Genomic DNA, 281,295 nt, shown 5'->3' with positions numbered 1-281,295 from the left:
GCAAAGGTGGCCAGCAACCCCCCAGCAGCTGGGAGGGAGGCCCGGAGCCGACGCTCGGAAGGAGCCCACCCTGCCGACACCTTGGGCTTGGACTCTGGTCTCCAGAATCGCGAGATGCTAATTTCTATTGTTGCAGGCCACTCAGTTTGTAGGAAAGGAAGAGCCTCTAACGCACTAATGCCCAGTGACGAGGGTCCGATACCGATGGCATTAAGCTGGTGACACCCGGGAGCCGGTCTGCACAAAAGGAGTCACGAGATGCGCGTTCGTTCTCGCCCACCAGGCTGCGAGGGCCCGAAACACAGGCGTGAGGCCTCTGCGGCCCTCCCCGGGCCCCAGCCCCCATCCGTGCGCCCAGCTTTCTCTGCCGGGCGTGGGGTCCCTGACTAGAATCCAGCGCTATTCCCAGCTGCGGCCCCTTCCCCTCATCTACCGACTCTGAAATCACTAGCCGGGTCATCCGGGACTGCCGTGGCACCCGGCACGCGGAAGCTGGGGCTCTGCCCCTCCGCCCGCTCTGCCCCCTTTAGTCCTCAGCCATTTCCGTGACACATTCAAGGTGCCTGGGCCTCCTTGGGGACCGGGCTCCAACAGGGTCTCTGGCACCATAACCACTGTCTTACGGCTTTCCTACATCGCCCTTGAAGCATCTTTTGAAATTTTCATTTTTATTCTATAATGTATAGGTCTTCCCGGGCGAACTTCCTTGGCTCAGTAGAAGGACCGCATTTAATTTTAAGAGCCAAGAGCTGGGCGTCCGCAGAGCGCTGGGAGTGTAGCTGATGGCCAGCGAGAGACCAGGTGCGAGGGCGTTGGGATCCCGAGGAGGGTCTCGGAGGTACTCAGCACCCGCGGGCCGGCCACGGGGTGCCCCCTCCGCTCACTGAGACCCAGCACGGGGCTCCTGGCAGTCCAGGGGGTCTCGAGCTCTCGTCCCGGAGCCCTGTCCCTGCCACGTAGAGCAGAGCAGTGCCGTGCCACGCGTCGGGCCTTGATCACGCTTCCGGGAGGCCGCAGGGCTCCTGGCGCACAGTAGGCGCTCAGTAGTTGTGCGGGGAAGGGCGTTTCCTGGGGCCGCACTAACAAACCACCACAAAGCAGGTGGCTTCGTACAACAGAAATGGATTCTCTCCCGGTTCTGGAGGCCAGAAGTGCAAGACCAAGGTGTCGGCTGGGTTCGATCCTTCTCGGGGCTCCTGGGGAGACACCATCCGCGGCCTCTGTCCCGGCTGCTGGTGGCTGCGGGCTATTCTTGGCATTCAGGGGCTCACCACTCTCTGCCCTGCCGTCGCGTGGCTCCTCGGCACCGCCCCCTCTGCGCCTGTGTCTCACATCTTCTTTCTCTAAGGACCCCAGTCATCGGATTTAGAGCCCCTCTAGGTCCCGGATGATGTCATCTCTAACCCTTGACTCAGTCACATCCGCGCGATCCCTTTTCCAAACAAGGTCCCATTCTGAGGTTCCACGTGGGTATCTCTGGGGGACACGACGCCAGTCAGTGCCGAGGGAGAGAAGAGCTCATGCCCGGGGGTTACTCCACACCCAGCGATTCCGAGGCCCGTTGAGGAACTGTCCATCCTGGACTGAATGCCGCACCTCGGGCTGAAATGAGCAGGTGCCAGTGTTGAGGTGAAGGGGGGAGGGGCGGAGGGGCGCATCGTGGAGGCTCTGCCCTGCCCGCCAACTGGGAGCGGAGGAGCGAGGCTCCCATCAGCCAGGGTCCCAGTTTGGGGCCGGGGAACCCTCGGTCTTCTGGTCTTCTGCTGTGTCTCCTTACCCACCCACAGCCTCCTCCCACTCTGTTCCCTGCCCTTCAGGCTTCAGAAGCCTTCAGTCCTGGCCCCTGAGACTTCCTTCAAGCCTCAGTGGGTTCCAAGTGGTGACCCTCTCAGGGGCACTTTACTGTAGGAAACATTCCAACCTGAAGAAGCTGGGAGAAAACGAGGAGGGATCTACCCGTGGGCAGAGGGATCCCTTGGTGAGCAGGCCATCCGAGGCAGGTCCTCAGGCGCCCTCTAAACTGCCCTGAAATTGTGTCTGGACTCAGTTTGTAATTTCAAATTCAGAATTCCAGAGGGACAGCAGGTAAAGCCATTAGCTTTGGGTGTCAGGATGGTGTCATCGGAAAGGCAGGTCCTTTCAGTCAACACGCCTGACCAGAGGAGGGAAGCTGTGTCCCAGGAAGGCCAGTCCAGCAGGTACAGCGACCCCAGAGGCAAAGGGCTCCAGCCTCTGGAGGAATTGACAGCAGGCCCTCGCTCGCTTGCCTCTCCCCGTAGGCAGACTTTTCCCGCCACCGGGAAGGTCCTACCCAGCGTACTTGTGAAGGGTGATTGACGACACGGGGTCATTGTTGTCCTATCAGCCGTAATGATCTTAATTCAAACATACTCCCTTATAGGGCTGACACCATACATGCTGTTTTCTAGAACAAATAGCTGTCAGAGCTGTCGGACAGACCTGCTTACTGTTTTCTATCATTACAATATTTCATTTCAATTCTGCCATTTTTTCCCATGGAATGCTTTGAAGACCATTTCTTCCGCTTTTATCTGGAAAAATTGGAGCCAAGGGGAGTGAGACAGAGGAAGCTGTTCTCTCATATCAAAGTAAGTATTGACTTAGAAGAAGAAAGAAGGAAAGGAAGGAAAGGAAGGAAGGAAGGAAGGAGAGGAAGGAGAGGAAGGAAGGAAGGAGAGGAAGGAGAGGAAGGAAGGAAGGAAGGAAGGAAGGAAGGAGAGGAAGGAAGGAAGGAAGGAAGGAAGGAGAGGAAGGAAGGAAGGAAGGAAGGAAGGAGAGGAAGGAGAGGAAGGAAGGAAGGAAGGAGAGGAAGGAGAGGAAGGAAGGAAGGAAGGAAGGAAGGAGAGGAAGGAAGGAAGGAAGGAAGGAAGGAAGGAAGGAAGAAGGAAGGAAGGAAAGGAGAGAGGGCAGGAGGGGAAGTTCATGACCAGGGCCACTTTCTGGCTGGCCAGGCAGATGCACCTAATAACCCAGCTTCTTTGGCTACCGAGTACTTGTGGGAAAACGCAAACGAGCAAAGGCATCTCGGTGGCCTGGTTGGCAGCTGTCCTCCTTTGGAAAAGTACGTTTAAGGGCTGGGTTGAAAGATCACGAACGAACAGACCAACCTCAGAAGACCGGAGGCCTCGATGATCCCAAGTCACGTGGGTTTTGATTCAAGACCAACGTAATTTTCACCATTTACTGAGCTGTGTTTGTGGGTGGATTTTTTTTAAGTCAGATTCACCGTGTGTTTGCATTTTGTGCTTTATCACAGACTCTTTCTCTGGGCACATTATTTTCTTTGCCCTGTGCCTCGAAGGTAAGTTGGAGACATCATGTCCCCTACTCTCTAGACACTTCTAGATGCTTCAGTGGGCATTTTCTTACAAATGGGGACACTGTCTTACATAACCATAAATGTGCATAACACTATAGTTCTCAAAATCAGGACATTTACCACTGATAAAATATTATTATCTAATCCATAGTTCATACTTGCTATGGACTGAATGCCTGTGTCCTCCCTCCCCTCCCCCCAGATTCTTATGTTGAAGCCCTAACCCCCAGCGTGATGGTATTTGGAAGTGTGGCCTTTGGAGGTGATTGAGTTGAGATGAGGTCACAGGGGGCCCCACGATGGGATTGGGATCCCTTATGAGAAAAGACAACAGAGCTCTCCCTCTCCCTCTCCGCCTGGTGGGGACACAGCAAGGAGGTGGCCATCTCTAAGCCAGGAAGAAGACTGTCACCAGAGCCCGGCCACGTCAGCACCTGATCTCAGACGTCCAGCCTGTGGTGTCTTATTATGGTGCCCTGTTCAGATTCCATCAGTTACCCAAATAATGCCCAAATAATTCCATCAGTTACCCAAATAATAACGTCCTGTTGACATGCTGCCTGGTCCGGGACCCACCCCGGGGTCACGAGTGGCACTTGGCTGTCCTACCCTTTTAGCTTCCTCTCATCTGAAACAGCACCATCCCTCGATTTGGGTCGTTCTGATGTTCCCTCAGGATCGGATTCGGGGTGCGCGTCTTCGATGGGAAAACCACAGAAGCGATGTGTGCCCTTCCCAGCGTGCCCAGGTAGCACTCACTGTCGATGTGTCCCGAGCTGGCCAGGTTCTCCCCCTGTGATGTCACGCTTGTTCCAGATCCACGGGCCATCCATGGATGGACGGATGGCGCTCTCCCTCTCCCTGTGACCATGCATGGATGTCAGCTTCATCCACCGCCCTTCTGTACTCGTTGACGTGAGACCATAAAGAGAAGTCTTCCCTTCACCCTCTTCATTTTCATGTACTTTGGACAATTCTGTCACCTCCAGACTCACTTGCGAACATCAGCACAGACTCAACCATAGCGATGTTTCAGACGGGGTACCCGCTGCCTCCTTAGGGCTGGAAAACTCCAGAATTGTGGGAGATCACTTGCTTCAACGACATACTTCTACAGATGGTGCGTCCGGGTCTGGACAGAGAAGGGACGAGGCCAGAGTCACGCCGCAAAGAGGCACAGCCCCAGGACAGAGCCGTGAGCTGCGGTGGGGACCCTACCCCCTCCTAGCGACGCGGTTCCCGAGCCCGAGTTGATGGAAGCCCCCCGGCCGGGGGCTTTGCTGTCCTCTCCTCTGTGGCCTCAGAACCATGTCGCTGACCCACGACCTCGGATGCCCTCCAACGGCGGTGCGTGGGGCCGAGGAACCAGTAATCGCCCGCCCGAATTTAAGAGGACCCGGATCAATGCCAGCACCGAAGAAATCCACGGCCGTGAGGCAGAAACCACGCGCGAAACAACAGAAAACCTGCAGCTGACCAGCTGGGACCAACTGCCAAGGATTGTGGGAGCCGTCACCTGCTTCCTTCAGACGCATCCAGGAGCTGACGTCCAAACTGAGCCCCCCAAGTAGCCCTGATAATGCTCAGGCACGTTACACAAAATTCTTCAGGCTTTGCCTTCCCCGACTAAAAATGACAGCGATGGATTTCATTAGCTCGAGGTTCCTGCCCCAGCACTCGGATTCCAGAATCTAGGACTACGATCTACCCGGGACCTTACTGGGTCTAATTCATGCAGAATCCCTTATGCAAAACCGAGACGTGATTAGCCCCGGCAGTGGAAGCAGGAGCAGAATTGTGATTCCTGCCTCTTCTAATTGTTCTTCTCTTCTGCACATTTTCACCTCCCCTCCCCAGCCTTGGAGTAACATATGTTCTACACGCACGCGGACAAATAGAATCACACTGGGATAAATGAGCGTGTTCGGGGGGGGGGGGGGGTTGGCGCTGAATCTCAGCCAGCTGCTCCCTGGTTCCCTCCGTGGGTGTCTCTGCACTGGGGACAGAGGTACAGAATCCTGTCGCCTCGCTTGCAGGCACAAATGTGCTATAAAACACCCATAAATTCTCCTGACATTTCAGTGACCTTCGTGGGGTCTGGAAGAGCCACATTTCACACCAAAGATGGAGCTGTAAATATTCTGTCTGTGCAGTAAACAGGGAGCTGGCACCTTGCTCGTGTCCTCTCTGCCTGCCACCTCTCAGAGGAGAGATTTATTTACTGCCGTGGAAAATTCCGGCCCTGAGGCAGGCAGCTTGCTGCTTACTGCTGCCTGTTCTCTGTCTTACACACACACACACACACACACACACACACACGCACACGCACACACACGCACACGCACACACACGCACGCTCCCTCCTGTGATTCTAAACCCGGGAGCAGGAAGGCCCCCGAGCAAATTACACTCAAACATACACTATAGTCTTATCGGTCTTTCCTGGGAAGTGATTTGAGAAGGGTTTGCATTTTCTTTTTCTTGAGTTGCTAGTCTTGAGTTTTATTTTGTCTGCGGGAGTCAAATCGATCTTCTATAATTTTTAATTTTTCCGACTGAAATATGTATTTCAAAGCGAGAGCTCCCCACCCCCCCAGGAGAAGGGGGGTCTTGGAGAAACAGGACGTCCCCCAACTCCAGAGACACCCTGGCAGGCTGCTGGGCCAGCTGACCTGTCTGGGATCACCCGCCTTCAGATGAGCAGACGGGCCAAGGGGAGACGTGTGGGTTCTTGGCCGAGGAGGGTGGTTCGTGTAGCCTCTGTCTCCTACAGCCAAGAGGCACCTATGCTTTTCAGAATAATTTCACGGGGGAGTCTCCAAGGTGCTGGGTCTGCCCAGCTGGGAAAGCCATCCGTGCTCGTAGTGCCGTGCGGGGAGAGAGAGCCAGACAGGTGGCTGGACCACCTCCTGTCTCTTGTGGCCTCCCAGAAATCAAATCCCAGCCTCTGAAACCACAGCCCCCTTGAGGGGAGAACGTCACTTTGGCCCCCTGTTCCCTCCCCGCCACCCAGAAATCAGGGCTCCCTGTAAGCTCCCCACCTGCTTCCCAGCTCTTGCCCTCTCCACCCCCCAATTTATCTCCGCAATTGTAATTAAGGTCCTGACAGAGCGGGTTAGCCGCCCGAGTTGTTTGTTCAATTTATTGATTAGCTATTTCTCAGAAGTTCATTGCCGTCTCGAAGCAGGGGCTGGGGGAATTGGGTCTCTACGGTTTCTCGAGGCTTGGGCTCTCCCGGTGATTAAGCACAGGCACGGCACATCCTTCCTGGCAAGCGGCTCTACCCAAGGTCAAACATTCATGCAAAACGGGAGGCAAGACTTGCATGTGTAAATGCCAGCGGCAGGAAGGCCTCGGAAGACGATTCGGAAAGGCAGGAGAAGGGGAAGACGGGGGTGGGGGGGGCAAGATAGAAGTAAGCACGGCGGGGAGGGCGGCTCAAAGGACAAACGGGAGGTGTGGTTACAGTGATTCGTACAGGGGGACACCCGTGGGAACATCTGGGGTGCCCCCCACCCCCTAAACAAAGGCTGCAAAGGGGGCTTTCTACGCAGAAGCCGGAGCATCCGAATAAAAAGCCAAGTTGGGGATTAAAAACCTCGTGTCCCAGCTTGGGTGACCCAGAAACAGAGCCTGAGTCAGGCTCGTGTGGGAGGACCTGGGGACAAGTCGGACCCCAGGGGGCAGGCAGGAGGGACCCAGAAGCGAGTGGCCGCTGTGCAGAGCCATCTGACCTCAGCACACGGGCCTGAAGCAAGGCCCAGGGGCAAAAGGTTGCTCTCAGGGCAGAGACCCCCACCCTGCTTCGCCCAGGTGAGATGATGCCGGGGTGTCCTGCCAGCTGCATGTGAGCTCCCGGCAATGACAAGAAGAGGTGTCAGTTACAGCCCTAAAGCCTACCTGTTCACCTGAGCAGAGCTGAGCCCCTGCTGGGCCTGCTGTCATCAGAGCCACAGCCCAGGGCTTTGCAAAACGAGGCCCACCTCACCCTCAAGCTGTGCCGTCTGGTTAAGGGAGTGGGGATGTGCATTCATCACATGACCCCCCCCCTTGGGGCGCCTGGGTGGCTCAGTCGGTTGGGCGTCCGACTTCGGTTCAGGTCATGATCTCGAGGTTTGTGGGTTCAAGCCCTGCATCAGGCTCTGTGCTGATGGCTCAGAGGCTGGAGCCTGCTTCGAATTCTGTGTCTCCCTTTCTCTACCCCTTCCCTGCTCATGCTCTGTCTCTCAAAGATGAATAAACATTAAAAAAAAAAAAAAAAAAAAAAGGGCTCCCGGGTGGCTCAATCAGTTGAGCAACCGACTTGGGCTCAGGTCATTATCTCACCATCCATGAGTTCAAGCCCTGCATCGGGCTCCGTGCTGACGGCTCAGAGCCTGGAGCCTGCTTCGGATTCTGTGTGTGTGTGTGTGTCTCTCTCTCTCTGTCCCTCCCCCGCTCGTGCTCTGCCTCTCTCTCTCAAAAATAAATAAACGTTAAAAAAAAATTTTTTTAATGGCCCCTAGATCCATGAAAATGCGCCACTGTGACATGGGAAGGAGGGCCAGGGGACTGGGTGCCCAGAGAAGCACAGGTGACCCCGTCTCCCCCCAGCGGCGGAGGGCCAGGAAGGCTTCTCCGGGCAAGGTCTCAAAGAAGGCGGGGGCTTCCCAGGGGAAAGGGCGGGAGGCGTCCCCAGCCTGTGCTAAGGGTAGCGGTGGAAGGGAGTGGTGTCCACGGGTGGGTGGGCTTTGTCTCCAGAGCGATGGGGACCCGCCAAGGGCTTCAGCATGGGGTAACGACATGATCAGAGGTGCACTTTGAAAAATGTGCTCTGGCTACTTCACGGAGGACGCGTTAGAAGGAGGTCAGGACGCCAGTGCCGCTGTCCCCTCAGCAGGTGGTGGTGACTCCCATGGAGGTGGGGAAGGAGGAGACGAGGGATGGGTGAGAGGTCAGGGGGTAACATTGGTCCTGGTGGTGGGCTGGACAGGGCGTGGACAGAGAGGGAGACACAAATGCCCATATGGTCAGGGGCCCGTGAAAGAATGGGGTCACGGCTCTTACGAAGAAGGAAGATCTCTGGGTGCAGGCTGACCGTGAAGACGTAGGCAGAGGTCTCAAAGGCTGGGCACCTTTCAGGAGGAGATAACAGTGGTCACCTCCGGGGGCGGGGACAGGGACGGGGAGAAGGAAGAGACTCCCACTGTTCATACTACAGACTTCTAAAATGTTTGGTTCAGGAGTTGCTCATATATAATAATTCAACTTTTTAAATAATTATACAAGGGGGGCGAGATGAAAAGATGCTCAGCGTCATTAATAATCAGACAGAGGAAGCCAAAACCTTACTGGCTAAAATTAAATGTTGACAATTCCAAGTGTCGACAAGAATACGGAGCAACCAGAACTCTCAAATGCCGGTGGGACTGTGAAAGGACACAGCCACATTGCAAAGGTGTTTGGCAGTCCCTTGAAAAGCTAAGTCTACACTTACCACGTACCCCAGAAACCTCGCTCCTACATACTTGCCCGAGAGAGATAAAAATATGTCTCCATACAAGGATCTGGGCAAGAATCCTGATGGCGGCTTGATTTATAATGGGCCGAAAGTTTATTATCTCGGGACTCGAACCCACAAACCGTAAGATCATGACCTGAGCTGAAGTCAGACACTCAGTCACCCAGGCGCCCCTGATGATTTTATTTTTAAGTAATCTCTGCACCCAACGTGGGGCGTGAACTCTCAATCAAGAGTTGCTGGCTCCACTGATAAAGCCAGCCAGGTGCTCCTCAAAAGCTTTAGACTAAATGAAAGAAGCCAGAGATAGAATAACACACCAAAGGTGGCATAGTTCTGGGATTCAGTTGATATGAAAATTCTAGAGAAGAAAAAACTATAGGGACAGTAAGCCCGTGGGGAAGGAAGGGAGTGTCCCCAAAAAGACACAAGGGAACTCTAGGGAGTGAAGTAAATGTTCTGTATCTTGACTGTGGTGGTGGTTACACAAGTATATACATTTCTACTTTTAGTTTTTGTAAAGACTTGAAGAGACGCTTTAGGTTTGCAGCAAATTTGAAAGGAAGGCACAGAGATTTCCCGTAAACTTTTAAGCCCAGACACACACACACAACCTTCCCCAGTATCAACATCTCCCACCAGAGAGGGGCGTTTGTTACAAACCGTGAACCTCCATTGAAGCATAATATCACCGTTAAGTCCGTAGTGGACATCGGGATCCCCCTTGGTGCCGTGCATTCTGTGGGTTTGGACAAATGTGAAATGATAGGTGTCCATTATTATAGTATCATACAGAGTCGTTTCCCTGCCCTAAAAACCTGTTCATTGCCTATTCATCCCTCCTCCTCCCAACCCCCTGGTAACCCCTGATCTTTTCACCGTCTCCATAGTTTCGCCTTTCCCAGAAGGTCATACAGCTGGAACCACATAACATGGAGCCTTTTCAAATCGGCTTCTTTCACTGAGTGATACACATTTAAGGTTCTTCTGTGTCTTTTCCTGGCTTATTAAATTATTTCTTCTTAGCACTGAATAATAGTCCATTATTGGGTGGACCGCACTTTGTTTACCATTTACCTTCTGAAAGACATCTTGACCGCCTCCAAGTTTTGGCATTGATGAATACAATTGCCCTAAACATCTGCGTGCAGGGTTTCGTGTGGATATGTTTTCAGCCTCTTTGGGTGGAAACCAGGGAGCACAATTGCTAGATCGTATGGTAAGAGTATATTTAGTTTTGTAAGAAACCGCCAAACTGTCTCCCAAAGTGGCTGCCCCAGTTGGCTCCCAATGGCCGAAGGGGGAAACATCGAGCGACGAAATACATTACGTATTGGATTATAGCCCAAAGTATAAAGTAAGTATCCATGAAGACGTCCATACTGGCATAAATAAATGACTGAATTCATAAGTAAAAGGTGGAGAATGGACAAATCCCCTTGCAGGAGAGTTCGTAATATAGTTTCTGTAGAAGCTCTGCCCTCCGGTAAGCGGAACACGACTCCCCATCACTTAAGCATGGGTGTCGCGTAGCGTTTTCCTCCTAAAGAGCACAGCACGGAAAGGGATGAAAACAGCACCTTTTCCTTGAAGAAACCAGAGAAACAGTGCCTCAGCCAGCTGGTCAAGGTCCTCATCAACAGCCACGAGTCACGTTGACATGACAGGCACAAGTCTCGGCTGCTTGATGGGACACGACGTGGCACTTTAACTCTGTGCTCTGCCTCCCCTAAACCCACAAACTCAGTCTAATCCTGGGGAAAATGGCAGACAAATCCCAACTAAGGAACCTTCTACCGCATGCCTCACGAGTCATCCACAAAGCTGTCAAGGTCATCAAAAACAAGGCAAGACAAGAAACTAGCCCAGACACGGGCAGCCTGAGGAGACATGGCTCCTGAGTGTGATGTGGGGTCCTGCATGGGATCCTGGAACAGAGAAAGGACACTGGGGGGGAAACCGTGACCATCTGAATAAAGCATGGACTTCGGTTAATAATGTCAGCATTGGCTCATTGATGTTAACAATCGTGCTGTACTCGTGTGAGATGTTAATGGCAGGGGAAACCAGGTATTGTGTATATGAGGATTCTGTGTTATCGACACTTTTTTGGGTAAATCTAAAACTATTCTAAAATAAAAGATTTATTAAAAAAAAAATACGTGGCGTGAAAATGACTCTGGCATCGAGGCATCCCCGGTGGTGCGGCCCCTTCTGTGTCCCGGGCGTCTCTCTCCGTGTCCCCAGCAGGAAGAGCCAGAGGCCACGGGGCCATCCTGCTCTGCCCCTTGTTGGCTGGGTGACTTTGGCCAAGTCACTTCCCTCTCCAAGCCCACAATTCTCATTCAACGTGTGGCTGATGACACCCATGTCACCAGATGTCCGCGAGGACCGGACGGGCTTTGCAGTCCGGCCTGGGATTGCCTGGGGCGCTTCTCGGTCAGGCCGTGTGGCTCCATCACAGAGAATTGGGCTCAGCGGGTCCGGACAGGGCCCAGACACCCACCTGTCCAACCAGCGCCCCTTGTGGTTCAGATGTCACCGAGGCCGGTCCTTTGGAAGGATGGCCGGCTTGCAGGTGAGGCCATTAGGATTATGGTGCGTAGCCATTCTTCCTCCCTGGTGATTTGAGGCCTGGCCGTGGGTCCTGAGGTGTTGCCTCTTGGGGCAGGTCTTGCAGTAAAGTGGACAGTGACCCACTGCCAGGCCTCTCGCTGGCCGAGGCCCGGTCTCGAGATGCCAGTGTGCTTGTGAGTATATCACCCTGAAGCTGCTATAACACAGGGAGGCGTTTCGGGGGGCGGGGGCTCTGCCCTGATCACCCTTCCCGCCGCAGAGTCAAGAACCAAGACCCGAAGCTGAACATGAGGCGGAAAGATGCACGTAAATATACGCGGAAGTGGGAGCCCGGGCAGCTCAGTGGGTTGAGCTTCTGACTTCGGCTCAGGTCACGATCTCACGTTTCGGGAGTTCGAATCCCACATCAGGTGAGCTCGAGCCCCGAATTGGGTGAGCCCCGCTTCTCTCTCTCTTTCTCTCTCTGCCCCTTGTGGGATTCTCTCTCTCTCCCTCCCTTTTTCTGCCCTTCACTCACTTATGCCCTCTCTCTCAAAAAGAAAGAAAGAGAAAGAGAGAGGAAAGGAAAGAAAGAAAGAAACAAGAAAGAAAGAAAGTCATAACTACCTAAATGAGATTGAAATGCCTGAAAACCAAAGATTTAAAAAAAAAATACACCGACTTGTCACGTGTTCATCTCCAAGTTAGTGAATTACAGCGTCTTTTGCAAAAATATATTTGTGTTTATTCTCTTGTAAATTTACCCAGATCCTCTGCAGTGAGGATATGTTTCCTTTAAAACCAGACCAAAAGAGGGGCACCTGGGTGGCTCAGTCGGTCGAGCATCCGACTTCGGCTCAGATCATGATCTCACGGTTTGTGGGTTCGAGCCCCGTGTCGGGCTCTGCCCTGACAGCTCAGAGCCTGGATCCTGTGTCTCCCTCTCTTTCTGCCCCTCTCTGTCTCTCTCTCTCTCTCTCTCCTCTCTCTCTCTCTCTCAAAAAGAAATAAACAGTAAAAAATTAAAAAAAAAAAAATAAAGCCAGACCAAAAGAAGTTTCCTGCTTTCTTTTTATATATATATAAAACTAGAGAGAGGGAAAAGAGCCCTTTTCACCGGGACGGAGGTCCAGCTAGGAGACACAGAGGCCGGTGGGTGGACACCTCCGGCCTCTCTGTGACACTACAGTTACAGGTGTTTGCCTGCCTGCCTCACTCACACGCACACCCCCCCCCCCGCCATCAACAATGCCACTTAGACACATGAGCTTTGGGTCCCTGCCCTGCTGAACCCTCTCTCAAAGGAGAGGAATGTGCCCGTCTTGGATACCTGTCATGGGGCATAAGGGACTTCCTTTTCCCGGCCTCTTCTCACAGATCAGAAGCCCGTCACCCTGAGCGACACCACCCTGACTCCCTTTCCCCCCCACTGTGGATCTGCTGGTTCTGCCCATTCAGTCCTATGTCCGTGGGACAGAACTGAGCCCGGCCGGCAAGGCCGCTCCCACGGCAAGGGGCATCCAGAGGGCAGGCCACCAGCTCTGGGGGACCCCTCAGAAGGAAAGTCTTCTCATCAATCAGGAAATGCGTATCCCCTGGCCCTTCCCACCTCCTCCCCCCTGGTGTCAGGCCTTGGCCGCCCTGGGGACCTGTCACATTTCCATGCTCTGATGGGTCTCTCCTGGCGTCACTTTGAGAAGGAAGCAGGAGCTCGCTTCTTGGAGGCCCCTCCCCCTGCCCGGTTCCTGCCCTCTGCCTCGAGGATCCTTCTGTCCCCTTCCTGGTGTTCAACCCTCTGCTGAACTAGAGCCCCCGAGAAGGTGCTGTCTTTGAGGCCAGGCGACTTCCCACGGCTTCGAAAGCCCAGAGGACACGGTAAACCCAGACGCACCGCTGGGCAGGGGTGGGGGGTGGAGGGGAGACCGTGGGGCCCGCAGAGAATTAGAGCCAATGGTTTGTGGGGGGAGAAAAAGGGAGGAAGGGGAGAAAAAGGGGTTCCTGGGCCGCTTCCCTCCTGTTTAGAGCTCAGGCTGAAAGAGCATTTTCCGAGGCTGAGCCTGGGGCCCTGGGGAGGCGCTGTGGTGCGGGCTGTCCTGCAGCCCCCCCACCCCGCCCCCGCACGGGGGGAGCGTCAAAGCCAGGCCTCACCACAGTCACCAAAAAGCGCGTGTGCAGGCCGTGATTGCTTGTCACCAAGATGGACTATATGATGTGAGCCATGGCAAACACCATAATGACTAATTTCAAACATTTATTACAATTCTTGAGAGACTTGAAAGCTGTCCCCGCTCTTGATTTTAATAATTGCAGTCTCGAAGCAGCCGCTTATCAAAGTGACACAAATTGTGTGGTAAATAGATTATGGCACAGCTGAAATACTGGAAAATGAGATCAGAAATGCTCCTTCTCCCCCATTTAAAACTCCCTGCAGTCCTTCAGCGAGCCACAGCGGTGCGGCCACGGGGGGCCTGCAGGTGGGAAAATGCTGCCTGGCCAGGCGGCTTTTATCAGCTGGCCCCCCAGAACCCCTGCTGTGGGACCCCCAGGACACCGGTCCTGGCCCCCCGGACCTCCAGGACACCAGCCCTGAACCCTCAGACCCTCAGGACACCATCCCTGGCCCCCAAGACCTCCCCAACACTGGCTCTGCCCCCCGGGCCCCCAGAACACCAGCCCTGGCCCCCAAGACCTCCCCAACACTGGCTCTGCCCCCCGGGCCCCCCAGACCCCCAGGACACCGGTCCTGGCCCCCCCAGACCCCCAGGACACCGGTCCTGGCCCCCCAGACCCCCGAGGACACCGGCCCTGGCCCCTCAGACCCCAGGACACTGGCCCTGGCCCCCCCAGACCCCCAGGACACCATTCCTGGCCCCCCAGACCTCCCCAACACTGGCTCTGCCCCTTGGGCCCCCAGGACACCAGGCCTGGCCCCCCTAACCCCCAGGACACCGGTCCTGGCCCCCCCAGACCCCCGAGGACACCGGCTCTGGCCCCTGAGACCCCTAGGACACTGGCCCTGGCCCCCCCAGACCCCCGAGGACACCGGCCCTGGCCCCTCAGACCCCAGGACACTGGCCCTGGCCTCCCAGACCCCCCAACACTGGCCCTCCAAGGGCTTCCGTCCAGAGCAGGAGGCCGGCGTGCAGGCCCTGAAAGGAGGTGACGGGACAACCCATGTCGGGCTGTGCCTGCTGGGCGGCGGGAGGCCCCGGGGCTGCTGTCCCCTTGCTCTGCCACAGCTGACCCAGCATCTCGGGGACGCTCCCCAGCAAGGGTGCTTGTGTGCTTGGGCCAGGACCCCGCCCTGCTCAGGATTCGGGCTCTGGTGTCCAGATGCCCGTCTCTTCCTCTGAGGACAGAATGGCCAGGGCGAGCCCTACACATCCTTTTTTGTTTTGTTCTGTTTTACAGACTTTATTTTTTTTTATTATTTTTTTATTTTTAAAAATTTTTTATAACATTTATTTATTTTTGAGAGAGAGACAGAGCATGAACGGGGGAGGGTCAGAGAGAGGGAGACACAGAATCTGAAACAGGCTCCGGGTTCTGAGCTGTCAGCACAGAGTCCGACACGGGGCTCGAACTCACAGCCCTCACGGACCACGAGATCATGACCTGAGCTGAAGTCGGCCGCTTAACCGACTGAGCCACCCAGGCGCCCCTAAAGACTTTATTTTTAAGTCATCTCTACGCCCAATGTGGGGCTCGAACTCACAACCCCGAGGTCAGGCGTCTCATGCTCCGCCGACCGAGCCAGCCAGGCTCAGCGAGCCCCACGCGTCCTTAAAGGGCAAGAAAACCAGGGAGGGCTCACCCACCCCAAACATTTCCCTTCTAAGTGTGTGACACGGTTAGAGCCAGGCCTGTGGGTTGTCACTTAGCACCTGGGCTCCGTGAAAGGCAAACCATTGATCTTTGGGGAGACTCGCGGAAGAGCCCTCGGCCCAGAGGACGGCATTAGCAGGAATGATTTGTATCAGAATCCCAGGAGCAGCGTGGTGTTCCAGAACCTCACTGGTAACTAATCACGGGCCTGTGCATCAATGACAATCGCTATCCAGATGGAGAGCTGGGTGCGTCTATTTGTATGAAGTTTGTAAGAGGCCGGCCTCCTTCCTGCTCCGGCCTGGGGGGGAGGGGGGTGGCCCACACCGCAGCGAGCGGCTACACCTGCAGAGACCCACCAGCCACAGGACGTGCTCGTTGGGGATGCTTCATTGGTGCTCAACACAGACTCGGTCTCCTTGGAGCCCCAGCTCCGGCTGAGTCTGGGGGACACAACGGGGTGACCACCAACCTCCTCCAGATCCTCCCTCCCCCACACGCAGCCGGCCTGGGGCCCCCAGAGAACGGGGTGCGGGCACGGCCAGAACGTGCCCGGGCTCTGACGGCTCTAAGGAGTCATTCCTGTCTGTTCCGCTTTTTAAACTAGGCACTGAATGAAGAAATTAAACAGTTTATGTATTTAAGCCCAAGTTAATAGGTATTAAATTTTACTATTTATTAAATATTAATAATTCATTAGGATTTTTCAAATTAAATATCAAACCTCCAACGAATTAAATTTAAAGAATTAAGCCTATTATTAGTGGAGAGAAATTGCTGGGGTTGGGGGCGGGGTGGGGAGAAACAGGTTCCAGAAACCATTCTTGTAGCCAAAAGGGCTTATCGCCGTTTTATAGATGGGGAGAGGAAGGCCGCCCGGAAGTTACAGCACCTGACCTTGAACACACAGCGGGTTCGTGTGTGAGGTGGGGATTCAGACCCACCCGCGTCTGATGGTGTCCCGGATCCGATCCGCTGCTGAGAATACACACGTGCCCACCCGGATGGGAGGGCAGGACTTGTGGGGCCAGAGGAGGGCAAGGGGGGTATGCAGAGTACACTAATTTTGCAGGAAAGCAGGTCGTGGGGAGGGCTGGGGGCGGGGGGCGGCTGGGGGGTGTCTTGGGGAAGGGCGCTGATGGGCCGAGGAGGGCACCCCCTGGGAAGCTGGGTCCTGCCTCGCGCCCTCTCCTCCCCAGGCTTTGGTGGGTGCAGCGGCGCGCACGTGGGGTCCTCGTGCCCAGCCCGGGAACGGGCGAGTGTGTGGCCTTATTTGGGATAAAGGTCTTTGCAGATGGGGTCAAGCGACCCAGTTCGGCTGAGATGCTGTTGGGTCATGTGGGCGAGTCCTGAATCCAAAGACCAGCGTCCTAATGGGAAACAGAAGAGGGCAACTTTGCCAAGAAGCGAAACCATGTGAGGACGGGGTGCAGAGACGGCGGGGGGGGGGGGGGGTGGGCGGGGAGGCAGCCACAAGGAGGGCCAGCGGCCACGGGACCTGGAAGAGGCAGGAAGAGCCGCTCCCCGGGGCCCGGGGAGAGAGCGAGGCCCCCGGACATCTCGATCCCAGTCTTGTGGCCCCGAGAGCTGGGAGCGAACCCAGTTGTATGGCTTTCAGCCCCCGGCTTGTGGTGATTGTTTCAAGGGCCCCAGGAAACTTGCCCAGGGCCGAGGGAGCTTGCCCGGCCCCTCTCTGCGATAGTGTCACAGGCGGGACACCACGGCCCCATCGTGCCGGCTGCTGCTGCTGTCCTCCCAATTAGGGTCAACACCATGGCCGTGAGGGACGCAGGCATCCCGACTAGGTAGGCAGGGGTGACAGGAGGGCCTGGAGGGGCGGGCAGGGGTGACAGGAGGGCCTGGAGGGGCGGGCAGGGGTGACAGGAGGGCCTGGAGGGGCGGGCAGGGGTGACAGGAGGGCCTGGAGGGGCGGGCAGGGGTGACAGGAGGGCCTGGAGGGGCGGGCAGGGGTGACAGGAGGGCCTGGAGGGTCTCTGCTGTCTATCTGTCAGGCTCAGGCCTGGGGAAATGAACCGTCCAACGACAGCAGGACAAACACGGGTGACAGACGGGCTCTGATACTTTAATAGGTCCAAACAGGAGATTCAGCCTTATGAAAACATGGGTTGGTGGTAGTTCGTCTAATTATAAGATGCTTTATAATCAGCTTCTTCTAAACAGGAAACCCCTTGGTCCATTTCCACTATGAGCGGATTTGTATCTGTTGCTCCCGGTGAAGCTCATTGCGGGGGGAGGGGGGGTCCCCTTGGCTGAACAGCTAGACCCCCACCCCTAATTCGGGGCCACATCTCCCCTCTGCCCTGCTCCCCCCCCAGGGTCCTGGTCCCAGCTGCCCCCCTCCTCCACCGCTGTCCCTCCCTGTCTGGTCCTACCCTGGGGTGTCAAAACCCTCAATGTCCCCACCGCCCGCCACACGGAGAATAGACTCGGCTGCCGGAAAGGTCGGGCCATCCACACGTGGCCCAGACAGCCCTCAGGTCTTTCCTCCGGCCGCCCTCACGTACGTGATGAGCTCCAGCACAGGGCGAGCAGGACGCCCCCCACCATCCCCTTGCTGTGCCCCCTCCAGGCTCTGCTCCTCCCGTCGCCCCCTCCGTGATGCCCTCCCTGCCTCGTCTCCTAAAGGCCACAGACCGGACGTCCTTCCAGGTCGTCTGCAGCATGACCTGTTACTTGAAGCCTTTCTGGTGTCCCTCAGGGCAATGCGGCCCCACCTCCTTGGGCCCCCCACCCGCACTTGTGACCCTCCCCTGCTCATACGTGCCTCCTCCGTCCAGCTCTTTTGGACACAGGCGGCCACCTGAAGGACGCAGAAGATCCAAGAGGCAACCCGGCCCTGCGTGGCTCATGACAAGGGCCCCCTTAAGTCACGTGCCTCCCTTGGCCTCAGCCATCAGCCCAGACCGAGGGGTCCACCTTCCATTCGGCTGTAGCCTCTGATCTCCAAACAAAACCTTACGTGACAGAGGACAGGCGTCTTATTGCCCACAGTGCCCCTCCTCCCCTGGCTCTACCTGCGGAGAGAGAGCGTTGTCTCAGCCTCCCCGTCCCCCCGCCCCCCAAGATGGCTCAGGCCACCCCGCCGCCAGCCTAGCTCCTGGCCCCTCCGAGCACAGAATCGGCAAGAAGAAGAGAGGGACAGTAGACCACAGACATAGGAGGGAGGGAAGTGTATTCTTGCCTGTGGGGTCGGTTCCTGGGCTTTTTTTTGCTGTTGAAGAATCCAAGTAGGTGGTAAGGTGAGAGAAAAGTCCTGAAGAAGCTAGGGTGAAGAGACAGACAGACAGACCCACAGAGCGAGGAGAGGAGAGAGAGAGGGAAAGAGAGAGGGAGATGGAGAGAGGGGAGGAAGGAGAGAACTGAAACTGCTTGGCCAGCTGACAGGGAGATTGGTGTATCAGCCAGATTGCTTCGGAGAGAGATTTGTCTTCAGAAATTGGCTCATGTAGCTGCGGGGCGGGTCGGCGGGACGTCTGTAGGGCGGGCCTGGCGGGACTCAGGCAGGCGTCGCTACCTTGGTCTTGAGAATTTCTTCTTCCCGGGAAAGCTCAGTTTTGGCTCTTAAGACCGTCAACTGATTAGATGAGGCCCACCCCCGCTTTGGAGGGAGGTCTCTTTTACTTAGTCACGTCGATCGATGTCAACCACATCTTTCACAGCAGCACCTAGACTAACGTCCAGTTAAACAACCGGGTGCTGCTGCCTGGCCAAGCCGACGTGCAAGACTCAACAGCACTTTGGTGACTTAGAGACTGTGGTACATCCGAGGACCGGAGAGAGAGGAAGGAGGTTCTGAAAAGCACCGCTGGAGGTTAGGAAATGGATCCCTTTAATCCCTCCTATGTGTCAGATCCACCTCTGTGGGTGCAGGCTGGGGTGGGCAGACCTGTTGTGCTGCCCCCTCTTGGCACCTCAACCGCCTGTGGCTCGCCACACCCCCTGGTCTCAAGGGTGGTCTTCCAGATGGATGAGCTTGTGCCCGGACAGAGCGGGAGAGCCGGGGAAACAGCCCAACTCCCCTGAGTCTGCAGTTCACTTTAGGACTGAGCACGGGACTCGGGCTGGAGCTCAGTTCTGTGCAGATTGCAGGCCAGGGGAGGAGGGAGCAGCCCAGGGTCCCCGCCCCCCTCACTCCTCCAAGGCTGTAGGTCGGCACCGGAGCAGAGGTGAAGCCAGCCCTACCGGCCTTCCCTTAGCTCCGCGGGGAGCCCCTTCTCGGTCCGTCGGGCCCCAAGTTGGCATTCACCAGCTCAAAGGCAGATCCCCAGCCTCTCCCCACCACCCTCCACCCCAAATAAAAGTCTGCCAAGCGCTGTAGTCTTTGATCCATACATCTTCCTGGCACTTCCCCCCAGGAAGTAACTCTCAGGACGGTGTCCGGATTGGCAGTCGTCCCCCATCCCCTTCTTCCCCTTGCTGGCCCGCTTCCCCTCTTTGCTATTGGAGTGCCACCCAGGCCTGCGATGGGGGCCAGGAGGGGCAGAGCCTGGAAAGACTCTGGCGTTAAGATAGAGATGCTCACGTTGGCTTATCACCATGGCAACCTGCTGGCTGAGTGGGGAGGCAGAGGGGCCGGGGCTGAGGGTCTGTGTTCTCCACGCTGTGGGGGGTGGGTGGCTGATGATGAGACCTGGGAGCTTCTCCTTGGGGGGCCCGGGGAGGGGGTTGCTGCCTTGCCAATCTGGCTCAGCGTGGGTCTGGTCCCACCCCGAGGCAGGAGATGAATTGCATGGTTGGGATCACGAACGGGAGGAAGTTCAAATACTAACACGACCTGCGTCCCCGCCCCCTAGAGGAGAAGGGGTTCCCGTGCCCGGATCTGGAAGAGCCCAAGCCCCCCAGGAGGCAAGAGGGGTGCAGAGGGGCCAGAGACGGGCTGCCTTATCTCTGGCATTTCCCACCACTCCTCCCTGCTCAGAGAGGAGGGCATACAGATGAATGGTTTCTGCCTCCGGTAGCCCAACCACAGACCTGCACCCCTTACCTGGGCCCTGCTGCCTGGCCTGCCAGATGTGGCAAGAAGTGGCCTCGCGGCCATTGCCAGACATCAGCCCACCTCCCCATCTCTGTTCTCTTGGCCTCAGTTCCTGCCGGTGTTCTCATCGAGAGTGTGGACTTAGAGCCGGGGGTCTGGGCGCGGGGCTCGGGATGTGGAAGGAGCAGGTGGAGGTGGGCAGTGGGCCTGGGCATCCTCCAAATGCAGCCGGCAGCATGCTTGTCCACCATGTTCCAGAACATTCCGGCCCCTCAAGAGGAGATTGATCACCTCGTTTAGGTAGGACTCTTCCATGGCTTGGATGAAGGCTCCAGAACACGGTCCAGGAGGCCTCTTCCGGGCCCTGTCTGCCCCCCATCCTGTCTTATTTCTGGAACCTTCTAACCACAGTGAAGCAGCTTCATGCTCTCCGGCCTTTGTACATGCTGCCTGCTTACTCAGCCCAGAACACTTCCCCCCTCCCTCTCCAAGTCCTAGTCTGGAGCTCACTTCTGTGAAACCCCCTGACTTCGTGAGAGGGCACCTGATGGGGGGCCCTCCCTGCCCCACTCTGCTCCCCCCTCCTTTTTCTTACACAGACAGCACCCCCAACGTTATCACCCCTGCCCTTGCGCTCACGGGCAGCTTGTGCTTCCAGAAAGAGTAAGACTTTGACGACACATGGATGATGTGTGGCATCCCAGCCCCACCATTAACAGCTGCGAGGATACAGTGGTGGCCTTACCTCTGTGAGTCTCAGTTTCCACAACTGTAAGAGGGTGTGAGCCCCTGTCTGGCCCCCAGCAGCCATCCACACACAGCCTTTGTTACACCCCTTACTTAGCTGCCTTTGGATGATGTTTTCTTTATTTCTCTCCCCCGGGGTAGGGAGTTTTTTGCAGATGGGGACTCTATTTTATCTGTGCCTCATTGCAAAGTAGAGACTCGATGGCTATTTGGGGGTGGTGGATGACAACCCAGCCTCCAGCCAGCTAACAGGAACCAGATAAACATGACCCACAGAGAGGAGGGGATTTATAAGGCCACAAGCAATTACAGATGGTGAAGAGATAGAGTCCTTCTTGGTGTCCAGCTCAGGACTTAAGTCTTAGTTAAAAATATCTTGATTCAGGAGAACCGCTCAGCTACCCAAATCCAGCCTGCTCCCTGCCCAACTCACCGTCCTGCTGACAAGCCCCCGAATGTCTGCGGTCTCCCTTGGGCCTGCCCAAGCCCTAGCTTAGCATTCTTTGTATCCAAGGAGGGAGGCTCCTGCTTCTCCCCCACCATCCCTCAGGTGAAGCTGTCCCTGATTCCTAGAGCAGCAAGCCTGCTGGCAAGTCATTCCTGCCTCACACAACTAGGTCTCACCTTCCACCTGTAATGCTGTCTCTCTTCAGACACAGGCCACTTTCTGTTTGCTCAGCTCCTAGGCCACAGCACTCAGTCCCCGACTGGACACTGGCAAGGCAAGGTGTGGATAAGCACTCCCAAAGCACGTCACTACTTGCCCTGAGTTAAATGGAAGTCCCTCAAAAGCCATGTCCACCAGGAACCTAAGAATGTGAGTTTGTTTGGGAAAAGGGTCTTTGTAGATTATGTTATACTTAGTAGCAAAAGACTGAATGCTTTCCTGCTAAGACTGGGAAAAAGGGGAGGATGTCCGCTATTACCCCTCTTATTCTTATTCTTAAATAACACTGGAAGTTCCAGCCAGTGCAATAAGGCAAGAAAAGTAAATAAAAGGCATACAGATCTGAAGGGAAGAAATTGAACCATCTATTTGCACAAGGCATGGTTGTCTACTTAGAAAACTCCAAGGGATATTTAAAAAAAACCAAAAAACTCCTGGAGTTGCGTCTGAGTGGCTCAGTCAGTTAAGCGTCCAACTTCGGCTCCGGTCATAATTTCTCAGTTCGTGGGTTTGAGCCCGCATCCAGCTCTGTGCTGACAGCTCTGAGCCTGGGGTCTGCTTTGGATTCTGTGTCTCCCTTTCTCTCTGCTACTCCTCCACTCGTGCTCTATCTCTGTCTCTCAAAAATAAATAAACGTTTAAAAAGTTAAAAAAAAAATAAAAAATAAAAATAAAAAACTCCTGGAACTTATACGAGTTTAGCAAAGTGACAAGATATAAGATAAACATACAAAAAGTTATCGTGTTTTTAAATACTAACAATAAATGTATGGACACCAAAATTTAAAAAAACAATACTATTTACAACCACTCAAAAAAAAAAAATAGAAGAGAAATACTTAGGTGTAAATCTAACAAAATTTAGTGTAGGGTTTATATGTGGAAGCTACACAACATTGATCAAAGAAATAAAAGAGAACCTAAATAAATGAAGAGACATACCATGTTAATGGATTGGACATAGTAGAGATTCCCATTCTTTCCAAATTGACACAGACTTAAAGCAATTCCTATTAAGAACCCAGCAAGATTTTTAAAAATTTTTTAATGTTTATTTATTTTTGAGAGAGAGAGACACAGAGTACGAGTGGGGGAGGGGCAGAGAGAGAGGAGACACAGAATCCAAAGCAGGCTCCAGGCTCTGAGCTGTCAGCACAGAGCCTGACGTGGGGCTCGAACTCACAAACATTGAGGTCATGACCTGAGCTGAAGTCGGTCGCTTAACTGACCGAGCCACCCAGGCGCCCCTCAATTAAGTGGTTTTGTAAAAATGAGCCCAAAGAGGGGCACGTGGTGGCTTGGTCGGTTGAGCGTCTGACTTCGGCTCCGGTCATGATCTCACAGCTCGCGAGTTTGAGCCCCGCTTCTGGCTCTGTGCTGACAGTTCAGCACCTGGAGCCTGCTTTGGATTCTGTGTCTCCCTCTCTCTCTGCCCTTCCCCCACTCACTCTGTCACTCTCTCTCTCTCTCAAAAATAAATAAACATTTGGGGCGCCTGGGTGGCGCAGTTGGTTAAGCGTCCGACTTCAGCCAGGTCACGATCTCGCGGTCCGTGAGTTCGAGTCCCGCGTCAGGCTCTGGGCTGATGGCTCGGAGCCTGGAGCCTGTTTCCGATTCTGTGTCTCCCTCTCTCTCTGCCCCTCCCCCGTTCATGCTCTGTTTCTCTCTGTCCCAAAAATAAAAATAAAAAAAGTTGAAAAAAAAAATTAAAAATAAATAAATAAATAAACATTAAAAAAAATTAAAAACAAAAAAAAAAAAGAGAGAGAAGGCAAAAAAAGCACAATTCTCATCTTGTTTCTGCCTGTTCCAGGAAAGAGAATGGTCTCCAACTTGGCAAGGTTAAAACAAAGCAGAGTGTATGTTGTGGGAGCTCAGGAGCTGTGTGTTGAATTAAATGCAAAGCCGGGATTGCAACCAGATGCAAGTTAAGGAGAGAAAAATAGCCACCTGAGCTGCTATAAACGAGTCCCTTCCCCAGCCCCTGATGAATCGCCTTCCCGGGCGTTTAAGCAGCCATCATCTCAGAGCTACTACGGTAATTTCAAGAAATTATGGAGGGTAAGGGAGGTGTTGAAACAGTGGCCATGAACCACGCCTGACCTGCTTCTCCAAAAGAAAGGAATGTAAGAAAATTCTAGAACTAAGGGGCCAGCAAATGTGTTGTCAATCTTTCGGAAAGGGCAAGACGATTACAGAGTCGGTGCGCGAGTGCATCAGGGGGGCAACGCAGAATTGGAAAGTCGCTAAGACGAAAACGCACGGCATGAATCTCGCTCCCATCTTCGGTGAGTTATCAGGCTGATAGATCCAAAGAATGTCTCCGGCAAAGACGCTGATTTGCATAAACATTTGTAGATTAGGTGGTCAAACAAAGGACTGTCGTGATGGAACCGGAGGGAGAGCCGTAGCTCCGTGGGCACCGTGCACAATGAGGAAGCCTGGAAGGAGAGCCCTAGCGGAGGGCCACAGGGCTCCTCTCTGTCCTGGTGCCCGTCGGCACCTCTGCGGTACACGCGGGCAGACGTAGCCGTGTGCTTTTCAAATCTGCAAACGGCATAAACCTGGGATGCTTAAGATGAAAAATGACAGAGTCAAGACTCAAAATTAATTAAACAAGAGGCCCCAGCGTGCAAACACCAGCGGGTCAAACGTTGTCAGAGAGCATTCGCATTTCATATTGCATCATTAGGAACCAGGGAGGCTGACCCGACAGAAGGAGGCCCCTGTGGGAAGCTGCTGGCAATACATAGAAGGTGGCAAACCTCACGGGGGCCAGTGGGGACACCGAGGGGGAGAGAGGCGGGCCCACCCTGATCCGCATTAATAGCACCGCGGATCCAGCATACAGGAACCGCAGGCCACTGGGCACGTCGCGGCCGGGAGCCAGCCTTCGGTGTAAGAAGGACACGAGCGAACGGGAACGCGTCCAGGGGAGAGGTCTGCAGGGTGAAGGGTCTGGAAACAGGAGTAATGATGAAGAGACAACGTCAGCCGGACCTGGAGGAGAGATGGCAGAGGCGGGGGGAGAGGGGGGACCTCACTGCAGGCTGCAGGGAAAACAGATGGTTATTGAAAAGCCGGAGTGAGCGTGGCCGTCCTGCCTCCCAGGGAAGGTGGCATAAATCCCGTCTGCAGGAAGATACATCTCGCCTGCTCCCTAGCCTTGCTGAGGGATGCAGAAGAAAAAGATGGGCCTTAACAGGATCTGCCAGTCCCCCTGTGCTGCTGAAGTGGGGTCCGAGGTTATCAGCTGGGGAGGGGCTCTGGCGATGCAGGGGGGGTGTGTGTGAAGACAGCAGGGGGGGGCGTGCATGGGCCTGAGAAATGCAGGGGGTTGAATTGCAGAAAAGCTGGCAGGGTGCAAGCAGAGGAATCTGGGTGCCTGAGTCACTGGCGGGCGAGCTGGCGGGGTTGGGTGGGGATCCCGGCTGGGGGGGACAGGGGGAGGCCAAAGGAGGCTCAGGAAAGAGCTCTGTGTGGTTGAACCGGAGCTGACTGGCCGTGCCGTGGTGTGAACCTCCCTGCAGCCCCGCAGCTGCTCACACACAAATGCTCCCCTGAATGACGTTTGGAGGAAGTGACCCCTGTTCCTGGGCCAAGGGGACGGCGAAGGGCCAACGTGGGGGACCCCGAGATGTTTGTAGGCGGGGCTTAGTCAGCAAAGGCGGGATGGAGGGGGAAACACGAGCTACTCCCGCCCCTCCCCGGTCCCCCTTGGCCCCCGGAAGCAGCAGAGGGAGGTGGGCACCCACAGGCCAATGAAGCAGAGTTTGAGGCAAGCTTTTTCAAGGCTCGGTGGGCAAAGAGGTCTTCCCCAAAAGGCGTGGTGCTGCTCCCTAGAGAGAATCGGGGTGCAGGAGGAGGCCATAGGGGGTGGGCACAGCCTTCTGGGAGCGCGGGGAGGGGCCTGACCGTGGGCCGGAACACAAGAGAACAGCCAGCCAGCCCTGGGTGGTTTTAGTAGGAAAACAGCAGGTACCCGACGGGGGTGCCGGAGGGACTCTTGATGACAAAGGACCCCAAGCTAGTTGAGTTGGCCGAAAGGAGAAAAGGAGGGGGCGGTATTTGGATCACACAACTGGAAAGTCTGGAATGTTCCACGTGGTTGGACCTCGGCATGCCAACCTTGTCTTCAGGGATTGCTCTCTGTGTCTCAATTCTGCTTTCCTCTGAACCAGCTTCATGGTCACATAGACACAGCGTCTCCGGGCTCCCAGCCCACCAGCCCGGGCAAGAGTGGGAGAGAACGAGGCTTTTCCTCTGTCCCGGCAGGACTGACTCACCTTTGCCTGATTAGCCCGCCTTGGAATAGGTCAGGAGGGCGGGGCTCCCTGATTGGCCAGGCCTGGGTCAGGTGACCCCCGGAGCAGGTGTAAATGTGAGGGTGATGTCAACCCCCTGGACCTGGGGTTTGACCGGCTGACAAGTGACAAATTTCCATCTCCACGAGTCCACAAGTCTACCTCTCGGTTATTTGTCCGCAAGGCCGGGACCCAAAGAGCCAAATACACAGCAAACACTGGGCAAACCGTGGCTTAGTTGCCGTTAGAAATACCTTAGCAGATTGTCTGTAGTTCCTTCCCGAGCGCATTCACGGGGCACTTGGGTGGTCCAGTCCATCAAGCATCCGACTCTTGGTTTCCGCTCAGGTCATGATCTCATAGTTCAAGGGATCGAGCCCTGCAGCCCCTGTGCTGACAGCTTCTCTCTTTGCGTGTGTGTGTCTCTCTCTGTGTCTCTCAAAAATACACAAACATTAAAAAATTTAATAAATAAAAATAATCACCTTCTTACCGGACTTGAGATTCACATCAGAGTCGCTTGTGCATTTTTAAATACTGCCCCTCCTCCCTTTAAAAAATAATTGTATAGGAAAGACCCCGCGAGAACCCGTGCGGACACAGGCGCCAGGCCAGAGCGGAGCGGGGCCGTGGGCCCGTGACAGGTGGGACGTGAGCCCCACGCCGGGCCGCGTAAAGGCTTGGCGGGAGCAAAGGGTAAAGTCTATGGGCAAAGGGGATGTTTCAACTGACATGTCATTTGGGGGGGAAAATGTATTCCTGGTGCAGTCAGCCCGTCAGAGGGAAGATTTCATTCCCTAATCAGTCACCAAGATATACCCACGGAAGCGCCTATGTATAATTTGCCATCATTTCCCTGAACCCCACTCCTGGCTCCAGACCTCATCTTTCTCATCCAGACTCTTTTTTTCATTATTTTATTATTTTATGTTACATTACGTTACGTTATGTCATCTCATGTCACGTTATGTTATGTTATGTTATGTTATTTTATGTTATGTTATTGTATTTTATTTTTATTTTATTTTTTATATAATGTATTGTCAAGTTACCTAACATACAGTGTATACAGTGTGCTCTTGGCTTCGGGGATAGACTCCCGAAATTCGTCTCTTACGTACAACACCCAGGGCTCACCCCGACAAGTGCCCTCCTCAATGCCCATCTCCCATTTTCCCCGCCCCTGCCCCCCCATCAACCCTCAGCTTGTTCTCTGTTTTTAAGAGTCTCCTGCGGTTTGCCTGCCTCTCTGTAACTCTTTTCTTTCCTTCCCTTCCCCTGTGTTCATCTGTTTTGTTTCTTAAATTCCGCGTATGAGTGAAATCATAGGATACTTGTCTTTCTCTGACTGGCTTATTTCGCTTAGCGTGATACATTCTAGTTCCATCCACGTCGTTGCCGATGGCAAGATTTCATCCTTTTTCATCGCTGAGCGGTATTCCGTTGTGTATAAACCACATCTTCTTTATCCGTTCTCATCCAGACTCTTGAATCCGCATTCTTACCTCCTCTACGGCTCCCCTGCCCCTGCCTGTCACCTCACCAGCCCCTGGGCAAGCTGTCTAAAAAGTCAACTGTGGTCGTCTCTCCTCTTCCGAAAACCCCTCCGTAGGTCCACCCGCCTTCTTGCAAACCATTTTCTCCGCACGAATGGAAGCCTTGCACGCGTGGGCAGTGCTCCCCCGTTCTCCCTCCTCTGGGCCCAGGCAACCACCCGTCAGCCTCCTGTCTCCATGGATCTGCTTCTCCCAAAGGGAATTTGACTGACGGAGTGGGGCTGTGCTGGCCCGCTCCCGAGTGTGCGTGTGGGGAGGGCGTTAGAGACAAGGGGCGGCCCGTCCTCATGCTGGAAAGACAACAGCGCACCAGGAAGCAAGTAGGAAATGCTCAGGTGCTCATCTTCGCAGTTCATAGCGGCGACTGGGGAACGGAAGGCGTGGCCCCAGTTAAGTCATCAGGAAGGTGTCAGAGGCCAGGGGGGCCTGTAGTTGAACGAGGCCAGAAGGAAGGACCTGCAGGCGGCCCCAGGAGGGAGGGGGAGGGGTGTCTGAGGTCTGGAAGCACCAGGAGTTCTTACGCGGGCTCTCAGAACACCTTGAGGTCAGAGGTTATTCCCATTTCCCACTTAGCAGATGGGAAAACTGAGGCCTGGGGACGGCAGAGAGAGGGAGTCTCCCGGGCTGGATATCAACCCTCCCGCCTCCCGATGGATTTGGCCACTCAGGAAGGTGGATTCTTCCTCTCCCAGCCACGACCGGGGGGCGTCCCATCAGTCTTGATGCCTGAGCGCTGGAGAACTTTCTAGAACCGAAGGCGCGCCTCTGCCCTCGGCAGCATCTCCCAGGTGGCCAAGTTCGTCCTTTCAGGTTCCTGAAACCTCTTCCGCGGCAATTTATCCCGCCAGCGAGGCAGCCAAGCTCTGGAAATCAGACCCAGGGAAAGGAAACCAGATTAAACACGAGACCGCAGAAGGTGTCCCCGTTCTCCAGAGCCCAAACCCAGCAGGACCCAGAAGCTTCCCGGATCTCAGCATGGGGCTCGGAAGCCCACCTTATTTGGGGGTGACCTGAACCCCGTGTCGGGCTGTTGATACCTCGTCGGCCCGATCCAGCTGTGAGCACAGCACTGGCCCAAGAGGGCTCGCTCAGACCCCCCACCCCCGAGACTGGGCCGTGTGCAAAGGGTGGAAAGCAACTTAAAGGTTTTTGGACCTCAAATGGCTCTTACAAAACAACATTTTTAGGAGTTAAGCAATTAATCCAAACACACATGGATTCAATTTCCTTGAAGCAGGGATGGTTTCAAGACCGAGGGAGAAAAATGCTCAGGGACGGACCCCTCGGAGCTTTAGTGGGCCTCAACCAGAAAGGCCTATTACATTGCCCTCCGCCCCCCCCCAAAGTCACCAGAGCCCCCCACCCCCTCCTGCTTGGCGGAGGGAGAGGAGGCTCTCGGGTAACCGTGTGCCAGCCCGCTGCCCCCCGGGGGGGCCCTGGTTTGAGAAGGGGAGGAGCTCATTCTGCAGGGTGGGGGGGGGGGGTGGACAGGCAGGGACCCAGGCCTCCGCTTTCGTGTGGACGGTCTTCGGACAAAAGGGACACTAAGGAGAAAAGGCAGCAAAGAAACCAGCCCGATCGCGGCACTGTTTCTCTGCAGAGCACTTCCTGCCTCTGGGTTTTCCTGGAGGCGAAGGAAGGAGCTTCAGGGCAAATGTTCGCTTCCCTCCTCGCAGAGTTTTATAACCTGGCCTCAACTGCTCGCTCGGGAGACAAGCGATTTAATAGAATTATGAGGAGACCTTTAATTGACCTCCCCAAACAAAGGAAATTAAACACAAGACGATGTTTACATAAAACTTCTACGGTCAAATGGGAAACAGGCCATCCGCTCTGGGTGCAGGAGGAACCGAGAGTTTAGAGCTCTGCCCTCTCCGGGGTCCCACGTTCTGGGGAGAGGAAGGCACGTGGGTGGGGCCCACGCCAGGCCGGGCCACCGGCCTGTGTCCCCAGCAAACGGCGTCCCTCGGTTCCCATCTGGAGGGGTGGGGAAGAGACGGTGAAATAGAGGTGAGTTCCAAAAGCTAAATGTTGGGGCGCCTGGGTGGCTCAGTCGGTTAAGTGTCTGACTCTTTTTTTTTTTTAATTTTTTTTAACTTTTATTTATTTTTGAGAGATAGAGACAGAGCACGAACGAGGGAGGGGCAGAGAGAGAGAGGGAGACACAGAATGGGAAGCAGGCTCCAGGCTCTGAGTGGTCAGCACGGAGCCCGACGCAGGGCTCGAACCCATGAACCTCGAGATCATGACCTGAGCCCAAGTCGGATGCTTAACCGACTAAGCCACCAGCTGTCCCTATTAAGCGTCTTGACTCTTGATTTTGGCTCAGGTCATGATCTCACGGTTCGTGGGATCGAGCCCCACGTCGGGCTCTGTGCTGACAGCTCAGGGACTCCTGGGGATTCTGTCTCCCTTCTCTCTTTCTGCCCGTTCCCCATATGTACACAGGTGCTCTCTCTCTCTCTCTCTCAAAATAAATTTAAGAAAAAACATTTTTTTTAAAAAGAAAGCTTAATGCCTATGAAAGAACGATACCTTTGACAAACCATTCAGCCCCCAGCCAGTGCTCGTCACTGTTCCCTGCCAAGGGGTGTGGCTGTGCCCTGAGAGCCCCGGGATTTACTTTCCACGCTCCTCTCTCTTTCCCTCCTGAGGAGAAAGCAAGCTCAGAGGGCTTCCTGGAGGAGCTCCACGCTCACTGCCGGGAAGGGCGCGATCCGGGGTCCGAGGCAGGTCTCTGACTGCAAGACCGCAGGCCCGCCCTCTCCAGAACCGAGCTCACCGTAACCAAGTGCCGAGCCGCCCATCTCCACTCGGTCTCTCTCCCCGAGTCCCACACTCCCAAACCCAGCCATGACCTCCACGGTTTCCCTCGGACGCCTGCCGGCTGTTTCGGACGTAACAGGTGCAAACTCCTACCTGGCCGCCATCGCACAGCCACGCTGCAACCTGCCCTACCATCTGGATTCACAGCATCTCCGGGCCTCCGGCTGCTCCAGCTGGAGGGCTGGGGCTTCTCCTGGCTCCTCTCTGCCCCTCACCCCCCACACGCAATCTGTCAGCAAATCCTCCCGGCTCCGCCTGGGACCCAGCCCTTTCCCATCTCCCAGCCCCGCCCCGGAGGCTGTTCTCCAACACGGCGCTTCCTGGCTCTAACCCTCCAGTGGAGGGTTCCCACCGCCCAGAGGGAAGCTGCCCCGTCCTCAGCGGGGCCCCGGGCCTCACCTCCTCACCCTTGCTGTGGCCACACCAGCTCCCTTCCGCCTCCTGAGGGCCAAGCACCTTCCTGCTGCTGGGCCTTTGCACCTGCTACTCCCGCTGCCTTGAACACTGTTCTCTAAGACATCCCGCCGGTCTTTGCTCAAACGTCCTTGTTCAGCTCTGTTTCAGCACTGGGTCCCTTCTGGCAGCCAGGCCCGCTCTGCCCTCTCCCCGCTTTGTGTTCTGCCTGCAAACTCTCGCCTCCTGTTTCTTTTTCTTTTTTCTTTTTAGATTTTCTTTTTCTTTTATTTTCTAACTATTTATTTTGAGAGAGAGAGAGCGCGCGCGTGAGAGCACGATAGGGGGAGGGGCAGAGAGACGGGGGGAGGGGTGGGTGGGGAGAGAGAGAGTCCCAAACAGGCTCCTCGCCATCAGTGCAGAGCCCGACATGGAGCTTGGCCCCACCAACTGTGAGATCCTGACCTGAGCCAGGACCAAGGGCTGGATGTTCAACCGACTGAGCCATCCAGGTGCCCCTAAAGATTTTGTGTGTAAGGGATCTCTGCGCCCAATGTGGGGCCAGAACCCACGACCCCGAGACCCAGAGTCGTGCCTCCACCGGAGGAGCCGGCCAGCAGCCCCCAGACCCTCACCCGATTCTAAGAAGTCGCTGTAGTCTGTCTCCTCCTCTGGTGTCAGCTCCTGGCTCGCGGGGCACCGAGGTGCCCTCGCTGGCTAGCACAGGCGTGTGATACAGGTTGAGTGAATGAGTGAAAACACTGGAGAAGAGGCCCCAGTCTGCTTGGTATAAGTGCTGGGCTGAGGGCCCGTTTGGCCCGTGGGGTCCGGCGTCTTGGGGTCCTCCTGGGGGCGGGGTCCAGGGCGCAGAGCTCTCCCCAGGCCTCCAGGGACCCACGGCTCCCGGGGCACAAGTCGGCCTATGACCCAACCGTCCCCTTCCCCGGTCAGGGGTCTGTGCCCGTTCACATCCCCGCTGTGTGAGCAGAGCCCCCGGGCAGTCCCTGTCCTTGTCACTTTGAGTGCCACCCGGTAGTGCACAGTCAGCAGCCAGAAGGCTGTCCTCAGGCTGCTGGAGGCTGGTGGGCGAGAGGAGCGAAAGCGCCTGGGAATTCACCTCTCCCCCTCCCTGTGACGGATGGGTGAGCGGTGCCCTGTCGGCTCCCGGGCCCCCAGCTGGGACCGCACCTGGGTGGGACCCTTGTCTCCAAATCGTGGGCTCAGCGTGACACCATCCCCTGGGGTGGCCTCCATCCTTCTGTCTCACTTCCCACTCACCTGCTCTGCTTTCAAGGAACGCCTCCCAACCAGCTCCTGGGGCCCCCGCCTGTGACACACCTTCCAGAGTCACGCGAACGGAGCACAAGGGCACATCGCTGTCCCCCACCCCCCCCCCCCGCCCCACCCTCTTTTAAAGTTTGTTCCTTTTTGGAGAGCGAGTAAGCAGGGGAGGGGCAGAGAGAAAGGGACACAGAAGCCCAGGCAGGCTCTGCATGGACAGTGGAGGCTGACACGGGGCTCGAACCCACACGCTGTGAGATCGCGACCCGAGCCGAAATCAAGAGTGGGAAGCGTAACCAATTGGACCACCCAGGCGCTTCTCGTGTGCCCCCTTTTAGAAGATGAGAAAACTGAGGCCCGAGGGCACCCGGTAAAGGCAGCAGCGACATTTGAATACCCAGGGACCCTTCCTTAAGTGCCGGAAATGCGTTCCCAGACTGCCCCTCCCCCCCGCCCAGGGGACCCCTGAAACCTCAGACGCTACAGAACCCTCTGTGTAAATCCTCCAGCTTCATACCTATGATGACGTGGAATTTACAAACCCGGGGCAGTAACAGACGAACAGCATTAACTAACGATAGAAGGGAACAACTGTGACAATATTCTGTAATGACACTCATGTAAGTGGGGTCTCTAGCTGTCCCCCAGTCGCCCTTCCTCTTGCCACGGGGTCAGATGACAAACTGTCCCCGTGAGACGGGAGGAAAGGGGGTGAGTGACTGAGTGACGCAGGCAGAGGGACACAGCGTTAGGCTACTGTTGACCTCCTGATGCTACATCACCTCGGTGCAGATCACAAGAGCAGCTGGGCACCCGGGATTTACCGCTCAGGTTACAACGTTTCAGATCAGAAGACAGGCGTGCTTTTTTCCCTTCCAACCTACACGTTTTTTTAAAAAAAAAACTTTAACATCTTTCTTCTTTGCAGAATGAAACAGACTTGGCATTGTGCTCCCTCCCATCCCTGAAGGATTTGCTCGGCGAGAAGATAAAAAAAAAAAGAAAGAAAGAAAGAAAGAAAAGGAAAAAAGAAAAGAAAAAAAAAATCATCCTGCCGTATTTTTAACTGATTGCTGGCTTGTGCCTGTTTGGTGAGATTTATTCTCTCATTAATCACTGCCCTCCCTTCATTCATGTTAAATATAAAATTGATTAGGAAAGATCCCCATCATGGTTAAAAAAATAATTAGCTGCTACATCATGTTGCCCACAGAGCGACAGAAAAGAGTGATTAAATTAGGAATATTAAAACCCCATTAATCTGCACTCAACTTAAGCTCTGTTTGTTCATCTCACGGTGGTGCTTATTATTTCTGACGCTGAAAGATATTTGAATTACCGGCTGCAACGAGGTCACTCGCTGAAAGATGTCAGGTCAGCCGTTAGTCAAAGGGGATAGGGGCGACCTGAAGTGAGGGCTGCCAGGGTGTCAGGGAGGCCCTTCCCCACGGATGTCTCTCGACGCGGTGACATCAGTCTGAAAGGTGGGTGCACCTCGCGTCCGGGCTGACCGGCTGTATGAGGGCGCACCTGTTCTCCATCGCCTTTGACGGGTCACCTGTGACTTTAGGGACCTCCGCGGAGTCTTCTGGGCTGGCGTCCTCTGTCCCTGCCCGGCCGGGCCTCCTCCTCCTGTCTGTGGGAGCCCGCGAGCGCCCCGGTCCTGTGACAGCCGTCCCAGCAAGAATGGCAGGTGTCTCCTGTTGCACACGTGTCATGCCCAGCGTGTGCGGAAGGTTCCGTCTTCCGTCTCATGGGGTGTGTCACAGTCCCGCGAGGCGGCCAGCTCGGCCGAAGGCGCGTGGCCGGGGTGAGTGGCGGCACCTGTGTTCAGGCTGGTCCGCTGGGCTGTGTCCCCGGGGACAGCCTTAGCCACTCGAGGGGCTCCTGCAGCCGACAGGGACTGGGTCCCGCAGGCCTCCCTTCGAGAAGGCGCTGCTGTGCAAGGGCCAACAGATGCGGTCCACACAGCTGTCCTGTTTTGCACGACTCCACCGTGAAATCAGCACCATCACAAATCGCTTCCTGCTGCAAACGCCCAAGCTGGGTAGGAGGGAGCTTCCCCGGGAGCCGGAGTGAGGCCTGCTGTTGTCACCAACAGGGGACCCAGGTCCGCTCCCCACCCCACCCCCCCCCACGCCCCGCACCTTCCTTTTCGGTAAAAATTCAGCGAATCTCTGCTTCTAGCTGTCTGCGTCTGAATTTATTTCTTCCCTGTTAATTCCACTTGCTACTCTGCTCAAGAGCCCGGTCACCCCAAATCCGTCGCTCCTCTGGCCGTGGAGGGAGGACAAGGAAGGGACTTCCCGTTGGCTGTCTTGTTCGCGCTGGCCGTCTCAGGGTCCCGTCCCCCGGGCCCGTGCTGTCGCGGGGTCCGCGCTCTGGGCGCTCCTGGGGGACGAGACCCAACCGAGGTGTCTCCCCAGAACAGCTGGAAGCGGCAACATGGAGAGGGCAGGGGTGAGGGGTGCAGGGGGCAGGAGGGGAGGCGTCCACGCGGGGTATCAGGGTCCGTGGCAGGTCTGCACAGGGGTCGGGAGGGCAGCCGCAGAGCATCATGGAAGCCGTGCGATAGATAATTCCCGAGAGGATGAATAAATGAGTGAATGAAGCCAGGCAACAAGGAGCTGGGATATCAGGACTAGCGCAGGGAGGAGGGAGAGATCCGGGGCCGGGGGGCCAGGGGAGGGGCTGCTTGCAGGGGGCAGGCTGGCCTTCTGGAATCCTGGCCCCGGCAGTCTTTGGCCTTCCTACGCCTCCGTGAGGCAAAACCGGCCGCTCCCCTCCAGCCTCGGCTCCTGTTCCTCGTGCCATTTCCCTTGGAGCCTTCCTCTCCGGGCCCAGCTGACCTCCGCGCCCCTTGCCACGCCTGATCCCTCCACCTGCAGGCCCCCCAGGGACCCCACTCCTGGCACCCGCCCCCTGCCTTACACCCCTCTTTTGGCCTGCTGCGTGTGAGGAGCCCCGGCACGCCATCGAGGCCGTTGAGCCGAATCCGGTGGGGCTGGAGACCCCTTGGGTTACGTTCCCCCGTGACCCTGACGAGGAAGCAAAACCCGGTTGGTCACCGATGTGCGGGGCTCGCCCCGCGGGCTGTTGGTCACGGGCGCGCGGCCCCCTGCAAGCACTCAGACTTGACACAAAGGGGCTTCTGTGACCGTGCAGACTGGGTTCCTCTCACGCGGTGCTTTCTATCTCTGTTGGATGCTTACCAGATGTGGGGGCCAAGGACAGGCCCGGGGAAGATGCTTTTGGACTTGGGCACCGCGGCTGGTCCCAGATGACCAGAGTCGCGTCCTGGCCACAGTGCCGGCGACAGTCCAGGGATCCTGAGGCAGGCAGGCCGGCGGCCCTGGCCTCCCGTCGACCCCTCCTAAAAGGCGGGGAGGGAGCTTCCCCACCCCCTCCAAGACCTCCCCTTGCTGTGGCCCCAGCCCAGAAGCGCTCAGCTGGATTACTGGAAAAACGAAGTCGCCAACCTGTGAAAACAGTCCACGCGAATTCCTGAGGCTGGCTATTTATAGAGGCGGTTTGGAACAGCCCGGAGCCCTCCCTACAGGTCTCCTCGGAGCCTCCATGGAATCCGCACAGAGGGAGCATGTGACAGATTGGACAAAGAGTCTATTTGCGCAAGGGCTCTCGAGCCCCAGGCTAAGGCTGCCTCCGCCGAGCAGAGTATCGGATTTTATCTGCCACCGGCCGGCCGTTTTTAAGGGCACAGAGCACATCTGTGTCAGCACCGCTCTCCGGGATGAGGTCCGGAGCGGGGCCAGACCTCAGACTTCACGGAAAGCTGGCATCGCCCAGGCTGGGGACCAGGCCCGGCCGCGTTTCAGAAGAGCACACTTAGGCCCATCGTCTCCGGCACAAACACCAGGGGGAGAATTTCAAATGATCTGGGGACACCCGCTTGGATAGGTCTGTTTAACGGCAAAAATATCGCAGAGAAAAAGGATTTCGTAGGTGACTTCTGGGAAAATACACGAATCGGAGAAACATCCCAAAGGCGCCGTGAAAAGGGAGGGGGGCAGCCCAGCACCCCCTTCCCCAGGAGCACAAGGCTGGCCTTGTTTTGGCCCTGGGATGGCATGTGCCTGTCGTATTGTAGGGATCATGAGGCGGCCAGAAGGCAAGTTCAAGGACACAAGGCAGAGCCTGGGAAAAGTGCCCTGCCCTCCGATGGTGGCCGGAGGTCCCCGTGTTTAGCCAGAACCAGAAGAAGGAAAAGAAAATCAATGTGTAGCTTGCTCTTGGCTAATGATCTTTGAAGAAGATGGAGAATTTAATGCTTCTGTGTTCTTAGCAGGGAGGGGGACGTGGGTGGACAGGGGCAGCCCCAGAAGGTGACAGTTCAGATTTCAGAGGAGGAAGGGAAGGGTCAGTGCTGTCATTTAGAGTGTGATATGGGGACGGGGTTGTGGGAGGGCTGGGCTCCGAGAGGAGCCTTCACACTGGGGTCCATGGGGGCAGGGGGTGGGCAGGGGAAGGAGCCATGAGCACCTTTGCCTGTCGAGCCGGGCACAGGAGCCCCGTGCCCCAGGGACCTTCAGGACAGAGGACGTCTGTGCCCACACAGGAGCCCCGTGCCCCAGGGACCTTCGGGACAGGGGACATCTGTGCCCACACAGGAGCCCCGTGCCCCAGGGACCTTCAGGACAGGGGACGTCTGTGCCCACACAGGAGCCCCGTGCCCCAGGGACCTTCAGGACAGGGACCTCTGTGCCCACACAGGAAGGGGTCTGCCACCTGGGGACCTTGAATAGCCCAGCCTGGCACTAGGAAGCACAAGGGAAAGGGGTCTGAAAGGGTGGGAAGTGACACATAGAAAGTCCAGTCTGGACTGGAGGCCACTAACAAATGTTTCAAGTGAGCCCAATGTAATGAGTGGGCTCAGACAAGCCCAGTAGACCCAGAGCAAGAACCTGCACTTGAACTTATAGGACGTGGACCCCAGGGCCTCGCCCTGCCCTTTACGAGCTGTGTGACCTCCTTACAATCTTGGACCTCTGTTTCTGCACCTATAAAATGGGATGGTGGGTCATTGTGAGGGGTGAGTGAGCCTGGCATACAGTGGGTGCTTAATGAATGCCTTATGAGCCTGGGTCACCCCAGCTTTGTTTCATGTATATCCTAGGAGGGCCCATGCACTCTACCTGGGCCTTTACACTGTTACTTTTAAAATTGCATTGGGGGGGCGCCTGGGTGGCTCAGTCAGTTAAGCCGCCGACTTCGGCTCAGGTCATGATCTCGCGGTCCGTGAGTTCGAGCCCCACGTCGGGCTCTGTGCTGACAGCTCAGAGCCTGGAGCCTGTTTCAGATTCTGTGTCTCCCTCTCTCTGATCCTCCCCCGTTCATGCTCTGTCTCTCTGTGTCTCAAAAATAAATAAACATTACAAAAAAAAAAAAAAATTTTTAAATTGCATTGGGAAGTTTTCAGAAAGGTTAAAAACAAGATTCCCAAAGAAAATGGGAGACAGAGACTGACTGAGAAATCTGGCCTCAGAGTCAGAAAGTTTGCTCAAAAGGGTGTGGTCGGTTGGAAAACACGCCCCCTAATCCTAATCTCCACAGGTGAGGTGTTATCTTATTTAGAAAAAGGGTCCTTCCTTGTAGGGGCGCCTGGGTGGTTTAGTCAGTTAAGCGTCCGACTTCAGCTCAGGTCATGATCTCGAGGTTCATGGAGTTCGAGCCCCGCGTCGGGCTCTGTGCCGACAGCTCGGAGCCTGGAGCCTGCTTCGGATTCTGTGTCTCCCTCTTTCTCCGCCCCTCCCCTGCTCGATCTCTGTCTCTCTGTCTCTCTCTCAAAAAACAAACAAACACCAAAATTTCTTTTTAAAGCAAAAGGGTGTTTGTAGGCGTGATTAAGGATCTTTGGATTGAGGAGATCATCCTGCATTCTCGGGGGAAGGGGACCCTAAATGCCATTGCAGGTGTCCTTACAAGAGAAAGGCAGAGGGAGGTTTGTGACCTCGGGAGGCAGTCACTGTGGGAACACTGCCACAAGCCAAGACCATCCGGAGTCACCGGAGTCACCGAGAGCTGTAAGAGGCAGGAAGGATCGTCCCCCGGAGGGAGTGAGGCCCTGCTGACACCTTGACTTCAGACCAGTGGCCTCGGAGCCGCGGGAGAATCAATTTGTGTTGTTTCAAGCCCCAAGTTTACAGTAATGTGTTAATAGCAGCGACAGGAAACCGATGCCAAAGGGAAAACAAGTTTATCTCCGGGAGTCCTACCCTTCACTGCGGAGGCCAGAGGAGGAGGAGACCTGACCCGCTCACCCCACGACGGCCCTGCCGGGACCCCTGCCCTCGCCCTCAACTGGAATTCCTCTCGGTGCACGTGCTTCAGGTGGGGCTGGCTCTCTGCCTCGGTTTGTCCTTCTGCAGGCACGGACTTCCGTACCCCCACTGGCAGGGGGCTGCTCCTGGGGGTGTTGCCTGCCCCCAGGGCCCCCTGCCTTAGCTCTGGAAAAGCCCTGAGCCAGAACGCAGGAGGGCTGGAGGCAGCTTCCTACGCAGCCGGCCCACAGCTGGGCTCGCAGGCGGGCCAGAGGGATTTGGGCCCAGACAGCGTCTGCTATTCCCTCACCAGCCGCCTGACCCCCAAATGGGTCCGTAGGTCAGGCATGCTCTGTGATTGTACAATCTGTCCAGTGCGCTGCGAGGAAAGAACAGGCCGTCTTAAAGCTGGTAAGACGACGGTCTGGGCCGGCCAGGACCCACCATGAAAGGAAGCCCACCGGGGAGCTCGGAGAGGGAGGCGAACACACGCCTGGGCCTCACCATCTTGTTTGAGCACCAGGATCCACAACCCTTACTTGTGCCCGCGCCGTGCGGGGCTATCGCGGTGCGGGGAGGCCTCCTGATGGTCGCAGCGATGGGTCAGAGCAAGAGCCGAGCTCCAGACGGCGAACTCCTTCTCGCCCAGAGTCCCAGAGGGTAGCCGCCAGGTCCTCTGTTCACTCCGTGGGGAGAGGGGACCGGGGACGGAGGGGGGGGGCCCATAGGACCCCAATTACCACCTGTTGACTGGCTCAGCCCCGAGAGGCCTCTTCAGGTGCCGGCTCCCAATTACAGCGCCCGCCCTGGGGGGATAGAACCGCTTCCCTCGGACCCAAGGATTCGGGGCAGAGACGGTCAGGGAGGGCCTCAGGGCTGCCCCGCATCCTGAACCAGTGGTGAACCTGCCAGGAGAATCCGTCTGTGCCGGGAATGGGAGGTGCAGGTTCCGCCCCGGACGCAAGGTGCCACAGCGGAGGGCCCGGCGGAGCTGGGGGTGCCCGGATGCATCGCTGGCCACTCTGGGGATGCTGGTCCCTGCAGGTGCAGTCAGAGGGAAGCTGGCCCCACTCCGCTCCAAAACAAAACTATCGCCCGCAGACTGGCTCATCCCAGGGCTGGCTATGCAGGCCCCATCACCCCTGTTTCTCGCTCAGGAGCGATCGCTGCCCTGCCTTCCGGGGCAGCCTAAATCTAGGTCACAGTCACAAAAATTATGCGGCATTTTATTTTATGGTTTCTACGAACTGCTCGCCTGGGCCTCTACCACCTCTTACCACTGATGAAGTTTTTTGCAGGGGGTGGGGGGAGGCCCGGAGCCGACAGCCAAGAAAGAATTCTTGAGTCGTCTTGGGTGCCAAAAGGCGATTTTGTGAAAGCACGGGGACAGGGGGACAGGACCCGTGGGCAGGAAGAGCTGCGCTGGGGTTGTGATGGGTGACGGGTTGTATCCCCTCAGGTCAGGAGAGGGGCAGGGACAGGGTAAGTCTCTAAGGAATCTTGGAAGCAAGGTTTCCGGGACCTTGAGGGACTAGCTGTTGCTAGGGAGATGCCATTTATTACCATTTAATAAAACCTCCGTCCTGAGACCCTTCAGATGTGTATCGGGGGCCATGAACTTGGAGTGGGATTGCCAGCATATATCTTGGGGCCGTCGAGATAAAGGAAGTTGACTTACAGGGTCCCCGAGGTTGGGATCACGTTAAGCCGAGATTCCCTTTGGCCCCCCGCAAAGTGTCACCATCGAGGCAGCCGAGCTCCTAGAGGGTGGTCACTCTGCTCGTTTCCAGGACTCATCAGCGGGCCGTAGGCAGTAAGGGAATTTAGTGTCTCCTCTGCCTTAGTTTCCCACGTCACCACGGCAAGGACTTTGACCCCTTTCCATCTCGATGAGGTGACATTAGGGCTCCAGGAAACGGAGTCGATCGGTTTCCGGAGATCAGGCTCTGGAAAAGATGGCCTTTTTCTTGCCGTTTACTAAGCTATCTGTCCGCCGAAGGAGAGTCCTGTCCTGCACAACTGTGATACAGCTGCAGAGGCCAGGAAGAAATCCGGATTATCTGCCAAGCCCAGGCCGGGACCAGTCACGACCGACACTTTTCCCCGTTTATTCTCTTCGGAGGAAAAGGAAGGGAAGAAACGTTTTGAGTCTGAGGCCATTTTTGTATTTCAGAAACAAAACACACAGAACAGGATGAAAACCAAACCCCCCCACCCCACCCCCTGCCTCGGCTCTCTTTTGTCCCAGCTGAGCAACATCCAGCTGGCTCACCAGGCGGCAAGGAGACTGGAGTCGCGAGGCCAGCCCAGAGAGGGCGAGTAGGGCGATCAGCGCCTCCTCTCCCGTGCAGTCGTCCTGGGTTGCTGCATATTCAGGGCTGCCCCCCCCTTCCGGCGCAGTGGTCTGCACGACCCCCCGTGACGCGTCTGATTTGCAGGGACATGGGCTCCCCAGCCCCTTGCCTGCCGTGTCTATGCAGACGCTGCCCGGGCTGTAGGCTGAGGCGCTGACGTGACGGAGGAGAAGGAGGTCCTTCTGCGTCTCCCCCTCCCCTGTTCACACCCTGTCTCCTTCAAAAGTAAATGCACATTTAAAAAAATAATAAAAAAAAAAAACCAAAGCCTATTTTGGGGTTTTTTTTTTTTGGTTTTGTTTCGTTTTGTTTTTACCTTGCGAACAAGTGAGCCTACACTCCGATGTAGAGACCCAGCACAACAAGCATCTGTTTCTTCCCACGGGGTAGGGGAGCAGAACAAGAGAAATTTGGGGGCCACAGGATTAGCCACGCATCGTGGAAGAAAGTCCTGGGAACAACGGACCCTGCGTCCGACTGGGCAATAAAGGATCCGCCGCTGAAGGTGTAAAGAGAAGCGTGATCTGTGGGTTCCGAGAGAGCCGGAAACAGAACCACAGGAAGCAGGTCTGTGCAAACAGATGTGGGGAGAGCAAGCTGCAGCGGCCACACCGGCCTGGCTGTGTGGCTTTGTTAAGCCCCTTAACTTCTCTGGGCTTCGTCTTCCTCTGTCCCAAGACCTGGCCTCCTGTCTTCTTTCCAGCGCTAACGTCTTTGATGCAATGACTAGGAATCACCGAAAGCAGGGATTCCTAGAACACACAAAACCACCTGCTTGTTTCTTCAAATCTCACTCTCCCTGAGCTATCTCTTAATTCAAATACTCAGGAATTTCTGTTTAAGTTATTAAGCTCATCATAACAAAGCGTTCAGTGTTTAAGTCATTTGATCTTTTTTTAATTATTATTATTATCCTTGATGTAGTAATTCCCCTTCTAGGAGTCTGAACAAAGCGTGAGCATTGAGGCACAGACTCATTCTTTGACCATGACCAGCAAAGAATCAAAAGACAAAGTCAACAAGCAAACAAACAAACAAACAAACAGACAGACAAAAAGACAACCAACAGATGAACACAATCAAAATAAAGCGTAACTCTTCGTGGAAACTTTCACAGCGGTATTTTTTTAAACGATGAAGTATTCACAGTGTAAACACGCACACAGAAACACGCCCACACACACGATAAATATCGCCAATAGCACACGGCTCTTTCCTCTTGGACACCGGACTCAGGCTCAGGATCCTACTGAACACAGCACTCCGAAAGGCCACCATCAGTTGGAGTCGGCGTTCAGACGAGACCTGCTAGCGACCTCAGTCTGAGACCCTTCGGCGAGAAGTCCAACAGTCAAGGTCAGGGTGAAAAAGGAAGCTTAAATAGGAGCTTGGTGGAAGGTCGAATGAAGGCGAGTGCAGGGCTGTGATGGCCCACTAGGGACGAGAGAGTCACTTCCTAGGATGAGGTGGTTGGAGACTGAATACGTTTCCTGCTGCTTTGGTTGGAATTCCAGGAGCAGAAAGTTGTCCTTCTGAGGCAAATTAGAAGCTTTGGGGTTTTCTAGTCTCCCCATTCCTGGAGGGGGATGGTCCTGGGAGTCTTAGCTACTTGAAAATGCCAGACTCTCGGGGCTGAATGGATGCTGCTGCAGAGAGCATCTCTTAGTTGTTTGAGAATCGATAGGCCTTGGGGGGAAACTCCTTCAAAAGTAGGTCTGCCCCAGATCGTCAACCACCGCATGACGAAACATCACCGTGATGTGCCAGGTGCCGCCTGAGGGTCTCTGGGCTGGCAGAGGGAGGACCGGGGTCCCCCTGGGCACCTCGCCAAGGAGGCTGGGAAGAGCCATTCGCCCCGTCCCTCCTCGCGGAGGACAGATGCTCCGAGGACAGGGAGATTAAGGGGCTGAGCCATAGAAATTTACGGACCACGTGCGGGCAGGGGGACGCAATCTTGCTGCCCGGCGACACCTGGGCCCCATCGCCTGCATCCGAGATGACAGAGCGACTTCTCCCGGCGGCCACGCGCCCCTTCCCCCAACAGACGCTCTCCATTACCCTCGTGGGACTGCGTGATTTCCAGGACCGAGTTTCTTAGATTAAGTCCTTTATTAACCCTCGGGCGGGAGGGGGGGAAATGGGCGGAGACAAGAGCCTTCTCCGTGTCTTCATTTCCTCCCCCCCGCCCCCCATAAATCCATTCCGAGTCAATGACATTTGCAGAGTGTATTTTCACGGGTCTCCATAATCCCTTCAGAATATTAAGGCCGCATTACTTTATCTTTGGTTACATTAACTTCAATTTTCCTTATGAGTTAGTATTTGGCTAAAAATTAATATAGTGAAGTTGAAAAGAACCTTATGATAGGAAAAAGACTGGTTTCATCTCTGGGTGCTCAGATCCCGGAGTACGCTGGGGTTAATGTAATTAACTTACAATTTGAGCCTGGGTTGTGTATATACACTGAATCTCCCCACTGGAAACGAGATTAGATTTTATTACTCTATATATCCTGGTTATCTTCGCTGTGCCAGCTCGGTGCCGCAATGAAAATGCAGAACCATCTGATACTGAGCCCATGCAGTTTATTTAAGGATTTAATTAAATGCTCTAAATGGAGAGCTTCCCCGAATTAACATTTTAAATGTGACTCATTCCAGGTTTAATATTGTCTCAATGCCAACCTGGGAAACTCCGTGGTCAAGTTGTTGACGTTCGAATTGAATTCATTTGGGTGGCTCCGGGGGGATCCATTAATTAATCTAAACAACTAATGGGGATTGGTTCTGACTTTTGATGAAGATTATTTACTGAGACAATTTGCGATGAATAAAGAGTCACAGTAGGCAAATGCTTAATTGAATTCAAAAAAGTCTCATTGTGTTTAATATCAGGGACGCATCGTGGGAGTGAGCTTTGAAATACCATGAAAGGGGCCATTGCTTCAGTATCTTCGGAGCTAGGCACTAATAACAGAGTGAACGGGTAATTACATTTTCCTGGGTAATTTGCTGCTTGCAAAAGGACAACAGGTCTGGCTGGCTAATCGCTTCCGTGGTAAGAGATTTCTAAAAGCACAAACTTTGCCCTTGGAAGGCAAGGGACCCCACTGGTTGCCCAAAGGCAAAGCTATCTGACTCCGTCTCAGCCGCACACAGCTCTGTCCTCACTGTCAGGAGCTCGCCCGGCTGAAAAAGCCCGCCTCCACCCCCACAAAGCCCCCAGGCAGCCACTTTGCCAGACTCCAGGGTCTCTGATGAATCCAGTTGAATTAGGTGAGGACGAGCATCCCCGGTCCGTCCATCCGTCTTTCACCGTCCGTTTTCACCATCGGGGTCAGCACAAGTCGGACCTCTGCTTGGAGGAAAATGGAATGCTGCCCCAGCAACCAGTACAACACCCATTCTGCCCGGCCTTCAAGGCCCAGGGCTGTCCCTGCTCCACGCAGAATCTGAAGATCACCGCCGTTCACGGTGCCCTCTCTCCCGGCCGATCAAGGGCTTGCCCCGGCTCCTCTGATGTAGCTCAGGACCTGCAGCACCGGCATCACTGGGCATGTTAGAAAGGCAGACTCCCAGCCCGAGTCCAGAATCTGCCTTCGGCCAGACCCCCAGGGGGCGGTGCCCTTTCGAGTTGAGGCCACGTACCCGGCGCACTTATTCTGTGGGATAATTATGCCGCCCCGCTGAATGAGCTTTTCCTTCTCTGGTCCCCCTGGTGTCAGGGCTCTGCTTCTCTGGGATCTGCCGTGACCCCCAGGACCGGAAGAGACCTTGAAAAAGACGGAAGTGATTGGTGGTTTCTCCCCAAACCTCTCTCCAACATGGTTGGGGGCGGGGAGCCCAGGAGCTGATTCCTCCGAACTGGGTACCACAGGAACTCAACCCTGCCAAGGCCAGGGAGCACCTGACTCCCACTGTGACCCCCCTCAGAGCCTCAGGCCTGGGGACACTCAAGAGTGAATGAGCGGTCGGTCATTACCGTGGGAGGGATGCCAATAGCTCCTAGATGCCCGTTCTAGTCAATGGCTTGTCCTCAACAGAGCGGACTTGATGTCCCCCGAAAAGGTCCCCGTGCTCTGTGTCCGGCCAGCCAGACCCCCCGCCTCCCACGTGCAGATCTGTTCATGTTTTGGTGGAAAGTGCACCTGGGTTCTGGTTGTGTAAAGCTGGGCCTAACGTGATTTTTGCCAAACAAATCAATGATGCAAAGGTGATCTGTGCGACAGAAGAGTTGTGTTCTGTAAAACGGCTCACCCCACGGAGGAGGCCTCCTCTGTGCACTTACAGTTTGTCTGAGAGCACTGGTGACTTAAGCGAGGGCAGATGGTGGACGTGGGGTAAAGAAATAAAAGTGTCAGGGCACCTGGTGGGTCAGTCGGTTAAGCGTCCGACTTCGGCTCAGGTCATGATTTCACAGTCCGTGGGTTCGAGCCCCGCGTCGGGCTCTGTGCCGACCGCTCAGAGCCTGGAGCCTGCTTGGGATTCTGTGTGTCCCTCTGTCTCTGCCCCTCCCCTGCTCATGCTCTGTCTCTCTCTGTCTCTCTCTCAAAAACAAATAAATGTTAAAAAAAAATTAAGAAACATGCAGTGCCTGGGTGGCTCAGTCGGTTAAGCGTCCGACTCCGGCTCAGGTCACGATCTCGCGGTTCGTGAGTTCGAGCCCCGCGTCGGGCTCTGGGCCAACAGCTCAGAGCCTGGAGCCCGCTCCGGATTATGTGTCTCCCTCTCTCTCTCTGCCCCCGTCCCCGCCCCACTCACACTCTGTCTCTCAAAAAAATAAATAGACATTAAAAAAAAAAAAAAGGAAAGAAAAAGTGTTAAAAAGCCAAGTGATCAGAGCAAAGGAGACGATCCGGAAAGAAAGAAAACAAGCTGAAGGATGGCAGCGGGTATTTGCAAACCACACATCTGATAAGGAACCAATACCCGTAACACACAAGGAACTCCTATAACTCGATAGCAGAAAAACCCAAACAACCCAATTAAACCATGGGCAAAAGACTCGAATGGACATTTCTCCAAAGAAGACATCCAAATGGCCAATGGATGTATTCACGGGCATATCAAAAGATATTCAACATCGCTGATCAGGAAAATGTCAATCAAGACCATCTCACTGGGACCTGTTAGGATGGCCATTAAAAAGACCTACATATGGAGAGAAAACACGTACTGGTGAGGATGTAGAGAAATTGGGAGGCCCGTGCACCATTGGTGGCGAGGTAAAATGGCACAGCCACTGTGGAAGACAGTGCGGAGTTTCCTCAGCCAGTCAAAAATAGAACTATCAGCAATGTTGCTGGTGCAAATGTCTCCAAAAGAATTAGAGTCAGGATCTTGAAGCGATCGTCGCCCTCCTACGTTCATCGCACCGTTATTCACAACAGCAAAGATGTGGAAGCAACCAAAACGTCCACCGGCAGATGGATGGATACAGAAGGTGTGGTCCATCCATACGATGGGATATTATGTAGTCAGTCTTAAGAAGGAAGGAAATTCTGGCACCAGCTACAATATGGATGAGCCTTGAGGGCGTGGGGCTCCGTGAACTAAGCCAGTTTCAGAAGACCAAATACTGTGGGATTCCATTTATATGAGAGAATGAGAGCTCCCGAACTTGAACTCGTAGAGGCGGAAGGTAGAACAGAATTTGCCAGGCGCTGAGGGAAGGGGGCAAGCAGGAACGTGATTCAATGTGTGTGAGGTTTCAGTTACCCAGACGAGAAAGGTCTAGAGATGTGCTGAACAAGTATTCCATACACTTAAAAATTTGTCAAGAAAGTAAAAAAAAAAGGGGGGGGGGGTGCCTGGGTGGCTCAGTGGGTTAAGCGTCTGACTTCAGCTCAGGTCATGATCTCACAGTCCGTGAGTTCGAGCCCCGCGTCCAGCTCTGTGCTGATGGCTCAGAGCCTGGATCCTGCTTGGGATTCTGTGTCTCCCTCTCTCTCTGCCCCTCCCCCACTCACGCTCTGTCTCTATCAAAAAATGAATAAATGTTAAAAAAAATTTTTTTTAAGCCAACCAATAACAGTATTTTACCAATGTTAACTTCTCAGTTTTAGCAAATGTGCCATGGTTATTTTAAGATGTTAACATTTCAGGGGCGCCTGGGTGGCTCAGTCAGTTAATCCAGAGTTTGACTCTGGATTTAGGCTCAGGTCATGATCTCATGATTCATGGGATTGAGCCCTGCGTTGGGCTCTGTGCTGACAGCATGGAGCCTGCTTGGGATTCTCTCTCTCTCTTTCTCTCTCTGCCCTTCCCCTGCTGGTGCTCCTTCCCCTCCCCCCATCTCAAAATAAATAAATAAACATTTAAAAAAAATTTTTTTTAACGTTTATTTATTTTTGAGACAGAGAGAGACAGAGCATGAACGGCGGAGGGTCAGAGAGAGAGGGAGACACAGAATCTGGAACAGGCTCCAGGCTCTGAGCCATCAGCACAGAGCCTGACGCGGGGCTTGAACTCACAAACCGCGAGATCATGACCTGAGCCGAAGTCGGCCGCTTAACCGACTGAGCCACCCAGGCGCCCCTAAATAAACATTTTTTAAAAAAGATGTTACCATTCAGGAAGCTGGCGAAGGACATGTAGCCAGGCTTCTCCATCTCGGTTCTACTGACATTTTGAACTAGATCCTTCCTTGTGGTGGGGCCATCCTGTGGATTTTAGGATGTTTAGCGGCACCCCACTGGGTGCCAGGAGCAGTCCTACCTACCCACCCCCCCCCCATGTGACAACCCACAGTGTCCCCTTACCCTGCTGAATGTCCCCTGGTGGGGATGCTCCCAATTAAGAACCACTGTCAAACAGAACCCTTTGCCCAGTCTTTGCACTGTTCTAGAAATCTAAAATTATTTCGAAATTGAAAGTTTATGCCATAACACCAAAGGGACAATCCATGAAAGAAATCATTGATAAGCCCAGCTTCGTTAAGATTAAAAACCACTGCTCTGGAAAAAGTGGGTTCAAAAGAATGAGGAGACGAGCCACAGACTGAGAGACAGTATTTGCAAAGGACACATCTGATAAGGGACTATTACCTGATATATATAAAGAACTCCTACAATTCAACAATAAGAAAACAAACAGCCCAGTTAAAGATGGGCCAAAGACTTTGACAGCTCTCCAAAGGAGATATAAGATGTGAAATAAGCATGAAAGTATGCTTTACATCATGTCATTAGGGAAATACAAATTAAAGCAACAATGAGACACCACTACATGCCTCTTAGATTTGCCCAACACCCAACGCCGGTGAAGATATGGAGTAGGAGGAAATCACTCACTGCTGGTGGGGATGCAAAATGGCGCAGCCACTGTGGAAGCCAGTTTGGCAGTTTCTTATGAAACTAAACAGACCCTTACCACACGACCCAGCAATCGTGTTCCAAGGTATTCACCCAAAGGAGGTGAAAACTTACCTCCGCACAAAAACCTGCACGTGGATTGCTTATAGCAACTTGATTCATGCTTGCCAAAACTTGGGGGGCAGCCAAGATGCCCTTGAGTAGGTGAAGGGATGAATAGACCGCAGTCCAGCCAGACAGCAGAATGTTATTCAGCACAAAAAGAAATGAGCTATCAAGCCATGAAAAGACACGGAGGAACCTTAAATGCATCTCGCTACGTGAAAGAAGCCGGTCTGAAAAGACTACAGACTGTGGGATTCTATCTGTCTGACGTTCTGGAAAAGGCAGGACTATGGGGACAGTAAAAGGATCAGTGGCTGCCCGGGGTTAGCAGGGCAAGGAGGGAGGGATGAGTGGGGGGAGCCCCGAAGATTTTCAGGGCCGTGAAACTACTCTGGATGATACCGTAATGGTGAAAACACGTCATTTTGCATTTGTCCAAAGCCATAACGTGTCCAATACCAAGAGCGAAGCTTAATGTAAACTGTGGACTTTGGGTGATAGGACGCGTCCACGGAGCCTCATCCGTTGCAACAAATGTACGCTCTGGTGGGGGTGTTGATCATGGGGGAGGCTGTGCATGAGGGGGAGCAGCGGGTACGCAGGAAAGCACACGAGGCCGGGAAAAATGAGGTCGGACCAGAGCCAGCACGGATGAACTTCCTCCAGCCCACAGAGTCTCAAATTAGCTCATACTGGAACCAGGTTGTTGCTCGGACAGTAGCTGTTAGCAGGGTCCCACGAGACTCGGTTCCCCGGAATACACCTTGGGAAACGGTGTTCTCCATCCGTTGTCCTCAACCAGGCGCGGGCTTGCGCCCCAGCGGATAACTGACAACGTCTGAAGGCATCTGCGGATGTCCCGAGGAGTGGGGCTGCAGGCACCAAGGGGGTGGGGACCAGGGATGCTGCTCCCGCCCTGCAACGGGCAGGACTCTCCCGTCACACCCGTCAACAGTGTCACAGCTTCAAAGCCCGCCCCCCCCCCCCCGAGTCACGGGACATTGGCAGTTACGAAGCAGTACATTCAGTCGGCATAACTCCTTGGAAAGGAGAGCCCTGCGTTCGCTGTTGCTTATCGACCCGAGGGTCTCTGGGGGCTCCCTGCTAGTGGAGGTGGCTGGGTGGGAACCATGGGAAGAAAGGGACGGTTTGGTCGGCTTTGGAGACCAAGTGCAGGCCCAAACTCGTGGGAAAGCAGAGACACAAAGGAACACCAACACTCGGATGCCAGCGGGCAGGAGACGTCCCTGTGCCCCTGACACCCGTGATTCTGTCCGCGGAAGAGATTTCATTTGCTCCCACTCACAGGTGCAGAGACCCAAGAGTGTGGTCCCAGAGGGGATAAAATGGAGCAGAAATATCACCCCATGGGACTCTGGGCTGACCCCTGGCTCTCTCTGGTCCCTAAGGGGCAGGCTGTCCCCTGGGAGTGAACCCTGCCAGACCAGCCTGTCCCCCATTTTTCCTCCTGCCACAGCCCCGTCCCAGGGAGCTAAAGGGAAGCTTTGTGCGAGCTCCTATTTTACTGCATTTGTCTCATTGCCAACCTTCAAAATGCCAAACGCTGCCACTTGCCCTGGGGGAAGTAATTTCGTCTCTTACCCAGAATGTCACCGCAGAAACTCACTTCAGACCCCACTGACTGATCGGTTTCTCCTGCACCAGCATCCACCGGCATGCCAGGCGTCAAAGACAAAGGGACTCACCTCTGCCTCTCTGCGCCCTCGGCTCTCTTTGGTAGTAAAATCACAAGCTGCCACTTCCAGATCCTGAAAGAGACGTGGAAAATAAGGTATTCGCAGAAGAAGCTTAACTATGACGCATCCACATATTACGAAACAGCATGCAGCTGCTAAAACAATGCCAGCATGTATTGAAGAAGGGGAAATGTTCACATTATGATGTTAGCTGGAAAAAAAAAGAATGCGATATGAGCTCAAGTTGGTAAAAATAAAATAGAAAGGGTAGAACAAAAACAAAAAAAAAAAGGAAAAAAGGCAGAAAAACATTATGTTTTATGTGCAGCCAGAAAACGTGTAGATCGTTTGCTTCCTTCTTCTGTTCTGTACTGTTCTGTATTTTCCAGAGTATGTATGAATTCGATGATGTGTAATTAAAAGTTCATTTTTTTAAAAATGTGTAATGTTTATTCATTTTTGAGAGACAGAGAGAGACCGAGTGTGAGCAGGGGAGGAGCAGGGAGGGAGGGAGACACAGAATCGGAAGCAGGCTCCGGGCTCCGAGCTGTCAGCACAGAGCCCGACGCGGGGCTTGAACTCACGAACCGTGAGATCATGACCTGAGCCAAAGTCGGCCGCAGAGCCACTCAGGCATCCCTGAAAGTCCATTTTTAAAAGAAAGCTTAAATCCTAGGGTTCTCCTCAGGCTCGGGGCACTGATGCTCTAGTAAGTGACATCCCACAGGAAGAGGCCACATCTGAAGCCACCGGTCACCTTCTCCCCTGATGTATCGTCAAGAACCTCCCCACAATGAGCCCACAACAGTCATCTTCAGGGCGTTGCTTTCTGGGGGTCGAAGAGGGCAGAAGGGAGTCTCTGGGAAGAACACGGCATGGCCCATTGCCTCAAAGCCAGAGGCACAAAAAAGTTCTTCAACGGCACAAACCCATTCCGACCACAGAACAAGAGCCCCGACCCCTTCCCCCGCCGTCCCACCCATTTGGACACCTATGGAATCTTCCAGAACCGACTGGTCTTGCAAGATGCTCCCTGGGCCTACCAGCGTATCTTAGACCTGATACCAGAGTCCAGCGGACAGGGGGAGCGTATCTGGACGTCCCGAACAGGAAAACTTACCCACCCCACTCCCACCCTGACATACGCCGCCAAGCACGCAGGGGATCCATTTCTGGCGAAGCCAGCCTGGAGTGGGGGTCCCCCAATGTGCCTTTGCAACAGTCCCCAGGCGATGTGCTGCTGGTCAGGGGACCCCACCTGGAGAACCAGGGAAGCAACAATACAGAGGCAGCCAGGTGGAAACACCAGCTCCTCCTTCTTGTGAAAACGGTCGCAGCGCTCCGGATGGCCCGCCCCGGGCACGGATCCAGAGGGCGCGGGCACGCCGCCCCGTGGGTGTGGACACGCCAGGCTTGTGGGCGGGGCTCGGCCCCCGCAGAGGGTAAGCCCCCTCCCCGGGGGAAATCTTCTTCGTGGCTGGACGGACAGGAGCAGGGTCCCCTCCTTTGTTCGTGCAGACGCCCGTGCCCAGAGCTGTGGTCTCCACTCAGCCCCAGCCATCTCCTTGGTGGCCCACTGGCGAGAAACTCATTGGAATTCAGGTTGCTTGTAAACACCTGCAGGTTTTGAGATTTTGCTGAGGTCCGGAGCTCGGGGATTTTGCTCGGGGAGTTTATCAGAGTTAAGTCGGTGTAGGGAAAAAGAGGTGGGTGTGTGCGGTGGGGGGAGATGGCGGGGATCAGTGAAGATTAGTAAATTATTCACACATTGCTCTCTACCAGAACGGAAGCTCGCCTTCCACTCAAGAATGCTTATCAACACCCTTAGGTTTGTTTTTCCATCCATGTTTGAAGGAGGTAGAAGGGAAAATAACATCATTTTTAATTAAGAAATTAAGCCGTCCCCTTTCCCAAATATTCGGCTCTGAATTCATCACTTCCAGGAGCGGGGGGAGGGGAGAATCCAAGCATCGCAAGAAAATGGTTTTTTCATCATCCGCAAAATCCGATGCCCAAAATAGCCCCTTTGTTGCCCTGGCAACTAGCATTTGCTCCCCCCCCTCCCCCCCATCCCTTTGCATATTGCTGCATATTTCTATCACCTCTTTCCAGGCACAGTTCATAAACAGGACGGCATAATAAAGAATGTTATCACCAGTGACTTACAGCCCAGCTGCGCTCAGCGAGATAGAAAGCGGGAAGCAAATACAATTTCATGCAGCGAGGGTAACAGATTGATTGGGTGTCCTTCAAATGCGATGCCTCTTCTTTAAGTCAGTCCAAATTCAGAAAGAAAGTTGGGCTCGTCCTTTTCCTGGCCGCGATAGACAATCCACGCGGCGATAATGCCCGGGGGTCTCATTAGGACTGGAACCATCCTGCCCCGAGACAGGGATTATTCCGACAGACTTAGCTCCTCTCTCTCCCTCCCTCCCCTCCTCCGCTCCCGTCAAAGGGCCGAGGCCCCGGGATGTGGGCCTTTGCGAATTAATTATCCTCTCTCGCTGAGGATTACTCGGGCTCCATTGCTGGGGGCAGTGGGGGCGGGGCGGGGGCTTTAGCTGATGAAGATCAAGTACGATTTTTCACATCCGTACCTGGATCCTCCTGTCTGGGGAGCGGCCGTGTCCGTTATGGGGTCTGTCTCTCTCCCCGGTTCAGGCAAGATCCCACTACGGGCCTGGTATTCCTCCTGGGCCCTCGGGTAGACTTCTCAGAATCCCACGCCGTGGTGGGATTCGGCAGGGGAAGCTCTAAAGAATGTGGTCCCGGGGAGAATGAGCAGGAGAACCCCCACCATCCTCCCGGAAAAGCTTAGGGGCTGCCTGGGCCCCAGGCACCATCCAGAACGAAGACTCCATCCTTCCTTGTACAGACACCATTTATGAAGCCGGCCTGAAGGTCGTCCCCGGGCCACTGCAGGAGAGGGAGGCAGAGAAAGCGGTCGCCTTCCTGAAGCCCGCAGAGGGGAGGAGAAGAGAGGGGCACCACGTCTCGTGGGCACCAGGGAAGCATCCCCGGAGCTCGGCTTCCTCCCGGCCGGTGGCCAAGACCCTTGCGGGTGCCGGTTCCCATGCAGCGGTTGGTCCGGGCTAAAGAGTTTGGGCAGGTGGCTCTTTGGGGGGGTGGGGCCCCGCAGCGGGGAAGAAGACGACTAGGGTGATGGGGTCGCCCTCCCGTGCCTCCTGGGTTCTTGGCTCCGTCCAGGCCGGTTCCCAAGGCCGGACCGGGAGGCAGTTTATGCATTACCTGATGTTCTCGCCAAGCCTTCGCTGCTGGGGTGCGGGAAGCGAGAAATTCTGGAGGAGAATACAGCCAGCTCTGGTCCCATTTGCAGGAATTCACCTGGCGTCAGTCAGTTTCTCAGAGCTCACGTCTCAGGGCCCTGCTGGAAATTTTGTTTTAATGTATTTTCAATTGAGAAGCTCACATAACATAAAAGTAACCATTTTATTGTAATTTTTTTTTTAATTTTTGAGTTTATTTTGAGAGAGAGAGAGAGAGACAGAGCATGCAAGCCGGGGAGGGGCAGAGAGAGAGAGGGAGAGAGAGAGAGAATCCCAAGCAGGCTCCACGCTGTCAGCTCGAACCCACGAAGCATGAGATCATGACCTGAGCTGAAATCAAGAGCCAGATGCTTACTCGACTGAGCCCCCCAGAATCCCCTAAAATTAACCATTTTCAAGTAAATGGACAATTCAGGGGTTTTTCCTACATTCACAGTGTTGCACAGCCATCACCTCTATGTATTTCCAGAACATTTTCATCGCCCCAAAAGGAAACCCCAGACCCACCAAGCCATTATTCCCCATTGCCTCCTCTTTCCAGACCCTGGCAACCTACTGCTCTGCATTCTGTCTCCACTCTCTTCTGGATAGTTCTTGGAAGTGGGATCATGCAGTAGGGACTGGTTGCTTTCACGTAGCATCTTCGAGCTTTACCCACATTGTAGCAGGTGGTCAGGACTTCATCCCTCGCGTGGCTAAATAATATGGCTTTGTCTGGATGCACCAGGATTTGCCCCTCCATTCATCTGCCCACAGACGTGGGATGGTTCCCGCCTCTTGACTTCTGTGACCAGCACTGCTGTGAGCACACGTGTGCCTGTATTGGTTTGACCGCGTGTTTTCAATTCTCTGGGGTCTATACCCTGGAGTGGAATTGCTGGGACACAGGTAATTTTTTTTTTTTTTTTTTTCCGGAGGGAGAGAGCGCAAGCAGGGGAGGGGCAGTGAGAGAGGGGGACAGAGGATCTGAAGCCGGCTCTGTGCCGACAGGCTGATAGCGGTGAGCCCGACCCGGGCCTCGAACTCATGAACCGTGAGATCACCACTTGAGCCGACGTCGGATACTCAACCAACTGAGCCACCCAGGCGCCCCAGACCACAGGTAATGCTGTGTTTAACTTTTTAAGAACCCCCCCAGACTGTTTTCCAGAACAGCCACACCATGCCACATCCCCACCTGCAGGGCGCAAGGGCTCCCCTCTTTGAACACCCTGGCCGGCACCTGTTACCATCGGCCTCGATTCTAACCATCCCGCGGGCATGACGTGGTATCTCACTGCTGACCGGTCTTTCCCCGATGACCCATGACGTTGCGTGACCTCAGTATGGGCAGTGGCTCCCGCCTGAACGTGACCCGCGTTTCTTTTCTTTTCCTCTCTGCAAAGAAATCGGGCTCTTGAATGAAGATCCTCACTCACGGAGTCCAAAACTGCACAATGGGCCCTGGGGCACATGTGGCCGGGAACACGATCCCTCCGAGACAGACGGAGAGAGAGAACTTTCCATCCCTTTCCTCAGACCTCCCTGATCACAGAACCGAGGAGAGAGAACCGTAGCAGAAGGTTTAGAGAAATCCTTAACGTCAGATTCTCTGCCGTTGCGGGAGCCTCTGAAATGCTCCACGGAGGGGACTAGGAAGACACGTGCCCGTTCCTTCCACGCCAAAAGGAAGGTCGGAGGCGGGGAAGCTCGTTTTCGTTTTCTTTACAAGCGCAAGGAGGCTTGCAAATCCCCTGTATCCTCCTCACCTTGAGCACGTTTCCAAGAAAGGCGAAACAAAACCGAGTTCGCATTCTGCAGACAATGAGGGGTTTTGTAGGACAGTAAGTTCACAGTTAATTTCTCCCTCTCCTGAGACCCGACGTCCTGACACCATAAAACATGTCTATGGGCCATCAGATGATGGGGTCCCAGAATCTATGGGAACATTAAATGGAGGGAAATGTGCTGAAAAATGACACTGTGTCGCTGCCCCTGCCCCCCTGCTCTGGGCTGTGTCATTACAGGTCAGACACCTGCTTCCTCTTTGTCATTCTCTAGCATGACAAACGCACCTGCACCCTGGCCCACAGTCTCGTCAGCCTGCCCGCCGACACAGCCTCACGGCTGGCCTTTCTCCTGGAGAGGAGCCCTGGTGGGGACAGTCTGTCCCCCGTCCTGTCCCCCACGGGCTCGCATCAGTCATTGGAGATTTCACTCTGGCCCAGTATCAGACACCGGGGCTGTGACCCCAAGAGAAGGCTGGGGGCCTGACCAAGGGGGCAGTGAGAAGAGGGGCCGGAACTGGGCTTTAAATGGGAGGGAGGTTCACCTGGGTGGCTCAGTCGGTGAAGCTCCTGACTTTGGCTCAGGTCACGATCTCGCAGTTCATGAGTTCGAGTCCCGAGTCAGGCTCTGTGCTGACAGCTCGGAGCCTGGAGCCTGCTTCGGATTCCGGGTCTCCCTCTCTCTCTCTGCCCCTCCCCTGCTCACGCTCTGTCTGTCTCTCTCTCTGTCTCTCGAAAATAAATAAATTTGAAATTCAAATGAATTTCAATAAATAAAACAATACGGTAATTTAAACAGATAATAAATTCGAGAAACAGTCCTGCCTCCTTGTCTCTGCTCAGACTGAGCCCCTTCACCCCAAGGCCATTCTCCTGAGGCCTCACTTCTGTGCTGCACCTTCGTGGGTGACCCGGAGCCTTCTGGAGCTCATCTGTGTGCCGCCCTGATGAGGGTGAGGGACAGGGTACCGAGGAGGAGGGCACAGGGGGAAGAGAGGGTACCAGGTTAGCCCTTCAGCTCGGTTACAGAGGACCCACTGTGTGCCGGGCACAGTGAGGGCTTCCCCTGTGTGCTCTGATGGGCTTTTGGCCAGGGTAAGGCAAACACACGACACAGCTGGAGAAAAAAGGAGGCAGCACAGACACAGGGGGTGACACTCCATGATCACAGAGGCTGGGCTGCCTGATAACAGTGATTATTTTTTTTTAATGTGTATTTAGTTTTGAGAGAGACAGAGAGAGAGACAGAGACAGAGGGCCAGCAGGGGAGGGGCAGAGAGAGAGAGAGGGAGACCCAGAATCTGAAGCAGGTTCTGGGCTCTGAGCCGTCAGCGCAGAGCCCGGCGCGGGGCTCGAACTCACGAACCGCGAGATCACGACCTGGGCGGAAGTCGGACGCTTAACTGCCTGAGCCCCCCAGGCGCCCCAACAGTTTATGACAACAAACCTTCAGACAATCCACAGGGCACACCTGCCATGAGTCAGGCACTGTCTGAAGTTCTGTCTGCGTCCTCCCGTGTAAGGCCCACAGAAACGGACCAGACAGATAGTATCAGTCACAGGCACCGTAAATGGCAGAGCTGAGATTTGAACCCAGGACTCTCTGACCAGAGGCCTCAGTTTTTCGCCACTAAACCACTCCTCTTCCCGATCGAGCGCGATGAGGCGGGAGGGAGAGAAGGGGGAAAGAAGACGGTCACTGCCCAAGGACCGACGCAGACACGCCCGTCGCGGGGGGACCGTCCACGGGCCTGGGACGGGAGGTCCACGTGCTACGGGGGCCACAGAGGCGGGGGAGCCACTGGCCTGGAGTCCGAAGGGCACATGAACGGCCGCCGTGGAGGGAAACATCGTCAAGGTCACTGGAAAGGGCCCATGAGCACACAGGGCCGACGTCATCCACGCTGTTGGGAAGGCGCACGGTGTCTTGGGGTCAGGGTGGGGGAGGTCCGTCCATGGTGGAGGAGGGGCGACCGGGAAAGGTCCCCGCCAAGCAGCAATGTTGGCAGAGAGCCGGGAGGAAAGCCTGGGGTTTCCACAAAACCAAAAACAGCCGTGCACTGGATATTGTAAGTGGCGGGCCGGCCTAAGCCAGACCCAGGAGGCAGCCAAGCACCTGCCATCGGGGGGGCTCACCGGGTCCCACGCCGTCACCAGAGTGTGGGGCTTGGGTGGGAGGGGGCGGAAGCAGGCGACGGACGAGGGGGTGGAGCCTGTCCGAGGAAGGAAGGTCTCAAGAGCAGGACTTGGCACTTTGTTCTGACCTCTGCCCTGTGCCCGGCAGGAAGCGTCCGCTCCGATTGCCGATTGATCGGCAAGGAGATTCCTGGGCACCAGAGGCATAAGAGGCCCCTGTCTGGGACCCGGTGACAAGCAGCCTTGTGCCTGAGGTCCTGTGACCTGCGGGGAGCCTACACCACGAGCCCCAGGGCCATTTGGGCTTACTCGAGTCCCCTGGGTCCCGAGGCTGGCTACCTCCCTGCGCACGTGGGTCGCCCCCCCGCCCCCGCCCCGGCCCCCAGCGGCTGGCCTCCTGCGCATGACTCTTCATCCGCCCAGCGCTCAAGTATCTGCCAGCCTCCTCCTCCTCAGGCCGGATCCATTTCTGTCTACCTCCCACTCACTTCCTGGGACGCAGACACAGTCATGGGCCCAGACCGGCTGGTGAGAACCAAGTCTGCAGCTGTCTTCCCACGTCCACAGTCAGGGAAGCATGAAATTGGCCGAGGTGGGGGTATTTACACCATGGGAATTGGCGAACGCCAGAAAGCCAGTTAGACACTGACCCGCACACGGCCCCATAGGTGATGCTGGCGTGGCAGGGCCACGGAGCGCTGACGAGCAGCGGAGACCCTGGGCTGGGCCGCTGAGTGCCTTCCGGGGGCAACGACCTTTCCTGATGATGCTGCATTTAGAAGTTTCCAGGACACCACCCCCCTGGAGCTCTTTTTTTAATATATGTACGTTTTATTCATTTACTTTGAGCGAGAGAGAGAGACAGAGCTCGAGAGCGGAAGGGCCAGAGAGAGAGGGAGCTCCAGAATCCGAAGCAGGCTCCAGGTTCCGAGCTGTCCACACAAAGCCCAATGTGGGGCTCGAACCCACAGACCGTGAGATCTTGACCCGAGCCAAAGTCAAGAGGTGGACGCTTAACCGACTGAGCCACCCAGGCGCCCTTCCCCTGAAGCTTTTTATGTTGACTGCAGGTTCTGGAACTTTCCTCCTGTCTACTTTTCTAAGTCCCTAGAAGGCAGAGGGTCCCAACTATGCCACTAACTATACCACTCATGCCTCTGGACCTCACCTCTTGTCCATAAAAGGGAAGGCAAAGGGAAGAGCTCCGTGGGGGGCACTCTCAAACCTCAGGGTGCCCATGAGACATCTGGGACGTGCACTCCTAGGTCCAAGGTCGACCAGGAAAGCCAGGCTCTCTGCGGGGGGGTGAGGCTGGGAATCTGCAATGAGTCCACTGTGGTCGTCTGAGAACCACCTCGAGTAACAGCCGGCCGCCATCCCCCGATGTCCCACTCCCTGTCTCCGAGGAGTGACGTGGTGACCAGCTGGTCGGACATCCGCGGGAGCGATGGTTTTCGCCGTGGGCGGGCGCCAAAAATGCAACAGCTTCGTGGAAGGACCTGAGCCTCTTTGGCGCTGGGATCAGCCGTGGTTTCCCAGACCCCTTCTGGCCCGCGGTTCTGACCCTATGCCGTGACGAACGGTCGCCATGCCCTCAGATGCCACTGGCCGCTCGCCGGGCTTCACGGGGCCTTGTTGGCCCGCGAGCCCCATGTAAAACACTCGGAAAGAACAAACAATTCCCACACAAACAGCAAGAGGAGAGGCAATTTTCATCAGCTGCGGCGCCATAAATCTTGATATATTTTATGACTCTCACTTACATTTCTTGTTCAACTTGTGCATAAAACTTCTCCAGATTTATACAAGCCCACTGCATAAGTCATTCCCTTCCCAAACGGGCTCTATATCTTGATGACCTTTTAGAAACCAATGACTGCTTTTCTGTTGTTATCCATAATTGGAAAAGCACCGGAGATAACAAAATTTATGGCAAAGAATGATCTACCTGAGCAAAGCCATAAAGAACGCCGGATATCTAACAGAGGGGCGGAGGAGGAAGACACAATCCCCCTGTTTGTCAAATGTTATCTCCGTCAGCCAGGGTCTCCTGCGGCCGCGGCCCCCTCAGCTGACGCCTGAGACCCAGGGATATGGCTCACGTGGGGCCGGTCCGGCCACCGCCACCGGAGACGGTGGTCCAAGAGGGCCTCTGCTTAGAAAGGTCTAGAAACTCCCGAACCGAGGTCGCTCTCACGTCCGCGTCGATACAGACGGTGCCTCAGCGGAGCTAAAAGACGGGCGAAGACGGAGAGGTCGGTGGGGGAGGGCCACAGAGTATTTTCTTGTCCCCCGTCAGCTCCCTGTTGGTTTACTGAGGGCCTACTATGCGCCACCTGCTGTCGCACGGGCGGGAGACACTCCGTGAACAAAATGTACGAGGATCTGCCTTTGTCGTACTTATATCCCAAGATGCCCTCTGACGGCTCCAGCCACAGAAGGGGCAGGAAATGACTCTGAATGGCTAGACAGGCACCAACCAGCCTTCTCTCCTCTGAACAGCCCCCTCCGTGAAATTGACTGCTCCCCAGGCAAGGACTCTTAACTAAAGGAATTCATGATTTTCATCCCAGCCGCCGGGAGAGCCGAGGATGCCATGCGTTGATGTAACCAGGATTCCTCAAGCACCTTTGGTACACAAAGGGCTCGGCCTGGAAGGCTCCGTTCTCAGACCCATGTGTCCAGGTCTCTGAGGAACGCAGGGTCGGTGGTTCACGGCAACAGCGGGGCAAACGAGCTTGTCCCTTGCACAGAAGAGGGACAAGTGTGGCCTCTTCCCCGGAGCAGAGAGGAGCAGAGAAACCAGGACAGCCTTTGCTCCCCAGGGCTGGAAGCAGGCTTCACTCGCAGCAGGAGGAAGTAGGTCAACAGAGCCAAGAACTCTGGCTCTGCCCGGCTGCCCCAGCAGGAACGATCACTTGCTTCCCGAGCCTCCTATTTCTGTAAGGGGAGCGGGTGGAGGCAGAGAGGAGTCAGGTGGCTGCAGGAAGAGGCATTTGAGACCAGGAGCCAGCGAGTGACGACCCACCCATAGGGTGGTCCCACCGAGCGCTTGTGAGCCATGAAAGAGCAGAATGAATTCACTGGTGACTGATTGCATGACCGAGCTCGCCACTGGGCAAGTCCAGACAGCGGTGCTTGACCCCCCAGAATGACAGGGGGGCGTGGGAAGAGTGACGGATGGCCGGGAGGAGTCTGACCCCGCTCCGGAGGCCCGCTCTGGGTCCAGGCTGGAACGTCCAACCGCGGCACCCTCTCACGCACGCTCTGTCTGTGAGCCAGCAACTCGGGAGCCCTTTTCCTAACACCACCCGCCCAAGGAAGAGCCGTCGAGCCCCCCGGGGACATGAGCGGGCCACCCCAAAGCCCAGCAGCTGCAGTCACGGGCACTGAAGACGCGGAGGTCAGCTGGGAGCGACCCGCGGGAGGCAATGCACTTGGGGCTGAGAGTCGGGGGCCCAGGGGGCTGGGTTCCAGCCCGCCTTTCACACCCACCTGGACTCTGAGTAAATCACTGAGCTTCCGTGAGTTCTGGAACCTCCTGGTCTTTACCTGTAAAGGAGACAGTCGACGGGGAGGTGCGAGAGGCCAGCGAGATGGCATGTGTCCCGTGCATGCCCAGGGCCGGCGCCCGGCGCTGGGCCGTGGTCACTACTCATCGTGGTTAGTTCCTCCTCCTCCCCTCCCAACTACCTTCAGAGACCTAAGCCTTGGAGAGGGTGGAGAGAACCGGGTGACAACAAGACCGTGAGGAAGGTGGCCACTGCCCCAGGGCGACCCGCCCTGGCCAGTGCCTGGGACCGCGGGCCGTGCTGACAGACACGAGGAAATTGCTGGGGCAGCTGAAAGGCTCAGGGTCTCCCCGAGGGGCTGGACATCGGAGGGAAATGGGCAAAGACCTGACCCGACAGGGGCACCATCTGAAGTCAAGTGAAGGGCTAAGACCTCCGGAGCCAGACGGCCGGACTCCAGCCCCGTGTGACCCTGGGCGGGCCACCTGCTCTGGGTGTCACTTTCCCCTTGTGAAACAAGGGAGTCCAGCAGTATCCCCCCCGCGGGGTTGAGGCAGGGCCAGCTGGCTTGACGGGGTCGCGTGCTTAGGATGTCGTTGAGCCCGAGGAAGCCTCATGCCCTGGGGCCCCCTTGCAGGTGGGGGAACTCACCTGGGGGACACTGGGGGGCACCGTCCCTCGAGCCTCCGGCCCAGTCGGCAGAGGGACCCCAGTGCCACTGCTCCCGCTCTGGGAGGGGCAGGGCCCCCTCCCCGACTCTGGGCGACCCCTCCCTCCCCACGTGCCCCTTCGCAGCCCAAGAGCCTCGTAGAGGCTTCCTACATAGAGGCCCCAGGCCCATGGCCTCCCTACGCATGGGGAGCCACCTGTGTGAATGTGTGGTGTGGGTGTGTGTGAGCGTGTGAGTGCACGTGTCCTAGGGAAGGGGCCGAGGCTGTCATCGGATCCTCCAAAGGCCATGACCTCCAAAGGCCGCTGCTCTCACCCCATCACTTTCTTGGTGACACGTCGGCCTCCCTCAGGCTGGGGCAGAAACCCGGGGGATTTAAACTCCCCCTGAGCTCCAGGCCAGCTGGCAAGACGCGAAAAAGTGAGAGGCTCTAAATCCGAGGCAAGAAAGCGGAAATGGTCCCGCGGGGAGACGGCGGGGAGAGGTCTTCTCCCGGTGCAGATGGCGGGCCTGTGGCTGCTGTCCTTGGATGGGCTCACTTGCAGGCCGGGCCCGCGGACTTCAGGGCCAGGCAGTTAAATGCAACCTTCTTCCACCTTCTCGTTCTATTCGGGCCCCCGGTGGAGGGGACGGTCCCCATTTGCATTGGGGCGGGACACCTGTTTTACTCATTTCTTCCAGAACCACCCTCCCAGACCCCCCCAGAGATCACGTTTAACCAGCTATCTGGGCAACCGGTGGCCCAGTCAAGTTGACAAATAAAATTAACCATCACAGGGGTGCCTGGGTGGCTCAGTCGGTGAAGCGTCTGACTTTGGCTCAGGTCATGATCTCTCAGTCCGTGGGTTCGAGCCCCGTGTTGGGCTCTGGGCTGACAGCCCAGAGCCTGCTTCCAATTCTGTGTCTCCCTCTCTCTCTACCCCTCCCCCCTGCTCACGCTCTGTCTCTCTCTCTCTCAAAAATAAATAAACATTCAAAAAAATTAAAAAAAAAAAAAAAGAAAGAAAGAAACACTAATACAGCCATGCACTCACTGCCTGTCCGGAACCCCTCCCTGGTGCGGACACGTTCAAAGCCGCACTCGTCATAGCAACCAAAGGGGAAAACAACCCAAGCATCTATTGGTGGATAAACACAGTGTGGTCCGGCCATACGATGGAATGTTATTCAGCCTTAAAAAGGAAGGAAACGCCAACGCCTCCCGAACGTTCGGGATGTGATGCTCCGTGAAAGAAGCCAGACATGAAAAGACAAATACTGTATGACTCCATTTACCTAGGGCACTTAGAACAGCCAAATTCACAGAGACAGAAAGTAGAGCACAGGTTTCTGGGGGCTGGGGGAGAAGGAAATGAGGAGGTAGTGTTTGATAAGGACAGAGATTTAATTTGGGACGATAGGAAAGTTCTGGAGACAGACAGTGGTGCTTGCACAGCAAGGTGAATGGACTTAGTGCCACCGAACTGTCCACTTGAGAAATGGTTAAGAGGCGGCTCAGTCGGTTGAGTGTCTGACTCTTGATTTCAGCTCAGGTCATGACCCCAGGGTCGTGGGATGGAACCCTGAGTTGGGTTCTGCACTGAGTGTAGAGCCTGCTTGGGTTTCTCTCTCCTTCTCCCTCTGCCCTGTTTGTGCACTCTGTCTCTGAAAAAAAGAAAGAAAAGAAAAGAAGAGAAGAGAAAAGAAAAGAAAAGGAAAAGAAAAGGAAAGGAAAAAGAAAAGAAGAGAAAAGAAAAAGAAAAGGAAAGAAAAAGAAAAGGAAAGGAAAGAAAAGAAGAGGAAAGAAAAGGAAAGAAAAAGGAAAGGAAAGAAGAAAAGAGAAAAGAAAAGAAAAAAGAAAAGGGAAGGAATAGTTAAAATGGGAAGTTTTATACTATGTGTATTTTACCACAATAAAAAAAATTAAATAGCCCAAAGTAAATCACACTGGCCATTTAGCCCCGTCCCACAGTGTGTTTGTCCCCATCTACTCCGCCCCAGAGGCCACTTTCTGCCCCTTGAGGGCTCCAGGCTTGTCCCCACCTCAGGGCCTTTGCATCTGCTGCTTCCTGGGCCTGGAAAGTTCTTCACGGGGCTGGCCCTGTTGATGAAGTCTCAAGTTAGATGCCACCTCCTCAGAGAGGCTCTCCCGACCACTCAGGTACAGGAGCCTCCCCCTGCCAGTTTCTGGAACGTCCCCCTTTTCACGGCCAGATTCTTTTCCTACTGTTTCTTTTCTGTCTCCACCAGCCTGCACAGAGGCCCCGTGAGGACGGGAGCTCGCGTCTGGCTGGCGGTGCTTGGCACACGGCCGGTGCTGAGGGGATTTTGGAAGGAGGGACGGAAGGAAAGAAGGTGCTCGGAAATCACACGCCGACACCCGGCCACGGTTAGCGTGCAGAGACAGAGTGTCGGGGCTCAGGGGGGTCTTCTGTGCGCTTGGAGAGCTCACGCAGCCTCGAGGAAGACTTACCACCCACCCTGGGAGCCCTGGAGCCACAGCCCAGGTGCCTCCACCCGCCCCCCCCCCCCCCAGCGGGCACACGGGCCACCCTGTCCAGCTGCAGGCAAGGCCCCCGGAAGGGCTCCGCTGTGAGCTGGAGGCCGGTGAGCCCCAGCCGAGATCGGGCCCTGGGGACTGCCACAGCCCGTGCTACCCAGCCCGCTCTCATGTGGCCGTCACCTCATCCCTGAGGACAGCCCTTCCCAAGTGTTTCCCACTGTAAGTGCTTTCTGCAGGCAGCAGTGAGGGCCTGGGAGTCAGGGAGGGTTGGGCAGGGGAGGGAGGAGTGAGTGGGCAGGGGAGGGGACAGGTAGGCAGGGGAGGGGAGAGTGGGCAGGGGAGGGAGGGGTGAGTGGGCAGGGGAGGGAGGGGTGAGTGGGCAGAGGAGGGGAGAGGTGGGCAGGGGAGGGAGGAGTGGGCAAGGGAGGGAGGAGTAAGTGGGCAGGGGAGGGAGGGGTGAGTGGGCAGGGGAGGGGAGAGTGGGCAGGGGAGGGAGGGGTGAGTGGGCAGGGGAGGGGAGAGGTGGGCAGGGGAGGGAGGGGTGAATGGGCAGGGGAGGGGAGAGGTGGGCAGGGGAGGGGAGAGGGGGCAGGGGAGGGGAGAGGTGGGCAGGGGAGGGGAGAGATGGGCAGGGGAGGGAGGGGTGAGTGGGAAGGAGAGGGAGGGGTGAGGGGGCAGGGAAAGGAGGGGTGAGTGGGCAGGGGAAGGAGGGGTGAGTGGGCAGGGGAGGGGAGAGGTGGGCAGGGGAGGGGAGAGGGGGCAGGGGAGGGGAGAGGTGGGCAGGGGAGGGGAGAGATGGGCAGGGGAGGGAGGGGTGAGTGGGAAGGAGAGGGAGGGGTGAGGGGGCAGGGAAAGGAGGGGTGAGTGGGCAGGGGAAGGAGGGGTGAGTGGGCAGGGGAGGGGAGAGGTGGGCAGGGGAGGGGAGAGGGGGCAGGGGAGGGGAGAGTGGGCAGGAGAGGGAAGGGTGAGTGGGCAGGGAAGGGGAAGTGGGCAGGGGAGGGAGAGATGGGCAGGGGAGGGGAGAGGGGGCAGGGAAGGGAGGGGTGAGTGGGAAGGAGAGGGAAGGGTGAGTAGGCAGGGGAGGGGAGAGGTGGGCAGGGAAGGGAGGGGTGAGTGGGCAGGGGAGGGAGGGGTGAGTGGGCAGGGGAGGGGAGAGTGGGCAGTTGTGGGGAGAGTTGGGGGCGCGAAGGAAGAGAGGAGTAGGGGAGGGAAATGCGCAGGGGAGGGAGGAGGCGGGAGGGGGGCGGGATGCGGGGAAGGGTGGCCGGGGCACGACGGCACGGTCTGGGGCACTTGATTGTCCTGTGGTGTGCTCGGCGTGTGTGTGCATGATGTGGGGGGTGTGCGTGCGTGTAGCGTGTGGGGGGTGTGAGTGTGGCAGGCACGGTGTGGGGTGCGCCTGCGTCACCGCGGAAAGCTGCCAGAGCCATCTGGTTTCCAAGGCAACGCGTGGAGGTGCGGGCGCCCGAGGAGACGCGCGTGCGGGGTCCGGAGCGCGGGCGCCCAGCTGGAGCCCGGCCCACGCCGCCCGCTCGGTGCCCGCAGCGCCCGCCGCGGAGCCGGGCCGGGGCAGGGGGGCGGGGGCGCTGCGACCCCCGCCCCACGAGGGGCCCGGGCGGGGGGCCGAGGATTAATCCCGAGCCCCGGAAGCCCCCAGTGAGAGCCCGCATCCCGCCCCCCCCCCCGCCCCCTCCAAGCCCACCGTCCCCACCCCTGCAGGGTGGGGGAGCCAGGCAGGCAGCGGGCCATCCCGGGCCCCACTCCACCGCTAATTATTTTCCATGATGAACATGTTATTATGTCTTACACTCGAAATAATCAATTTGGAATCACCACTTTGATGAGTTAATGGGCACTTGGTGGGTGTCATTTGAGAATCTCTCTGCAAAGTACGGTTCTATTTTTACCAGCGGCTGCGCAGGGACACAGGAGGACGTGCCGTGGGCGCCCGAGTCCCCGCCTCCCAGTCTCGCCCCCTCTCGCTCTCTGTGTCTCTCGCCTCCGACACCACCACCTCTGCTCCTCTGGGCTGTGGCCCCGGGACAGCCAGTGAAGGAGGTCCACACCCCGGGCCCAAATCCGGGCCGCCCAACCCTGGCTGAGCCCTCCGCGCCAGCGGTAGACGGAATGTTTGAGTCCTCCCGCCGCTCGCAGGTTGAGAGGGCACTTGGAGATGGGGCCCTTGGGAGGAGATTAGGCCACGAGGGTAGAGCCTTGATGAATGGGATTAGTGCCCTTATGAAAGAGACCCCGAGAGCTTCCTCGTCCCCTCCTCCGTGTGAGGACACGGCCAGAAGAAGACGCGCGTCTCTGAGGCGCAAGGGGGCCTCCGCCGACTCCGAATCTGCGGGCACTTTGATCTGGGCCTTCCAGCCTCCAGAGCTGTGAGAAATACGGGTCTGTGGTTTCAGCCCCCAGTCCGCGGTGGTGTCGTGGGCGCCTGGACACGCTAGGGTGACGTGCGTCAGCCCCCCCCCAGTCCCCCAGACGCCCTCAGAAGGTAGTTTTGATCCATACGCCCGTTTCTCTTCCGAGAACACTGAGGCTCTGCCATTTGAAGCCAGAGAGTGTGGCCTCGTGCCCGTGGATGTCCGTCTATCCCAGTACCACGGCCTCGTGTTGATTAAACCAGCAGGAGAAGAATGCAACTGGTCCATCGCAAAGGCCGATGAGGGCAGAACTAGAGGAGAGCTGGAGACACGGGGGACGTGTGGGGACGGAGCCGGCTGAGCAAGGGGCTGAAACCCATCGTCCCACGGCGCCAACAGCCCGTGGGGCAGGGCACCCACACCCCGAAGACTCACCACCATCCGCTCTTCCGAGGCGACCCTAGCCTGGCTCTGTGGGCACCTGCCGGCACACGACACGGGCTGTCACTCTCTGTATTTCCCATCCCTCTGTCACAGTGACGAGTCCAGAGGTGGGCACGTTAAGCGATCCAGCCTAATTAACGCAAGCTCAGAACCTTCGCCTAGAATGTTGGAACACAGAGACTCTCTCTTGCTTACCGGATGTGACCAAGAAAGCACGGGGCCCTGAGGACCGGCCTGCAACCACGTGGGACCTACCGGAAGCAGAAATTAGAGAAGAAAACACAGGCACCCGCAGGCACACACACGCATCATAGCCGCCGTGGTCCTTGTGCGTTGGAGGGTCCTGGTTCCAGGGCACGCAGGCCCCCCTGCCCCCCCGGGAAAAGTGACCAGTAGTTGGCCCCAATTCGGCCTGTTCTTCAAAAGCCGGGCTTCTCCGTTGGAGAAGAGCAGGAGACGTCCAAACAGGCCAGAGCAGTGAGGCCTCTACGGCAGCCAGCTCCTTAGGAAGCCAGATGGTCTGTCCACTGGTGAGAGAGGCCGAGGGAGAGGCCGAGGACTGGCCCCCTCCAAAGCAAATCGCGGCTTCTCTACAGTTCCACAAGTGGAAAACCAAATTCTCTGTATTCCCTGTGTCATTCCTCTGGTCTCTGGCCCGCATCCCACCCACCCCCACTCCCAGAAAAGGAGCGTGGAGGTTCTTGCAGAGCAGTTCTCTCTAGGGTGCCTGAGCCCTTAAGCCTGCAGAACTCGTAAAAGTCCACACTCGAGTGCTTTCTGGGCACCGGTGGGTCCACGGGGCTTTGCGGAACTCTCGAAAGCCAACATACAGCGAGATTTCCTGGTCGCCTTTCCAAGAAAAGAGGTGCTGTATGAGAGGAAAACCAAAAGGCAGGGGGACCCAACTCGCAAACAAGTTTGCGCTTGTTGGCGTGGGGAGTTTTCGTGGCTGTCCCCCAAGCTCCTAAAATAAAGGACGGGAGATGACTACCAAAGTACGAAAAACCCAAATTCGGGATGTGACCCACAGGAAACCATGCTGGTAGGTAGGCTCACAGAGGAGCCTCATCTGCACGTCCCAGGCACCCAGGTGGCGCAGGTGTGGCTCTTACTGAGGCTGTCCACGGGGACCCACAGGCTGGCGTCCCCAGAGCTGCCCCTGCTCTCGGTGCCCGCCGGGTGGCAGGACACTCTGTCTTTGGTACTGTCTGCGGCATTCAGCTCTGTGGTCAAAGACAGCCTCACTCGTGTTGGGTGCAAGTCTCTGGGTTGGGTTGGGGGGGAGGGGACCTCCAAGGAGGAAGAGTGAAGTTCAAAGAAGCAGGAGCCTCAGGAACACACAATCTCCCCAAGGAAGGAACACCCAGAGTGCACCCACCCTAGCAAGAAACAGCAGGGAGACTGGGAGATACTATTTGAGAACATACACGTTCCCAATGTCCGAATGCAGAGATTCTCAATGTCTTTTAACAGGTCGGTGGCGGCGGAAGGCCGTGGGCTGAACAGAAAATTCAAACACTTCCGGTGTGGAAGAAGTCACATTTTACAAAGAACACCGCTATCGCCGGTATTCGTTCACGCTCTGGCCCTCACCTTATTCAAGCACCACATTTCTGGTACGGTGTTCAGGGTCTAGAAAACCACCAGACGGGTGGAAAGTGCTCAGTAAAGTTGGCATCATTATTACCAAGAACCATATATCACTTGTTGAAAAATATCTCCTACGTGTGCGTGCGCCCCAGAAGCAATCTCCTAAGAAGTTTTAAAAAATGTTTCACAGGGAGAGTGTTGTGGGTTCTGAACTCATTTGTTAAAGATATGAAATGTTACCACGCTTTCCAAGATGGGGAGAACAACCAGTTGGCATAAGGAAATGAAACCAACATGAGGAAATGAAACCTACAAACTTCAGTTAAAAAAAAAAAATCACACAAGGGTCAGATGGGATTGGAAAACAAGTATCTTGGTTTGATAGCTGCCGCCCCCAGCTTGCTTCCTCTGGTTGGATCAGCAAACCTTCGTGAGGCCTCCTTTCCACATAGGACCAACACAAACAAACACTGACATGAACAATCCAGAAGGAAGACTTCACAGGGGTGCCTGGGTGGCTCAGCCAGTTAAGTGTCTGACTCTTGATTTCAGCTCAGGTCATGATCTCATAGTCTGTGAGTTCAAACCCCGTATCACGCTCTGCACTCATAGTTAAGAACCTGCTTGGGATTCTTTCTCTCCTCTTTCTCTCTCTGCCCCTCCCCTACACTCTCTCTCTCAAAATAAATGAACTCAGGAAAAAAAAAAAAGCATTAAGCCAAATTTTTCAAAAGTAGCGAAACATGGTCGATTTATTTTCTATAAAGGTATGAAGGCATTTCAGTGGGGAAGGGACTGTCTTTTAAAGAAATGGTGGACCCCCTTCGGCAAAAAAGATGAATTTCAACGTGTATCTTTCACCAATAATAAAAACAGACTCACAAGCAATACTCTGGTTCGGCCGTGCTGGATGACAATGTGGAGGCATACGTCTATTTTACGACCCGGCAATCCGTCCCGGAAATGTGCGTCCCCACAGGAACTTGTATGTGTGTGTTTACAGCAGCTTTATTAATCATCCTCAAAAACCGGAAACACCCCAAATGACCTTCACCTTGGTGACGGATGAAAAAAGCAGCAGTAAGGGGGAGCCTGGGTGGCTCAGTCGATTGAGCGTCCAACTTCAGCTCAGGTCATGATCTCACAGTTTGTGGGTTCGAGCCTCGCATCGGGCTCTGGGCTGACAGCTCAGAGCCTGGAGCCTGTTTCAGATTCTCTCTCTCTCTCTCTCTCTCTCTCTTTCTGCCCCTCCCTAGCTCACACTGTCTCTCTCTCAAAACTAAACATTAAGCAAAGCAGCAGAAAACCCGTACAATGGGATACCGGTCTACAATAAAAAGGAGCAAGCCACCTTGCACACAATATGGCCAGCTGGCAAATGCATGATGTTATGTGAAGGAAGCCAGACTCAAAAGGCTGCATACTGTATGTTTCTATTTCTAGGGCATTCTGGAAAAGGTAAAACGTTAGGGAAAGATGACAAATTATTAGTCTCCAGAGACCAAGGGGAGGGGAGCTGTGGACTGGGCTAAGGGAACTAAGTGTTACACAGCTTGACTATGGTGTTATGGACATGACTGAATGCACTCATCAAAACTCACAGGGCTGGTTCCTACCAAGGGTACATTTTACCACGCGCAAATTACACCCCAGAAACCTCACTGAAAGAAGAAAGAATACGATCCGATTGACCTCTTTAAAATATAAGTTTGTGGAGGAGGGGGTGTGGGGGGGCTCAGTCGGTGAAGCGTCTGACTTCAGCTCAGACCATGATCTCACAGTTCGTGGGTTCGAGCCCCGTGTCGGGCGCTGTGCTGACAGCTCAGAGCCAGGAGTCTGCTTCTGATTCTGTGTCTCCCTCTCTCTCTGTCCCTCCCCCGCCTCCCCCATTTGCACTCAGTCTCTCTCTGTCTCAAAAATAAACATATATATATACATATATATACACATATATGTACATATACATACATGTGTGCGTATATATGCACATACATATATGTGTACATATATACACATACGTATATGTATATATATACATATATATATAAATTTGTAACAGGAAGGTAACATTTATTATCAACAAATGTGGAATGTATTCAAGTCAAGGTGCAAACGCCAAGCCAAATAATTAAGTTAGTGATGCTCAAGTTACTTTCAAAACAATTTATTCCACAGCCGTGCTGTTTCGGGCTCCCAGGACGAGACTTTTCCTTGTTCTAACTTACACACATGTTGAGGGCAGCTCTTCATTTGCAAACCAGGGGCCTGACGGACCGGAGCGGCGCCTCCTTGGCCTCTCTTCCCTGGAGGTTTGTGCCATCCAGACAGAGGGTCGCTGGGTAGGAGGTGCACCGACGTCCTTGTGGGTCGTCCAGCATGCTGAGAATACTCCCTGGGGGCCCAGAGGGGTAACAGCTTAGGAGAGAAGGTGGGGGGTGGGGGGAAGGCACCAAACAGAGGCGAGGTGAGGATTTGGAAAAGAAAGACCGTGCGCTGAGAGGCGTGTTGAGGAACGGTGTGAGCCCATCACGGGCTGTCTATGCGGTCAGGATGACAGACGCAAGGCAGGCAAGGGGCTGAGGTCTAACTACCATGAGCCACTTCTCCCCCGACTGGGGATCGTCCTGGCCCATGAGCAAATAACCTAGTGGCCCCATCACTGCAAACTAAAAGGGGTCACCAGCCCCTTGACCTCTGCGTAGTTTGACCGAAGACAAATAAATTGTCCTGTTTGTTTAAGGAAAGGTCTGCAAAGCCCAGAGCCCCGGAAAGAGACCTTTTGCCTTCCACTTAGATTAATAGACTCCCCGCACGTCCCTGGTGCCCGACCCCGGGGGCAGGTGCTGGGAGAGTGGGCAGAGGGGAGGCCCAGATCTCTCCTGTCCGTGCTTGGGGACACGACGTGGTCTCTATTCTCCAAACACAAGCGTCTTGCCTTTAATGCAGTGTCACCTGGGGAGGATGGGTTATTCCGGCTCCGAGGATGTTTCCAACATCCTAGCCCACAGCAGTGTTGGGGACAGAGGCGACGCTCTGGGAGCGAGCAGACAGAATGCCAAATGGACAGATGGGGGCACTACCCTGGGAATCTGCAAGTGACACGCACAGAGATCGACTCTTGCTCCGAATGGCTGGTCCACGCGCCCACCTACAGAGAGACCACAGGACTAGTCAGGGCCTGCTGAACTAGAGGGGCACTCGTGACTCCAGGGACACCTCCCCTTCTTACAGTCAAAGCCCTTCTTGGGTTTTTTGAGCTGGTTCGGGCAGTCTCTGTTCCTTAAGGAGCTATTTCCTTTTTGCTGGTAAGCTCTGAGACGCTGGCCAGGGGAGTCACTAGTCCAAAGGGACATGATCAGTTAGGGGACAGCCAAGCCCCGATGGGTTTGAGTCTGAAATCTGTGTTCCCAAAACAGTGCTCCCGGCAGGGCAGCTTCCGGCGAAATCTCATTTCTGAACCCTTTCCAGAACCTTCCCTGGGGTTCTCAGCCCTGGCCGCCTGTCAGAATCCACTATGGAGCCTTGCAAAGGGACCTGATCCCCACAGAACCACCCACGCACCTAGTCCTCTCCCAGAGGAGAGCACAGATCAGTCCTGGGAGCCACTGGACGCCGTCACTGGATCCAGCCTCAGCATGGTCAGCTGTCTCCATTTCTTTAGGGACTCCAGAAGCCCAGGCCATGCCGAGGAAAGGGCAGGGAGGGGGCAGGACGGCAGAGGAGGGGGAGCTGGGAAAGCAAGGGTACACTCAAGGTGGCAGGCAGCTCGGGAAGGAGGGTGCCCGCAGAGAGACCAGGGAACGCAGACGCGCTGTGACCTGTTTGGAGGGGACCTCCTCCGGGGCCAGAGCCGGTGGGCGGGGCCTGCTTGAGCCGGCCCGCCTGGGGAAGGGGTGGGGCCTGGGGACCAACTTCCAGGTGTTGGTGGCCGGCAGGCAGGAGGGAGGTGTCGAAGCTGCGGGTGAATCCCGCAAGGTCAGGCAGGGCCAGAAAGATCCGGATTGGGCTCCCACCTGAACTCGCTGCCCCCACCCCGTACCTGGCCGTGGCCTTCAGCCTTTTGGGGCTGGGCCTGGCGGTTGCGATCCCGCCAGTTCGTTCTCCAGCGGAAACACGAGGCTGCTCTCCTCCCAGCCTTGCCGGGTCCCGTGAGACCTCACCCAAGGCCACAAACAGGTGAGCTGTGCAGCACGGCTTCCGGAGAGGCCAGGGACTGCCGCTCAGCGGGGACGTAGTAACGACAACCTTTCCTTCTAACTGCCAGCCAGCCCTTGTCAGGAGGCGGCAAAAATGCCTGTGTCGTACGGCTCTGGCTGACCCAGATCAGATGGGCTCCCCGCGAGCCAAGGCCCTGTACCTCTGGGTCAGTGACTTTGACACAGGAACTGCAGGGCCCCGGGGATTAAGCTAAGCTTCTGTTAAGTCCCTGACCTTGCAGATAACATCATCCAAACCAAACCCACGGGACGCTCTGGCTGTGGATGCATCTTCGACTCGGCCAAGAGAGCTGTTGGCCTAACTTCCACGCCTGCCGCCAGCCACTCTTCCTTGGGGACACCTGGGGGTCCCCAGCATCGGGGACACATGCACACGCACACCTGAGACCCCGAAGCTGAGGCTTGCATCTGAATCAGCCACCTCCGACCTCGGGGAGGGTTGTAACGACTGTGTCCTGATGACCTCTTCGGAGTCTCATCCGGGTGGGACAGGAGGCCCGCCGTCCGCCCACGTGGGGAGGGGGAGGGTCAGGCCAACCTAGGACCTTCTCTAATACAACTCACGTCCCGCCCTTTCAAGCTCTCGATTGGCTGCTACAGTTGTCCATCACCAACCCAGGGAACCAATAGGGTGCCGGCACAGTGCACAGCCTGGGCACCCGCGCGCGCGCGCGCGCCTCTCGCTGCAGTCACCTGACTGTTCCTCCAGGCGGAAGGCGGTGCGCGTTCCCGGCCCGGTTCCGGATCGCCAGTGGTGCGTGTCGCGCGGCTCCTGTAACCCAGTGACAGGTTCCAGGCGGCGGGATGCACCAAGTGGTCCGTCCTCACAGGAAGGTCAGGTTCTTCCCAGAGCGATGATGTCCCCTCCCCGCGGAGGGACACCTGTTGGCCACGTGTTCGTCTTCACACGCAGCCTTGTTTCTGGGCCAGGGGAAGGCCGAGCGGGGGGTCCCAGCGAGGGTCCCCACGCCACCCCGGTCTGCTCGGTCTTTCACCTACAGCTTTAGCGTCGTCAGACAAACGCGGCCTTGCCATCACCCCGAGGCCCACAGCAGCCCCTTTCCATCCTCGGCCCATCCACGTCCTCAGCATTTCCAGACTCTGGGGGACTCTGCTCTGTTGACCCAGGCACAGGGTCACGCTGCACCCTCGCTCTGCCCGGATTAGCCCACGACCTTGGGCAGGATCTCCAATCTCCCTGGGCCTCCGTCTCCTCCTCCGGGAGGTGAGTGGGGTTAGGCCTCGCGATTTCCGAGGCCGCTCTCATCTGCGAGGTCTGTGCGTTTGCAATTCCCGCACGTCTGTATCTTCTTCCTGAGTCCAAATCTGGAGGAGAGTTGGACGCAGCTTAAAACAATGCTCCTGTTTTCCAAAGGGACCCTCTCATCCCCTGGCGTCCTATGGTGCCGCCCGCCGATTTCTACCTGGCTCCCAGGGGAAGACTTGTTTAATCTGGTTGTTCGCTGTCCCGATCGTTAGCTGCGTTAGGCGATTGCAGAAATTCCAGCCATAAATAATAATGATTATAAATAATAATTACAGGCACAGTCCCCTCCCCATGCCAAAGCGCTGCTTGCTTCCTCCTCTTATTTTTTTTAAAATGCCACTCTGTGCCAAAGGCCTTCAGAAAAGGAGTTAATTAATATCCCTCGCTGTGGACTAATTCTCATTTCAACATGTGGTTGTCAGTTCCCTGTCATCATAGCTGATTTACAACAGGGTTTAATTAAATTCTCCGTACATTATTCAGCATTCTCCGAAGACAACGCCAGAGAGGCCCGGGGTATTTAAAATGTCACCTGCTGAGACATATCACCTCTTCTTAAATAAATATGACAGTGATCAAACTTTGGCTAATTACGGGGACTTAGTTATTTGTTTGTATGTTTTAATATTTAATTGCTTTCGTGTTCATCCAATTACCGAGCGACAGCAAATAGAAATTAACTTTTTATCAGCGTGTTCCCAGCCCCGTGAGGAAGGGCCCCCCAAAGCCTCCGGACGAGGGGAACCGCCCAACCTGAGAGACGGCAGACGCGGTCTCAGCTCGGCGCACGGGGCGATTAAATCAAGGGAGAACCGTCGCGGCTCCTGCCCCAACTCCCAGCCTGCGTGGGGCTGCATGCCCAGCTTCCAGCAGCGTCTGGCTCCAGGCGCAAGAGATGTTAGGGGAACACGCTCAGGGGTTTAATTCCACACTGCCACCCCATGGCCTCTGGGCGCAATTACCTCCAGTTGCTTTAGAGGCTCAGGATTCCCTGCAAGGAGGTGAGAACTCTGGCAGTTTGTCTTGGCTTTCCCCTCGCCATGCAGGTGCTGTCTTCATGCTCCGCCAGCTTTGGGGGCCGTCGGCTCCTTGTGAGAAGTTCTGGCACCTTCTGCCAACCTCCCTGGGACAAAGGCAGCACCTGAGAACGTGTTTACTGTGTGCCACTTATGTCACAGATTCAGCAGCCGGAATAGGCACACAGCTTGTCGCGCATGGTGTTCTGATCAACTGCATTGGCCGGACCCCACCCAAAATGGCCCGCGGGGGCCCCCCAGAGCCAGTCCCTCTGGCGTTATCTTGAAAGCTCCCCCTTTGCTCCAACACATCGCCTGACATTTCGACGTTTGCTTTTTCTCCCTGTCCTAACCTCAGTATCTCAATCTCTGCAGAATTTCAAAAAAAAAAAAATGGTGGGGGGGGGGGGGGGGGGGAGGATGAAGAATTAAGCCCTTCCTGGAACTCTCTCAGCGATTCCAAATTGGATAAGCCAGTTCTACCTCCAGCCTAACCCCACAGCCTCATGGGATGTTGGTTTAAAACGTTCAACTTTCCAAAAATAAAAATAATCTTTTCATGTACTTACAGCTTATCTTCCCAGCTCAGCTGTAAGCTCCTTAAGGGGCGGGCCCAGAAACTAGCAGAGAGACTTAACCATGGTAAAGAAAATGCCAACTGGCTAGCCTTCTTTGAAATGGCCCATGAATGGCCTTGTGCAGCGTCTGTCTCCCAAGGGGGCAGACGGGTGTCATGGAAGGAAATGCATTCTTTCACTGAGCAGGTGACACCTACTGTGGGCTAAGCCTGGGCTCTCCAGGATGATCAAACAATGCAAAAGCCCTGTCCTTGGTGCTGGAGTCTGGGAGGAAACACAAACAATTACCAGCAGAGGTGTGTGCGGGAGAAGGCAGAGAACACAGGGGTGTGGACAGATCAGGGAACCTGGTCTGAGACACCAGCCCGAGCTTGCCCAGGAAGCCAATGTGAGCACAGACAGCTGATAAGAGAGGAGCCTTTTTCATTGGGCAAAGAATAGGAGGCCTTCTGGAAAATTTGTCCTGGGGGCCCATAGTTGATGCAAATGAACCCAGCCCAGAAAGAGAGGTTTTAATTGGTCCCAGCAGGTGCTTCCCTGGTCAGGGGTCAGCACACAGTTCAGCACCTGTGTGAACATCTCCATCAGGGTCCCTGAGGCTTGCACTGGCTGTCACACCCACTCTCTTCAGATCCTGGAGATTTTTACCTTAAATTCACATCAAGTCTCTATCCCCATTTCCTCTCAAGCTAATTCCCCTTGACAGTCAAGTCCTTAGAGGAAGCAACAAAGCTTCAGACCCCTTGGCTTGGTCAGGAACTACCGAGACACCCAGGCAGCAGAGAATACAGAGCAGTGGACCGAGACAAGGCATCAGGGAAGGGTCTGGACGTTAGGAACCTTGGGGGCCCTGCTGACATGGGGGTCCAGCTCTGACCGTGTCTCTGAAAGACAAAAGCACCTCTACAGTAGTGAAGCCATTCAGTTTATCCTTATCAGAGCCCATCAGAACAGGGATCGTGGAGGCCTCAGCCGTCCCCAAGCATTACAGGTTGTCACACAGACAGGATGAGGGACCAAAGACTCCGGCTGTCCCCACCTGAGCCCATCTGGAGGAACGGGAGTGGCTGCATAGAACATAGGAGGACGTGTAGGACATTTAGGACATGAAAAAGGGACAGCAGTGGGTCAGAGGGAAAAATCAGTCAGTGATACAGCTTCTGCCTGGCTCCCTCTCCCAAGACACACACCCTCGGAACCGAGCCACATGGAGAAACAACAGTCGAGGACCCAGATGACAGCCAGCATCAACCACCAGACTTGTTTTCTTAAAAACAGCCGATTTCACTTTTTTAAGTTTATTTATTTTGAGAGAGAAAGGGAGCACAAATACAGTGGGGGAGGAGCAGAGAGAGAGAGAGAGAGCGAGAATCCCAAGCAGGCTCCCCGCTGTCGGTGCAGAGCCCGATACCGGGCTCGATCTCCGGAACCGTGAGACCATGACCCAAGCCTAACTCAGATGCTTAACCAACTGAGCCACCCACGTGCCCCAGCCACCAGACTTGTAAGTGAACATCCCTTTAGATGATTCCGACCCCAGCCTTTGAGCCATCCCATCTGATGCTGAGTAGAGCGGAGAAAAGCTGTCCCCCCACTGCGCCCATGAGCAAAATTAATGCTATTATTGTTTAAAGCCACTAAGTTTGGGGTTATCACATAATACTAGGGAACCAGCACAAATACCCTTTTACCTTCAAAATGTATGAATTCAGATACTTCTCATTCCAAATTCCCATATGGGCTAAGGTGAAGTGTATTTTTTCTGTGCCTGAATCAAGGAGTTACCTGAGCAACTTAATAATGTACCCAAGATGACAGGGGAAAGTCTACTTTTAACTGAAACTGTCTTCAAGTACATCTATTACAACATCTATTTGCATACAAAGAGGTAACATTCCAATATCACAAAGTAAACTTATCTGTTTGCTCTCATCCTTACCAAGTAACTTTGAGACACTTGAGTACATTAAGTAGTCACTACAGGTGCTTGAAAATAATCCAGCAGTGTTTCTTTAAAAACATTCAGTAACTAGGGGCACCTGGGTGGCTCAGTCAGTTGGGCGTCCGATTTTGGCTCAGGTCATGATGCTGCGGTTTGTGAGTTCGAGCCCCTCGTCAGGCTCTGTGCTGACAGCTCAGAGCCTGGGGCCTGCTTTGGATTCTGCGTCTCCTTCTATCTCTGCCCCTCCCCTGTTTGCTCTCTGTCTTTCTCTTTCTCTCTCTCTCAAAAATAAATAAACATTAAAAAATTAAAAAAAAAACATTCAATAACCAGCTCACCTCCCCAGCTTTACTCCAAGGACCCTGAACCAAATCGTAAGTAAACCCTTGAACTTTCTTTATAGGGTGCCCTAATGAGAAGCAGCCCTGTCACAGATCCATTCTTGCAATTCATGAATATTGTCCTATGACTTTCCATTTTGGGATTTATATCTGTAACCTGTAACTGGTGTACATTTTCTCTGCCCTCAACATCTTAATATACTCGGCAGATCTCTACCAACAGTCAGGCAAACCTCCTTCTTATTGTACTTTTCTCTTCACCCTCTTACATAGAATAACTGACTTTCTCTTCGGGATGCACCTTCAAAGGCCCAAAGAGAAGTTTACATCAACCTACAGCCTATATTTTAACTGAAATCACCATTATATGGAGATCCCAGAAAGCCCAGGCCTTAGGAGTAAAGACCATGTCTTAGAGTAAGGGCCACATCCTAGATCCAAGTTGAAAACCAAAATAGGTCTGCCCAAAGAATAAAAACAAACTTTTCAGGATGAAAAGCATTCACCAACAATCTAGCTACATGGCGAACAAAACTCAACATTTTTTAAAGGAGGATAAGACCATCCAGACTCCATACAACACATCTTCTGAAATGTCCAGCATACGATCAAAAATTATCAGACATGTGAAGGAATAGAAAGCTATGGACCCATAGTAAGAAAAAAGAAAAGAAACAGAAAAAGATCTGAGGTGATCCATTTGTTTGAATGAGCAGAAAAGACCTTTTTAAAGTAACTATTTAGAATGTGCTCACAAATGTAAATGAAGGTTGGCCATGAACAAAATAGGGGGGAATCTCAGCAAAGAAATAGAGACTATTAAAAAATAACCAAATTGATTCCAGAACTTAAAAGTAAACAATCTAAAATTCACTGAGTAGGAGATTGGATGTTATGGAAGCAAAGATTAGTAAGCTTGAAATCAGGTCGACAGAAATTCTTCCATATGAAGAATAGAGAGGAAAAGATTTCATAACAACCAAGAGAGACTTGGCGATCTATAGGACAAAATTACATGGTGTAACATATACGCAAGTAGAGTTTTTAACAGAGAGGATAAAGAGAATGGGGCAGAAGAACTATTTGAAGAGATAATAGCTAAAATTTCCCAAATGTGATGAAAAACGTTCACTTACAGATCCAAGAACCTTAGAAAACCTCAAGCAGTATAAACGCAAAGCGACCCATACCTAGTTACACTATAGTCAAACTTCTGAAAAAAGAAAAAAGCAAGATCATGACCTGAGCCGAAATCAGATGCTTAACCGACTGAGCCACCCAGGCGCCCCAGGAGAAAATATTTTAAAGTACCAGGGGTGGGGGGGTGAGGCATGGCGGGAGGGGGAATGTTGGCTCACGAGTCTAGATCAAGAGAATACTTCTTCCAAAAATGAGAATGAGTTACACACACTTGCAGATAATGAACTCTGAGAGAATTTGTCTCCAGTAGACCCACGTGGCAAGAAATGCCTAAAGCTGTTCCTCAGGAGGACAGGAGATAGTGCCGTACAGAATTCAGACCTACAAGAAGAAATAAAAAGCACCAGCAATGGTAAATACTATGGGTAAATATAAAAGAACGTGTTGCACAAGGGCTCAGGTGTCCAATGGCCTGGGCTTGTGTCTGTTTTAGTTTTACCACTTCCTTAAAATAAACCTCAGTGCCCCCATCTGTAAAATGGGAATAATTCTAGGACTAACCTTGTAGCGTTGGAGAGGGATTAAATAAGAAAGCCCGCGTAAGGAGTGTGGTGTCATGTCTGGTGCTGCCTTAAAGGCTTTGCCTATATAAGTTCTTTCTTGACCATTGAGCACCCTTGTTTGGTGGCTGTTATTCCCATTTTAAAGGGAGCCATCAGGGCACAGACCAGGCAGCTATTCTATGGGACTAGGATGCGAGAGGGTGTCCAAACTCAGACACAACATAACTTCATAACCTCAGACACGCACACGTACACACACACACACACACACACACACACAGTTGCTCTAATGCACACCAGTGGTATCTAATCGTGGCTCCGCCATGGACCCCTTCTCAGAATAATGTTTATAAAGGCATAAAATAATATACATAGAATTACAATGGTAACCAATGACATCGCGGGGGTGGGGCAGAGAGAGGGGGAGACACGGAATCCAAAGCCAGGCTGCAGGCTCTGAGCTGTCAGCACAGAGCCCCCACACGGGGCTCAAACTCGTGAACCATAAGATCATGACCTGAGCCCAAGTCAGAGGCTTGACCAACTGGGCCACCCAGGCGCCTCTGGGTACCAGTTCTTAAAATACGTTTCAACGATAGAGATACTCAAATATATGTGCCTCTTTATCAATGCAACAAATAAGGCACAGTTGCTGATTGAATAACCAACGTGATTTCTAAGTGATGATGAGCACAGAGACTATTTTGAGCTGTCTGCAACAACTTTAATGTAGTGAAAAAATAGCTGGGAAAATCGCGGTAGCGTGTTGAGTGCATTTATAATGGAAGGAAATGCTAAATTTCAGTAGAACCTTGCTGAAACTAAACGTGTAAATTTGCTTCGTCCAAACTCCTGGACCCCAACCGGTTTGTGAACGCCAGATTGGGGAACTCAGGCCGTCTGGTCTGTATCGCTTTTCAACCAACATTAGCTACGATCCTTTGGGAAATGGATCCCCTTCGTACATCTGCAGAAACCTCCCGATTCACTTCCTTAGGGAGAAACTAAATGCCTTATCCACGCATGCGGACACGTTTTCCAGACAATCGTCAGAAGTTCCAAGACCTTCAGAAGCCTTCCCTTGGATCCCGGATTAAGGAACCCTCCTTCCTAAGCAGACGTCAGAGCCCTTGTCTGTTCACCAGCCTCCTTCAGGAGGAAAATTACCATGATCTCTCCCAAGAACACACGGTACTTTGAAAGAAAAAGAAAAAAACAGAGGGGAGAAGCGACTGTTCAGGAATAGAAAGAAAACATCTTTTTTGGCCATCAAAGTCAGCAGGCAGTTGTGACCCAGCGTATCCCATTTACGGGACTGATTACTTAATGGAATCCATTTGCCGATGAGACAGGGGGTGAGGCCCGCGGAGGGCTGAAGGGAGAGGGGAAATATTATGTGATGCTGTTTGATCACGCTAATTACTCATAATGGCCCAAACCAGGAACCCAACCACAAGCCAATTCATTGCAAAAGCTATATAATAATGTTTAGGATAAGGAATTAATTTTTATAGCCATTGGGGGCACTGAACTTCTACTGTAATACAGATTTATTACAAATTAAATTCTCTCCTCAAGTGGTTAATGGAAAGACGCTGGACGTAGCAGAAACGACTCCCTGACCAGACTCACTTCCTCCTCCCGACTCTGCTGGAGACCAAGAGCAGGGGTTTGTCGTCACCCCCATCCACAGGCCACCGTTCCCCAGATGACACAGAGCTCCCGCCAAGTCCATTGCCTCCTGTTTGGTGTGGGGGGGGACGGTGAGTGGCACCCCCAGGCGAGGACATCTCCTTGCTTCCCACGGATGGGACCAAGGGCACCTGCAGGCCTCAGCCCTTAAGTGCCCCTTTTCCTGGCCGCCCAGTGCAGATCCCAGGAGAGGCGGCAGAAGGGCGGACGGGGGGTGGGGGGGGGGGGTGCATGCCGGAGCCCGTAGTTCCCCAGGCTCTGACTTTCGGCCTTGTGATGTCGGCCCCAGGACATTTGCATTCAAGGAATAAACTCTGGTTTACTCTGTACTGACAAGACTCCCTGCCTTTTCAGACTAGCCTTTGCCAGATGAGGCAGGTACGGAAACTGGGGGTTCTCCGGCCAGATCTCCCTTCTCCCCCTCTGAGACAGCCGAGCCGGCAAGGTGTTCCTTGGCTGGGGCCCAGGCAGGCATGGTATTGGTGCCCCCCAGCCCCGACTCGCTCTCCCCGCACCTCCTCCCTGTCAACCTCAGCGGCACATCGGTGGCCAGAGCAGCGTTGAGAAGCAGCGCCCGGGGCCCCACGGTGGCGCTCCTGCTCGGCGCGCTGGCGTGGGGCCTGGGAATCCGTATGTCAAAGCGTCTCTGCTGGTCCCGATGGTCTGCTCTGTAAGAAACCCTTCTCTCTGAAAAGATCCCAGGGCAGCCATTTGTACCACTCACACCCCAGGGCAACTTTAATGGTCCACTTCCTCCCGGAAGTAAAGCAGCTTGCAGCCTGAGCGACACTGGGCCCGGGGAGGGGGGTGCCGAGAGGCGTAGCGGGGTGGCCAGGACACCTGTGTTTCCGAAACCTCCAGGTGGCCTCCTTCTGAGAGCGCACGTTCTTAGGGACAGCGTGGCCGGACTTCTCCTGTAGGGGCGGCTGGCTCTCGTCCGCACTCCCACAGGATGCAGCGAGGGGCGCCCACGTGCAGGCGGCCCAGAAGCTGCGGCCAGAGAGGAGACCACGGGCATTCAGGCGGGAGTCAAATCCCCTTAAAGACGGCAGGCGGAGTATTTGCAGATTTGGTCCACACCTCGGATTCTGGGCATGTAGCATTGTCCTTGACGCCCTCCACGGGCCTCAGATCACCTCCCGGCATCTTGGGCCTGTTGTCCTGGCCTCTCGTCTTCAAAGGAGAACATGAACGGAAGAAGCACCCCGAATCCAGGAGGCAGAGACATGGGGGGAAAGTCAAGTTCTGGCCGACTCACCCCTGGGATCTGGACTCGCACCCTCTGGGCCCCTATTATGTCCCATAACGTCTCAAGAGAGGCCAGGGGCTCCTGGCTGCCTCAGTCAGTAGAGCACACAACTCTTGATCTCAGGGTCATGAGTTCAAGCCCCACGTCGGAGGCAGAGCTTACTAAAATTAAATGGGTAGATAGATAGACAGACAGTGCTGGCTCAGTGTCTCTGGGCCACTCTCTTGCCTCCAACCCCCATGTTTTAGGACCTAATACTATGGGCCAGGCCCTGGGAACCCAAGACCCAAAACACTGGCCCTCACGGAGTGGGGAGGAGAGACGGTAAACCAATAAATTAAATAATTATACATTGTTCAGGCAGGTGGGATAAAAACTGTGGAAACAAGGCAAGGCCTGAAGATTGGGGGGGGGGCGGGTAGGCGTGGCCAGGGAGGCCTCTTGATTTCAGCTGGGGACGCTGGGCAGGCCACTCCTGGCACATCCCGCTGCCTGGCCCGCCTCTCACCCTGTCTTGGGCAGACCCTTCCATGTGCTTGTGTAAGTATATCTTCCAAACTGTGTCTGGAAACCTTCGGGTAGATTCCCCCAGGCCCCCACCCCCCCTGGATTTAGTCTCCAATTTGAGTGCCTTTCTCCTGCTCCTGAAAAGGTCCTAGTAACGAAGTGAAACTTTGTGGAGTTTTTTTTTTTCCCTACCTGATTTTGCTAATAGGGAAAAATATATTTTTTCCCCATTTTCTTTGAGTTCAGCTTCTCTGGTTCCCGAGAAAGCCGAGGTAACGAGAGCTGTGGGCGCGTCACCCGCGCCCCCCTCTGCACGCACGCGCTCACGTGCCGCGGGGCGCGGCGACGCTGGGGAGACAGACTAGAACCCACGACCTTTGAAGCGCCACACCGGATCGGCTGGAGGGCCAACACGCCGTGTCCGTGGCGCCGCAGAGCCGGCCGCTGAAACCCTCCTCTGCCTCTGCGGAATCCTGCGCGTGTCTGCGCGCCGACTCTGGACCCTCCCGCCACTGCGTGGGCAGGGGTGTACCCCCCGCACCTCCGAACGCCCTGGACTGACGGCTCTGGACCCACCCCCGGCCGGAGGGTCTCCTCCTGGCCCCCGGGGTCTCCACGGCGCGGACTACAACTCAGCCGCCCAGAGCACATGAAGGGATTCGCTGTGCCAACGTGCCCTGTAGATAGGCTTTCCGGGTGAAAGCTGCCACCCCTGACCTACGCGGGAAGGATTTGGACCGATCGTGTTCTCAAAGCAGAATTTCCTGACACCGATAGCGGCGTGGCCCCCCCTAGATGCGTGACCCCATTGCTAAATGGCTTCGAGTCCCCACATTTCCACTGTGGGATTTTGGGGGAAGAGCGCCGGTTACAAGAGGCCTAAATACCGCAAGTCCCTGAACTGGGCCACGTTACGGAGCTTCCTTGCCTCTGTCTCCCCATCTGTAAAATGGGCATGATGGGGCCTCTTCATTTACTCTGGCGTCTAAGGTATGAGGTAAGGCTCTGTCACTAGCAGCAAGGACGTAGGACCCAGATTCTTTCCAAATTTAAAAGAGGGCAAAGGCACCCCGGGTCCCGGGCATCATCACCGAAGGTTCTGTGAGCAAAGGAGGGGGGGCCGTGAGACCGACAGAGGCCGCGTGATTGTGCAGGACTCCGCGCCCTCTGCCACCCAGGTCCCCGGGAGCTGTCACCTCCCTCACCCTCTCCAGTGGCCACATGGGTGGCAGGGCCACACGCGCTGGTCCCCACACTGGGAGGCCCTCTCAGCACGTGGGTCAGGATAGGAAAAGCTGCAGGAGGCGGGGCGTCGATGGCCACGCCCCCCCGGGAAGGGGCGGGGCAGATTGTGCCATGGGGGAGGGGCGGGCAGGCACCAGGCTCGTTCCCCTCTCTTTTACCAGAATACTTCACCCCCATTCGTAGCTAGAACTGAGAGCAATGTGATATTATCATAGAGGTAAATACATAATTACATAGATGGTAGGCTTAAAAAAAAAAACAACACCCAAGCTGATTATTTATCCAACCAACTGGAAAACACATGAGCGAAACCATGCCGTTCTGACAGGTGAACATAGTCATAATTGCTCTTCAAACACGTATTTAAGTGTCGATCTGTTGTGTAAATACATTTTTAAAAGAGCACATCTTTGAGGGGGAGTGCGGCGGGCAGGGGGCTTGGAGCATGAAAACATCTGGGCGTGGGCGGTAGCACACACAGTCCGGAACTTTCTCCTCCTATCAGAGCAGGTGTTTTTAGGGACCTGGGAGGTATCTTTCAGAGGTACAGCTTGCATTCGCCTTTTCCAAAGACTCGGTGCTGGTCCGCTCAGGCGGGCTGGGCGGCTTTACCACCGGAGATTTCTTTTTCCCCCCATTCCGGAGGCTAGAACCTGAGCTGCAGGCGTGGGCATTGGTGGTTCCTTCCGAGGCCTCTGTCCCGGCCTCACGGATGGCCACCTTCTCCCCGTGTCCTCACTGGGTCTTCCCCCTGTGTGTGTGTGTCCACATCTCAGCTTTCTGTAAGCACTCCAGTCGTCCTGGATTAGGGCGACCCTAGTGACCTCGTGTAACCTTAATCACCTCCTCAAAGACCCTCTCTCCACATCCTGAGGTGCTGGGGTCACAGCTATCTGAATGGGGGCGGGGTACGCGGTCCACACCGGACTCCGTCCAAGCCCGCTGACGCTTCCCTGGGGGACGAGGGGCTTCCTGAGGACCTGTGTCGGTCACCTGTCCGAGGACTCTCCTGTAAGAGCACCAGGTTCCGGCCGCCGGCTTTATTTAAGGATAAATACACCTAAAGGGTGGTTTTGAAATAATAATAAATACATGCCTCAATGCAGAGAAAACATTCTGGAAAGTTCCACACTTGAAGGACGGTCCTGATAAGAGAGGGCAGCAGGTGGTTTCCAGGGTCAACCTTAGACGCCCCACGAGGTGGCTGGGAGCATAGGGGGTGAGGGCAGCCTCACCGCGGGGCCCCACCAGCAGGCGGAGGGTGCCCACCGCCCCTGCCTGCTCCCCCCCGGTTGGGCACCCCCTCTGCGGGCTCATTAGTAGCCATGCTCAGCTTTTAGGGGCTGTTCTCGGGGCTCTGGGAGCAGCGGCCACGGCCGCTCTTCCCCTGGGGGGACGCAAGCAGGAGGCCAGGGTCTGTCTGACATGTGTCAGGTCGAATCACCAGCTCTCCCGAGAACATCTTCCTCTCTGTTACCCTCGCCTCTGGCCATGCAGTGCCAGCGGTGGACGGAGAGACAGGAGGCCCCCTAATGATGCCAGGCAGGCAGCCCCCAACAGCATGGCCCTCCCGGCTCTCCAAGGGCCGGCGGGACAGTCACCACCAGCGGCATGGCCTCTGGGGCCCTCACCCCTCCCCCCCCCCAAGAACAGAGTGGGGCTAAGAGTGAGGGTCCCCAGAGTGGCAATGGCCCGGCCCGGCTGGGAGGGGTGAGGACCCTCACCTTCCTGACTAGCCCGTCGCTTCCAGGGAGCAGAGAGGAAAGGAAGAACGCATTTCCCAGGGGACGGGCTCGCCTCTGTCTCCAACGCAGCCCCATTTTGTGTGCTGTTACCGTGTCTGCGTCCTATGTCGTCATCACCACAGCCACTCCGGCATTTCAAGCTCTGCGCCAAGACGACGGAGAACAGAAACGCACATTCTAGCCCCCCGTACGCCCCTCTACCCATTCTGGAATGCTCTCTGCTATTGTACGAGCTGGTGTTCCGGAAGCTTCCTCAGCGGGCCAAGCACCATCCCTGGCCCCGGCCCAGGGGGCCCTGCCTGCGCTGCCCCCTGCCAGCTGCCAAGAACGGCAGGCAGGCAGGCCTTCCTTCTCAACAACGGTCACTCTGCCCCCTGTCCCCTCCGTCCCTCCATGTCCCCACCCCACCCTGGGAGGTTGTGGAAGGAGCGGGTAGTGAGGGGAGGGGCGGAAGAAGGGAAGCCGTACACGGTGTGATGGCTCCCAGTCATTCAGCGTGGCTGCTCGCTCGCAGGCAGAGGAAGGAGGGGCGCCAGCCAGGAGCATCCCGAATGCTCTTAGATTCATCCCACCCTGCTGACCGCCTGGAAGCATCCAGAGAGATGGCTGGACTGAACCCCTACCCGGGCCGGCAGCACGGAGGCGAGGAAGCTAACGCCAAGAGCCTTGCAGGAAGGAAGCAGTTAAAAAGCAGGGGAGGAGGAGGAAGGGCTTTTGGGAGGAGAGAGAAGGAAGGCGTCCTCTCGGCCATATTGGGCCCCAGAGAACAGTACAGGGGTGTACAAAGGCCGGGCCCTGGCTTGCCTCCCCACTCACAGCCCTCTCCTCTCCCCGCACCTTCCGTCACCCACCTGCCTCCCCGGTGACCGTGGGGCACGCTGCCCAGCACTGCCACTCCGGGTGCCTCTGCCCCCAGTTTTTTCCTTCCTTTCTCCAAATAACCCTGCTTTGTTCTAAAGTGGAGGTAAGGTCCCCAGGGACCACGCCCAGACCAGGAGGGACATGACAGGAGAGGCTTGGTTGAAGCAGAGCCTCTGACCCTCCCCTTGGGATCCCCCCAAGACCACACACACACACACACACACACACACACGCCCCACGCGCACTGCGCGGGCTCTGAGCAAAGCCTGGAGACAGCGCTGACACCCGGTGCCCAGATGCTGCCCCCTGGGCACCCAGAAGGGATTCGCCCTGCAAAACGGCCCTCGACAGCCCCACCCCCACCTCGCTGGTCCTCCCTGTGGTCACTGAGCAAAATCTAACACCCCAAAGGCACCACCTCTCCTTTCCCTGCTGTCGTGCAGGGCGATTGGCGGGGCAGGTGGTGGTTGTGGAGCCCATGGCGCGGGGAGGGAAGGAACATCACGGAGCCCGCTCTGGGCATTTCTGCAGGGAAGCCCAGCCCCCAGATCAGACCTGCCCGGAAACACCGCGCCTCCGCCTCCGCCTCCCCTCCCCGCCCCCCTGCAGCCCGGCATCCCGTCCGTCCCAGGGACCCCGGCTTGCTCTGACCGCAGGATGCATTCCCAGCCTGGCCCCTGCCCCAGAAGGGAGGCCGCGGTGCTCCCGGGCAGGGGTGGGGGGGCTCGCCGGGGTGAGCATTCCCGCACCCTGCGACGGAGGGGGGAGTCGGCAGGAGGGCTCATTATACTCTCTCCTCGGAAAGCTGAGAGCCTATCACTGCTGTCTTGGTAGGATTTTTTTTTAATCCTGGATATTACAAGAACATGAATTAAGGTCTGATGAATGCAATATTAATTAATTACATGAAGATCCACGTGGGACCCTGGAGAGGGGGAGCGGAGGGAAGAGGCTGTGCGTGCAGACGGTGGGGAGGAGGGGCTGTGGTGGGGAGGAGGGGGCGTGGCTCGACCGGGGGCGTGGCTCTGCAGGATTCAAGGCGTGGCTCGCTCGGGGGCGTGGCTCTGTAAGATTCAAGCCCCGGACACCGGCGCAGACGAGGGAAGTTGGGGACCCCTACTGCACCTGCGTGCAGGGAGGAGGGGGAGGAGGGCCCTGGTGCCGGCCGCCATCTCCTCTCTCTGCAGGTACGTTTTTGAAACCTTTGAAATCCGTTTTGGCACGTTCCCAAACAGCTGCTTGTCAGCCCTGAGCCCTGCGAGGGACCGAGGGTCTGACCGGGCTGGCGTGCCTCCTGGGTTTCTTCTGTCCAGAACACGGAGCATAAGCATTGCAAGAAGAGTCATCATCGGCCAGAGGCAGAATGTCCCCCAAAACCCTTCCATGCCCCCCCCCACTTGATCCCAGGGGTGGCGGCCACTGCCACAGAAACCTGGCAAAACAAATCCTTCTGAGGACGAATGTAAGACTAAACTTGAAAATAACAGCGGGGGGCCTGCAGTCAGCGGGCACTTCCCAGATGGCTTTCGGATACAGTCAGGGCCCCTTGGTGCGGCCAGCTTGACGTGGGACAAGCACATCCACCTTCTGGGGGAGGGGGCGGGGCTTGTCCCCGGGAGCTGAGCAGGCCTCGGGCAGGATCTGGATCTCCAGGCTGGGGTCACCAGGCTGGGCAGGGCAGTAAGAGACAGAAACAGGGCACACCGCTTCCCGGGGTCGCTCCCTCCTCTGTAGGGATGCGCTCACGTCCTGTTTCTCCTCGATATGAACATTGGCAGAATTCTAGAGCCTAACATGATGGTGAGCGACAAGGTCTCCCGTTTGTTTATTAGACTGAATGTTTGCGTCCCTCTAAAATTCATTTGTTAAGTCCTAGCGCCCAGGGTGGTAGTGCCGGAGGTGAGGGCTACCTGGGAGAGGTCCCGCGTGAATGAGATTCGCACCTGTGTCAAGGAGGCCCCAGGGAGCTTGCTCGTCCCTTCCACCGGCAAAGCCCGTCTGTAGACCTCCCACCAGGGGCCTAGAGCCTGCCCGCGTCTTCATCTGGGACTTCCCAGCCTCCAGAACCACGAGGAAGGAATGTCTGCTGTTTAAGAGCCACGCGGTCTACGGTGGGTTTTGTTAAAGCCGCCCGAACAGGCTCAGACAAGACTCCGCCACATCCAGCCAAGGCTTACAAGTTTTCCAGCACCGTCCGTGAGATGTCAGACGTTTCACGGGTGTTCTGGAGCCATTGCCCTTGCTTCATCTGGGCCAGGGACCCAGAGAGATTCAAGACGGGCTCGGAGCTGAAGGAGACCTTGTTGCTCTGTCCAAAGACCAGGGGAGAATTTTTCTGCCCGTGTGTGCCGCCCGTTTCCTGTGGCGCCCAGGGTCCATTCCCACCGCTTGGCATCATGGGAGCCGGATCCACGAATCCCACATCCCCTCTCCCCATATCAAACCCGTGTGGGCTCGGGGCCCCCCGGGGTGGCTGTCCGGTCGTTAAACCTCAGTCTGTCGGAGGTGCTTCCGGACGACGATGCTACGAGGTGGTCGGAGAATCCTCTCCCCAAAAAATCAGTGCTCAGCGGGCCACGGTTGTCAACGGTCCACCTTCTGGGGGCAGCGGGAGTCGACCGAAGGCGGACAGGACGCTGGAGGTTCTTGTTCAGGTGAGAACAGCTCAGCTGGCCGTCTGCTCACCTGGGTGCCCCCATCCTCCCAAAGCGAGGTCCGCAAGGACAGCTGTGGGGCGACGCGATTGGGGAGAAGGAGGAACCCACAGCTTTGTAAGCTCCGGGCTGCGCTCTGAGCTGTGGCAGGCAGCCTGTGAGCCATCCATGCAGGTGTAGACGGAGGGCCCGGAGGACAGACACCGGGAGTTCATCACGCTTACCGGATGAACCGCCGGGTGCCCGTTCCTGGAGCACGTTTGTTTAACAAGTATTTGCGTGTGCGGAATACCTTGTTCTCCGCCTGGACTCATCAGCATCGGGAGCGACCAGCCCTCCCCTCCTTCTTCAGGCTTCTTTCGTGGCCGCTGCTGTCCGCCAAAAAGAGCCCGAGGCTTGTGGTGGCCAACGTACCTGAGGTCAACTCACAAGGAGAAGACCTACCGAGGAGCCAGCGTGGTGAATTTCAAATGGCCGTGTCAAGGGGTTGCCGGGGCGGTTCAGTCGGTTAAGCGTCCGACTCTCGATTTCGGCTCAGGTCACCATCTCACGGTTCACGGGATCGAGCCCCACGGCGGGCTCCGCGCGGACGGTGCGGAGCCTGCCTGGGGTTCTCTCTCTTTCTCTCTCTCTCTGCCCCTCCCACGCTCGTGCTCTCTCGCTCTCTCTCAAAATAAATAAGCATTTAAAAAAATATTTTTTGAGAGCGAGGGAGACAGAGTGTGTGTGGTGGAGGGGCAGAGAGAGAGAGAGAGAGAGGGAGGGAGACAGAATCCGAAGCAGGCTCCAGGCTCTAGGCTGTCAGCACAGAGCCCGACGCGGGGCTCGAACCCACGGACCGCGAGATCATGACCTGAGCCGAAGTCGGACGCTCAACCGACTGAGCCACCCAGGCGCCCCCAGCCTTACGATATTTGGATGGCAGAGCTAGAGAGGGCGTGAACAGCTTCCGAGAGGAAAAGAGACCCTTTGCACAGGACAGAAATGCCACAGCAGTGGGGGACTGGAAGACAAAAGAGCCATGCCTTCAGTGTTTCCAGAGCAGTGACTTTTCAAGGAGGCCCGGCACCCAGGCCAAGTGTGAAGCCTCGGGACATGTACCTGTCAGGTGTTTTCGGGCAGCCCCTGGGAGACACCTGACCTGGGAAGCAGGCGTCACAGTACGGAGGGTGGTAAGGAAAGAGAATTTGCACCCTGATGGGTGAGAGGGGTGTGGCAACCTCAGGGAACAGCCAGAGCTCAGAGAGGACGTGGCGGGGGGTGGGGGGGGGCGGGAATCGATCAGGTGGGGTGGGAACGACTCTTCCAAGCACCGGATGTCCTAATCGTGGGGAAGGACAGAATCGAGTGTGGTGTTGCTATGCTGTCAGAGAATTTGGGAAGACCCCGTGACCGTGACCTAGTAAACCGTGTAGCCAAATAATAACAGCTACTCAAATACATATATTAACTCTAAGAAGAACAAGGGTACAGGGCAGGAAAGGTAACCGTAATAAGAGTATGTGCCTCGGTGGTGGCAATCAGGTGGCTTCTTCTAAGCCCTTACAGCACCATCCCAGTAAGGCAAAGGCGAAGGGATGTTTTTCACCCAATGGGGGCCATCTGAGAAGGAGGGAGAGCAGGTGAAGGGGTGGGGTGGGAGAGAGAGCGCCACGATAAATCTTCATCCTCTGCCACAGGAAGGTGAGGGGAATGCCGAGAAACGTCACAGAAGTACATTGTGGCAGCTGGGAACCGAAACCAAAACCAGGTGAGGTGTGTTTGAGAAAGGGGCCGGAGAGGGAAGATGGGGCCGTGTCTTAGTGCCCTCCGGCTGCCGTAACAAAATGCCAAGGAAGAGGCGCTCGTAAGCGACAGAAGTGAATGTCTCCCAGTTCCGGAAGCTGGAAGTCCAAGATCAAGGTGCCAGCAGATTCAGAGTCTGGGGACAGCCCACTGCCTGGTTCATAGATCACGCTCTTACCATGTCCCCTGATGGCAGGAAGAGCTTCTAACAAAAGGGTACGGATCCCATTCCCGTGGCTTCGTCCTCATGACACAGTCACCTCCCAAAGGCACCACCACCTTGGAGGGTAGTATTTCCACGAACGAATTTGCGGGGGGGACGCAAACATTCAGTTCGTCGCAGAGACAAAGGGCACGAAACGGGTGCCTTGTTGCTGCTTTCCTTTTAATATTATTTAACATTTAAAACTACACACACACTTTAGTGTGATTAAAAAATAATTTCAAGGGGGCACCTGGGTGGCTCAGTTGGTTAAGCGTCCGATTTTGGCTCAGGTCATGATCTCGGGGTTCGTGGGTTCAAGGGCTGTGTCGGGCTCTGTGCTAACAGCTCAGACCCCAGAGTCTGCTTTGGATTCTGTGTCTCCCTCTCTCTCTCTCTGCCCCTTCCCTGCTCGCCCTCTCTCTCATAAATAAATAAGCAAACACTTTAAAAAATAATAATAATTTTGAAACGATATAGATTTTAATGTTCTTAAGTTTACAATCAAATACAGAATTGATAACAAATACCTACAAATACTTGAGAGAATATACGAGGAAGGTACAAACACAACCTGTAGAGAAAAATCCAGAAGACTTAGAAGACACACACAAAAAAACAGAAGCAAAGCAGACAAAAGCATTAAAACCAAATGTGTTTGTTACAACAATAAAAGTAAATGATTAAAGCTCCCTTATTAAAAACAAACAAACAAACTTACAAGTATATGTTATTTACCAGAGGCACATCCAAAACAAAAGAGAAATTAAATATTAAGGGGAGATTAAAATTTAAAACAGCAGGCCAAAATGATCAGGGAAAGGCAAACAAACAGAAAGCAGAGGCTGAGAATGTTCTTATTCATCGTCACAGCACCAGGAACAGAAGACACCGAAATGCACAGAGTTATTTTATATTGATCAAAAGTAGAATCCATAACGAAACCATAATGTCATTTGTCATGTTGCAGATGAATGGGGAATCAAAACATATCAACAAAACGTGGCCAAATACAAAGAGACTCGGAATTACAGAGGCTGATGGGGCGCCTGGGTGGCTCAGTCAGTTGAGCGTCCGACTCCGGCTCAGGTCATGATCTCGTGGTTCGTGAGTTCGAGCCCAGCGTCGGGCTCCGTGCTGACAGCTCGGAGCCTGGAGCCTGCTTCCGATTCTGTGTCTCCCTCTCTCTCTCCCCCTCCCCACTCGCACCCTGTCTGTCTGTCTCTCTCTCTCTCAAAAATAAACATAAAAAAATAAAATAAAAAAATTACAGTGGTTGACAATAGCCATCTCTCTTAGGATAACACGGACCAAAAAAAAAAAAAAAAAAAGAGTATTTTAAGAATACGACTCATAAGGTTAAATAAGTTTCCATCTATGTCTATGAATAAATCAAGAGGTGGATTGTGACGGTCAGCCCCCAAGAGGACCCCTGAGATCCCCGTTCCCGCTTGGTGCTGAGGCTACCCATGTACACGATGCCAATGCGTCACTTCCAAGGTTAGGTTATGAAAGACATCCCAGCTGCTGTTCCGGTCATGTTCTTTCTCTTTTCCTTGGGTCACTCGTTCTTGGGGAGCCAGTTGTAACGTGAAGGGAGGCCCCCATGGCAAGGAACCCACATGGCTTCTGCCAACAGCCACAGGAGCGAAGCCGTCTAGGAAGCAAGTCGTGTGGCCCCAGTCAAGCTTTCCCACGACAGCCGCCTTGGCCAACATCCTATCACTTCATGAGAGACCCTGAGCGGGACCTTCTCTCTCCCTTCGCTGTTCCTGAATTCCTGAGCCGCAGAGACGGGAGTGAATAACAGCCTGTTGTTTTAAGCTTCTGTTGGGAATAATCTGTTATGCAGCCGTAGATGACTAACAGATCGACAGAGAGTTGGGGAGAAAAAGAGGTTCTTCATAACATTCCCACTTTGCAAACATCAATGGAAAGGTCACAAAATTGATTTTACGTTGGGTCACAACGTGGGTCTTTTCCAACTGCTTTCTTTCCTACCCACGTACAGGTCACATCTGATCAGGAATGTCGAAACCTGGATAAAAGATGAAAATTATTGCCAGACCCCAAGACGGGGCCTTATGGTTGCCTAAAAGTCAAGACCGTAACATCTGGCTCTAATATCTGGTAGCGGCTGTATGGATTTATTCCCTCATTAAGGATATTTATTTTTTAAAAAGATATGTGGCTTGACTTCATATTACCGCTGACATAGCCTAAATATTTTGAATGCATAAAATTCTTTAACTGTTTCCATTCTTGCTACGTTCAGGTTTTCCACCCAACGGACACAACTGAGACGTGGTTATTTTTACCGTCCTCTGACTGCGTCAAGGCATTAGGCGCTGCATTTGCTAACTGAAGCGAGCAATACATATTTAAGGGTTATGTCTGAGCCAGACACTAAACTATTCCCCAACAAACAGGAAAGTCTGCTCTGTTCACATGGGATACATAAAACTAAATCCAGGATACAGCACATGGCCAAGCTCATAGTAAAATTTAGGAAATACTGTCTGTATGAATTTTGGGCCACTAAATACCTACTGTACCTATGTGGCCTCCATAATAAGAATAAAAGGTTTATTATACATGCAACGGTTTTAATTGTTAATCCTTTTAATGTTAATTTGTGTTATTAATTTTCCATCTTATTACACCGAAGTCAGATGTAGTCAGCAATGTTTCTTCTTTGGGGATTTTATTGAGGTTTTCTTTTTTTTTTGTTTCTTTTTTTTATTTTTATTTATTCTTGAGAGAGAGAGAGACATAGCAGGAGCAGGGGAGGGGCAGAGAGAGAGAAGGAGACACAGAGTCTGAAGCAGGCTCCAGGCTCCGAGCTGTCAGCACAGAGCCCGATGTGGGGCCTGAACTCATGAACAGTGAGATCATGAGCTGAGCCAAAGTCGGACGCTTAACCGACTGAGCCACCTGAGTGCTCCTATTGAGGTTTTCTTTGTAGCATAGCTAGAATCAGCTTTTGTAAATGTCCATGGTTGCTTGAAGAGAAAATACACTACCTCCAGGGTATCTTTTTTACTTGTTTGTTTGTTTGTTTTGAGAGAGAGAGTGTGTGAGCTGGGCAGGACAGAGAGAGGGAGACACAGAATCCGAAGCGGGCTCCAGGCTCCAAGCTGTCAGCGCAGAACCCGACGCAGGGCTCGAACTCACGGACCACAAGATCATGACGTGAGCCGAAGTCGGACGCCCCCGGGGATCTTTAACATCCACCCATCAGCTCTGTCTAGAGCTGATATTTAGCATCTCTGCAGCCTTACTGGTTTCTAGTCTGCTTTTCCTCTTATGTGTTGAGAGAGGGGAGCCATAGTTCGCTAACCTGCTTGCTCTCCTGGCTCCTCTGCTCGGCCCTCTAGATCCCACGCCACGCTGTTTGCACGGCAGTCCCTTCCAGCAGGGTGGCCCCGTCGATCCGCTTAGCATTTCTGCCCTTGAGCTGGACGTTTTCCGGTATTAATATTACAACCCTGATACTTTTGTCTTTGGTCAATCTAGTATGTTTTTTCCTTCTTCTGTGTTTAACTTGACTGAGCTGCTTTGTTGAATAATGTGTTCCTTACAAACACCATACAGCTGAGTTTGTTCTCTGATCCAGTTCTAGAGTCATTGCCTTTTAACGGGTGATTTATGCCATTTACGTTAATTGATATAAATGAAATGGGCAGTCCTAACTGTATTATTAAATATCATTAGCTTACCATTTTCAATGTTCTTTTTTGTTTTCTCTCTCTTACTCTAGGTCTGAATATTGTATATATTTATATAACATATGTTTTACGTACATGTAAAATATGCCTGTGCATATTTTATATAATATATAAAATATGTTTGACATACAATAAATCATAAGAGTATTAATAATATGTGACATATATTATATATATATACACACAAAATACATTTTAGTGTCTGTGTCTATTTAATATGTGTCTTGTTTTCTCTGTGATACAAGACAAAGATACACCATCCACCCAGGCACATAGTAGAAAATCCGTAAGTCATTTAAGGTCCCTCCTCCATCCAAGCGATAGCCAATGCCTGATTCTTCTACGTGTCTCTCAAATCTGGCATCTCCTTTTCAGTCTCTGCTTTGTGCCAGATTCTTAATGCTTCTCACCTGGATGGTCACATATCATCCTAACTGGCTGGTCACCTGCCCTCATCCCACATCCACACGGTCTTTGTGCAGCTGATAGAATACACCGTCTGAAAGTACACTGTCCAATATGGCAGGAAAGTTTACTGTAAATAAAATTAAAAATTCTGGGGCACCTTGGTGGCTCAGCCGGTTAAGGGTCCGACTTCAGCTCAGGTTATGATCTCGAAGTTCGTAAGTTTGAGCCCCGCGTCGGGCTCTGTGCTGACGGCTCAGAGCCTGGAGCTGCTTCTGATTCTGTGTCTCTGTCTCTGTCTGTCTCTCCCCTGCTCCTGCTCTGTCTCTCTCTCTCTCAAAAATAAATGCTAAAAAGTTTTTAAATAAAATTAAAAATTCAACTCTTCAGATACACCAGCCACATCTAAAGTTTTTAATAGCCACATGGGTCTCGTGGCCACCCCCTCTGCACAGCCTCCCCCCCACCCGGAGAACACCCACATGGCTGTAGAAGGTTCGTTGCACAACCATGTTCTAGATGCAGATCTAACCACATCGGGTCCCTTCAGGAAAGTCTTCAGTAGCTCCGGTGGTTTGCAAAACACAGCTCAGATTCCTCATGGTCGCCCTCAAGGCTCTTCTCGACGTGACCCCAGCCCGTATTCCGGCCCTTCTCCTGCCCTTCTCCTGCTCATTTCCACATTTCCTCTCCAGCTCCACAGAATTATTTGCTTGTCTTTGACCACCGTGTACTGATTCTCCTTCATGCCCCGACGCCACCACTCGGTCAACCAAGTGCTGTCCCTTCCCAGGCTATGTCTCTCTGGTGTCCTTCCGCCCTCCCCACCTGGGGTTCCCGCATCCCCTGAACTATACTTACGAGACGGTCATCTGTCTTCCCCGCCAAGCTACACGCTCCTGAGAAGAGGTCCTGCCTTTTGTGACTTAGATTCCGCACAGAAAGCATACTGCTGGCACACGGAGGTTCTCAAAACAAACATTCCTTAAATGAACCAACAGGTGATCGCACGAACGGAGACCGAGGAGCCCAAGGCGCGCCCGTGCGCTCAGCGGGCCGTAAGGGGACCGGTTAATAACAGAGCCTGGGACGGGGGCAGATTACCCCTTGCGGCCGGTTCGGTCCACACCGGAGATCAAACTAGATGCGTTCAGGGCTTTGAAGGCACGCCCAATGGCAGAGAGCAAGATCGATTTCCTTTGGGAGCTGCCGAACGTTAAATTAACCTTTTTAATCCCTGAAAAGTAACGCACACGGAGCCTGCACACTTTGTGAGCTCTGCAGCCGACTGGGATGTGGTGGGAGCGGGGCGCGTGTGGGGGGACACCAGCCTTTGGAGCAGCAGAGAGAAAGCTGTATAAGCTGTGTATTTTTTGAGAGAGAGAGAGAGAACAAAGAAGAATTATGAGAAGCCCCCCAAATTACAAGTGTGGGTTACAATAATTGCTCAATTATAGACTTCCAGCTTTATTAGACACACACCCCCTCAGCTTCCGCAGCTTTCCAGGGGCTGTCTTGAGTTGACAAAAGTCAAAAAGCTCTGTGGGAATTCTGGCAGGGAGCTGAGAGCGGGTGGTGTAGCCCGTCCTGAGGGCGCGAGGCTGGGACGCAGAGGTCCAAGCCGGGGCCAGGGCTCTGTCTGTCTCCCGGTGGCGCATTCCCCTGGGGAACCGTCCAAAACCCTGGGGGGGGGGGTTTGGGGGACCTCCAAACCCTGGGGTTTGGAGGTAGAACTCGGCTGTTCACATTTGTCTACGAGGGGGAAGCAGCCGTGGCCCGTGGCCGGTTGCTTTGGAAGTCCTGACGTATTTCTCAGGGTCCTTGAGGGCCCTGGATTCGGCAGAGAAGACCCTCCCATCAGGCTAACATCCATTGTTATTTTCTCCTTTTGCAGCGGGAACATCGAAGCTTCCAAGAGACGTCCTCTCCTCTTTGAGAATTACCACCCACCTCTGCACCCTGGTGGCCTCCCGTTCAATAGCAAATCCCCTCCGTGCACCTGCCTCCCGCCACACCGGCCACCGACACGTTTGGGGGACACGGGTATGCAGTCCGTAGCAGCTGGTGACGATGATGGCTGACACCCGTGGAGCTGTCTTTATTGACCAGCCACCATTCTAAGTGCTTCACAAGAACCGCCTCATTTCATCCCAACAGTGCTAGGAGTTACCAGGTATCGCTTCACCATCATTGGACTCACGGGGGAACTGAGGCAAAGACCTCGGTGAGGTCACCCACCCGAAGTCACCCAGCCGGCAAAGAGAAGAACCGACGTTCAAAGCCAGCTGCCGAGAACACTGCCCTTGGATGACCTCTGCGAAGGAACACAGTCCGAGGGCCTGCAAAAAAGAGGGGCGTAAGCAGCACTCACAGAAATGAGCCTTCAGGAAAAGAAAACGTAGATGAGACACTGCAGAGACCGCGGGCCCAAACTCTCTACCAACCTCGCACTTGCTTGAGGGCCGAGTCGTACGGGGGCCACGACGGCAGGAAACCTGGGTTCTCTCCCCGCTTTCTGTGCACAGCGGACGTGCCCTGGGTCTTACTGGGTTTTGCGAGGCTGCGGTTGGCCACGCGGGTTTTGTAACGCCTGCTGGCCGCGCATTCCCGCGCGTTGCCCTGTATCGAGGGCCCTGGGGGCGTGCGTGTTAACCCGAGCGCCCACACGTGTGCACACAAACACACGCTCCCTGCTCGGAGGCCACAGGCAGCCCGGCACGGTGAGGGGTCATCTTGCTGTGCTGCGGCCCGGCTCCTCCCAGAGAGGGTGGTGGCCGAGGACAGGGGTCCCCAAAGCGGCACCCAGAGAGCAAGACGCCTCGAGGAGGAACCCACCGGGTGAGGGAAGGCAGGGGAAGGGGAGCTGCGTGGGGAGGGAGCTTCCCGGAGGATCCTTCCACACACCCGCGGGCAGGAACCAGAGCCACCCAAGGGCCAGAACGGGGGACCCCGTTCCCTCCTATAGGGTGGCATCCGGCAGGGGGTGGGGGGAGGCCGCGCCTGGGGCGCCAAAGGTGAACACCCAAAGATGCTCCTGAGCCCCTGTGATGAGCTGCCCGCCCCGGGTTAATCTGTTTGCCAATCCTGGGACTCGGCAACCCCGCCCGAGGCCACGTCCGCACCCCCACAGCTCGCCCACTGGGAGACCCCCCCCCCCACCCCCAGCCCCCGTCTCTGCTTTCCCAGAGCAGCTGTCCGGAGGGCACGCCTTTCCTTCCCTTGGCAGAGGCCCCCTGCTTCCTCAGGAGACCCAGGGATGCACACTTTTCTCGTCGTCGTACTCCAACATGCCCGGAACCACATCCCCCGCCGTGAGACCGGCCTGTCCCAGACCCAGAGGGGCTGAGACACAGACATCCTTTTTTTCAAAAAATATTTACTTAAAAAATTGTGCTAAAATATACCTAACATAAAAGTTGCCGTTTTAGCCTTTAAAGTTTTTTTAGTGTTTATTTATCTTTGAGTGAGAGAGACAGAGCATGAGCAGGGGAGGGGCAGAGAGAGAGGGAGACACAGAATCCAAAACGGGCTCCAGGCTCCGAGCCGCCAGCACAGAGCCCGACGCGGGGCTCGAACTCACGAACCTGAGATCGTGACCCGAGCCGAAGTCGGACGCTTAACCGACTGAGCCCCCCGGGGGCCCCTCATTTAGCCTTTTTAAAATGTACAGTCGGAGGCATTAAACACGTTCCTCCTGTTGTGCAGCCATCACCACTGGCCCTCGTCAGAACTTTTTCTCTTCCCAGACAAGCTCTGTCCCCATAAACACTGACCCCCGCCCCCTGCCCCAGGCCCTGGTGCCCAAGGACATTCTGAGGGTGAGCCGTCCTGGAGCCGGAACCCTAGCCCCCTCCCCTCGTGGGGCTCCTGGCGGGATGCAGAGGCTGGGGCGCCACCCTAGTCCTGAGCGGTGCCCACCCTGGCCCGGCTAGCTGCCCCTAGGATTTCCCTCCGTGCTCCGGCCCCTGGACTCAGCCCCGCCTGGCTGGGTCCCTGGCCCCTCCCTCACGGGGTCCCTCCATGTGGCTGTTTCCTTCAGGGGACTTCTATTTCTTCGTGGGACGGGCTCCAATAAAGTCATTAATCCGGGAGATGAAGGGGCCGGGGGGGGGGGGGCGGTTCTCCACGTGCCAGGACTTGCTGGTCAGCCTGATGCTGGTGTCCCTGGCACCCGAGGAGGGGGAGAGGAGAAGGGGAGAGGTGGGAGGAGGGGAGAGAGGAGGAAGGGAGAGGAAGAGGGTAGAAATGAGAGGAGGGGGAGGGAGGAGGGGGAGAAGGGAGGAGGGAGGAGTGAGAAGGGGGAGAAGGGAGGAAGGAGAGGAGGATAGGAAGGAGAGGAGGGGGAGGAGGATAGGAGGGGGAGGAGGGGAAGGGAGAAGGGGGAGGAGGGTAGGAATGAGAGGAGGGGGAGGGAGGAGGGGAGAAGGGAGGAGGGGGAGGAAGGAAAAGAGGAGGAGGAAGGAGGAGGGTAGGAATGAGAGGAGGGGGAGGGAGGAGGGAGGAGGGAGAAGGGGGAGAAGAGAGGAAGGAGAGGAGGATACGAAGGAGAGGAGGGGGAGGAGGATAGGAGGGGGAGGGAGGAGGGGGAGAAGGGAGGAGGGAGGAGGGAGAAGGGGGAGAAGGGAGGAAGGAGAGGAGGATAGGAAGGAGAGGAGGGGGAGGAGGATAGGAGGGGGAGGGAGGAGGGGAGAAAGGAGGAGGGGGAGGAGGGGAAGGTAGAAGGGGGAGGAGGGTAGGAATGAGAGGAGGGGGAGGGAGGAGGGGAGAAGGGAGGAGGGGGAGGAAGGAAAAGAGGAGGAGGAAGGAGGAGGGTAGGAATGAGAGGAGGGGTAGGGAGGAGTGAGAAGGGGAGAAGAGAGGAAGGGGAGGAGGATAGGAATGAGAGGAGGGGGAGGAGGATAGGAGGGGGAGGAGGGGAAGGGAGAAGGGGGAGGAGGGTAGGAATGAGAGGAGGGGGAGGGAGGAGGGGAGAAGGGAGGAGGGGGAGGAAGGAAAAGAGGAGGAGGAAGGAGGAGGGTAGGAATGAGAGGAGGGGGAGGGAGGAGGGAGGAGGGAGGAGGGAGAAGGGGGAGAAGAGAGGAAGGGGAGGAGGATAGGAATGAGAGGAGGGGGAGGAGGATAGGAGGGGGAGGGAGGAGGGGAGAAAGGAGGAGGGGGAGGAGGGGGAGGAGGGTGTTGTGGGACCAGCGCAGGAGTTCCTGGCCCTGACACTCTCCTAGTGATTAGTTTTTAAATCAGGCAAGCGGTTCAAGACCCACTCACTCCGGGCAGCTTTAATCACTCATACTCCCTCTTTATTCTCATTATTTACAGCCGTCCTCTCTGCCGGGAGGAAGGAAGGTGCTTTCTCCCTGGGCTCTGGGCACTCAGCTTCAGGCCCTCCGCCGCCACCGGCCGCCTGCCCCGGGGGACCGGGCCGGCACTCTGCACGGGACCGCGGAGGGCTGGCCGGGGGCGCACTCCTTCGTGCCTCGGGTGTCCCCGGAGCCGCCCTGCAGCCCCGCGGGAGAGTGGGGCTCACACAGACCGGAGGAAGGAGGGTGGTGAGGCCACCTTTGCAGGGCTGCACGGAGGGGCTGGGCTTGGGGGAGAGTCAGCCCCGCCGACCTCTTAGCAGTTGCTGATATTATCAGAGAAAACCCAGAACATCTTATTTTCTGGGAAGGCCGGTGCCCTCGGAGTAGGGGCCGGGCTGGGGTGTGCGGCCAGCCCGGGTTGGCAGAGGGTCGGCAGCCTTCCCGGAACTCTCCAAGGACGGGCTCTCGGGTTTGGGCTCCTGGCAGCGACGTTTTCATCGGCGACCGACCCGTGTGCCTGTACCCCTGACACGGGCGGGTTCCGATCCCCCGGGCCCCTCCTGGCTGGGCCTGGGGGCGGTGCACACATCTGGAAAGCGTTCTAGACGCCAAGGCAGGAAACGCATCTGGTCTGCACAGCGAGTCCCAGTCTCGGCCATCCGGGACGCCCGAGCTGGGCCTGAGCTGGGCCCAACCTAGCCTTCCTCAGGGGGAGAGGAAGGGGAGAGCAGGGGTGAGGGGGAAGGGCAGGGCGGGGGACAGAGGGCTCCTGCCCGAGTGAGGGACGAGACAGCCTCACTCGGGCTCCCTGCTGGGTCGGAAAGGGGGTGGCTGGGGACCCCTGCAGGGTGGTACCTGAGACAGAAAACCTCCAAAGCCCTCAGCTGCACACACTGGGGTCTAGCCCAGATGTCTGCATGGCTCCGTCCTCCCTCTCGCCCCCCAACTTCCTCTCCCCAGCACCCCAAGCCCCAGGGGCCCCCACATCCAAGTCAGGCAGGACAGGAGACAAAGCACAGGAACATTAATGCTATGGAACTCCGCCCCACCCCCCACCAGAGGTGGCACTGGGGGGGGGGGGGGATGGTGGGGCTTTTCGTTTCTTTGTGGCGTATTTTCGCTTCTGGCATTTTCCACGTTGTCTTTCCGCGCATAGGCTACCTTTGTAGTCGGAAAGGAATGTTTAAAAATGGCAGGGAGCGCGTCCATAAATACAGATCAAAAGGAGACCCCTTAGCTGATTTCCACCTGGCTTCTTCCCCAGGTGGAGCCCACCTGCTCTGGGTCCCCCTGCGGATGCAAGTTCACACACAAGGCAACTTCCCCAGCTTTGGAAAAGCCACAAAATTGCCTATTGATTTAATCATCTTCTGGCTTGTTCGGGCCCGGCAGGCCACAGCAGGGAAGACGTGAGCTCAGGACACCTGGGTGCCACAGCACCCTCGGGACATCCCACCCCCACACAGGGGCTCAGAGCCAGCATGAGGCTATGGCTGGTCCTTGGGACCTCCTGCTCCCCCCAGGATGTGTCGGCAACAGCCTGTGCCTTGCAGCTCCTTAGGAACCCCTTGGGCCAAGGAGTCTGAGACCAGGGGCCTGAGCGGTGGAAGAAGGTGGTGTGCAGTCTACACAGGGTGAGCGACTTGTCCAGCTCGCCCAGGACCTTCCTTCCCGGGTTTAGCACTGAAAGTCCCGCGTCCCTGGAAAACTGGGACAGTAAGCCACCTGGATCTACAACAGGGGATTTGCTTGGTTGGGGGAGGGATGGAGAGCCCCATCACTGCGGGCATTCACGGACTGCCCTTGGATGGGAGTGTGGACGGGGGTGTTCTGGTACCAGCCAGACGTGGTAAGTAGGCCCCCGGGGCGAGGAACCCGATTCCTGAACTGAGACCAAGGCTGGGAGAGGGAGTTGGGCCCTGGGGAGGGTCAGGTCCAGAGACCAGCTGGTGCACAGGGATGTGCCAGCAGGGGTGAAAATGGGGACGCTTTTCATCTGGAGGAGGGAGCGGGGCTTCAGGGTCAAGGAACCGCCAAGAGCGAACAGATCAGAGCCCGAAGGGCCGGGCCCAGCGGCCCCCACATCTGGACTGACTCTCCTCCTCCTCTGGGGCCCACGGCAGACATCTGCAGTCGGTAACAGACCTCGGGATCCTGGAAGCAGGGGCCCCACGTGGCCACCGCCCAGTGAGTCATCCGGAGATGAAATCCATTCTTTAAAATGAGCCCACCTGCCCGACGGAAGGGCTGGCTGGGGAGGTCATCTCGAGACCTCGCAGCTCGCGGGGGGGCAGAGCAAACCTGGGACCCCAAATCATCGGAAGTCCCAACGCGGGGACTTGTGCTTACCACCTTGTCCCCGAGGCCTGGGGACAGAGGGGGGAAGGGGGTGCCGCGGGCTCAACAGCACCCACCCCCCCTCCCAAATTCACGTCCTCTCAGAACCTCGGAGTGTGGCCTTATTGGGAAATGGCATCTTTGCAGGTATAATTAAGGGAAGGACGAGCTGAGTCATCGTGGATTCGGCTGCACCCGAAATCCAATGGCAACGCCTTAGAAGAGGCAGGAGAAAAGGGGACAGACTTCTGTGGTTTTAGGCCTCCCACCGTGTGTGGTGGTTTGTGATGTACAGCAAAGGGCTCCGGGCCTCCTTCCCCAGGCCCGTGGGGGGTGTGCAGGGATCCCCCGAAGGCAGCCTCCTAAACCGTCTACCGGGGCCCATGCTCTCCAGAAGGAAGTTCACCAGTATGCAGTTACTGTCAAATACGGACCAGTTCATAGGGTTCGATCTGGTAAAATGAACTTCAAGAAGAAAAACTTCCTTCCCAACGATATAGGGAGAGAAGCGGCTCATAGCGCCTTCCTGTGCAGACCTTTCAAAGCCTCCCGAGAAATGAATGAATTAGGAAAACTTTGCCCTTCACCTTCCACATAAGCAAGAGCTTCTAAGTCCCCTGACGCCGGTTCCCCAGCCAGAGACTGAACGGGCCTGGAGGCCACGCTGATGCCAGCTTCCTCGCAAAGGGGAGCGGTGCCCCTGGGGTCAGGAAGAGAGAGAGAGAGAGAAAACCAAAAACCAAAACCCAAGAAGCCCTTTCCAGGTTTGCATTTGGAACATTTATTTCAGGAAATACATTTCCAACACTTTTGTTATTTATACAAAAAGACGAATTTCTCAGGAGGCACATAGCAGAGGGCCACTGTGGAACAGAGCCCAGTGAAACTCACAAGTTTTCAAAATCTGGCTACAGAGAAGGAAAGCGAGAAGCCACCCCAAGGCCGTGCCCACCGCGGAGGCCGGGAGGCTGGCGCCGCTCGAGGCCGCCCCGCACCCCCGGGGCCCCGACGCTGAAGGCGGGGTTTCCTTCGAAGTCTTGGGTCTTGGTTTTGGCAAAAACGCGGCAAGTCGGCAAGTCAACAGTTTCACCAAGGGGTCCTTCCTGTCTCGGGTGGGGGGGTGTGAGCGTGCAACGCAAGGACATCGTACGTGCACACCCACACGCACACGCACAGGCCTGTCCGCATCCCCTTCCTCCCGAGGCTCTTCTCGGCGGCGGCAAGAAGCCAGCGGGGGGGCGTGTAAGACAGACGTGTACCTCGCCTGCATCTCGTCTCATCTCCTCGACCTGAGCCAGACCCCGCGCTCTCCGGGAGGCAGGAGGGAGCGCGTGTGATCTGCCGTGCGTGGCTCGGACGGTGCCTGCCTGCCGGTGGCCGGTCGCCCCGTGGAGACAGAGCGTGGGGGGGCGGGGGCGGCAGAGACCGGCTGGGCCACCGTCGGGGGAAAACCCGTTCTGCAGCCCGACCGACCGCGGGCTGTGCACAGCTGACTCCTGACCTCTCCCTCTTTGGGGGGTGGGGCGGGGGTCTTTACCGTGGGCTCCGCGGTGGCAGGAGCCGGGGACATCTAGGGCAACAAAAAGCCTGGCCTCCCACCTCTCGGGGTCATGGTGTCAGTAAGGCCCGGGTCGGGGGGGGGCTGAATGTGTATCTGGGGTGACCACCCACGCAGAACTGAACCAGAGCATCTTGGGCCAGAGAGATGTCTAAACAGGCAGACAGACACACACACACACACACACTCTCCCAGTCAGATGGCGGTGCAGGGCGAGGTCCCGGGGACCACTGGGGCCTCTCGGCACGAGCCTGGCCCCCTGCTGCCCGCACCTGCCACCTCTTTCTGCCCCAGCATCTCCACCAGATTCACTTGCTCGGACCTTCTCAGACGTGGTGGGCGGGGGCTGGAGTGGGGTGCATCCTTTTCCTTCCTTTGAATGACTCAATCCCGGGGGGGAAGGGGGGACGAGGGAGAGATAAGGACCCGTCTCCCTGTCTCCCCGCGCTGCCCCGAGTTGCGGTGGAGGGGACGGTGGGGTGGGGGGTGGGGGTGGGGAGCGCTGGCTCGTGGACGGCTGAGATAAAGGCACTTTCTGCTCCAGGACGAGCGGGCAGGTGGGCGGGCGGGCAGCAGCCAACGGGCCTCCCCGTGTCTAAGCAACTGGCAACTTGCGTCTCACAGAATTGACTATTCTGCCCTCGGGTGGGGCAAGGGCGGGGGCTCTGAGTTATGGCCGGGGCCTCGGAGGGAGGAGGGGGCAGGAAGGGGGTCCAGGTCACCAGGCCGGCGGCCGCTCACGGCCACCACGCTCGGAGGCTGTGGCCGAGGGCCACCAGGAGCCGGGCCCGGGGTTGGGGGCTGGCCCTCATCAGCGGGTCCTCTCCTGCTCCTCTTGGCCACGGGACGGCCAGAGAGGCGGCCTCCTCTCCGAGGCCCGCCCGATCCGGGCCCCACAGTCAGCGGCTAACAAGGAACACACTCAGGAGGGCACACGCCATCTTGTTACTGGGCAGCGTGTAAAGGGGCGGAGAACGATGACAAACGGAGGAAATTATATAAAATAAAACGGGGCGTGTGGGCGGGCCTGGGGGTGGCGGTGGAAGGGACTGGGGGGCGGGGGTCCTGGGGGGTGGGGGGGGTCTACATCTCCTGGGCTTCTGGCCCCTTCTCCTCGACGCCGTTGGACGTGCTGCCCTCGTGTAGACGCTTCACCCGGTACGCTTCGAAGTGGATGCTGCTGGTGATGTCCTTGATGTTCTGCATGTGTGTCCTGGGGGCGGGGGGGCACGGGGAGGTCACAGGGCAGGCCACGGGCGGGGGCGGGGCGGGCGCTGACCCAGGACTCCCACCGCCTGCCCCCTTCCACCCCCCCCACCCCCACTTGGCTCTCAGGGGGCCCTCAGGAGGGCTCCCAAAGCCCATCAATGGGGCGGGGTAGGGGTGGGGGGGGCAGTCTCCGTGGCAACCCAGACCCTCTGAGCACACACTAATGCACACGCCCGCCCCTCTGTGTCAAGCCTGTGGCCAGTCCGGGCTGGGTGCACACTCCGAGGGGACAGGGCTGGCCTGTCCTTGCTGCCACCTAGAAGCACCAGGCCAGTGGCTAGTGAAGAACCACCGGTCCAGGGGAGCGGCCTGAGCTGGCGTGCTGGTCGACCCTGCGGTCCTGTGCTCAGGCTCTCCTCCCCCTGCAGCCCAACAGGAGAGACTGGAGAGGGGGGTCAGAAGGGCTTACGGTAGGGGTCTTTCGCAGCCAGACCCTCCAACACGGTGGGGTCACTCCTGGAAGCCACGTCCCACCCCTAACCTGGGGGCCGCAGGAGCCACAGCAGGAGCCCCGCCCTCTCCAATCACTCGCCCAGGCCCAGCCACCTGGCACCCTCTCGATGGCCTGAGGATGGCTACTTCCGGGCAAGGAGAAACCTCTGCTGGGTCCAAGCGGTGGGGTCCGGGGACACTGGGATGGTCGCAGGAGACACCACCCCCATGCCTGGCATACAAGGACCCCTCCCTGGGGCCCTGAATCTCACGGGCTCCGGCAGCTGCAGTCCGAACCTGGCCCCTCCCGTCCAGGGGATCTTATCATACAGATTAAGAAGGGTTTTCACTTCCTGCTTCATTTCCCCGGAGGCGTTTTAGACCACGGGCTTCCGAGGTCCTCCTGGGGGGGGGGGGGGGGGGGGGGGGATGTGCTAGCTGCTGTCCAGGACCCCCGCCTGCTCCCCCACAGTCCACGCTCCTGATTTAGGGCCTTCTGGGGTCTTCAGGGGGCCAAGGCCAGCACCCCACAGCTCCCTCTCACCTGATAAGGAGGTCCCGCAGGTAGGCGAACTCACAGTGGGTGGTGTTCTCAACTGAGGAGACAAAACGGGCTTTAAAGTCACTGGACGCCCCTGCCCCGGCCCCGCCTCTCCCCTGCCCCCAACCCCCCCAACCCAGTAGATCCTGGTGCCCAGAGGAGGCTGGGCCGGTCGGCAGAGGAGTCCCTGCTTCATCCACGGGCACCAGGCAGCTGGCAGGCACCCGGTTCCACGGATCCCACCGTGGTGGGCCTGACCGGGCTCCTGTCCTCCAGAGGGTTCTGTCTAGCAGGGACACGGCCCAGGAATCAGCCGGGCAGCAGTCGGGAGAGGGCTCCCGTAAGGCAGGCCGCTGCTCCCCGCTGGGGACCAGGGAGGTCTCCTGGGAAGAGCAGCCCGTCCCAGGGGATCCCGGAGGACAGGAGGGGCGGGTAACAGAGGCAGGCAGGAAGTCGAGCTGGGATTTTAAAGAAGCGGCCAAAGTGGCCCGCTGGGTGTCTTCCCCACGCGCACACACAGGACGCACGGGGACGCGTACTGTGCGTCGCCATTTACATCAAGCTATGGAACCAGCAACGTGGAAGGCCCGCGTTGCCCGGTGACACCCAGAGGCCCCAGGGAGCGACAGGCCCAGTGGTCGCTCTACTTTGCGCACTGGCAGACCTCTCGGTGGAGAGGTGAGGGGCGCCGTCTGCCCTGAGGGCGGAGGGCGGAAAAGGCGCCCGGCCCTGCACATTTAATCCAGTCTTCACACACCCCACGAGATACCACTCTGGCTCCTCCTCTGTGGGCACGAGTCTGTCCCCCCCGCCCCCCACAAGCCGGCAGGCAGGGTCGGGGCGCAAAACCCCCAAGTGCCTCCGCCTTGCCAAGCTGTCTGGATTTTACTCCCACTGCCTCTTGCCTGGGTTCTACCCTCCTCCCCCCACGTCCCCGCCCCCGCGGGGCTGGGCCCCCACTAGAACCTTCTGCCACCTAACGTGGAGCAGCAGCGAGAAACGGTGGCAAGGACGGAGCCCCGAAGCTGGGAATGTGAGCCTGTGGCTACTGCTTCCTGGCTTGGGGAAGTTCCCTGGCCTCTCTGACCCCCCACCCCGTTTCCTTGTCTGTAAAGCGGGGAGGAAATGTCACCCACCTCTCAGGGACACGAGAGGCCTGGATGAGCTAACCGTGTGCTTCGTGACCCCCCACCTTCCTCCCGAAGACGCTGCAGGCGGTTTCCGAGGATGGGTAAAATATCTCGGGAGGGCGCACAGCAAGTTGGAGAGAAGATCAAAGAAGCAAGACCAGGGATGGGGCAGGGTGGGCAAGAACGAGGCAGAAGCGCTTAACAACCACGCTTGCCGGGGGCGAGCACAGGGCGGCTGGTCCCCTGGCCAGTCATCAGTGCACAGGGTCCCGGGGATTAAGAAGCCACCTGTGTTCTAGGACGTGCGACGGTTCCGAGATGGGGCAGAAGCCTCCTCCGGGTTCCTCGGATGGGACACCCACCACCTCCCCACCGTCCTTACGAGGTGCTGGGGGGCGGTTTCCCAGAACAATGTCAAGGTGAGCAGGTGCCACGGCACACAGGTCACGGGATATGCGGGCTCGAGGCCCCAACACAGGTGCCGGAGGCAGGAACCAGCCCCACGATTCCTGCGCGCCTGAGCTGGCCACCAGGGGGCAGCAGAGGCGTGCCCGTCACTGGACTGCCCCTCAACCCTCTCGGAGGTCCCCGCTGGCCTTTCTTGTCGGACACCCCTCCACCCTCCAAACCACGCGCCCGTGAAAAAAGGGCCCTAAGGGGCAACGTTTCAGGACGAGCCCAGGTAAAGCCTGGTGGAGAGACTGTCGCGTGGGACACAGAGGTGAGCGACCCCCACAGAGGCACGTCCGGGATCGAGGCCCTTAGACGAGGGGGAGAGCTGCGGAAAGGCAGAACCAGCAGACGCTGGAGAACACCCAGGCAGAGGCTGGTTTAGAACACACCGCCCTGCACCGAACCCGCCAGCACCGGGTACCCCAGGAAGGTCTGGGGACTCTCCACGCTTAGAGCGTTTGCCGCCCCCAAAGCTCCAAGGTCTTTGGGACATTCTTCCGTTTTGCTAAAGTCTCGGCCCATAGTACCCATTTCAAGGATGGTGAAAACTGAGGCCCTGGGGCAGGGAGCTAAGGGACTTGCCCCATTTCACAGAGCGCCAGGGGCGGGAATGGCTGCTGAACAGGCCCTCTGGATACTGCGCCCTCAGCCACGGGCTCGAAGAACACAGTGGCCCATCTCAACCTGTCCTTTCTCCCCCGTCTGTTCTAAAGCGGGAGGAAGGAACAGAACGGACGGTGGAGAAATGCCCGGGTGCAGCCCACCTAGGGTGTTACCGCCCGAGCGGCTGACCCGTGTCTGCCAGAACCCCATAGATACTCGTGAGCGACAGCTTATGTGGAGAGAATGTCTGAGGACGTCATTGAGGTAAAGAACCAAAGCGGCGGCCATCTTGGATTTCCGGTGGACACTAAGGCAATGACCAGTGTCCTTCCGAGGAGACGGAAAGACAGACACGGTCAGAAGGCTGAAGGCGGAGCGGAGACCGGGGACGCGCCAGGAGACGCGGAGGGTGGCTGGCAGCCACAGGAGGGAGGCCCGGAACACATCCTCCCTCAGGGCCTCCGCAAGGAACCAGCCCTGCTGACATCTTGACCTCTGGCCTCCAGAACTAGGAGGGTATGTCTCCGCTCCAAGCCACCCAGTCGGTGCTAATTTGTGACAGCAGCCCCGGGACGCGAAGATGTGGGGGTCTCAGTAAATTCTGCAGGGGGTGCGGGCCGCCTGGCTCTCGGAGCCGATGGTGCCGGAAGCCCACCCCCGCACTAGGCCCAGAGAAGTGTGGTAGTTTGTCCAGGGTCACACAGCGCGCCCCCGAATCGGTAGCCCCGGAAACCCAGAACTCGGCGGGATCACGGGGCGCTTCCTCTCTGGATGTTCCCCTGCCCCGTGGGCGGTCGGGATGGAGGTACGTTTCCATCAGCGAACGGCCGGGCCGCCCTGGACAAGCCACTTGCCCTCCTCCCTGGGGCTGAGTGGGGCAAAGCGATGGACGCGGTCCCCAGAGCACCCAGTACCTTCGATGGTGCCCCACTTGGTTTTCCTTCCGAGGATCCTCCTTCCGTTCACTTGGTACTCGTGGTCGCTGCCCACCACAGCAAACGGGATCATCTCCTGCGGGCGGGACGGGCAGCGCGGGTCACGTGTGTGTGCACAGGCCGGTCCGCGCCCGGGGCCCCTGGGAGGAGCGGCCCTGAGCCCGCGGCCCCCCACCACCGAGACCCTTGGCCTGAGGCGGCCACATGCGGCCACGTGGGCTCTGACCCCTTCCGGCCCAGAGACCGCGTTCTCACGGCTCAAGGCCATCACACCCGTGACCCCAGTCCCCCCGGACAGGGCTAGGAGACCCCGCCGTGTCCTCTGGCAGGAACCGAGGGGCCTCTGGGAACGGCGTCCGGCCAGTCCGCTCACCCGGAACTTCTCGTTCACCAGCCGGTCCTCCGAATCCTCGTCGAACTCCTTCTGGGGGTACACGTCGATGCCGTTGGACAGCAGGTCCGCGGTGATCTGGGGGCCCGGAGGGGAGAGATGTGGGCGCCGTCCGCACAGCGAGCCGGACTGGCCCGCCAGTATCTGCCCACGCTGTGGCCTCCAGTAAGCGAGTGGCCCGGGCCTGGGGTCAAGGGCAGGCTCTACCGGGGCAGGCGACCCTGGTATCTCCAGTGCTGGTGCCTCTTGAGTGGAGGGGGGCAGCTGCAGGCCCGCCAGGAGAGACGTGCAGCCGCCCGAGGGAGCCGGGTCGCTGTTCCTGAGCCCCGGGCTGTCTACTCTCTCCAGCTCATCCCACCCCGAAGACAGCAGCTCAGGGTTTGCGGCGTCCTCCCTCGAGCTCTACCCGGAAACCCTCTGTCACCGCAGACCCCGGATGCCGCACGGGCCCGACTGTCCCCGCCCTTTACAGCACCCGCTACCCGCCATGCACGACATTCCGTGCACGGCCGTCATTTCTGCCCTAAGCACAGACCCACACCCGTGAGCAGCTTCAAGGGGCGTTCTCCTTCCTTCTCCCTCCTGCAGACACAGCCACAGGAGACAGTCCTTCCCTAAGCATGCTGGGAAAATCCCCAGCATCGGGGCCTGTGGAGCCTGGGGGATTAGAACGAAGGGCCTCCTTGCTCACGCCCACTGGGACGGAGGCTCTGCGGGGCCCCGGCGCCTCGGTTCTCCAGGTGGTTCTGACGTGTGGCCGTGTGGAAGCAGCAGCCCAAGGCGCATCCTCCTGCTCGACAGCAGCCCGAAGTGGGGCCACACGGCAGGGAAGGGAGGTGCGGCCACCTGCCCCCCACCCCACCCCCGGTGGAGACCACCCGTTTCGGATTTTTCTCCTCCAAGAAAAGCCCGGCGTGCTGTGTCTGACGCCCCCCGCGAGGAGGAAGGTGGAGAGACCTACCCGCTGTTTGAAGTAGACCCTCTCCTCCAGGGTCAGCGTGTCGGCCTTGGCGATGACGGGGACGATGTTCACTACTTTGCTGAGGCGCTTCATGAACTCGATGTCCAGGGGCCTAAGGCTGGAACAGAATGGCCTGGATGAATGTTGGGCCGGCAGGGGGCGAAAGGACGGGCACGGGACGAGAGAGGGACGGCGGCCTGCTCCCGGGTGGGTGCACGTCAACAAGGCCAAGGCCGTGGGCTGAGTGCCGGCCGAGCAACAAGTGAGGGACGGCAAGGAGGAAGAGCCAGACAGGAGCGGGCTGAGACAAGACCAGCTCTGAGCATGGTCCTGGGCGAGGCGTCCTCTCAGAGAGGGGCTGTCATTGCTCAGGTGGCGGTGGGGGCTTCGCTCGGGAGGGAGAAGCGGGAGACGCGGAGAAAGGACCCAGCAGCTCCGGGGCCTCCGCGACAGGCTGGCTGGCCGCTATCCAGGGCACCCCCAGAACCTCGCCCACTGGCTCCGGCCTGCCACAGTCTGACGGAAGCTCAGCCTTACCCTCCACCCCCCAGCCCCCGACCGGGCACCTGCTCTCGGCGGGTGTGGGGGTGGCTTCGCGGGGTCCCGGATGGCGGGCACGTTCCCTCCCACCCCGGAGCAGAGCGGCGCCCTCTCTTCCCCTGGGGCGACAGCAGCAGTCACAGACGGGGCACGGGGTTCTGAACCGGGACGGGACAGAACCGCCCTGACCCCCCCAGGCCCCGCGTGGGACGTACGAGTGGCCGGTGGCCGGGATGAAGTACAGGCAGCAGTGGACACGCGTGTCCGGAATGCGCTTCTTGCGGTCGATGCTGACCTCCTCCTGCAAGTATCTCTCGTACTGGTCGTTGATGAACTTCATGATGGGCTGCCAGCTGCACGGGAGGCCCCCGTCAGCCAGCACCGGGACCGGCGCCCGCCCCGTCCCCCCCCCCCCGGCAGGCCCCCAGCTCCCCGAATCCCAGCCCAGCACCCCATCTTCTACCACAAGGGCCGGGGCTGCTGGGCTTTCCCAGCAGAGACCAAAGCCCTACCCGAGAGCCCCCAGACCAGCCTCCCACGCGGCCCTTCGACCCCAGGGGGTGGTGGAGGGAGGGCAGGATTCTCGGGGTTCGGGGGCCTCCGAGGGTTTAGCAGCACCGCAGGCCAGGGGCACCCATGAGCGCTCTTCTCCCGGGAGGAGAAGCCCCCGCAGATCCTCACCAGTTCTCATTGTTGATGTGGTCCCCGAACCCCGGCGTGTCGATGACCGTGAGCTTCATGCGGACGCCCTTCTCCTCGATATCTGCACAGAATCACAGCGCCCACCGAGCTCAGGGGGAGACCCCGGACCCCTACAGATACCCCGCGGGTCCCGCCTGCTAGGGACCTGACCGGTCCTACCCCGGGGCCTATACGGGGTGCCCATGGGTGGTGACCAGCGATGACTCCCCAGGTGATGCCGGGGAGATGACAGCCTCCAGGAGCAAAGCCCAGCAGGGGCCAGCAACGGTTATCCTGGGGAGCCCCCTGCCCACGGTGTCTGGTGGAAAACTCAGGTGTCTCCAGGGGGCTCCATCTGACCAAGGGCTGCAGGGGTCCCGGAGGGCATCCCTGAGCCAGACTTTCAACATGCCCAGCTCAGGGGACCTGGCGTCGACACCCCCGGCCCCCCCACCCCGGCACTCACCGTGCGTGATAGACTTGATCTCGATGGTCTTGGGGATGCGTTCCTCCGAGGTCGGCTGCACGGACTTCCGGCTGATCTTGGATTTGAAGAGGGTGTTGATTAAGGTGGACTTTCCCAAGCCGCTCTGCCCTGGGGAGGGGACGGGAGCCAATCAGCGGGCCCTGCGATTCAGCGATAACTGGGCAGTGCCCCCCCCCCCAGCACCCCTCAGCAGGGGACCCCGGTCAGGAAGAAGGGCCGGGATGCCCAGGTGGTGGCCCGGCTCTCGTGGTGGGTGGCTTGTAGCAGGGCAGGGACCCAGAGTACCCAGCAGGAGCTGAGATGCAGAACAGCACAGGGGAGGCCAAGTGCAGGGCCAAGAGCAGGGACGGCCACAGGCTGGTGCCCACACCAACAGACCCTGCAGCTGAGAGGCTGACTGGCCAGCGGGCCCCCGGGGCATCAGGCGGCCCCCGAGCCCCAGAAGCGCTCCTGGCCTCGCCGCGTGTCCAGACCTCACCTGACCCGAGTCCCCTCCCACAGCAGGGGGGATGTGCTGGACTCAGCTGTGGCTGGAAGGTCCCTGCTGCTCACAACTGTCAGAATCTAGGGCTGGCCTTGCTGCTGCTGCTGCTGAGGACCCGTAGGTCCCGCTCACAGAGCCCTCGATGCGCACCGGGCGCTGTCCTGACTGCGGCTGTGTAACCCTCCGCATCCCGCACCCAGGTGCTGCCACCCTCCCATCTGATGGAGGGGGAAAAACAGGCACAGAGCCCAGCTCCAGGGCCCCGCCCATGACCTGGGGGCGCCCACAAGGACCAGCCGCCGTGCTTACAGGGTGTGTACTGGGTGCCAGGCATGCCTCACAGGCGCACACAAGACCCACGCTTGGAGCCCCATCGCTTTACCCCTTCCCTGAGCTGCCTCAGGCCGTGCCAACCAATATATTTAAAAAAATTAAATTACACCCATCTTCCAACTTTGATCATCTGGCAAGGAAAAGCGGGGGCTCCCAGGATGCTGGAGGCTGACGCCGGGAATCCCGGGAGACGCTGTTCAGCGGGCCAGGGATCCGCCTCCCCCGTCCATCTCCCCCCACGGACCACCTGTTTGTGTCCCCGCCACGCTCAGGGGCAGAGCGACATCAAACGTGCTGACGGCTCAGAGCCTGGAGCTGCTTTGGATTCTGCGTCTCCCTCTCTCTCTGCACCCCCCACCCCCGCCACCCCTGCTCCCGCTGTCTTTGTGTCTCAAAAATGAATCGATGTTAAAATAATTTTTTTTAATAATAAAAAAAAAAAGGTCGGAACTGTTATTATCATCACCCTCAGCACTTACTGCTTCCCGAGCGCCCATGACCACGCAGGGGCCACACACAGTAACAACTGATTCGCCCCTCCCAGCCCTTTGGGGTCAGGATCACTCCGTTTTACGGATGAGAAAATCGAGGCAGGGAGAAGCCCCGGGGAAGACAGGACAAGCGCCACGCAGCTCAGTCCGGGCAAAAGCGGGATTCTACCCTGGGTCCGCGGAACCCCCAAACAGGTGCCCTCCCACCCCAGCTGCGTCTCAGTGGTGGGGGCCCTGCCGTGGGAAGAGGAGGAGGAACTGAGCCCCCGCTCTCTCCGCTCTGTGAGCTGAGTCCTCATCAGGCCCTCTCTGGGCCTCATCGCTGCCTATAAAGTGGGGCACCCTCTTCACAGGGTTTCTGCAAGGACTGAACGGGACCCCGAGTGGCCGTCCGGTTCTCGCGGGGCCACCGGGAAGCCACCAGCCAGGCCTCCAGAGCTCTACCCAGGGCTGGGCCTGGTGATGCTTCGGCAGAAGGTGCAGGCCACTGGTCGGAGACCAGCCGGGTGGTCTCGGGTTCTTACTACGAGGAGCGCCCCCCCCCCCCAGAGGCGTGGGTGAAGCTGGGGCCCCCCTGGCAGACACGCGGGCACACACACAACGCCACACGCGCCCTGCAGGCCTGGCGTGTCCACACCCATTTTGCACAAGGGCAGACTGAGCCCCGGAGCCCGAGGGGCCGGCCCACGGGGCTGGGTCCCAGTGTGGGGCCCATGCTCACCGACCACCATGATGTTGAACTCGAAGCCTTGCTTCATGGCCTTCCTGCGCATCTGCTCCAGGATGGAGTCGATGCCCACATAGCCGAAGTCCGCGGGGGCCTTCTCGTTCCGGGGCGCGGGCACCTGCTTCAGCCCGGCATCTCTGGGGGTGTCGGCCATGTCGCCAATGCAGCCAGGAGCTGCCTCGGGGGCTGCGGAGAGAAGAGTGGGGGCGTTAGGGGGCCGGACACAACCATCTGCAAAGTGCCTGCATCCTCGGGTGGTTCCGACCACCGCGCCAGTTTCTCAGATGGGGAAACTGAGGCTCAGGTGCCCAGAGACCCCTTTGGAACACCCCAGCGCTAAAGACACCCCCCCCCCCCCCACACACACACACAAGGCACGGGCCGCAGAGCCCTTCGCTCAGCTCCAGGATGGAGTTGACCCCCAGCCCAGCCCTCCTCTTCCCTGCCCCAGGGCACCCAGGTGGGCCCTCTCCACCTCCTTCCCTGACTCAAATCGGCCCCAACACCTGCTGCAGCCAGAAGGCCTCAGGACCCTTGGGGTCAAACAGTCAAGTGTTTGCGGCAACCTGTGAGCCAGGGGGGGAGCGAGCATTTGTTGTTCTGTCACTCCTGTCACTCCCGGGTGACAGGTGTTCAATCCCAGGTACCCGCCAGCAGCCCTGGACGCAGAGTAGGCTCCCCCCGGGGCCCATCTGTTCCCGGGCGATGGCAGGCAGACGAGGCCCTGTGGCAGCTCCCTACCCGCACCCCCACCCTGGACTGGGCCCCGAGGGAGAGGTCTTCTCCCTGCCCAGCCTCTGTGTGCCCCCCACCCTCAGACCAGGACGAGGTCTATGAACGGGCAGATAGGACAGAGCTTCTAGAAATAATTCCAGCTTCCGCAGTTTGTAGGTCAGAACCTTCCTCCCTGTCCCCCTTCCTCCCCTGGCCGCCCTCAGGAGTCCACACACTCAGGTCAGAGGCCCAGAGAAGGGACGAGCAGAAGGCACCCAGTGGGGACCTGAGGGGCACTCACCCAGTGGAACCGGTCCCCACCAGGGTGGGGCGGGAGCACACGGGCCGCGTCCCGGTGCAGCCCCAGACGTGCCACACACGCCCCACCACACCTCTGCTGGGCCAGCCCCTCAGCCCCGGTGGGGCCAGGCTCTTCCCGCCCCCCCAACCGCTGTGGAGGCCTTTCCAGGGCCGCTCACGGGTCTCCCGGCGCACCCCGAGCTCACGGGAAGGAAGCACACTGGCTGTCGTGACCTGTCCCCTGGGCATCGGCCCCGGGACCCTGGTGTGTGCTGGGGCAGGGCGGCGGGGGGAGGAGGCACGGTGGTGCCCTCTTGGCCCTGCCCTGGGAGGCAGCAGGCCACAAAGTCACCGCGGGGCTTCGGATGAACGGTTTCCACTTCCCGGGGAAGTGACCGGACCCTCCCCCTCCACCCCCGCCTCCAAACCCCAGTGGCCCCAGCCGGCTCGCACCTCGGCGGCCACACCTCTGCTTTACAGGCGTGTCAGAGGGAGCTGACACGGGGTGGGGGTGCCCGGCCCCCTGCCCTTCCATAACGAGGATGGTCAGCTCACACATTCCAGAAACGGGAGTGTGGGTGGGTCATCCGCAGGGACGCTCAACTTCCCCGTGTCCTCAGCCACGCAAAGCGCCGTGATTCCTACTGCGCGGGAAGGGGAACCAGCAAATAACAGAAGACACCGATGACGACCAGGGACCGCCCGGGGCCACGCCGCCCACTCCCGCCCCCCCAGGCCAGGGAAAGGCCAGGGACCCGGGAAGCAGCGATGACAGCCGCGGGGCCTCCCCCCGAGCGGCGCCCGGAAAGCATCTGCCTCTGCTCCCTCTTCAGAAACAGTCCCTGCGCTCCAGCATCTTTAAATAAACAAAGACCAGAGCTGCATCTGGCCTTGAACATGTGGCTGTGGGGCTGCTTCCTGGAGACAGACTTGGGGCCCCGTCTTGCAGGGCAGTTCAGCCCCGCCCCGCGTGACCGAAAATTGCTTCCACCTGCCTGCCGGGCCGGGAGCCCTTCCGTCCGGGCCTGGGCCGGACCCCCGTCCCCACCCACGGCCCCTTCCGAGCCCTAGTGGTGGGGGGGCGCCCCCCGAACCCCACTCGGCTCTCTCCTCCGCCCGGCCTCTGCTCTGGCTGGGCCCCTCTGCAGCCACCGACACCCACGAAGCACAGAGCAAACATCCCGCCCACCAGGGCCCTGTCTGGGAAGTCCTTCCCACCGACCCACCGACCCACCGACCCACCGACCCACCGAGGGAAGGGCCTGGCCTCCACACAGGTGAGGGTCCCTTCCCGCAGCCCCTCCTCCCTGGGAGGCCTGCCCGGAGGGCCACCGGCTCGGGTGCAGGTGGGGATACCAAGGGCTGGGTTGTGCCCCGGCCGGGAGGCAGGCTTTGGAGTCCGGGCCAGGACCTGCGTGGAAAGAGCAGAGGCCCCATGAGGCTAACTGGCCCAGAGACGCTTTCTCCGAACACTTGCTTTCCACGGAGAGCCACCGGGGCCTGGCTGCAGGAACCCCCTCCTCCAACACCGTCCGTAATGACTTCTGTGATGGGAGATTCTATGCCTGTGCCGTCGAACCGGGTGGCCACACGGGGCCGTTTTTAAAATCGGGGTAGAATACGCGTAACGTAAAACGCACCATCAATCCTTTTCTTTAGACGTACTTGGCGCCCTTAAGCCCAGTCACGTTGTTGTGCAACCAGTCTCCAGAACCCTTCCCCGTGTCGCCAAGCTGAAACCCTCTCCCCGTTAAACACGAACTCCCCACCCCCTCCCGGGGCCCTGGCAACCTCCATTCTACTGTCCCTGAACGTGGCTACACTAGGGGACCCCGTATAAAGAGGCTCTTGTGGTATTTGTCCTTTTGGGGGTGGGTTTATTTCCCTTAACATAAGGTCCTCAAGGTTCACGCGTGCTGTATGTAACAGGTATCGGGACTGACTTTTTTGTTTTTTTTAAAGTTTATCTTGAGAGGGAGAGAGAGAGAGAGAGAGCGCACGCACACGGGCAGGAGAGGGGCAGAGAGGAGGAGAGAGAGAATCGCAAGCAGGCCCCGCGCTGTCAGCTCGGAGCCCGACGCGGGGCTTGAACCCACGAACCGCGAGATCATGCGCTGAGCCGAAACCAGACGCTTAAGACTGAGCCACCCAGGAGCCCAGATCTCCCTCCTTTTCAAGGCTAAGAGGCCCCCGTGTGGCTAAGGCACATTTTGTGTATCCGTTCATCCCTCGGTGGACATCTGAGCTGCTCCTACGTTTCAGCCCTTGTGGATGACACTGCCACGAGCACCGGTGTGCAAACATCGAGACCCTGCTTCCAGTTCCCCTGGGGTCACCCCGGAAGTGAGATGGCCACATCACACGGCAGCCGTATTTTTAATTTTTTGAAGACCCGAAGACCCGCCCACTGTTTTCGCCTGTGACTTCTGAGCACTTGAAATGTAGCCAGGCCAACTGAGGAACTGAATTGTTTGTTTTGTTTCATTTAAATTAATTTATGGGGCGCCTGGGTGGCTCAGTCGGTTGAGCGTCCGACTTCAGCCCAGGTCATGATCTCGCGGTCCGTGAGTTCGAGCCCCGCGTCGGGCTCTGGGCTGACAGCTCAGAGCCTGGAGCCTGTTTCAGATTCTGTGTCTCCCTCTCTCTGACCCTCCCCCGTTCATGCTCTGTCTCTCCCTGTCTCAAAAATAAGTAAACGTTAAAAAATAATAATAATGAATTAATTAAAATGTAAAAAGCTGCACGTGGACGGCACAAAATTCTGTCCAACCGACTCCTTTTACAAGCGGGGAAACTGAGGTCCCCAGAGTGATTTTTTTTTTTCCTGAAACGTTCGCTTCTGTCACCTGTGATCACTGTCTGTGTCCCCCACACAGACCGGGAGCCCCAGGGAGGATGGCAGCAGACCTGGGGGGATGCCCCACGCCATACCTCTAGAAGTGTCCAGGGAGGGGACACTCGACACCCATGGAATGAATGGGGTCTTGGGAGTGTCCCCCTGGTGCAGGGTGGGTGGAGGAGGGCTCTGCGGCCGAGGCTGGCCCACAGCCCCTCCATGACCCTGGTCAGGCCTGTGTCTAATTCACACCCCCCAGTGACCTCTGCCTGGGGCCTGGGCCTCATTCTCTTTCAAATGGCCCTGTCACCTCAACGCCTGTTTCATACCCAAACTTCATGAGATGCTATTAATAGGAAAGGGGAGTTCCCCACAGAACAATTTTCACATTTGTGTCCCAGATGGCACTCACTGCACCCTCGGGAGCTAAAGGTATTTTAAAAGTAGAAAAGTCAGGTTCAGAGAGGTTAAGTAACTTACTCAAGGCCACACAGCACCACCTGCCTTTTCTCATTGTTCCTGGCTGCCTCTCGGCCAGGAGGCGATGTAGAGAGAGGACAAGCAGCCGCGCCCTCCCTGTGCCGCCCTCCCGGGTCTTTCCCCTCCTCTGAGGATGGAATGTTCCCTGGGGCAGCCTCACCCCCTTCCAGGCAGCTTCGGGTCAACAGCTCTGCCCCCAGGCTCCCAGGCCCAGGGCGAAGTCACCGCCCTCCGTGCCACCGGATCTCCCCGATGGAAGGAAGGCCAGGGACCACACAGGCTGAGGTGACCCCACACACGGGCTTATGCTTTCCTCCAGCCCAATTATTTCCTTTGTAAAGTTTTGACCGTTTAAACCATGTTTCGCTGTTCGGTTCGGCAGCATTCACGATGATGTGACGCATCACCACCATCAGATGGCAGAACCCTTTCGTCGTCCTGGATAGAAACTCTGTGCCCATCAGACACTAAGTCCCGCCCCGTTCCCCCAGGGACCTCCAGTGGGCCTTCTGGCTTTGTGAATCTGACTCCTCCAGGGGCCCCATTCGGCACGGTCCTCCTGTGTCTGGCTTTGTTCACCGAGCCTAACGGCCTCACAGCCCATTCCTGCCGTAGCAGGTGCCAGACCTTCCTTCCTTTTGCTGCCTGATAACATTCTGTTTATCCATTCATCCGTCAACGGACACTCGCGCCGTCCCCCCCGTTTTGGCTGTCGTGAATAACGCTGCTACGATCACGGCTGTACAAGGATCTGAGTCCCCGCTTTTGAATTCTTTTGGGCATCCAGCCTCCTGAGGAAGAGAAGCCAGCCGACCATCAGCAAGGCTGTGGTTCGGGCAAGAAGTGCCACGGTCATTCTGTCGTCAGAGCGAGGCGCGGTGATCCCCTGCAGACCGCACGGTAGGCGCCAGGGGCCTCGGGTCGTGGGCCCCAGCTCCCCGTGGCCTGTGGCCGGTCCCCTACCCTGCTGGCACTGCCCACCTGGGAAAACGGGCCACATGTGGTTCCTGAGCACACGGCCCCTGCCACTGCTCTCCGCTCCGAGAGCCCCTGGACCCTGACGCCGCGGCTTGCTGGGGTGGCACCCCTGACTCCCAGCCCCGAGAGTGGCTCTCTAGAAATATGCAAAACACCCACCAGGACGCGGGCGGAAAAACAACATGTGGATATCAGTGGCACGTTAACTGCAAAAGGCCGTGACGTCATCCTGCCACCTGCTAGGACACGGACGAACCTCGAAGACATTACGCTCCGTGAGAGAAGCCGGTCGCCAAAGGTCACACACGTATGATTCCATTTATGTGAAATGCCCAGAATCAGGCAGATCCATGAAGACAGAAAGCAGGCACGCGCAGCCAGGGGCTGGGGGAGGGACAGTGCCTGCTTAATGTGCAGGGGCCTTCTTTTCGGGGTGATGAAAATGTTCTGGATGCGGACGGAGATGACAGCTTGTGATTACGAGCCACTGAATTGGACACTCTAAACGGGTGGCTTGAGCGATGGGGGAACTGTGATCTCAATAAAACTGTCATATTAAGAAAGGAAAGCAAAAAGGCTGCCTGGGGAGCTGGATTTAAAAGAACCCTACTGGGCCCACGAGTGCCCGCCGGCCGGCCCCACAGCACAGCAGGCAGCTGAGGCCCAGATGCCACGCTCAGGCCCGAGGTCTGGAGGCCGGGTATGGCCAGGTGGCACCCCCGGGGTCAGCAGCCCTGCATCTCCCAGGAAGGGTGATTTCTTGGGGCCGGGGGGGGGGGGGGGTGCAGGGAGGCAGGTCAGTTGGGAGGAAGTCTTGCCAATTTCTCTCCACTGGTCCCCGTTTTGAGCCCTGGCCCACTGACCGCTCCCTTGCTGGGGAAGCCCCGCCACGCCTGCCCCCTCCTTCAGCACTGGTGCCCGCTGGGTGGCCTCCTCTCAGGAGTTGGGTGGCAGGGCCCTGAAGCAGGAAGGAAGCGCAGGGCTCCGCCCAGCCCCAACCGGCGACCTCGCTCTTGTGTGTGCCCGCAGCCGGGGCTGTGACTTGGGCGCTGAGTGACAAATTCTCCCCCCGCCCAGGGCCGGCCAAGGATGACGGGATCGGATGGTCGCTTGCAGCTCCCCGGGACCACCAGGGCTGTGGGCGCAGCTCTTCGGGCTGGGACACCTCTGGAGCCCCTCACGGCACCCCAGGCCTGATGGGGAAACCAACACCCCGGGGTCCCCCCTTGGCGGCCTGCTGCCGGTCCCCACGAGTCCCATCGTCCCCGAGCATCAGCTGTCAAATGTAGATGTGGCTCTACTGGGGCCACGGACCCTGGGCCACTGCCTGACTCTGCTCCCAGCGGGAGAGGGGCATCCACAGGGCACCGGGCTCTCAGGACAACGCTCTCAGGGCAAAGCCAATGCCACTCCCCTGTCTCACCCCGATCCTCTCCGTGCCTGGCTCCTGGAGCTGAGGGTCACCGATCCCGGTGTCTGAATGTGCCTTGCTCAGTCACCACCCACAGCGCCTGGGCAGAAAGCAAGGCCAACCGGTCCACGGATGCCTGGAAGGCTACCCAACGGCCGACAAAGGGAACCAGAGTCACCAAGGAGATCTAGGTAGACCCACTCGGGGTCAGATGTCGGGGTTCCCAGGGCACCAGGGACTCCTCCTGCCCCAAAGCCCCCAGACTTCTCTCCTGGAGGAAACCACACGTCCAGACACGTAAGCCTTCTGTCTCCCACCCCGCCCTAGCCCAGGTGACCCAGCAGTCAGTCCAAGTTCACCGCAGAACAGCGCACACAGTGGGGGGTTCTGGGACGGCTGCCCCCCCTCCCCCCCACAAGCACGTGGAGTCCACCCTCCGGGACAGTGGCACAGGCTGCAGTGAAGGCTGAGGGGACATCTGCAGACCCCAGCAGAGCACCGAAGCCCGTGGCCAGGACGCAGTCAGGCCCTGCCCCCTGCCCCCCGCAAAGAGGCTTCTTGAAGGTGGGCGAAGACCCAATGCACGTAGTGCCCGGAGTGACCAGAGCTGCTCCTTCCCTCCCGTCTCCCTCCCTGGGTGGCTGCCCAGTCCGGCAGCTCCTGGCCTGTCCCCGCTGCTCTCCTGCTGAGCCCACACCCAGCCTTGGAGGTGTCTCCACAGTGACTGAGTAACGCTGTGTGTGGTTTCCTCTCCCCACGTGTCCCCCGACGTGACAGTCAGGAAACCAGTGCCCTCATCCGCCACGCTCACTCGTGTATTGCCACGTTTAGAGCGGTGCCTGGCACGAGGCAGGTCCACAACGCGATGCTGAATGAACGAGGGAACAAAGGGAGGCGCTGATCACAACGGCCGAGGTCTCCCGGGGGCTCACCATGCACTGGGTGCTACCTTGAATGCCACACCTGCACTAACTCACGTGACATGCACGGCACAAGGACCGGGTAAGCCAGCGACGGGCATTACCCCCAAGTCTCCGATGAGGAAGCTGAGGCCCGCTTTTGTGACTTATTATGACCCAGCGCGAGTGGATGGACGGCAGAGCCAGGATTTGAACGCAGGGAGGGTGACCCCACAGGCCAGGTCCTCCAGCACCACGGAAAAGCAGGAGCGGTGCGTTCCCGACAGCGGAGCCCGAGCAGGTGCCGCTGGGGCAGGGACTGAAGCTCTCGCCGCCCCCCCTCTCCTCCCAGGAGCCGCCCATCCTGTTTAGTGAGGCACCAGGCCTCTCACGGGGCATTAGGATTTTCTTATTTTTTATTTTTAACGTTTATTTATTTTTGAGAGAGAGACACAGAGACAGAGCGTGAGTGGGAAAGAAGCAGAGAGAGAGGGAGACACAGAATCTGAAGCAGGCTCCAGGCTCCGAGCTGTCCGCACAGAGCCCGACGCGGGGCTTGAGCCCATGAACCGCGAGATCGTGACCTGAGCCCAAGTTGGACGCTTAACCGACTGAGCCCCCCCAGGCGCCCCAAGGGGCATTAGGATTTTAATCTTCATGACTTCATAAAGTCATTCAAAGGCCAAGCCTGGTTGGCCAAGCGCTTCTAAAACAGCTGCAGGGAGCAGTGTGGGGGTCCCAGATTCCAGGGGACTCCAGGGCAGGGGCGCTGATGTAGGAGAACCCTGGTACCGCAGAGGCCCCCCCCCCCCCCCGCCGCCCGCCAGGGGCCCCGTCAGAGCTCCCAGATGGATCCATCCGAGCAGGCAGCAAAATGCCCATTTTCATCCTAAAACCCCAGCTCCTAGAGGCCGCCCCAGGTCCAGGTGGAACTGACAAAATTCACAGGGGCCTCCAAGATGACTCCCCACTTCTGGTATCAGTGACACGGGAGGGAGGTGCTATTCTTAGCCAACCTGGGGAATACAGGTGAAGGAAAGAGAATGGCCAGTCGGTGGGGCCAGACACACCCACATTCGGGGGCTGCAGAAAGGCCCTGGACCGAGACGTCAAAGAAATAAATGGCTGTCAACAATAATCATGGAAAAAGATCCCGGGGCCCTAGGGGACCAGGACCACAATGTAGATTCACTCAACAAATATTTGATGGCCAGGGGGTCTCCCTCCCCGAGCTGCAGCAAGGACCAGCGAGAACAAACGGTGTCATTCCGGACGGGGCGTCACTCCTGCGGGGCTCTGAAAACAGGATCCTTTCCCATTCACTCGGCTCCTTCTTCCTCGGGTCCCCCCATTCACCTACACCGGGGCTGTTACAAACTCCCCATAAATGTCGCAGGGGAACTTCCTGTCCCCTTCTAAAGATGGAAACACTGAATACAAATGGCCGAATTTTGCAGATTTGTGCGGGTGGGGACCGAGGACGGAATCGGAAAAGCGCACATGCCTCATCTAATTCGAGAAGTAATTCCACATCAAATTACACTTCACACTTTGTCCGGGGCAGGAAGCGGCTCGTCACAGTCCGGTCAGGAACGGGGCTGCCAGAAATCTGAGACTTTGCCCTCTGGCCTGAAACTCTGCTTTAGAAACGGAGCTCAGAGGCTGGAGCCTCTCCGGAGAAAGGAGGGATTTGCAAATGCAAAGGGCTGCATTTTTCCCCCCCTCGGCCCTCCTTCCCTTTTCCAAGGAGACCGAAACTCCAGTTCTAAAGCTTCTGTGTGAGGAGACTCAGGGGAAGTGTGCATGAATAAACATCTCCCAGGACCCCATGCCCTTTGCGGACCCGGCAGGGACAGTGCCACCCCAACCCGACTCATTCATTCATTCATTCATTCATTCATTCATTCAGGGGCCCAAGGCGCCCCGGAGGCGGGGAGGGGGGTTCCCCCACTCTCACTGCCCGCCAAGGCTCCTCGGCTTGGCTTTTCTCCCGCCAAACGCGTTCAAGCAAGCTTCTCCTCTATTGTGCAGGAAGGAATCTCAAGAAGCTCTCCCTTTCTGCCAACACGGTTTCAATTGGCCCAAGTCGGCGAAGTCAGATTTGGACAGCGGCCACCTCTCTTCCCATGCCGCCCCACCCGCTTCTGGAAGAGGCCTTCTTCTGTTCTCTATTGGCGGCCCGGCCACCTCCTTCTCCTCCTCCAGGGAGCTCTCAGCTGGGCTGGGCGGCCCTTTGGAGACCCCGGGCTTTGCTCAGGGCAGGCTCCGGGCTGCAAGCATGGTTCGCTTCCTAAAAAGCAGCCTGCAGAAGGGCCAGGGCCAGGGCTGAGCCCTCCGACTCCCCGCATCAAGGATTCATTTTTTATTTCATTTTCCACTACCCAGTGGCCTCGCAGGATCAGGGACTGTGCCCCCCCCCCAACACAGAGCCTCCTCCCACCCCAGAGAACCTTCCAGCACAACGGGTCCCCGCCCCAAAGCAAACCCAGAATCCAACCCCGGGCCAGCCCGCCCACCGGGTCTGAAGGGGCCGGCTGACCACAGAGATTCCGTTAGTTCTTGGCAAATATTTGCCAAGTTAAAAGCAGAAAGAAAAGATTCTCCCCCCATGGATGGGTGGAAACTGGCCATTTGTCACAGGGTAGAATTTCCTCTTATCAGGGATGTCCCGCTAAGGAGGGGGGTAGGCCTCCCCTCCCCCTGTCCCCTCTATCAGCGGGACTGTCAGCAGATCCTCACCAGAGGGACAGAGGCTGGGGGCGCTGGAGGTCCCGCCTCCCCCAGCTGATGAAGTCATCGGAGGAAACAGGGCTCCCCGGGGGCCACAGGACACCCCTCCCCCCCAGGCCAGGGGCTAAGCAGAAGATCTCCCTCGTGCCCAGGGTGCTACAGGAGGCAGACTGTGGCCCGCGGGGGCCATGCAGGGAGGGCCACATTCCTGGGCGGGAAGCCTGACCAGATGACCCCTGAGGCAGGGAGTCAGCAGCCCCGGACCCTCTTGAATCAGGTCCCCCATCCCTTTGTCGCTCTGGCTGTGGGCTGAGCAGTGGCGAGAGAGCTGGAGTCATCTTCTCTCCCACCTCTGGGTCCTTCCTGCTCAGGAGAGCAGAGGTTCTGGAAGCAGTGGGCTCGGGGCCTGGGGATTAGCAAGGACTCCTACTCGGACCGCGTCCCCCCGGCCGGCGGGGCCGCTCCGATTCCACACGTCCCAGACTCCACCGCTCCCCGGCGCTCCTACGGGAGCCACTCGTTCCGAGGATAAGCCCAAGAAAGGCCCTGTGAACTCTGAGGACACATCCGGAGCCAGTAGGGGAACGTGGGACGGACAGCCCGCCCATCGGAGGAATCTCAGAAACACAGCCACCCCTCTACCCGGGGCCCTCCCCAGGAAAAAGCCGTGTGCAGCGACAGCTGCCCAGTTACCCCTCGGGGGGGACGTTCCATCACCCCTGAGACACCGCCTGGGGTCGGGGCGGGGCGGGGGTGGGGGACACGCTGGCCGTGGGCAGGGTGCAGACACCTGTGAGCCCAGGGCTGGGTCATACACCAGAGAGAAGCGGGCACAGCCCATTTCCTGTCTGCACTGGGGGGTGAAGCTGGGGCGTACTTCTGGACTGGCGGTTCTGAGTGCACACGGCTGCCAGACCTCTGCGGAACAAAGTCCTGAGGGGTCACCCCTCACCCCACGTTGCAGGGAGTGAGCCCTGAGCACCCCAGTCAGTCTTTTCCTTCCCGCAACGCTCTCTTCTCTTAGCCGCGCGGGCCTCCGCTGCCTTTCCCCTGTCCGAGGCTGCTGGGGGGCTCAGCCTCTTTGCTGGCTCTCCTTCCACCTGGAAGTCCCGGCCCCCGGCTGGACACTCTCTCCAGGCGACTCTGCCCAGCCCCCGAGCGTCACAGGCCAACCTCTGTCCGGTTCACACACTGATGCCAACTGACCGTCCCTCTGAGTCCGTCCCAGCTCAGCGGAGATGCCCCGAGGCCCCACCGGCACCAGCGTCTGTGGCCCCTGCCCAGTGAAGTCTGGAGGTCTCAGACCGAACGGGCCCCAAACTGAACTCTGACCCTCCAGGCCGCCCCCCAATCCCTCCACGTGAGTAAATGGCACCTCCAGGCGTCCAGTTATCACAGCTACAAATCTGGGGGGCCCAGCCTTGGTCCTTCCCCTCCCATCACCCAAACCCAACCATCTGTCCCAAAGTCCTCCCAGTTCCAGCCCAACATCCCTGCAGGTGGCGGCCTTGCTTGCCTCCCCGCGGCCCCCACCACCCAAGCCATCACCATGCCTGCCCTCCACCCTCACCCCCCCCCCCATCACGCTCGCTGTGTGACCCAGAGCAAGGAACTTAACCTCTCTGCACCTCCATTTTCTTCTGTGTGGATTGGGACAATACCACTGCTTGCCTCCCGAGAGCGCTGGGGGAATCCAACAAGATTGTTTACGAAGCACAAGGAACAGTGCCCAGTCAGTGCTCTGAGTAGCTGTACAGAAAACAGAAGCCCATACCCAGCTCTCCAGCTTGGGTGAATGGACTGTCTCCCCAGCTCCTACCAGCTCTGCAAACAAGGCTCCTCACAGAGGTTCTCTCCTGCTCTGCTCCTGGAGGAACCCCTCATTTCCCCAGTTGCTGAATGAATGAATGAATGAATGAGTGAGTGAATGAACGAACCAATAGGAAACTCGCTACCCTTCCTTCCTCCTCTCTTCCCAGAACACTGTAAGGGGCCGGCTCCTGCTCCCCGGCCAAGCCGGGTGGCGCCTCTCGGCCCGGCCCCAAACTGCTGGCCCGCATCCTCTCCCACGGGCTTCCCCACGGCCTTCGGCGTGTGGCAGGATGGGAATGGGATGTTAACCATTTCCAGTCTCCGTCGTCCTCTGGAGCCACAAAGCACCGAAGAGGAAGGATGGACGGATGGACGGGCTTCCGAGGACAGCTCCTGCCCATTCAGGAAATTTTGCTCAGGAAATGGGGGGGAAGGGCGCCCAGAGGAGGAGAGGCGGGCAGAGACTGGGCCTGGGGCAGGCATGCCGGTGGGCAGGGGCTCGGACCACCCCGGTCACTGCCCCGAGCCGCTCCCCACCGCTGCAGATGGCCTGGCCGGTGCAACAGCGACAAGCGAGTCCCCAGCGTGGAGGGACCAGGCTGTCGGTCACCGGGCAACCCCGGAAGACATGCCCTCCTGGGAACTAGGGTCAGTAGGTTAGTTTCATAGCCCAAGGGTGACTCTTCCTGCTGTCCCCTAATCTGCGGTCCAGCAGCTACACGTGACCTGCCTCCAGCCCGGACTGAAGAGTGGTTAGAACTGGCAAAGAGAATTGATTAACTCTGACACAACCAGTCTTGGAAACATACCCAGTCCTGGGGCCCCGGGGCTCAGCCTGGACCGCAGACGCACGGGGCCGGCTGGGCCCAGTGAGCAGCGCTGACCCCCAGGGCTGGGCTGGGCTTGGGCACTGCACAGTCTGCAAAGCGCTCAAACTTGCTTTATCACTCGGGATCCTGGGCTTCCGGCGGTAACGGCCGCGACTCTCGAAATGAGACCAAAATAACAAGATCGACAGGGCTCTTACACAGGTGACGACGGAAGGCAGTTAAACTAGAGAGCGCACCAGTCTGGGGGGTCCCACCCTCACGGGACCCTGCCCGCAGGCAGACCCCAGGCGGCCCCGCACCCTCCACACACCCCCCGGGGTACCTGCCGGCAGATGGGAACCGTCTGAGGCGTCCTCCCTGAGATCGCAGCAGCTGTGGAGGCCACGGGGGTGGGAGCCCGGCGCCTCCCAGGTCCCCTCCCAGGTCCCTCCGCCCCGAGGCTCCGGGAAGGAGCCACATTCATATGGTAATTTCTGCCTGTGAACTGGCGCGGCACAGAGGGCCCTCCAGCTGCGGGCCGGGAGGAGGGGAGCCTGGCCCGGGCCTGACCGCTCGCTCCCGGCCCTGCCAAGTGGGCCCTTCCCGGGGCGCTCAATTCGGGCTGCGGGGGGAGCGGGCGCCTTGGTGCAGGCGGGGCAAAGGGCCTCGCTTTCTGCGCTCACGCGGTGGTTTCAGATGACAATGGACACGGGTTTGTTTCACTTCACTTTTCGGTGGCTCCCTGCAGATCATGCCGCGGCCCTCGCCCCCTCCCTGGACCCCAGAGGCAGCCCCCCGCGCCTCCACCCTCCCTGGAAGGAAAGGTCTCCCTGGGGCCAAGGCCGGTGGGGGAAGGGGGAGCGCGTTCTCTCAGGAAAAAAAAAAGAAAGGCCGCTCCCACACCCCAGTCCTCCTTTCCCTCAGCTTCCTCTAGAGGGGAAGGGGGAGAGGGAGGAGGAGGGGGTCACACAAAACCCAGCCACTCCCTCCACCCACTTCCTCTCTCATACTGCGTGAGTTCACTGCTACAGCTGAGAGAGAGAGAGAGAGAGAGAGAGAGAGGAGAGAGAAAGAAGAGGAGAGGAGAGGAGAGGAGAGGAGAGGAGAGGAGAGGAGAGGAGAGGAGAGGAGAGGAGAGGAGGGAAGGGAAGGGAAGGGAAGGGAAGGGAAGGGAAGGGAAGGGAAGGGAAGAGAAGAGAAGAGAAGAGAAGAGAAGAGAAGAGAAGAGAAGAGAAGAGAAGGGACATGCAAACCTTCCAGAGAGAGAGAGAGAGAGAGAGAGAGAGAGAGGAGAGAGAAAGAAGAAGAGAGGAGAGGAGAGAAGAGGACGAGAAGAGACACGCAAACCTTCCTTAGTTCTGGGCCCACGGAAACCAGAAGTCGGCTCCAGGACTCAGCTGCAGACCCGAATGGCTTCTCTGTGCCCCCACCCCCACCCCCACCCCCAAACCCATCCACCCATCCAGCCCATTCACCGCTGGATGCAAAAGGAAACAAAAGGACCCCTGGCGAATCGCCCAGACACAGACTCAAGACAGGTCATGGGGGAAAGTGCAGGAGAGAGAGAAGCGCGCAGCGACTGCCCCCTCCCCGCCGCCGCCGCCGCCCCCCGCCGGGGACACAGGGCGCGCCCCCACCCGTGCTGGCGAACCAACTATCGCACGACCGGCAATTCCGGGGAGAAATGAAAACACAAGTCCGCACCAAGACACGGGCACCAACATCGAGTGTTGCATGATTCACAGGACTCGAAAAACAGAAACAGCCCCGATGCCCGGCTACTGATGAAGGGATAAGCAGCACAGGACGGGGCCACCGCGTGGAACACTATTCAGCCAGGAAAAGGAACCAAGCGCTGACCCCTGCTACCACGTGGACCTTGAAGATACCATGGCATAAAAAGCCACCTGTCCTCTCTGATTCCACATTTATACAACGCCCAAAGCAGGCAAATTCATAGAGGCACGAGGCAGCTTCGTGTTGCCAGGGGCTGGGGGCAGGGAGCTGTTCGTGGGAACAGGGTCTCTTCTGAGATGATGAGAATGTTCTGGAATTAGTCGTGATGACTGGGTAACGTTGGGATGCGCTAAAAAACCTCTGAATTGTACACTTTAGACGACTGGATTTTAACGGCGTGCAAAGTGTATCTCGATAAAGCTCCTAACAACAGCAATATAACAGCCTGCTCCCCGTGTCCTCGTCCGTGGCCAGCTCCCAGCACCGATCCAACATCCCGCCTCCAGGTGCCCCCCAACTCTGCAGCCCAGCGAGTGGGGGCGCTGGCAGGCTCCCTGGCCCTGCGACCCCCCCCCCCTTGCCCTCTCTGCTCCTGACCCCACCGGTGCTCATTAGGAGCCCCCTTTAACACAGCAGGAAACCAAAACCTCAACCTGAAGGGAGGGGAGACTGGGATTCAAACGCAGCCAATCAGCAACCACAGAGGGTCTCTGGGCAGGAGGGACAAGGGAAAACCCACTCAGCACTCCCCTCCCGGATGCAGGGACACCTGCGACCCCTTACACGTACCAGAACCAACTGGGTGAAGCAGCAGCAGCAGGCCCCAGGCCCCCCCACACACACACGCACACACGCACACACCGGGCAGGTGTTCAGTCTTCTGCGCAGGCCCAGCCGACCCAGCGGAAATGATGGCAGGAGCCAGCAGCTGCCGGGGGCGGCCGCCGGATATCCTGGGCCATCTCTGGCACGACCCACCCCAAATCTGTCAGAGGCCCGAGCTTCGCCCTGTCCCGTCCCAAACCCGAAGGATGCTGCCGAACGAGCCTCCGTGGAAACAAGTCCTAGAGAATTCACCGAAGCCCCGCTTTCACGGGGCGGCAAAGGCCCCAGAGAGGGTGGGGTGGGAGGTCTCTGGTGGCTCAAGGTTTAATTATGACTTTAGCGCCTGAGTTTCCGAGTGCCCCGTGGCGTTCGTTAGGTCTTTACTCCCCAGCCGTCCCCGGGGAGCCCCACGGCGAGGGGCCAGCTCAGGGCGGCACACGCGGTGGGACTGTCCTCACCCCAACCGCCCCACAAACACGGGGGCCCTCGGAGAACCAGCCTCCCATCCCTGACTCACACGTCTCCCCCACAGTCTGGGATCTAGCAGCCGACAGGTGCAGGGAGAGGCCACTGGCTCATCCTCCCACGGGCCCACGATGGGCCCCAGGAGATGTGAGCAGGCCAGGCCTGGGTTTCAGGCCCAGAAGCATTTCTGCACCTTCCTGCTGAGTGGTGTCCAAAACGCGTTGCTGGGCAAATGTATAAGGAAATAATGAAGACAGAAGTGGCCGTCCGCACACGGGCAAGGTGTGACTGACCAGGTGCTCCGGTTCCACTGTGAGCCCCGGGGGAGGCTGGGGAGGCAGCCAAGACCTTTGGAAGGATGGCAAAGGTCAGCTGAGGAACTCTGTGCAAGAGCAGGAAGCAGGAAGCAGGAAGCAGGAAGCAGGCACCTGCTGAGGGGTGCCGTGTGTGGGGTGCCACCTCCATGTGGACAGGTGGGCACCACACCCCCCAGCCCCGCCCCACCCCCACATGTTCCCGGAAATTTCCCCTGTGGTCCCGCTCCCCCAGCCGCCCCTGAGCTGCTCTCCTCTGTGTCTCCAGTGAAATTCCAAAGAGCCCAGAGGGATCATCTCAACACTCCGGGCCCTAAAACCTTTGCTGAGTCCCAGTTGCAAAGTAGCTGCTTCCTGGGACCCCCCACCCCCACCCCACCCCCAGCAGGTCCTAGGACACCTTCCTAGAGCCGCTCATCTTACAGCTGGTGCATCTTTTTAAATGTTTATTTATTCTTGAGAGAGAGAATGCAAGCAGGGAGGGGGAGAGAGGGAGAGAGAGAGAATCCCAAGCGGGCTCCACGCCGTCCGTGCAGAGCCCGCCGCGGGGCTCGGTCTCATGAGCCAAGCCAAAATCAAGAGTCGGACGCTTCACTGACGGAGCCACCCAAGCTGGTGTGTACTTGCCACCTAACTGGGATGGAAGCTTCTGGAAGGCCTGCCTCGTGGGGCCCCCTACCGTGCTCGGCCCAGGGCCGTCCCGAGGTCAGGACTCATGAGAACGGCAGGCGAGGGGTTACACGCACTTGGCACCTCCCCGTCCAGGTTCTGTGACCTCCGTGCTGACCCTGTGAAGCGGTACGCCTTCCGGAAACTGGACGGCGGCTCAGAGGCGACGTGGCACGTGTGTAAGGCCGCAGGGCCATCGACAGGTGCACGGCAGGCACCAGGCGGTTCCCTGGCCCCACGTGTGAAGCTCTCCCTGCAATGTCCATCCCCTCACGGAATCTGGGGAGCGGGCCGCTCTCCCAGCGAGCGAGCAGGTCGACAAAGCAGATGTGGGGGCTGGTCAGGAGCCTCGGGAAACGCTGACCCGGTCATAGGTGGCCGGCTGATGCCAAGTTAACAGAGGTGGGGCTGGTCCCTGGGCCCAGGTCCCCACCAAAGAAAGACAGGGGTCTCCTGGCCGCCCTACCCTCGCCCGCCTCCCCCCTCACCTTCCACAGGAACTTCTGCCAGGCTCCTCACTGTTCCCCAACCTCCCGGCTTCCACCCGGAGTCACCGCCCGCCTCGCTGGGAGCCTCACCTGGGCGCTGAGTTCCCTTGGTTCGGAACGGCCCCCACATCCTGCCTCCAAGGGCCTCTGCCCGCTGGGGCCCTAAGAGGGGACTGGGGGAGGGCTCACTCTACACCTGAGTAGGGGACACATGGGAAGGCAGCGGGGGGGGGGGGGGGTGTCCCAGCTCCAGTGCTGCCAATCTGGCATCAGCAGGTAAGTCACTGAACCCGTGGGGCCGAGCAACCTGCTTCCCAGGCCTTCGTCCTGGCATCTGCCTCCAAGATGGGGGGGAAAGCACCAGAGGAGGGCACAACGGGCTTCTGCCCTGAACTGGAACATTCCGGACGTGTGGGAAGACCGACAGGAAGGTGCCAACAAGGCTTGTTTGGCACTACTCAGCAGCACAGAGGAAGCCTGAAGCGGCCCCTTGGCTGGCCAGGTGGGCTCTGGGGGGCGGTGAAGAGGGCATTCGGATCGACGTAGGTCAAACCGGCCTTGGGCTGAGGTGGCCTGGAGCAGAGGTGGCTCAAGGAATCAGCTGAAAACTCATTTATTCTGGGGGCGCCTGGGGGGGGCTCCGTCGGTTGAGCGTCCGACTTTGGCTCAGGTCAGGATCTCGCGGTTCGTAAGTTCGAGCCCCGGGTCAGGCTCTGTGCTGACGGCTCGGAGCCTGGCTCCTGCTTCCGATTCTGTGTCTCCCTCTCGCTCTCTGCCCCTCCCCCTGCTCACGCTCTGTCTCTGTCTCTCTGTGAAAAAGAAGTAATTTTAAAAAACTCATTTATTCTGTAATAAATAAACTTATTCCTAATAGGCAACCTTACGTGTTCCCCAAAGAGAAACTTTCTCAGTTTCCACCTGTCATGTAGGGCATGAGGCAGCCTCATCACCTCAATAAATTCTCCAAGAGGAAGACAGAGGGCTCCGCACACCGGGCCCGGAGTCAACTGTGGTCAGCAGGACGGGCCCTGTTGGAGGGCCCAGCCCTGCATTAGCAGAGCATGTGGTCTGCAAAACAGCAGCGACTGTCCCTCCGACCCAGGGGGGCCCCTGCCCCCCCCCTCCCATCATGGGTCTTTGGAGTCCACAGCTGACACCCGCCAACGGGTGGCAATGTGGATCCTGTCCTCAGTCCCCTACTTCCCCGGAACCAGGGCACAGAGTGGGGGCCGGGCCATCTGGTCCAGTCCCCTGCACCGGGAGGATGTATTCAGATCCCCAAGAAAAGAAACACTCCAAGGAGAGCACGTATAAAGACAGTAGGGCCACGGGCTGTTCTCGTAAGGCTCTCTGGAGCTGGTCGTACAGAAACCAGAGGATTTGGACAAAAGATGAAAAGCTTTGGGTAAACCGTGCTGACTGTGCATGCATTCAAACGTTAACTGAGCAAGCTCCTGGGAGGTCCGGGCCCGGAGACAGAGATCAATAAAATGCAATCTCTACACAAGTCCACAGTCTAGGGAAAGACAGGACACAATGTCCCCGTCCGGTGTGTGTGTGTGTGGGGGGGGGGGGGTCCTCCACGCAGGAGAGTGAATTTGAAATCACCGTCCCGCTCCGAGCTAGGAAAATCTTATCTGGGGTCCCAATGTCAAAGGCCTGGTGACAGGCACCTAGAACCTGGCCTGGGAGATAAGGTAGGAGATAAGTATCTGGGAGGTAGGACACACTCTGCTGGGGACATCAGCAAGGACACTCCAATGACCGTCCAGATGACTGGGCACTCGGTGCCTGGCATTTGCAGGGCAGGGCAGGGGCTGGCAGGCCTCTGGGGACACAGGTCCCGGAAGTGGGGATTGCAAGCCAGGTGCAAAACGGAGGAAATCAATGCCTGGTGAGCTCTCCTTCCCCAAGGCCAAGTGTGGGGGCGGGGGGCAGGGGAGGGGGGGGTGGGCGCAGGGTCAGTGTCAGTGACTCAACCCCAGCCTGGAGCTGGGGTTCCGAGGGCCACCTTGGCTGCTCGGGAGCCAACATCTCCCCAAGGGTGGCCCCCCCACCCCCAGCTTCAGAAAAGGCACAAGAAATTTGGGGGTGCCTCTGCCACGATCCAGCTAAACTAAAACGTTTAAAAATCACATTTCGGTTGGACCAGCCAGGAAGAGGGGAGTGAGCCGACGGGCTCACCCTCGCCTTTCAGACCCTTTGTGAGAAGCTGCAGCCCCCCAAACCAAGGCCCAGACCCTCTTCCCGGAAACCAGCTTCTGAGGGCTGAGCACCAATTCTGCTCTCAAGGTGGGAACGGGCTGGTCCAGAGGGCAAGGGCCCGAAGTTAGAATCAGAACTCGGAACTCCTGGGCCCGGCGGCCCGGCCCTTCCCGGTGATGATAACAGAGAAAGAGAGGACGGGGCATTTGGACCCCACTCACCCACCCCAGCCCAGGGACAAGCCACGGCGGGCAGGCTGGAAGGCCTATCATTAGCTGTGGGCCTCCCCTGGCTTCCCAGCCTGCTCCTCGGAGAACGGGCTGGCCCGCACAGATGACTTCACTGCCCGCCACCCTGGGGAGCGTTCCTGGGAAGGCCTCGCAAGGCTCCACACTGCGCCTGAGAGCAGGTCCCTACCTGTCCAAGGAACCAGGATGGCTCTCAATAAACAAATCAAAGCCTGCCGCTGGAAGGCAGAAGTCTGGGAATGAGTCTGGGCCAAGGGCTGTGATTTCTGCTGGAAGCATCTTCCCCGAGAGCTCGGCTGCGGGGAAGCGGGCAGTGGTGATCTCCGAGATCACCAGCCCTGAAATAAAGTCATCCCTCCCGTGCACCTGGCCAAGGAGAGCAGGAGGGAGCCCAGAACCCCTTGGGTGGCCTGGGAAAGCTGGCCCGAGCCTTAAATGTGCAGGGGGCATCGGATAACGGAAGCTCCTAAGCCTTTGACAACACAGGAAGCTAGGCTAGAGGCTGGCGGGGGTGCTTTCTTACGGATAGGGTCTTCCCCTTCTCTGAAGGCCCCTAGGGAATGTGGCTCATCCTATCTGACAAGAACAGCTCAGGCTATGACACAACAGGAAGTGGGGAGGGTACGTGGCTGGGGAAGAGGGGAGGGGGTGGTGGGAGGTAGGTCAGCCCAGAGACTCTGGTTGCCTTAAGGGGTGCGGGGCTTCTGGGGTGAAAGCCACCGTGAACCCCGTTCTCGAGGCTTGGGGCACTCAGGGAATGACCCACGGGCCCCAACCTGGGCTGTCTTTGGCTTGGGTGGGCGGGGCCTTGTGGCTGCCCCCTCCCCACGTCTCAGAGCGCCCTGTGCCCCACACAGAGTAGGCCCTCCCCACACGCCAGCTGAACTGGCCACCGTCCCTGACACGGTGCCAGTCAAACGGAGCAGTCTGTCGGAAATACAGACAGAAACCAGCAGACACATTAGTGAGGCAGGTGCCCCAACACGGAAATAATCGGGGGGGGGGGGGGGGGGCAGTGGGGATGCCCAGGAGGGGTCACCGACAACGCAGATGTTAAAACGGGTCAGCCACAGAAGAGGCCTCCCTCCGAAGTCTCACCTGAGCCCGAAGGAGACCCAAAGGGACAGAAGCAAGCACCCCACCCTTCCAAAGAGGTCCCACACAGACACTGGTCCTCCAGCCCCAAATGGTTAAACAAACTCATTCTGCTTCCTATTTCCTGAAAAGGAGCCCCCCTGGGTTGCCACGGGGAGCCAGCCAGAAGAGAAATGACATTTATGTAAACACCCACGGAGGCCAAGTGCCCATGAACGAGGTGGGAAACCCACACGTGATTAGAAGGGATCAGAAGGGGACATAAGGGATTGGAAGGGAATGGGGGGCTTTCTCTCTGTCCTTGCCTAACAGGATTTTCTGTGCGGGATCCAAACCAAATTCCTACTAGGGTGCTATGCCTACCGCCAGAAGCCCACTGCCTGGGCGGCACATTTTCCTCCAGGAAAGGAATTCCAAACTTCTCTTTGGTGAGCAGAGATGCTCCCCCAAACCTCTGACAAAAGAGGCAGATTTCCTGGCAGAGAGGAAGCAGAGGGGCACCAGGACTGGCTGAGTCGATCCCCAGGGGACAGTGGGATGAAGTTTTGGGAGCAGAGGGCACAGGCTCTGAAGCACCCCGGCCATCCCAGCGCTGGTGCACGAGGGGGGCGGGGGGGACTCGCCCGGCTGGCTGTGGGATTTGAGTCTGGGGGATTTCCCATCGTCTCTGCTGGAAAGTTCTTTGGAAGCCTCGGCCCCAAGGAGCTCCTCCCTCACCTCCACCCCCCCACAGCCCCGTTCCTTGACAGGGAGTGGCCCCCCAGGATGCTCCGGGCACAAGCCGCCTTCCAGACGCCCACCCCCCCCCCCCGCCCCCAGGACCCGGAGTCAGCGCGGCAGGGTCCCCCACGCCCATACCAGATGGGGCACCCGCATGTCCAGGGTCTGCCGAAGCTAGCCTCCCAGCCGCCCGCCCCAACGGCTGACAATCTGTGCGGAACGATTTTAAGAGGCAGCGGTGGCCAATCCGAGTGCCTCCCGGGCCTCCTGGAAGCCAGGGAAGCCCCCCGCGAATGGGAAACCGGCTGCGAGAAACTCCCCGCCGCGGGAAGGACCTGGCCACTCGGCTTAGCTGGCCCAATATTTACAAAGAGATAGCTGTGGCCGCACAAAGCCCTTTTCTCCTGCTCCGCGGCCGAAAATCTGGGCCCCGCGTGGAGACCGAGCTCCCGCCGCCCCTCTCCCGGGGACCCAGAGCCGTCCCGCCGGCTGGTGGTGGGGAGCGGGGGGCCGGGCCCGGGTGGGGGACAGGGACCCCCGGGGAGGCGCCGCGCGCGGCCCCGCCACCGGGCCGTCGGAGGACCGCCGGGCGGCCGCACCACCTGAGGGCCCCCGGCCACCGCCGGTGCGAGGCCGCAAGGAACAAAGGGAGCGGAGGACTCACCCCTGCAGCTGAGTCGGGCTGCGCTGGCTGCCGGAGAGCGCGGCCCGCCCACCGGGTCACATGGCTCGGAGCCGAGCAGAGGATCAAAGGGGCTTTGTGGCCGCGGAACAAGGAGCCTCCCAGAGCGCGGGCAGAGGTAGGAGGGACCGCCTGAGCCCGGAGGCTCGGGGGCAGGGCGAGGGGAGCAGAGTCGGGGGCGGGGGAGAGAAGGGGCGCCCGGCTGCAGGCCCGAAACCAACCGGGGTGCATTCGGTGCGTAAGAAACGCCAAGGAGCCGAGCTCCCGAGCCGGCCTCCAGGGAAGCGACGGGGTCCCCCAGGAAAGAGCTCCAGGAGGGAGAGAGGGAAGACGGCTCACCTGGACGTCCAGTCCCAACCGCCCCGGCCACAAGTCAGGGCGCCCGCAGAGTCCCCTCCTCCCAGACGGTCCTGCCCGGGGGGAGGCGGGCGGGACGGGAGTGCAGGGTGGTGCCGGGAATCTGACACTGCCCGGGGGCGCCCTCGGTCCCTGCTGCCCCGCCCAGCACCCCCCTCCCTTTGCCAGGTGAGCCCCAAACGGGTCCTGACCCTCGGCCGGCTCAGATAACACACCCAGGCTATCGGACGGGCTCCCTCAGGTCGGCAGACCTCTCCCAGGAAAGCGGTCAAGGGCCAAAGCCTCAACTGCCTAAGCGCGCCGTGGTGGAGACGGCCCCCAGGGAGAAGCCTCGAGAAGGGGAACTGGGGCCGGGCGGGGCGGGGAGGTACGGGCGGGGCCGGCTCACCCTGAGCACTTTCTTTCTTCCCGGGAGCCGCGGCTTCTACAGCCCTCAGGGCCCTGGCAATGAGTCACCCTCCCCCGCAGAGCCTGGTGTGGTGCTGGGACCCTCAGGGGGGATGGGCTAGGTGGTCCCCAGAGGGAGGAGCTTGGGAACCACCCTGTTTGGGGCTGGGCCTGGATGCTGGGATCTGCCAGACCCATCCCGTGCCACGGCCTCTGACCCCTGAGTGAGTCACTCCCAGGCGCTAGAGTGGCCAAGGGAGCCCCAGGCCTCCTCCCCACTAGCAGAGAGCTCCCGCGGGTTTTGGGGGGATTTGCAGGGGCGGGGAGTGAGTCGTTCAAGTGCAGAGGAGCCCTGAGGGACACCTGAGAGGGTGGTGTGAGGGCCAGCTGGCCCAGACCCGCTCCCGAGGCCGGCTCTCCTTCCCATTCCCATGCCCCCCACGTGGCTGGTGGACGAGGCCCCCAGGCGCCCACCCACTGGCCACGCTGGCAAACCGGCCACATCCAGCTGGTCCCCCTGGGGTTCCTCAGAAGCCAGCTCTCCCCAGCAGCACCAGCCCAAGCACTGCCCACCCCTGATGGCCACGGACTCCGAACCGTGAAGGCTTCAGGGGGCCGCTGTCCTCCCCTCCCCACCCCACGCAGAGTGCAAAGCCGCCGCCGTGGTCTCTGGGCGCCTGGCCAAAGACGGGGAGCGTCCAGGGGAGGGATGCGTGTCCGGAGATCTTGTTCCCATCACGGCGGGAGGGAGGACGGTCGTGGATCTGAGACGCGGACCTCGGAGGCGGACGCCAGAATCAGGCCCCCTTCCCGGGAGAGAGCTTTGGCTCATGACCCAACCCTGCGGGCTCGGGCCCTCCCCACCTGCAAAATGGGCGCGTCAACTGTAGTCACGAGAACTAAAGTGGGACAGGACGACCAGAATCAGGAAGAGTGGCCACTCAAAATGGGCGCCTCTCTTTCCTCCAAGAAGGTGGTTTCCTAGGATGGGGAGTCAGGGGTGGGCAGGGGGTGGCTCCTGCCCACCCTGCCCACCCTGCTGGACCCCTGTCACCGGGGCCCTGAAGGACAGTTCCAAGAACCATGGACAAAGGATGCCGGGGGGGACTCCTGTCCCAGGTGTCAAGGTTAACAAGGAGCCTGGATATGCACCTCCACTCTGCACCTGTCCTGTGGGCAGAGGGCCGCCTTCTCAGTACTCCCCTCAGAAGCTCCTTCTCTGCCCCTGACCTAGCTTTGCCCCCCAGGGCCCACCACCGCTTCCGGGGCCACACGTAGGCAAACCTCACGCTCTCCGAGGCCGCCCCTTGCCCTACCTCCTCCCCTCCCTGCTCACCTCTGGCCCAGGAGACAACCCGGGTGCTTTCCACATGTTCCCTCACTCATCGCTCACCCGATGGGGGTCTCCAGAGCACAGGAGGAGGGGGTCCCTGGACTGGAGGAACAGCCTGATCCCCCAGCAGAAAACAGAAGGCAGGTCCCCGATAAGCACCCCACGTCTGTAATTTTCAAGTTTCCAGTAGCCACGTTGAAAAACGTTAAGAAACAGGTGACGCGAAATATATTTCACTTAATGGAGCCAAAATATTATCAACGCCACATGTCATCAACGTAAACCCTTTTTAGGTATTTTACATTCGTTCTGCTTTCCGTACTGAAGTCTATGAAGTCCAGCGTGCACCGTGCACTTAGGGGACCCCCCCCCACCCCACCCGCCCCCGGCTTGGACTAGCCACGTTGCAAACGGCTACCGTCCCAGACATTCTCGATTTCACCCTGGTTACACCAGACCCTTGGACAGCTGTTTACGTAGACCGTTTTATTGTAGCCCTGCACCTCCTTTTCAACAGCGGGGGTGTGGCTACTTTGGGGGTGCTGCAGGGCACAGCTTGAGGGGACCCACCGTAGTCTTTACTGGAAGATATCGCTGAGGCCACCGGTCTCTACATCCCAGTGTCCCCCTTCGGCGGATGTACTGGGGCCATTTGCAAAGGGAGAGAGTGGAGAATGGCGGGGGGCGGCGGGAGCCCGGGCGGGGACCCCAAGAAAGGAGAGAGGGAGAGGAGCGTGTGGTCCGGCTGAGCTACCACGAACCCTGGCCTTTGTGAGCCCAGGGATTCCACGCTCCAACCACGACTCATCCTGCCTTTGTTTACTGACTTCAAAGTCACAAACAGCTTCACTGGTTAGAAAAGAAATCTATAAAGACAGAAAGCAGATTGAGGCTGCCAAACTGGGGGCGGGGGCAGCAGTGGGAACTGACTGCTTAATGGACATGGGGTTTCCTTTGGAGCTGATGAGAATGTTCTGGAGCTAGATCATGGTGCTGTTGCACAACACTGTGAATGTGCTAAGTCTTTCGAACGGTAAAGTTCACATCCTGTGTGTTTGATGCCATAAAAAAGTATTTACAGAAAAAAAAAAAAAAAAAGCAAGTTTAATGCATCCTTTTTTCTCTTGAGCGAAGGCGCCCTACTCCCCAGGGGCCTCCCGGAGGAGCCAGCCCCGCCCACTCCTGTCCCCAGGCCTGTGGCCTCCACAGCTGCAGGGGCACAGGTTTCTGTTGTGTGAGGCCTCTGTCGCAGCGGCCCCAGGACACTCACACGGCCTGCAGTCCCGACCGGCCCACTGGAAGGGGGGAGCTTCCTCGCAGGAACGAAGAAACGGGACGCTCCGGGCCAGAAGGAAACTCTCGGGTCCAGGAGCAGCAAAGAGGATCCCTCCCAGCCCCAACGAGGGGGATCTAAGTCGAACTGTCCAACTCTGAGCTCGACCCTTGCCCACTAAGCCAAGGAAGCCCCCCTACTGGGCACCAGGAGGCCGTGCAGGGGAGTGGTGGTGGGGGGGGGGGTCCCCTGCTGACAAGGATGCCCTAGACCATTTCCACCAGTGGGTGCTGCTCACCCACTGGCCTCCCTGGGGGAGCCGCCAGGGAGCTGGAGGCACTGGTCAGCTGTCCTGCCACAGGGTCCTATTCTGAAAGCCACAGGGGGACAGCTGGGTCAGGCTCCCACTTACAAATGGGCCCACTGGGAGTAGAGCACGGTCCGAGGGTGTCACCCACCCTGCAGTGCCGGGATACCCACGTGATGCCCACGTGATGCCCCTGTGATGCCCGAGACCCTCATGTGGCTCACAGCAGCAGCAGAAGGGAAGGGAAGTGGTCACACCGCAACCCCCCTCTCCCTCTCTCACACACGCACGCACGCACGCACACGCCCCAGGGCCCGGGGCCCCCAACTCTCTCCTGCCAAGCCTCAGCCCTCCTACAACCTCTTTCCCAACCCACCCTGGGCAAACCCCGCGGGAGGCAGCCGATGCTTCCCGTCAAAGGCCAAGAAGAAAGTATCCTTCCCTCTCCTCTGCCGGACGGTCACTGGACTCCCACACGGGAGGGCAGGGGGCTGCCGCTGATGTGGGAAGCCAGCAGGTGCAGCCACACCCCCCCGGGGGGAGGGGAGCCCACCCAAGGTCCTGCTGTCCCTGGGGAGGTGGGGGCTCCCAAAGGCCCCAGGGTGAGGGCTCAGGCCTGCCTGCAGGGAGAGAGGCCTGCAAAGTCTCTCTTGCCGCAGGGTAGCGTTGCAGGCTGGCGGTTGAGTCACATTGGGCTGACGTCTTTCTTCCGGTCCCTTTGCAACCTGGCCGAGGAGGAACACGGGCAGGCTGTCCCCCGTCTCAAACACAAGCCCCCTCCTTGGGCCCGTGGGCTCTCTCCCCACCACCTAACAGTTGGTCTGCATTGTGCCTTCTATGTTTCCACCACCCGCTGGCATCTCAACCTCCTCCTGGCTTCTGCCCATCTCACTGGTAACCGACCACTTGACAAAATTCTCAGGGCCCCTCCCCTCATCCCCCAAGGCAGGGGTTTGCACAGCACAGGGGGGTCTCCTCCGCCCTCATCCCAGCCCCCTGGAGACAGGGGAGAACAGCCTCTCCTCCGTCCCCAGAGCCACCCCAGGGACCGTCTTCCCAGCTCGGCCACCTCTTACACATGCTGTTTTCTAATGAGCCTACACCCCCTGTCCAGACCCCGCGGTCTCCCAAACCCCACCTAAAATCCACCCCCAGCCCCCTGCCCCGCTCCCCGTTAAAGGCCACCGCCTCCAGGGAGTCCTCCAGATGGCCTCCCTCAGCCGGGACCACCCTTCGGTCCCCCGGATCTGGAGCACTTGCCAGGCTGACTTACTCACCCGCTCCTGGAACGTGTTTGGGGAGCGCAGGGCAGGAAGGCCCCACTTCCTCCTTTCTAACAAGCGTGCCTCCCTCCTCCACTGTCCCTCAAGGAGGCTTTAATACACATTTCTTTCTCCTCCAGAAAAGCCACCGTGTCAACAGTGTGTGTTAGAAACGATGTTATGATATCTTAACTTTAGGAAATTGTGCTCCTCTTCTGCAGCCACGGCTCATCATCCCATTATCCCGGTGCATTATCCCGGCTCGAGGGCCACGCAGTGGGATCAAAGAAGCTCCAGGCACACTCCCAGCCCCACCCCCCCCACCCTCCCTCGGTAACTGTGCGCCCTGGGGCTCCGAACTCCCAGCGGATACAAAGCCAGAATCCTAGACGCCCAGCACCGAAACACTCAGACCCTGCAAAGACCGGTAAAGACACCCAAGGTGTCTCTGGAACACTCCGGGGTGTCAGGAGGGAGGACCGCCAGGTGGGGGCGCTCCAGGTCGCCTTTAGGTGTGATACTGTGGGTCCTCCCCTCCCCTTCACTGAAACAAGGGCCCAAACCAAAAAGCCCAGCAGCTTAGATGGTAGGATTTTGAGTCAAACCATACAGGGTTCCGTATTTAGAGGGGGACCGAGGCTCCGGGACGCGGGGTGAGAAAGGGCAGGATTCTCGGTTTGGTTTCTGGAAACAGGATCTCAATCCTAGCAGCACTCCATCCTTCTTAAGGGGAGCGGGTAAGAAATAGAGACGCCCGGGCCCCACCCCAGCCATTCTGATTCAACTGATCTAGGGCTTGGTATTTTTGGAAAATTTCTCAGGGGGCTCTAACGTGCGGTCCGGGTTGAGAAGTACCGTTTAGGCCTGATAGATGCATACACACACACAGCTGGGATCCGGCGAGATCCTGACAGCATTTGGAGCGGAATGTACCCAAGAGACACGCTCGGATGAGTGCAGCTCTCAGGGTCAACAGCTCCTTCAACCGTCCGGGGGAAGCGTCCATCCTCAAGAGGTTTTATCCTGCCTTAGGACAAAATCAACCCTTCGGCCCAGAGAAACTTGGTTTTGACCCCGAAGGTCCGTGCAGTTCTTGCTGAAGGGGGGGGGGGGGGTGGAGGGGCTGGAGATTCAGCGGGCCAGGCTCGGGCTTTTGCTAAAGTATCTCCACACAGCCCACTGCCCGGCCGGGACTTGGAAAAGAGCAAGAAAAAGGACATCTGAGCTCCTGAAATCTCTTGATCTAAAAGCAGAACCCGCAAAAGAACACGGTTGCCATCATTCCCCTCCGCGAAGCAACCAAGGGAAGACGGACTTTATCACAAGAGATGAGAAGTCTTTGCACCACACCTAAAACACTCACAAAGCTATCGACTTCCCATCTGTCCTAAGGGGCCATTTATCTTTCCAAAAAGTCCTTTGTTTTCCAGGAAATGTTCCTCTCCCCCTCCCTTTCCCCTACTAGGATAGTATAGAAGCTTCAAATTCTAACTGCCCATCTGAGTCACATTTTTCTGCAAACTCCCATATGTACATGATTAGAGCTATCTTTTCTCTTGCTCAGACGTATGGCTTTTTATCGGTTTAATTTGGGGGGCTGGAGGGGTGCGGCTCCTGTCAGTTTAATTTGCAGGCCCCCAAGGACTGAACCTAAGAGGATAGAGGAAAAGGTGTTCCTCACCAGCACCTACTAAAAAAAACCCCAACCCCCCCCCCAAAAAAAAACCCCTTTCTTCACTGCAGATCCATACTTTCCACACCCACAGCCAGGAATTCAGACCCCTGGTTCTCAAAGTCTGTTAAAGCAGGAAAATTTGCCCTGCAAGATACCTCCATCCTAAAAGTTTTCCACGACTGTATCGATCAACTGCTACCCTCCACCATCCCTCTTTTGAGGTTTACAAGTATATACACCAGCACATCAAATGTTTGACATTTTATAATGTGAGGGTTTTTTAATTTTAACTTTTTAAAATATTTATTCATTTTCGAGAGAGACAGAGCGTGAGCGGGGGAGGGGCAGAGAGAGAGAGAGAGAGAGAGAGAGAGGGAGACACAGAATCCGAAGCAGGCTCCAGGCTCCGAGCTTGTCAGCACGGAGCCCGACGCGGGGCTCGAACTCTCGGACGGCGAGATCACGACCTGAGCCGAAGTCGGACGCTTACCCGACTGAGTCACCGGGGCGCACCCCCCCCCCCTTTATTTTTATTTTAAACTCTTTAATTCCCAACCTTTTCAGACGTGGAACCACTTGGCCTCTACAGTACCTTCTAAGGGCCCCAGAGAGAATGAAGTGGGACACAACGGGTTTGACTTCTCAGCCCGTCCGTTCTCTCTAGGCCAGGCATCAGACCAGTCCAGACTCTGGACACAGGCTGGGGTGGGAACAGAGATCACAGGCCCACAGGTAGGCTACAGGTTTTACGATAATATTTCTAAACCCACATTCCTGAGTTACCAGGGGACACAAGAATGGGTACGCAGCACTGTTCCTTCCTTCTTTCCTTCCTTCCTTCCTTCCTTCCTTCCTTCCTTCCTTCTTTCCTTCCTTCCTTCCTTCCTTCTTTCCTTCCTTCCTTCCTTCTTTCCTTCCTTCCTTCTTTCCTTCCTTCCTTCCTTCCTTCCTTCCTTCCTTCCTTTCCTTTCCTTTCTTTTTGCATTGTTTCTAACGGCGAAAACTGGAAACAACCCGATGTCCATCGAGGAGAGAACAGAAAGCTGTGGTATATCTACCCACCAACGACCACCCGGCAGCAAAAATGCACAAACCAGAACCACAGGCATGAGGCGCAGGACCTCAATTTGCAAGCACAAAAAACTGAGCAAGGACACGCTCCCAGTTACGGGACGTGCAGAACAACAGCGTGTGTCGCTGCCCGGGCTGGACAGAGGCTCCAGCTGTTCACTGGCCGAGATGGTGCACGTTTACTAAAGACTCAAGAAATCTTCGGGGGCGCCTGGGTGGCTCAGTCGGGTGAGCGTCCCCCTCGGGCTCAGGTCACGATCTCGCGGTTCGTGAGTTCGAGCCCCGCGTCGGGCTCTGTGCTGACGGCTCGGAGCCTGCTTTGGATCCCCTGTCCCCGTCTCTCTCTGCCCCTCCGTGGCTTGTGCGCACGCTTTCTCTCTCCCTCCCTCGCTCTCAAAAATAGATAAACCACACACACACGCTGAAGAAATCTTCGCAGGCCCGAGGGAATAACGAGGCGTGAGCTTTTCGGTGGCTAACTGGCAAAAGTCGTCACCTCCCTGAGCCTCAGTTTCCTCACCTGTAAACCGAGGGCAACAAACCACCTGCTACTGGGCTGCTGGCAAGGAGGCTGCTCAGACCTCCTGCCCTCCCCCCTTGTGGGGTTCTGAGCAAGATGATAACAAGCTGACAACCTCAAAGGGCTTTGAAAACCACAGGATGCTCCCACCTAAGGGGAGCCAGTGACTCCCGGGCCTGTTTTCATGACCTGGCAGAAAACGTCCCAGCCAACGGAAGCCTTGTTTTTTCCTCTGGGGGCAGAGGCCTCCTCGGTCTCAGGCCTGAGGTCTCAGGCTACCTGACGCGAGGCTTCTGTCAGCCCCAGAACCCGCTTGTGGTGCGGGGTCCCCGAAACCCCTCACGCCTTTAGGTGAGACCACAGTTCCCGTAAACGAAGCGGCCTGTGTGATCCAGGCCCGAGCCGGCCCAGCTCTTTCCTCCTCTCTCCCCTCCCAGGACCAAGAGCTCAGGAAATCGCAGGCTGGGAAGCTGCTGGAACATCATTCAGAGAGGGGACGCTGACCCTCCCCGGCTCACCCCACACACCTGAGCACCCCAAGTGCCAGCCCCCCCCCCCCACCCGGGAGCCCACTTTGCTCGGGCTGGACAGAGGCTTCAGCTGTTCACTGGCCAAGATGGTGCACGTTTACTAAAGACTCAAGAAATCTTCGGGGGCGCCTGGGTGGCTCAGTCGGGTGAGCGTCCCCCTCGGGCTCAGGTCACGACCTCGCGGTTTGTGAGCTTGAGCCCCACTTCTCTCTCTGTCCCTCGCTCACTCGTGCACGTGCACGCTCTCTCTGTCGGTCTCAAGAAAATAAAAGTACGTGAAAAGAGGAATACACAACATTCAGTGAAAGAAACCAAAATGAGAGAAAAAATGTGCCTAATAACAGCATGCTCTGCAGCGCCATTTAGGTAAGTTCAAAACCAGGCAATATTCTTTGCGGGGACGGAACATCTCTGTCTCCCGACTGGGGTGGGGGGAGGGGGGTGGGGAGGGGGGTGCCCTACATGAATCCAGGTAGGTGGTAACATCTCACAGACCCACACACCGAAGACAGTAAACGCCCCGAAAGCTGGTAAGAGCTGAATGAGACCACAGTCATTTCCTGGCTTTGATAATGAACCAAGCTCTCCTGAGGGAGGATGCTGGGTAAAGGGTAGAGGAACTTTCTATGGTTGCTTCTGTAACGTCTTGAGAGGCTAAGGCAACTTCAAGACAAAGCTTTTTTTTTTTTTTTTTAATTTAATTTTTTTTTAATTTTTTTTTTTAACGTTTATTTATTTTTGAGACAGAGAGAGAGCATGAACAGGGGAGGGGCAGAGAGAGAGGGAGACACAGAATCTGAAGCAGGCTCCAGCACAGAGCCCGACGCGGGGCTCAAACTCACGGACCGCGAGATCACGACCAGAGCCACAGTCAGACACTTAACCGACCGAGCCCCCCAGGCGCCCCAAGACAAAGCTTTTAAAAAGTACATCAAACATGTGAAATGCCGGCAATACTCATCACGGGAAATAATGAAAACGGAGACTGGATGGTTCCCTTCCTTCGGCCCCTCGTGGGGTACGCTGTGTGCTCCATCCCGAGTGTGGGCGCTGTCCCAGGTGCGGGGGCCCTGCCCGCCCAGGCCTCGGAGTCACAAGGTTAAGATTTAGCAGCAGGCGTGGAACCCACGCAGCTGATCTGGCAACACTTAGCAAGGGCCCGCAGCACCTGAGAACAGGCCAGCGAGGCTGTTCTTAATCCCGAAAGAGGCCCAACCCCGGCGGGAAGGCAGGCGTTCCAGGCAGGGGGGGCCTACGGGGGGCCACAGAAAGGAGTTCTGGGAGTCAAGATGGGGGAGGGGGGGGCGGCAAGTGATGAGGCTGGAGGTCCCGACTGTCCTAAAGTGTCATTCGCAGCTCTGTTTCCAGACCTGAGAATGCGGTGCTCACGGTAGTGAGGGTCCCCACTCAGCTCACGAAACGACTGTTTCATGGCCAGAAGCGAAGAGCCTAAATTCTAACTTCTGGCCACAGGGGGGCCCGCGGGGTCAGCGGGCATTGCAAACCCACTCGCCAAGGTCTCGGGGAGCCCTGGGCAGCCCAGTGACGCCGGCTGGAGGTGGAGGGCAGCAGCCTGCCGAGGAGGCCCCCACACCCGTGACCATCTACCACCACTGAGGACAGTGCTTCGGGGGACGGGCTGAACACCCGGCCTGAACTCCCTGCATACCCCTGAACCCGCTGCTGAACTTCCTTGGGCCTCAGTGTCCTCACTCACAAGTCAGGAAGTTGAACCCTCTTCAGGCTACAGACTTAAAAAAAAAAACAACACAAAAATGAGGCCAGTGCTCCGACCCTCACCCTCGCCTTCACTTGCAAAAAGGGGAATAAATAGGTTTCTCAACTGGTGTCTTTCCTGCCCTGCCCCAGGGGAGCCTTCCTGTGGGGTCTGGAACTGGGAGAGGCTGGGAGAGCCCAAAGTGGGCACACAGAGGCTCGGGACATGGAGGATGCCTCCGGAATTTTTCCAGAAGATCACCACTTCCTGACTGTATTAGCTTCCTGTTGCTGCTGTAACAAACTACCACAAACATCGGGACTTACAACAACATAAATCTGTCCTCTCCCAGTTGTGGAGGTCAGAATCCAGCACTGGCCCCTCTGGGCCTCTCCCTTTCTCCTCCCTGAAGAGAGAGTCTACCAGCTGCACCCGCAGAGAACGCTTCCGGAACCCAGTGGGACCCCCTGCCCTGAGAAACGCTCGGGGACACTTCTTTGTGCCCTGTCCCACGTGGTGGCACCCTGGCCCTCTCCCCGGGTGTCCTCCCAAAGCCCGGACACTCGGCCCACCCCGCAGGGGCGTCGGTACATTTCAGCTGCTCTCAGGCCGAGGGCGGCTGCCGGGAAGCGGCTGTTGCCCACGCCCGGCCCGGCCTCCGTGCGAGCGGCCAGGGCAGCGAAACAGGAGGCTGGAGGTGGCAGGGGCCGCAGAGGCCGGGGAGGCGCGGGGGCAAGCCGGGCACGTGATTCCCGCCTGCGGTTCTCAGGGGAAGGGTGAGCCCGGGGAACGGCGAGCAGGGGCCCCAGGAGCTCCGCTGGTGGGGGATGGGAAGGGGCTCTGGCCCTCCAGCCCCCACCCCTCCGTGGCTCCGGCCCAGGGCCTCCCCGCCCCCGTCCCATCTCGGGGGAGAAAGTGAGGCTCCTCGCCCTGCCAAATTCCAGTAATGAATCCCACATTCATTCCACCCTTTCTGCCGTTGGAAGCTCTCCCTCCAACCTTCCGGGCTCGCTCTGAACAGCTGGCCTGCAGAAGTCGGTGGGATTAAATATGCGGGGTGGCTCGAGGTGCCTGTGCAGAAAGCCTGTTCTCACTGCATCCCCCCACCCACCCCTTCCTCCGAAGAGGCCTCTCATTCCTGTCCTTTTCCCTGGGAAAAGCCACAGGGGCGGCGGGATCCAGGGTTAACTCTTTGCTGCCCGCCAACTTCCTGCCGGCGCCCTCCCCCGCGAGGCCGGAGGGGCGGGAAGTTGCACTCCCTCCCACCACGCCAGTCCCCTGACCCTCGTGCGTAAAAACGCACGCGTGCGCGGTCAAGGCCGCGCGTGAGAACACACACACCGGGTGGGCACAACGCTTGCCTGCAGCCCGGCCTCCGAGCCCCGGCCCTGCCCCAGGGGACGGGGTGCGGGCTGCGGTCCCCTGAGAGGGTCACGCCTCACCAAGGACACAAAGGCAGGGGGCTCACGGGGCACCTGGGTGGCTCAGTCGGTTAAGCGTGCGGCTCTGGATCTCAGCTCAGGTCTTGATCTCATGGGTCATGAGTTCGGGCCCCGCATCGGGCTCTGCACGGACGGTGCGGAGCCTGCTTGAGATTCTCTCTCTGCCCCCTCTCCTCTTGCTCTCTCTCTCTCTCTCAAAATAAATAAATAAACGTAAAAAAAAAAAAAAAAAGGAACAAAGGCAGGGCTCAGGAGCAAACGTGCTCAGATGCCCACGGTGCCTCTCTGGCAGTCTCCCGCACACACACAACGTACCTGAGCTGAAGGCCGCCCAGTGACCGAGTGCGGGACAGAGGTGGGAGGCCCAAGGACACCCTCAAAACCGTAAAGGATCCAATGACGAATAGCTGTGGTCGTTAGCCCAAAGGGTGTCTGTCTCCCTCAGGTGCCCCATCTTTCTGGAATGATGTGTGGGGAGACTGGGCTTCGCTGACCTGTGTACCCGGCCCCACCCCAAGGATGGGTCGTTCCACCTCCAAACAGGCAGCCACTTAAGGGGAGGCCACAGAACCAGGGCCTGGGGGCCGGGCCTCCGGCTCGGCCACCAACCTGCTGTGTGACCCTGGCCAACTCTCACCGCCCCTCTCTTGGCCTCACGGTCTCCGCCATAAGGAGAGAGAGTTAAGTCAGAGGTCCGAGGAGGTACGTCAGGGGCTCGGGAGTCAGGCTTCCGGGAGGCAAACCTTCCCTCCGTGACGCCCACTTAGCTGTGTGACTTTGGGCAGGTTACTTAATCCCTCTGCCTTGAGCTCCTCGGCTGTGAAATGGGAATACTGACAGAACTGACTTCACGGCACGGATGATGGGATTAAAGGAGGTGCGTATGCCAGGTAAAGCGCCCTCAGGCCACGCGGAGTCCCAGGGCAGCCCTGGTCACCATGAACGGACCCCCACGCCCCTGTCCGCGTGGTCGGGGCCCCGTCCCTCCTCTGCAGCTCGAGGCCCCAGCCCACAGAAGGTGCCGCCCTCCCCGCCTGCCTCTCTCCCTTCGGGTGAGAGCAGCGGAGAAGCTGGAAACCGGCCTTAGTCCCCAGTGACCAACCACCCCCCTGAGTTAGGAACCACGGAGGCCCCAGGCCACCACCCTCCGTCCACACTCGAGGACGGTGAAAGATCTTGTCGTCTTCAAAACCACTCCTCTCCCTCCCTCCTCCAGACGCGCCTTAGCTTCCTGCACGAGAGCCAACGCCGACCCTCAAGGCCGGCCAGGGGTGGGGCGTGGGGAGCCCAGGAATACCTGGGACTCGGGGTTTCGCGGAACCAGGTCCTGCTGGGGCCACCCGCCGCCCCACCCCCGCCCCACCCATGGCTCCCTCGCGTCGTGTTCCTTTGCCTTTTCTGCCCCCTCCCTCCAGCTGAGGACGGGGTGAAGGTGGCCCAGGTGGGCAGAGGGGAGGGGAGGGGGTGGGGGGACAGCCGCCCAAGGGCCTGGGCCGGTCTTGCCTCCTCACTGCGAGGCCCTGTTCTAGGGAGCCTTCCACAGAAAGCAGGCCGGAGAGGAGCTGCCTGGATGGGGGACGAGGAACCCTGCCTGTCCCAGGGAGCGTGGGGAGCACGCCTGCGAACCCCCAGCCAAGGGGCCCCCCCAACTCGAAAAGCGCGACTCTCAGACCCACGCAGATGGGCAGCGGCTCAGTCCCGCACTGTCCCGAAACCCACACGCAGGCGCAAAATGTCTGGTTTCTCGAGAGCCAGAGGACGAGGGGACCCCCCCCACCCCCACCCCGGGGTCGGGGGAGGCCCCACACAAGCTCTGCTCGCGGCGGGCGGAAGGACTTAATTAGTACCATACGGCGCCGGAGGGAGGGGGCAGGAAAGGAAACCAGCAGGAACACGAAAGGCGGGTGGGGGACCAGGAAAGGGCAGGGCGCACCCCCGGCCAAGCCTGCAGAGAAGGGGACGCAGAGGGGCAGCCAGGCCTCCCCTGTCCCCCGCCCCCCTGCGGATTCTCCCCAGCGTGGGCAGCTACAGCCTGTCCCTGGGACGGCTGGATCCGGCTTGGAGGTCAGGCCCCGGCCCAGCCCACCCTCTCCGGCCAGAGCGCCAGTGCCCTGGGCCGCAGCTGCTGGTTTTCTGGCATGGAAGGGGTGGGGGTGGGGGGGCTGGGCTGGCGGAACCCGTCCCGCCTCACCCGCTCACCTGGTCACCAAGGACTGGCCCCGCGGTGGCCCGTCTCCACTCAGACGCCAGCCAGAGTCCGGGGGCCTCTTCCGTGCTCCGTCGTTCAGCCCCACCTGTCCCAGCCGCCCCTGACACCTCGTGGGACACCTCGTGCTCCGGGGCAGGAGCCAGCAGGCGGGGTCCCGGCCATGACCCAGAGCTGGGAGGCAAAGGCTCGGGGGAGGAAGGGTGCCTGAGGGGGCACCGAGGGGCTGGAGGTGAGGCTCACAGGACAGGCTCTCCTTCCTCCGGACGCGCAGCACCCTGTGACCACGGGAACGGGCCCAGAGCAAAGCCACACCTGCGGACGGCTGAACGGGGCGTCGCTCGCAGCATCCCCGAGCGGCCTGGCCTCCGGACTTCTCATTTCGGGCTACAGCCGATTCCTGGGCCACTGCGAGGCGGGGGTTCCGTTCCGTGGCCCCGAAAGCCTTCTGCTGGAGCTGCTGAGGCCACAGCGGGGACCCGCGAGGTGACAGGGGGCAAGGCCCCTCCACAGCCGAGCAGTGACACCCCCGGAGAATGAGGTCCCCCGCAAAGGGCCGTCAGCCCGCCACCCGCCCCACCGCCCCTTCTCAGGGCCGAGGACTCAAGCTGCTGGGACAGGGGACTGCAGGGTTGGCCACCTCCCCCTAGAGAACAGTGACCGTGCTCCAGGCGGCGGCGCCCGGCCGGTAACCGTTCCTGCCGCCGCGGCCGTCCCTCCGCGATGGCTTCCGGAGAGAGCATTCCATCTGCGGTGGTCAGCGTCCCGAGATCCAAGAAAATTCTCGGGACGGCAGCTACGAGAAACGCTAACGCCGAGTAAGAGCTTATGAACCGCAAGCTCTGTTCCCAGAGCATCACATGCGTCCCCCACCGCAATCGACTGGCGCCTTCCTGGAGCCTTCTGCGGCCCTCCTCCCCTCCTTCAACGGATCAGGAACCGGATCAGGAACCGAGGCACAGAGGGGCTAAGCAAGTCGCCCCAGGGCACACGGCGGGAGGGGGGTAGGAGCCGCCCCTCCCCCTCCCCTGCTCGCCTGGCAGGGACCCGCTGAGGACGGGGCGGTGGGGCAGCCGGGGCCAGTCCCTGGTGTCCTCGTGTCCCACCCGGAAACCCCAGTCCTCGGCTCCGGGCCTGGTCCCTCAACAAATGACAGAACAGCCCCAAAGTGCCCAACACCCTGACGGGGACAGTGAGGTGATCCGCTCTGGGGCCTCTGCTCCTCTGGATGAACTCACCCGTGTCTCACTGAGCTCTCCTGAGTCTTTCTATGAGCCCATTTTACAGAAGGGAACAAAGTACCTTGGCCACGGCCGTGCCGCCAGGAAGGTCACTCGGCCCGGCTCTGTGGCCACACTCTTGCTTGTGCCACTCACAGACAACCCCGCGGGATGACGGGAGACGGCATCCGAGGGGGTTCACTCCTCGCCCGCTGCCCCCGCCAGGGGCCAAGCCTCTGCCGAAAGCCTCCCCGGCCTGTTCGTGAGTCCCGCCGGCCCCAAAGGTGGTTTTGGACCGGCCGTGCCCTCCTGGAGCAAGCGGGCGCAAACCCGTAGAAGCGCCAGACGCAGGCAGAGGGAGGAAACCCCCCCAGGGGGGGGAGGCACTCCCGTATGTGGCAGAAAGAGGCGTCAGACCCCGTTTGGACTATTTTTAAAAAGTCATTTGTATTAAGCATACGGGGAGGGAAACAGCCTGGAAGAAAATGCCAGCCGTGCTTTATTATTTCCTTCTGATGCAATCGTCAGTGACGGTTTTCTCTAGAGTGTTCCAATTTAAAAATTGCCTTTGCCATGAGTTGGCATAATTTTTAAATAGCGAGAAATACGGGTTGTTTTCAATCGGGAAGGCAGATGCCTCTTAGCTTCTCAGCAGCCCCCCCTCCGTCGGCACCCAGGCTCCGCCAGCCCGGCACACGGAACGTTCCAAAGAGCTGTCAGCCGGGCCCTGGGCTGGGTCTTCCCCAGACGGCTCCGAGGGGCCGGGTCCCCTCGCCTCCGCGTGCAGGGCTGGGTCCGGGACCCCCCGGTGGGACGTGTGGTGGGGGCTCCACAGGCCCTGCCATGAGGTCACTTCCCGCTGGGCTGCAGGGGTCACGTGACTTCAACTGGAGTTTAAATCAACACAGCTCTGCCTCATCCCCAGCCTGGTGGGGACCCCCCCCACCCCGCCCCCGCCCGGCGTGACAACCCCCAGGACAAATGTTAGCAGGGAGGGAAGCCGCTGCGGGTGTGACAGGACAACTCTGCTGTGTCCAGGCCTCTCCGGGGACTCGAGGCCTCCACTGCCCCCTACCGACCAGCCACCATCCAGGGAGGAAAAGGGGGTGACGTGCCCACGGGGGCTGCGGGCCCATCGAGGCAGGGAGCGGAGCTGGGGGCACGTGGGATAGGAGGGTAGTCTCTTACGCGGGTCGGCTCCTGCCTCCAAAAACATCACTGTCCCCCTTCCTCGGCGACAGAAAGAGGCCACCCGGGACTGAGCACCCACTTCTCCCAGGTGAGAAAAAGACTGCCTATGTTGGACACCCACGGAGCGAGCACCAGGTCTGTCCCCACGCAGAGGACAAGGTGCACTCCGACAAACCCCAGAAGCACCCACCCCCGAGCCCGTTCCCGGAAACGTGTCGGGAAAGGATCTGACAACCGTGCGATGCGGGAGGCGGTTGGGGGGGCGGGGGAGGGGGTCACAGTTCTCAGCAGGGAACCTCCCAGTGACCGGCCCGCTCAAGGCCAGCACGGGACCAGCTCCCACGGGCCCGGCAAGGCGCAGCCACAGTCTGAGGGGCGAGCGAGCTGTGAGACCCGGTGGGAAGGAGGGCCAGCACTCTCACACCTCTGGGTCAGCCCTGGGCAGGCGCCGTGACATCCCAGCCTCACTTTCCTTCTGCAGAATGGGGAACAGGCGTTTACATCCGGGGCAAGACCCAGCTCCCTGGCAGGTGGTTCGCTCCACCGGCGGCCGGCATTACCAAGACTGGCCACAGCTCCGGAGGCAAACCCCGACACGGAGTGGGTGCCCGAAGCCTGGCCCCCAAGCCTACCCCACCCGCTGTGTGGCCCCGGGCACACACCCCTCCCCTCTCTGGACCTGAGTTCCATCGGTTCTCGGGGGCTCCAGGATGACGCCCGCGGCCGCCAGCCAGCACGAAGTAGGAACCCGAGCGACGGAACCCCACCAGCCGGAAAGCACTCCCTCCCTCGGTGACCCCCACGGCTCCCCCTCCTATGCTCAGAGGCTTCCGGCATTCTCCCCTCCAGCACGGCTGTTTGCACTCTGGGCTCTTGCTGAGTGACTTGGGTCAGCGCCCTAACCTCTCTGGCACACGACCGCCGTGCCTTGTCAACCGCCCGGCCTGCACCAGTCACTGAGTTAGCTGGGCCTGCGGGGCCACCCTGCCCAAGCTCCAAAGTGTAAGGCCAGACCTTACACCTCATTTCCTTGCCAATGTCCCACTCTGGCCATGCAAAGGCCCTGGGGTGAGAGGTCCAGCTGGAGTCCTGGCACCCCCTGGTACCTGCTGTGTGACTACAGACCAGTAACAGCCTCTCTGTGCCTCCTCGATGGCTACGAAGGTTACAGGAGAGGCCTGCAGAGCTCTGAGCCCCGCGGCCTGCACATCTGACATCCGTGATGCCAGCAGTGACAATGAACAGATCAAACCAAAATGGCCTGGGGACGGGGCACTGGTCCGACAAACCCAGGCTGTTCGGGATGCTCGGGCCCGATGAGCAGAGCTCCAGCAGCAAGCAGGGCAGGGCCTGAGTACCGTCCCGGTCCCCTGGTCTCCCCCTGCTCTGGCACTGACTGCCCCCTGGGCCGTAACTGGCTCCGATGGGTCTCCTGCCAGGGGCAGGGGCAGGCAGGCAGAGAGTGGGGACCCCCGACCTGAGGCAGACCCCACCAGTCTAGAGCAGAAGTCTTCCCTCCCGACCTCGGATCCTCAAACACAGGTCTTCCAGCAGCCAGGACCGCGGGACGGGGGCCAGCCCTGCAAGTGAAACACACCCACCGTGCCAGGCCGGGAGGCGGGGGCGAGGGGGGGGGGGCTGGATGTCTCCGGGATCACATGGCCAGTGTCCAGCAGGGCTGGGTTAACCCTGCAACTTCTGGCTCCGAGCCACAGACAGCTTTGCTCCCCACACGGACCACAGAGGGCACGTGGACGTGTCCCCCGGATGGGTGCGGGCAGGTGGGGGACAGAGGGACAGGTAGGTGGGCAACCGCAAGGGCCTGCGCGGCGTCGGGTGAGGGCTGAGGGACCCCAGTCGGAAGTCTGGCCCGCCCCTGCGCGGAGGGGGCCCTCGGCCAAAGCGAGCGCTCGGTCCATTCCCGGAGCGCGGCCCCCTCCCTGCAGGCTGCTCCCGGCACGCCGCCCTGCCCGGAGCAGTGCCGACCCGCGCCACGTGACCCAGCCTGGGAAGACGGTCCCAGATGTGGGAGGTCGGACCCGGGACCGAGTGTGCGGGGGAACCCAGCTGCACAGGAAGCTGGGCCAGTGGCCTCCGGAAGCCTCCAGGCTTCGCAGTCCGGACTCCCAGGGTCTGCCGCTGTGGGGCCCTCTCCTGCCTGTGGCTCAGAGCCCCGACCTGGACCCGTGGGCTCCAGGGGTCCGGGAGGGAAGACGTGGCCTTGTCCCCGGGGTGGCTGGCTGCCTACCAACGGGGAGTGAGCCTCTGGCCGCAGCCCCTGCCCCTCCGGGCCCCGGTTCAGCCACAGCGACACCGCCCTGGGGCTGCCCTGACAGGGAAGGGACCTCTCTGAGCTGCCTGAGTGGCACAGAAGCCACGCACGAGTTACAAACCCGCCGGGGCTCTGGGGTCTAACAGCCCCCGTGTTCAACTTCAAAGCCAGGGTCTGCCACATCCAGCCTTGTGACCTGGGGCGTTTTTCAACCTCTCTGTGCCCCAGCACCTTCTCGACAACAGTAACAGTAAGTGTTCGCTGAGGTTGCCGTGCGGATCCGTCCCACGAGGCACGTGAAACTCGGGGCTCTAGCCCTCGGAGCGGTCACTGTGATTGATGGCATCTCAATAAAGGCTGGGAGGAGAATGACAGCCTCCCCACTGGGTCCCTAAAATGGAAACAACTCAGCTCTCAGAGCAGCAGGGCTCCAGCCAGGGGCGGGCGCCCAGGTCCCGGTTCCAGCCAGCTGTCGCCTTGGAGAACGCTCCCCACTGCTCCGTCAAGGGCCGGCGCCACCCTCCAGGGTATCTCCTGGCTGGCACCTGCTTCCAAAGCACTCATCGGGACTTTCCAGATCTTTCCTCCTCTCTCTCTGACCTTCCCCTACTCGGTTACCCCCCCCACACACACACACACTTTCTTACTCACTCTCTCCTTTCAGTCTTGTTCAAAAACAAATGATCCAGGCCAACTGTGTCAGCTGGCTCCCTGGAAAAGTTCCCCTGTAGCAGGAACATGTGGCGGAGGAGGGACCTTGGGAAGGATTACTCACCGCAGAGTCGCGCTCTCGGGGCGCTGGGGCACTGGGCAGTGACCCAGGCCAGCCTGGCCCCCGCACCCTCCGATTAGGAACTGGCCCGGGGTGGGGGTGGGGGGGGGGCGCATCTCTAGTCTCCTGGGCCAGAGACGCTGCCCACAGTCGCGTGGTCACAGCCAGCATCAAGCCTGCCCCTCTCAGGGTCCCCACGGTGGGCTCCCGAGCCCCGGGTGGACAATGTGCTCGGAAGGACTAGAGCTCCTCGCGCTTACCCACGGCCTGGCCCAGAGGCAGGTGTGATCTCAGAGCCCACAGCTGTCACCTGGGGCCGACACTGGCGTCCCGACCGAGACCCCAGAGGAAAGGGGAGAGAACCGGAAGGTTCTGGGAGAAGGTTTGCTGTGGTGTTCTTAAACTCCCCTTTGCACAGGCGGCTCTCCCCAGAGGCCCTGCTTCCCGAGGGTGGGTTTGGGCCCAGGAAGCCACACTTTCAGATTCGGAACCGTCCAGAGCCTGGAAGGTGGAACCCGGGCCCTGCCAGGAGGTAAGGCAGCAAACGGGCACGTCTTCTGCTTCGGGGACCCCTCAAACGGATCAGCGTCCCCATCGGCACGTGCAGCCAGGAGCCTGCTCTGAGGGAAGGGTTCTGGGGGGTGAGGACAGCCGGTTTCCCAGGGCTCCCGGCTCACCCCACCTCGCATCCCCAGGCAGAACTCTGGGGCCTACTCCCAAGGCCCAGAGACCAGAAATGAGGGGACCCGAGGACGGATGCTCCCCACCGCCATCCCCAGGGCCGTGCTGACCGGCTGGCCTCCCAGAGAGCCATGGGGCCGTGCTCCAGTCCTGGCCGCCCTGCCCAGTCCCGAGGAGGGGTGCTGAGAGGAGTGGAAACCTGCTGGCTTCTCCACCCGACATTCTCTCTGATGTCCCGAGGGACAGTGCCCAGGGAACAGAGACAGGACCCCGTGCTGCCGAAGGCCACCCTCGTCAAGAGCTGAGCTCAGGGCCCGTGCTCAGGAAGCGCCCTGGGGCTCAGCAGGGCCTCTGGAATCATCGTGGAAGCAGCCAGTCCCCGCCACCCACTCCCGCCCTTCACCCTGGCAGGGTCGGGGTCAAGAAAGCTCCCGCCTTGCCCATCCCAGCCCAGCAGGAGGGTGGAGAACTACTCTGAGCTCCAGAACACTCGATAACCCGGGTGAGCCTCTGGAAGCCACCACCGCACGGGACGGAGTGCTCAGGGACCTGCAGGGACAGCGGCTCCAAGGCCTGGGAGCAGACCTGGCAGGCAGGGGGCTGGCCTGCAGGCCTCGGTCTCCCGCTGGTCCCAGGCTGGCAGGGGTCTTCTCTCTTTTTTTTTTTCCTAATTTTTTTTAAAAATCTTTATTTTATTTTTGAGAGAGAGACAGCGTGTGAGCAGGGGAGGGGCAGAGAGAGAGGGAGACACAGAATCCGAAGCAGGCTCCGGGCTCCGAGCGGTCGGCACAGAGCCCGATGCGGGGCTCGAACTCACGAGCTGTGAGATCACAACCTGAGCCGAAGTGGGATGCTCAACGCACTGAGCCCCCCAGGCGCCCCCCAGGCCGGCAGGGGTCTTATTTCAGCCCCTCCCCAACCGCAAAGGCACGCCCCCCCTCCACCCACCCCCAACCCAAACTTCCCCCAGACAATTCCGGCAGCACTGGGGCTGGTCTTGTGAGGAGGGGAAGGGGGGGGCAGAAAGACAGGATGGGAGCCGTGGGCAGTGGGCCAGGGCCGGGCCGGGCCGGGCCGGCCGGGTGGTGGCGAGCAGCCACACGGGGCTCCCTGCAGCTGTGATCCAAGAGAGAGAGAAAGTGGGACTTCCAATCTGTTCCCACTCAAGCCCCTGACGAGTATCTTATTTCAAAACCCAGGGCAGCTGAGGGTCTGGAGGAAAGGGGTGGGGGGGGGTGGGGGAATCCCAGAGCCTCTGTTCTCTAAACGGGGTTTTCTTTCATCATCTCGTGGCGCCTTGCAAAAGAAAGCAGCAAACGGAGGGTGCCGGTCTGGGTTCCTCTGCACCCCAGCCAAAGCTTCCGGGCAGGGACCCAGCTTCCCGCCCCGCCCCCACCACTGCTGCCCGCCTCCCCCGCCAGTTCAGCAGCCGGGCTCCCCCAGGAGCCAAATCCACACTTAGCTGCGGGGGGGGGCCCTGAGGCCAGGGGCTAGGGTCTCTCTGACTTGAGGTTCTAATCTAGGAAATGGGATAAGGAGAGTCACTATAGCCGGAAACTAGCCTTACCCCGCTGGGATGGTTAGGTGACCGTCAATGGATTGGCCACCCCCGCCCCCAGCGGAGATAAGGATGTGGCTAATTGCTGAGACAGGGATCCGGACCTCCAGGGCCAGAAGACTCTTCCAGTTCTGAGTCCCATCCCGTCCCATCCAGAAAGGAGGGGCTTGTGCCAGATGGAGTGCCTGGGGGTGGGGAGGGAGGGGCAGGGATGTGCGGGAGGGAGTCGAGACAGGGAGGATCCTTCCAGGACAGTGCGTGCGACCATGTGACCGGAAGACTCCGAATGCCGCCCACCCCCTCCAGCCCCCAAAGACTCCTCTGGACACCGAGGCTGAACATTCCCAGACCTGCTGGGTCCAAACAGAATCGGCCACCGCTGCAGCCAAGCGTCTCCCGGGCTTACGGGCAGGGGGGGCGGGGGTGGGGGGGCTGCTGTCTAACGTGGGTGGAAGGGGTGGGGAGGGCAGGCGCCAGGGCCAGGGTGGCTGGGGGCCCACACCGCCCACGGAGAGCAGAGCACCAATCCCCTGCCAAGAACACGCACGCACAATAGGCAGGGATTTGGGCAGAGGGAGACTTGCTGCTAAATTAAATCTCGGGGAACTCGGCTTCTAACTCTCAGAGCTGGGCCATCGCCCCAGAACAGAATGTCCATTGCTGCTAAACCACGGGCAACACGGGAGGCTGGCTGTGAGGTCGGCCTCTGTGCGCGCAGCAGACAGAGCAGCTGTTACTCCTCCGTAGAAGCAAAAGGAAGTGGCCGAGGCTCCCCCGGGGGCTGCCACGGGAAGAAGAGGGGCCGAGGGCCTGGAATCCAGGCTGCGCTGGAGGGTCTGTGGCTTTGGGGCCTTATTTCAGGAGGTGCCTCGAACCCTCGGTAACCTGAGCTCTGTGTGACAGGGGCTGCTGCCTCACCGTGCGCCCTTCCTATCGGGCAGCAGACAGGCATTAGTCAGCAGGCCGGCAGGCAGGGAGCCACGGACCTAAGGGAGGCCTTCCCTTCGACCAGAATGAAGGGAGGATGGGGATCACCCTGAGGGTGAAAACAGAGCCCCCCCCCCCACCGCCTTCCCCCTCGGGCTGGGCTACTGGGCCCTGCAGAGAAGCCGACGCCGCCCCCAGGGGCGCGGGCAGGGATCACACCCTGACTCAGGCAGGCTCTGGGGTGGCCGGTGACTACGGGGACCGTGGGTGTCGCGTCCCTTCTAGGCTCATTTGCGGTCCATGATATCATCCTCCCCACCGGCTCGCCATCCCCGCGCACAAGAGGGAGCCGACCCCCCCCAATTCTGCAGGACCAGGAGGCTACGTCTGCCAGGTGTGACCCACCTTACGGGAGGAACAGAGAGAAAACCACCGCAGCCCAAGCCCCTCTGTCCAATCAGCACCCTCCTCGCGGCCCCCCCCCCCCCCGGGGTCGCCTGTTTCTGCCCGCCGAGAAGTAGGGCAAAAGCAGGGACGGACAGAGGAAATGTTTCTGGAGACGGTGAGTGAGCACAGCAGCTTCCGGGCTGGGAGAAGCTCAGAGGCAGGGAGGGGCTGTCCTGCCTCCTAGCGGTGGTCTCCAGGGTGACGGCCCCTCCAGAGCGGGTACACAGATGTGCCCTGGTCGCACGGTGTAACCGTACTCAGCCGTAGAAAGGGACGAAGTTAGGGGCACCTGGGTGGCTCAGTCAGTGGAGTATCCGACTTCGGCTCAGGTCACGATCTCGCGGTCCGTGAGCGCGAGCCCCGCGTCGGGCTCTGTGCTGATGGCTCGGAGCCTGGAGCTTCGGACTCTGTGTCTCCCCCTCTCTCTGCCCCCTCTCCCCACCACTCACACTCTCTCTCCTTCAAAAATAAATAAATAAATAAACAAATAAAAGGAAAGAGGTGAAACTCTGATCTGTGCTACGGTGTGGGTGAACCTTGAACACATTAGACAGAGTGGAGGAAGCCGGTCATAGAAAACCACCTGCCGTATGGTCCTGTTTCTAGGCAAAGTTCAGAACAGGCAGATTTAGACAGAAAGGCCCGCTGCCGCTTAGGGCTGGAGAAAAGGGGGTCGGGGAGATGGCGAAAGGGGACAGGGATTCTGTCTGAGGCGACGGAAATAATCTAAAATGGACCGCGGCCATGTCCGCACAACTTTGCGGATAAAACCACAGAGAGGTGCCCTTTGGATGAGTGCCCTGCGGGGCATGTAAACCGTGTCTCAAGAAAGCTGCTTTAAAAGAAATAAGAAAAGCTCTCCCCACCCAAAAAGAGAAAAGAACAGAAAATCCCGAGAGTGCGGCCAGGCACAGTAAAGGTAGGAATCACTCCCGCGAAACGCTGCGTTTTTATACCCCCCCACACACACGTTCATCGAGCCACACATCCGCGTGTCCCGGTCGGTGGTGTAAAATGTATTTCTTCCCAGGAGCTGCAGCCCAAGAAAGTTTGAAAGGCTCTCTCTGGGCAACACCAAACTCACGATTCCTGAAACCCTGGCCCTTCACCTGCCTGGACCACTCTGCCCCCTCCGAGACCCGGGGCCCCCATCACCACCCCTGAGAGCTCTGCCAGCAGGGTAGGGGGCTCTCTTCCCCTGGCGGGGGGGGGGGGGGGGGGTTGCTGTGGTCCTCTGGACTGGTCCCTCCTGGAAACCTGGCCACGCTGCACGGCTCCCATTTCAGAGGGAGGATCCCTGGGACAGCGGCCACATCCAGCGGTCTCTGCCCCCTGCCTTCTGTGAACAGCGTCCGGCCTGGGGAGGGGCCGAGGTGCACAGGGTGATGATGCCAGACTACTACCTTTGAAACGTCCAAGAGGTTTTAAATACCTCAAAGGATGATATTTTAGTGGGGGGGAGAAAAAGGTATAAAATAAGAGAAAAACCAAGAATTCAAACGAGCCCATGGAAAAAGGCTCCTTAAGGTTTTTAAAGTACAAGGGCTCCCACGAAAATATCGGGCTCAGACGGTTTCACCGGTCAGTCCTCTCTAAGTTATAACACGGAGATGACCGTGCTGCTGTTCGAAACGTTCTTAACTGTTCCAGGACACAGAGGAAGAGAGAAACACATCCAAATTATTGTGGCTGAGCCAGAGAGACACGGACACTAAAGCTGATAAAAATAGCGTGCACACCCCCCACCCCATGCGGCCCGGGGACCAAGCTCACGTGGATACATCCGTGCAAAACCGCATGTCCCTGGCTCGCTGTTTACCCCCCAATAAATTCCAACGGATGAATGACGTCCGTAAAGACAAAACCATAAAAGTGCGAAAAGAAAACCTGGACGGACTGTTTTCTAGAATTCTGGAATGCACAACGCCTCTAAGCAGGGCATAGATCCCAACAGAGAAAAAAATAATAACAAGAAGAAGAAGAATGCACTTGACAAACCTACGGGTTAAAAACCTCTGTTTGGAGGATGAAAGAACACGCTATAAATAGAATCGAAAGTCAACAACTGGGAAAAAGCCCTCAGAGCAGCTATAGTAAAGGTGCACGAGGGTCTCTTAAGAAAATGTCAACCTAAGGGCGCCAGGAGGGCTCAGTTAAGCCTCCGACTTCGGCTCAGGTCACGATCTCGCGGTCCGTGAGTTCGAGCCCCGCGTCGGGCTCTGGGCTGACGGCTCGGAGCCTGGAGGCTGCTTCGGATTCCGTGTCTCCTCCTCTCTCTGCTCCTCCCAGGCTCATGCTCTGTCTCTCTCTGTCTCTCAATAATAAATAAACGTTAAGGGAAAAAAAAATTTTTTTTTAAAAAAAGGAAAATGTCAACGAGAGAAGGATGAACAACCCGAGTGGGGCCAAGAAGGAACCAAGGGCAGGAATGAGCCGCTCACGGAGAACCCAGGGCCCTCGGTCTGTAAACGTGGGAGAAGACGCTGCCCTTCCCACGAAGAGAGACGTACAAAATAAAACTGCGGTCAGCCCGGGGCGCGGGCACAGAACCTCTCTGTTACTGGCAGTAAAAACCAGTGTGACTGCTCAGAGGCCAGTTTGGCCACACAGATCAACGTCTTATTTAATTTTGTTTTTTAGTAAATATTTATTTTTGAGAGAGAGAGAGAGAGAGAGAGAGCGGGAGCAGGGGAGGGGCAGAGAGAGAAGGGGACAGATGATCTGAAGCACGCTTAGCAGAAAGCCCGACGCGGGGCTCGAACACGCGAACCCCGAGATCCTGACCTGAGCCGAAGTCGGACGATCCACCGACTGAGCCACCCAGGCGCCCCACGGATCAACCTTTTAATTTTTTTCCAATTTTTTGTAGCGTTTTATTTATTTCTGAGAGTGTGAGCGAGAGCGAGGTAGGGACAAGAAGGAGAAGGGAACAGAAGACCCAAAGTAGGCTCTGCACGGAAAACAGAGAGTCCGACGCGGGGGCTCGAACTCACGAGCCGTGAGATCATGACCTGAGCCGACATCTTAACCGACTGGGCCACCCACCCAGGTGCCCCACAGATCAACACTTAACATGCACACATCCCGTGGTGCCGAAATCCCACTCCTGAAGTCGGACAGCCCGCTGGGCACAAACAGAAACGTGAGTGTGTTCATGGGAGCCTCGCGTCTCACGGTGAAAAGCCGGGCGGGGACGGGAGGAGCGGAGCGGCCGGGGACCAGCGGCGGGTCGGAGGGACTTGTTGGACCCAGAGACACAGCATCGGGAAAGCGGAGCGATAAAAAGCCAGTGGCAGGAGTCTGATTTCACTTGTGTTTTCAGAAAGGGTCTATGATATTCACACAGACTTCCCTCCACACGTGCGCCAAGCCGAGTGACCATCTAAAGGGGCAAATCCCGGAAAGACGCTCGATGCGCCCCGCCGAGAACACGGGTGGTCCTGGGGACGAGGGTGGGGAGGCGGTGTCCAGAAAGACCAACTTCCTTCTCAGATCTCCCCGTGATCGCTATTTCCCGTCTTCGAGCCCCGGCCGTGCGCCGCTCTCGGGGACACGGAGAGGAAAGGGAAGCGGGGCCCGCCTTTGGTCTGCGTTCGTGTGCTTGTTCCACAAAAGCCTTCCGGGGGCTGGGCCCGTGCTTGGCCATCTTCCCCCCACACCAGTGGCCAAGGCCCCCCGCAGGGGAGTCTCAGCGCTCAGCCTTCTACGCTTCCAAGTCGGAACCTCTGGGGGTCACTTTGGAAGGAGGGGGGACGGCAGCGGAGGGAATGGGCAGGGGAGGCCCAGCGTGGGAGCGCTGTGCCCGCCCCTTAACAAAATCGCGTCCACTTTTCTCCACGTCCATCGCTCAGCGAGCTGGAAGCTCCTTCCTGGGCACCAGCTGCTTGCTCACCAGCTACAAGCCAGAGCTCCAGCTGCCCCTGGGGTTCCGGGGTGGGGAGGCGGGGGTGGGGCACCAGTGATGCCCACGGAAAGCCCCGGGGTCAGGGAAAATCAGAGGAGACCCAGGGAGAGGAAGTCACATCCCGCCCAGAGAAGAGGCCGCGTGACGCTCCTCCCGCGCACCGGGCCCCGCAGGGGACCGCGCGAGGCCGGCGGGAACCGAGCGGCCTCCTCGAGGCCAACCGTCAGAACCCGGCTTCTGGCCGGGGCTGCCCACGCTCCAGGGCACCAGGTGGGGGTCTGAGGGTGCCCCTCCGGCGCTCAATGTGTCCTCTGTCCCTGCCGCACAGAGCGTGGCTGTCTGGCACGGGCACGTCCCCCAGACAGCGGCCCCATTGTGCGGACCCCGGCTCGCGGCAGCTGTCCTGGGCCCGGGAGGCTGAGGACGCAAACAGTTCCTCTCCCGGCAGCTTCCCGGAACGAGCACCCGGGAGGCCTCACCCGGCACCATGTGTCTGGAGCCCGGCTTCCGTCCCGGGGGCCCCGCCGGGTGGTCAGGGCCACGGCCCCCAAATGGGGAAGAGCTGGGCCCCGCCCCCAGCGCCTGCCTCCCTGCCCAGCCCGCCCGCCCTGCAGCTGCGCTCGGCTCTATTTAAGGCATTCCGCAGCTGCTGGGGCTGCATACCCTGCGCGGGCCCTCGATCCTTCTCGGCCCTGGGCTGGGCTTGGCAGACAGCTGGGTGGGCCGGCGAGGGGGGCCGGGTTCGGTCCCCGCAGCCCTCTACTCCGCCTCCCCTCGGAGGGTGCACACCTGGCCCCAGCCGCTGTCACCCTGCACCCGCGTGCCTGGGGACGTCCTGCCTCAGACCTGACGGGAACGGGCTTTGAGAGTGCTTGTCCTCAAAAGGGGGAAGGGGAAAGAGACTCCATCCCGAAAAGTAAGCGGGTGCCCGGATGCTCTCTGGGGCCTGGGCAGGGGCAGGGGAGGAGCCCGGGGCGGAGGAGTCTGCCAGGCAACACAGCTCGGTGCACACACCCCTACCAGAGGCACGGCCTTTGTCCTGCCACAACAGAGACACTGGGCCCCACGCAGAAGGGCCCAAGGCATGGCGAGAGGCGAGCCCCCTGCGCCCAAGTGAGTCCCTCGACGTTTATCAAGCTCCTACTGTATACCGAGTGCCGGGGTGAAACTTCACCGGGGAGTTCCCGGCCCAGCGTCAGGCCCAGAGTGGACACCCTAGTTGGTGGGGCGTCCTGTAAATATGGTGAGGGAGTCTAGGCAGACTTTGCAGAACCTGGGCCTCTCCTCCCTGATCACACGGCGGTCACCCTCTCCCCCACCTCCCCGCTCCGGGCCCGGCACATTCCTGCCCCTTCACCAGCGGACCCCTCCTTGCCCTTCACACCCAGTCCACACCTCTCTTCTCCCGAAGCCTCCTCTGCCCTGCCTCCTCCGTCCCTGTGTCCCTGCTGGGGGTCCCAGCAACCCCGCGCCTCTAGCCCCCACTGTCCCCTGCAGAGCTGGGGCCCCTCCGTTCGGTCCCAGCCCCTGACGCAGCAGGCAGCCAGGTGCACCTGAAAGCTAGGCAGGTGCAGCCGGTGTGCCAAAAAGCCACGCCCACCGCTAGCGGCTCGGGGACCTTGGTGTCCACCTTCCTCGTGCTCCCCACCGCCCCGCCCCGAGCCGAGGACGTTTCTAGATGTTTTCAGTCAGAGAGAAAGCATACCGAGCCCCCAGATGAGCCTGCCCTCCTCCCCAGTTCCACATCCACCATCACAAGCCACGCCTGGCACCACCATGGAGCACGCACGGGCGGAGTCCAAACCCTGCTGCCTCGGGACAGAGGGTCCTCGCTCTTTTGACAAATCAAGAAACTGAGGCTGGGGGCGGGCAAAGTAAAGGCTCAGAACCGCTTGGCATGGGGGGGTGGAGCCGGGGGGGGGGGGGGGGCGCCGGTCAGGGTGCCTCACCCCCCACCCTGCCCGGCCAGCCCCGTGGCCTCCAATCGGCATCTGGAGACGGCGAAGAACCAGACCCACGAGTGAGGAGCCAGTGCCCGCCTTATAAGGCCACCTCGGGGAAACTTGGCTGGTGTCAGCCGTGGGAGCCAGAGGTGGGTGGTTCCCGGGGGGAGGGGAGGGCGGCGGGGGGGGGGGGGGCAGCTCACTGCACAGACACGGTTCTGGGTCCTGCAGCCCAGCCCCACCCAGCGCCACCCAGGCAGACGCAGGGCAAGCCAGGGACCTGGGAGGGGAGGCGAGGCCGGACTGCCCCAGAGACCGAGAGAGAAGCAGAGATGACCGACGCGTGACAAGGAGGGCCGGGGGCCAGCAGCCTCCGAAACAAGGAACCCCGTGTGCCAGAGTGGAGCTTGTGAGACCCGGGGGTTCTTGGCTGACCAGGAAAGGATCTGCTTGGTCCCCGCAAGGTCCCACGGGGTCCCCAGGGTCCCTGTGTCTGCCTGCAGGGGGGGCACGAAAACCCATTTCACTCCTCCTACATTGTTTTCTTGAGCACCTACTAAGTCTATGTCACTCAGGGGGGAAAAAAAAAGTTAAAGAAACCCGACAACGGCCTTACTCTCAAATAACCTACTATCTAGTGGGGGGCACGGAGGGAATTCTGAAAAACACAGAGTAAACACGAAGAGGGGGTACCTTTGGGATTACAGGTGAACTTTAGATTCTAACTTGGACATTTTCTGAATTTTAAAGGCAAGGTACGCTGGAAAACTTTTCCATTAAGAAGTCCAGCAGAGGAAAAAAAGGGGGTACAACACAAATAATTAACATTCCAAGCCAAACATAAGACATCACACACACACGCACAGAGGCCGAAAGGCATGGGAGTCCAAGGAAGGGAGGCCGCTCCCAGCTAGAGGGAGGGCTTCATGGCAGAGGTGGCGTTTGAGCTGGACTTCGAAGGATGCATAGGAATTCAAAAAGCAGTGATGTGGAGAGGAAGGAGGTCAGGAGTCAGGAGGTCAGGAGAGGGGGCCTGTGGAGGCCACGGAAGGGCCAGAGCAGGAAGAGTTGGGGAGCGGGAGGTCTGAGCTGGACAAGAGACTGGGTGGAGTGGAGAGCGGGCCAGGGAAGGCTCGGGCCTGGCACGGATTTCGCCGGTGCTGTGCTTTAGGGAGGCCAATCTGGGAGCAACTCAGCTCTGGTCCCAGGAGACCCCGACATGCGCCCAAAGCCACGGCCCAGAGGGTTTCTGTCGGAGCAGGGGACCCCCAGAAGCCGTGCCATGGGTTCCAGGAACACACCTCCACTGGGAAGGCCCTGCCTGCCACCCGGACTTGCCCAGGACAACGAAGAACTCGACATCCGAGGCAGCGCTGGTCAGAGCCAAATTCCCCGGCCCGCACTGGGTGAGCCTTCCTCCTCCTCACCCAACCTCTCGCCCGGCGTCACTCCCGGGCTCGAGGACCAGGTCACTCTGCAGTGACCTCTGTCGTGCTGTCCTAGGTGGACAGGATCCTCCCAAACTGAGCCATCCGAGCCCCCAGCATCCCGCCTCAGTGCAGCCGCCTGGTCTCACTGCATCGGTCTGGCCCTAAAGGTTCTCACCCTGTGAGCACTGGTCTCGGAGCCCTTCCCCACCCGGCCACTGAGACACAGGTAGGTGGGGCACGGGGCGGGGGGACAGCCACCGGCCTCTGACCCTCCCCACACAGAGCTGGGCCCACCCGCTGCTCTCTGAGGGGACGAGGGTCTGGGCTGCTGACGACATGGCTTTCACACCAGGCTTGGACTTCTTTTTTTTCACGTTTATTTTTGAGAGAGAGAGAGAGAGAGAGAGAGAGCGAGTGGGCGAGAACAGGAGAGGGGCAGAGAGAGAGAATCCCAAGCAGGCTCTGCACGGTTGGCACAGAGCCCCATGCGGGGTTTAAACTCACGAACCATGACTTCGTGACCTGAGCCGCAATCCAGAGTCGGACGCTCAACCGACCGAGCCCCCCAGGCGCCCCGGACTTGGACATTTAAACTCTTTTCCGCGGAGAGAGCGTGCAGTTCCCCAAGTTCCAGGCTCCAGAGCACCTCCGGGCCGCTGCCTTGGCTCCCCGCCTTTGCCTGGTTAAATCCCACTTTCTCCAAAGCTCGGCTCGAGAGGCTGGGGACCTGGGAAGGGCCCCACAGGACCCTCGACTGCTCCACAAGCAGAGCCAGCCGGACCGGCCCCGGTGGCCAGCACAGCCTCTGGGCCGTGGGGCCCGATGACCCAGGGCGGGACCACCTCCTCCCGCGTCCAGCACGAGCTGCCATCAAGACCCACACGGGCCTGGTGCCGACCATGCCCCCAACCACATCCTGCTTGGCTCAGCTGGGCGCGAACACCTCACCCACGGGAGGCAGAGGCCCTGGACCAACAGGGGAACCGCGCCCCAGGCCACTGGGCGTGCCTCCGTTCCAACGCACCAACACCACAGGGACCCAGAGACCGAGAGAGAAGTCTCGGACCACGGGGACACCACAGGGTCCGAGAGAGTGGGCGTGGCTCTGCAGGGTCAGGTTTAGGCGAGCGGGCTGAGGTCAAGTGCTGCGGCAAATTCACGGCCCTCACTTAAAGGCCAAGGGAATCCCCACACCTGCCACACAGTAGATGGGCCGTGGGGACACGAGGCTCAGCGAGGTCAGCCAGGCACAAAAGGACCGAGGACCAACACTGTCTGATTCCACCTGTGTGAGGGAGCTGGGGGAGTCAAGTTCATAGAGACAGAAAGTAGACGGTGGGCGCCAGGGGCTGGGGGAGGGGCACGGGGAGTCAGTATTTAGCGGGCACACACGGTTTCGGTGTGGGAAGCTGAGAAAGTTCTGGGGACGGATGATGGAGCTGGGCCGCACGACGACGTGAACGTTCTCAATGCCACCGAGCTCCACGCTTCACGACGCTTCGAGCAACAGTCGATTAACGTTACGTGCGTTCTACCCAAATTAGAAGCGATTATGATTTAAAAGGTAAATCAAAACTCCAGAACGTTCTGTTTGCCTAACCCGAAGAACACTGAACGCTTCTGAGTTCAGTTCCTGCACTTGGAAAGGGACCCAGCTCTCATGGGGCTTACAGCCCAGCCGGCCCCTGACCCCGTGGGGCCAAGATCCCAGGACCAGATGTTCCCAAGCTGGCCCCAGTGAGCTCCCCACGTGAGCAGAGCTTCCGGGTTTGGGCCCCCCGAGGACGGTACCCAAGGCCCCAGCCTCCCTCCCTCACCGGAAGAGCACCCCAAAAGGAGCTGTGGCAGGTATCACGAGGCTCCCTGGCCTACGGTCCCCTCCCTAGCGGCCCTGAGAACCCGGGCACACACAGCCTGGGCGGTCTCGTTTCCCCTTGTTTCTGGCCACGACACCCCTCCTTGAGGAAGAGCTGGAGGGAGCCCCTGCAGTGCGGAACCCAGGAGGGCACCAACCCCTCCCCCCACCCGAGGCCTCTCCCTCCGGCCTGCAGATCTGAGCAGGAACCTGCCTGTCCACGGCCCGGCAGCCACCGGCGCGCGGACGCCCGCGCTTGGGTCCCAAGCCCCTCTGCCCCCCGCGTCCCAACACGAGCCCGTCGCCCCCTCCTTTTCCAGGCTTCCAGACCCCCGCCGGCTGGGGCTCTGACAGCAGAAACTCCACACCACGACGCATCCTGACCAATAAAGGGGCCCCTCGAAACCCGGAGGGTCTTTCCAAAGCCAAACGCGAGCCCAGCTTGTGACACCCGGGCCATCCCCAACGGACAGTACCCCTCCGCCAGCCTTGGGACCCCGGCCCGGTGTCTTCCTGGCCTCCAGGGAACCGGGTCTCCACCCACCTGCGACTCACCCCTCCCCCCCCCCCCAATTCACAGCTGCTGCCTCCAAGACACCAGGGCAAAGCCAGCTCCCGTCCCCACGCACCCCAACAGCCCCGCAGACTGGCTTTCGCTACTCACCCTCCTGGCTCTTGGGTGGGGCCTCGGCCGCCGGGGGCTGGGGCTTGGGCTCCAGCCTGCTCTGCAGCTGAGACACCGGGGCGTGTTCTGAATTCTCCAGGGTCTGGGGTGGGACAGGGGAGGCGGGCACCTCGGCTGGCTTGGGCACCTGGATCTCGACCCTCTTGGGGGCTGCGTCCGAGGTGGGGGCGGCGGGCACCTCGGGGGCCTTGGAGGCGGGGGTCTCCATCCTCCGGTGCGCTGACTCCTGGGGCTTGACTATGGTGATCTCCGTCCTCCGAGGGGCGGGCTCCAGCGTCTTGTGGCCCAGCGCCTCGGCTCGCTTGAGCCCGAAGCGGGACGGCCCGGTGGTGCTGGCGTTCTCCACCTGCTTGGACGAGATGTCGATGGAGATCTCCGTGCGCCGGGACACGGGCTCGGCCTTGGGCCCCGAGAGCTCGACCCTCCGCAGGGCGGCTTTGGGGGATCGCTGGCTGAGGGAGTCTACATGGCGGGCTGCGGGCTCGGCATTCTTCGCACCCAGGTCCTGGAACTTCTGGGTGGAGCTGGCCACCGTGGCCCGGAGCAGGGGGGTCGGGAGCCTCCGGGACGGGGTGGAGTTGGGTGTCTCGGCCTCCTCGACCTCAAAAGATCTTTTCAAGGCTGGAAGACAGAGAGAGGGGGACGTGAGGCGTGGACGGCTCGGGAACAGCCAGGAATGTGCTGCTAAGGTAGCTGCGGGCCCCCGGGGACTCTTGCACCCTCCCCCTCCCGGGCACAAAGGGGACAAGCCCCACTCCCCTGGGGGACTCCAAGGCGCCAACAATCACGCACCCTGGGGGAGAGAAGAGGCGGAGCTTGGAGGACACCGGCCCCCCACCCCCACCCCCGTCCGCCATGGCCGCAGCGTGGACGTGCCAGCTACGTGTTCTAGAAAGATGTTCTGGCTCAAGGGGACATCGGAGTTCTTTCTCGTCGTGGTCTTCCCCTATCCTGCCCCCAGCACAGACGCCACGGGGCGCAAACCCGCCACGACCACCAGCAACCGGGTGGGGGGCACGTACGTCCCCAGCAACGGCAGCCACAACCATCACCTGTCAGAACCACGACCGCAGTGACATCATCACAGCAGCACGGCATGGACCGCCGGCTCCGGGAGGCCTAATACGGCCCCTAGGCTCACCGTGGGCATTTACTCCTCACGTGACCCTGTGCCCTAAATGCTGCCGTTATCCCCCGGTCCGGATGGGGAAACTGAGGCCGTGGTGCCTAAGCAAGGTGCCCAAAGGCGCGGAGACGGAGCGCCAGAGCCGGAAGACGCGTCCGTCCTACCCCGGGGCACAGGGTTCTGACCACTCGGCTGTCCTGTTTCAGGTAAACAACGGAGCCCCGGCGTGGTCCACGACTCTCTCGATCCTCACCCTCGGACGCGTCGTCGGCCTCTATCCCACACTGCTTGTCCCAGCCAGGGCCCCGTGGGACGCCGGCCGCCCGGCTCCCACCCGCCAAGCCCAGCCGCCCACCGTCTCCGCCAGGACCTGCCGCTCCCTCCGAGGCCAGGGGACGACGGTGCCTGGGGAGCTGCCAGCCGTCCCCGCGGCCCCTGCCTGCGGCCGTGCTCCCAACAGGAACCAGCTGCTCCCGTCACGAAGACCAGAGCAGGAAGGGCCCACAGCGGGCACTCAGCGACCCCAATGTCTCTGCCACCCCTCTCCCCACCTCGCCTCCCCAGCTCCCCAAGCCCGGGGCTTCCTGGGACCCCGCCATTTCCTCCCCGGCCCCCCGCTGGCCCGACAACAGCGATCTGGGGCCATTCTCGGGGGCCCCCCGCCACGTGTTCCCTCCTCCAAAGTCCTGGACAGCTCTTGTCGCTTCCCAGCGGACAGGACTTCCCTCACAGGACAGAGACACACAGGCCGCCTGGCCGGCCTGTGCTCCCGATGCGGCCAGAGCTCCGGACTTCTCTCGGGAGAATCTGGAAATCTGGACTTTCCTACGGGCTATCTCCTGATCTGTACACGCTCGCACAAAGGGAAACAACCCCTTTCAAAAAACACTGTGTGGTCAAACAGGATCACGTCTGCAGGCTGCCTCTGGCCTGAGGTCCAGCCTGTGACCTCTGATTGATAACGTGGCCAAGGGGGCAGGGGGTCCTGTGCCGGAGGGGCAGGGGACGAGCCAGAGCGGGGATGCCAGCACCTCAGCACCCCTCCCCTGGGGGCCTGCCCCCAAGATAACCACGGAGCATAACCGCTCGTTCCAAAAAAGGTCGAGGTGACAAAGGCCAGGTTCAAGGGGGTGTTAAAGTGGCCAGAAAGCCCAGAGGTGGACGCCTGGGAGTGTGACCTCATGTGGGGTCTCCTGAAAGCACCCGGTCTACCCGCGGTCTCCAGGGTACTGTCCACACTGTCCCTGAACGGTGGCTCCTGTCCATGAACTCCCTAGAGGAGGGGTCCACACCCAGCCCACCTGGGCACAAGTATTTTAAGGTGCCCAGGTGGTAATTCCCTGGGGCCGAGCTGGAGAAGAGAGGTCAGGGGGATGGGCCTCGTCCCACGTTGGCCCCAGAACAAGGCGATCCCCTACCTGGGAAGCCCATTTGGAGGTGCCCTCAACCACCGACTCACGAGTTACGGCCGCGCACAAGAGAAGCCCTTTCTGACTCAGGCACCGTCCGGGGACAGCGCTGAATTCGAACCCGACCCGCACACAGCTCACCGCTGAGCCGAGTTGGCCCGCTCCCTGCAACCCTCCTCCCTCTGAGGGTCCGCGTGACTCAGTCCTCACGGCCACGGTCATCCTGCACAGACGCACACGCCGTCCCCACCTGCCCACCCTCTCCTCTCTGACCGCTCTGTGCTCCCGCGTGGCACATGTCACCCCCTGGCCCTACAGCAGCTGTGTCACCCACCTGGGTGCTCACCCTCGGAACTGTCCCATCCGGTCCCACCCCCGGCTAGTCCGAGGCCCCAGGAGAAAAGGAGCTGTTGCCACGACCTTCACGGGCCTCAGGTGCTTCTTCTGCACAACCCGAAGGTGAGACCAGGTCACAGGGTTGCCTGAGGTCTAAGGTTCTCTGGTGGACCGTGTCCCCCACACGATACGTCCCAGTCCTCACCCCCATAACCTGCGCATGTGACCTTACTTGGAAAGAGGGTCTCTGCAGATGTCATTGAGGTGAGGATTCGAGACGCCAGCATCCTGAATTCAGGACGGGCTCTAAATCCTATAGGTGTTCCTACACAGGAGAGAAGAGGGGGACTTGGGGCACGGGAGACACAGGAGAGGCCACGTGAGGCCAGCAGAAACTGGGGCGATGCGGCCCCGGGCCCAGGGATGCTTAGCGCCAGCAGCAGCTGAGAAAAGCAGGAAGGATTCTTCTCTCGAGCTTTTGTAATCTGTGTGAGACTCTGTCAACACCTTGACTTTGGACTTCTGGCCCCCAGAAATGTGAGGGAATCAAATTCTGTGGCTTGAGCCCCACGGTCCGCGGTAAATTGTGACGGCAGCCCCCGGAAGTACCCCGGGGCCCCCCGGAACGGGGAGAGACCTCTGGGCTGCAGGACTCTGTCTGGGATCTCCCGACGGTGCCGCCACCCCAGCCCCTCTCCAGGGACCCAGGAGAAAAAGCCGCCTCCTTTTTCCTCCCCCTGGAATCCCACAAAACCCCCAGATGGCAGGAGAAGTCGTCTGGAGGGACCCTGCTCTAGATTTACACCGCCGTATCCGGCAACGAAACAAGACCCTTTGCAAGGGACGCCCTGTACGAAGCTGCCTCCCCCACGGAGGATGTCACAGTGCAAGCAGCACCCGGCGGGGAAAAATCAGGAAGACCGGCTGTCACACACGTGCAGCCACCGTCCTTGGAAACACGCTCCACCCGCTCCAAGGGGGGGAGCGAGCGTCACCCGGCCCCACGGCAGGTGCCTCTCACCTTCCCCACCTCCCCCCTCCCTGCAAGGGTAGAGGCAGCCACAGCTGTCCACAAGCAGCCACGGGAGGCGGCAAGAGTGCTCATGAGCTGGTCAAGTTGCAGATTTGAGGCCCTACGTGACGGACCGTACGTGAGATCTGACGACTGGGCAGAGAAGCGGCCTTTACTGGCCCAGGGGGGAGCAGTGCTGGGCTGCTGCCTCTTTTGTCCGCAGGACATCACTGCAGTCAGAGGGCACGTGGGACACCGCTTACCATGTCAGCTGGACACGACATACCCTCAGAGCGCCAGACGGGCCCGGGGCCACTGCCTGGGAGGGAGACACCGCCATCGTCTGCTCACACGGTTTCCAAGATCGCCCCGCTTCTCTCTCCTCTGCATTCAAGTCCCCCCACGGCCAGGCTCAAACCTCACCCGCTCCCAAAGGCCCTCCTCAACCCGCCCTCCCCGACGGGCGCCAGGAGCCTGGAGCCCGTTTGCGCGCCTCGGCCCGCCCGCTGCTGGGAATTTATCCCACGGAAATCATCAGAAGCGCGAGGACTGACGTAGGGGGACGTTTGCATTGGCGTGAAAATAGCAAACGCCGGAAACAATTCCGGTTTACGGAGATTTCCTAAACCCAGATGCCGAAGTCCCGCGCCGTCATCAAAATCCCGGCTTTGAAGATGAGAAACGTCGAGGACCTGAAGCCACAACGGCAGCACACAAGATGTGTGGGAAGAGGGGCGCCTGGGCGGCCCAGTCGGTTGAGCGTGCAACTTCGGCTCAGGTCACGATCTCACGGTCCGTGAGTTCGAGCCCCGCGTCGGGCTCTGGGCTGACGGCTCAGAGCCTGGAGCCTGTTTCCGATTCTGTGTCTCCCTCTCTCTCTGCCCCTCCCCCGTTCATGCTCTGTCTGTCTCTGTCTCAAAAATAAATAAAACGTTAAAAAAAAAAAAAAGATGCGTGCGAAGAGACCCTCACGGGGTCTCACACGCACGTGCGCGACGGGCCCACGCGCTCGCACGACTCTGGAAGGAATCGAGGTGGGTGACTTTTTTTCCCATTAGACTCTCCTGCCTCTTCCCAACGTGCCTGTGCTGCACGTGGGTCACTCGCTATTTTCAGGGCCTAAGGCCATCGACGCTGCGTTTTGAGAACCGGGGCAGGCGAGGCTGTGGGCCTCGCCGGCCCAGCCCCAGTCCTCCGGCCCCAGAGCCCGGCCCTCTCCAGTCCTTTAAACACCGACAGGCCCAGCCGCCGCGGAGGCCAAAGCCGCCTCGCCAGATGCACGTCCGTCTGTGCCCGTGGGGGTCGAAGCGGGAGCCGCCTGGGCCTGGGCCTGTTGAAGGAGGAAATGTGCACCACACAAGGGGCCATTGTAAAGCTCTCTCCTCCGACCACAGGCTGCCGGCAGACCTTTCCCCACTCCCGGGTGCACAGAAGGGGCCGGTCCAGGGAGGGGGGGCGTCCCGGGGCAGCCACAAAGCCCTGCTCCAGCGGGGGGACAAATGTCATGCAAAGAATGTTAGAGACCAAGATCAAAACAAACCCCCCCGCCCTCCCCGCACGACTCCCTCGGGAGGGACACTGCCGATCTGGGCTCAGGCCCCAGGAGCGCCGGCCCTGGCCCAACGCAGCCTCTTCCAGGGAGCAGCAAAGAAGGTTTCATCCCTGAACGGGTGGCCCCAGGGAAACTAGAAGGATGGTCCCAGGCGGAGGGTACTGCCCTGCTCCCCGCCCTGAGCCTGCAGGACTAGACTGCAGGACCCCCATCCCGAAGGCACCTACTCTGCCAGCTTGTGAGCCCCTGGGAGTGAAGGCCGGGCCCTGGCACCGCCCCAGGCTGAGTCACGGGCTCGGGCAAGGCTCGAGATGGCAGAGCAGGGCTGCAGCAGGCAGGACGGGGGCTGGGGCCAGGAGGAGCGCCCCGAGCAGGGCAGGGCCGACGGGAGAGAAGGCCGTCCGTTAAGCGGCAAATCCTCCAAAGGAAAAGCAGCAGAGGCCCAAGAGCAGGACTCATCCCCACTAAGGACTGAATTACCTAGGAAAGGGGGGGAGGCAGGCTGGCCAGAGGCCGGGGTGACTCCGGGCAGGGGCTGAGACAGGGAGGACACGACCTCAGTCACCCCTGGGCCTCCGCTTCCTCGTCTGTCCTACTGTGGGCGCTGACGGGATGGCACAGTGGTACCCGTGCCCCAATTATCGCCGTTGTTCACGTGTGCACCCGGTGCCCAAGCCCAGAAGGCAGGAAGCCTTCCTCTCCACGCCAGCAGCCTTTAGGCAGCAAAGGGACAGTAGATACCCAGCTGTTTCTCCTTGGGACAACCCTGGGGTGCACGGTACGGGGTCCCCCCCAGCACCCCTAGGGGGGCTGAGCCGCACGCACCCTCCAGGCCGCCCCCTTCCCTGCCTCCTCCGCTCGGGGAATGCCTGGATCACCTCCTACAAGAACCCTCTCAGGAGCTGCCTCCAGGGGCTCGGCGGAGGGGAGATGGCGGGGGGGCGGGGGGGGGCAGGGGGGGAAGGAGTGGGGGGAGGAGGGTCCTCAGGAAGCAGAACGGTCCGAAAAGGAAAAGCTTGAAAACAGACACTGCGGCCAAGTGGGGCCTGTGCTGGGAAGTCGAGGGTGGCAAACAGCTCGGGCACCACTTGGGCCTTGGGTTCCCCGCAGAGAAACACGTCTGTCGAACGAGGAGGATACAAGCAGCAAAGTCCAAACAAAGGAAGAGCGGGTAGAGAGGGTGGCACCCGCGGTCAAAGCCCTCTGCCCGGCCCCTCTCCCTCTGCGTCCCCAAGGCGAGGCCTGGCCGGGCCGCAGGGCCTGACGCGGCCTGAGAGCTCCTGGCCACCCTGGGCTCGTGTGCACGCGTGGCCAGCTGTAGGCGGCCTGGGGAAGGCGGACAGCAAGCACGCGGCCCCTCTCCCTGGCCCTGGGACCACGGGCTTGTGCCTCAACACCAGGCGGTGTCAGCAGGGGTCCGGCCTGGGTGCCCTGGACAGGAGGAACCAGCTGCCCCATTTCCATCAGCCGCGGGGGGTGGGGGGGTGTAACCCTGAGAACTCCAGATTCAGCAGGGGGTTTCTGGGGAGGCCACGCAGCCCCAGGCAAAGGATGGGAGGTTCCCCCGCCCCCCCCCCACCCCGATCTATTTTGATGACTGTCTTCCTGCTTTGCATGTTAGGTGCTGCTATATCTCCTCCCACCCCACCTCTGTTCCCTGGGCCTGGCGGGGGGGTCGGGGGGGGGACACAGGCATGCCAGGGTGTCCTTCCTGCTTCTCACAGCCTCCACCCACGAGGCCTGGCCCCCTGCTCTGGAATAGCAATGTAAGAAAGCACAGGCTGGGCTTCTCAGATGGGGCCAAGAGCAACAAACAGGCCCCCTCCCTCCCTTCCCAGGCTGCAGGGGGAGCTTGCTGCCACTCACTGCAGGGGGGAGGCAGGGGGCTCCACACAGCCTACGTGGCACCCGGCCCTTCCCCGCCCAGGACATGCTCAGGCACAAACAGAATGCAAAAGTCAGATGCGGAGCACCAGTGACCCCCCAACCCTCCAACTGGGACAGACACGCACACGCGCACACAAGACCCCTCGGCCAGGAGCAGAGGCCCAGTGGCAGCGAGGGTCTACAGCGGCCCCCGGATCCCAGACATCCTCTTAGTCCCCAAATTCACTGGAGAAAGCTCTAGCAAGCAGGCATGGACACAGGTGAAGCCAGTCCTCCCCAGCCAGGCTGGGACCAGGGCCCCTATCGGATTCCTTTTTTTTTTTTTTTTTAATTTTTTTTTTAACATTTATTCATTTATGAGAGACAGAGAGCACAAGCAGGGTAGGGCAGAGAGAGAGGGAGACACAGAAATGAAGAGGCTCCAGGCTCTGAGCTGTCAGCCCAGAGCCCGACGCCGGGGCTCGAACCCTCGAACCCTGAGATCGTGACCTGAGCCGAAGTCAGACGCTTAACCGACTGAGCCACCCAGGCGCCCCTCGGGTTCCTTTACAGGGGCTTTCAGACTCCGCTGTGCTGTCTGCAGAAGACGCTGGCCGAATGGTGGCCCCCCAAAATGATATGTCTGAGTCCTAACTCCCAAAACCTTTGACGGGGACCTTGTTTGGGAAAACAGGTCTTTTGCGGGATAAAGGTGAGGATCTCGAGACGAGATCATCCTGGATAAAGGAGGGCCCTAAATCCGACGGCAGCGGCCCTCATGAGATACAGGAAAGGAGAAGACACGCAGAGGAGACCGTGTGGAGGCAGGGCGGGGACCGGAGGGGCCTACAAGCCAAGGACTGTCACCGGAAGCTGGACACACACCAGAACAGACTCTCTCGCAGAGAGCATCCAGAAAGGACCAAGCCCTGCCCACACCTTGACTCCGCACCATGGCCTCCAGGACTGGGACAGGCTGAACATCTAGCGTTTCAAGCCATCCACAGGGTGTGGCACGTTACAGCCGCCCCGGGGAAACGAACACCCCGACGGGACACGGACGAGAGGGGAGGCCTTGCAACCGCCGTGACCTCCTTCCGTGGGTGCTGAAGCCACTTCCTGCTATGACTCACCAGCTCTGAGAAGGGGCCAGGGGCACCCTGGAATCGGTCCGGCCTGGCGGGAAAGGCCTGCATCAGGCCACCGGCTGGCCCCAGCCCTTCGCTGGGAGCCCCTTCCTGCTGCCTGTCCTCACCCTCCCTGGCCTCAGAGCTTCCCCCACGTCCCCCCACCCCCGCCCCCCGCCGGCCAGGACCCATATGCATCCAGCTCACCCAGAGGATGCCCCATCTCACACCTGTTGCCCCAGTGTCCCCAGACAGGGCACCCCGGGTGCTCCCAACACTGTCCCACTTGGGGCAGGAAGCTCTCTGGTCGGCCCACCTTCAGAGGACTAATTACTGGTGTTCACCTCTCCCCCACCAGAGAAGGGCCTTGGGGTGACAGCTGTCCAGTCGGGGAGACCCCGGCAGGCGGCGTGGGACAGCCACGTAGCGACTCCTGCTGCAAGAAATCTCCACCCGGAGCTGCTCCCGGGGCGGGAGGGGAAGGCCCCTCTGTGCCTCTCCAGCTATCTCCCCGATGCCCTTGGGTCTCGGGACACCAGGGTCACTCCAGGCAGGTTTAAAAGTCCCCTAAGATGCTGGGCCACCTTTTTCTCTTGACTAAAGTTCTGGGAACGTGTGCACACATAGACCAATATGCTGCAGGCGGAAGGTTCTGCACCACCCTCCCCCCGCCACCTCAAACCAGCTGCGGGTTCTCCACACCCCGGAGGGAGCAGAGCGAGATGTGGACGAGATAGCAAGAATTTCCTGACCCAGGGTGGGGACGCCGGCTGCCTGCACAGCTCTCTGGAAGGCGGGAGGAGGACCTAGGTGTGGCCCAGCCCCGGCCCGGAGGGAGGGGAGGGCGGGAGAGGAGGGGATGTGAGACCTCCTGGGGACCTCTTGGGACCTCTGCGGGTCAAAGGTTCTCAGATAAATGGCAGTCCAGGAGGCAGGAGGGAGCCCCTGGGAGGGGACTGACTTCAAAACCCCAAGCCCCCTGGGTCACAGCTTCAAGGGCCTCAAAGGTCACAGACCCCAGAGCCCTTTAACCTGCAACCCCCTTCTGGGGCAGCCCCAGTCGTCCCGAGGGGGTCTCCAGGGGGTCCTGTCCCAGAAGGAGCGCTAAGCTGCTGGTTCCGGGTGGGAGCACGGCCGCTCCCCCCCCCCACCTCTCCTCCTTTCTACCTGCACCCTCCCCCCGCCCCCCCAAATCCGCAGGCCCCGTAAGTGCTACTGTTGGGGATGTTGCCCCAGCCCCGACCCGGACCGCGGAGCAAGGACGCCCATGAAAACCAGCTGTCCTGCACCCACCTGTCCACGCCCCGGGTGGCTCTCTCCCACACGACGCGTGTGGTGCGGACCAGGACCGCGGGACCTAGGGCATCTGGGCTCCAGGGCACAGGCTGAGCCGCCCGGCAGGTCAGGGTGGCCTCAGGGTGGCCACCTGCCCAAGGGGGCCGCTGCTCCGGTCTCTGCTCGCGGCTCGGGGATCCCGGGTGCTGGCTGTTATCTGCCCGGGGGTGGGGGTCGGGGGGAGGAATCACCTCCCCTTCCTCACCTCACTGACTACTGGGGGAGGTGGTAAAACCACTTAAAAAAATGAAGGGAAAAAAAAAAAAAAGCCTCATACCGGGAGCCAGTCGGCCCAGGTGGAGCCCTCCATTAATCACGCCGCCTGCCAAGGGACGCCAGAGGGACAGACGGAGGGAGCCGTCTGTGTTGTGGCCTAGGGGTGCTGCCCCGGCCCCTAATTACAGGGGACAGTGACCCCGGGGAGCAGGGTCAGGTGCCGGTCAGAGCGGCACCCGGGAGTCCAGCTGCTCCCCAGGCCCCCGAGGAATGGGGGTGGGGGGTGGGTAGAGTCGCCGTGACACAAAGCCCTCCGGGCACCGACGTGGACTCTCGGGTTCAGGTCCCGCCAACCCAGAGGGTGACGTGGCCTTGGTCTTCACCCTCAGGGACGTGAGCGGTCTGCCAGAGGAGGAGGGGCACGGAAAACTAGGAGGAGGAGGGGAGTCTTGTGTGGTAGAGACCACAGCCGGACATTGAGAAGATTCTGGAAGGGGCTCCCAGGGAGCAGTAGCACCTCCACCAGGGAGGCCATCTGGCCGTTCCTAAGAGCCCCAGGTGGAGGCTGCAGGGCCCGACTGGGATCTCCCCGGGGACAGCGAGCTCTCCACCAACTCTAAGCATCCGTCCAGAACTTGACGAAGGCCCTGGGAACGCGCGCAGGAGGGCCGTGGGCAGCTGCTCAGGACTGCAGGCGGGACGGGACGCAACCACACTCCTGCCACACGGACGCGGAGGCCGAGGTCCGGGCAGGCCAACGTCCCTCCAAGTCATGCCCTCAGGCCCGCCCACCCGCCCACCATCCCACTCACCCCCCAGCCTAGAACACTCTGCTGCCCTAAGACGTGCCGCGGTAGCGGGTTGGAGAGTGGCCCCAAAAGGACACGTCCGTGTCGTAGCCCCCAGAACCTGTGAATGGAAACACGGTCTTCGCAGATGTGATTAAAAATCTCAAGATTTGGGGCGCCTGGGGGGCTCAGTCGGTGGAGCGCCCGACTTGGGCTCAGGTCACGATCTCGCGGTTCGTGGGTTCAAGCCCCGCATCGGGCTCTGTGCTGATGGCTCGGAGCCTGGAGCCTGCTTCGGTTTCTGCGTCTCCCCCTCTCTCTGCCCCTCCCCTGCTCGTGCTCTGTCTCTCAAAAATAAACATTAAAAAAAAAAAATCTCAAGATTTGATCATCCTGGATTTCGGGTGGGTCCTAAATTCAATGCCGAGTGTCCTCGTATGAGATAAGGAAAGAAAAGAACAGGGACACACAGAGAGGGGGCCACGTGAAGACCGGGCACTTGAGTGATGTGTCCATAAGCCAAGAACGCCAAGGACCGAGGGGCAGCCCCAAGACCCAAGACAGAAGGGAACACATTCTCTCTTGGGGCCTCCGGAAGGAACCAGCCGCTCCGATGCCTTGACCTTGGACTTCGGGCCCCTGACCTGGGCTTTACGCACCCCCTAGCCTGCGGAACTCTGCTGCGGCAAATTCACGCTCACGCTGACTCCCTGCCCACTCGCCCTTTCGTCTCCTTCCTACCAAAAGCCCCTGCCCCTGCCCTGTGCCCCAAGTCCCCCCCTAGCTGATCGCACACAGTTGTTCTCTTCGTGTCCCCCCCTCCCAGTGCCCACCCGGCCACGGCGCCCAGGCAGTGGTGAACTTACTCTCCTTCGCATTTTCTGTTCGGTCACAGAGCCTCCAAGGGCTCACCTGCCCTGCGCGGCTTTGGGAAAAACACCTCCTGAAACGCAGGACAGACCCCTCCTCTGGGCAGAGCGGGCAGTGCGTCCCAGCAGCCGGGAACGTGACCTTGCAAGGGCACCCTCCCTCTGCTGCACGTTCCTCCCGAGAGATGAGGGCCTCTGGGACAGGCACTGTGTGACCCTGTGACCTGGCTGGCCGGCTGCGGGTGGACAGATAAATCGCCCCCAGGGCCACACCCCGTAAAGACACAACCCTCCGTTGAGCATCGGGCCTGCGGGAGGAGAAACAGAAGCTCCTGGGCAGCCATCTCTCAATCCCCCTGTGCCAGAGCTCCGGCCGGCAGACCACCCCCACCCCGACGCCCACCCCCCACCGCCCTCGCAGCCCCACAGGCAGGGTCCAGGCTGCCAACTGCCTCTCCCGATTCCCACCTCCGGAAGCCTCCAAGCACCAGCTGCAGGGGCCCTCACCCGCCCAGAAACTACCCCGGGTGCACCTCGTGAGCCCACCCCACCCCGCCTACTGCCCTGCAGGAATGAGTCTTGCCTTAACCAAAAACAGAGAATTTTAGCTCAGTGTGGGAGGGTCAGGGCAGTGCCGAGCCCAGAGCTGGGGCGGCTCATGGGCCACAGAGATGACCCCTCTGGCCTCGGCGTCCTGGTGACGGACCAGATGGGCAGCACTGAAAAGCCCCTCCTGGCTGTGACATCCCACGACCCGAGGGCCATTTCTGAAGTCGGCCAACAGCTCCCGGTCTGCTGGCTCCTCCTGAACCAGCCAGGTCCAGCAAGTTCCCAACACTCGGAGCTGGAGGGGCCCGGCCGGGGATGGACAGGGAGGGCCAGCCCACCTCCCCCGGGGGGGGGGGGTGCTCTGAGGTCGAGGACCACGGCTCTGGCCACATTCCTCTGCGGCCGAACACGCAGCTGGCGGCCTGGGAAGGTGGCTCCTGGCCCGCTCACCTTTGAGCAAAGCTGCCTTCACTCAACCCAGCAACCCAAACCTGGAGCCGGAAAAGCCAGTGGGGGCCCGTCTCTCTAGCCGGGCTGGGAGACCGGGGTGAGTGAGAGATTCTCCTTTTGGACGATCAACTTGCAAGGATGATATCCACCGCTCTTTTCCTGACTATAAAAGCTATTTATTGCGGACGACGTAGAAAATCTGTCAGCAGCGGCCAAGACAGAAGAAAAGACATCAATACACCCACGACTCAGATAACCACGGTCAATATTTTGGCAAAGGGCCTTCCAATCTTTTTGACGTGCGTACGTATGAGCCCGTCTCTGGAGCGGGCTCGTGCAGGGACACGCTCCGCGCTTCTCTCCGGGCAGCATTTCGAGGGCCACATCTCTACGCATTGGGACACTGGTTCTGTGAATTCCTCTGCAGTTCGAAGGCCCTGCTTCCAGATCCTTCTCAGAGGCTCTGACCGCCGGTCAGAAGCATTTCGGGAGCTTGTGAGAAAACAGACTGTGGGTCTCCGCCTCTTGGAGGTTCTGGTTCGGGAAGGCTGGGTGGGTCTGGCGCCCCAAGGTACGTCCGAGGGGGAGGGCGGGGGAGGGGCCTCACTAACCTCTCCACCACCACCCCACCCCGAGAATCCTGCAAAGGGAAAACCCCAAGTACCAACCATCATGGGAACAGCCCGGCAGCCCCACCCACCCCTGCCTTCCCCGAAAGTCACCCAAGGTCGCGTCCATCCAGCCTCAGCCACCACCACTCGGCTCCCGGATGCGTCATGACCCAAAGGGCACACTGGGCACCGCTGGGGGCAGAGGCACATGTGACAAGGGGGCGTGTCGGTCACGAGGCCTCAAACCCTACCGGACTGACGGCCACATTGTGGTTACCCTTGACAGAGAAGGTCCAAGCAGCGGGGTGGGGAGGGGAGGGGGGTGCGGGCTGCACAGCAAAACACGGTTTAACTCACCTGCTGTGGGAGACACGGGCAGGGCAGAGGTGCGGCGCCCCCCCCCCCCCCGCCAGCCTCCACCGAATCTGCCTGCTTCCCCCGCCCCCCAGGACGGTGGGTCACGTTCCTCCCCACAGCCTGTCACCCTCCTGCAGGCAAGAGCAAAGCTTGTTCCTGTCTGTCCCAGCCGTACATTGAACATTTGTGTCCCCGCCGTCATATTCTCGTATTGAGTCCTGCCCCAGTGTGACGGAGTGAGGAGGTGATGTTGCCACCTGCTTACGACACACCGGGCACCGTTCTGGGGCCCGTTCGGTTATCGTGACCGCCCCAAGACACGGTGACCTTGCTTGCTCCCTACTCCACAGATGGGAAACCTCGGCCCGGAGAGGCAAACATCACAGCCTGGGCGTCCGTGAAGCCCGATCCCAGCCGGCCCGCTAAGGGTCACACCGCTCTCCAGACCCCACCGGGCCCCCGAGAGCTACGCCCTACGGGGGAGAGGGCCCGCCACACCAGGCCCTGTGCTAAGCCCCGGGCCCCGGGCCGCCTCTCCCAAGCTCCCTGCCGCCCGGCAAGGTGGGCACAGTCGTTCCTGTCTCGCAAACAGAGGTCTCGGAGCTGGGGGGCCGCGAGGCTGGGGCTAGAGGAGGGGCAGATTTGCTGTCCCCCAGCTGTCCCCACCCACCGCCGACAAGCAGCCCGAGGTTTCCATCCCAGTGGCCCGACAAGGCCAGGCCGTGTAGGGTGGCACCGGGGAGGGCCAGAGGGAGTAGGGAGAGAGGGCCAGATGCAGGGGTGGGGCGGGAGGACCCGGTCTGCCTTCCAGGGTGGCCTCGGGCCAGGGGGCACCTGAGTGAGCCTCAGAGGCCTGTCCACCTTGCCGGACTCTGGGGGGCCCGGAACACTCCGCATGTAAAGTGCCCAACCCAGTGGCTGGCACGCGGTAAGTGCCCGATAAAGGAGACCGTTTCGAAAAATAGTAAGAACCCGCGCGGCCAGAGGAAGTGTCTCTGTGAGCAGAGGGCGAACAGCTGGAAGGGGCTGGAAGGGACGGGACTTGGGTCAGAAACAAAGAATGCGGGAGGGAGGGGGCCGGAGCCTGACAGCTGGCTCCCGGGCAGAAGTCTGCAGGAACCTGGCTTCAGCATTTAAATATCAGGAGAGATCTAAATATCTGAGCGCACAGGGCAGGCGCAAGGTTTCCTCCCTCAGCAGTGTCCCCAGCACCCCAGCTGCCCCACCACTCGGTGTCCCCGAGGGTCCAGGGACTGGGCTGGGGACAGCGGCCCCAGGAGGGAGGGAGAGGACCCTGCTCCCCCTCCCTCCTCTCCATGCACTGGGCCCACCAAGGTGTGAGTGCATGAGGGTCTTTCCCATCTCACCCCCAAGGGGCCCCAGGCCTGCCAAGGGTTTCTTTCGTAGCTCAGCAAAGCAGGCCTTCCTGACTTTTTCTGGTGAAGGCCCAGGACTTCAAGCTCAGCCTCGCCAACCTGCTCCCCATCTCTCCTCCCGCTAAGTTAACAAATCGGGTGCCTCTCTCCACCTGGATTATTCACCACCCGAGTCCCTCCCAGCTCACCCAGCCTCTTGACCAGGAGGAAAGATGGAGCCTGCCTGCTCGTCACACCTCCACGTGGGCCTGCCAGCACGGCCCCCTCCCCCCTCAGGGCCCAGGACACCCTCTGCCAAGTGCGGCCACACCAGGTTCTCCCACGCAAAACTACCCATTGGCAGAAATCACAGGAGAAGCCGGCTAGCACCGTCTGCCTGGAGACCCTCCCTGGTAAACTCCCACCTGGGACTCTGGCTACGTGCTCCTTCCTCCAGGAAGCCCTCCGGAACCTACACCTCTTAGGCCCGTGCCTGGATCCCCAGGACCTAGGACAGAGCTGGCACTCAGCTGGTGCCCACAGATAAACCAATGAGCTGGCCGCCTCTCCCCCCCCCCCCCCCCCACCACTGATCCTCTCCCGGCCCTCCAGAGAACACAGGGATTCGAGCACTTCATTTTGAGCCGGAGGAAAAGCCAAAACCCAGCTACTTTACAGAGCACGCCTTCCCCTGGCTTTTTACGGGGGACAGGAGGCAGGGGACAGCAGAGAAGACCGCCCCTCCAGGCCTGGTTTGAAGCCAGGAGAACTTGAATGCTTTTACTGTAGATAATATCGGTCTCCAGGGGACACGGGGCAGGGGCCTGGCCTACCACTTGCAGGGAAACCGCCCACCCACATGGAAAGGAGGGCCAAACAGCCCTGCTCAGAGCCGGCTTCCTGCACCCAGGGAGGGGGCCGGCCCGGGTACAGACTGAGATCCTGCCCGGGACAGAATGGGAATCCGCCAGACTGCTGGCCCTGACGGTCAGAACCAGAAACATCTCCATCTTCCTGGTCAGGGCCCGGGGGAGGGGAGACAGCAAGGTGGCCCATGTTGGAGACTTCTCTTCTCTTCCCACCGAAGAGAAAGACGATGCTGTCCATAGCCCAACTTCCCACGGGTAGAGAGAGGCCTGGGTGGTTCCCTTCCTCAATTCCAGGGGGACCCTCAGCTGCAGCCACGCACAGGGAGGTGCCCAGGACCCCCAGGCCCTGCCCCGGGGGACGGCCTAAAGTCCAGCAGCAATGACAGCTAGCCATTAGCCAGAGCTCCTAGAAGGACCAGGGAAGGAAGTGGGTTTGGGTCAGGAAACAAGACAGAGGATCATCAAAAAAGACCGGACACCGGCTGCAAAAGACACAGGTTCCAGCCCCTCCTTGGACAACTGAGAAGGCTGGGCACGGCGGGGCAGCCGCCCTGGAATTCTCCACTGCGTCCAAATAAGCCCCAGGCTGCAGGATAAACCCACCTCCCCACCGCCTGCAAGACTGGACCTGAGCACCCCCGCCCCCTCCCACCTGTACCCAGAGAACAACCATGGAACCCCCAGCCAGACAGCCCGCCCCTCGGAGACCAGAGGAGGAGTGGAGTAGATGGGAGGTGGGGGGCGGGGGTCCCCTCGCGGGGGTCCCCTCCCCCCTTCTCCACTGGCTTTCCCAGGAAGCTACTCCAAGTGTGTGAGGGCAAAGGCTCCCGGCCTTGGGGACAGGGACACAGGAAGCTCTCAGCCACGGGTGGGAGGACACACACATGCAAGGCCAGGGGCCCTGGATTTTCTGGATTTTGCAACTCGGTCCAGTGGAGGGAGAAGGCCAGAGTCTGTGGAAGGTCACCCTCCCAGGAGGGGCCGTTAGAGACTCAGGAACCCGGGAGTGAGAGTGGACGAGGGAAAGCAACCAAACGCAAGAAAGAGGCAGGCCTGGGCTCCCCTCCTCCTCTGCAGCCCCACTCTTGCAAGAGCCCCAGGGTGGGCGTGGGGACTCCACGGACACCGGCGCTGTCCCCTCGTCCCTCCGCCCAAATCCCTGGGCGCTGGCGGCACTTCAACAAATGACGACAAACTTGGGAGTTTCTAGAATGTCTCCCGGTCCGGGCTGAACGGAGCCTCCAGACTCTTGTCGTGACCAAATTAAACAGCCTGTGCCCAGAAATGCCCCAGGCGCCGGGGGTGTCTAGGGACCGACTGCTGGGTCTGTTTGGCTGCAGATTACAAACCCCGAAGCTTCTGGGACCATGTTCCAGAGAGTTCCGGACAGTTCGGTCTCGTAAGCAACTCAGAGAGCCTCCAAATTTGGGAAAAACCGAGAGGTCTCTGGAAAGAAAGCCACTGTTTGACCATTTTTCCTTAGTGGCTTTGTCAAGAGAAAGCGCAGCAACTCATTTCTGGCTGAGTTTCTGGGATGAATCAAAAAAAAAAAAAAAACAAACCTCCTGGGACCTAAACCGCTGATGCATCTCCCACCGGAGCCCCCCCGGTTGCCAGGGCCCCTCACCGCTAACCCAGCCCACCATGCCACGCACAGCACCACGTCTTTGAGGGTGTGCAGAACGCAGCCCGCTGTCGCGGCCACAGAACAGAGAGCAGAGGCACAGGGGCTCCGAGCCCAGCCGGGAGCACCTGGTCTGGCCAGGCAGGCAGGTGGGACTCCCTCCTGGGTTTGGGGACCGACACGGATCCCTGGAGCCTGGCCCCCGGGTCTTGGCTGCCAAACCAAGCAGGGGTACTCCTGTCTGTACCCCAAGGAGCCCCTGCCCAGCAGCACATCAACCCAAGTCCGGGGTGGCTTGGCCGGTAAACTAAGGAGGGGCGGCAGCTGGGCTGGACGTCTGAATGCGCCTCCCCTGCCCTCGGGGCACACAAGGAGGAGGAGGAGGAGGGGGCCCCCCTCTGCCCTGCAAGTGCCAGGATATTAGTCTACAGCACCGAGGGGCAGGCTGGGGCCACGGCTGCTGGGCCGAGAGGTCCCGGCTCCTGCGGGGCGGGTACGCCGTCTGTACGTCGGGGTTTGCCTTGGAGCCACCGCCGCCTCACGCGGGGGCCACCGTGTCACCGCCCCCCGCCGGCAAGACGGCCTCCTCCACAAACGTGGCCTGAGCGAGTGTGCACCGTGTGCTGGGCACCGTGCCGGCCGTGTGTCCGCCACCCGCCCCGGGAGCTTGAGCTGTGGGCTTGCTTCTCCAGGCCGGGGAGCCCCCCAGGCCCCCGTCCTGTGCCCAGGCTCCTCGTGCCCTCGGCTTGCCCTCGCCGCCCCCCTCGGTCCCAGATGAGGCCGTTCTCCTAGCTCAGCGCCCACACACAGTCGGGACTTGCACAGGGCCACTGGACCCAGAGGACGCCCCCGCCAGCACGTCCCCTCCCTGACACAGGCTCCCCGCCTCGCCCACCTCTGAGGAAGGCTGGCGGCCCGACCCCCCTGCCCGTCTTCAGCGAGGCGGTCCAGCACGAGCCATGTCGCTGCTGTAAGGCAGGCCCGCGGGTCCACCCACCTGCGGTGCTCGGGGGTGGCAGGCGGCAGAGGGGGCTGGGTGACCTCTCCAGGGAAGGAGCCCTACAGCCCACGTGACGCCAGCCTCCACCCCGACAGGCAGAGAGCGGTGGCACCCCGGAGGGAAGGTGTGCCAGGCCAGAGGAGGGGCTCCCTTGGTTTGGCCAGCAGCCTGAGCGTGTGCCGGAACCAGAGGGAGCCTGGGCGGGCTCCACAGGCGTGACGAGTCTGCAGGCTGACCTCGCTGTCCGGCCTCGCCCCCGGGGGGACCAGACTGGCCCTCGCCGGCGGCCTTGAAGCACCTTCCATCACCCAGGCGCCCACACCCACCTGCCTCTTGCAAATACCCGCCCCACCCCCCAGCTCCAAGAGCGGCACCCACCACACCCCCAAGAGCAGAACCTGTGCCCAGTGCTGCCGGCCAAATCCGCCGAAACCCCAGGGCAACGCTCGCAGGGAGGGGAAACTGAGGCTCAGGCTCGGCCGCTTCCCGGGTGCTTCCAACGGCAGCATTACACCACGTGGGCTCTCTCAAAGGCCCGCCCCCTGTGGACCCCGACTTGCCCCGCCTGCCTCTCCCCGCCACCCCCACTCCAACCCCCAGCCCAGGTCTGACGCTCAGCCCGGCGGGGAAGCCGGTGACAGAGACGCTCCTGCTACCCCGTGCGTGCGTGTCTGCTCTCCTCCTCACGACGAGGACGGTGGGCGTGCCCGGTCCCGTGCTCTGGATGCAGACAGCACCAGGCCAGTGCTGCGGGTGGCAGCGGGACCCCCAAGAGGGCCGCCCCTCGCAGCTGCAGAACAGACACCGGCCAAATCCCACAGACCCGGCTCCTCCGGCCCACGTGAGGGACCCCACCGCCGCGCGGCTCCCGCCTCCCGCCGCAAAGGTGCGACCTGCAGGGAGGTGGCGTTCACGGGAGGCCTCGAGTCTTGCTGGAAGGCAGGGTGCGCCGTCACTCAAGAGGTCCACGGGCATTAATCAGGGACAGGTCTGCACCCGTCACCAAGCAACAGGCCTCGTCCTTCTGGGAGGAAAGGTGCACCTGGACCCAGCCGTCCAGGGTGTCTGGGCTCCCAGATGAGCAGGCCGTTTCCACGCAGTCCCATCTCCCTGCCCCCAGCCCCCCACCCCCCACCAGCCCGCTCTCCTGGGCCCAGAGCCTCCGGGGCGCGTCTGGGAGGGTCCTCCACCATCCCGAAGGGCGGGCGCAACCCGTAGGCGACAGAGCACAGCTGTGGGACCGGAGCACCTAGGTTCTGGGCCGCACCGAGTTTCAGCAAACATGAGGCACTTTCAGGATTCCTCTACCGCACGCAAATACGGTTGCAGCAAACAGCGCTGAGGAAAACAGGCCAGCAGCTGGCACTCGGAAGGGCTTTGTTACACAAAGGCCGGAGCCGTAACAGCCTTCACGATAACAGATTTGGCCCCGCTCTCACTCGAGAACGGCCTGTCCAACTGCTGTGTCCACCGACCCGGAGCGAGATCGGGGACGGAGCCGCCCCTCCTGTCCCCCCGCCGATCGCTTGGGGCACTGAGATCACCTCCAGGCCTACTTTCATGGGGGGGAGGGCGGATAGGGAACAAAACTCTCTAAAAAAAAAAAAAAAAAAAATCACAAGAGCAAAACACAGAATCCTTTTCTTGCCCCTATATGGGGTCCTCCAGGGAGCTCTGAGTTCACCCTTCAAAAAGGAAAGGCCAGGGTGGGAGGTGCACGCCCACGAAGGGCACTGCCGCCCCCTCAGTGCCCGGGGCAGACGCGAACCCGACACACACATCCACGACGGAAGACGGGCTGAATCCCCACCTCACCTCCACCAGGTGACAGAGCCAAAGAGAGAAGGGTGCTGCTGCCCGGGGCAGGGGGCAGACGTGCCCTGGACACGGGGCATCCGCAGACCCGCACACCCCGCACACCCACCCGGGGCAGCTCTCTGCCTGCCCCGGACACCCGCCCGGCACCCCACAACGGGAGCCTTCCCCTCTGCCCCTGGCCTGGACGACTCACTAGCTCCAAACTCCCAAAGACACCGACGAGGGCCCTCTGGCCGCCCCGCAGGATTCCAGCCTGCTAGGACCGAAAACCACGGCCAGCATCGCCACGGCTCCCGACCGGCCGGGATCTGGCAGCGGCCCCTGGAGCTTCTGTTCTTCGGCAGCGTGCCCTCTCCGACCGCCCCGGAACTATCGGGGCGCAGCGACTGCTGCGGGGCCGGCGGTGCCCTCCCCACCCCCCTCGTCCTACCTTGCGGAAACCCAGATGGCACGTGGGCAGCCCCACGGACACACACCGGCGCTCCCCGGCTCTACGCTGCTGCCTCCCTCCCCAGGACCGTCCGAACTCCCGGCGGGCACGCCTGGCCCTCCGATCCGCTCCAAAGGGCCCCTTCTCGTGCCCTGTTCTCCAATGGGTCGGCTCATTCCGGCCTCCCCCACTTCTGCTTTGCCGCCCGGAACCCGAATGCTCTTCTCCTTCCTCAAATGAATTCCGACTTTCGCCCAAGGTCTGCCTCCTCCACAGCGACCTTTCTCAGCCGGGGCTCTGCCAGATTGTATCACTCACTGCAGCTCTGGGTCTTCCACGGTCTTCCTCTGCCGGCTCCTGGCCCACGGCCGTCCACCCCAGGCTCAGTCGCCAACGCCCGCTCCCCTCCAAGCTCCGGGGGCACTTAGGGAGGCCATTCCGGTCCCCGAGCTGGGCGAGAACGGCCCTAGCACACGCTTCCACTCGGAAGCCGGGAGGGCTCTAACACCGACTCCTGTGCCTTCGGGGCACTTTCGACTGCCCAGAGCACACAGCAGGGGGACTGGTGCACACACGGAACCACACGGAACCGGAGAGTCCCTAAGAGCGAAAACTCTCCCCCTGGAATCACAACACCGCCAACTGTCGCAGCAGGCTGGTCTCAATGAGGCCATTGTCTCCGACCAAATGAGAGGGTCAAGAAGCCGCCTAGGAGGCAGCACAGAGGCGGCCCGCATCTCCAGATGGGGCAGGTCGGGGTCAGGATGGAGTTACACGTGGGGACCCCGAGGCAGAAGTGCTGTCACAGCTGTAGGACCACACCACCCCCAAGTCTCCGCCTCCCCATCCAGCCTCGGGGCTACCGTGGAACCCTGCTGTGCCCCAGAAATCCCAGCCTGCCTGGCCAGGCCGTTTTCATCTCAGGATCTCGCAAGCCAACCCAACTCCCACAGGCCACCAGGCGAATGTACACACAGCCCGGGGCCTGAAGGGGGCAGCCTTCTCCAGACGGGGCGGGTTCTGCCACCAGGACACTTAGGAGATGAAACGCCCTAAGTGCCACAGTGGGAGTCCCAAGGCAGCGGCTGCAGGAGAGCTACGCTCTGGGCAAGCAGACGTGGGGACACCCCAGTATAAGCACGCTACCCGAAATGTCCAAACAGCAGGGTATAAGCCATCATGGCTCCGCTGAACCGGAACTCCCCTAGTTCCGCCGGTGCTCAGCGCCAGAATCACAAGAGTGTGCCCACTACGGAGCCAGCCAACAGCGGGCGCGTCCTCCGCAAGGGTGTGCCGGCCGCTAGACCCCAAACCCTCTTGTCTCCTGACACCCCTGCTCAAGCCAGTCCAGACCCCATCCCGAATCACAGCCGCTAGGGCTCTGCTCGGGATCCAGCCAGACTCTGGTCCCCAGGAGCGCGCCCGCAGACGCGGCTGACCCCGGGTGGAACATGAGTACTGCAGAGCCCCGGACACTCAGATGCCAGCCCTGGCTCTGCCCCTCCGGTGGCTGGACGACCTCCAGGCTCGGCCTGGCACCCGGACGTCCAAAACTCCTTCCAGCCTAGCCTCCCCAAGGCCGGGCCCACCGGAGGACTCCGCCGGAGGCCGCAGGGAGCCCCTTCGAGGGGCGTGGGCTCCAGGTCCCTGCAGAGGTAGGCCCGCCCCTCAGAAATCCGGCCCGGGAGCGCCGAAGACTATTGTGTGAGCTTCCCTCCCGACCGCTTTATTTACTCCCCAGGACGCAGGACGCAGAGCCACAGGCAGTCACGAGGACGCACGAAGGCGCGCGCACGTGCGCGCGCACACACACACACACACACACACACACACACACACACACACACACACAGGGTCGGAGCTGGGAAGCCCCGCGCCCTCGGAGGGCAAAGCCCCCTAAGTCTCGGCACACTCTGTAAACCCCGAAGGGGGGAGGGGACCAAAAGGCGCTCCCTACCGGCACGCAGGCCCCAACTCCCCAGGAGGCGGAAGGGGGGGGGGGGGTCCCCAGGCCTCGATGGGGGCCCCAGGGGCGCCCCCCTCTAGACCCCGCCGGCCCGGGCCGTGTCCGCTCGGCGGCCTTCCCCAGCCGGAATTCGACTCGGTCGGGCCCCCCCCGAAGCTGGTGTGGGGGAGGGCGGCGGCGCCCGGGGCAGGACGCAGGGGCGGGGGACGGGCTCCCCGACCCGCCGCGGGGCCGCGGGGGCCCGAAGGCCGACGGGGGAGCGCCGGAGGGAGGGGACCGAGTGACCCCCGAGAGGGAGCCGCGCGCCCGGGCCGGTGCCGCGGGCGCCCCTCGAGCCCTCGAGGGGGCTGTCGCCGCTCGGGCAGATACAATAAAAGGAAGGAAGCGGGGAGGCAGCGCGGGGCCCGCCGAGGAGCGCGGTCCCCCGAACCGGGTCCTCCACGTAGGCGACGAGGACGCGGGACCGGGGAGGGGGGTGGGGGCGCGGCGGCAGGGCGCCCCCTCGGGGGTCCCGCCGGCCCCTCCGCGCGCCCGGCACCCACCTTCGAAGTCCGAAATGATCCCGTCCAGCTGCGCGTTGACCGCGGGGTCGGACATGGTGGCTCGCGCGGAGGGCGGCGGCGAGGAAGCGCCCCGGAGGCCCGGGCCCTGCGCCCGCGCTCCCGCCGAGCAGAGCTGGCCGCCCGCGCCCCTCGGCCCCCGGGCTCGGCTGAATGAATGGGGGAGGCGGGCGGGCGCCGGGCCTCGGCTCCCCGCGCCCCCGCCCCGCCCCGCCCCCGCCGCCCGGGCGGATCAGGTTCCCGCACCCGGCCCGGCCTCCGCGGCTCGCACTGGCTGCTCCGCCCGCCCGTCAAGGCCTGGGGCTGGGGTGGGGGTGGTGGAGGGCTGGGGCCCGAGCGGCCGCCGCGGGGACAGGCCGAGTCCTGGGCGCGCGACCCGGCGCCCCGCTCCGCCCCGCCTGGCCCCGCGCCCCGGGACGGCGACCGACGCGGCCCGGCCCCTCCCCCCCGGACGCCCCGCCGCGGCCAGATGTGGGCGGATGTGGGGGCCGGGCGGCGGCGCGGGGGCGGCGCCGAGGGGGGGGGGGGGAAGAGATTCCTCCCCTTCCCTGGGGCGCAGGGTTCCTCCTGCGGGAGGTTTTATTTACGCAGCCAAACAAAGTTCACCGCCGCCCGCCGCCGCCGCCTTCCCGCGCTCAGCGCCTGCAAGGGTTAAGCGCCGGAGCTGGCGGGCCGCGGGACCCCCGCCTGTTGGCCCGGAGCCGCGGGGCGAGGGGCGAGCGCGGGAGTCACGTGGCCAGGCGAGAGGTCCGGCCCTCCGGCTACTCCCCACCCCCACCCGACCACCCCCGGGGTGACAGAAAAGGTGCCAGTCTACCGGGGGCGTGGGGCAGGGAAGAAGGAGCGCCCGGGCCACGTCGGCCAGGGACGTGTGCCCACCCCCCGCCCCCCCACCCCCCCGCCTCCACACTAAGGGCCGGCTTGGTGGCCCAGCGTAGACCCCGGTCTTCCCCCTGGTAAGGCGGAGGTATTTCACAGGATCCGAAGGAAGGGGTTCCGGAATGGGAGGCAAGGGGTCTCCCCGTCTCCTCTGGACCTCAGGGCGGGGCCTTGCCCTCCAGGACACAACCTCTGCACTTCCCCATCCATTCCCAAACGCCGATTCAATGCGCAGGACACGACAGAGCCCCCCCGGACCAGGACGGGCCCTCCAGGTCTGGCACCTACAGCGGAGGGGACCTCCCTTCCACTGCCCTGGCTGGTTGGTCCGGCGCTCCTGTCCACTCTCCCCCTTGTCATCTTAGACCCAGAACCTCTGTCCCAAGTCAGGCCGGGTGGCAGTACACCCTCCGGGCTGGCCACCGTCCCCTCCGTGTGGCATCTGAGCGCCGGAGAGCTCCTCCTGCGTCTCAGGTTGGTGACTGCCACTCCTCTCCCAGCCCCTACACCCCTGGTTCTGAAAGATCCGCTGAGGCCTGCCTGCCACCCCCGTCATTCCCCACCTCTTTGAGAGAATACGCGGCGTTCAGGGGGGGCCTTTATCAAAGAGACGAAATCAAGTCCTTTCTTTTTAAAGAAAAGCGGTCACTCCCTCCCTCATGCTTTGGATATTTTGAACTGTTTTCAACTAAGTGAGTTTGTGGATGTGGAAGCGCAAAACCACAGTCATTTCGGAGGCGCAGGCCCCGTCATCTGCCCGGGAGCCCGGGTTTCAAGACCGGAGTCGCCAGCGGCATTAATGGCCCCCCGATGGTTCCCCCGCCAGCCCTGGGCGCTTCCAACCCTCCGGGCCACCTGTCCGTCCCGCGTCTGGGAGTTTGGGGGTCCCCCGCCCGTGAGGCACAGGCTAAGCCCACGGGCCCCTGGAAAGACGCCGGTCCACGGCATTATTCGCCAGCGTTTTTATAAAAAGCACCTGGCGAGCGCAGACACACCCGCGTGATTGTTCTCCCGGAGAGCTGGCATCCAGGACCACCAGACTGGCACAGGGGCGGCTTCTTCGGCATTATTCATTTCCATTCACAGCGGAGCCCAGCAGGCTCAGGCTTATCTCCTCGAGGGGCCCGGCCAGGGTGTCCGCCTCACCCAAACGCTCCCCTGTGGGAACGCAGAGGACAATGGCAGGAGGGAAGCGACCTCCGCGGCCAGAAAGCGCCCCACGGGGGCACGGGCCGAGCTCTCGGGAGCCCATCCGGGCCGCCCCAACCTGCCTTCGGCTTAACCGCTGGGGCTACCGTTGCCAAACCCTGACACCTCCAGGTGAGGAGATCCCCCACACTCCCTCCAGCAACCCAACCCAGCGCTTGGCCACACTCCCGGCCAGGAAGTTCACCCTTGTATCTAACCAGCTGCTCTAATTGTACATCGTTTAGTGCCTCTCTTTTTCTGTCCTCAGAGGAGATGGGAAACAGCTGGGCGCCACCCTTCCCATAATAAGCACCTTCTCCAAACTCGAAGATAATCCGGCCCGCTGCTGGGCCTTCTCTTTCTCAGCTTGGATCATCCATCTGGCCCTGTCTCAGCCCTGCCTGTGATCACCTCTGATCTCTGTGTCCAGCCTGCAGCTCCAGGACTTAAAGAGGCACGATGCTTATGGGGAGGTGAGGGGCCCCTAGCCCCCTCCTCGGGGCAGAACGGTCCAGGCCAGGGGCAGGACGGGCAACCCTGGCGGGGACGCTGGGCAGAGAAAGGTGGCAGCGGCAGAGAGAGGACGGTGAGCTGAAAGGTGGCAAGAAAAACAGAACCGTAAGGCCTCCGCGTTCCGTCACGGCGCACTCTTCTAAGACCACGGGAGAAGGCAAGACTGTCTGTAGGCCTGGCCCGAGGGGAAGGTGTGACCAGAGGGACACCGGAGGGTCCACCCACCTCACGGGTCCCCCGTGAGACCCTATAGTGGGTGCTCTGAAAACACACGCCCACCCGAACCTCGGAACGGGACCTGATCTGGCACACGCTTCTCTGCTGATATAATTAAGGGGAGGATCTCGAGATAGGACCACCCTGGGTTAGGCTGGCCCCTAAATCCAATGACAAGTGGCCTCATGAGAGACCAAAAAAGGAGGAGATGCAGAGAAGGCCATGGCAAGTCAGAGGCAGAGCCCGGAGAGATGTGGCCACAAGCCAGGGAACACTTGGGACCCGGGAGGCTAGAAGAGGCAAGGGAGGAGTCTTCCCTCAGAGGGAGCAAGGCTCTGCTGACACCTTGGCTTCCAGCTTCTGGCCTCCAGAACGTTAGAGACAACATTTCTGCCGTGTTAAGCTCCTCGCATGTGGTCCTTTATAATCGTGGCCCCCAGACACTCTACGGACATTGGCCCCATCGACGCCTCCCCAAAACCTGCTGTAGGTCAGGAACGCTGCCGGGCAGGTGGCAGTCCTCGGGGGACTGGGGGGGCTGGGGACACGTAGGACAGCAAGCAGCAAGTTTTAGTAAGAACACCCGGGGGCCAGGGATGGGCAAGAAAGGTGTGAAACGAAGTCCAGTTCAGGCCTTTCTGGAAATGGGAAGAGAAACCCCACAGGTCAGGCCCCGGTGGGATGAGCCTTGGGAAAAAGAGAGAGGAAATCGATGGGAGGAAACAGCCGTTTGGCTCGAAGTCAGTATCCGTGACCCCGGGCTCCGTGTGGGGATTGGGGGGCAGAGGGAGGACAGTGGCTTTGTGCCTGCCCGCCCGCCCTGGGCCTTTGGACAGGACACCCTGTTAAGTGGACCATCTGTTTCCTCATAGACCAGGGCGAAGGCCCACGGTCTCAGCTCTGCCTGGGCCCGGAGCACAGTAGGGCCTCCCCGAGCTCCAGAGCCTTGGACCCATCGGCTGCCGGACCTTCCACGGCTCCCAGGTTCCCTCAGGTCGCCATCTTTGTAAATGGTTCCACCATCCACCTGGCGGCTCAGGCCGAGTGTCCGGGCATCGCCCTCGGGTCCTCTGTTTCCCTCACCCCCGCATCCAGGCCATCAGTGAGTTTCCACCTCCAAGATATCTGCAGGCCAGGCTGCTTCTAACCTCAAGTGCCCCCAACACGGGCGGAGCAACCCTAATGTTTAACAACCTGCTGGCATTTAACACCGCATAGCATTTGCTACCTACAGATAAGGCAAGTTGCGGACTTCCAGAACACAGAGGATAGAGTAAAGTGTAATAAAATACTTAGGAAATGTGGGTGCTATATATGCGTTACCTTTGTCTTTGACGCGATTACTTGTCAGTAATTCCTATTATATAAGTCTAACGGATGATTTCATAACACAACTTGTTCCTAACGGGGCAACGCATTTTTTTACTGTGCTAAAATACACATAACATAAAATTCATCGTTTTAACCACTTTTTTTTAATGTTTACTTTTGAGAGAGAGAGAGAGAGAGAGAGACAGAGAGATGGGGGGGAGAGGGGGAAGGGGCAGAGAGAGAGGGCTCTGAGCGGGCTCCGAGCTGTCAGCACAGAGCCCGATGCGGGGCTCAAACTCACCAACCGCGAGATCGTGACCTGAGCCAAAATCGGACGCTCAACCGACCGAACCACCCGGGCGTCCCTTAAACCACTTTTAGGAGCACTAAAGCACATCACGCTGTTGTAGACCCGTCAATACCAACCACCCCCAGAACTGCTGTCGTCGTCCCAGACCGAAGCTCTTATTTCCATTAAACAATAACCCCCTGTTTTCCCCTCTGTGCCCCCAGCCTATGGCAGTCACCGTCTTGCTCTCTGTCCCCATGAATGTGGCTACTCTGGGGAAAGTCCTACACGTGAAGCCTTATTGTATCGGTCCTTTTGTGCCTGGCTTATTTCACTGAGCACAATGTCCTCAAGGCCCATCCGTGTTATCGTCTGTCAGGATTTCCTTCCTTTTTAAGGCCAATGTTCCATTGTAGGTACATTCAGACCACACTGTGTTTATCCAGTCATCCATCCGTGGACGTCTGGGCGGCTCCCACCTTTCTGGGCTGCTGTGAATAACGCCGCACGGAACGTGGGTATGCACATATCTCTTTGAGTTCCTCTTTAATGCTTCTGCATATTTACCCCGAAGTGAAATTGCCAGATCATACGGTAATTCCGGGTAATTTAATTTTAAGCAGTCGGTTACATCTAGTTTTTGTTTTGTATCTTCCATAAGATAGTAAGTTCTGTTTTTTATGTGATACGTGATTAAGTTTTCCAATAACGGCTGCGTCGAACGACCAGCTCACGAAATAGCTCAGAACGTGAGAGTTGGCTGTCCCCCCACTCTCGCTCTCCGCCCTGCATTCCTGTGGAGCCTCCTGACCCACCTGCTGGCTTCCGTTCTTGCTTCCCTCCATCCAGATCCCAAGGAGGCTTTAAGATCAGATGACGTCACCTCCCATGGCCTTGTTCACACTTAGAAACAAGTGCAAACTCCTTCCCTGGGTTGCCAAGGTCCCACACGCCCTATCCACCCTGCCTACTCCTTGGCCTCCACACTGCCTTCTGCCCCAGGACATTTGCCTTAGCTGTTCTGCCCGGAGAGCATCCCCTAGGTCTCCCCGCCTAGGTCTCCCCCCGCTGCTGGTTCCCTGTCTGTCATTTCTGTCTTAAATATCAGAACCACTATCCCAGGGTCCCCCCAGGAGACCGCTTGACAAAGCTGCTTCCCTGCCTCCAGGCATACTACCGGGGACTCCCCGAGAATGCATCCAATCCCTTTGGAATGGCAAAGTTCAGTCTCCTTCGCGGGACGGCAGGGTCGCCGTGACTCCTCACAGGGAGTCAGCCCACAGCGGGGCAGAGGGGACATTCAGAAGTCACTCGACCACCGTGCAGACCTCCCCAGCTCGGCGGTCGGGATGACAGGCAGGGCGCCGTCTGCACCCGGCCCGAGGCTCTGGGACCCCATCTCCCTTCCCGCCGCCCCACGACCCCGACGGCGGCCACGCTTAGGGCCGCGGAGTCTCTCAGGCTGCCCGATTTTGAATCTTCCCATGAAGCCTGTCTGTGGGTACAGCTGACATTTAATCAGTGCGTAGGCTACACAACACCCTTACACCATCTGCCCGGCTGCTTAAATGCAACCAGAAGGTTTCACTTCAAAGGGGAATGCCGTTTTCTTAGCACATGATTAATCTGTTCCCCAGACTCCCCAGTTATCGCCCCGGCCTGCTTTGTTCAGAAAATTTACAGCGAACCCTGACCACAGCAGCCTGGGCCTTATCTCTGAGGCAGGGAGCTTTCTAAACAAAGTGGGACCCTTCTAAATTCAGGCTTTCGAGTCACCGGAGGGAGCGGCTGGTCTGCAGGCCCCGGGCAAGCTCTCAGGCCTCCCGCCCCAGCCCCCCAGCCCCGCTGACAGGTGCTCCCGCGTCTAGGCTCTGGCTCGGCCTGCGGCCCCGCCGTTTTCAGTTTCACTTGTAAATTTTACTGCAGTGACATGAAAAACCACCGGGACCACGGGAGCCAAGGAAGGGGCAGCGGCCGCTCGCACGGAGGGACAGGAGACTCGTGGGAAACCGTGACCCTCCAAGGCGACTCCTCGCCGGCCGAACCCTAGCTTGTGGCTCAGGCACATCATTTATTCCTCGGCCCATCCGATGCGCTTGCGGTTGGCAAACCCAGGCGTCCGGGCCCCCACCGTGGGCTTGGTGAGTTAGCACCCAGATAGGAAGCGGGAGGAGGAAGAAGGCGATTGATGTTTTAGTCCTGATTGCTCCCTCTTTATACGGTCCGTTGCTACTCCGGCCCCCCAAACAGGGCTTTGGGACGGACTGAAGTCCCCAACTTGCTAGCAGCCGTCTGAGGTCAGAGGTTCGGAGACGGGCTGGGGCACACGGCATCCCACGCGTCCCGGCTGATGCGGAGGCACCCCCTTGCCCTCCCGGTGGCTCCAGAGTCACACAAGGGGCCTCGAAGGAGTGGCCGGCCTGGTACCAACCCAGCCTCGAAGCAGCAAGCGGCTGTCCACCCGGGGCTGCCAGGACACCTGACTGGGCCACACACCCGGGAGGACAGGCCGTCCCCTCGGTGTCCCGACCTCCTCGCGGCTTTTCTCAAGCAGGCACCCTGCTCTGCGGGCTCAGCGGCCGGAGGCAGTGTGGGGACAAGGGCTGAGTCACCGGCCTGCCCGAGCTCCACGTCAGCAGGAACAACAGAATCTGAGCGGGATCCGAGCTGAGAAGAAAAGGCAACAGGCCCTCTGCGGCCAAACTTATTTTTAAAGTCGCCGCCGTGACCGAGGTGACATCGTCCCCAGGGAGCCGCCCGTCCGCCTACCGCCGTGGACTACGGCCACATGCCCTGACAGTGTCCCCGTCCGCTGCCCAGGAGACGGCCAGCAGGTGGGAGGAAAGCGCGCTGAGGTTCGGAGAGGCGGCCGTCAGCACAGGAAGGGCAGGAAAGGGGGAGCCTTCCTCTCTGCGCCCTCCTTTCTAAGGGTCTCCGGGGCACATGCGGCGTGCACAGCTCTTGCTGGGATCCCCCTTCCGTACCCGCCCCCTCAACGCCCATGCGCCCACCTCCAGTGACGGGCAGCTCAGTGCCTCTCAGCTGCCTCCTCTATCTTCGTCCAGTTGGGGCTGCTTAAAAAAGAGATGGCCTTAGAAATTTCGAGAAAGGGGCTGAGACACCGGCCCCCCAGGAGGGGGCTCCCAGGGGGACATCAGCTCTCATGCATCCCTGGCAGAGGTAGAAACCTGACTGCAGAAGCTTGCAAGGGAAAGATCAGGGCTTGCTCCGGGACCTGGAAGAGAACTGGCTTTCCATCAAACGGTCACCGTGGGGAAACGTCCCCAGAAGCCAGCCTGTAAGCCCAGGGCTGCAAAGCCGGAGGCGGCTCCAGAACTCCCCCCAGGGGGTAAGCCCAGGCCTCCTTGCTTCCACTGAGCATCTCGGACCACGTGTCGCCTTCCCTGCACCTCCACAGAAGGACGGCGAAGAAAAGGAGGAGATAGCCAGCTCACGAAGGAGACGCTCGAGCACGTCTGGCGGACGAAGGGACCGGCGTCAGTAGCCAAAACGTGCACGGGGCTCCCTGTGGGCTGGGTTTTCCACCCTCTCCTGCCCACCACGAACCGAGAGAGGGTTCTGTACCGCCAGCGGCGCCCCTTGCCCGGCGTGACCCCCGAGGGGGGGAGGGTGGCCCCCGTGCCCCAGCGTACCTGAGACGCACCCTCTCGGTCTTGGCCCAGAGCCTTGGGGACAGAAGGCTCCGTGGCGGAGGGAGGCCGGCTGGGCCCCCTCCCGACAATCTGGTATTGCTTTCCTGGATAATGAAGTCTCCCCACCGCCCTTGCTGCTGGGGCCGGCCGGCAGCCACAGCAACCTCAATGAACCATTTGTCCCTCATGTGAAGTGACCTCAGGGACGGGGACGTAATGGGTTTGCTGTTAACACACCCCGCCTGGTGCTCTCCCCCCGCCCCCAACCCCCAGCGTGAGTCATTTGCCAAGATGACAAGGCTGGGCTGAGGGCCCCGACCAGGGGGATGCCAGCTCTGGCCGGGCTGTGAGCAGACAGACCAGGACAAAGCACAAAGGCTGCCGCCCAGCACAGAGCCCCCCCCCCCCCCCCGACTGTACATCTGGGGCCCCTGAAGCAAGCGGAAGGCCCCTAGGTGTCTCTGATTCCTTGGGCACCCCGGCAGCTGTGTGGCCCTGCCCGTTTGGGGACAGTCTTCCTGGAGATCCCTGCAAATGGGGAGCTGAAGGGGCGAACCAATGTGGACCTGGCCAGGGAGGACAGGAACAAGATGCTGTCGCCCTGGTGCTCTGGGACGGCACCAATCAGAGGCAGCTTTGGGGCATCACAGTCCCTCATTAACACTGATGCTCAGGCGCTCTCGTGCACTTGGCCGCGGGCTCCAGGGAGGAAGCGTGCAGGCTGCAGGCCGGCCTCCCTGCTCGGGGCGCCCACTACTCCCAGCCCGACTCGAAGCTGCTGGTGGGACACCCCTTCTAGAATGCGCACGTGACCCGTCACCTGCTGAAGACGGCGAGGGGGTCCGCGAGGCTGTCCCTGGCCCTCCGTCTGCACCAGCCGCTCCTGCCTCCTGTCCCCGTGCGTCTCCACGTTCTCTGCTCCCGCCCCGCTTTGCCAGGTCCCGGACAAGCCAGTGTCACAGATCTGTGCCTGTTCTCTCCCGTTCCCTCTGCCCAGGAGGCCCTCCCACCCTCCTCGGCCCGGCTCATTCTCGAGCCTTCAGGTACTCAGTTCAGGTGCCGCTTCTGAGCAGCCTCCCTGGAGCCCCTGGGTAGAGGGACTCCTTCCCAGACCCTCCTGTGGGTTTTCCCAGTGACGGGCACCCCGGACGGCTGGAGGAGGAAGCCAGGCGGTGGACATCAGGAGGTGGGGCTCGTGGAAGAATCAGTCTGGGGAAGTGACAGTCCTCTCCTGCCACGGAAAAGGACACAGCCAGAGGAAGAAGGAAGTGATGAGCATCACCGTGTCGGGGGCCCCGCCACCCTGCCGGCCAGATGGGCCACCTCCTCCTAACAGCTGTTCTCCAGCAGAGACAGACGTCTCACCTCGTGGACTGGGTGGGGATGTTCCAGAGGGGGCCACGTCTACACTGGTCCCAGAGACTGTGGAGTCTGGATCTCTGGGGCTTGTTCCAGCCACGCGGCCGCAGACCTGGCCCCGGGCCCGCCATCCCTGCCCAGGGGAGCACACATCTGGAGTTGCACAGCCCCAGGGGCAGGGCGGGGCAGGGAATCCGCCCGGCTGGCCAAAGCCACAGCACAAGTGGAGAACAGACGGGCGCGCAGACCCAAGGGGAGCCTTTGGTCCCGCGGGCATCGCTCCCGAGGAGGTAACCGCGGGCATTCCAAGGCCAGCGACTCACCAGATGTCAGCACACGCCCCAGGCCCCTGGCCCACCCCACCGCCGGAGCCTACGGGGCACGTGTGGTCTTCCGGGCCGGCGGCGTGTGCGAGGCCCAGGGTGCAGAGGCTCCCCCTCGGTCACGAATAATCTAGATCGTCGGTCGAGGAATCGCCCAGCGCCGCAGTCCCATCGGGGAACCCACGATCTCAGAACCACACGGCTTCCCTGGCGCCCGTCCCACCCGCACAGCTGCGGTCATCCGGAACACGAGAGCAGCCGGTGCCGATCCAGCAGGGCCCCCGAACCTCCTTCTGAGCAGGAGGAACGGACGTTCGGAACGCTGACCCCGGGATCTCCAAAAGGAAGCGAGCGCTGTGCGATCGGACCCCCTATGACAACAGAGTCCCGTATGCAAACCTTGCAGGAAGACGTTTGTCACCAAAGGATAACAGGCCGGGCTAAAGCAGTGGCCTGCAGCTAAATGTTTAACGACCTGCCCTGGTGGCCGGTGGCTGGGGCGGGGGGGGGGGGGGGGGGGGGGCGGGGGGGGCCTGGTTGATAACGTTCGCCCATGGCCGTGATGTAAATGGTCCCCACCAAGGCCGGGTTCGAGCTACCGACACGACGTGACCGAGCATGGGTTTGGCAAGGGTCGCGCGCACCACTAGCCATTAACTGTCACATAACCCCAGGTGTTTCTTCTTCTCTGGGGACAGTGAGGCGCCTACGGTGCCCTTTTGCGGCACAAAACAGCCGCGGCCGGTGGGGTTCACCCGGCAAGCCAACCCGGTCACCGGCCCACCGGGGTGAGGCAGGCAGGTTTGCGAGGCTGCGCGGGGGCTCAGGGAGAGAGACGGCTAGGATGATCGAGCGATGACGTCTGCCCCAGCCTCGGGACAGGAGGCTGGTGGCACCTATGCCCAGCATCGGCCATTCCTGACCTGAAGCCCCTCGCGTCGTGCAGGCTCCGTGCAAACGTCACTTTTCCCCAATCTCGCCTTTCCCCGGAGCGATCCCTGCCACAGGACCGGCCACCGACCCTGTACGTGCAAAGGGGGCTAGTGGTGTGTGTGGCACAGACCCTAGGTGCCCTTCATCACCTCTAATCTCCCTCTCTTCCATAGTGACAAAAGTTTCAGCTGGGCACACGGTTGCCCAACGAAAGAATACGTTTCCCAGTTAGCCTTGCTGCTTGCAGTGGCCCTGTGACTAGGTTCTGGCCCGCAGGAGGGGAGCTGAAGTGTCTAACTTTCAGGACACTCCTGCCCCTTCCCCTCCCGTAGCTGGAGTGCAGATGTGATGGCAGGAGCCGGGGCAACCGCCTTGTTTCGTGAGATGGACGCCGCACGTTGAGGATGGCAGAGCAGCAAAGAAGGGACACACCGTGTCCCCGCTGCCCTGGGCCACCGTGATTGCTCACGCTTGGGCTGGGAAGAGGGAGAGAAATGAATTTCTCTCTTGCACAAGCCTTGTTGTTTCAGTCTTTGTTACACAGCCAGAAGGCTCCCTGACTGACAGCAGCGTGTACCCGTCCTCCTTCCAGTCTGGGAGCTCCTTGAAGGCAAGGCAGAGGTCTTTGGCTTTATGCCCCAAGCCCCTGGCAGCATCTGATACGATAAATAGAGTCTAGGCACAATGAACCACCTAGTTCGCCCACGGTTTGTTTTGTTTGCTTGTTTTGGTATCCGGGATGGGAACGTAAAGGTGCGAGCTTAGCAGAGGACAAGCAGCAACATCAGACAGAGGTGACACCGAACAAAGTCAGGCCCAGGGTAGCCTGGGGACTGCTCTGCGAAGTTCTGTATTGAGATAGATCTTGAGAGGTCACCAACACCAACAGTCAGACGTGTGCCGGACGGAACAGAATCGGCCACTTCAGGGACAGGGCACGCCCTCCGAGCGCGGCCGGGGGCTGAGGCTTCGGCGCTGGGTCACACGGCTGGGTCCAGAGCCGCGTGGCCATTCGCCGGGTAGCAGGACCGCAGGGCAAGTTACTTCACCCCTCTGAGCCCTCACTGACTCCCCCCGTATGTTACGAACGACAATGTCTAGACTGAAGGGATTGGTGACAGTAAGGGTCTGGCATGAAAGAGGAACTTGGTAGGGGCGCCTGGGTGGCTCGGTCAGTTGAGCGTCCGACTGCGGCTCAGGTCACGATCTCACGGTTCGTGGGTTCGAGCCCCGCGTCGGGCTCTGGGCTGACGGCTCGGAGCCTGGAGCTGCTTCGGATTCTGCGTCTCCCTCTCTCTCTCTGCCCCTCCCCGGCTCACGCTCTGTCTCTCTTTCCTCTCTCAAAAATAAAGACACGTTAAAAAAGCATTTTTTTAAAAAAAATGGGAACTTGGTGATCGGTAGCTCTCATTACCTATAACGTCTAGCGGGGCCCCGTCTGTAGCCGGACCCAGAGGAGCAGAATGGTTTGCGGAGTGTCGCGCAGCTGTTAACGACAGAGCCAGGACTGGGGCCTGGGCTCCAGCTCCCCCCGCCGCGCCCCTGCTGCGGAATGGGTGGCCCCGGCCGAGCGTAAGCAGTGGGTAGTCGGTGAGAAATTCTGAGAGTGAGACCAGAATACGTGGGATGATCCTGCGGGCAACTGGGATGATCACGCCTTGCTTTGAAACGCAGCAGAGAGAACAATACGGTGAACCTACAGGCGGACGGAAGGATGGACAGACGGACAGAGAGGTGACAGAGCAAGCCTAATTCGGTGTCAGCGGTGGAACCTGAGGGACAGGAGTGTGGGTGGGCACCGTAAACTGCTCCCGGCTCCGCCGCGCGTCTGACAACCCTCACGATCCGCGTCTGGAGGAGGGGGGTACAGGGAGCCACGGCAGCTGTCGGAGCGGGGGCAGACCCGCCGAACAGAGCCCGTGCCAGGATGCAGCCTGCGAGCCTGGATGCCTCTCCTGTCTCCTTCTGAAGATCGAAAGAGGGAGGTTTATTGGGCGTGTCCCTCAGAGGTTTAAAGGCTCTTGCTTCTCAGTCCTGACTCTCCTCTCCCCACGTGCACCTGGAAGGTTCTGGGGGTGGGGGGGTGGGGGCCAGCCCAGATGCCGGCTCTCCTTCCGCCCTCCTGGGCTCAGTGCTTGGCACACGACCGATGCCGAGCAAACGTCAGCCTCTGCCCCCATGCCCTCCTTGTCTGCCTGCCCGGAGCATTCCCCCGGCAGCCTGGTCCAGCCACCCAGCGGACACTTCTGGACAGCCGGCCAACAGCTTCTTCAGCTATGCTCCGGTCACCCCGCAAACATCCTAAGTCATAAATAAAGCACTAGTGACTGTCTCACTAGCTTCCCCTCCCGTGGCGCCTACCCCTCTCCTCACAGGGTTCCGTCCTGGCCCTGACCCCTTGGTCCCGGAGCCCCTTGCTGGGGTTGTGTCCCCTGAGGCTGCGCCCCAGCCCACGGCAGGCCAGAGGGGGACAGAGAAGCAGGCTGAGGAGTGCAGCCAGTCCTGCGGGAGCCCACCGGGGGGACAGCCCCTTTCTATGCTGGAGTCCCCACTTGGAGAATCAGACAGAAGACAGGAATGGAGGGAGCCGTGGGGGACAGCAAACTGTAGTGGTAGTGGTAGTGCATGGAGGGGGAGGAGGGAGGAGGGAAAGGAGAAGGGGAAGAAAGAGAAGAAGGGGGGGAGGGAGTGGAGGAGGAGGGAGAGGGGGAGGAGGGGGAGGAGGGAGAGGAGGAGGGGAGGAGGGGGAGGAGGGAGAGGAGGAGGGGAGGAGGGGGAGGAGGGAGAGGAGGAGGAGGGGGAGGAGGGAGTGGAGGAGGGGGAGGAGGGAGTGGAGGAGGGGGAGGAGGGAGAGGAGGGGAAGGGGGAAGGGAGAGGAGGGGAAGGGGGGAGGGAGAGGAGGGGAGGGGGAGGGGGAGGAGGGGGAGGGGAGGGGGAGGAGGAGTGGAGGAGGGGGAGGAAGGGGAGGAAGGGGAGGAGGGGGAGGAGGGGGAGGGGGGAGGGGGAGGGAAGAGGGAAGAGGAAGAAGGTGGAGAAGAAGGAGAGAAGAAAGAACAGAAGGAGGAGGGAGGGGAGGGGCGGGGGAGGGGGAGGGGGAGAGGGAGGGAGGGGAAGGAGGGACAGAGAAAACCGGAAGGGGGAGGAGCTGCTTCCTGAGGGAGGGCCGGGTGCCTGCACCCCGTTACACTTATCACACTTACGATTACTGTTAATCACCACCTACGCCATCACCCCCTCTAATCCTCGAGAAACTGCCACGAGGGGGCCTCTCCGTCCCCCAATCTCTCCACGGACGGCAGAGGCGCGAGGAAGGCGGGAGCCTGCCCAGGCCCAGGTGTCAGTGGAGAAGCTGGCACGTGAACGCGGCCCGCCCCCACGCCCATCCTCATGGACCTCAACGCAATCGAGGGCAGCCGGGGCTCTGGCTCCGAGTCCTCGCAGAAGGTTCCAGAGGCCAGGGAGCCCAGACCGGAGGCCGGGCCTGGTGCGCGGCCCCTGTGATGCTCGGGAGGCGCCGTGTGGCGCACGACGGGCGTTCACCAGGCGTGAATGGGGCCAGGATGCTACCCGGCTGTGCCGGGTGAGGCTTCCCGGGCACCTCCGTCCTGGCCACCCACGCTGGAGCCCCTGCGTGCGTGGCATCGCGTCCCGGTGTAGGAACGCCCTCCCCGGCAGGGGGACCCCCCCCCCCCCCACCCGGCCTTACTCGAAGATCAGATGCTGCCTCTGAGGATAGGCACGCAGGGCCCTGCGGGGGAGGAAGAGGCCTCAGTGCCCCTAAACCCCACCGTGCATGCGTGGGTCCTACGTTAAGTCCTTCACCGTGGAAGGGCCTTCAGACGCCGCAGCCACCGTGCACGGGACGGGGTCTCCGCCTAGGCTGTCCCAGGTAGAAGCAGCGAATGCATGCATGACCCACGATCCGCGTTCAGGCTCTTTGCACACAGCCCTGGGACCTAAACCCACAGCCACAACAGCCAGGACACGAGGCAAGACCCCCCCCCCCCACCCCTGTTGGCCAAGGTTCCAGAGCAGAATCTTGGCAGCCGCCCAGGGGGCTTGTGCCGGGGGGCGGGGGCGGGGCGTTTGCACAAGCCCTACACGCGCAGCTCTTCGCACACAGGTGGCTGACAGTCACCCACACATCCGTGCCAGGAATCTGGTGCCCAGCCCGCCAGCCACAGGGCGCGGGTAATCCCCAGCTGCTCTCCTAACGCCACTCCGAGACGCAGCCCGAGGCACGACGGGGGGGTCCCTGTTTTCAAGGTCACATACCCCAGAGGCAGACGCTGGGCAAAGGATTAGAGGCAGGCATTTGGGTCAAAGCCCTTAGCTCTCAGTCCTGCGGCTCAACGGGGGAGCACCCGCCCGTCGGTTCAGCATTTTATTGAGCAGCTACAACGAGCCAGGCAGCACAGAGCACCTGACAGATCAGCTCATGGAAAAACATCCTGATCCTTTCCTGGGACTGACGTTATAGGAAGAAGTTGGGCTTTTCGAGTCGCACGGCTCGCATGAGAAATCCCGGCTCAGCTAAGCTATTAGCAGGTGGGGTCTGGACCAGTTTCTCAACATCTCTGAGCCTCAGCCTCCTTGTGAAACGCCGGGTCCCGGCGAGATGACCCGACAATGTCTGTGGGCATCCAGCACCGGCCCGGGTCGGGTGGGTGGCCAGCCCGGAGGACTAGACCAGTTCCCCGCTGACAGATGGGTGACAAGCTGGCATCATGCCTGTGTACCCCCCGGGGCAATGTTCGAGTGGTCATTCACCCACGCCCGTCCTCAGGGGCAGGGAAATGGCGGCAGGAGGCGCACGTCCCACACCTGCTTCTCCCAAAGCTTCCCGGAGGCTCAAGTGTCATTTCCTTCCCTGACAGCTGCCGGGAGCCTGGGCCCACGAGCAGCCAGCAGAGCGGTGGTAGGAGGGGCTTGCCGGAGGGGGTCTGAACCTGACCTCGACCTCCAGGGAGGAATGAGTCGTTCAGCCCTCCCTCCCGGCTGGGCCAGGGCCATGGGGGACATCCAGCTCCTGGGAGATGGGCCAGACCACAGGGGTGAGGCCACAGGAATGCCCCTCAATGTCCACAGCAGAACAAGGCCAAGGTGAGACTCAGACCCTGACCAGGGCCCTGGCCGTTCAAGAGACCCGCGTCATGTCAGAGGGGAACGAATAGCCACCCCAGAGCAACTGCGTGAGAGCGTGTCTGAATGGGTGTGAGTGTGCATAAGGGAGAGAGGCAGGTCTTGGGCGAGTCCCTGTACCCCTCTGTGCCTCAGTTTCTTCATCTATAAAATGGGGAGAACATTACCTTCTTTGAAGGATCACCATGAAATGAAAATGTGTTAATACATTGGAATTTATGGGCGCCTGGGGGGCTCAGTAGGTTAAGTGTCTGACTTTGGCTCAGGTCGTGATCTCACAGCGCGTGAGTTCGAGCCCCGATGTCGGGCTCTGTGCTGACAGCTCAGAGCCTGGAGCCCGCTTCGGATTCCGTGTCTGTCTCTCTTTCTCTGTCTCAAAAATAAATAAACGTTAAAAAACTTTTTAAAAAAGGAGATGCGTTAATACGGGTAAAGTGCTTGGAACAGTGCCTGGCACAAAAACAAGCGTTATAGGTTTGCTAAATAAGTAAAAAAAAAAAAAAAAACTTTTTCAAAACACGACACGTGTTACTACGTGCTTAAAACAGAGCTTGGCATATGGCAAGCAGCAGAGCCGGTGTTCTCGAATGCTGCCTGAGACCCGGGAGAGCGGCAGATGCTGGGGCCCGGCACCAGGGACCCCCACGTGCAACACACGGGCATGTGTCCACGCACACATGTGACTGTCTGCTTCATGACGACGTCTGGGCTCAGGCAGGTGGGCCACAGGGCGGAGGCCCTGTTTCCGTAGGAACCAGACACAGCCAAAGACAGATGCCGGGGCGGGGTGGGGGGAAGCGCTGTAGGATCGAGCCCAGCCCGGTCCCCAGCCCCAAAGACAGAGCAGAATGTGGAGGGCCTGAGCGGAGGGGCCCCCCTCTTAGGCATGTTCCCAACATCATTACATTTTGAAATTCGAGTCCTCGTAAAAATAACAGACCCCTGGTCTCGACCTCAGAGGTCCTCCCTCCAGCTCTCCTGAACAGTCGTTACACGGTCCCTGCTTGAATACTTCTAGGCATGGGGAACTCACTACTTGGCGAACTGGCCTGCTCCACGGTCAGATAATCCAGGTTGTGGGCAAAGCGCCTCTTTATGTAACAAGTGAAGCTGTACTTCTGATACCAGCTGTGCATTGGGGAGGAACTCAGACTAAGTCCTTTCGTCCTTCTCTGTGACACCCCCCCCCCCCCACACACACAACTATTCGGACACAGTGACGGCAGCTCTCTTTCCTTTTTCCAAGTAATCTCTATACCCAACGTGGGGCCCAGACCCACCGTCCGGAGATCAAGTCGCGCACGCTTCTGACTGAGCCAGGCAGGTGTCCCGAGAGCTCTTCTCTTTCGGTGCCTCCTGTCCAGAGAACCCCGCAGCCCCCTCCCCTCCCCTGCCCTGACTTTGCTCCAAGCCCTCCCTGGCCACGCAGGTCCCCCCCCCAACCCCCACCCCGGGGCTCTCACTCGTCCACCCACAACCTCCTTCACGGCTGAGCCCTGGAGAGGCCCGTCTGCAGATAAGGGCCTGTTGTAGCTTGAACTGAGACCCCAAAAAGGTTTGTCGAAGCCCTAACGCCCAGGACCGTGAAAGCGACCTTATCAGTAAACTGCGTCTTTGCAGAAGTGATCGAATTAAGATGGGGGCGTCCTGGATCAGGGTGGGCCCTAAATCCAGTAACGAACAGGTGTCTTTGTAAGAGAAAGGAGCGGCGCTGTGGACAGAGGCGCTCGGGGGAGACAGCCACGTGCAGCAGGAGGCAGGACGGCGACAAGGTGACTACAAGCCCAGGAAGGCCAGCAGCAGCCACCAGAAACAGGGAGACGACGGGGACGCCTCTCTCTCCCGGCCTCCAGAAGAAACCAACTCTGACTCTGGACTTCTGGCCTCTGGAACCGCGAGTGAATACGTGTCCACTGTTTGAACCCCCGCTTCGCGGCCACTTGTCACGACGGCCTCGAGACCCGTCCAGGACCTGAGCGAGGATGGCCCGCTGGCCAACGTCCCCACCCGACAGCAGCCAGAGGCTGCATCCGCTATTTTGTCTCATCGGCAAGGCCGCACGGCTGGTCGCCCCGAGCTTCGGTCTGGGAGTATCTGCAGATCTTCCCACGCCCCACAGTCACAGGCCACCCGCCGCGGGGCCCCCTTTCCCCCCTCACACTCAGCACCTCATCTGACCTAGGGGTTCAGAGGGGAGGCCCGGACCCTGTATTTTCACACATTGCCCAGACAACTGAATCAGCCGCCTGCACTCACCACTTTGGGGAGCCACTGGGCGGGATGCTGGCCAAGGCTCCTTCCTGTGCTAACCCCGCGATCCTGGCCCGGAGCGCCAGAAGGGCCGACCCGACGTGCGAGCCTCCCCGGGCACAGATGTGTCTCCCGTACCCCTGTCTCCCCAAGCTCGGGACACAAGCCGCCAAAACGGGCCCTCAGCTGCACTGGGCACTTGGGGCAAACTTGGCCCTCCTGCACGTCAACTGTCCCGCCCCCACCCCCACCTTCTGTTCCCTTGAACGCACACAACAAAAAGCACAGTTTTGTGCCAAAGGTGGGGCCTGAAGTTTCCCAGAGTCCGGTTTCCTGCCAGGCCTAGGTACAGTCTGTAGGACTGCTGGCCCCTGACTCTGTGTGTGTGTGTGTGTGTGTGTGTGTGTGTGCGTGTGTGTGTGTGTGCAAATGCATGTGCACACGCCCCTCCATGCGCAGCATGGGGGTCAGGAAGATAGAAAAATGGGAAATGAGAGCTGTGTTCACATGTGCGCGCGCACACACGCACGCGCGCGCGCGCGCACACACACACACACACACACACACACACACTTGCACACACACCCCCAAGGGGAAGTCCTTTTCCTTCCTTTCATGTCAAAGGATCCCGGGCTTCATGGAACAAGACTGAACTTCAGAAACGTGCCCGAGGCTCGTCCCGGGCTCGCAGAAACCTCCCCCCCAGGCCTCCTAGGGGTGCGGAAGGCGGCTCTCCAGGATCCGCCGCATCTCCTGTCCCCACCCCCGCCCCCGTTTCCTCCTCCGGGCTCCTCGAACCCTTGGGCTGCCTGCTCTGACCCCCACCTTTGCACTTGGGTGTGAATCATTTCCTCTGCACGCACGCGGACACACACACGACGCTGGAGGGGAGAGGAGGGGGAGGCTTCCCTTCCTGGCCCCCGTGCGCCTGAGCGGCACGGTGCTCCCTCTTCGCAGGCTTCCTCTGGCACCCAGAGGCCCCTTCCTGTGCGCCAGCCCCCCCCCCGGAAAACTTCTCGTGGGCCAGCTCCAGCCTGCCCACACCCTCCAGAAGTTTCTCTGCCAGCCAGTCGACACCCTCTGGGAAGAGCGTTTTGCCGCCAGGAGGCCCCGGGGTTTCGGAGGCTGCCACACGCTCTCCGGCAAGGCCTGGACCCCAGACCAAGTGAGGCAGGCAGGGCCGGTGCCCCCAGTTCTTCATTCCTTCCCAGGTACCTTCCCGCAGCCCCAGAGGCTCAGTCCTTCCTTTCGCGCGTGCAGTGAAACAGCCGCGGCTCTCACAGAAGTCACCGTTTTCACAAATCTAGGCACCCGTTTCGGTGGCCTTAAGTACATCCACCCGGCCGTGCAGCCATCAACATCAGCCATCTCTGGAACTTTCCGTCTTCTCAAACTGAAACCCCGTACCCCTCAAACGCTAACCCCAGTCCCCAGCAACCACCGCCTTCTATGAACGTGTACGCACATCTGCCCCAGACCTTGCTCGCGGTCCTTCGGGGCACACGACCCGAAGCGGGTTTGCCGGATTCACGTCAGAATTCTGTGTTCAACGTCTTGAGGAACCTCCATACTGCTTTTCACAGCGGCTGCACCGCCTTGCCTTCCCGCCGACAGTGCCCGAGGGCTCCGGTGTCTCCACATCGTCCCCCACGTGCGTTCGTCTCTGCTGCCTGGAGGGTCGCCATCCTCCTGAGGATAAGGTGGTATCTCACTGCGGTTTGGATTTGCATCGTTCCAACGATTAGTGATGCTGAGCGTCTTTTCCCAGGCCTGTCGGCATCCCTGCGTCTTCTTCTTCTTCTTTTGAAGTTATTTATTCATCTTCAGAGACAGAGAGAGCAGCGGAGGGGCAGAGAGAGAGGAGAGAGAGAATCCCAAGCAGGCTCCGCGCTGCCAGCACAGAGCCTGATGCAGGGCTCGGACGCACGAACCGCGAGATCACGACCTAGCCGAAACCCAGAGTCAGACGCGGACGGACTGAGCCCCCACCCCCACCCCCACCCCCGGACATCTGGTCTGTCTTCTCTGGGGAAATGTCTATCTGGGAAAAACGTCCAGTCCTCTGTCAGTTTCTTCGTTGGGTTGTTTGGGTTCTTTGCTGTTGCATCGTAGGAGTTCTTTATATATTCTAAATAGTAATCCCTTATGGATAGATGGTTTGCGACTCTCTCCAAAATCTGGGGATTGCCTTTGCACTCTGAAGAGGGCTTCCCTTAACACACACAAGTTTTCGATTTTGGTGCAACACAATTTATCTACTTTTTTCTTCGGTGGCCTGTGCTTTTGGTGTCCCTTCCGAGCAACTGTTGCCAAACCCAATGTCACAGGCTTCCCTCTGTGTTTCCCCCTAAAGCAGCTCCTTCTCTACGGGCGGCTCTATGTTCCTCAGAATCTTTTTTTACCCTCTTCGTCGTTAGTCAGCTTTTGCCTGTTGATGATTCTTTGTATTACATTTTGCTGTTCAAATTACTGGTGTGGTGTGGTTTTCTGTTTCCTGCCTGGGCCCTGACGAATACACCAAAGTAAGTAGAAGGGAGGAAGCAATGAAGATAAGGACAGAAATAAAGGAAATAGAAAAGAGAAAGAAAAAAAAATAAGGCAAAAGTTCGTTCTTTAAAAAGATCTACGGATCAATAAACTCATAGGCAGACTGATGACAGAGACGGAGAGCATAAATTAGGAAAGATATTAGGAAAGAAGGGTTATCCCTAAGATCCTACAGACATTAAAATGGTAACAAAGGGGGGGCGCCTGGGTGGCTCGGTCGGTTAAGCGTCTGACTTCGGCTCAGGTCACGATCTCACGGTCCGTGAGTTCGAGCCCCACGTCGGGCTCTGTGCTGACAGCTCGGGGCCTGGAGCCTGTTTCAGATTCTGTGTCTCCCTCTCTCTCTGCCCCTCCCATTCATGCTCTGTCTCTCTCTGTCTCAAAAATAAATAAACGTTAAAAAAAAAATTAAAAAAAAAAAAAGAAAGAAAGAAAGAGATAACACTAGGGCACCTGAGTGGCTCAGTCAGTTAAGCGTCCGACTTTGGCTCGGGTCATGATCTCACAGTCGGTGAGTTCAAGCCCCTGCGTCGGGCTCTGTCCTGACAGCTCGGAGCCTGGAGCCTGCCTGGGATTCTGTGTCTCCCTCTCTCTCTCTGCCCTTCCCCCTGCTCATGCTCTGTCTCTGTCTCAAGAGTAAATAAACATTAAAAAAAAAATTTTTTTTTAAGATTTTTAAAAATAAATAAACATTAAAAAGAAATTTAAAAAAAGAATGTCCTTTCAACAAATAGTGCTACAGAAAAAAAAAAAACCAGCAAGCAAAATCCAACATAATGAACCTCGATGCTCTCCATCACATACCATAAGCAAAACCTAATTCAAGATGATTTCTAAACCTAACATAAAAGCTATAACTATAAAGCTTCTAGAAGAAAACACGGAAAATATCTTTGCCACGTGGGAGCAGGCAAAGCTTTCTTATAAAGAACACAGGAAGAGGTAACCACACAGAAAGAAATTTATTAAGGTAGATCTCATCAAAATTAAAATTTAAACTTCTGCTCCTTAAAAGATATCATTAAGAAAACGAACAGGCAAGCCACAGAGCAGGGGTGGGGGGGGGGGGGAATATTTACAATCCACGCAGCTGACCAAAGACCAGCATCCAGAAAGAATAAAAGCCAAGCAACCCACTTTTAAAGTGGGCAGCAGGTCTGAAAAGACCCTTCCCAAAGGAAAAGTAGTTGAGCACAGGAAAATGCGCTTAACGGCATTAGTCACCAGGCAAATGCGAGTTGAAGCCATTATGAGATACCCTGAGACACCCACCAGGAGAATGGAACCAGCAGTGACAGCACCAACTGTCGGCGAGGACACGGAGCGACCAGAACTCTCCTGCATGGCTGGTGGGTAAGCAAAATGGCACAGCCACTTGGGGAAAAGATCTGGCAGTTTCTTACAAAACTAAATACACGCGTACCTACCTATCCTCTGGCCCAACAATTCTACCTCTTGGTAGTCACATAAGAGAAATGGAAGCATGTGCACACACACACACACACACACACACACACACACACACCGCGTACAAGAATGCTCACAGCAGGGATGCCGGCTGGCTCAGTTGGCGAAGCGTATGACTCTTGATCTCGGGGCCGTGAGTTCAAGCCCCACGTGGAACGGAGAGATTACTTTAAAAAAAAATTTTTTTAATCTTTCAAAAAAAAAAAAAAAAGAATGCTCAAAGCTTTATTCGCAAGCGCCTTACACTGGAACCATGAAATGAACACCACTCAGTCATCATGGGACAAACCACCGGTGTTCGCAGAAACACGGAGACAGCTAGAAGACACGCAAACCGGCAAAACTAACCTGTAGTGTGAGGAAAGACCCAGAATTTTGGTTGCCCCTAGGCCGGTGGAGGCAGAGGCTGACTGGCCGGGAGCGCCGATGGTGATGTTCTCAATTCTGACAGGAGTTAGGATACACAGGGCAAGCGCACGCCCCGAGATCTGGGCGTTTCACGGCACATCAATTTTACCGCCAAGAAAGAAAAAGAGCCGTAAACGAACGCTGGCCTCTCGCTGCTGAAATGCAAGCCGAAGTGTTTGCAGGGCGATGCGTATGGATATCCGCAACTTAATCTGAAATGGATCCCCCAAGTCATGGGGACTGTCGGCAGAGGGAGGGACAGACAGGTGTCGAAGCCAACAGGGCAAAACGTGCAGCATCTCGGTGGCGGGCATACGGGTGTTGGCGCTCGAACTCGTCAAACCCTCCTGTGCGTTGGAAATTTTTCACAGGGAGAAGATGGGAAGACTTGAAAGAGACAGAGACATATCAACCGAAACTAGGGGAAAAGAAGGAGAGGGCAAGCAGGAGGTCAAAGCCAGTTGAGGAGGGAGCCCTCTCTCCTGGCGCGCTGCCGGAGGGGTATCTTCCCATCCTTGGGCGTTTCCTGCTCTCTCTTCCCGCACGCACCCCAGCCAGCAGCCACGGGAAGTGGAAGTAACACGGGGGGCAGAATGGGAGCCCGGCAGGGGCTGGCTCTCCAGGGCCTGCAGCGCCACCTCCTGGAGGAAAGGCCTTCTGCAGCCCAATCCCTCTCCCTTCTGGGGTTCACGGCCTCCTCCTTCCCCAGGCTCCCCCGGGGTCGCATCACTGCAGCAATGGCGGCGGGGGTCGGTGGCGGGGGTGGGGGGGAAGGGGGGTGACACTGATGCATGGACGATGCATGTTTCCAGAACCCAGGCCCCCGACCACTCCTCGCCAGAGAGGTGCAAGCTGGGGCCGGCGCTCCCGGTGTATGTCCCCTACCCTTAAACACACATCACAGAGGCATGGCCCAAGCCCACCCTCTCTGGGTGGCTCGTAAGCCCCCGGCCCACCGTCCCCCCCGGCCCCATCCCTCCGCCCTGGACATGGCGTCATCGGGATGGGCACACACTGAAGATCCTGGGGCTTGGAAGCGTGACGAAGTCAGCCCTTCCAAAGCCGTCGTTCTGTGGTTACTATCAGATAACAATGCCCCGTGACCTGTCAGCAGTGCCAGGGCCGAGAGCCCTGCATCCTTGAAGCGAAATGCCACCTGGAGAGGGCACCTGGCAAGGGAGGACAGCGGGGGGCAAATGCACACGGCCGGCCGCCCGCGCGTGAACGGCACCGGAAGCAGGGCCAGAGCGGGGCCCGAAGCGAAGCCACAGGAAGGCGGGGTCTTGGGCCCCGGGTGAGCCTTCTGCGCTCCACACTCACACCTGTGCTGCCCCCACCGGCGATCCTGCGGATGGCCAAGGGACACACTGAGCAGCGAGCAAGGCTTGACCTAAACGTCCCGCGTGGGCCAGGGTGCACAGGCACCCACTGCCCGCTGTCCCAGGAGACGGCGTCTTGAATCTTTGTCTCCCTCCCCAGCCCCCGCCACGGGAGCAGAAACACGGCAGCTGGAGAAGCAGCAGGTCTGTCCCCACCAGCAGGAGGCGGTATCAGTCGCCGGCAGGCACGTGGGGTCGCACCAGAGCTCCCGCCCCCTCTGCCCGGAGACCCGGGGCCTTGGAACGAGACGCTTCCCCCACGCCGCATGTCCTCTTGAGGCTACCCCCTCAGGGGTGCCCTCTGGGCCCCAGGTAAGTGCATCCTCTGCCTCTTCAACGGCCCGGTCTGCCCAGCAATCAGAGGCCTGGCTTCTCCCGCTGCAAAGAGCAGCCTCGGTGCCCTCCTCCCCTCCGGGCCTCCCCACTTCCCTTCCCTGCCCACCACAGGTGACTCCTAGCAGCCGCCGGGCATTCAGGGCCTGTGGCTCCCTCCACGGGGCACCCAGCATGTCTCCCCAGCACCCCCCCCCCCGGCCGCTCCCTCTTCCGATGACAGTTTGGCCACGCGCACCTTCATGACGACCCGACCTCAGGGCCTTTGCATTTGCTGTGCTTCTCTGCCTGGAAGCTCTTCCTTTGAAGGCTGGCCTGGTCGGGTCCCCCCCCCCCCATCATACAAATTTCAGCTCCATGTCACCTCCTCGGGGAGGACATCCGCTGATTCCCCGACACACACGGCCATGCGTACCTGGTGATGATCGCATCACCTGTCCTAGGCTTCTTTCAGCCCTCATCCCAACTCACGCATCGATGTGCTTATTGGCTAACTGCTTGACATCTAGTTCCGACGGAGCCCCAAGGAAGCAAGGGCCGTATCCCCCTGGTGCGTCGCCAGCGGCCAAGAACCTAGGCAAGCGCCCGCCCACCGCAGGACGTGAATAAATATCAAAAAGTGCGTTGGAACGAGCTGAGCGTAATGGTCCTGCGCACGGGATCCCGGCGACGGAATGACAGGAGGTGAAGTCAAAGCAGGAGAAGCAACACAGATAGCTGACACCGGTTAGGGGAGGGGGGAGGAAGGCGGGGAGAAGTGATGCCCTGGGCTGGGCGTGCAGGTCCCTGCCACCTGTCACACCCGTCACACCCTGTCACACCCGTCCTCTCCCGCAGATCCACCCAGCCCCAAAGCGTGCAGTTTTTTATAGCAAAGTTTCAGAGCTGGTGCCTCTTTGCTAATTTCCTAGGGGTGTGTTGCTTTGTTTATTCAGCTTTGCTCAAGTCAGAGTTTCCTCATTTATTTAAAAAAAAAAAAAAAAAAAAAAAAAGGAGCGGGGAGGAGCATCCGAAGGTCTAAAGACAGAAGCCTTCTCCACCCGGAGCTGAAATCCACATTGCTGTCTGTCCAGAGTTCAGGCTGTGGCCAAGACCGTTCTCCAAGTTCAGGCCGCTTGTCAGAAGGAAATCTCCCCAGTTTCTCCGTCAGGTCCACCCTGCCTGCTGCCCGGTCACATGTGCAGCCTGAATGAATCCACAACTGCCCCTGTCAGCGGAATCCTCGTGTGGCCGGTGAAGGCGTGCCTGGGGCTGGAGGGCCTTTGGGCAAAGGGGTTCGAGTGGCAACCTCAGCGCAGAAGTTTCTGTCCGGATCAGATGACCAACTCAGAGCAGGAGAGAGAAGCTCGGACGGCAGAAGGCAAGCAGAAGAGCGTGGCTGGAAGACGGTTCCTGAGAAGGAGCAGGGGGACAGGCTAACGGACAGTGAGCCCCACACTGACACACAGGCAGCCAGGGTCACATGCAGGCCGGGCAGGGGGACCAGACAGAACAGGGGGTACGCCGACACAGCGGAACCCAGAACGTCCCAGGCTGGCCTCCGTCGTCAGCCCAGGAGGGCCCGGCCTGGGCTGCCCTGGGCGTGGCACGTGTCCAGCTGTGTTCTGGGCCAGAGTTGGGGCTCCCTGGCTGGCCTGGGGCAGGGGTGGGGGTGCAATTTAAGGCCTGGCCCAGCCCAGGATTTCCCCATTTCCTGCCTCCCAGAGGAGCCAGCCTGGGTGTGAGGAAAGAAAAAGTGAATCAGGAGCCTTACCTCACACCATGTGCAGAAATTAACTCAAAATGGATCAAAGGCCGGGGCCCTGGGTGGCTCAGTTGGTTAGGCATCTGATGCTTGATTTGGGCTCAGGTCATGATCTCACCGTTCATGAGATTGAGCCCCACATCAGACTCTGTGCTGACGGTGCAGAGCCTGCTTGGGATTCTCTCTCTCCCTCTCTTTCTGCCCCTTCCATGCTCGTTCGCTCCCTCTCTCTCTCTCCTCTTTCTCTCTCAAAATAAACATTTATTTTTTAATGGATCAAAGTCCTAAACGCCAGAGCCAAAACTGTACAACTCTTAGGAAAACACACAGGGGAAAAGTTTTGTGACAACAAGTATGACAGCAAAAACACAGGCAACAAAAGAAAAGAACAGTACAATTGGGTTTTGTCAAAATGAAGAACCTCTGTGCATCGAGGAACACCAACAACGGCATGAGAAGGCAACTCGCAGAATGAGACAAAGTATTTGCAAATCACATATCAGACAAGGGACTAATATCCAGTATATATAAAGAACTCCTACAACCAATAACAACAACAACAACAACAACAAAACAATAAAAGACTCGGCAAAGGACTTGAAGAAACATTTCTCCAAAGACACAGACACCAACAAGCCCAGGAGAAGGTGCTTGGCGTCACCGAGCATTAGGGAAATGTACATCAGAGCCACAGAGAGACACCACTTCGCACCCCTCAGGACGGCCGCTGTCCACATAAACAAATTAATTTAAATAACATGTGTCGGTGAGGCTGTAGGGAAGCAGCACCCTTGTGCCCTGCTGGTGGGTGAGTGAAATAGTGCAGCCGCTGGGAAAGCAGTGCGGAGGTCCCCGCAAAAATTAAACACAGAATTCCCATATGATCGAGCAACCGTGTTTCTGGGTATGTGCCCCAAATGTCTGAAAGCGGGGACTCCAGCAGGTATCTGCACGGCCAGGCTCACAGCAGGAAATCTCACAAAAGCCAAAAGGTGGAAACAAGCTGGTGTCTACCCAAAGGTACAAGAATACACAGAATGTGGTCTGTCCATATAATGGAGTGTTATTCTGCCTCGCACTAGGAAAGAATCTCCGACCCCCCCCCCCCCCGCCCCAGTGCGGCTGTACCTTGGGGACATAATGCTAAATGAACTAAACCAGGCACAGAAGGACAAATGGAGCAGGATCCCACCTCCGTGAAGTTCCTAGAATTGTCAAACGCGCAGACACAGAACGTAGGGGGATGGGGAGAAGGGAAGATTGATGTTTCATGGGAACCGAGTTTCGCTTTAATACCGATGGTTGCACAACTGTATGAATATACTTAGCGCCACCAAAACGTATGCCTGAACATGGTCCAAACGGCAATTCTTTCTTATGCATCTTTTGCCACAATTTTTAAAAGGAATTCAGAGTCCTGGGGCGCCTGGGTGGCTCAGTCGGTTGAGCGTCCGACTCTTGATTTGGGCTGGGGTCATGATCTCATGGTTTGTGGGATCGAGCCCTGCATCAGGCTCCGCATTGACATCGCCGAAACTGCTTGGGATTCCCTCTCTCTCTCTCTCTCTCTCTCTCTCTCTCTCTGCCCTTCCCCGCTTGTGCACACTCACTCGCTCTCGCTCTCTCAAAATAAATAAACTTAAAAACATAAATAAATAAACCAGCTCAGAGTCTAGCACAGGGCCCCTGGGGGCCCCCAGTCCAGTGATGGGTGTCCTCCTAAGAGAGGAGGAGAGACGGGGCGACACGGAAGGCTGTGACAACAGGCAGAGAGACTCGGTGATCCTTCTAGAAGCGGAAGATCACCGAGGATGACAGCCTGCTTCCCAGGGGCGGTGGCGGGCGGTGGGGGGGGAGACCGGCTCCTCCCTCGGGGCATCCGGAAGGAGCCAGCCCTGCCCACACCTTGAGTTTGTACTTCCTGCCTCCAGAACTTTGAGACCGTGGCCTGCTGTTGTTTTAAGCCACCCAGTCTGCGGCAGCTGGTTTCAGCAGCCCTGAGAAACTACCCGGAGGACCAAGTCCCTCGCCACTCAGAGCCAGAAGAGGAGGAGGGCCAGGAGGGCGCCCGGCCATGCCTCTCCTCTGGGAGATGAGGAAAACCAAGCCGGAGAGGGCCAGGCAGGTCCAGGCAGCTTGCGGACCGCAGTGTCCGTCCAGGACAGGGGTGAGAGGTGCCCGGGGACTCAGACACAAGCAGGGACGGGTGAGAACGCAGGCACTGTCCCTATGGGTGGGGGTGTCCAGCTCCCTGCCCCCACTCCCCATGACAGCGGACGCCCCTGAGAAGAGCAGACCACCAGTCCCCTCTCCCCGGGCAAGCGCCGTGGACCTCCATGCGTCGGGCAGACGCCCAGGCAGGGGCAGACGTGCCGTGACGGGGCAGCTGGCCCTCCCGGGACCCCCACACCGACGTCCACGACAGAGCAGAGGGACTTCCACATTCCCCGCCTGCAAGTCACCCGCGAGGCCCGTTCCCACCCTCCCCGGGGCCCAGCTGAGCTCAGTAACAGCTCCCCAGTGGAAAGTTCCCTTCTTGGAGATTCTCCCCCTGCTGAACTACAAGCGCTTGGAACGAGATAAAACTGCTTAATTTGTAAAAGCCACAAAGCCGATCCAGAACAAGGGAAAAAACCCGACCCTTGGCTAGAAGGCGCGGCCTTCTGTGTCTCAGCGGCCAGTCACTGCTCCGTGACTCATCCCTGCCTTGCTGACAAGCCCTCCGGCATCTTCTCGGGGTGGGGGTGGGGAGCGGACAGCCCCTGAGGGGGCCGGGGGTGCCCCCCCCCCCCCCCCACTGAGGAGGACCCTGGGCCCCAGACTCACACACCGGGCAGGGGCCCAGCGCGGCCAGGAGAGGGAGCGAGCAGACGTGAGGGTCCCGCGGCTGTCCGCACCTGCCCCAAGCCCCTCTCCTTCCCCAGCGACCCCTCCTGGACAGAACCGGGCAGTGGCCGGAGGCCCACCTTAACCACCAGCCCCGGGGCATGAGCGGAGGAGCCCTGTCTGGAAGGCCCGGGTGGGGCGCTGGGCCGGGCAGGCGCCTCTGCCCGGTGTGGACTGAGACAGCTGTCACAACCGCCTAACGGCGAGACGAGGGGACGTGTCCGGCGAGAAGGAAGGAGGGTTCAGGGCGCCCCCAGAACAGACTCAGAGGCCCCATCGGCAGTGGGGTGCTGCCTCCGGCCATGCTGGCCCAACTCTTTCAGCTGACAGGTTAGGAAACTGAGGCCCCAGCAGGCACAGGGGGCCCCAGTTAAAGGTACCATTAGAGACCAAGGTCAAGATCTGAGCAGGTCTGGGGAACAACATCGGGGAAAAGTTAGGAGGGTCTCCACTTTCGTCCCCATCTGTAACCAGTTTCTAACCGAGCTTTGAAAGAAGTAAGTGATTTTAGGGACAACGCAGCCCTGTGAGGATGTCCTCGACAGTACCGATTCTTCCACGGGCACACCCTGAGAGAAGGTCCCCGCGTCGTCCCTCGCCGCGCAGACCTGCCCGATGAGGGCAGCGGTGCCTCGCGCGGCCGCCGAGGTGCAGAGCTGAACGTTTGCAAAGGCAGTTTTGTTCAGTTCGTGAAAAGCTCCCGGGGTCTGGTTAGCCCGGAAGGTTCCAAGAGTGCTATCACTTCCCAAGAGTCTCCCCCCCTGCTCTCCGCTCCCCTGGTGTCACCCATGTGGGCGGTGGCTTGGCCGGCTGTAAAATGAAGGCCGGACCCGGCGCCCACCCCCGCCCCGAGGCCCCGCAAGCCAGGCTGGTGAAGTGAGGACCATCGCAAGCCTGCAGGGGTCCCGCTCAGGGCGCCCTGTGCCCTGCAGCCCCCGCCAGGGGAGCGCGGGGAAGTCTGGCTCCACACCTGTCTACCCCAGCTGGCCCGTGTCACTCAGCTCACACGTTGCCTTCCGCGGGTCTCCACGGCTGCCCCTCCTCCCGTGGTGGTCCCGGCCTTGTACACGCACACGCACAGACGCATGCACACATGTGGGCACGCCGGTCGGCAGCTCTCCCCCCAGTGGCTGCCGCGCCAGCCCTGACCTCACGTCAGGATCAGGTGAGCCCCTGGAGCAGCAGACGAGGAGGAGCCTCGGGACGGGCCACCCTTTCCCCTGGCCTCTTGGGGAGCCCCCCAACCCACCCAGTGGCACGCAGGCTATGCACCCGTGGGGTGGCCGGGACCACCTGGAGCCCTAGAAGGCCCCAGACCTGCACAGGGTGCCCAGGACACTCGAGGGGCACGCTGAAAGCCGCAAGCACCACGATGGGCTAGTCACGAGGTCAGACGCCGACACAGTCACGGCGTGCCGTGGCTGGCCGGGGGACTGAGCAGCCTCACCGCGGACAGGGGGCCACCTAACCGGATGACTCAAGGTGGGGCTGCCTCCCCTCTCTCCAGGATCGGTTCTCGCGCCACCCCGACGGCTCTGTGCCCGCTCCGTGGGGACCGCCCGTGAAAACGGCCTGTCTTTGAAAGGCTGGACCCACGAGGGGAGCGGGGAGTGGTCCAGACCCGCGAGGCCCCGCTGCCCCAGGACCAGCCGTCCGCCCTCACTCTGTGCCCTGACGTGACATCAGCGACTCTGCTGAAGAATCTGAGCCGAGCCCACGTCTGCTCATCCTGCTGGCCTGACGCGTCCCTCAGTGACCCTGGAAGACCGCCACTCCCCACCCCGTTGCAGGGTTCCTAGGTGAGTAGGGGCTCCAATGACACCAGTCAGTCACCTGGGTTAATGCCCCAAGCTTCCAGCGAACAGGACCAGGTCTGTCAGCCGTGTGCGGGCGTGCACACACCCACACGCACACACACACACGTCTGCATGTCTGCCCTGAGCCCCGGGAGCTCCACCCCGGCAATCAGCTCCTGGGAAGGCACCAAAAGGCTATTTCAAGGAGGAGACCACGGCGGCCTTGAAGACGGACTTTGGCTGGCAGCAAAAACACAAACCACACGGGGGACGAACCAACCAACTAGCGACCCAGAGCCGAGCGCCGGCCGCGGGTCCCCCCACCCTTTGCCGGGGAGCTCGGCGCCAACGTCCCCGTCCCTGCGCCCGGCGTCTCGGGACGCAGAAGTGGCACGCTGGGAACCGAGGGGGAGAAGGATCCGGGAAGCAGAGCGGGCTTGAAATAAAAGCCAGACTTCGTGAAGCTCGGCTCTGGGAACACCGCGTCCCACGACCTCAGAACAGCCAAAAGGAAAGAAATATGTCCACAGAAATGAATCCCAGTGACCCCTGGGTGCTGACTTCCCGAAGCAGCGATCCAGCTCTGAGTTAGGGGAGGGGCGGCGAGCGGCCTACCTGTGATCCGGTCTCTCTCCATTACTACGGATATATTTAGCAGCAGGCGGGAGTCCTGGCGTCCCCCTTTCCAGAGGCTTCCTCCCCTTCTCACCCCCGACGCCCTCCCTCCTTCTGCCTCCTCCTTCTCCTCCTCCTCCTCCTCCTCCTCCTCCTCCTCCAAAAACACTCTTTGTCTGGTCTAATTTCTTCAATCTGTTGCAATCACGAATGCATCCAAATTACCACGTTTCCATGTGCTGATCATATGTTTGTGCTCCCAACTGAACCAGCATTGTCTCTTTGAATCGGGAGGGAGAAGGGACCGAGGCAGAGAAATAGAGGCGAGGAGGCGGGGCGGGGGCCGGACGTGGGCCGCGGGCCTCCCGCAGCCCCGGGGTCCCGGCCGGACTGGACTGCCGTCTGGGCTTTGTGCGCCCGGTGGCTCCAGAGGTGCGGCGTGCGAGCGGCTTCCGGCGGCCTTCTCTCCACCCCCTCCAGCCCCTCCGCCAGGCCTGCTGCTCCTTTTTAATATCCACTTGGAGAAGCTTAACTTAGCCTCTTGGAAACCAGCTCACAGTCAGATTCCTGGCGACTTCCAAAGTCTTTCATTTTCCCGTCCCGCGATGCTAGATCCTTTGGTCGCAAAGCCTCGCTCCCGCGTGCCTGCCTCTGCCTGCGGCCCCGCAGCCCACCCCCGACCCCAGACTCGACCCCCACCCCCCGGAGGAGGAGGCAGGGCCCCGGAGCACCTGCCCGAGGAGCCCAGCGGGATGTCCGGGTCCTGACAGAGACCGCCTGGCCCTCCCTCCCGCCCAGGCGAGGAGGGGGGTGGCGCAAGAGAGACTTCCTGGAAGGTCCCACACACTCATGAGTCAGTGCGTCCCCAGCTGTCCCCAGGGAGTGAGCTCCTCAGCGCGACTCCCCACTCAGCCCCTTCTCCGGGCCTGGCGGGGGGCTCGAGTGCCCCCTGCTCTTCTCCTGGGGTCCGGGGCTGCGGGGAGGGGCCGCTCACCTGGCAACCTCAGGGCCCCACCGGCACCCGGTCAGAGTCAGGGCTGGGGGGCTGGGGAGATGGAGGCATCCCCTCTGCCCTTTAGGCTTCTTTCCCTCCAAGGCCCTTGGCCCCAGACAGACACGGGTTTTGTCTGCCGGACCCTCTTGAAAGAAGACGCGCGTCGGGGCCCATGCCGCACCGCTCGGGCAGTTTTGCGGAGAATCTGCAGATTCTGCGCTTGTCTTGGAAAAGACGGCCATGTGGCCACGTGGGCTGGTGTGAAGAGCGTCGCCCCCCCATTGACGACCCATTTCCGGTTTGCCCTGGTCCCCCAGCCCCTTCACTCATTGTCATTATTCTGAGCTTGCCATCCCGTCCCACATGGCCACGTGAGCCGTGTTACCACGGGCGGTCCGTGCGCACCTGCCTGCCAGACGGCGCGGTCAAGGTCCCCGTCCCCTCCCGCCTGGGACAAGACCCCAAACGCAGTCCCCTATGTCGCAAGGGCGTCTTCTTGGGGGGCGGGGGACGCCCAAGGGCAAGCACCTCCTCACCCCACCCCCCAAGCAGAGCCTGGAGGAAAGCCCCAAAAGCGGCCCGCATGGTGACGGAAGGTGGGGGCAGTGTCTCAACCAAGGGGGGGTCCGACAGGCTGAACAGTGGCCCCCAAACACATCACAACCTGATCCTTGTAAAGGGGACCTTATTTGGAGCGTCTTTGCAGAAGGGTTTAAGTGCAGTCAGGCTGGGTCCTAATCATACGGGGGGGGGGGGGGGGGGTGAGGGGGAGGCGGGAGAGATTTGCAGACCGTGGCTTTGAAGGCTGGGTGCGGCCACAAACAGAGGGGCCGCAGCCCCCAGGGGCAGCAAGAGGCCGGAGAAGGATCTGGCAACCCTGCCCGCACCTTGCTCTCAGGCGTCCAGGTCCACAACCTGAAGAGAACTCACTTCTGTGGTCGTGAGCCACCAAGTCTGTGGCCGTTTATTACGACAGCCCCAGGAAACACCCCCAGACACCATAAACCCAAGAGCCAACATCCCCGTATAACGTTTTCCGGCCATTATATTTCATTCTAACGCATTACATTCAACCAACCATTACCAATCCTTGGGTTAGAACAGTGGCAATCGTGGGGGCTTTGGGGTTTATTCCTTCAGCCTCTTTTCTGATTTTGAAGAAATGCTCCTTACTGGTTTTTCTGCTTATAAATGTAATCTTTGTTCATCGCACTGGATTTAGAAACTGCAGAAAAGATATGAAGAAGACCCCCTTTAATACCACACGAGACTCTCTGGCACCAATTCCCGCCGGAGCCAAGCAGGCCCAGGAAGGCCCCCCCCCCCCCCCCAGACAGGCCCGCTGGTGGAAATTCGGGCTAGGCCAGGACACGCGGCGGCCTCGTCCGTCCAGGCCGCCTCCTGCAGGCGCCGGGCGCACAGGCTGTGATTTCACAGCCGTAGTTGGTGCAGCTGCTAAGCACAGCTGACCTGGGGTTTGTCCCCGGCATAGTTTGGCTCGACGTCCGTCCGTCCCCCCCCCACCACCATGCCTAAAAATCCGAGCATTCTGGCCCAAGCAGGGGATCATTTGAAACCAAAAACCTGGCAGCACCGATTGGCTCCGAGGAGGCCCGTGTGAGTCATGAGCCAGCTCAGAGGCCAGGCGCAGAGGTGGGGTGAGGCCAGGCCAGACCTGCATCCCCGAAGTGGGTTCCCCACATGGCTCCATTATCCTCGTCTGTGGTTACATAAAACCCGATGCCCCCCCCCCCACCCCAGCTTAGAATCTGCCGCTGCATTAGCATACGAAAGGCGGTGAGCAATGCCAGTGAGGGGGCAGGCTTCCTTTAACCCAGCACTGCCCGGATTGGACACCTGCCACCTGGGGGAGGCCGACCCCCCAACCCCCCCCCACCCGCCCCGGGGGCCATAGCTTTGGGAAACTGCCTGGAGCAGCCAGCAAGGCCCAGCCCCTCCGGCCAGCCCACGTCCTGGGGTGGGCACCAATGCACAACAGCTCTTTCCAGACGGTTCTCAAGATGGTGCCTCCGTCCTTCACCCCCCTTCCCCCCGCACAGATGTGTACCTGCCACCTGCCTGTTCCCAGCCACCTTCTTTTCAATGTCACCATCACCAGCGAGGGGCCTGGTACGGGGTGAGGCCTGTCTTTAAAGATACCGCCCTGCACCCGGTGGGGAGGGGACGCCCAAGTAAGAGGCGTTCCCGGGGTGCCCTGAACGCCTGCCGCCCGGCCAGGAGGATGATTCTGATGGTGAGGGCAGCATCGAGAAGGGGCTGACAGGACCGACGGGGCCTTGTTCCCCGCGCCCCTTCTGAGGAGGGGCTGTGAGGAGGTGGGGGGAGAAGAGACACTCAGAAAGGAAGGTCACATTCTGAGGCTCTGGGATCACACTTTCCGCCCCTGCTCACCCCCCTCCCCCAGCACGGATGCCTGCGAAGCCTCCATAATCGGCTCCGAGCTCCCAGGGAACTCTCCCTCTAAAAAATGACTTTTCCGTTCATTTCCCGCTCACCCCCAGACTCAACCACTGGAGTCTGCCTCCCTGAGTTACAAGTAAAGGCGTTCCATCCTGGCCCCCTCCCGCTGCTACCTTACCCGCCAGCAGAGCGGGCAGCCTCCCCGAGCAACACAGATTCCGGGCTGGGGCCGGCTGCATTCCTCTCCGGAACCTTCTCCCCACTTTTGATCGTGCGGCCAACTTTCGGCTGCTCCTGAGCAAATGCAACCCGGCTACTCTCTGCCCTTGGGCCGGCCTGTTGCTTTGGGAGGAAGGGAACCAAGATGAGACGGGGGAGGGCAGCGGCCCGGGAGGGCCTCACACTCAGCCAGCCATCCCAGGCTGCAGCCCGGCCGGAGCCGGCGCTCCGCTCCTACAGGAGGCCCCGGCTAGCCGTGTGGTGCAAGGGGGGGCCTAGGGGTTTGGAGGCCAGGTTCTCGGTAGAGTCTGCCCCCGGGGCCCCGGGGTTGGAGCTTCTGCCCAGAACACTGAAAACTCCCCCAAAGAGCTGGTGTCTTCCATTCACCGCTGGGAGCCCTGCATTCTGCCTGCTCGGCAAGCGCCCAGTAAACGCTCGCCGGGTGAACAACGAAGTTAAAGATCCAACACGTGGACTCTCCCGACCGGCGCTGCCCAACAGAACGCTCTGCGATGATGTAAATGTTCTATATCTATCGCGTTCAATATGGCAGCCACGTGTGCCTACTGTTGAATGGGTTTCCTCCTCCTCCTCCTCCTCCTCCTCCTCCTCCTCCTCCTCCTCCTTCTCCCGGAGACATCGCATTCTCCATAAATGTCTTCACCAGAAGACAAACAAAGAGAAAAGCTACTTTTCAGCCAAGGCAAAAGAAGGCGGATACTTCTATTTTAAACTCTTTCTTTGGCCCATCGTCCCAAGCTTCTCCTATCGAGTTCAAGTCCACAGTATTTACAGCCTGCTAGCTATGTGCCGTAAGAACATGGAGCCCTATGGGTGGGGAGGACCCCGAGACCCCCCAGGCCAGCAGGCTAACGGAGACTGACGGGCCGGGTCAAAGTTACCGTGGAGAGAGAACACCTTCAGAGACGAGAAGGTGCACAGCCCGTCCCAGAGCGTGGTCGCCAGATGGCCAGGGCACCCAGAGCATGGAGGGAGGAATCGGGAGAGAGGGCCTGGAAAGGGGGCCGGGCCAGGCTGGGAAGCGTCATGACCACCGTACTTGGGTTCCGTTTAGCCTGTGGGGAGAAGTGAACCAAGGTTTCCTTAATAGCAGGAGGATCATGACCAGGTCTGTTCCGAATAATCACACGGACGCAGCCTCTGGCCCAGGCCCGGGCACACGGCCGGGTCTCAGCGAATGCCGCCGAATGCTGACGGGACCAGGGCAGCCTCCGTGTGGAGAAGGGGTGCCGTGAGGAGGGACACCGAGGCCTGACCAGGTCCAGGCCAAGAGGCGGCCATTTGGGAAGAGGGGGGGTTGACAAGAGGGTGTTGGGGGTGGTGCAGAGGTTAAGGAGACACCGATTTCTTGCTTGAGTACCCGGGTGGACGGTCAGGCTGAGACGTGACGGGAACAAAGGAAACGAGGTGTCGGTGCATGGGAAAGGAAGTACTATCGAGGGGAGCCTCTGAGAGCCCACGGCCCTGCCCGCGGTCAGCCAGGCTCTGGCAGTGTCGTCCTCGACCGGCTCCCTGCCACAGAGGCACGCTCTCTCCCTCCTGCCCGTGTGCCCACAATGATGGCGGCGGGGCCCTGCGTACAGCTGGGCGTCCTGAACGTGAGGCTGAGGGCTCACTGGGCCCGGGACAAGGAAGGGGTGCGTGAGCCTGGACAGAAAGACGGGCGGGGAGGGAGCGACGGAGGAACCCGCCCGAGATCCCAGGGGGCACCCGCTTGTGAGGCGTCCCCCGTGAGGGCAGAGACACAGCCCCCATCCACCCACAGCGGCCCAGCGGGAAGGTACTTGAGGTTCCCCTAACGAATCGTCACAAACACAGGGGCTTAAAATAACAAAAACGGGTTCTCTCCCGTTCTCTCTTCTTCTGGAGGCCGAAGTCCAAAATGAAGGCATCGGCGGGGCTGAACTTCTTCCAGAGGCTGTGGGGAAAACCCTTCCGGTCTCTTCCAGCCCCAGTCCCAGCATCCCCTGGAGTGCTCACCTTACTTCATCTCTGCCTACGTCTTCACGCGGCCTTCTCCCCCGTGTACGTCCCCTGTGTGCCATGTCCCTTCTTGGAAGGACCCCCAGCCATGGGGTTTAGGGCCACCCTACCAGGAGCAGAACCTCATCTCGAGATCCCCAACCAACGACGCCCGGAAGAGACCGATGTCCAAGTCAGGTCACTCTCTGAGGTTCTGGGTGAACGTGAATCCTCAGGGGACACGATTCAACCTCCTACAGAAGGGATGAGGCCACCAACCTCAGAGGTGTCTGAAGGAGCAAGAGAAGGACCCAGAACACACACGACGGGCAGAAAGAGAAGGCTCTGAGAGATCCCGGCCGGGGACAGTCGGGCAGGCTGGCGGGCCGGGCCGCAGAAGGTGAGGGAGCTGACCGGGTGCGCTGTGGGAACCAGGGCAAAGGTTGGCCCGAGACAGTGGCCCCGGAAGCGGCTGCCCAGAGCCGCTGCTAGAGGCCCAGAGTGTGGGAAAAGAAACCGGAAGGCCACTTGGGAGGTCTGAGTGTGGGCATCCCCACGGCCCAGACGATCTGCCTGGGGTCACACACGTGGGCACGGGGACACGTGAGGATGTTCCCAGCAGCGCCTGTAACGGAGGAACCTTCCGTGGAACCCCGGCAGCAGGCCCGCGGGTAGACAGGCAACTCGGCCTGCCCGCACGGAGGAGCCCTCGCCCGCGGTCAGAATAAATGAACTAAAGCTACGTGGACCCTGCGTGGACAGGTCTCAAAGCCATCCCGTCGCGTGGAAAAGCAAAAAGCAGCAAAAGGCCACCGCCCCCTTGGACACCCGATGTGATGCCGCTGGTCTTCAGCACGAGACCACGAGAGACCACACGAGACCACGAGAGACCACACGAGACCACGAGAGACCACACGAGACCACGTGTGTTGACCACAGACACGCCCGACGGGGACCGGTTCTAAATTCAAACAGGTGGTCACCCTGGCAGGGGTGGGCATGGGGAGGGTCACCCCAGGGGTTCAGACTGCACCCGTGATACCCCATAACTCACGCCGGATGGTGGGGGCACAGCCGTTCTGTTATTTTACTTTTCACGTTTACGTGTCAACCAAGTTCTTTTTTTTTTTTTTTTACTTTTTTTAATGTTTCTTTATTTTTGAGAGAGAGACAGCATGAGCGGGGGAGGAACAGAGAGAGAGGGAGGCAGAACCCGAAGGAGGCTCCAGGCTCCGAGCTGTCAGCACAGAGCCCGAGGCGGGGCTCAAACTCATGAGCCGCGAGATCGTGAGCTGAACTGAAGTGGGACGCTTAACCGACTGAGCCCCCCAGGCGCCCCAGTACCAATTCCATTTTTATAAAAAAGAGCCGCGAGTGAGTGAGCTCGTCAAAGCATTGACCTGGGTGTGGCTTGTGCCAGAAACGGCCGTCCCCGGCCTGGTCCCACACACAGCCCCGTGAAGAACCTGAACGAAAGCAGGCCTCTGGAGGACTCGGGGTCCAAGGTCCCAGACACGGGAGACCAGGCAGGGTGTGGGACAGGAGGTCAAGCTTGGGGGGGGGGGGAGGGAGGGCGGCGGCTCTCAACGGGGATCCTACAAGGGTCAGAGGGGTGGGGCGAGGGGGCTGAGAGGCTGGGGGTCCAGGGCAGGACCCCGCCTGGACCGAGGTCTCAGCTGCAGGACGGCAGGGCTGACAGAAGGAGCCAGGGAGACGAGGAAAGGGTGTCCGGGCCGGAGCCCGCACAGGCCCCCACAGAGAGGATTCCGTGTGTCAGCAGGCGGTCCCAGGCAAAACCCAGATCACCGACTTGCAGCTCTGGGCTTTGGCAAATTATGCCTTAGGCTTCCAAGTGGAGCCGTGCTAGCGGCTGCCAAGGGCTGACGGCACAGAACTGGCCAGTCTGAGCGCGGGGAGGCGCTGGCCAGAGGAGGCTGCGTCCACGCGGCCCGGGGCGCCAGTCTCCCAGGACCTCAACCCCCGAGCTCAGGAGCCGGTCTCCAGCCCGTCACAAGACCAGGCCCCCAGACCCAGCCCCGCTGGCGGAAGGGAGGGAGACCGAGAAGCGGCCCAGCTGCAGAGGCAAGGGGTCCCGGAGAAAAGTTCCCCGGGAAGGCAGAGGCGGCCGGGCGGTCCAGTGGTCAGCGGCCTGACGTGGCCCCGGGTGGGCGGAGCTCCTGCTTAACCACGGATGTGAATCATTCGGCCGCCCTGCAGACCTCCAGCCGGGCGTCACCCTTCCCTTCCCACACCCGGCCCCATCCTGCACCACACGGGGCCTCAGACACGGCCGTGTGGACATCCCAGCCTGTACAGACACACCCCGCCGACGCCACCACCCCCATTCCCTGCAAAGAGCTGCCCCTGGCCTCCCCACGAGCCTGGAGGTGTCCCACCCACGGGCAGGTGACACCTCTCCCCTCGGGGATGTTTGCGCTGGCCCCGGAAGTAGGCGCAGGGACGTCTGGGCAAGGAATTCTGGCGTCGCCAGAAAGATCTGGCTGCTAGCTACATGTAGACCTTAGCTGGAAGTTCGTCTAAAATAAAGTAATTAAGGGGGCGCCTGGGTGGCTCAGTCGGTTAAGCGGCCGACTTCGGCTCAAGTCATGATCTCGTGGTCCGTGAGTTCGAGCCCCGCGTCAGGCTCTGTGCTGACAGCACAGAGCCTGGAGCCTGTTTCGGATTCTGTGTCTCCCTCTCTCTCTGACCCTCCCCCGTTCATGCTCTGTCTCTCTCTGTCTCAAAAATAAACGTTAAAAAAAAAATTAAAAAATAAATAAATAAATACAATAAAGTAATTAAGGAATTCTATGCAAGCGACCGGACGAATAAATTAAACTTAATGGATTCTTCAGACGGTCAACAGTCACGTGTAGCTAGCGGCCCCTACAGGGGACAGCACAGACGCGGGACCTTTCCACCATCACAGGAAGTGCGACTGGGCAGGGCTGGTCTCGGAGGTGGGACGCGGGCTCTGGGAGAGGCGAGTCCCTCCGTCTCCGGGCCCCGACATCCTCCTTGAAAGGGGGCCACCAGCATGAACACGCACAGAAAGAGCCAAGAGAATAGCTTGGCCGTGACCATCACGAGCTTGCTAATTTGACACTGGTTACCTATTCGCTCTGTCGCGGGAGCACCTTCCCTCCCGCAGGGTCACGGGGAGCAGGCGCAGGGGTCACGGGCCGATTGGCTCAGAGGTGCTCAGAGTCAAAGCCGCCCTCGGCACCTCGCGCCTTCCCTCCGTGCTACCTACAGACAGGCGGCTGCCCCAGCCCCTGGTGACACGCCTCTGCCGGGCCCGAACGAGACCTGCATCAGAGCCATCGAAGACGGTGTCTCCCTGGACAGCAGGGGAGGGGCCCTGCTCACCCGAGAGGGCCAGGCCGGAGAGAGGGCAAGGCCATGACTTAACACACCGCTTACCTGGGCCCGTGGGGTCGCCAAGCTTCCGGAGACGGTTGCTGGAGGTCCGCGTGACTCCTAAAGACAGGGGCAGAAGGCACAGGTCACACACGGCCGCCGGCGGGTGGTTAACACCGGGCACGCCCTCACCTCTGCTCCTACAACGGGCTCCAGAACCAGAAACCAGAGGTCCTCGTCCTCCCCGGCGACACCCAGGCCCAGCAGCCACCTGCAAGGACAGCCACTGCCATCTGGACACCGGCCACTGGCGGCCACCGGGCCAGACTCTTTACACCCATTTCTCACCTAACTCTGACCGCTGCCTTTTGCGGCCGAGTTTCAGTCGGGTCGAGGAACTTGCCCGAGGTTGCACAGCTCCTAGGAGTTGAGCCCAGAATGAACCCAAGTCCGTCCAACTCTAAAATGCGGGCTTGGCCCAGTGCATCATGCCATCCTGACTGTCCGCAGGACGGTGAGGGGTGCTGGCCCCCGGTCAGGCACTGGTCACCCCCTGGGATGGCACACGTCGATCTGTATTGTGAATCGGGATCTCCCCGCACCAGGGTCCCTGACGCCACCCCCCTCCCCCCACTGCTCTGAGGCCGGGCAGGGCCGGGCTGGATCCGGGAGGGTGGAGGACGAGCGGTCCTCCCCCACACCCCCCAGCGGGGAGCAAGAACGGAGCCCCAGATGAGCACCGCCTCGTGCTGCACACGCTCCATCCCGGCACCCACCCCTTGGGCCAGCGCGTGCTCCCTGGAGAGGCTTATGGCAGGCAAGTCCTGACTCGAGGAGATTTGCAGAGGTGCTAAGCCGAGCCCGGCCGAAGCTGCCAGGAAGGGTATCCACGGGAGGGGCAGGGGAGCGTGCTACCGCGGCCAGGTCTCAAGGAGCTCTGGAAGTGTGCCGCCTGGGCAACCAGGCCGTCCTTTGGAGAGCCGCAGGGACACCCCAGGTTGGCCGGCAGAGGCCCTCCCCACAGACGGCAAGATGAGCGGGGAAAGGACCCGCTCATCAGGGTTAACCCGGAAACCTGCCCGCAGCCTCCGCCGTCTGACAGCCACCCAGGATGCCGGGGCCAGAGATGCCCGCTCCCGTCTCGCGGTCTTCCGGAGAGGCTCTTACAATGCTCACTCACTCATCCGTCCCACAAACCCCCCCACCCCCCGCCCGACACCGTGACCACCGGGAAGCGGAGGCAGCCAGCATTGTTCCTGAAGGTGCCAGAGCCCCACGCAGGGTGACCCACAGACCTGGCTTCGTGTGCAGCTCCCCGGGGACACCCATGCTCTGTACGTCTGAAGACAGTGACAGCAGAATGGGTACAGTGCATCCTTCAGGGTCTTTCTTACCTGCCGCTAAGCCCAGGCCTCTTTCTGGGGCTGGGGAGGACCCCAGGATGTGCCCCAAATGTCGAACCCACACGGAACACCACCAAGAGATGCATGGACACGAGACTCAAGGGCCTGGAGTGACCAGCGAGGCCTCTGGGAGGCAGGGACGACCAAGTTGACCCTCGAAGGAGGCAGGGAGGAGGAGGGATGCTGTGAGGTCACGACCACTTCCGCTCGCGGAGGCTCTATGACCACTCCCCGCGCACCCCACGACGCAGGTGCCACCAGGGCCATTTCAGACAAGGGAAGCGAGACCTGGAAGGCCCCCTCGGCCCGCCCCAGCCACGTCGGCGACCTGGTGGCCGACTCTATGTGTCAACATGACTGCATCCCCCCGTGCCCAGATATGCAGCCAAACGTGATCTCTGGGTGTTTCTGGGTGAGGTTAGTGTCTGTATCAGCGGACTGGGCACAGCAGGCCGTCCCCTCGGCGCGGTGGGTGTGGACACGACCGAGGAAGGGGGGTGCTCTGGGCCTGACGGGAACACCGGTCTTCTCCTGCCCACGGGCTGGGACGCACGGCGTCGGCCCCCCTGGTCCTCGGGCTGAACTGCGGCACCCGCCTCCCAGGGCGCCCAGCTTGCAGCCGCAGCCCTGGGGTTCCTCAGCCTCCGTCATCACGTGAGCCCGTTCCCCGCCGCTCTGTGACCTCACCCGGCAGACACGCGAGCACCCTGGGTGCCCGGCCACCCCGATGAAACGTCTGCTCACCGCCGAGTGATGGAAACCGTCCCTCCTCGACTACCGCCCAGAACACGAGGATTGCAGGCCACCCCTGCCCATCGAGGCTGGACGGCGGCCTCAGGCCCTTGGGGGCGGGAAAGTCCCGCATTGGGCTTCCAGAACTGACTGCTCCCTTCGGACCCGGAGAGGGTGGGGCCCTCAGTGGCTCTGGTGGGCTCCCCGGGGCTGGGAGCGGCGGGAGGGAGACGGGCCCTGCCCCCAAGGCTGCTGAGGCGGGAGTGTGGGCATCCCCAGCCTCCGACGGCCACCACGACGGCCGTGGGCTCTCTCCACACGCCTGAGTGAGAGCTACACTGCATGTGACAACCCACGAGAATGATCATCACCCCCCAACACACACACACACACAAGCCACTCAGAGGTCCCGCCGTCGGGCTAAGAGTGGCACCAATGAGCCACAGCTGTGCCTGTAAATCCAGCAAGTCCCCAGTATGGAAACAGTACGGGCTGAGGAACAGAGGAGGAATGGGCCCAACATTCCTGTGGATTGACTCACTTCCGGCTGTGCCTCGCCCGGGGCCAGCTGGACGCCCACCCGTGCCCCTGTGGCGGCTTCCAGGCAAAGGTAGAAGGGAAAAGGACCCGTTCGGGCTCTTCAGCACCCCCCCCCCCCCCGCCCACCACCAGGGCGTCTGGTCCTCAAGCCCCATTCTGGGTTGGCTCCTCCCCGAGCCCGCGAGTGGGGCCAGAGCAACAGCATCTGTCTCGGATTTCTTGGGTGGAGTTTGTGTTTTATTTGTGCTGTTTATTTTTCCGATTTCCCCAAACACGCGGCTGGTGCCAGGCAGCCCCTGGCGCAGACAGGACGCCGGGCACGCTGCTTGCTGGGCCGGGGAGGTGGCGGGCCCGGGGTTCCCGCCCTCCGACGAACTCCCCGCCCGGGAGACACCCGCGGCCAAGAGCTACTGAAATCCAGCTCCCTGGACCTCATTCCTCGGGCCCGCGTCGGAGTCCGGCGCAGAGGGAGCTGGAAAGGCCTCCAGGACATCCAAGGGCTCCGCTGTTCCAGTTGAGAAGGGAGTTATTTTTGTGCGATTTTAAAGGAAAACATATTCAGAAGGAGAGGAGGCCATGTGACATCCAGAGTTCGCCGGGTGCGAGCTGCACGCCCCGGGAAAATAACACCCACCCCTATCCGTTCCAGCCTCATCACTCCCCCCAGCCCCCCCCCCCGTCCCGGGGCGGCGGCACGGGGACCAAGACGAAATGAGGTCACACGCCGTGGCACTGGGCACAGTCCCGAGCACAAAGGAAGCACCCGATAGATTAGACAATTATTACCATCGGCAGTAGGTTCATCACAGTCATAACAATTTTTAAATTATTAGCGCTCACCTGCTGCATACGCCAACCTGAACCTGGGGACCTATAATTAGGAGCTAAGAGAGCTCGGCGGCCCAGAGCCGATGCATCTGAACGAAGGAGAAGTTGTAACCGAGGCCCCCGGCACGTTCCGGCCAGGCCGCTGCTATGCCCCGACCACCGCCAAAAAAAAAAAAAAAGTTCTTCCAGGAGCTCTACCTTACTCCCTCCCAATTCAGGGAAGCCCCCAGACCCTCCTGGTCTCCACAGCGATCTGCACGTTAGGGGAAGGTGGGCAGTTTTCTAGATCCAGAGAAAACAGCCAGGCTTTGGGGAGCTCAGACTCCGGGTGCTTGCCCTCCCGGACCCGGCCGCCCCAGAGACTCAGAGGCCGGGCCAAAGGCCATTTCCCACGTGGGCACAAACTCCAGACCAGTGACCAACGCCAGCAGAGTGTGGCAGATAGAGCCCACGAGATTGAAAGTCGCTTCAGATGAGACAAAAGTCAGCAGGGAGTGGAAAGCAGGACTCAGCCCCGGCCGGCGGCTCCAACAGAATGAAAATGCAGCGTTCCAGAGCAGGAAAGAAGAGGCCAGAAGATGCGCGGGGCCTCCTCGGGCCTCGAGAGAAAGACGAGGATCCCACGCAAGGCTGGGAGAACGGGGATGGTCCGCGAGGCATTTTCCTCGTAGGAGCAGCGTTTGGGGTGGGGGCCGCCTCCAGGCAGCAAAAATGGGTCCAGGTAAACCGCCTGGTGCCCCTCTCGCCCCTTTGCCACACCCCCCAGGGGCGGCACAGCCCGGGTGCCTGTGTCACGGAACTGGGGAGCTTGCCCGGGGAAGGGAGGGCAGGGCGTGAAGACATTTTATCTTTCCCTTCCAACCACGTTTTTGTGATGGAACCCAGGAAATTACAAGGTTGAAATGGTTAAACAGGCACTGAGGAACTTAACTAGACTCTCCAGTTAATAGGTTATTATTCGTGATTATTTTTAATGACTGGAACACCACACGTAGTCTCAGAGCCGCTGCCTCCGCCCAGGATCTGGCGGCTGGCCCCAAGCCCCGCTGGGGTCGTGCACCGCCCAGACACCCTGACCCCGGGGTAGGGGACACCGCCCCTCCACACACACACATGCACCCCGTTCTGCTCTGTGCCAACGGTGAAGGAGGTCTGGACAGGCCCTTCCTCCAATTAAAAGTCACCATTTTCTCAAAAGGGAGCCTTGCAGGAAGGGGTCCGTTTTCAATAAAGAATCGGTTTTCAATTTTTGCTTCAAACTCATGAGAGACTCTCAGGAAAGGACCGGGAGGTCCCGGCGACCTTGGCCCAGAGCTGCCTGCCCCTACCCAGCGGTCCCCTCCTCCTTCAAGCCCGGGACGGGGGGGGGGGGGGCCCAGGACACACAGTCTTTACCCCCTTCTCCAAGCTCAAGTGCTCACAAGAAGCTGTGAAGGGCTTCCCCCAAGTCAAGGTTGCAGGTGGGAGTAAAGAGTCAAATTCCAGGCTTATCTTCAGAGGAACCTGAGATAAGGAGATAACACCTCCTCCCTCTTCTCCTACCCTCTGCCCTTGGCCTTTGCTGCCAGGAAGTGTGTGTGCTCTGGACAGGTACACTAGGGAGGTGCGGATGCCCTCCTGATGGTGCCCCAACCACCACCGCCCCCCGCACCCCTCAAGAGAACCTTCTCCCCACCAAGGCCGGCAGCTGGGGCTGCGGATCGAAGCAAACCTCAACGTATTCTCCCACGTGGCGAGCAATCCTTTTGCCTTTGGAAACGTGCTCGGGCAAGGGACGCAATACTGCGGGAAGTTCTGTTTTCTGCAAAGCCTCGGGGCTTGAAGCCAGGGGTCCTAGTCCCTTCTCGGACTCCCGCCCCTACCTGCCATCCCCTCTCCGGTGTTGGCGGTGCTCCCAGCCCACGGTCCGCCCGGCTACCAAGCGCCAGCAGAAGGGGCTGCTGGTTCTGGTGTGGTGCCCTCGGCCGCGGTTGCTGCGGCTCAGGGTTGGGGCCCGGCTGCAGGGCCGGAAGAGAAGGCCCCGGGCGGTGACCGCGTCGCCGGCAAGGGCTCTGCGTGTGCGGCAAGGAACCAGGGCGCACGTCCTCCTCCAGCTCGGACCACATCTTCGGGCGGGTGTTCAGCCTGTCTGAGCATCTTGGCAGATGCAGACTCGTGAAAGATCACTGAGTGCCTACTCTGCACCGGGCACTGTCCAGGGAGCGGGGGACACGACGGTGACCCAAAGTGCCGTGGCTGCTCCTGGGGCCCCTCCACGCGGGCATCTGGCTCACACCTCGGGGAAGAGGTGTCACCAGATGGCCACGTCTGTCACACAGCCATCGGTGCTGACCAAGGACCCACAGAGCCCTTCCCTCAAAGGTTCACCAGCGGGGCATCTGGGCTCTGGGCCCCACCCGTAGAAACTACATTGCCCGGTGAAATCTGAAGTTCAGGGGCGCCTGGGGGGGGGCTCAGTCGGTTAAGCAGCCAACTTCAGCTCAGGTCACGATCTCACCGTTAGTGAGTTCGAGCCCCGCGTCGGGCTCTGGGCTGGCCGCTCGGAGCCTGGAGCCTGCTTCGGATTCTGTGTCTCCCTCTCTCTCTCTGCCCCTCCCCCACTTTCTCTCTCTCCCTCAAAAATAAACAAACGTTAAAAAAAAATTTTTACATCTGAAGTTCAGATAAACAACAGATAATCTTCAAGCATCATCCCTTGCCCTCCCAGGCTCTCCTCTGAGTGACAGAAGAGATGCCGTCCACGGGACGAGGTCTCCAGGTCCCCCGGTCTGCCACCCAGCGAGGGGCTTGGGAGGAGAGCGGAAGGTGGGAGCAAGGGAGAAACGGGGTACCTCCTTCCCGCTCTCTCTGCCTTGGGAGGTCACGTCTGGCCTCTGCCGAAAGCTGTAGCCCCTGCCAGGCAGGCCCGCCTTCGTCCCCAGCGTCGGGGGACTCTGGACCGGTGACAGGACCTCCTCCCTCTGACCCTCCGATCTGGCGGGGAGGGGATGGGGGTGGCTTCCTGCTGCTGAAGATCTGTAGGTCGTCTCGGCAAAGCCACCGAGAAGGGCCCTGACCGTGTGTCGACACGGTCAAACGTTGTTGCAAAATGTGCGAACCAGGAAATACCTTAAATCCAATCAGTTAAAATCCCTGTGTCCACTCTGAGCTCCTGCCCAACACACTCCTCCTGTGCAAGGAGCCACCGGAGGGGTACTGCCGTCTGGGGGTGCCGGCCAAGGAGAGGTTGGATGGAAAGCTATGTAGTTGGGACTCAGCTGGGTTGTATTTACACAGCTCGCACCTTTCTGCGTCTACTTAGGTGACCGCTGGCCATTCCGCGGTGGGAGTCCAGTGATGTGCCTTCTGGTTCCCGTCCCCACCCGTGTGCTGCGCACGGTCAGAGGGGCAGGGCAGGGGCGTGGCCCGAGTGCATGCCGGAAAAATGTGGGCAGAGGGGGAGAAGCAAGATGTGGCACGTATGGAGCCAGAAGCTCGTCTACGGAAAACCATTCCAATCACCAGACACAGAGTTGTAAGCGGAGAATTCAGTCCTCGTCCACGTTGAATCAAAACGACAAGTATCCCCAGCCAGGAATGAAGGTACAGTTACAAATGCCCTGTACTTTTATTTTTAAGGTTTATTTTTATTTTTGAGAGAGCGAGAGAGCGCACGCAAGTGGAGGAGGGGCAGAGAGAGAGAGAAGTGGGGGGGGGGGGGACAGAGCATCTGTGCTGAGAGCACAGAGCCTGCCGCGGGGCTCGAACTCACGAACCGCGAGATGGTGACCTGAGCCAAAGTGGGACGCTCAACCGACTGAGCCACCCAGGTGCCCCGCAATGTCCCATACTTTTCTGTGTCTTTCTTAAAAACAGAAATTATCTTCAAAATAGAATTGATCAGAATTCTTGTGTTTAGAGGGCAAAGATCGTGGCAATATCACAAACTGTGAAGTCACACTTTTTAATGCATCCCAACTACTGAAGATAAAAAAAATAAACTTTGATTAACCAGGAAGATGAATGAAATTTCTATTCTCTCTCTTTCTACCTCTCTCTCTCTTTCTGTTCGGAATAAATGATATGACCAAGTCCTCAGGTAAAAGAAGCGATCAGAGCATGTGGCCAAAACAGTAGAAAAAAAAAAACAAAACATTGCTTTGGAGACAGGACAAGTAGTTGATTGATAGAAGCATTCTTAGGTTTCTGGAATTTCTGGTGCTTATGGTATATGCCAGCTGTTTAAAATTTACAGTTTGGGGGCACCCGGCTGGCTCCGTTGAGGTTGTGAGCTTGAGCCCCACGTCGGGCGCAGAGATTCCTTAAAGACTCAGATCTTTTCGGGGCGCCCGGGTGGCTCGGTCGGTTAAGCGTCTGACTCTTGGTTTTGGCTCAGGTCGTGATCTCGCGCTTCGGGAGTTCGAGCCCCGCGTCGGGCTCTGTGCTGACAGCTCGGAGCCTGGAGCCTGTTTCGGATTCTGCATCTCCCTCTCTCCCCCCGTCCCCCGCTCACACTCTCTTTCCCAAAAATATATACACGTTTCAAAGAAAAGGAACAAAAATAAACAAACTACAGTCTCCTTCAAAAATAAAATAAACCTCGCGATGTGTTGTCACTTCCTCTCTCATCCTAAACAAGAAATCACGTTCATACTTTTCAAGAGCTGTATACGCCCCACGCCACCTGGATCTGCCCCCGGCTGCTCCTGTCCGCCGCCCGTGTGACAAATTCCCCACCCTGAAGCCCTTCGGTTCCGAGTCCTCAAGCGATTTGTTTCCTGGTGAGACACCAGTGCAAACGGCCCACGCGGGAAACAGAGGAGGTTAACAAAGGGCCGATGGACCCCCGGGAAGATCGAGGGTAACGTGGAGAATGGTTACGATCAGAAACTGCCGACCACGGCAAAAAGGGGCAGCAGGAAGGTGCCCCAGAACACGGCGAAAGGCTTCGTCCGCCTCCGGGCCCCACTGTTTAATGGGCCCCCGGGTCACCCAAAAGGCAGCGGCGTTTCATCCAAGCTTTGGATGGTGGTCAGAGCATAACCGGAGGACAAACCACAGAGACAGGTGGGGTCAGGGGTGCAGAGGCCCGGGAAGGGCTGGCGAGGGGAGTCAGCACCCACAGAGGCCCAGCGGGCAGGCGGCGCTGTTGATCGGCCTGGAGTTCCAGGAGTCTCTGCGGGAGTAACCAGGCAGCAGAAGGAATGGTCATCAGGAGAGGTGACTGGTCACCTGGGGCGACTGGCCCCAAGACTAGGGCACTCAGGCTGGCCCAAGGAATCCAAGGGACACCTCCCAGGGTCCAGACGCACCTGTTCATGGGGCCAAAGGAGGGACAAAGAGAAGGGGGTACTCCTGGCATCACTTGCCAGCCAGAGACAGGAGTCAAGCCCTGTAGGCAAGCGGGCCAGTCTTTTACTGAGCTTTAATAAGAAACATTCTCTATCCTCACGTGGCGGGTAAGGGGACACTCTGGTCTCTTCCTCTTCTTACAGGGACTCCAATCCCACCGCGGGGGCCCCACCCGCAAGACCACCTAAACCGAATTACCTCCCAAAGGCCCCACTTCCAAAAACCACCCCCTGGGGATCGGGGCTCGGACGCAGGGACTTGGGGTCGATGTTTCAAACACGCGAATCCTCGAAGCTGACTGAGAAGCAGATGGCAGTTTCTGTTCATCCAATGTCCTTACAAAACGCCAGTGGTAGGAACCCTGGTCTGGCTACGGAGGCAAGCCCAGGAATGAAGGAGAAAGGGCGGCGGCGTGCGTGACGTTTTATGAAGCTAATTACCTGGAGAAATTTCCAGAAAGCAACAGCCCGTGTCCCACAGCTAGCAGCACACCTACTGTTAAGATCTTCGGCTCCGCACAGAACCCTCGACCGGAGTCCCGGGCCCACTCCCAGCCATCACAGAAGAGGCTGCAAGTCAGCAGCTAGGAGGGATGGCTACATCAACCACGGGACATCCACTCCGAGAGCCACTGAAGTTACAATTCTGGGATCCACGCAGGACATCTGACTTCAAGCGGAAGGAGCAGAATTAAAATGGTTTTTCCAGGGAACACGAGCCGCCTCTGATAATCAAATCAAATGATACGTGGGCCTGTGCGTGTGGCCGAGGGTGCACGAAAAGCAAAAGTTATGACCGATGGGACTGAAGAATCTGTCCTTCCCACGTCCTGTTCACAACGGCCATAGGTTAGGAGCCAAACAAACAGCCGGGGTGGGGGTGGGGGGGTCGAAAAGGCAAAAGAGAGAGTAAGAGGCACGGCGTTTATTTTTAGAAAGTTTTCCTTTAAGAAAACAACACCAGGGGCGCCTGGGCGGCTCAGTCGGCTGAGCGTCCGACTTCGGCTCAGGTCACGATCTCGCGGTCCGTGAGTTCGAGCCCCGCGTCGGGCTCTGCGCTGACAGCTCGGGGCCTGGAGCCTGCTTGGGATTCTGTGTCTCCCTCTCTCTCTGCTCCTCCCCCGCTCATGCTCTGTTTCTCTCTCAGAAATAAATAAACATTAAAAAAAAAAAAAATTGAAAAAAAAAAAGAAAACAACAACAAAAAAGGTCCACACGCAAAGGTCTGGCCGCTCGAGTGTCAACCCCCAGCTCCCAGGAAGGTGCGACCATCCAGAACAGACTGGATCGCCAGGGCTGAGGGTGTGCCGCAACTCAGCCCCCCCCCCTCCCATGCCACCACCTCCCCCTCCCCCTCCCCGGCCTCACAGCGCCGCCTGTGTGTGCAATGGGATGTTTCTCCCCGACCTGTGTTCCCCACACTGTCTACACTGGGGCACCTCTGTGCAACAGAAGTCACGGTTTTGTTAGCGACTTTCACAAACTAACCCCCAAATCCGTCTGAAGTTGATTAGCCAGGTTCTTAACAGGCTGATCAGGAAGGCAACGGGCGTTGGATTACAGGAGCTTTATTCTCCCGCTGGGATCTGATCCCCGGTGGAAACAGGAGGCACGGTCCACCGGGAAGGCTGTGAAAGCCCCAGGATGCAGGTCAGATTGAGCCGCGGGCCGAGCCCGGGGCCGCCTGCCAGCTCGCCTCTGCCCAGCCCTTCCTGGTAACCACACTCCCCAGGAGCGGTCTCCAACCGGGGCAGGCAGTCACTGCCGCCTGCCTTTCAGCCGCTGCCCCAACACGCCTGGCCCGGCCGGGACAAGGGGCCCTGGCACAGCCCTCAGGGACTTCCACGGCTGCCGTGGCCAGCCCTGATTCCCAGGTGCAGCCTTGAGGGCCCCACAAGGCCCAGTCACCGCCTGGGCATCCCTGCACCACCCCTTGAACCGCCCAGGACGAGCAAGGCCTCTCCAGGAGCCAGAAAGGGGGCAGTGGACAAGCCCCCCCCCCCATCGCCCTAGCTCGGCCCCACTCTGAAACCCCCGGCCAGGGAGGACACAAGACGCGGCTCTCCGGGGGGGGGGGGGGTGTCAGTCAGCAAGACAGAGGTCTTTCCCGCCCTCCTCGCCCCACCCAACACTGGGGCCCACACCTGCGGGCCGGGGTGGCCCTTGGGGATCCCTGTTCCCCAAGACGACAGGCCTCTGCAGGTGTAGAGCCAGCATCGCTGGGAGCGCGACCGGTGACGTGTGCTCCCGCCAGAGGAGGCGGGCGGCCTGGGCTCGGGGCCACCCTGTGACCCGGATCATCTTACCGTCCCCGCCGCTGCCCCTTTCCCCGCCCTGGAGGCCCGCAGGCTGCCAGCAGTCACGCTTCAGAGAACCAGGTCAGATTAGGACGGGAACAAAGCCCGGCTCTTACAGAGCTCCAAAAGGCCCGAGAGGGCAAGACGCCTGGGAGCCGCCACCCCCTTCGCCACAGCAGTGGACCTGGGCCCCGGGTGGGGACAGGGAGATAAGGCAGAGAGAAACTGGGCTGGGAGCAGAGTACCACGCTCAACCTTGGGGACCCAAGGCCAGGCCGCCCTTCCCCGGCCGCAGTGGGAGCCACCAGGGTACAGGAAGGACGCTGGGAGCCCTTCCCAGCAACTCAGCAGCGCCCGGTGGACCCTTCTGGAACGAGCGACGGAACCCACAGGGAGAGTCGAAATGGGCCAGGAACCTCGGGGGGGACAGGCACCCCACAGCTCAGCCAAGGTCGCTCTGGGGGACCGAGTCCCTCAGCACGGTGGGCGCCGTGGTCTCGTGGGTTCTGTGTGGTCTTGTCTACAGGTTCCCAGGGGGCTGCACCGCCACTTACCCCCACTGATGTCCCCAACCCCCCCCCCCCCCCCGGCCACACCTAGAGCTGGGCATTCCTCGATAACAGTGCCAGCACAGAGGGCCGGGAACCCAGCCCGTCACCTCCCTCCACAGCGAGGCTCGCACCCCTGGGGCCTTGGGCCTCTCTCTCCAGCCCTCCCTCCCCCAAGGCCACCAGCTGGATCCGCCCCGGAACTGGCGCTCGTCACCCCTGGCTGGGCCCTGCACTGCCGTGGGCTGAACCTTCCTTATCGAGTACATCTTAGGCAAACTGCATATCCCACACAACAGTGCCCGTGGACAAACAGCCTTGCGGAAATAAGGTCCCGCCCCCAGGTCCCATCCACGTGGGGCGGCCTGGGGCGGGCAGGAGAGTCTCGCCAGGCTGCCCAGGGAGTTGCGGGGGAGGGGACTGCCTTCTTCCCCCTGGGGTCCCTGGGTCTCCAGGTGAGATGTCCTCTGCAGACGCCCACCTGGGAGCTCCACGCCCATGGCCGGCCCCCATTGCCACCTGGGCCGGGGCTCTGGGCCTCTGCTCCTGAGAGGCAATCTCACGTCCCCTCTGCACCTGTCCTGGCTTGGACACGGAGGTGGGTGGGCAGAGCGGGGCTTCCAGAAAGACGGTGGGCGACCTCCAACTCAGGTCCCTCACACTGGCCTCTCAGAACCCCGCTGGCCTGGCTGGGAGGTGCTGGTGGGCAGGTGTCTGTGAGCTGGGGCGAGCCAGAAGGCCAGGCAGGGAGGTCACCCCCGTCTCTGCAGGAGGCCAGGAAGAGGGACGGCCCCCGGTCTCGGGCTCAGTCAGCTCGCTCACATTTGTGGGGTTCGGGGATCCCCAAGTTCCGTGGTCCTGGGCACCAGTCCGCAGTAGTACAGGCTAACTGCACGAGGTAGCTCTTTCTCTCTGCCCACGTCCGCAGATGAGCCAGAGCAAACAGGCCTGGCCCCCAGGAGACAAGGGACAGCAAGGACAGGGCAGGGGAAGGGGCCAGAACAGAGAAGAGGAAGAACCTTGTCCACGCTCACCCGGCAACCCGGCAACCCGGGGTTAGCTCACTGGGGAAGTGTTCTCGGAGGTTCTTCGCCCTTCCCATAAGTCAGCTCCTAGGGCACTGGGTGTGGAGAAGGCCGCCCACTCCGGGCCCGGCTGCAGACGTAATCTCTCTAAGGCCATTGCCCTGGGGTCCAGCCTCCTACTCGGGCCTCTGGAGAAGTCACTACAGGGCAGAGCTTTTTAACCCCTGGTAGGCCAGGTACCCCTCTGGGAATCTCCTCGAAGCCACAACGAATCTCCAAGTAATTCCTTACTGTGGCCGGTGCACACACAGACCAATGCCCACCCCCTTGTCCCCCGTTTCTGTGGCTCGTGGGCCCCAGGGAAGCGCCTGTGCCACTGAGGGTTCCCAGGGGAGCCGGGGACACTGGAGGGCAAGGTCTGTGTGACCTGGTGTGCAGTGAGGAGCCCCAGACTCAGAACACCAGAAAACCCGGGGGACTCAGGCAGCAGGCGGCTGCAACACCGAGGGGCTGCGGGAAAAGCCTGGGCCTCACTCCGGCCTCTAAAGCCGCAGAGGTGCGGGGAGGACCGGACAGCTCCTGGACTTCCTGGCTAAGGCAGGGACACGCGGCCTTCTCCTTCCTCCTGCTGATGAGGACCATGAAGACAGGGGCGCCCGGGTGGCTCGGCCGGTTAAGCGTCCGACCCTCGGTTTCGGCTCAGGTCGTGTTCTCACAGTTCCTGAGTTCAAGCCCCGCGTCGGGCTCCGTGCAGGGCCTGCTGGCGCTTCTCTCTCTCTCCATCTCTCTTCTCCTCCCCTGCTCTCTCTCTCTCTCTCTCTCTCTCTCAAAATAAATAAACTTAGCAAAAGTCATTTAAAAAAATAAAAGAATGATGCTGACCGTAGCCACCAAGGTACAGAGCAGGCCTTTCTAGGCCTTTCTACGCACGAGCTCACGCGATCTTCACAAGTCAGCGTCGACCCCGTGTAACAAATGAACCAAGCGAGACCAAGTACCTTGCCAGTACCAGTGAGGGAGGTGCCAGGTTCGGATTTAATTCCAGGAGCCCCGCAACGAACCACGGGGCCACGCGGCCTGTAGACGGACATCGGTCCTGGCCCACTGGAGCCCACAGGGGAGGTGGGCCCGGGACAAGCCTGGAGCAGCACGGGAGCTGCTGTCCTAACGCCCCATCTGGGCGTCTGCCATGTTCTCCACCTGGAAAGATCCTTTTATTCTCTGACCTACTCACAGCTTCTCACTTCTCAAGGCCGCCCACTCAAACCTCCCGTCACGCCCGTGGTCCCCGCTTCCAGGGTATTGGGTAGCATCTGGAGCCCGTGTGGCGCAGGAACACAGGCAGGAAGGGCGTCATCCACCTGCTTCTCGCCCCTCCAGGGAGCATGCAAGCTCCCTGCAAGCGGGGACCACGATCTTTCCATCACCTCTGTACCCTCGCGGCCCTGCCTGTGCACGCCCAACACACGGTGTGTGTTCAACGAATGCGTACAGACCCAAGACACTTGGGATCCCCCCACAAAACATATCTTCAATTTTTTTCCTCTTTCCAGGGGCGCCCGGCTGGCTAAGTTGGCTAGGCGTCCAACAGCGACTCAGATCACGGTCTCACGGTCCGTGGGTTCAAGCCCCGCGTCGGGCCCTGCGCTGTGAGCCCAGAGCCTGCTTGGAATCCGTCTTCCTCTCTGTCTTTCCCTCGCTTGTGCACACACCTGCTCTCTCTCTCTCTCAAAAATAAACATTAAAAAAAAAATTTCCCCTTTTCAGACACTCACGAGTACTCCAAGGCAGCTCTACAGAGAACACCATCAAAATCATTCCATTTATTTCCGAGCCCGTAAATAGGTCCAGAAGCAATGATCCCACTCAATGCAGGAAAGAATAAAAGCCTTCTTCGTTGTCCTTGGATTTTCAATACTGGGGGATTTTTAACACCGTTTGAGGCTCCTTAATTTCATGGCATTCATGCTACGTAGGGGTCGGTCTGACTTCTGCCAAGCAGCCCTGTGGAACCGGGGCACCAGGGGAACGGGAGCGTGTTCAGAATGGGGCCGAGAGGCCACCCCGCCCCTGGGCCAGTCCCCTCCAGTCCGATCCCACACAACTACAACGGAGTGACCCAGCCCACCTTGGACCGCTGCCAGCAGGGGAACAAACTGGAAGGGGTCCAAGCCCTCCCCGCACCCATCCTGCAGCACCCCGCCCCGTTAGGTACACACAGGAGCCACGGAAGCTAACTTTACAAGAGCTGGTTCCTACTCACCCCCATAAACTCTCCTTCCACTGACTGCACAAAGCTTCAGCTTTGTTGTCTTTATCTACCTGGGGGGAGGCGGAGAAGGCGTGGAGGAGAGGAGAGGTCGAGCCAGCTTGGGGGGGCCCTCTGGCATCCGTGTAGGACAGTCTCCCCAGGGAAAAAGCCAAGGACCTGTGACCTGGGAGGACCCCCGATCACACCCACTGTCCAGACCCACCGGCAGGACGTGAGGTGTAAGGAGACAAGGGCAAGAGCAAACAGGGGTCCCTGGGCCGCGCAGGGCTAGCGATCCCAGGGAGAGGGCCTCACGCAGCAGCAATGCCCACATCCATCTCAAGTATTTGGAGCATGCTGGGGAGGGAGGCCGCGAGCCAAAGCCCAGGATATGCCACCTGGAAGCCCCCTCCTCCCCCACCATCACATCAACGCACCCACGCTTCCGAGACAGAGCCGGGTTAGGGCCGCGCTGTTGGCCACAAGGGGGTGAACCTTGACATTCTAAGCCACTGACCCAGAAGGGTATTTTAAAGGAAGTTCTGAGTAACCCTCTTTGAGACACGTTATTCTTTATTACTCATTTTGGTTCCTGAATGTGGAAAGCAGGAGACTGAGAAATGACCCACAGGCAGGGGGGTGGCCTAAATGGCCTCTTCGGTTCCCAGTGAGTCCCATGATTCTGGCTTCTTATCAGTAAAAATCAAGTCACGGGTCCCTGGCAGAAAACTTCACGTCCAAATAGATTAAGAACGCAGCTAGCAAGGTGAGCAAAAGGGCAGATGCCACTGAATTCAGGGCTGAGGATCCTGCCTGGACCCTTTAGGGGTGAGGGGGGAACCACAAAGAAAAAACAAGAAAAGAGAGAGGACGGAGATCTGGGTTACCCTGACCTGCCCTTCAGTGCTTGTGGCCTCAGTTTGCCCATCTGTGAAATGGAAGTTCGGGGTGATGAGAGCCAGCGAGGCCTCCTCCACCCGAGTGAGGGCAGGCCCACTGGTGGAGTCAGGATGGGTGCCAGGACGCGGAGGGCGCTGTGAGACCCACCGGATGAACCCTCGTTACCCAACCCCCCGCCCCCAGCGCTGCTGGGCGGTCCCATTTGGCGAACTTTCAAGGCATCCGCTGGGTACAGGCAGTCCATCTGAAGGATGCTGCGCGGCCTGGACCACCAGCCCTGGAGGCTGAACCGGAGGAAATCTTCCACCAGCCCCCCCCCCCGCGCACTCCGGGACCCCAAACTCCCCGACCGGCCGGCGGCGCCCGCAGAGTCGGCGAGGATGCAAGGGGCTAGGAGAGCGAGCAGGAAGTAGGGCCAGCCCGGGGCAGCGGCCCCCACGGCAGCCCCCTCCAGACCTCCGGGCGACCCGCGGCTGACGGCGCCAGGGAACCGTGGGCCAGGTGGGGGGCGGGGCCGGCCGTGCAGGGGTCAGAGGGCTCGGGCGCCAGGACCCCCGCCGCGACCCCCGCCCCGGTGTCCCGCACGTGCGCGCGGGCCCCGCGGCCTGGGAGCAAAGGGGGACGCCGGGTCCCTCGAGGGGCCCAACGCCTGGAGGCCCCTCGACCCCCACCCGGGGTGGGGACCGCGTCCACCGGCCGGGCGCGAACTCCCCACCCGCCACAACCCGCGCCTGAGTCCGGCGGCCCGCCCCGGCCCAGGTAAGGAGGGCGCGTCCCGCGACCCCGACCTCCCCCCCCCCCACCCCCACCTCCCCGCGCTCCGGCCGCGGCGCCCACCTGAGTACGACTTCTTCATGGTGCCGCCGCGGCCGCCGCTCCCAGGAAAGTGTGGCTGCGGGGCCGCGGGGCGCAGGCTCCCGGGTCGCTAATCCCGGGCCGGGAGTGCGCGGGGTGGGGCGGGAGGAGGGGCGGCCCGGCCCCGCCCCCGGGCCCGCCCCCGCCCGTGGAGGTGCGCGCCCGACCCCGCCCCGCGCTGCACCTGGCGCGGCCCCGCCCCCGGCCCCGCGGCCCCGGCGCAGCGTGTCCGACGGTGGGGGGGGGGGGGCGCCCACGTGGTCCGCGCAGGGCCCCACGCCGTCCCCCAGCGTGGAGGGCTGGCTGCGGGGGCGTCCGGCCACCTCCCTGCGCAGGGGGCGGAGAGGGCCAGGTGGCCCCGGGAGAGGAGAGAGCGCGGGGAGCGGCCTGGGCACGGGCGGGCCAGCCCGGGGTGGGGGGACTGGGGGAGGCGGTTACACAGGCTTAGTGGACCCGGGCAGGGCGAGCGGGGAACCTGTCCCTCCACCCTCTGGTAGTCAAAAGGGCAGACTGCAGCGACTCCTCCGATGAGCTCATCTGTAAAATGGGTGCGTTGGATCCGATCATTTCCGTTCCGTCTGAGAAAACATTGGTCCGCTTTGCGCCAGGTCCTGTGAGGAGGGCGGACGCGGGGCGCGCGCCTTTCCAACCCGCTTAATACACGCAGTGATGAGGGCGCGCGCGTCCTGGCAAAAGGTGTCCAGAAGAATTCTGTATCCTTAAGGAAATTTTCCGTAATGAAAAAAAAAAAAAATGTCTTAAAGTACAGAGGTGAAAGCGATACATTTTGTCTAGAGGGTGAGGTCAGAGCTTGATTAAGGCGGGGCCAGCACACGGTTTTAAAGCATGAGCAGGAATTTGCCAGGTAGCCAAGGTTTAGGGAGGCAGGCTGTTCCTGGCAGAGGGAAGGGCGAGGCGGGGCCGCAGGCGCGATGTATTACAATCTTGTGGAAACACACAGGGCCAGGCCTTCCAGGTTTGCCAGCGCAGGTCCCCGGGAGGTGGGGGGGGACAGTGGGGGGAGCAGATTCTCAGTAAGGGCGCAGCTGCGGGCCCTGCCCCCACCGCGAACCAACCCAGGCCAAAGTATGCTTAGCCTCACCAAGAGCCGCTCTTCCCCATTTCTCTTTTACTTTCGGGAGAGGGAGGGACAAGACGCAGTTTTATTTCCTGCCAGAGAGTGGGAAACTCCTATAAATGGGAACTGAGGCACGTGTGGCTGGGTGCGTGAGTCCTTCCCACCGGCTTCCCTTCTTCTTTTATTTACTTTTTAAATTTTCTTCATGTTTTATTTATTTTTGAGAGAGAGAGGGGCAGAGGCGTGAGCGGGGTAGGGGCAGAGAGAGGGAGACACGGAATCCGAAGCGGGCTCCAGGCTCTGAGCCGTCAGCACAGAGCCCGACGCCGGGCTCGAACTCACGAACTGTGAGATCGTGACCTGAACTGGAGTCAGTCGCTTAGCCGACTGGGCCACCCAGGCACCCCTTCCCTTCTTTTTAAAAAAAAAAAAAAAAAAAGTTTGGGGCGCCTGGGTGGCTCAGTCGGTTAAGCGTCCGACTTCAACTCAGGTCACGATCTCGCGGTCCGTGAGTTCGAGCCCCGCGTCGGGCTCTGTGCTGACAGCTTGGAGCCTGGAGCCTGCTTCCGATTCTGTGTCTCCCTCTCTCTCTGCCCCTCCCCCATTCATGCTGTGTCTCTCTCTGTCTCAAAAATAAATAAACGTTAAAAAAAATTTTTTTTTAAAAAGTCTATTTATTTTAAGAGGGAGAGAGAGAGAATCCCCACTAGGCTCTGCACGCGTCATGGGGCTCAAACTCACAAACCAAGAGATCATGACCTGAGCCAAAGTCAGACGCTTAACGGGGCCACCCAGGCGCCCCCGCCACCCGGTCTCCTTCTTAAGCAATCTGTCCAGCCAGGTGACCTTCCCCAGCCCCTGGTTAGAGCCGACCCAACCAGAGTGGACACTGGGCTCTGCCTGGGTCAACTAGGGACTGGAGGCTGAGGCAGGGCAGGGCTGTGAAGGAGGGGAGCAGCCCCAGGCCTGGGGAGTAGAGGCGAATTATGAGCAGGTGTCATTAGATTCTGGGACGGCCGCACCCGGCCCCCCTCCACACACACACACACACACACCCCCGATCGCCACTTGCGTAAATTCCACTCTGGCCAAGGCAGAAGGCTTAGCTTTGTTCTGATTCTGGCCACGTGATACCACCCTCTGCCACTGAGGCCTCTGGGAACCGAGGATCTAACTGTTGGCCAGAAATGCCGCGGCGCACATCCGTCCTCAGGGTGGATGGATCCTGGAGTCACGGACGACCACTGGATGTTCTCTGTGTGCTTCGCCTCTCTCTCAACGCCCACCTTTCTGCCTGTGGGTGTAACTCACGTGTACCTGGGCCCCCAGGAACCAGGGTCGCCTGTGTGGCAATGCTGCCCGACGTACGGCCTTCCCAGTACTCTGAGGGAAGGACAAGAGAGAGGGAGGGCGGGAGGGACAGCGAGGTGCTCCCTACGAGAACTGCGCGACCTAGTGCACGATCGAGATGCGCGAAGGGTAACTGCTTAAACGCAAAAGCGTTACTTGCATTCTTTTCGTGGCCAACTCTCTAGAACGTGTAACATAATCACTTGCCTTAATAAACAGAGTAGGCCAAGCTTTCTCCTGGCTCAAGATCATTTAAAAAAAATTTTTTTAACGTCTATTTATTTTTGAGACAGAGAGAGACAGAGCATGAACAGCGGAGGGTCAGAGAGAGGGAGACACAGAATCTGAAACAGGCTCCAGGCTCCGAGCGGTCAGCACAGAGCCCGACGCGGGGCTCGAACTCACGGAGTGTGAGATCAGGACCTGAGCCGAAGTCGGCCGCTTAACCGACCAAATCAAGATCATTTTAAATGACACCCTTAGGGGCGGGCGCCTGGGTGGCTCAGTCGGTTAAGCAGCCGACTGCAGCTCAGGCCATAGTCTCCCCGTCTGTGGGTTCGATCCTCGCTCAGTGCCGACAGCTCAGAGCCCGGGACCTGCTTCCCCTTCTGTGTCTCCCTCCCTCTCTGCCCCTCCCCTGCTCGTGCTCTGTCTCCTCTCTCTCTCTCAAAAATAAACATTAAAAAAAATTTTTAAGTGATACTTTTAATGGTTATTGACTTGGTTTGTGAAGCAGTAACACACTGCTGTGTTACTCCTTCACGAAATGTCCCCAAGCCACCGGGCTAGCCAACTTTTAAAAAATTCTATTGCAACCCTCAGCTCCCTCACTTACTGTGTGGCTTGTGACCAGTCACATGACTCCTCTGAGTCTCGGTTCCTGCTCCTACACGTGTAGATCACAATACCTTACATAGCTTGCGAGGCAGATGTACCGATTAGAAAAGCAACGTATAGGGGCGCCTGGGTGGCTCAGTCGGTGAAGCGTCCAACTCTTGGATTTCGGCTCAGGTCACGATCTCACGGTTTTGTGAGATTGAGCCCGTGTCGGGTTCTGTGCTGACAGCAGGGAGCCTACTTCAGGTTCTCTCTCTCTCTCTCTCTCTCTCTCTCTGCCCCTCTCCCGCTCACACACACACTCTCTCTCTCTAAATAAACCAACGAACCTAAAAAAGAAAAACAACGCACATCAGCCGCCTAACTCTGCTGCTGTCCCCGGAACCTAAAACATGTGGCATTGGCTGGGAGCAGGTGGCGGGCAGAGAAGCCCGACAGCCTTACAGGAGGCCAGGGAGACCCCGAGGGAGGCAAGAAATCGCCATTGTGCCCTAGCGGACCGGAAGCCTTCGCCAGGTGGTGACAGGCAGCTTAGCAGAGCTGACGTAGGAGACTGACCTCAAGTGGGCCTCATGAACTTGATGATCTCGCTGAAGGGGGTCTCCAGGCGGAGGGTGGAGGGCTCTGCCTATAATAAAACGAGAAAAGGAGCCCGATGGACTAAGAGCAAACTGTTCAAGTTCAAGTGAAATTAGGGGAAAGGGGAAAAGCCAGAACAATCCCGCAGATGCGACTGTGACATCCGTGGTGAAGACCGGGGTGGGGGGGAAGGTCAGGGTGCTTCATAAACCCCTTCCGGCAGACAAAGGCACCCGCAGGGTCCTGTCTTGCAGGCCCTCGCTGTTAAAGGGTCCTCCAGACTCTCAGGGGGCTTCTCCCACCGCATGCTCACCGAGGGCAGACAAGTTCTGTGGAGCCGAGGGAAAGAAGTCGGTCTGAAAAGGCTACGCGCTGCGTGACTGCAGCCGCACGACATCCTGGAGAGAGAGCACCGTGGGGACAGGAATCGGTGGCTGCCGGGGAGGGGTGGGGGGGGGAGACGGGACGGAGGGAGGGGCGAGCAGGTGGGGCACAGGGCATTTTTAGGCCAGCGAGACTACTGTGTGTCATAGCATCGCGGGGAATGCACGTCACCACCCCTTTGGCCAAACCCGCGGAGTGAGCCCTCGTGCGAACCACGGCCGCCAGTCAATAACCACGTGCCAATACTGGCCCATCGGTTGTAACGAATGCACCAAATCCAAGATGTTAAGAAGAGGGGTGGGGGTGGGGGTGGGGGGGCGCCTGGGTGGCTCAGTCGGTTAAGAGTCCGACTTCCGCTCGGGTCAGGATGTCACGGGTCTGGGTTCAAGCCCCACATCCGGCTTCACGCTGACAGGGCCAACCCTCCTCGGCAGTCTCTCTCTCTCCCTCGCTCCCTGCCCCTCCCCCACTCTCTCTCAAATACACTTAAAAAAAAAAAAAGGAGAGGGGAAGCTGGTGGGTGCAGAGCACATAGGAACACCCTGCACCCCCTGCTCAACTTTTCTATAACCCCCAAACTACTCTTTAAACACAAAGTCTATTCATTAAAAAAAAAAAAAAAGTTTCGTGGGTCAGGCTTTTATCGCCAGGAGCGGATTTTACATGAACACATAGGCAGCCCCCCGGGCTTTTAGAGGAATTAGGTTCTCGGGCTCAATGGGATGAAGGCAGGGCAAAATGAAAGAAGAGGCTTTTGGCCTCTCAGCCTTTTAGGGGAGGAAGCAGACTGAGAAAGTTATGAAAGAGGAAGTGTGACCCAGGAAAAGCCACAGGTGGGCGCAGGGCTGGAGGAGCCCTCCCCAGGAGTCCCCAGGAGTCCCCAGGAGTCCCCACGGGTCCTGTGGGTCAGGAACATGCGCACGGCTCAGCTGGGCTGTGGGCCGCACAGGATCTCACAGATGGCAGTCAGGGAGCTGGCTGGGGCTGGGTCTCATCTGAAGGCTCAACTAGGGAAGGGTCCGCGTCCAAGCTCACGTGGTTGCTGGCAGAATTCGGCTCCTTGGAGGCTCTTGGACCGAAGGCCTCGGTTTTGAGACCCCCGATGTAGCAAGTGGTCCATCAGAGGAAGACAGTCTGCTGCAAAGATGGAAATCGTGATCTCGTAATCCGATCACGGAGGTGGCCGCCCCGCATGCCGGGGGGCAGACGTCTTTGGGGCCATCTTAGAAGCAGCCTGCGGTGAGGAGGCCGCAAGCGGAGATCTGGCTGGCAGTCCCGATCTCTGGGTCTCCCCGGCCCAGGTGCTAGCCAGGTGGCCCTTCCAGGGGTCCCTACGCTGCACCTGCAGGGCTGAGACGCCCTGCTCTAGCCACTGCCCGTGCCGGCTGCCTCTGCTCGCCTTTTCTCCTCCGTCTTCCGGCAGCGTCCTGCTGGTCCCTTCCCCAGCCGTCCCGCCCAGGTTTCCAGGCCGAGCAGGGGGACCGCTCCCATCCTCTGACCTGGGAGGGGCCTGGTCACACCGGGTGCCTACCTCTGCTCTTCAGCGGGGCTCAGCCATCTCTCCTGCCGACTCTTCTCCAACTTGTGTTGCTCCCGAGCTTGAACCCGTCAGATGACTGAGGCCTTGTTGCAGGTGCAGACTTTACGGTACAGGTGTGGCCACTCTGACGCCCGCGTAGGCAGTGTGGGAGTGTCCAGAAAGCAAGCACTTTGGTAACACGCATCAAAAGCATAAAATGCCCATGCGCTCTGTCCTTTTAATTGCATTGTTTTGCCCTCGGCTGATTCGACATATATTTCTTGATTACTCATGACGGCCCCTGCCCTCCAAAGCTTATACTTTGGTAGGGAAAACAGACCTCAGTCAAACCATCGTGGAGGAAAGCGCCATGCGGGGGCGCCTGCAGTCGGTTAAGCGTCTGAGTCTTGACTTCGGCTCGGGTCACGATCTCATGGTTCGTGAGTTCGAGGCCCGCATCGGGCTCTGTGCTGACAGTCCGGAGCCTGCTTGGGATTCTGTCTCCCTCTCTGTCTCCCCCTCCCTCACTTGCTCTCTATCTCTCAAAATAAATTAAAAAAAAAAAAAAGAAGAAGAAAAGGAAGGTACAATCAGAGTATACGCTAAAAGCTTCACATCTGGTCTGGGGTCCAGGAGGACTTCTTGTAGGAGGGCATACTGGGTTGAAGTCAGGAGGATGAGCACGGATTAAACAGGAGAAAAAGAGAGGAAGGAGACTACAGGCAGAGAGCGGCCTGTGCAAAGGCCCTGTGGTGGGAGGCAATGTGGTCCCTGCAAGGAACTGGAGGAGGACCCAGGAGGCTTGCGCCCGGAGAAGCTGGAGAGATGGTGGAGGAAGCGGGCCGTGCAGGCACGTCAGGGACTCAGATCTTTATCCTAAAAAGAATGGGAGGTCACGGGAAGGTTCCGAGAGGGAGGAGCCGGGCTGGCATGAGCAGACCGGCATTCTGAAACAGCAGCTGCAGAGGAGTTGCATGTGACAGGCGGGGACCAGAGTCCAGCGGGAGCCTAAGGCAGTGTTCCAGACTGGGACCATGATGGGGTGACAGAGAGATGAGAAGAGAGAAATTCCAGAGTATCTGACAGGATCTCTGGAGATAAAGCCACCTGGACCCGGGGACGGGCTGTGGCAGGGATGGCTCAGAGAAGAGACAAGGACAGAGGACAGACGGGCTGGGTCCCAGGAACACGATACTGGGGAGGCTCCCAAGCATCCGAGGGGAGCCATCGGCTGGGCGGTGGTGTTTATTCCCCGGGAGCCAGAGGCGGATCGTGGCGTAGAGGGAGCTCCCTGAGCCCGCTGGGCAGAGCCGGGAGCCGAGCTACAGGAGGCAGATGGACAGACACACTGACAAAAGGCGGGCACGGGACGCTGTCAGCAGCCTACCGGCCGTGCAGGGGGTTTCAACAAGCCTTCGATGACGGGTTTGGAGTTAAATTCGTCACAGCCCCCTTCTTTGGCGGAAGAGCGCTCCCAGCCATGGTGAGGTCAAAGGAAGACTCTGGGAACGTCTCGCAACTCAACAGAGCTGCTGGCTGCACGCCGCGAATGCACTAAATGCCACTGAACTAAATGCCATTAAGGCGAATGCTCGCCTCAAATGGTTATTTTGCTTTATGTGATTTTCACCTCAGTAAATTATTTTTTAAAAATGAAGGTTGCAAGGGGCTCCTGGCTGGCTCAGTCGGTCCGACTTCGGCTCAGGCCACGGTCTCACGGCTCGCGGGTTCGAGCCCCGCGTCGGGCTCTGGGCTGATGGCTCGGAGCCTGGAGCCCGCTTCCGATTCTGTGTCTCCCTCTCTTTCTCTGCCCCTCCCCTGCTTATGCTCTCTCTCTCTCTCAAAGATAAACATTAAAAAAATTAAAAAGAGAAAAGAAAAACATCAAAATATGGGGAATGCTACACCAAGTGCTAAGAGCAGCTGCCCGCCCGTTGTGGGATGACGGGCGACTTGTGGGTTTCTCCTTTGCATTTTTCTGTGTTTTCCGTAAGAAGCATGTATGGCTTTCGTAACCTGAAAAAAATAGAAACCCGCGCTATACCTATACATGTGGCCAGAAATGCATCGACGGATGTTGTTATTGGCGGGCACGGACACTTTTTTTGAGGTCAGTGTTGGTACATGTTTAAAGCCTCTTTGTCTGATTTTTTAACTTTTCGCAAACTCATTGCCAGGAGGACCGAAAACGAGCTTTTTCCACCTTTGGGCAGCTTGGCCCTGCTGATCTTCACACACTTGATCTTAGCCAAAAGGCCGAGAAGCGATGGCCCTGCTGATCTTCAAAGTGTCCGTAACCACTGATGTCAGATGGGCGGCTGTCACGTGGGACCACGTTTTACGGAACAGGTGACACGGAGTCCGAGGTCACCCAGGGCTCCTCTCCCCACGAAGCACGGCTTCTCCCAAGGCCACGAAAGCCAGGGCTGACCCCCCCGAATCCTGAGAGTCAGAATCTCCCGTTCTCCCAGGTTAGACAGCAGACGATGGCTGAGTCTCTGCCGGAGAGAGATGGGTCCGGGACTCATGCAAAGTCAGAGAAGATGCTTCCCTCCCTCACCAGCAGCCTGAGGAAGGGGGGAGGGCCCTTCTTCTGGAAGATTAACCTGGACAGCACAGATCCTAATGACACCCTACGTCCCCCGCTGCCCTCGGGAACCATTCACGAGCCTTCTGCAGCTACTGCCCGTCTCCAGGATGTATCCGCAACGTCTACGTTAAACAAAACTAACTTAGCTGCAGGACTTCTCAGAGCCTTTAATGTGCCCGTAGAGGCTGCGAGTCTCCAACAAGGTTTAGAGTACTCGTTTGTTGCCAGAACTCGTTTGTCACAAGCACCTCGTGGTTCCATGGGGACGTCCTTTGGGAAAGGATGCTTGTACGAGGGCAGTGGGTCAGTGGGGGCGGGGAGGGGCACCCACGGGCCAGGGAAGTCTGCCAGGCTCCAAAAGTCAGCTGCAAGTGAAGGCCCCTCTGACCCTGGGCCTGCTCTCCTTTCCCTTGTCCTTTCCTGCTGGCCTTGCCCCCAGCCCCTCTCCCCTCCACTGCCCTCCAGGAGGAGCGGCCGGGATGAGCTTTCTGGTGGGAAACTGCCAGTCAAGGGCGTGAGGCAGGGAAGGACTGGCATCCTTGTGATGCCGCATCCGAGCTTTTGGCTCAGGGGAAGCCGGGAGTCCCAGCAACATGGGTAGGAAGGCCCAAGGCAAGCCCGGTTTGGAGCTCAGCCCTCGTCACCCAGGGGTACATCCTCCTGTGCCTCTGCTCACGGCCTCCCGTCCCCCCAGCAGGTCCTCCAGCCTCGGAAGCCCCGGATTTCCTCCTCCTCCCCCTCCCCCTCCCCCCTGGTGGGCCTTCCTCAGAGCACACGCTGACCTTTGTCACAGGGAGAAGCCGGATTGTCTCTGTCCACGGGCATCTCCCAGGGAGCTGTCAAAGCTTCCTCCTCCCAGACCCCGGGCCAGGCCCCTTCAGTCAGGATCTCTGGGAACCCCAAGGTCTGGGTGGACATCCCAGGGCTGCCAGGTATCAGCCCGGTGAGCTTCTGCATGATTACAAATCTCCGTGCCTCAGTTTCCTCAACTGCCCCACGGGGACAACTCCAGCCCCGGGCTGCTGTGGGGCTGGGGGATAATACGGGGCGCTCTCACACGCGACTGAGTGAGGGCAGGAGCGGCCTTCCCGCTTGGAGCCCTGAAGCCTCCCTCCCCCAGCACTCCAGAAACATTTGAAAAGTGGCCTGCGGGGTCCGGGGGCCGCTGGAGCCTGAGCCCCATGCGGGACGCGCCAGGCCGAGAAAAGCCGGGTGTCTCCACCTCCCGCAAACAGCCGTCACGTCACAGTTGTCAAGAGTGGGTCAATCTTAACGTGCTTTCACTGAAAGCATAAATAAATACAGGGCCTGCCAGGGGCCACGGCTGCCGGGGCCTCGGGTCACAGGGCAGGGGTCGGCGTGGCCCCTCGGGGTCCCCTGGCCCTCTGGACACACCTTGCTCAGCCCTCATGTTCGGGAAGTGTCCCTCGGCGAAGCTGTAGGACCAAACACGGAATGCCCAGTTAGGTCTGAACTGCAGAGAAGCAGCAAGCAATTCTTGCAGCATGAGCACGCCCATGTGGGATTTAAGACATAAAGGTATACTTTACAAAAATTATTGTTTATCTGGAATTAGAAGGTAGCTAACGGGGCATCCTGTATTTTTACTTGCTGAATCCGAAAGCTGTATGGCCTCAGCCCCCCGGGGACAGACTGGCGGTCCCGGAAAGGAGCCTTGACCATCCCCTCCCCCCCGCCGCGGAGTTCCCAGGCTGGGGGCTGGGGCCGCCCTGGGACAAGTCGTCCGCGGTCACCGGTCAGAAGCGAAATGACACACGTGAGGACAGAGCAAAGTGGTGGGTTCCTCGCTTTTTGCTTTTTGTTTTTCTTTGGTAAAAGCCTGAGATGTTCGAAGGACCCGTCTTGATTCTGAAATTTTCCTTTCTTGTGTAAACGTTCCGGCCAGGAGTAGCAGGGGCGTCGGCCTCTCTGAGCTGTTCCCTGAATGGGGGACCGGGAGGCCTGGCTGTCCCCTCCGGGTGATGTGTCTTCCGAGCTGGGGACCTTGGAAAAAAGCACTTAACCTCTCTGCTCTTTCATTTTCTTACCCATGGAACGGAGATCGTGACCTCCCCAAGGCCACAGGCTTGCTTGGGATTGGACGGAGGCTACTGGGGTACGTCCACGTGCAGACGCTGGTCACATGGCACACTTAGGGCACACTTAGGGCACACACGTGTGCCCTTCTCCGTGTCAACGCTGTAATGCCGCAAAACAGTTTATAAAACAATTAACAAAGAAGTTTCCCATAGAGAGAAACCGACACCATTTATCTTGCGAGGAGATGTTATTACCTCCCAACTTTTAACCGGGAACAGTAATTTATTATCCATTGCCTGCGTGCAGCTGGCAGAGCCGGCCACTGTGGGCGAAAAAATGTTTAGCTGAGCTCGCATTTGGGTCAGCTCGATGAGGTTTCATTTTTTAAAGTTAACCTTCAAACCCATTACATTCCAGGAAGCCGAAAATTTACACTGGTTTTCTATTTTTAATGGGTTTGCGATAAAAGGAAATATTTAAAGCTTAAAAAAAAAAAATAGATGGCACTTTAAGTTCATTTTCCAAGTCATCCCATACAGCAAAGGCAGATAAACTATGAAAAGAAAAACTGAAAAGACATCCGCCGTAAGAAAAAAATAAGACGCCCATCTCCACGTAATAGATGCGGAAAGGAAGCAGAGGCTGGAGCCACGCTGTGCACAGGGGCCGGGGCACAGGGGCCGGGAAGGGAATATCCATAGTTTCCGAGCCACGACAGCCAGGGACTCAGCAGCTGGGTCCCCAACAGCCTCCGCAGGAGATAGGCACTCCGAGACAACAACAGATGGCTTCATTGTTCTGGAGTGGAGCCCCCAGGCGGCCAGGTGGAGGCTGGGTCGGGGGTGGACAGATAGGGGGAGAGATCGGAGGGACAGAGACATCTACTCAAGACGCACCCACACACCTGATCCCCAAAACGTGGGCAAGGCTAATGCCGACAAAGACCATCAAGAAGATCGACCGTGGAGATACGAGACCACCCCCTGTGAAATGGAAATAATGGAGGAACCTGAAAATGATTTTCACCCAAGAGTGCCGAGGATCATGGGAGAAAATGAAAAATCATGAAAGAAAACCGGCTGCAATGAAACAAAACTGAGCGGTCATGATGAAGGATGAACTGGCAATCCTGGAAGTGATAAGTATGACTATGGAGAGTTCAAGCTCGACAGACAGAGCGTACGTGGTTGGACACACGGGAATGAGGTAGCTAGCAGATAGCACTGAGAAACTGGCCCAGAAATAAACAGATGAAGCAGATAAGAACAAGAAGCTACAAGTAAGAAATGCAGACAGTGGATTGAGAAGTTCCAGAATAAAACTCACAGGTGCTTCAGAAGAAGACCACAGAAGGAAGGACACAGAAAATAACGTCCTAAAACATAATTGCTCAGAGCTTTCAAAAACTAAAAAGAAATTCGCTGTGCCGGAAAAACAGACACCGATTTGGAGTTACAGACTTCACAGTGGGCCCGCAGCACGTCCGTGGGTACAGAGAAAAGGCCGAAGGGCTATCGGACACAAAAAGATTGTCCACGGAGACATGGGGACTCGGCGGCTTGCTTGCAGTCTGGAGGAGGTCGCCCAAGGGCTGGAGGGACCCAGCTGCCGTCCTAGAATTCTAGAGCAGCTAAGCTATCCCTCAACGGTGAGAACAAAGCGCGTTTCCAACATTCGAAGTCTAAGAAAGCTCCCTTCCCACAAACCGTCCCTGAAAAGATTTACCAAAGGGAGAACTTTAGCAAGAGGGAAAGCTGGGCCAGGAGGGGAGAGAAGGCTGCAAGAAACAAGGGTCAACACAGAAATGTGTTGGTGAATTTAGTTACTCCTGATAGTGAAAATACCTGATTTCACGTGTCTCGAAGAACGGAACTGAAATTCTAAAAGTGATACCAATGCGGGGGAGGGGAAGGGGATTATGTTCAGGGGGAGTTTCAAGCTGGCAAAAGACGAGAGAAATACTAACTTTCAACTGTGTTACAAAAAATGTGTATTTAAATTTTTTTAATGTTTACTTTTTAAGAGAGGAGGGGGGAGCATGAGTGGCAGAAGGGGAGAGAGAGAGGGAGACCCAGAATCCGAAGCAGGCTCCAGGCTCTGAGCTGTCAGCACAGAGCCCGACACGGGCTTGGACTGACGGACTGAGAGATCATGACCCGAGCTGAAGTTGGACGCTTAACCAGCTGAGCCACCCAGGCGCTCCCCAAAACTTATATTTAAATACCTTCCCAAAGGGTGCCTCCTGCGACTACTCAGCCAACAGAGAAAAAAAAAAAAGAGAGAGAGAGAACGTTGATGGGGCCCCTGGATGGCTCAGTTGCGAGAGACTGCGACTCTTGATCTCAGGGTTATGAGTTTGAGCCCGTGCTGGGTGTAGAGATGACTTAAAAATAAAACCTTACACTATCAGTAGTAACCTGAAGCCCAGTGCTCGGCAGCGGGCACAGGTGTCTGTCGTGTGGCTCTCCACTTTTCTGACGCTTGAAATATCTCATCGTCTGAGTGTACGTTCCGGGGCCCCGAAATACACCCTCTTCCCTGGGTCCCGCCTGGGCAATTCGGTGACCCGGTCGGGCTCCACGGCCTGGGGTCCGAGGCCCGATGTCCTTCCTGTCGTGACTCCTCCCAAGGGCTTCTGGGAGGTGAGTGAGAGTCACTGGGGGCGGAGACGGAATTGGGAAGATGCACGGGAAACCCGCCTTTAAAAGGACCGCAGAGACGGCGCAGGACTCTCCTTCTCGGAGGCCCCTAGCGCGGTCAGAGTCACAGGCACCCTGGCCGGCCGTTCTCGTTGACGAGCAGCTCCCAGGGACGGACGCTCCTTCTGGAGAGAAAGGGGTGGTGGTGGCAGCTCTCGGTCTTCACAGACACCCATTTAACGTTAAATTAGCTGAGCGTCTCTCTCGGGGCCTCTTGCTGTCCCCCCGCCGCCCAGTTTCCCCCGAGCCTCCCCTCCCCGCCCCAGTGCGGGCCCTGGCCGCACCCCCCCCCACCACCGGGACATGCGCAGGCCCTACCATCCCCAAGGCGAACGCTCCCTGTTCGTGGGAACACCAACAGACCCGGGGGACCAGCAGGGCCGCGGGGGGACCCCTGCCGGGGGGGGGGGTGGTTCCCGAGACCTTACTTTACACATGTTCTAAGGTGTCAGAGGTTTGGCGTGGGGCCGAGGGAGAACCGTGGTCCCCCCTGCATTTCGAGAAGAGCTTTGATCACTGCGTGGGGTGGGGGTGGGGAGGGGGTGCCGGAGGGAGGGGTGCCTTGAGAGAGACAGAGGAACAGGAGACGAGGACGACTCCTCGTGGGGACGTGGGTGCAGGCCAGGCAGGGCCTGGCCGTCTGCACCAGGAGGGAACAGCCGTAGGGGGTCCCTGGGAGGCCCAGAGGCAGAGCTAAGAGTCAGAAAGGCCCCTGAGGTCACCATGGCGGGCAGAGCGGTGACCAGGGGCCTACCCGGAAGGCCTGGGACCTCGGCCCAGCCCATGGTGATAGCGACAGCGGGGGAGGGGGGGGGGCGGCTGGGGGGAAGGGCAGGAATCCCGAACGACAGACACTTTGCTGTTAAAGCTGGGGGCTTGGGGTCGGCTCCGAAGACGCGGAGGCATCGGGCTTGCTCTGGGCCTCCCACGCCTGTGGGCTGAGGTTCAGCCCGCTCCCACAACACTCGGATGCAGCGTCCCCGTGAGCCACGCCCCCCCAAAACCTGGGATGGCCACCTTCTCGCCGTTGGCCACCGGTGTGGGGGGCTGTCACTCGGGGGGCTGCGGTCGCTCCCGAGCGGAGGCCGAGTGCAGCAAGTGAAAAGGATGCCCCATCGGGGGCCGGTGAGCAGGCTGCCCCGGGGGCTTCTGGGAAAGCGGCTCTTTGCCGACCCGTGAACTCGGAGGGGCTGCTGGACCTCCGGGAGCCTCGTCCTTCATCTGTGCAATGGGCTGACAATTGCTGCCCGGCAAGGGGGCTTGGGGGACTGAGAAAGGACCCGGCACCGGGCTCCCGGCAACAGGCGCGCCTGCTAGGGGACACCTTCCCGCCTGGCCGCACGACAGGTTGCTCCTCGACTGCGCACCCCCACACCTTGGGTGGAGACACCCCCACCCCAGCGGGGCATCCTTTCCCGGGATGTCGGGCGTGGCGGGGGCAGGTATGGGGGCTGCTCTGACTTTTCCAGTTAGGAGATGGTTTGGACCGGTGCCTTTCAGGGAGGAGCACAGCAAGGTCAGGAAACAGCTGGGGAGGGCAAAAGGGGGCTGTTTCAGGAAATGATGAAACTGGGCAGACCTGGTACAGGATGTGGAGGTGGAGAGAGGAGATGGGGGGGGTGGGGATGGGGGAAGGGGGATGGAGGGGAGGGGGACGGGGGATGGGGATGGGGGAGAGGGATGGGGAATGGGGGCGGGGGGGAGGAGGACCGGGGGAATGGGGATGGGGGAAGGGGGACAGGGGATGGAGGGGGAGGGGACAGAGAGGAGGGGGATGGGTGGGGAGGGGGAAGGGGGAATGGGGGCAGGGGGGAGGGAGGTGGGGGGATGGGGACAGGGAGGATGGGGACGGGGGAGGGGGACATGGGAATGGGGACGGGGGGATGGGGACGTTGGAGATGGGGACGGGGGGAGGGGGATGGAGGGGAGGGGGACGGGGGATGGGGATGGGGGAATGGGGGCGGGGGGAGGGAGGGAGGGGGAGGAGGGAATGGGGATGGGGGAATGGGGGCGGAGGATGGAGGGGGAGGGGACAGAGGGGAGGGGGATGGACGGGAGAGGGGGATGGGGGGATGGGGACAGGGAGGATGGGGATGGAGGGGAGGGGAGGGGGACGGGGGAGGGGGACAGACAGGATGGGGACGGGGGGGATGGGGACGAGGGGGGACGGGGGGTGGATGGGAGGAGGGGGATGGAGGAATGGGGGCAGGGGGAGGGAGGTGGGGGAGGGGGAGGGGGTGGGGACGGGGAGAGGGAGGTGGGGGGATGGAGGGGGAGGGGATGGAATGGATAGAGGGGGAGAAGGGGAGTGGAGTAATGGGGGGAAGGCAGCTGATGGAGACCCATCCTGTGGCTGGAGCTCGAGTGGCGGTGAGGGTGACCAGCTTCCTGCAGGGGCCAAGCTCAGTGGCTTACTTTTCTCTCCCCTCTGGCCCCCCTCCCCTCCTTCACAGCTCGGGCAGTTCACAGACCTTCCGTCCATGCTCAGCGCTAAGAAGCACCTCATCTTGGCCAGCCTAGACTCGCTGTCGCATATTCAAACCACCAGACTGGTCTAAACCAACACTTCAGTGCCCCCCCCGCCCCGCCCCGCCCCCCCACGGTCACAGCTGCGGGGCCCTCCTGTCCACACTCCTCCCACCCCCCCACCTCTGCCCCCAAAACCTCGCCTCCAGATTCCGGCAGCCTCTCCAGCCGGCCCTGTGTGCTCTACACGCCGCGACTCACTGAAGCCCCGTCACAGGCCCGTTTCACAGATGAGGCACATAAGCACAGAGAGGCGATGTCGCCCTTTCAAGGTCACACAGCCACTCGGTGGCTTGGTGCCAGGCAGCAACCCCCCCCCGCCCGGGCCCCGCGCTGGAACCATCGTGCCGTCCCGTAGCCTCTGCTGGGTCTGCTGCCACGGCTGGCCAAGCCCGGTGCCCTCTCCGAAATGTGTAGGCTTCGCCCAAAGCCCCGGGGGCGTCAGGGGGAGCCCGTCGGACAGGCTGGAACCCAGGCGGAGGGAGCCCGGTGGCCCCCGACGTGGGTGGGGCGAGGTAAGGAAGGCGTGGTCATTCTCCGCCTTGCTCTTGGCATTTAAAGGCTTATTCACAGGCAAGGCTTCCTGGCAATCCGTCCCTGGGCACCTAACCGCTGGGCACAGGCCCCGGGAGCTGACTTCAGTGCCCGTGCGGGGCGGCACGCTGACCCGGCTCTAGCCAGCCAGCGGTGACTCAGTCCTGCGAAATTACAGGCTTCCGCGGAGCGGTGGGCGCCGGGTGGGGAAGGCCGCGAGCAGGACAGAGCCGGCGGCATCATGGGACGCCGGGGGTGGGACCGGGGCCTCTGCCTGGGGAGCCACAGACAGGCCCCAGCAGGAAAGACGTGGGAGGGGCAGGGCACAGGCCTGGGCGTGGGGGCTGGGGGCGCTACGCCCCTCGGAGCCTCGGCCTCCCCTGCCGTCGTGGTGACAGGGGACCAGCCCTCCTGGCCCCGCCAGATGCCAATGGAGAGACGGACCGGCCCATCCAAAGACCCTGGCGTCTGAAACCTCCCAGTGTCCCGAATGGCTGCCGCCCGGGGCAGGACTGAAAGCTCCTCTCAAGTCATGGTCGCTGTCCTGGGCCCGCTGAGCTCCTCCCAGGGCTGAGCGGGTGGGACTCACCTGTGTGCACCCTGTCCCCCCTTCCCTGCAGCACAGAGCTGGGTGCAGACGATGTGTATGGAAAGAGATGGAATAGAACGGATAAGAACTGGCCTCCTGGGGTCTCCCTTTCTTCTGGCCCCCATCCCCAAAAGTTGCCCTGCGAGCCTCCCTGGGGTGGGGGCAGAGGGTGGGGCACAGAAGTGCTCACACAGCCACCAGCAGCTAGATGGGAAGGAGCCGGCGGCCTGATGGGTTTGGAAAGACAGCAGCCATCTCCTCTGGGACAGAGACCCAGACAGAGCTCCCAGTGTCCCAGGCCCCCGGCTTAAGGCCCAGGATGCCCACAGAGCCGTCGGGACCATGCGGCCCCCACCCTGTCTGCTGCAAAGTCACCGGCAGCAGGGAAGGGCTGGCTGGGGCAGAGAGAAAGGAGGTTCTGTCCCGGAGAGGCTGTCACATCGATCCCTAGAATCGAGTGGGTGACGTCTGCTACGGGTGGCAATGCCCCGCCCCGGAGGGGGCAGGGGGTCTGTTTTCCAGGCGTCTCCCTGCTGGGGCTTCTCTCCTCTCCTTGTCTCTCTGTACCCCGTAGCTGGGCAGCGGGTGGCTGTTTCTCTGCGGTCCCTCCTGACGCCACACAGGGCCTGGGGCCGCCGCTCCTGACCGCACTGGCAGTGGGGCTGTGACAGAAGCTGGCTGGCCTTGGAGTCCAGCCCGGATCTCAGGGATCTGGCTTCAGGCACTTACTCTGCGTCTCACAGGGAAAGGTCTTTTCTGGCCCGGGGTCCTGTGTTCGCCTCTCTCCCTCAAACAGACGCTCAGTCACTCAATCACCTAATTAGGGACTTGCCGTCTGGAAAGGATGGTGTGGGACTCGTGTCTTCCTGCCCCTCTCCACTGAGGACAGCCACACGCCCTGGGAACGGTGCGAGAGAGGCCAGCAGAAGGGAGGGAGCAGGTGAACTGGCTGGGACCCCAAGACTCCGTAGGACCCCCTACGCTCCCCAGGCCTCTGGCAGTAAGTGGCCAGGTAAGTGGTCCCCTTACTCACCCGGAGACAACGATGGCCAAGGGAACACCCACACAAGACGCACGGGCCCCGAGAGTGCTCTCTGTGCGAGCAAGCCGGAGGCCCCCTCCCACCCAGAGGCAGCAGGCGGCTGGGCCTCGTGCCCCTTGGCAGCCCTGCGGAGTCTCTGAACCAGATTGGCACTGGAAGCATGTTTCGCAAAGGTGCCGAAGGAAACCGAGCCTGGAGTCTGGCAGAAATATCCTGTTAGGAACGGAGGGAAAAGAATAAAGACATCCCCTGATGGAACAAGATGAGAAGAACGCTGGCAGGCAGGGACCTCCTTAAAGGGCAGCTGGAGGAAGTTCTGCAAACAGAAGGGAGAGAGGAAAAGGATGGAATCTTCGAGCATCGGGAAGGAATAAGGAATAATGGAAAGCGCAGCAGACTTTCCGCCTCGTGTGTTTTCTGAATCCCACGTGGTGAGCGGAACAACAGCTATAGCCCTGGCCGTCGGACGGACGCTCCAGATTTTCAGAAGAGGAGAGGGCGGGGGCGCCCGGGGGCTCAGTCGGTGAAGCGTCAGACTTTTCTTTAATTTTTTTTAATGTTTATTCATTTTTGAGAGACAGAGACAGAGCACAATGGGAGAGGTGCAGAGAGAGAGGGAAACACAGAATCCGAAGCAGGCTCCAGGCTCTGAGCCATCAGCACAGAGCCCGATGCGGGGCTCGAACCCGTGAACCACAAGATCATGACCTGAGCCACAGTCGGACCCTCAACCAACTGAGCCACCCAGGCACCACCAAAAGGTGTATTTAAAAAATAATTTTTTTATTACATTTCTTTATTTTTGAGAGGCAGAGAAAGGACAGAGCACGAACGGGAGAGCACAGAGAGAGAGAGAGAGAGAGAGAGAGACACACACACACACACACACACACACACACACACACATAGAATCGGAAGCAGGCTCCAGGCTCCGAGCTGTCAGCACAGAGCCCGACGAGGGGCTCGAACTCACGATGTGCGAGATCATGACCCGAGCCGAAGTCAGACGCTCAACTGACTGAGCCACCCAGGCGCCCTATGTCCAACTCTTGATCTCGGCTCAGGTCACGATCTCAACGCCTCGTGGGATCGAGCCCCACGTCAGGCTCTGCACTGATGGTGCAGAGCCTGCCTGGGATTCTCTCTCTGCACCGCCCCCACCTTCTCTCTCTCAAAAATAAATAAACATAAGAAAAGAGGGAAGGTAAAAGGACCTACACAGAATAAGTTTTGCACATTTTGCACACTCCGCTCGAAATGGCACCAGCATATTGTGGTAAGTTGTGCGCACGTGTGTAGCAACAGCCAAGTTTGTATAGAAAACTACACAAAACTCCCAGGAACACCGTAAAAAATCAAGACGGGGTCCCAAAATATTCTTGTAGGCAAGAAAAGAGAAGCAGAGAAATGAGAAATAGATAAAAAGAAAACAAAACAGAAAAAAAAAAAAACGACAAAATAGCAGCCTGAAGCCTTAAATGTACATAAATCGTGTCAATACAGTCACGCAAGGCGGAAATTGTCAGAGTGGAAAAAAAAGGGACCCCAACTCACTTCAAACCCAATGACATCGGCGGAATGGAAGTAAGAAGGATGGAAAAAAAAGACACGCCATGAAGCGATCTTTTAAAGCCTGAGTGGCTATAATACGAAACAAAGTCGGCTTCAGAGCAAATTACTAGAGACAAAGGAGGACATTACATAATGATAAAGAGATTAATTCACCAGAGACATGAGAATCCTAAATAAATCTGTGTGTCCTCACCAAGCAACAGAGCCTCAAAATACATGAAGGAGAAAAAAAAAAAAAAAAAAAAAAAACAAGAAACGAACGGAGCTAAATAGAGAAATGGACCCACACGCGTATCTGGGGACACACCCCACCCCCAGCAACGGAGGAAATTACCAGACCGAAAATCAGGGGGGAAACAGAAGATCTGACCCGACAATAGATACAGAAGACTCCGCCCACCAGGAAGACTCCGCCCACCAGTAGAATACACATTTTTATCGAGTGCCCAGGGAACGTGCCCCCGGATCGAGCCGTCCTGGGCCACCGGATAAACCTCAACACGTTTTCTACCCTTGAAATCACGCAGGACGTGTTCTCCGACTGTGACAGCATCCAACTAAAACTCAGCCACAGAGAGACCACGGGGAAACCCCAAGACCCTTGGAAATTTAAACAACACACTTCTAAATAATCCACGGGTCAAAGAGGAAGCCTGGAAGGAAATTTAAACCCAGAGCCGGGTGGAAAGAAGTATCCGATGTGCCAGAGTACGCGGGATGCCGTTAGAGCAGCGCCGGGAGGGACATGAGGGGCACGGTGTGCGTGCGTGGAGAAGGAAGCCTCGAGTCGAGTCGCAGGTGGGTGTGGGCAGAGGTGCAGAAGTGACAGCGGTTGACAAGCGGTGACGGTCTCCCGGCCCAAGGGGCCCGAGCCCGGACGGACACGGAAACAGGGAACTAAAGACCAAAGTGCAGCGTGGTCAGGGGCTTCCGTGGGGCGTGGTGCAGGGTGCCAGGAGAGCACAGGCAGCCTCACATCCAGGCTGGGGGAAACCAAGGGAGGCTTCTCAGAGGAGGCGATGGTGAGCAGAGTCCTGGCAGCGGAGGGAAGACCTCACCTGGGGGGGTGACACCGGGAGGTGCTCCGGGAGGGACACGCCAGTGTGCTGAGGGGAAGGAGAACACGGCCCAGGAGGGCACCGTCAGTGGGGTCAAGGGCATGAGGGGAAGGAATTTGGGCTTGATCCTAAGGCGACTGTGTTTGCAAATACTTCCTCCCCTGCCGCAGGCTGCCCTTTTGCTCGGTTGATTGCTTCCTTTGCTGCGGACACCCGGATGGAAAGGGTTCTGTGCTTAGGTGTGGCCCACCCTGGTAACCTCCCCGTTTTAAGGTGAGCTGCCTGGAGACACGAAGGACGCTCGCAAACTCGTCAGCGCAGTGTCTACGCTGGCATCTGGCTGAACAACTGGAAGCAGGAGACGGACGGCGCACCAGGGGCTGGGAGCCGGGACACCTTAGGATTCTGCCACCACACGGGGTTGAGGAGGCTGATTCGGCCGAGGGCGTCGGCTAAAGCATCTGTGATCTCGAAGCTGTTTATGGGGATGGTAGGATCGGGGCCAAGGGAACACAGTGAGCCAGTCCCAAAGCCCTTGAGAGGGCGCTGGAGGCTGAGCCCGTGGGGAGCGCTGGCCTCTGGGGGCGGGAGGGCAGGATCCGGCCCGGGAGCAGCGTGGGGAGCCAGGGCGTGCGGCCCGTCCCTGGGGTCATCAGTGGTCACCACCTCGAAGGGCTGCAGAGGACGTCTTCCTGGGAGGAGCACTTCTTGAGGAGTCCAGGCCAACGCAGTGAAGAGATGGGCTTTCGGTATTCCCTCCGACCTCGTTCCTTCTTCACAGCCGTCCGACCCCCATTGTTGACTAGACATTGTGAAGTTAAAGGTTCGGGTCCTTATAGGGGGCAGGCGAACAAGACAGACCCAAGAGTGGCCCCTTCGGGAGCTCCCGGACTCGGGGGGAAGGTAAGCCATGAGCCACGTAAGGACCTAGAGAGAACTAAAATGGGGAATACAGGCTGCTAGCTGAGCACAGGGCAAGAGCACCCACACTAATGTGGAGAGCTCAGGGAAGGCTTCCTGGAGGAAGTTCCTCAGCTTAGGCAAAGCAGAGAGAGAGCCTTAGGTGAGTAGAGCCCACTGGCCTGGGCCAGAATCCAGGCCCTCTGCCCACTGGCCGCAACGTCTCCGGGCCTCAGTTTCCCACCTTCAACCTGGAAAAGGAACAGCCCCTGCTGCAGGGCGGGGTCCCTCCACCTGATGGGAGGAGGCTCGGTAAAGACCAGTCCCGGAGGGAGTGTCCCCTGAACATCGCAAGGCCCAGCGCTGGGTGTTGGGACTCCTACCCACGTCGCCCGGTCTCCCGGCCTCCAGCCCTTCCTTGGGGGGATTCCCAGGACACCTTCGGGGATTCCCAGGACATCTTCGGGGATTCCCAGGAGGACATGGCCAGCTGGAAAGGCCAGGGGTTCCCCGCCCTCAGGCCGGGTCTGGGATGGCCCGCCACGTGCGTTCCAGCAGGTGGCGCTGTGGCCCGTGGGAACGTGGCCTGGCAGCTCCTGGAAGGTGCCGCGGAAATTACTGGAGGCCCAGGGCAGGGGCTGGGGCCACGTACACACACACACACACACAACACACACGCGCACAGAGAGACACCGCTGTATACACATGTATGTGCATGCGTATGCATGCTCGTGTACATATGCACACACATACACACATCCGTACACGGGAGCACACACACGCCCCGGACCAAAGGCTGGTGACGGCAGGGGGGAAGCCCTTCGTTCGCCCCTCCCGGCCACCCTCAAAGACGGCAGGTGCCAAGCGCGTGCCGGGCAGAACGAGGGCCAAGACCTGGGGGCCCACCGGGCGACTCCTCAGACCGGGCCTCCACCCGCGCCAGCTGCCCGAACGGGCGCAGAGAAGCCGGGGCTCCCGGTGGCTCCGCGTCTGTTCCTCCCACGTACGCCGTCTCGTGCCGTCCTGAAAACAGCCCTCAAGCGGACGGGGCGAGCAGGCCTCAGCCGGGAGCGCCCGCATTCACAGGCCTCGAGGAAACGTGTCCGTAATGCACTGCTTCTGGGCTTTTCACTCCTGTGGCCTGCAGCGACCAGACCTATGGGCTCTAAGGCCACATCCTGAGCCCCCTCCCCGCCCCTCCTGACTGGCCCCCCCCCCACACATCATTCCAGCCCTGCCGATCTGTCCCCCGACTGTCCCCCAGCTGGTAGAGACTTTGCACTTTGGTTCACCTCACTGGGAGCTGGTGGCAGAGGGGCTGGGCTGGGGCTCCCCGGGGGCCAGGTTCACATGAAGGACCGACGCCCGGCCCCGGCCCCGGCCCCGGGCGGCCCGCCCATCTTAGTCGCCGAGGCCTTTGCCTCTCCTCGCGGCCTGCCCAGCGACCGAAGCGATCTGCTCACTGCGGGAGCTGACCAGTCACCTCCACGTGACAAGTGCTGCGTCTGTGATGATCCTGGAGCCGCGACGGGCAGCGTGAGGACAGAGAGGCCACCGTTCCTTGCCCTCTGCACGGACCTCTGTCCCAAGGACCCCCCTCCAGCGGCCCCTCCCAGGGCTTCACCTTCCGAGCAAGGTGGGACCTGCAGGGAGAAAGCTGGGACCCTCGGCTGCTGGGACACTCACTCGGGGCTCACGGCCTGGCGGCGGCCTGGGACCCTAACCTCACCCAGCCCCCGCCAGCACCCTAGACCACACGGTCTGCAGCCCCCAGACCCCTGGAGGGCCTGCAGACCAAGCCCCACCCCCCACAGCCTTCTCACGTACCTAAGGACCTCGATCGTCTACCTTCATCCATTCCCCCATTCAGCCGCTCCCACTGTCTGGCATTCTTCTGGACTCGGGAGCCATAGCACTGAACACAGCACGCGAGGCTCCTGATCCCGTGGGGTGCGAGTCTGGCGGGGAAAGACACCTGGGTCACTTAAGAGCAGACCGTCCGAGTGCCTGGATGGGCGGTGCCATTCAATCAGGTAGTCAGAGAAGGGACTGCCGTGTCAAGACCTGGGAGAGAATGCCACAGACGGAGAGACGGCAGGGGCCAAGGTCCTGGGGCAGGGGCCAGCCTGACTCGCTCTGAGAGGGAAGGGAGGCAGGGGAGAGGGTCTTCAAGGAGGCTGAGCTGATGGGCAGAGCGGGTGTGTGTTAGCTGTTCACAAACCAGGCTTGCACAGGGGACCGGCTTTGGCCAAGGCAATCTTCTACCTCAGTGCTAGGCAGGGAGCATTGTTCTATTTTGTAGATAAGAGGCACGAGCTTCCGAGCTTCCGAGAAATTCACTCCCCCGACGCCTCGCAGCTAGAAAGTGACGACCTGGGATGGGCTGACTGGAAAACCTTGCTCTCTTGCCTGGGATGCGCTCTCTCAGCCCCCACCTCCTCATCGGCCCTGAACTTTGCAGAACTTAGCTGCCCGTCCCTCCCCTGCACGGAACCCCCTCCAGCCTCGGGCCCTCCACATTCCCTTCTGAGCGCTGCCTCTCCCCTTGCCCCCAGGCTCCTGTGCCCCCAGCACTCCGCCCTGGGTCTCCACACGCTGTCCCCAACTGCAGCTGGGCTCCCTGCCCCGCCCCGCCCCGCCCCACCGCCGTCCACTCTCACCGCTCTGATCGAGTCAACCCCCCAGGCTTCACATCCACTGGGGGCCCAAAGGCCTGGTTCTTAAGGAACCGGGTTGATAGACCCTCATGAACAGCTTGGCCTGAGGTCTGGAACCAAGGCTGCAGAGACACGGGGAGACCTCCTTCCACCGAGAGTCCAGGGACCAACCTTGGAATCCCCAAGAGGGGAGACGCCCGTCACCACGAGCCGTAAGACGTTCCCGCCAAAAGCCCTCTAGCCACACCTCGTTCAGATTTAATGTCCGATGCGTGGCAACGTGCAGTGACAAAGCAAGACACAGCAGGGAAGCGGAAGCCATCAGACAAATCCCGAAGGGGGACGCTCCACAAGTCACTTGCCCAGGCTCTTCCGCGGTCGACGCCATACAAACCAAAGGGGCGTGGTCTTGGTGTATGGGACAAGTCACATAAGACACCGGATGAAGGCGCCGTCCTTCATCAGGTCCGGGTTAGAACGGCCAGCTGAAAAAGACACTTGGGGGTCGCTGGGCAGGCCTGAGTATGGAGCGGGCATCACCCGACATCAGGGAATTGCGGTCAGTTTTGTTAGTTGTGATAACGGTCTCGTACGAAGCAGAAAAATGTCCTTCGGTTTGGAAATCAGGCTGTGCCCAAATACTTGAGGCAGAAATGTCGCCAAGACGGTAATTTACTTTGAAGCGATTTAGATCTCTCGAGAATGAAGCAGGTATGGCAAGATGTTGGCAACTGTTAAATACAGGCGACAGATATGCAGGCGTTCATAATGTCACGCTCTGTACTTTTCCGTGTTGGAAATTTTACATGATAGCTTTTTAGACTTAATAAAAGTACGGACCGCCTGGAGAATGTGGGATCCAAAATAGATGTACAGAGGAAACAATAAGGAGTAATTTATGGCTCTCACCAGGCTAAGGGCAGCGACGTGGCTGTGTCGGGAGATGCCACGTGCGTGTTTGTCCGAGGGCGGAGCCCTTGAGGCCCCCCGGGGGTGGGGCACTTTCTCAGACTCCCGGATTCCCACACAGAAGCTGCTTGGGACAGCGGGTGACCCAGGATGGCACAGAGAGGGCCCAGGCCTTGGACTGGCCCAGAGGATTCTGGAACTGTGGGGAGGCTGCTGTCCTTGGGTAACAGCCCCCCCACCCCAAGACCTCTACTGTCTTCATCCATTGGCTGCAAGGCCAGGCTGCTGTTCACCTGCTGAGGCTTCTGGCCAAGTTCAAGGCGTTGAATCACAGGCCTGTGCCCTGACTCACCTCCAGTCTCATGGGGACGATTTCCTCTGTTTCTGGAAGGAAGCTGTCATTTGAGGCTGGCGGAATCTTCTGGGGCACAGCGCTACTCCCCCCCCCCCCCCCCCCCCCCCCCCCCCCCCCCCCCCCGCCCCGGCCCTGGCCACCAAACCATTTCGGTTGAAGAGCCTCTCAGCTAGTTCCCACAGGTGTGGGAGCCTCTCTAGGAAGTGATGATACGTTAGTTGCTGCATCTGAGAAAAGTCACTGGATTAGAAGCTCCCTGGTGACGGCGGCGAATGGAGCGGCCTGGCCGCTCCGTGAGCCCTCCCGGGCCGCCGCACCACAGCGTGCATGGCAGTCCCCGTCAGAGGGAGGCACAGCGAGCTGTCCCCACGACAGACCCCGCCCCCCGAAACCAGACTTAGGGACCAAGGTTTCGTGGGTGCTTCTGTTAGCACGGGCTCAACGCAGGCCCCGTGCACCTCCGCGGGGTTCTCCCGAAGGCCCAGACGTGCTAGGTAACGAGCAAGCCTGGAGCTGGCCCTCTGGACATGCCCAGGGCATAACGTGAAGTCCCAAGTCAAGGGGAGCGTCTCCAGGAGGGAAGGCCCGTGTACGGGGCCAAGTTCATTGATCTGTGATGATCTCATGTCATTCAGCCATAGACACGGGAGAGCGCGGACCTTCACATTGTTACTGTTTTAGTTTGTTTCTCAAATACCAGGTGGCCCTCAAGGGGGCCTGAGCCCCTCGGGAGGAGCCCCCCCCCCCCCCCCCCCGTGCTGGGCCACGAGGGGCTGTGCGGCGGCCCGCAGGGGGCTTTGGGCCGCTTTCCCATCCTGTATCCCGTCCCGGACCAGAGCTGCCAGAGAACGGCTCTCGCCGGGTGCACAGCCAGGCTGAGTTTTGCTCCTGGGTCTCTCTTATCTCCCCTCTGAGACCAAACTGGCCTCCACCAGCTGTGAAGGAACCCTGAGGACAGCAAGGTGCAGCAGAGAGCCTGTGACCGCACCCAGCCGGCGAGGGGAGCGGCTCCGGGGTCCCAGCTGCAGCCGAGCCCTGGAAGTGTCGGGTCACTTGTGGTCACCTCTGAGTGTGTGATCGCAAGGGCCTCGAGCCAGCCTCTCGTTGCCATCATCTGCGTCCTCCCAGCAGCGACGGTTCCAGCACGCTTCCCATGCATGTGCCCGGCTCGATGCCTGGACGCTCGTCTCACCCGGAAATAACCCCCCTGGGATTCAGAGGTCTGACATTCAGTCAGTGGCGGCGCTGAGGCCTGGAGCCCCCGTGCATTCACAGGCTCCTGGCAAGCAAATCCAGGGGGGCTGCCTGCATCTTGGTCCACAGACGGCCAGGCAGGACGCGGCCCAGACCCCGGGGCCCTGGGAGGGGCTGGGACAAAGATAAGAGACCCCACGTGGCTCTGTCAGATGGCGTCCCAAGGGAGGCAGGAAACCGGGGCTGAAAATAGAACCGAGGCTTGCTCATTTGCATGCCATTTCCCTCTGATTTGCATATCGTGTACCAGAGCCGCTAACTCTAGGACCGTAAAATCAAATGCATGAATGAATCTATGTACAGGATGTTCTAATACAGACAAGCTCAGTCTGTCTGACCGCTTCCAAACCACACACACACACACACACACACACACACACACACGTCACACACGGGTCAGTTATCCCCACCTCCAAATAAATGTGTTAGTGCTTTCAGAAAATTCCACGCTGTGCTCTGTTTATTTCATCAAAAATCAGGACGTAACTGTGTTTTCCGTGCAGGATCGGGGGGGACAGGGTCCGTGTTGGGGCCTGGCTCTCTGCACAGCCAAGGACGTGAGTTTTCTGCGCTGCCCGAGCACCCAGGACCCCCGTGATCTCCAGGGGAGAAGAGGACCCTAGGTGAATCCCAGCTGCACCTTTCGTTAAAATCGTGCTCGTCACATACAGCTCACGGCAAGTAGTTACCCTGCCCGGAAGGTCAACCGTGCTGAGGCTGAGAGACCCTGGAGGAGACAAACCCCTGCCCATTCTGAGTCAGTATCGGGCCATCGGGACAACGAGACAGGACATGCCTTACTGGGCAGGATGTCAACTGGGGAAGTGGAGAAGCCTCGCTGCCCAATACCATGCTGCCCCTTTAAACTGATGGAGGCCCACCGTGTATTTCCAGATGGAGAGAAACCAATATTCTTTGTTTTTTAATGTTTATTGTTGAGAGAGAAAGACAGAGCACGAGCAGGGGAGGGGCAGAGGGAGAGAGGGAGGCACAGAATCCGAAGCAGCTCCAGGCTCCGAGCTGTCGGGACAGAGCCCGACGCGGGGCTCGAACCCACGAACGGTGAGATCATGACCTGAGCTGAGGCCTGATGTTCAACCGACTGAGCCACCCAGGCGCCCCACCTTTCTTCATTTTAATGACAACCTGCGTGCGTCGCCCCGTCCTGCGCTGGGGATCAGAGCCCGTGCAGGAACGTCCACCAGGTCCAGACGCCCCGAAACCCATCCCCGGCGGGGCAGGCCGGCGTCCCGGGCAAGGGCAGCCAAGCATCTGCCGCTTGCCGTTTGGGTCTTCTCTTACGATTTTCCAAACCAAACAGCTTCTTGGGAGGTACGTTGAAGTGTTTAAAAATGAGGCAATAAAATAAATCACTCGTTCTCGGAGGGCCGCCTGTTGGTTATTAGGCTGCATGTTTCTGCTGACGGAATGCTGACCCAGGAATGCCGATGGCAGGGCCTAGGGGCTGCACGCGACCTGCACAGGCAGGGGCAGCAGAGGTCGGCGCTCTTCACATCCTCTCTCGGCCGGGGCGGGCTGTCACAGAAGGTGTCCGGGGTGGACCCCGGGCTAACTGGCATTTCTCCTGCACGACTTCAACGCTTCTGACGCTCGAGTTGTCCACGGGCAGCTGCCAGCCGGCCCTGCCCTCCCCGGGCACCGGCTGATGCCCACCTGCTCCTTCCTGCCCCAACCAGCCACAGCCCCTAAGGATTTCTCCAGAGGACTTTTTTTAATTTTTTGATTTTTTTTAATGTTTATTTTTGAGAGAGAGAGAGAGAGAGAGAGAGACAGCAGAGAGAGAGGGAGACAGAATCCAAAGCAGGCTCCAGGCTCTGAACTGTCAGCACAGAGCTCGATGCAGGGCTCAAACTCACGAGCTGTGAGATCATGACCTGAGCTGAAGCTGGACCCTTAACCGACCGAGCCCCCCAGACGCCCCAAGAGGGTTTTTTTTTAAAGAATTTTACTTTTAAGTAACCTCTATACCCAACACGGGGCTCGAACTCACAACCTCCAGACCAAGAGTTGTGTGCTTCTGACTGAGCCAGCCAGGTGGCCCCAGGAGGGTTTTTAAGGGCTGGCAGCGAGCTTGGTCCAGCGGCCACGGAATCTAGAAAAGCACTCAGGATTAATCAAGTCATGACGTCACTCTTGGTCCAATGTCAGATGCATCAGAGGTTTAAACTTGAAAAAATAAAACCACGAAAGTGCCCGAAGAAAACGGAGAAGAATTTCACACGGGGAAGTCCTTTCTGAGTTAAGATGTAAAGCCCAGAAGCTGTTAAGGAAAGGAAAATAAATTTGATGTCGTAAAGATTAAAATTTTCTACTGAGGAACAAACGAACAGAAGTCCGAGCCACGTGACAAACAGAAGCCAGCTGCTCCCTGTCGCCGGCAGAGTTGAACCGGCCAGCTGGCGGCCTGGCAGGACCTGGCCGCCCTGCCCCCCACCTCTGGCCTCACCCCTGTACTTGTCAGCACGGGCTCCTTTCTGCAGGGGTGACGAGCAAACCCTGACATAATGCAGCACAGATTTATTCCACTCATGCGAAGTCCTGGGGTCAGGCAGCTCCCCTGGGTAGCAGCCACGCGGCCACCTGGTGGCACCGACCCCCAGAAGCGACATCGCCCGCTGGCAGGAGCTGGGCACGTGGGTTGCTGGCTGCAGGGGGCAGGGAGGTTCGGCCGGGCACGGGGCCTGGTGAACTGAGCTTCCCCTGCCACGGTCCCCCCCCACTCCTCCTCTTTCGCTCACTCATCCAGCTACACCCACGTCGACGCCGGGGCTCGAACGCGGTCCTGTGGCCTGTCCCGTGGCCTCTACATGAGTTCCTCCCTCTTTCTAGAATGTTGTTCTCCTGGAAATCTGCTAGGCTGGCTGCCTCGCCTCCTTCGAGGGAGGCCTTCATTTCCCGGTCACCCTGTTGAAGACGACAACCTCCCACGCCCGTCCCATCACCGTCGCTCGCCGTGCATCACCGTCCGGGACGGCATGCCGGGCGCGGTCCAGTCGGGAAAACTGAGATCAGGTGTCCCAAACAAAAAGATTTAATAGAGAAATTAAATCTCTATTAATTAGAGCTTTATTAATTTTTATTTTTATTAATTAATTAATTAATTAATTTTTAAAAATTTATTTATTTATTATTTATTATTTATTAATTTATTTATTAATTTATTAATTAGAGCGCCCAGCACGCAGTGGACGTGAACAAAGGCGGGCGTGAATGAACGGACCGATGGGTAGCTGGGAAAATAGCTGGACCCCAGGAGGACCGAAGGACGCTGTCCTGAAGACGTAAGGAGTGCTCTTCGGTCTGCTTCCTGGCAGCCGGATCAAGAAACGGACCCAGGAGGGGCGCCTGGGGGGCTCAGCCGGTTAAGCTCAGGTCACGATCTCACAGTTCCTGGGTTCGAGCCCTGCGTCGGGCTCTGTGCTGACAGCTCAGAGCCTGGAGCCTGCTTCAGAGTCTCTGTCTCCCTCCCTGCCCCTTCCCCACTCACACTCCGTCTCTCTCAAAAATAAACATTGAAAAACAAAAAGACAAAACAAAAAACAAAACGGGCAGAAAACAGGAAGGGACATTTCCCCACAAAGGCCACCCAGATGGCAGATAAGCCACAAAAAGATGCCGATCTTTGGGAACGGCCAAAATGGAAAACAGCGGCAACACCCAGTGCTGGTGAGGATGCGGGGAGACTGGCCCTGTCACCAGAGGTGGGGATGGAACGTGACGCGGCCTCTCTGGAAGGCAGTGCGGCAGCTTCTCGTGAGAGTAGGCATGGAACACAGATGACGTGGTGTGCATGCACGCACGCACACACGCACACACGCACACACACACACGATGGAGAATTACTCAGCCATCAAAAAGAATGAAACCCTGCCATTTGCAATGATGTAGATGGAACCAGAATGTATTGTGCGAAGCAAAATAAGTCAACCAGAGAAAGACAAATCCCGTATGATTTCCCTCGTATGTGGAATTTAAGAAAAACAGATGAACATATGGCGGGGGGGGGGGGGGGCGGGGAAGAGAGGGAAACAAACCACAAGAGACTGTTAACGACAGGGAACAAACTGAACATTGCTGGAGGGCCGTGGGTGGGAGACGGGCTGGACGGGTAACGGGAGTCAAGGAGGGCACTTGGGACGAGCGCTGGGTTTGTACGTAAGGGACGAATCACGGAATTCTACTCCGGAAACCATTACTGCACTACGTGTTAGCTGCAATTTAAATAATAAAAAGACACCACCACATCTCGAGAATTAAAAAAAAAAAAAAAAGGAAACAGGCAAGCAATTACCGTACGACCCGGTAAGTGCACTCCTGGGCTGTTATCCCAGAGACGCGGAAGCTTCTGTTCACGCAGAGCCTGTAGGTACACAAACCAGCTGTTTTCGCAGCACACAAAAATGGGGGGCAAGCCCGGACCCGTCCGTGGGCGAAGGGCTGCAGACACGGGTGGGTACGTGGTACTCGCTCCTCTGCCACGAGGCACAGGCCACCGAC

The 281,295-nt window shown here is 59.0% G+C and overlaps 2 protein-coding genes and 1 long non-coding RNA gene across 9 annotated transcripts; 1 reads left to right on the top strand and 2 right to left on the bottom strand.

The window, feature by feature from the left end:
* Positions 1-70,155: 70,155 nt before the first annotated feature.
* LOC122206458 lies at positions 70,156-72,717 on the bottom strand. Of its 2 annotated transcripts, none has more exons than XR_006196452.1 (3): positions 72,633-72,717; positions 70,947-71,142; positions 70,156-70,409 (listed from the first exon to the last, which is right to left on the bottom strand). It is a non-coding gene; the product is annotated as an uncharacterized LOC122206458 (long non-coding RNA). The 2 variants fall into 2 exon arrangements; XR_006196453.1 differs by having other exon boundaries at positions 70,156-70,386.
* Positions 72,718-88,151: 15,434 nt separating this feature from the next.
* On the top strand, positions 88,152-97,613 carry LOC122205897. The gene is made up of 6 exons (XM_042914508.1): positions 88,152-88,157; positions 88,853-89,011; positions 89,067-89,128; positions 89,937-90,183; positions 90,691-90,761; positions 97,026-97,613. Exons 1-6 carry the CDS (start codon positions 88,152-88,154, stop codon positions 97,210-97,212), a joined length of 732 nt encoding a protein of 243 aa, XP_042770442.1. The 3' UTR covers positions 97,213-97,613.
* A 5,913-nt stretch (positions 97,614-103,526) lies between these two features.
* SEPTIN9 (septin 9) lies at positions 103,527-250,384 on the bottom strand. Of its 6 annotated transcripts, XM_042917074.1 has the most exons (12): positions 250,288-250,384; positions 233,660-233,716; positions 170,143-170,784; positions 114,776-114,967; positions 112,726-112,854; positions 112,260-112,341; positions 111,794-111,931; positions 111,039-111,156; positions 110,060-110,155; positions 109,666-109,762; positions 106,569-106,620; positions 103,527-105,536 (listed from the first exon to the last, which is right to left on the bottom strand). In XM_042917074.1, the coding sequence occupies exons 1-12, from the start codon at positions 250,304-250,306 to the stop codon at positions 105,407-105,409; spliced, it is 1,752 nt and encodes a 583-aa protein (XP_042773008.1). In that variant the 5' UTR covers positions 250,307-250,384; the 3' UTR covers positions 103,527-105,406. The 6 variants fall into 6 exon arrangements, with proteins under 6 accessions (XP_042773008.1, XP_042773012.1, XP_042773010.1 ...); XM_042917078.1 differs by lacking the exon at positions 233,660-233,716 and having other exon boundaries at positions 250,288-250,373; XM_042917076.1 differs by lacking the exons at positions 233,660-233,716; positions 250,288-250,384 and adding an exon at positions 224,620-224,756.
* Positions 250,385-281,295: the final 30,911 nt, after the last annotated feature.

This window comes from Panthera leo, chromosome E1 (assembly GCF_018350215.1).
Source record: "Panthera leo isolate Ple1 chromosome E1, P.leo_Ple1_pat1.1, whole genome shotgun sequence".
NCBI classification, from domain to species: Eukaryota; Metazoa; Chordata; class Mammalia; order Carnivora; family Felidae; genus Panthera; species Panthera leo.
This window is presented reverse-complemented; position numbering and strand designations above follow the sequence as displayed.

Excerpts from the sequence above, each read along its gene's own strand:
- LOC122205897 (XM_042914508.1), top strand. Across the intron at positions 89,129-89,936 it reads AAGGAGGAACCCACAGCTTT|AGCTAGAGAGGGCGTGAACA; the intron begins GTAAGCTCCGGG and ends TTTGGATGGCAG. Across the intron at positions 90,184-90,690 it reads GCGTCACAGTACGGAGGGTG|GAAGGTGAGGGGAATGCCGA; the intron begins GTAAGGAAAGAG and ends CCTCTGCCACAG.
- SEPTIN9 (XM_042917074.1), bottom strand. Across the intron at positions 111,932-112,259 it reads CACATCAACAATGAGAACTG|CTGGCAGCCCATCATGAAGT; the intron begins GTGAGGATCTGC and ends CCTCCCGTGCAG. Across the intron at positions 111,157-111,793 it reads ATCCCGGCCACCGGCCACTC|CCTTAGGCCCCTGGACATCG; the intron begins GTACGTCCCACG and ends ATTCTGTTCCAG.